Genomic DNA, 288,358 nt, shown 5'->3' on the forward strand with positions numbered 1-288,358 from the left:
ACAACATTACATTTAATTGAATTTATCAAGTCACGTTGTTGCACAAGGTAAAAAATAAATAAAATAAAAAATCAATGAAACTAAATGTTTAATTGTTGAATGCATATGTATGCTTCAAAAAACTTTTTCCTAAAAAGAAAATTGCTGTGTATGTTCCGTGAGCTTCACGTGATACACTTTCTCAACCTTTTTCCTTAAACAGGAGACGGATTTCAAACCTATCCAGATGACAACGAGGTTCATTGAAAGCCCAGACGTCGTGGCCCCTTCACAGTCTCGCTTGATTCCTGGCCCTCGTGTTGGAAAAGGTTTCAGGAGTGGCTACAATCTGGACTTTTCTGGACTTTCTCTTTCATCTCCTGAAATCTTCAAAGGAGATGAAAGTGGTAGGTTAATAAACAACTTGTTTTTTCCCTCTAAATTAATTGTATTTGTGATCACAGCCTCTGCTCTGGGTGTGGAGCTGGATATGCCGCCTCTTCAATCGGAGGTCATGAACTCCACTTTGTTGAATTCGAGCTCCGCTATGCACCTAAACCTGTACCATTCACCCAACATTTCACCCATCGCAGGTATTTTAACTAATGTATATAAAAAAAATGTAGTACCATGTGAGGTAAGGTAAAACTTTATTTATCCCTCAGGAGGTCTCCTTTGGGAAATTGTTTTTTACCAATAGCCAGCAATTTTTCATAAACAATAAAAAAGAATACATAAAAAATAAAATAAGAAGAACATAAAGAGGAAGAACAAGATGACACATGTGTTTCCAGCTTGTATAAAACTACTCTCATGAAAACCGTTGATGATGTTACTTCTTCTTCAGACGCTTCAACTGTCATTTATAACAACCTGGTAAGTATTTTAACATTTGTCTTTAAACATACACAATGTAAACCTTCAGGCAGTAGACTTCTGTATTTTTTTTTTCATTTTTAGCAAAACATGGTGTGCTTGGAACTCCTCCAAAAAAAGACAAAAAGAAGGCTCTGGCAGCAAGTGCAGTTACGACAGATGAGCCACTGAATCTGTGTGAAACCAAAAAGGGCAGTCTTACCAAAGAAACCTGTCTTGTTTGACTTTCACAGTGATACTGAGAAGGAATTATTCTTTCACAAGTTTAAAAGAAGGGCTTACAATCTGAAAAGTCTGACTTCATTTCCTGGAACCTTGTGCACTGCTCGGGGTGATGCCTGAGGCACATGTTGAATGCACTGTTTACTTGTTTCTTTACTCAAGTTTTCTAAAATAATTGAAAAAGAATGTTAAAATAAAGTGTTTTGTATTGAATGGTTATTTTATGTTAGGAACCACTAGATGGCAGACTTGTACAGGTATATCATTGTAGCTTGCCTTGTTTACGCTCAATAAAGTATACAATCAATTGAACTTGTCTTTGTTTTGATTTAAAATGTGTTTGCTGTAATATCTTGTTTTGGAAAAATGTCTACTTTCTTTCTCTATCGCAGACTGGTGTAACCCTTTTTATAGAAAATAATACAATTAGTGCAAAAGTAAGTAAGTAAGTAATTTGTATTTATATAGCGCTTTTCCAGACCAGGGTCACAAAGCGCTTAAACGATCAAAACAATACTCAAAAAGAACAACATTTTTTGGACAGTGCTGTGCAATATTTTTTTTGTGTTGGTTCTACACAGTTGGCAGCGATCAATACAAAACAAGAAACAATACAAAATCAAATAAAACAAAAATTAGTTAATAATAGATAAAGATAATTAAATTATATAGTAATATAAATTAATTGCAACCAAATCCAATTAATAGACAATTTTCCCCTCTGTTCTATTTTTTTTTTGTTATTGTGCAAATGGTTTAAACATCACTCTCTTATCTCAACCATACTTCAAGATAGATCTCACTGCTGTCCTAAATGGCGATTTGTATCTTATTTTTCTTTTATCAAAACAAATTATGCGAGAAATGTTCCTTTTATTATAAGTGTATTTTTTAAGATCATATTTTCTGATATATATAAACTTAAACTCTTTTTAAAGAAAATAATACAATTAGTGCAAAAGCAAGTAAGTAATTTTAATTTATACAGCGCTTTTCCAGACCAGAGCGCAGTCACAAAGCGCTTAAACAATCAAAACAATATTAAAAAAGAACAACAGTGTTTGGACAGTGCTGTGCAATATTTTTTTTGTGTTGGTTATGCGAGAAATTTTCCTTTTATTATAGGTGTATTTTTTAGATCATATTTTCCTTTGTTGTCGCCAGTTGACTGGATCGTAGTTCATCCTCTTCCTTCATCAATTATTAATAATATTATTATAAATATTTCTATCGTAATGTGTTTCCATGGAGATACACCTCCCTTATCTTTTGAAAAAGTGCACGGAGATTATTTTATAAACAAAATGTAAAAATTTTAAATGTTGTTATTTATATCAAAAAGATCGATTGTGATCTCAACTCAATATATCCCTGTATTTTTATGTAAATATTATCGAGATGATTATCCTTTGTTATCCCGGAAGTAGGAGACAACGTCATCCATTTCCGCGACTCAAACATCAACATAGCGAGTCCCCAGACCTCGTGACGCACAGGCGAAAAATAGTGACCAATCAGAGAATTTGTAGCAGCGACTTCTCCCGCCCAGCCAATGGGAAAAAAAGGAGTGTGTTACCAAGGAGCTCCTGTGACTAATGCATGTCATATGACTGTGACACCCATGGAGACAGTTACAAGAAAGAAGATTCGCGCTTAGATTTTTTTTTATTTTTTTTTTATATACACCAAGGGAACAGGAGACGTTCTGTACCTCAGAGGTACATAATGCCTCCGACTCTTTTCCAGAAACTTTTTAACAAGAGATTGTCGTCGCCTCCCCCGAGATGCAGCAAGGAGAACCCTGCGTTCAGGTGAGCCGCCTCCGTGTGTCCGGGAACTTCCCCCCCCCGTGTGTGTCGTGAACGAGCCTTTAAAGGGAGACAAATAATATGTTAAATAAATAGAAATAAAGGCGTTTTTTTTGTTTTTTCGGGCTCTGGGAAGAGTCGCGCGTGACGTGTTGTTAGCATGCTAGCCTGTTAGCATGTACACGCTGCTCGTTGTTTATACTAATACACTTTCAGTATCGCTCACGGAAAGCAGCTTTTATAATAAATAAAAATAATTTATAACGAAGCCATGTTCCCTAAATATTAACGGTCCCCTTTCTCTTTGTCCCCCCAACCGTCAGGCGGTGGTTTTGGGGGGCAAGACCTGGGTTTTGTTTTATCAGAATTCTGAGACGGACTCGGTCCAGAGTACAAGTGAGTCAGACTCTCACATGAGGAGGACACGCTGTGCTGTAGCGATGGAAGACACACTGAATCCTACGAGGATGTCATGCTATACCGTATAATAACCGATCCTGAAACGGTTGAAAGATGGTCTTTGTGTGGAGATGCTCACCACGTCTGGCTCTGTGACCTGGTTTGACTCAGAAAAAATGCTGCATTAGAGATGATGCACCTTCCTCTGTACTGTTGCCAATGTGCCTGTCAAGTCCACTTCATGAGCTTTAAAAAAAGCTGACAATGTATCAATAATGTGTATCAAGTTTAAACTTGTTTATTTATTTATTATTTATTTATTTACATTGTTGTTTATTGGACAGTGCCTTATAGAATTGGTACATAACATCCAACAACAAATGCTCGATTTCTCAAGTTATGCTTAATGTCATTATTATAAAATGAATATATAAAAAGAATGATACTCTTCCTATATTCTTAGTTGTTTTTAAATATGAAAATTACATTTCTATAATGAAAATGACAGTTACACTTGACCTAACCACCAATAACGCCTAATAAAAGCTTATAAAAATAAAAGTTTTAACTGTAATGGTAACCTGTTACGGTACACTTGCCTGCTTAGCTAGTCGATAACAATAGTAGCTTAAGTCGTTGTTTGGTGATATTCACCAGGTGGCAAATATGACACCTGAGTCTAGGGTTGGGTATCGGGCTTCGTTTTTTTTTTCAGGTTACCGAAATGCTTTACTACCAGGTATCAAATCATTCTTTGTCTTTTGATGGCATACTATGGTACCGATGCATGATCAAAACTTGGTGATGTGTTGATTTTTTTTACTGAAAAAAACAACTAGTAGGTAACAAAGACGATGAACAAAGGATTTACAACAATATTTGCGTTTCTTTTAAATAATTTTTCTGGCAGGAAAACGGTCATAGCATAGTAAACACACAATCCTGTTACATGCCTAACATCTGCTAACTAAATTCAAACGGAGGGATCTGTATTTGTATACAAGAAATACAAGCAAAATCAAGTGAATATTACATTTTTTTTTTGATATTGTCTTACACTCCTTTTATTTTATATTTATTCTTGTAGTCAAGTAAAATATGCATGATTACAATCAGTGCATTGATTATATTGCAGCACAAAGAACTATAATATATTGTTACTACAAATGTATTTATCATTTTGATACACATTTCATATCTATTTTACTAGACTAAAATATAAGTCACATGCCAGTTAAACCCGATCCGCAATGCAATAGACAGTAAGCACTTGGGCTAGTGTTTGATCCATCTGTTTCCTATTGCTGGCGACTATATTCAAGAGGTCCGAACATCTGTCATCCCATAAAACTTAGTCAGCTGGTCTTGGCTAAAACACAGGAGCTTTCCAGGTCATCTCAGAAATGTAGTCACTCCTCTGTGTCCTGGGTTCCCCCGGGGGCCTTCTCAAAGTTGGACACTACACAAGGAAAGCACCCAGGCAAGATTTGTAGACCACCATGACCAGCCTTTCTTGATGCTGATGGTGTAGAAACACCTGAGGACACAGCATGGCATAAAAACACTCAAGATAATATTGCCAGCATTGAAGCTTACTCATCTATATTTCTTTCTATATAGCAGAATATAACCCTTTGATTTAAGCCTTATATTGAGGACCTACATTTGTATTGGCGTTTCTGAAAAGGCAATGGGGCAACGAACATGACGCTGCCCCAAAAAGTCATTGTTAAAGATAACTTGTTAATCACTTTCTCTATTGTAGATTTCATTTAGGACAACAGGTTTGCTGACCATAGAAGGAACTCCTTAAAAAGCTGCTTCTTTGGCAAGAGGATCAATCCCCGATTACCAACTGTATATCAGCCAGAGAATAGCTGTCTAATCCAGGAGTCTGTCTTAGTCCTTGATTATTTTCTCACCGCTTAGTTAAATCCCTATCAGTTTATAGGGGTACACTTGTCATCCGTCGATCCTTGTTACTAATTAGTCCGAAATACTTTGGCCTCTTTCATTACATTGTAAGGACAAGTAGTGTCTCAACTTCCCGATTGGGTAACTTTCGTAACTCTGAGGATCATGTGAGCTTTCATCAATCTCAAACTGACGAGTTCAACACTTGGTCATATGGCTTAACTCAGTCACGGGTTTCAGGCGGCAATGGTATCTCAGCATATTGGAATAGTTTGTCAGCGACTCTCACTTGCTTCCATGAATGCAAGCACAACGAATTCGGTGTCATTTCTTAAGACAGCTGCTGTCTTCAGATTCTGATAAGTTATTTCCACGCTGTTCTTCAACTGTTTTATGAACGAAATATTAAGGATTAAGGACTACACACACACACTTATCTGCGAGTGGAAAGACTGGCTAAATCCACCTTCGGGCTACGTGATTGTCAGTCATAATTTAAATGTTTTATGTGTGAGTACAAGGTTGTTGTATCATGCGATGCTGGAATGCAGAAGTGCCTGATTAAAAAAACCAAAAAAAAACCTGAATACAATACAAAGAGCAACTTGTCATATCATGCAAATTTCTTTATCCTTCTTTTGTTGTGTGTACCTGTGTACACAACCTGTATCACATTGGAGTGTTTGTCAAGTCGCAGGGAATAACATGTGACACATGCTTAAATACACATTTGCAATCTGTGAGTAAGTGTACACATATCAGCTTGGCAGAATTTCTTGTTATCTTAGAACAGCGTCGGCAGTATTTACCCACAGAGCACACTGACATGGCCGTGCAAACCATCACATGTCTATGTAGAAAGTGCTGACTTAAAAAAAACTGCAATTTAGGTTACCAAAAGTAGACTTTGAGTTTCTTAATCTAACATCAAAAGTAGTTGATCAAATCAGTTTGTGGCTCTGCTGTATCTGCATTTTGAAACTTCAGACATAGTCTGGTCCTGATGTGTGATAATGTTGTGTATTGGAAAAAATGCACAACACAATACAGTGGCAATGATATATTTATAGTGTTGCCCAAGTACTTGACTTTGTCTGTTTCATAATTTGAAGGGCAACTGATATGTTGATCTAAGTGTCTCTTAAATTGATCTTGGATTTCTATTGTACTCATCATGTGTCTGTTTGTACAAAACTATCTTTTTATTGAAATATTTACATTAGAATTTCTTTGAATTTGATTTACATTATAAAATATGCTTAAGCCCCGCCCACTGAAAAAGGGTTTCACTCTCGTAACCTCTTGTCCACAGAGATTTCATTTCATATCCTCTTGTCCTCAGTCATAGCTCGGATCTCGCAGGATTTTGTCGTCCTTTTAAGCTGCGGAGGACGTAATGACTGAGAAATTGTAATTGCAACACAAATGCACAATATTTTTGTAAATTAAAAAATTCAATTATTTTATATAGATGATTAAAAATACAAACTACACACTTGATTCAGATGGAAGGAAACTGAATGAAAGATTGGGGAAGTGGATGTGCTTTGATGAGAGTAACCACTTGTGTTATGCGTTGGTGGAGAAAAGTATATTTATTGACACAAACCACAGAGATGCTTTATGCCAAATTAGCATTCAAGTGTAGACATTTATCACATCCTCTTTAGACTTCTAGGTCCATCATAACCCTTTCAATGAATTGACTTTTTTTTCTCTCTAGGGTGATTGAGTTTGAGTGTAAAGGCCTTTAGTTGTTGATCGTAGAGTGCAGAGATTTGGCAGAAGAGCCTGAACCCAGACGGTACCCAGAGTAGATTTGTTTTTTCTTCATCTGTACAACTTGAAAGCAACATTTTTGTCATCGCCTTTATAACTGCAACTTTATGTTTCAAATGTCATCACTTGAGCAAAGCAATGGTAGCTGTCGGTGTTAGTTCTGCAACAACTGAATTGTGTTTGCCTGTGGTCTTATAATAGGCATGCAAGCCTTTAAGCACATGTGCCACGTTTTCTTTCTTTGTCACGGCACCGTGACAAAGTTTTTGTCTTATCTGATAGAATCCTGCTGAGGTTCAATCTGATTTTCAACGGTCGACCCAACACGCAAGGTCAACAGGACACGGCTCTGAGAACGTATTAATGCCATTATGTCATGTTTGTAGGACAGGCTGCAGCAGGTCTTTGCATTTATGTAACTGCCCGCCACACACACACACACACACTGTAGTGTCTGACAGAACACAAGGGCTCCCTGAGGTCAGTAAGAGTCTGACGTCAGACATGTCACAGTAAAGGAAACTTGGTTGCTCTGTTTTGACCTTTATCAGTTAACACCTGGACCTGTTAGTGCCTTCCATGACATCTACCACAGTCGTACACTTTTATTCTCATCATGCTTTTGAAATTATTACAAGTATTGCAAATGTTTAACTGTAATGATGCTGTTAATTAATAAGAGAAAATAAGTTGCAACTATATCACTCTTGCATGAGCAATATCATATTGGACTCTTATTTAAAATTTCAGTTTTTATTCTAACACATGGATAATTTCCAACATTTCTTGTTAATAATAAATAGATGGATAAAACTGTATTGATCCCTCTGATCTTTATTTGATATTGCGAGAGCAGTCCTGTCAAACTAAAACCTTTATTGATTGAAGAGTCTGTAGCAATAACCGTTAACATAAAGTAATGGTCTAAACCCAAAAAAGATTCCTCGTTTCTGGAGGCGAATTTAAGTATCTCTGTGGTTAGTTTAAAGGAAAATACAGTTGTCGTTCTTCAAGGCTGACTCCACACCTTTTAAACATCTTTTTAAAAAATTGGTTATATAAAAACATTTATTTTAAGTTGGTTATTGATATTCTTGATGGACAAATTGCAGTATTTTTTTTTATTAACCTAAATTTTATTAGAAAATCCTAGATAGATGGATATATGGATAAACTTTATTACTATTTATTAAAGGCAAACAATTAAATATAGTATTCACATTTTTAAAGTTTCTAAAGTATTTTTTGTGTTTTGTCCCTTGAAAATATGAATCTGAATTACCCATTAATGTATACATAAATGTATTTGGCCAGTGTATTGTTCTATTGTTCTTGCTGAAGAAAATACTATTATTTTTGAATAATTTGTCCTTTTTAAATTGTTGGCCAATATTGAAGACGTTCTAATGCACGTGCTGCAGGATGTCGGTTTATTTCGTAATGCGAGGTGTTGCTTCTGTGTTTTTTAAGAAAGTCTTTGTACACAGTTTTCTCAGCAGGAGGATGGATTGAACAGAAAGTGCGGAAAAAAAACGACAGAAGAACAAAGGGCTGGATTAATAAAGGGCACACAAACAAGTCCCTCTTCTATCAGAGCCCTGCTCTCTGGCATGGGCTGCTGTTGCTGTTGCTGTAGTGTCCGGCTCACACACGGCTCCTACGATCACCTGACAGGCTCATGTTGTGTGAATTTAGTTCAGCGCTATTCTTAGAGCCTGCTTTGGCCAAGGGTGGCGAGGAGAGAGTAGAGAGCGAAAGGGCCCGGGAAGGACCGACAGACTCGCGATGAAGTTCAGGTACGATCTCTACTCTGGCCAAGTGGACTTAACGATATAAATTTGTGGTTTTTCTGAATATTTTGATCATATTTTTAAATTAATGAGGCACTTCTTGGTATATATTTTACACCTCCAATGTTTTTTCCCGGTTTTTACTATAATTATAGTATTTGTAATATTGAAGATCAGACGATCGCTTAAGACCCTTAAATGTGAACTTTCTTTTACTTGAGTTTTAATGCAGACGTCAATGCTGAGGCAGTGCAAGTATGTAACAGTCATGAAGTCATGTGCTGCTTTTATGAATGACTCCCTCTCTCCTCCGTCAGCGCTCTGACAGTCACAAGCCCTGTGATCAGACGCTTCCTCCGCTAACTGAATCATCCCTCTCTTTTCTTCCATGTTTCTTTTATTCTCGCCACTCTTTCGCGCCTCCAAAAATGTATTTAAAAAAAAATTCTCTCAGTTATAGTTCCATCATGGTGCTGTAATCTCCAAGTTGTGTTTGGACTTGAAGAGAATTGCCGGAGCTGTGATCTCGCATTCGCCAGGTCAATATTAGCAGAGCTATTACCCGACAATGCTAATAGTTAGTTTAGTACTTAAGTGTATCTGTGAATCGGAATATCCTAATCTTTGTTTGCAAACTTCCCAACGTTTGAATGAACCATAACAAGATTGTAACAAAAAAAGGTTTTAAACTAATAATGAGTAACATATTAGCATTATTAGTTTGTATCTTCTTCATTGATAACTTTGATTTTGAAAAGTCATTTAGTTATTATTTTATTTTCGATGACGGTCCACATGACCACCAAACTGCTTTACAGCAGTGGGTCGGAGACGGTTTTCTCATAGACTTTTTGAAGTTTCCAGGAAGATTATAATGGGAAATGACCCAATTAATTTAACTCCTTTTGTAAATAAATACACGTACTGTAACTCGTAATGGAAGAGATTTTATGGAATTGTAGTTCGGTTTTCCGACAGTGTGGTGCTGAGTTATTATGTCAGTCACTGTGTTATAAAAGTCCAGATAACCAAATAAAACGTATAAACAACTTGGACAAGAATGGCTATTGAAGAGAAATCATTTTACAAAGATGCAGAATCATCAAGGTAGTAACTCAGGGGTGGGAAATTAAAATTCTTCCTGGGCCACATTAAATTCTGTGAATGTTGTTGGGGGCCGTAGAGCAAAAAGAAAGACGAGAAAATCCCTAAAAAAAGGACATTCGTCATTAAGTTGCAATTTTATTCTTGTATATATGAGTTTTTTTCAAAACATCTCTTCAACGAACTTTAAAAAAATATTTTGAAGGAATTAATATATACTCCAAAAATTACACACAAAAAGGAGGGAAAAAGGAAATAAGTTTTATGTGACAAAAGTAAATGAATAATAAATACAAAATACACTTTTAATGCATTAGAACCATTTATATATGATCATACTTTGACATTACGAGGGCCGCATAAATACAGTCAAAGGGCCGCATTGAACTTTGCCCAGGTCTGTAGTAGCTGGATTAAACCTGTGTCCAAGCATTAGCTTAAGACCAACCGTGTGCTCTGCACCCGCATTAGTTTCTGGTAATGCCGATTGATCTTGGTAGTAAATGAAGTAGAAGAGAAGTCATGTGTTAAGTATAAATATATACTTTGGTCCAAAGGTATTTGTTGTTTTTAGCCGCCTCGTGGATTGACATGATGCTGGTCCACTGACGCCACCATCTCATATTAGAATTTTTATATATTCTTAATTCCTGTTAGAAGGATATTGGAGTGATTTGTCATATTCACTGTTTATTTCGAGCAGATTTGTTCCAAACCAACTCTTTAACTGAATAATGTGTGAAATGGTTGCACCAAACTACATATTTTCAGTTAAATTAACTCACTTTTCTCAGCTGTAACTAAAATAGTCCCCCAGAAAGCAGTCGTACCACACGATCCGACCTCTCGCACAGGGAAGAGCATGACCCGGCCCTCCTGGATGTCATTGGATCTCATTATAAGTGCATTGGCCAGGATTATGTCACCCGTTTAGCACTGCTATTGGGTTCACAGCTAGAGTTTCCAGCGAGCATTTAAACCTCCACCCACGTCACATTGGATACAGAAGAATTCGAGATGTGTTGGCGAAAAAAACTTGACAAGATGCTTTGTAAAAACTCTAATGTTGGACTTAACTTGTACCTCAACACAATCTAAATCTGGGGTGGGCAACTACCCAGCTCCCTCGGGGCCACATGAGGCACTTGAACTCTTGCAGTGCCTACGTGTGTACCCATCAAACACAGAGCTGAAATCTAAATAATCATTATGACAAAATAAATACATTTTATGCCTAATAAAATACATCAATGCAAGTAGAATTGAAATTAAATTTATTGTACGTATGGAATTATTATTATTATTATTATTTTTTTAAACACTTTAAATTATCTTGTTGTAAATATAAAAAAAAAATACAGTTTGATAAAGTTATATTTATAATGTAATAAATATAAACAGGATGATTTTTAAGAGAAGCAAATTATAAAATTGTCAAATGAAACACTACCGTATTTTCCGCACTATAAGGCGCACTTAAAAAAAGCCTTTAATTTTCTCAAAACGACAAAGTGTGCCTTATAATCCGGTGCGCCCCACTTATGAAAACAGTTCTAAAATATGCCATTCATTGAAGGTGCGCCTTATAATCTGGTGCGGAAAATACGGTAAATGAAAAAAAAAAACTAAAGGTAAAAATATGTGAAGAAAAATACAATTTTGACTTAAAATAAAACAACAATATCTCATATTGTGGTTCAAGGCAGCTTTAATTGATGTGTTCTTTCTCCTTGTTCACAAACCATTGACTGTCGAGTGTCTATTCTTGAACTGATGTTGGGTAAGTCATTCATGGAACACCCTGACCACTGTGGTATCCCGATCTGTGATTGAAACGTAGCGTGCAGGCGTTTTGGTGGCATGCAAATTGGACTTAACTGTCCTTTCCCACCCCTCCCGTTTGCCATAAACACTGCCATTACAAGACTCTTGTCTGTGCGCAATAAAAAGGTATATTTAGTTCCGGGGCTCAGATGGACATCCATGTCTGTGACCAGTTTATCTGTCAGATCAGGAAAGAAAGTCCAGCAACGTCTATTTGTCGCTCCAACTTACATTCATCTGTGTCACAGCCAACTTTCCCCAAAAGCAGAAAGAAGAGCAGAACTTTGCTCAATCTGTCGTCCATCAACATGAGGTCGGACCAGATCATTATGTGGGGGTGAAAATTATTTTGAAGACTTTTAGAGTTTAGAGAAAAAATACTAGCTTTGAGAAGAGACAGGAAGAGGTAGATCATAGGAGTGTATATTGGCAAGAATCTGGTAATTCGATACATATCACAACACAGTAGCAACGTTTCAATATTTTGTGATACATAGCATTGTTCCTACAGTAACATATTTGCAGTATTGTCCGAGTACTTGGCTCTGGTGTTGCAGAATTCGTAGACCACATGACTCTAGCCAAAGTCGTAACTGCTTTCATACCTGCTTTTGTTCCGAGTGCCTGCAGTGGCAGATTCCGTGACCTCGTGGTATTACTGAACCTTCTTTGGCTGCTACTGTGCTACTAAATACTTGTGTGGCGGCGATGGTATTTCTTTTCGGACTCCCCACCGGTTTGATGTATGGGCTGGATGAATGGAAGCTATGAGGTGTAGTTGGCTCAACTGTGCCCACTGGTTTATTACGAGCTTTTCACTCCTGCTTAGAGCGGAGGCAGATGTCTGCCCGCACCAGTGCCAATATACTGTATATAGTTATCGATGCTGTCCCAAGTAGCTGGGATATCATTTTTTATAGAGAAATGTAGATATCTGATCACAAAAATGTTTTGTTGTGTTTTTTTGGAGCCATTATTTTTTGTTATTTCTGCATATCCCAACTAAAAAAACTTTCATTTTATATTTTTTATTTTTATTTTTATAAATAATGCCTTTTAAATTAAAATAACTAATTTGTTTTTTATTGATACCAACGTATGCTGATTTATAGTCAATTATTACAATTTAATTGCAACGTAATGAACAAAATCCAATAAAATGTGATGTACATTAAATGTATAAGGAATTTCTACAAACCCAAAACAAATCATGTTTAAATTTGTGTTTCTGTAGCTTCCTTGAAAACACAAAAGCACTAAATTTATTAATAGGGGTTTCAATGTCTACACGTGTTAACGATTACACGTGTATCAAATCATTAGCTGTCAATAATGGTCATTATTAATGGGAATTAAATGTTTTTATCTACAATGAAGTGTGTGTGTTTCGGTCAAGTGATTTGGTACTTGGACAGGAAACTGTTTGAGTTAAGTTCTGAAACTTTATTGATGGCAACAACTCACAAGACTTTTTGAAATATTGTTAAAAGATATGACAAGTGTGACCAGTTTTTATTTTTGTACTTATACAGGGGTTAGACAACAAAAGGTGCCCTTTAAGTCTCATTAGTTCCAAATTTATGGTAAATTAGGTTCTGTGATTAATCTGTTATTTTGGCTATACTTTAGTATGTATATAAAGTGAGTCTACACTAATCAATATTTTAAGCTAACTATTGGAAGGGCTTTACTCTAATGGGATTAAGATAGGGTTTTTTTTAATGGAGAAAGTGTTAAGAATTGGTTCGATATTTAATACATTTATTTATTTTATATATTAATTATCGTGGCAGCTGAGGGAAGTTTATGTCCTGCAGACGCTTCTTGTGAATTGACAAAACAGATGAAATTCCGCGGCGTATCGATCTGATTTCTTAGTTTAATTGCTTTTTGTTCCATAGCTGGAAGATCAGAATCAATGTTGTGATGTCGATGAGTGTTTGTCTGAGTTAGGAAAATACTTTTTAAAACATGGAGAAGAAAGAGTTAAATCTTCCTCTGAAATCTTTTTTTAAATGTGATTAAATTAAGTTCTAAATAATGACATTCATTGTAAGTCACACCCGTCTCTATTTATATTCCCTTAAAGACCTTTAACAACTTTAGAATTCATGGTTTAAAATACAGTCGTAACAATAAATAAATATTGCATCTGTCAGTCTGGTTGTATTAATATGATCACGCCACGCTGACCACCATCTTCTGTTTTTAGCTGGACAATTCCCCAGCTGGATCCCAGTCAGATCCGACTCATCGTGTACCAGGACTGCGAGAGGCGTGGGCGAAACGTCCTCTTCGACTCCAACGCCAAAAAGAGGAGCACTGAGGAAACCCCCGTCACAGTGAGTCCTGTGTTTGCCGTTCTGAGTCACTCCCTTTTTTTTTTTTTTCTCCTTTATCTTCCTTATTGATCCTAAAATAATTTCCACTCTGCGATCATGTGGTTGTCAGGAGGTGTAAACAGACGCAGGTGTGACCTGCAGCACGTGTCATGTGACTTTAACTGAGTTTGTTTTCATCACCTGTCGGCGTATGACTCTCTAAAGCGATAACTCGGTTGCCAGTGGTGTTTGGATCCGCTCCAGCCGCATTAGGCCAGTTGTAATAACAGAAACTCTATTATCGGTGTGTCAGCGCTGCACACCTCCAGGATCCACGACATGCTAATGCGTCTGTCTGACCCGGACCGGTTTGTTCTGGAGCTCTTATCTCCAATAATAATAGCCTCAGCTGACTGTGTGTAAGCAGCATTCTTTCACTCTCCCATGACAGCCCTGTCACTCACTCGCTCGCTCGCCGTGTCTTTCAATGTCTTTGATGCACCCTTTGTCACCGTATTTTACGTCAAAAAAGAGAGGAAGTGAGTGAATGTTATTTCCCTGTTGCAAAATATCTGGCAGTTACTCAACATTACCCTGAGTTTTGTAGGGTGTTGTCACAATTTAAATTAAACAAAATCCAACTGAAAAATCCTGGATGTTTATTATTATATTTATTTCTCTAGTTGAAATATCCAGGTGTTTTTTAGCGGATGTGGTAGAACTTGAAACTATTTTAAACCAAACCTGAAATTGCTTTAAGCAACAAAAACACAAGACTTCTATCTGTGCTTCTCACTCCCCCTCAGTGAACTCTGTACTGCAGCTGCATGCAAGTCATCCATTAATTGAAGCTGTTGTCTTGTGCTTTTATTTTAAAGTTTTTATTTTACGAGTCATACTGAGTTGCTCCTGACTCTCGGCCTTATGGGTAACATGACAACATCATTTGTAAACGGCAGCAATTAGGTACACAACACCGGTCCGACAACTTACTGTACGGACACGTCTAGTTTAGTGTAACCAAATCATTGGAGCTGTTTCTTGAATGTAGCCATTAGAGCGTCAGTGCCCTCGAGCTGAATCCGGTTTTTGTGATGAACAAGAATGAAGCCGTGCGTGTCGGTTGAATTGTCGCACTTGTTCATAATAGTTCATAGTTTTGGGGGTCAAAGGTCAGGTTACATCAGGTAACCTGACCTTTGACCCCCAAAACTATGAAGTGAGCAGTCTAGATGTAGATGAAGTGTTGGCACATCTTGATGTGCGAAATGCTATTTATGCTGATGTATTTGGCAAAGCAGAAGTGTCCTCCTTCTTATGGTATCCGTGTCCTAGCTGTGACTCTTAGAGTATTTAATATTTATGGGATGAACCAATTAATCCATTGGACAAGGCTAGTTCTTAGACATCATAATATTAAGCAGTTGAGGGGAATCTGTGATCTCATTTCCTGACTGTAGTGAGGGTCAAGCAAAAATACAATTTAAACTGTTTTTTTTCAAACATAAATAAAGATATACAAATAAACATTGTTACAATAATTATATAATTGTTATAAAATGTAACTATAGATATGTATGTTTCAGGACATTTTTCCTTTGTGTGAGAATTTATTGGGCCTTAAAATAATATTTTAGAAAATAAAGTGCCTGTCACATTTTTTAAATATAATAATATATTAAAACAACAATTCTAGCTTAGGCTTTTCCTTTTTTATCTTCATTTGAGTCTCTCACAACACTCACAGGTCTAGAGAAATGGCTTTTATGTTGCTAAAATGGAAGTTTGTTAAAGAAAGTGAAGAGAAAAGAGTGACACGGCAGAGGCAGCGCTGTGGTGGAAGGAGAGTGGGGGAGGGAGGCGGTGGTTGCAGTGCGGCTCGCTCACGAGTTCCAGAAAGAGTCATATGACTGGCAGTCACATGCTGCCTCTCTGTGTATACACACATCACACTGCACTGCAGCAAACACACACGGGCGTGCACAGCCTGAAACGCACATACACACATTCTCAGGATATCGACGTGTGTGTTTGCAACTCTGGCTTTTGGAAGCAAGAAGATATTTTATAAGATACAAACGAATACAGTTGTTTTAATGAGCCTCAGTTTGTTGTGTTCCAGGGCAGACATTCGTGCAGCCCTCGCCCTCCCTTCCTGCATACATTCCTCCTCAATTGGCTGCCAAGTTAAGAAGCACATGACCTCGACTGATTGAGCTTCGCCTCTGGATGACTCAACAGGGTTTCTTCCTTTATCAACAGTTACGATTCTGGTGAAACTACTTTGGCCTTTTTTTTTTTTAAATGAAAAGGTTACACAGAAAAGGTTTAATTTAACACAAATGGAACTTGATTTTATATAGTTTGATTAATCAATGTTTCTCCGGTAAATGCAAATAAAGTCTTTTGCAAAACATACAAAGATTGTATCTGAAATTGTACCCTCGATTCCCCTCCAATTATAGATAAAACCGTTATTGATCCCTCTGGAGATCTCCTTCGGGAAATTATGATTATTATTATTATCCCCTTTTTGGAAAAAATGCCTTCCAGGAGAAAACCCTTTTCTTATTATATTGATTATATATAAGTAAGTAAGTAAAGATTATTTGTAAAGCGTAAAGAATAATGACTTATGTTATAGGGAGCAAAGAAAACTATTTCAAGACCCCAAGACGGAGGAGTGGATCGAAATCATTTGCACTTAAATAATGACGATGAATCAAATAAACTATTAGAATATTCGTATCTGGTATACTTTCACGAACATCAGCCCGGTGACTCATGATCTATTATGGTACTCACCCTTATTTTGTTGTAATTGGATTTTAATTTCCCCTTTTTTTTTTTGTTCACAACTATATTTGGAAAAAGAAAAAAGTATTGAGAAAATGGTGCTTCTATGTTTGGAACACTTCAAATGTAAAAAAAGAAGAACTTCTTCTAATTTCTTCATCTGCTGTTGTCTTTTGCCGTTTTTTTTTTTTTGCGAAGTTCTAACAAAAACTTAGCTTCTAACTTAAATGATATCACTTTCCCACTCACTTTATAACCCAATAGTTATTCAAAAACTTGCACCAAACACGTGCTCTGTTCATCTCCTTCCCTCTCAGTGAACTCACCTCTGCCGCTGTGTAGGTTTAGCATCTTTACCATCGGTGTGAATGCAAATGTCTCACAATTTTTGAACGCACTCATTTTTTGGGGCTTATCAGGTAAATTTCTGTGGTTTAAAAGCCTGATGTAGAACAAACTGAACTACACTTGAATTTTAAACTTGTTCCAATGTGTTGCAGAGCTCTAATGGCAGCATTTTCCGAAAGTCTTCGTCCGGCCAACTCCGGCCTACAGGGGGCAGCACTAGTTCCTTGGACAGCTCCTCGTCCAGCGCGTCGGAAACCAAGGAAAGCAAAGAACACGGCCTTCGTTACCAGGTAGAACGAGACGCCCCCTGGAATGAGGCGCAGCGGTTATTTAAAACTTCACTGTCGATTCCAGGGCGCCAGATGTTCGTCGGACGTGGCCATGCTGGGAGAAATGATGTTCGGCTCCGTAGCCATGAGCTACAAAGGCTCCACTTTAAAAATCCACCAGATCAGGTACAAAGCAGAAAATGAAGCCCCCCCTGTTGGTTCTGTTTAAACTAACCTTTTCTCTTCCCGACTTATCAGATCGCCGCCTCAGCTGATGCTGAGTAAGGTGTTCACTGCCAGGACTGGGGGCAGCGTGTACGGCAGCCTCAACACGTAAGCACAGCTATCAACCGTCTCTTCTTATCTTGTCCTCGCTCAACCTCGTCTGGTCATAACCCAGGTCCATTTGTCTTCCTCTTTACACCAGCTTGCAAGACAGTTTGGAGTTGATCGGTCAGGATGGTAACGCGCTAAAACCGGACCAAAACACCGGAGCCAACGGTCTCCTAGGAAACATAGGTAAACAGACGGCAATTCAGGTCAACGGTCAGATTACACGTCAGATGATCATCTTAAGGGCAGCACTTTTATTATCGCTTCATATATTGTCTTGTGTGGCTCAGTCAGCACCCAAGATACCAATTTTAATCTAGTGATTAATGTGTTTTCAGATGTACTTTTTATACTGTTATATACTGTCTTCTACTCATTTGGGTTTGTGTTTCAAGAACTTTATCAACAAATTCAAGACTGTTTTTCCGAGGGCACTCGCTCTTTGAGTGTTGTGTCTTTATCATCCTGACGGTTATAAGTCTTTGACTAACTGTAACTGGAGCCTCCAACTTTTTCTCCGAAATTTGCTCACTAACCATGATTCCTGTTTTTGTTGTCGTTTTCCCCCCCTTCTCTCCTCCTTCTCCTCCCTTCTTTTTCTACTCCATTTTTATGTCCGTGCCGCGCAGGATTTTCCCAACTCTGCAGCCCCAGACGGGCCTTCTCAGAGCAAGGCCCGCTGCGACTCATCAAAAGCGCATCTTTCTTTTCAGGTTGGCGCTTTAGACTGGCAAGCCCCTCGATAGTCTGCCAGCTGCATGTGTTTTTTTTGTTTTTTTATCTTAGCGGTAGACGGCGGCTGCAACTCCGCTGCATGCAAGTGTGGCGACGTGTGCGACCGGCGGGGCTGGTCTTGCTAGCATGAGCATGTTTTTTTCTAAATGGGTCAGATCGCAGCAGAGCGTAGTCATTCAGAGTTCAAAACGCCACTCCTCAGATCCATCTCCCATGTGAGGGAGTGTCGCCTCTGAGCGTAACTTAAACAAATCATAAACTGCTACTATCTGACCCAGAACCTGTAGCTGGATTCTTCACACTAGCGAGTGCATGGGTGCTAACGGGTGATGGTTGCACTAGTTTTAGCCGTCATTTTTCTGACTCCTCACCTTTTCACTAACCTGATCTTTCTAACAAGATGATTTTTTTTACGCGTCGAAGGAAAGTCATAGTAGTATTTCATGACACAAGATTTCATTAGGTTTCAAATGTTTTCCATGTAGCAAAGGTTTGAACTCCGTGTGACCTTTTTGCGAGGATCATTTACTTTGTGGTTTTCGTGGGCACTCTAATTTCCTCCCAAAAATAATTATTAATTGGTTTATTAAAGGGAAAACTACTATTGCAGATTACGGGATATTTGGCGTATTTTCCCAAAATGTTTATTTTCTCACCTCGTAAAAATTCAGCGATGTATATCAGAATATCCAAACATTTTTTTGAAAACGGAAGAAGGTAGTTTTCCAATGATAGGTGTCATGCATAATCACTGTATGTATTTATGACTTTATAGTAGCAGCTACAACACTGGTTGGAAGATGCTACATTATCTACTTGGACTTTTATAAAGGGTTCCATATTATTTAAGAGGAAATATGAAATGAAGAACCTTATAATGAAAACTTGGGCAAAAAAAAGAACAAATCTGCTTGGTAAATAAGCTGTTTGTTTTATATAATTTATATTTTCTAAATTAATAATTTTATTTTCCCATATACAGTATAAATAAATAAAAAACACTTTTAAATGCAATTCAATTCAACATATTTTTACAGCTATATTTTCTATTTATGTGGGAAATTATAATAAATAAAAAAAGTCCACGTTAATAAAGTCAATAGGCCTCATGTGGCAACTTTGCCACAAGGTTCATGCTACAGCAAAGTTACATGGCTCCAGCGATGAGTTCACAGAGAGGGAGTGAGGCAATGACAGGGCATTGGTGTTTTCCTGAGTTGGAAAGGAAGTCGGAAAGTGATTTTATTTTAGTAAGAAGGACTAGTTGGACATTCAGGAATTGTTTAAACTAAAGAACAAGTCCAGAAGTGCAAATTTGTTATTGTAAATGTATCGAAAGGTTGAAATTCATCATCCTAGTTTGCTAACTTAGATTTTATTTTGTGATATTATTTAATGAAAATACACCGGCAGACATTGCAAATGTTATTTAATATTGGGCAAGGGGGAAAACAAATCTGCCACTGAATGCCACTGTTTTTTTAGAAATTACTACAGTCATAAAATACAAATATCTATAAATACCAAATTGTAAGTTTTTACATTAAAGACAATGTATGTTTATTACCTAAAGTAACTCAATGTAGATACACTTAGTGTTCCTGGGCCAGATTGCCAGTTTTATGGAGCCGTTTGTCGTGAAGATGACATTTATAAAACATATTTTGCATGCAATCTGCCTTTATCTTTTTTATCTTCTGTTTAATAATCCCTTTTCTTTTTCTTTTTCTTCATGTTTATTCAGGTCACAGTCACCCCATGGACATGCCGGGCAGAGGACTGTACGACGAGAGAGACAGTGGCATCGCTCGGTCAGGTAATGAGATCTAAGGCTCTAAAGTGACCCGCATGCTTTTGCTGTCAAGAAGCTGGTTTCATTTCACAATCCGGTTCAACCACGGGGTTTATCTTTATCAAGACTTTTCCATCTTCCATTTTGTTGTCGCGAGCACATAGAAATTACCTGGGGAAATTGTAACCAGACTTGTGGAAAAGGTCAAAAAGCTCTTGCGCAATGGAAAATGACCATCACTGTCTCCGCCCCGGTCACCTCGCCTCAAACGCCACCCAGGCCCACAGGCATGTCTGGTATGAAGGAATTATGCTTCCTGCTCAAACCCGCGTCACATGCAGAAGATTAAATATAGCGCCTTCCAAGACCTGCGTCCAGTAAATGAGCTTTTTAAGTCACGACCTTGTCTCCCCTCTGCGGAGTTGGAGAGGAACACACGCGTTACACAAGCCGTCGAACTGATACTAGCGTTAAAAGAAAGGCAAACACCACCTGCTCGGGTCTGACTCATGTTTTCTCCTCTGCCTCCAACTTTCACCTTCAGCATCCCTGAGCAGCCTGTTGATCACCCCCTTCCCGTCCCCGGGCTCCTCGCTCACCAGCAGCTGTGCGTCCAGCTACCAGCGACGGTGGCTGCGCAGTCAGACCACCAGTCTGGAGAACGGCGTCTTCCCAAGATGGTGAGACACGTTCCTGCAAACAACAAGTTATCTATCATAATCTCAGGTTCTACGAATTGTTGCGAAGCCCTCTAACAGCTTCGCCTTGGGTTCAAACCAATAGCGAAGATGTTAAAGGGCGGAGCACCAATATGAAGTAGAACTGATATTATTTTATTGTGAAACTATCATCTTTCCTGTTCCTGTGCTCATGTCTTCTGTGAGTGTTATGAATCACTACTCCCACCTGCTGTCCCATTGAGCGAATCGATCTCCTTGATATCAAATGATAGCAATAAAATAAATATAAGACGATACAAATAAGCAGAAACGATCACAACAAGTGTGCAAATCAGAAACTCGGGGGAGGTATGCAGTCTCTGTGTGCCTTTTATATTTTACTTTTATACATTTCAACTTAAATATTTTCCTATTCTTTCGTATGATTTGGGTGGACTAAATTACACATTTCACCATTTTCGTCTGTGTATTAATTATACATTATATACTATAGTACATATTATATTTTTAGACTTGGATTGTATCATCTTGTTCTTTCTCTTTATTTCTCTTTGTTCTTGTCCTTATTTTATTTTTTATTCATTTTTTATGAAAAATTGCTGTATTGCTGTGGCTAATTGGAAAAAAAACAATTTCCCGAAGGAGACTGAGGGATCAATAAAGTTCTAACTAACCTAAACTATAGAATACTTAATACATTGTATTGATCTTTTGGTTTTTGTACTTAAGTCTCAAATCGTTTTTGACATTAAAAATAATTCTATATAATTCACATTTATTCATCTTGCTTTTCTTTTCTTTATTTTCATCTTTATATTTAAGGCATTAATCTGCCAAAAATCCATTTTAAAAATATACTTTGATACAAATACTAATACAGTAGCTGACAACGATGCTTCCCTCCCTTGATCTGTCAACGTTTATTCTTCTTGGACTTCCTCAGAACCCAGTGAGCAGCTGAGAAAATAACACACGCTGCTGCTATGTGCTAACAACCACACACACACACACACACACACACACACACACACACACACACACACACAAACACACACACACACACACACACACACACACACACACACACTCGCTCACACACTGCTGTGACTGATGCCGCTGTAAAGCAGCTGTCGCGTCTCAAATACTACGAACAAACATGCTAACGAGACGGATAAAATATTTTGAAGTGGCTGAGACTGAATCCTACATTGTTTGACGTCCCTCCTCTGTGGTCTTCAGGTCTGTGGAGGAGAGTTTCAACATGTCGGACGAGAGCGGGGCCCCCAGCCTCGGGTCGGGGCGCAAGAAGAAGATCGCCATCGGGGTCATCTTCATGCTTTCGCCCAATCCTGAGGAGAACGACCGCTTCCAGGATTTCTTTTTCTCCCACTTCCCGCTTTTCGAAAGCCACATGAACAAACTGAAAAGTGCCATCGAGCAGGTGAGTCAAAACACACTTTACACAAAAATACCAACGACTTTTGTGTCTATTAATAAATGTATATTTTTAGTTTTTTAATTATAATATACATTTATATTATAATTTAAATTAATTTGCAATTTAATCAAACCTTTTGCTATTTTTGGTTTTTATATATATATTATTTTTCGTGGGTAAATAATTAGTGATCTACAATTGGAAAATAAAAAAAAAGAAATATAATAAAACTTAAAATATTATGTAAATGTAGTGTCTTTTATTTAATGATATTTTACACTTGAAATACAAAGTTAACCTTCTTGTAAAAAAAATGTTTTGAATTGTATTTGAGACAATAAATAATCCTTTTTTCCCATAAAATATATTTATTAGAATATTTATTTCTGTTCTCCGTTTGTCTCACTCCCTCTCTGTGAACTCATCACTCCATTATGTTATAATTGTCACTGTGAAAATCCGATTCCTGAATCTATAAATCATAGAACCCTGCAGTGTTCTTAACTGCTTGAAAAACCCATGTCTCTTATGCTTTTGCATCGTCTGTTCCACCATACCTTCACTCTTTTCTTCAACCCTACATGTCTGTCCAATGTACTTAAGCATCAAACGCTGGTTTAAATAGAAAATACCACGTCTGCTCATTTCTAAATAAATTAAATCTTCATTCTTTTGCGCCTCCTGTCATACCATTTCTTTGTTTTTATCATGTTTTAAATAATATAATACTTATAATATATATAATATAATAATAGAAATTTTAATTGCAAAAATAATCGCTTTTTATGTTTAATGTTGCGACGGTCATTTGAAAAAAACAATATAAATCAATCCAAATAAAAACCAAAAAACATTATACAAAGCCTCTAAAAACATTATGTCCAACTGTATTTTTAACAATCGTATCCCTCTGATGGATTGAGGTGTTAAACCAGTCGTGGTGAGTGTCGTGGTATCGGATGCTGTTGGCCGCCGTCGAGTTTGTTCATTACATCGTGCGTTTGTCCGGCTGCCAAATATCTGACACTTCTTTAACTCCGAAGGCCATGAAGATGAGTCGCCGGTCAACGGATGCCAGCCAAAGGGTTCTAGCGTACAACAGGATGGTGGACGGACTCAATGAGTTCAGGTGAGGTTTTAATATTTCCACATTTAAGTCCACTCTGTCGTGAAACCTGCCCGTCAGGCCTATTTTAACATTGTTTCGACAATAGTTTAAATCCATATCAACAATATTCAACTCTCTACATCTGGTTAAGTATCTGCTGCTGGAGGTGAAGCGAGGGCTCGTGACAGGATTATGTTACAGATGAGTACAGCGATGAATACTTGATGAACAGTCGCAGGTTAGGATGATACTGATGCTAATCCTGTAGCTTTGGAGTCAAAGTCCTGTAGCGTTTCAGTTTGTCCCTTCATACCAGTCTTCATGGTTTTTTGGTGGTCTTTTTTTATTTCCTCAAAAATGGCAATTATTTTTTATTTAACCTGATTAAACTATGCTTTTTATTCATATTATATTAGTAATATATTGTATTTATTTACATTCTCAATAGATGGCTTAATGCTAGAGGTTTTTCATCTTCATTTTTGTTGATTTAACTTAAAATTCACTCTTTTTTTAATGTCTTTAAACATGGATCTGTCACAGAACGTATTAATCAAACCATAAGTCGCCTAAATTAAAATAAATGTTAAAAATGACTAAATTATTACAATGAAGTGAATGTACTTTTTACATTTTCAATTATAATTAAAGCTATAGATAAAGCCAGTACATAAAATATTTTATTATCCACACAGGTTTAAAAAATATATATATATTTTTTTTTTTTGTCAAAATCATTCCATTAATTTTAAAATGTTCAAAAGAAAAACACATTTTTTAAAATTATTTAATAAAAATAAAAATAATAATAATACAATGGAAAATTCATAATTGCACTTGAAATAAACAAAAAGAAAACTAAACAAAGACATGACAATAAAAAAACAAACAAAGTATAAATAAAACAAAAAAAATGTAATGAATATGTTGTGTAAACTAATGCAAAAAATGCAGCAAACAGGATTATGTTTTGGACTTTTTAAATCATTATAAAAATATATATATATATATATATATATATATATATATATATATATACACGCACTACCATTACATAAATGTTAATCTATAACAGAAAAAGTAAAATTATAAATAAGAAAAAATGTTTGTGCAAGTGAATTAATTAATTAAAATGCTTGTGTTTTACTTACTGTAGTTGCCATTTTCCGTACAAGGTCTCTTGTACAGAAGTATTTCTTCCAAGTATTGCCATGTAATATAAGTTTCCATGTAAACACTTGATCCGTCTATTCACAAAGCCAGCTGTGTGTCACTCCACCCACATGTGACCTTTAAAGAAATGCGGAGAAAATGTTTGACATATTTTATAAGCATTGATTGAAGATGATTTCTGGAATCCATCACGTTGTTTCCGTCGAATCTTGACTCTGAAGTCGTTGACGTACTTGTCGGAGTCGTTGAAAGTCGCTCCGAGCTTGTAGTGTGGCTTTATTTTGGTCTCTTGGCCACTCGCACTCTCTCTGGCACTCCTGCGCTCGAGGTTACCCCCTTCAGCGCTGAAGTCATATGCCTGCTGGCAGCCGGACCCTGCAACCTAAAACGTCCAGAGTGGCAACCCAATCCGACGCAGACACCGACCATGAGTAAATAACATCCAACCGCCCTGGACAAACAACATAACTCACCCGGCGCTCTCCCCTCTGGACCGCAGCAGCTAATTATAAGTGATGCGGTGGAACATTTCAGAATGAGTGAGGAGGATGATCCGGCCAAGATCTGCTGACTGTGCATTGTACCTAAAACATCACACGTTTCTGTTTGTGTGCAACATTGTGTCCATGAAGAAGTCAAAGATGTTGTTGTAGGTCAACTTAAAAAACAAACAAATTGATTTAAAAAAGGATAAAAAGGATGCAGTTCCATGCAAATAAATAAAATGGATTAAATATACATTTCAGGAGTAATACATAAGTAAGTAAGTAATTTGTATTTATATAGTGCTTTTCCAGACCAGGGTCACAAAGCACTTAAACAATCAAAACAATACTCACTAAAATATATAAATTAAAATACAACAATAAACTGCCAATATAAAATAAAATGTATATATTAATACAAGGTTAAAATAGAATTACAATTAATTATGCTATTATTTCAGAATAAAATGAGTAAATAGAATTAATTCATATTAAAAACACATAAGTTAGTTTAAATATATTGTAAATAAGAACAGGATAAAAAGAAAAACATGATAGATTATAATAAATAAACTAATTTTTTCTCAACATGCTCAATGTTAAATATATATTTTTCTTGAAAAGAATAATAGTTAGGTACTGGAAATGAAAGTTTTGTTAAGTTAAAATAAGTAAATGAAAAAAATATGAATTAATATTGGATATATATATATATAACTTGAAAATATGGCAAACAATATCAAACTAATAATTGTATATAATCTTTTATAAATAGTTTAAAAAAAAATTGAGTTTAATTTCTCCAGAAAAATCAAATTTGGCTGATGTTATCTGACCTCATTTTACATGTTATTTATTGTGCACCAAGATGTCCCATAATGCACTGCAACAAGCTCTCCTCACAGCCATTAGGGCCAGAGGTGAATTCTCTGAAGAGCATTTTCTGAAAAGAATAAGCCCTGAAGCAGCTGGAGTCGACTTTCACGAGTGACGACTGAAGATTCTCGGCATTCCTCAGACGGCCTGAGATTCCCGCTGCCCTCCGGGTCAAGCGTTGGCCCGGCGCCGAGACGCACTCACTCACACGTCCCGTTTGTTTTGGAAACTCCGCAGCTGGGATTCTACTTGAGCCCAAACACAGATAAAAGTTGTCGGCTTCTCCGTGTTGAAATGTTTGGACAAGACCCGTGCAAAGTGAAGCTTGGGGGGGGGCCTTGTGTGACCCCTGAACTGTATTTACCTCATGAATCCAGAGTTGAACCATGAAATTGATGATGTCAGCATGTTTTTGATTTCAATGTCAGTTTATGAACACGTTTGTTTTTCTTTCCTATTGTGTTCTCCTGCGTTTCTTTCTACACAACTATTTATCTGAGGACGTTTATCAGTGATATCCGAATACAAATCATAAAACATTTAATTAGAAAAATGTGTTTTTGAATGATTGAAAAAGGATAATAAAACTGATTAAAAAAATTACCAATATTTGACCAACGATTTTCAACCTTTTAATAAAGACATTTTTGATTTATTTAATAATAAAAAAATCAACCTTTAGATATATAAATAATTAAATTAAATGATCCAATAAAAACAAATTCAACCTTTGGATATAGCAATGATTTAAATAAAAATGATTTCAACCTTTCAATATAGAAATAATTGACTTTAATTATTTTATCAAAAATATATATTAAATCAATAGAAATTCAACCATTCAATATTCTGATGACACTGATATACTCCCATAACGATCTCATTGGAATCTTCAGTTTTTATGTGCCAGTATTGTGATATTTAATGGCCCACGTCTAACTTTGAGACAAAACGCTTTCTGTTCTCCCTGACATTTGGTTCCTCCTCATCCTCAGGATGATCATCTGCGACCTCTACAGCATGCCTCGCGTGGCCGAGCCCGTCTGGCTGACCATGATGTCCGGGGCGTCGGAGAAGAACCAGCTGTGCAGCCTCTTCATGAGGGAGCTCTCACTTCTGATGGAGCAGGCCTCCAAAAATCAGTTGAGTGACACGGGGAAAAAAAAATGAAACTTCCTGGTAACATTTCAACACAAGGACACTGTTCACACACGAGTGACTCTCCCACTATTTGTCTCCCTTTTCACTCGCATACACTGTCTGATTATGGGCGCCTCCTGTTGGCTGGTTTGTCTCTGGACACAAGCGGGAATTCTCTTTCCAACACTGCGTATTGTTGCTGCTACACAAGTCGTAAAAGCCTCATGAATTGGTAGAAAGATCTTTTGTTGAACCCGGGCGACCTCATTTGACCTGGTCAACCAACTTAAACTTGTGCTGGAGCTAAACTAGGGCAAATATAACTGATCACAAGTATATATATTTATATATATATATAATGTATATATATATTTGTGTATATAAATTACATTAATGTAAAAAAAACTAGAGAATCACTGCCGATGATAATGACAGCAGGGGGCACTCGCATTCCAAAACCAACTTAATTAAGAAAGTTAAACATTTCTCTCAATTGTGTGACAGATTCTTCAAAATACTCCTGGATCCATATGGTAAACATTCCCTCCTGAAACATTTGACTGAAACCAACATTTTTGCTAAAGCGATGCACATAAAATCTTTGTCGGAAGTACAAATACAAATGTAGTTTATCTTTATTTTTATTATTTGTCTTCTATAGAAGCTAATATACTCTGGAGCGACTTATGTGTGAAATTATTAACACATTATTACCAGTTACACTAAACCGCAAGAGGGCGCTCTAGGCCTGTGTTGATAATTTCGACGTAGAAGAGGAAGCGCCGTATCTTCTACCTCCGGAGTTAGCGGAGTTGTTTAAAAGTGACACCGAGGATGAAGATTTCATTGGATTTTAGTTATTTGGAGTTACACGGATGGTTTAGTAAACTTCTTAGTATGTTATTTATGCTATAGTTATCTGAATAACTCTTAATGTTATGTTAACATACCAGGCACATTCTCAGTTATGTGATTTAACGTAAGCATACCGTACAATTATTCAGCCTGTTGTTGCCTCTATTGTATTTTTATTTTAAATTGCCTTTCAAGATGACATGTCTGTATGTATGGTGTTGGATTTCATCAAATAAATTTCCCCCCAAAATGCTTTTTTTGTATGGCTGGTGCGACTTGTACTCCGGAGCAACTTATGGTCCGGAAAATACGGTAGTTAACCTTTACTTACTTACAAACTAGTTTAGGTACAGATTTCCACCATTTCTCAGGGGAGATTTAAAAAAGTAAAATGATCCAAGGAGACTTTTAGGTATCAAATGGACTCTATAGTGACACAAAACAAGTAGCTCTTTTTGTACTGTACTCGCTAAGGCATTCATCGTCTCGGTCTCCATGGTAACCGAAGAATTCCAAGCTCCCCAGTCACAGCCGTTGAGTCACACGGCATGTGATGAGGCTGACCAACGATGACGGGGTCGGGTCATGAGACAGGAAGGGAAGTCGGTGCTTGTGGCCGCCACCAGGAAGTGAATCATGCTCAGTGAATGTGTGTGAAAGTAGAACTGGAGCGAACGGCTCGGGTTTTCTGTGGTGGTTCCACGACTCGTGAGGTCTCCAGTTACTGAACAGTCGTGACATATTAAAGCCTTTTATACCAAGACGGATGTGAGGGAAGGTCAAATGTAATAAATGTATGTGAAGAGGAAAGTGCAGACACGGTGACGTCAGAAGTTAAAACCAATTAAAAATGTGTTTCTCAAGACTTGGTTTGCTCTGTGTCGCCCCCTCCAGGTTCCTCCCTGCGTTACTCACAGCCATCCTGACCAATCACCTGGCCTGGGTGCCCACCGTCATGCCCAACGGACAACCCCCGATCAAGATTTTCCTGGAGAAACACTCGTCCCAGAGCGTCGACATGCTGGCCAAGACGCACCCTTACAACCCACTCTGGGCACAACTGGGTGAGAATCTAAACATTTGATGATGAACTTGTGAGTTCACTCACCTGACGCACACGTGTTAGCCGCACCCTTCTTCCTCTTCATTTACCATTCATCAGTTCTGAGATGTTGTTACTCTGCAAACGTAGGTTCATCACATGACACACTTTTGGTTGACACATGCTAAAATACACAAACCTGACAACTGTATCCGTGTGTCTACTTACGAGCCATCATGTGACTCCATATTTAAACAAACTCTTTGGCTCCAACATTTACTCAATCTTTCTTTGATCCATATTCCTCTATCTCTAGCTGAAGTATCTCGAATCTGGCGTCAAATTCCACAAATCGATTCCATATTAAATATTACATTTTTAAACACGGACAATGCTGCCCCCATGTGACTGAAACATAAAACTGCATTTACAATGTCTAACATCAGGTTTTTCATTTTCTTTTGGCTTAAAAGGTGGTTGTTTGAAAAATAGAAACGGGTTTTGAATAATGAATAACTGGAATGAAACGCTGTCTATTTTATACAAAACGAACAAAAAAACAACTGCCTTTTTAATTAAGTTTTTTTAGTTTACTCGATTTAATTTAAGATATACTGTGATGCAGCAGAATATATCGTTTGGTTAAGAAAAGATATGTTAATTCAAAAATTCTATTCGATTTGACTTAATTGTTTGACTGCCGTTAATTATTAAACCTCTTCTTTAACAACACAACATGCATTATATTAACTATATAATTCATTATTTCTGTACAATTTCAGAAAATACTTACGTCGTATTTTAACTAGAATATGGAAGAGGTGAAAAGCGACCTTTTATAATCAGTTTTTAAAAAATATATTTTTATATTTATTTTTTAATTTCTAAAGTGATATATATATATATAAATGTAGTAAACCATATTAATTTAGGTAATTAACGTCCATATTAATTTCAATGAAATAAAAAGTCTTACAAAGAAATAAAATAACAATTGGAATTAAATGATTAGAGATAATGTTATAAGTCAGTCGTATGTAATAAATTCAATTCAATCTATCACAAAATTTCAATTAAACAAAATTAATTAAAATGTAAATCACACTTTTTTTTATTATAGATAAATATGGCTTTTACTTTTCATTTAACTGTGAAAAATAAACGGATAGAAATAGAGATTAAATAAAATGCATAGGACCAGGAAATTACTAACACAGGGCCACATTTTGCCCCAGAGCCGCACTTTTTCCATGGGTTAGAGACTAAAAATATATTTTAAAAGTTTAATTAAAAATGTTAAAATAATAAATGTATGGGATGGATGCCAAAATATTATATTACTTTTAAACCAAAAAGGTTGCGAATGTGTTTAAACTGTAGAAAATGAATATGTAATTTCCTTTTTAAGCTAAAAGTTGGAGTAAAGTCTTCTAAAGTTTGCTTTCTCATGTGTGCAGGGGACCTCTACGGGGCCATCGGCTCGCCGGTGCGCCTGTCCAGGACGGTGGTGGTGGGCCGGCGACAGGAGCTGGTCCAAAGACTCCTCTACGTCCTGACCTACTTCATCCGGTGTTCCGAGCTGCTGGAGACTCACCTGCTGGACAGCGCTGAGGACGAGGCCATCGTCATGCCCGGCTCTCTGATCACCACGTCTCTGAGGAAGGGGGAGGTCGAGGAGTCCGACTACGTGCTGGTCACGGTCCACAACCCCGGCAGAGATTATCTGTCGCAGAGCGCTCGCCGGGCAGAGACCGACGACAGCAGCTACCCCTCGGACACAAGCCTGCAGAGCAGCACCTACACGGACACCGAGATGGATCACAAGGAGGAGGAAGAGGAAGAAGAAGAAGAGGAGGAGGAGGTGGAGGAAGATGAGGAGGAGGAAGAAGAAGAAGAGGACAGCAGTGAAAGTCAAGGATCTAGAAGTAGTGTTCTTCAGAGAGGAGAAATCAGGACGGCCGAGGAGCTCCATAGACTAGAAACTGTCCTCCATGTTGGCTCTCCCTCTGAGGATTGTCCAGAGTCCGACAACACCCAGACGAGTCCAACGGTGCCAACCGAGTCTCCAGAAGACGCGTCCGAAGAGTCGGCTAGCAAACCGCTCAAGGTTCTTCCCCCTCGACCACTGGGAGTCAGCCTGGAGAAGAAACCTCCAGACAAGAGCCAGGTGGGGACGGCGCCGGTGCCGGTCTCGTCGGGCAGCTCCATGTCCGGGCCCATGTCGCTGACGCTGGAGGAGGGGCACGAGGAGCCGGCCTCCCGAGTCACCTTTCTCATCGGGGACTCCATGTCTCCGGAGTCCGACCCGGAGAGCCGGCGGAGGAAAGTGGACGAGGAGTTCAAGAAGCACAAGAGGCATCTGCTGAGTCAGCAGAGAGGCGAGTCCACGAGCAGGAGCTGCGACCAAAGCAAAGCGACCAAGGCGGCTCCGGCGCTCACCAGGGTGTCCAGCAAGATGCCTCAGTGGAGCCCCAACTGTTTGGACTTGAGCGACTGTGACGAGGACTCTTCCACGGACACGCCGACGACGGACAAAAAATCCAAACTTCTGGATCCGTCGGGGGTCTTGCAGGTTTGTGACTCCCGGACTCGAGGTCATCAGGGCTTCTGTTTAGGGGCCGAGTCGGGGCTCGGCAGAAAGGGGACTTTAGAGAGGAGGTGCAGGTGCGGGTCGACGGACTCCACCGACGCCTGCTGCCCCGAGCAGACCAAGGGTCCGGGTCTGGACGGGACCGGGACAGCGGACCAAAAGTGCAAGACGATGCTGGACATCGAGATTCCACGGAACGAGAGCTCGGACAGCGCTCTGGGGGACAGCGAGAGCGAGGAGACGGAGGACTGGCAGGAAGAGGTGCAGGTTCCATTCCTAGGGTGAGTAGACGGCGTTACGATATACAAAGACTTAAATAACATAATAGAGGTGCAACAACATTAGATCACACTTGAAACTTATTTTATTGATTTCAAACAAAAAATACACATATTTTTGTAGCTTTAAGTTCAAAGTCTCCATCATCAATAAAGAATTGAATACACAAAGATTATCATTATTTTAAATACTCTAATAAGGAATTATTTCTGACTTAAATTAAGAATAATTTTATTAACGCATCCTACATTTATAACGAGACTGATGTGAGGGAAGGTCAAATGTAATAAATGCATATATATGTGAAGAGGAAAGTGCAGACATGGTGACGTCGGAGGAAAAACCGAAGTTAAAACCAATTAAAAATCGTGTTTTTCAAGACTTGGTTTGCTCTGTGTTGCCCCCTCCAGGTTCCTGTCTAATTTTATGACGTATTTACATATCTTTGCTAATGAGTTAAGTAGACAATTAAACAAATTAAATTTACTTTTTAAATTATTTATTTTTAATGTTAACAACTGTGATACTAAATTCAAATGAATGTTTGGATTGTAAAAACCAGATGTGCTTTAATGAGTAGAGGAGCAACTCATTTTATAGTTGTTGATAAAACTGGGGTTAAGTTTCTATTCGCTGCTAAATAAATCTGTCCTTCAGGTCAAAGTTGGTTGAAAACTACTCCAAACCAAGCATCGCTAACTTCGGCCGATCGCTGTTCGGCGGCTACTGTCCCACGTACGTCCCCGACTTCGTGCTCCAAGGGGTGCCGAGCGACGAGAAGCTTCGCCAGACTCTCATGACGGAGCTCTCTCATGCCGTTCAGGTAAGTCAGAGGGCAAAGATGACGGTTCAGTCACATGACCACGGAGGTTTTAAAAACGGCGTCTCTGCAGCACCCGGTGCTGGACGAGCCGATCGCCGAGGCCGTCTGCATTATCGCAGACACGGACAAGTGGACGGTGCAGGTGGCCAGCAGCCAGAGGCGAGGCACGGACGCCAACAAGCTCGGGAAGGAGGTCCTGGTGTCCAACATAGTGTCCAGTTTACTACAGTCCACGCACCAGCTCTACAAACTCAACCTCTCCCCCTACTTTGTATGTCTTTAATAAACCGCCGTGTGAAGTTTCTCTCTTTTGCTCACAAGCGTTCTCTCTCCAGTGTATAATGCACCTGGAGGACCGGCTGCAGGAGATCTACTTCAAGAGCAAAATGCTGGCCGAGTACCTAAAGGGCCAGACCAGAGTCCACGTGAAGGAACTGGGGATGGTCTTAGGGTGAGTCCTTAATCTTAAATGTGCGCCTAGAACATTCAACCTCTACCTGAGAGCTGAGAATCACGGTCATATAGCAGCGTGTTTTTACACAGATCTGGCGATATGATCACAATACATTGGGAACAATAATGTAGTAACAAGGATATATTTGTAGTATTATTTCTTGACTCTGCTGTTGAAGAATTTACAGGCCACATGACGCTTACATTTGTTTTGAAACGAAAATATGTCCAAACATCAGCAGCTTTAAAAGCTGCTGTAGTCGACTGTATCCTCTAGTCCTCAGTCATCACCCGGATCTCGTGGGATTTCATTTTTCCTTGGACTGCCGTGGCGCTGCCATCCAGCGGCCACAAGTTTAATTGCAACACAAAAATGAACAAACACCGTAAATATTGTACAATAAAATTGTAAAAAAAAGAAGATATTACATTTTTTCATTTTGTGAGCAAGTATTAAACGTGATAACATAATGAAACATAATTTTAGAGATTATTATTATGTTATTTTTTAACAGCATACGCTCGTATAACTGTCTTTATGGTATCAACCAGCACAACATTATTACTTAAATGATTAATAATATTAAAAATAATAATTCATTTAATTTATAAGGCGTCTTTCAGTGCGATTAAACTGAGATTTCCAATTATCAAATTTGCAGGTGTAGTGATGAGTTCACTGAGGGGGAGTGAGACCAAGGAACAGAACGGTGTTTGTAGAGTGATTATTGAGTTGGAAAATGAGTCAGAAGTGGTTTATGTTTGTAAAAAGGCTAGTTTGTTTAGTGTAAATATAATCACAAGACGGTTTCAAGTCCCACCACAGCAGCTAAACAACTCTTGCCTGACAAAAAAAAAACAGAAGAATAAAAGTCAAAGGAGTTTGGCTCCAACTTTCCTCCCAATCAGGCCTATTTGCATTGCTGGCAGTGAGCGTGAAGGCCAAGAGATTTCCTTCCGCGCTCACGCCAGAATGTATCCGAGTTTAAGCCGGGATGAGTCAAAGATTCATGTCTTTTTCCAGTCACTCGCTTCTGTCCGTGTTTGTGTTTTTTCCTCATGTTGTTGATTCTTTTTTTCACGGAATCTCTTCCTTCGCAGGATCGAGTCCAGCGACCTTCCCTTGCTGGCTGCAGTGGCCAGTACCCATTCTCCGTACGTGGCCCAGATTCTACTGTGACCCCCGGAGGTTCCGGAAACAGCCGTCCGTCCATCTTCCGCAGCGACACGATCGGAATCAATTCAATAGTTTATGGACCGGAGCCACAAAACTGCTGCTGCTTCTGAGTTTCGACCACAAGAGGGAGCTAAAGACCAGAGCCTCGAAGTCAAATTTGAATCTTTTTTGTTGACAAAAAAGCCAAAGAGTACATTTTAAAAAGTCAAAAATATTTAGATAAAGCTCACAAAAATAATTTAATAATGTCGTCCTGTACAATCATCGGTGATGGGTCTCTCTTCTGTCTCATCTTGAAGCTTAAATTAAATACTTTAAAAGGGCAAAACTCATTTTATTTATAAATTATTTAAATAAAAGTATTGTTTTGGTTTAGAGAAACCACATATTTATTCAGTAAAAGGTAAAAAACGTTTTAATTTGACCTCCGAAAAGGGAAGATTATTATTTGGGTTTGATTTCAACAGGTTAAATGTAACTTTTTATACTTTTTATTTCTCGGGCTCGCACTGTGACTCGAGGCTCTCACTGTATCAGTGCTCGCCGGTGGCCTTCAGGTACCAGGTGTGCTGCTGCATGCTGGCTTACATTCAACGGAAGCAGCTGAATCCAAACCCAAGTCTTAATGGAAAACAGCATGAGTCCAGTTTCTCCTGGCGATTATCCACGCCAACTTCTACTGCTCATCACTTTTTTCTACAACCTCGCGTCTTTTTCTTTTTAAAAAAAACTTTGTATCCGCTCGTCTCCTCTTTTATTATTCAGCTCTTCGTGTCTAAGCTTCTCATTTTTTCAATGTATTTGTACAGGACGTCTCTTGAAAAAAAGAATGGTTGTTTATTTTTCTTCCCAATTTTATGGGAATATTGTGCAATAAAGAGGCCAATTTGAAAAAAAAATGTTGTCGCTGAATGGATCGCTGATGAGTCACGGATGGGATATCTGAGCTACCATTTATTTATTTAATAATAAAAAAAGAGAAAAAAAGCATGAATGAAAGTTGAGCAATAAAAATTTGGGATGAACTTCCAGCTGAACCTCGCCCCGCCCCGTAGAAGCTACCAGGAATCGTACAGCGTTATACAATACATGTAGGAGTGTCTCGCTTAAATGTGTTTTTTTTTTACTTTTATTTCGCTAAAATAACGTATTTTCAGAGAGAAATACTAGTTAATATTAGAAAGTGAATACATGCAAGTGTTGAATTCACGTACTAATTCAAAAGCTCCCTTTTTTTCTTTTTTTTTTAATCTGGCGATTCATTTCCAAAACGTTTCATATTTATGAACTATCTACTAACTATCATACTGAAGTATGTTTTGAATTATAATGGTAGTTAAAAATAAAAACAAAATTCAAAATCTGTGCCCGGAGATTCCACGGGAAGAAGTTTTTTTTACGACAGTACGTAAACGCAGCGTCCTCCCAGCGCAGACAGATGTCGTCGAGCACAGACTGGAGGGAAGAAGGAGGCTCCGAGTCTCTGCTCTCTCGCTCCTTTTTTCACAAAAATGTGCAGGATTCCTGACGCTAGCTCCGGCAGATAACCACATTTTTCTCCCCCTCCTACATTTAGTTTCTCCCTCCCGGGACGAACTAAAAAAGGTTTCAGAAGCCGAAGAAACTTTCTCCCTTTTTTTTTCCTCCGCGTCCGCGGTGAAGGCGCTCCATCCATGCCAGCGAGGACGCGACTCGCGGGGGATGATGTGAGTTCGTGTCTGCGGCGGCAGAGAAGAAGAAGAAGAAGAAGCGAAGCCTCTTCCCGCGACTCCACGGATCTAAAGCTAAAGTTATGAAAATGACCGGAGCGATGGAAACTTCTTTCAAGCTGGCTTTGAAGAAACCGCCCTCGCTGCGGACCGCAGAGGTAAACAAAACCATCGTGTCTGAAGTTAGCATCGATTACCTTCTCTTGCTAATATGTCAACTTTTTTGACTGAAATACTGAATTATGTTGAATGTATTTGAGGCGAAAAGGTCACGACGTCTTCCTCGTCTAGTGTCACGCTGACTATAGTCTCAGTTCTCCTAAGAAGGTTAAAAAGAAGAAACAAAACTAGCTTACTATTTTAAACTGTGCAAAAACGGTCTTTCCTTTAACAAAACTCCTTCTATGAGTGTATTGTATATGGAAAATAAATGGACTCTTCAAATATATAAAACACTTTTAGAGTTGTCACTTTTTACACTAGTTTGGTTATCTTATATAAATCCATTTAAGTCCAATATGTGTACACTTTATATTCAATGTTATAATATATTTAATTTCCATCCTACCTTTTATTCGAAAATAATTGAATGGATTATCCAGGAATCTAACTGAGGATTTGTTATTTTAGTTTTTGCTTAGTTTGCAGTTTTTCCCTCTTCCTTCATTGTGGCTTTTCTGTTCTTCTTTCTTTCTTTTGTGGCACAGCGAGTCATCCACCTTTAAAAGTCTTCATCGTCCTTCATTTTATTGTTCTCATCACCACATGCATGAGCTTTTTTGGTTTTCTTGTTTCTTACCAAGATAACTGGGTTTTTATAAATATAATAAAACAATCTGATTTTCTGAAATGGTTTTCAAGGTTGTTTCTGGGGGCAGGACCTTCAATACTATCTTCCCATGTGACCCTTTTGTTGTTTAATCTGATAGTGATTATTTTTCTTTGTCCGATGAAGTTTTGACTCTAAGAAAAGTATCATATCTACATGTATTGTGCCATATTTTTATAGCGTGAAGTGGTATTCTTACAGTCTCGACGTTTCTTTTACAATAAAACACGGCAACATATTTAAAAATTGAAACCGAAATGGAAATCTAAAATATTCTTGTGATAAATTTACGAATTATATTTGGGCTTATTTTGCTAAATTTGTCTCTTAAACTCTTTGTCCATTCTATTAACTTTCGGTTAAAATCTCAGTTTCATCATCTGTGACGCCACACAACTGCCTTAACTGTTGTATAAAGCTTCCCTTTTCACTATCTATGTCATCCGCAAACATCACGGTCCTCCGCACTCAAAAAGCAGATCTAAAAGTACTTCTTTGTTGTGGGTAGTGTAGTTGGAGAGAACTGGGTGAACAAGCCTTATGGGGTACTAATGCTCTTTTAATTGTGTTGCCTCAAATGAGCGACGCACAACTCGTACACTTTTTGAAACCGTAATTATTTTAGAAAAGACATTCTTGGTGTTTCACGTCGGCATTATTTCAGTTAACGTCGTGATCTTGATGGATCTATGTTTTACGTTTACATTTTTTTCAGTTACTGTTGTCTTCAGCTTCAGAGAAAACGTGTGCGTTGATAATTAATTGCAATGATTTATGGATGTAAAATGTAAAAACTCTTTCCGTGACTTCGTAACACCACATCTTCACATAAAAAACCTCCTGGATGATCTGAATGTTTCCATGAGGGATGAGCAGCAAATCTGTTAAATCTCAAAACTTTTTTTCTTTAATTTCTCCGATTTCTTCTTCTTCATCTTCCTCCAAAGTCTTTCATTCCTTTATGCTGCTTATCAACAAGTGAATTTGTGGCGTCTCTTCCTGCGAAATGGTCCCGGAAGGTGTTTGTTTGGATTGAAAGGAACCAGTTAAATTGAATTGTCGCGGCTGCAGTCTTTTTCCTCCTACACACACACTCACAGTCACAGTCACACACACTCACACACACACACACACACACCAAGCTGTGGAAACACAGCTGGCTTGTCACTGCTGTAGTTACTGTCGCTCCCCCAAAAATAGCTCTCGCCGTCCGCCCCTGCTTTTTCAAAGCTCTGTCAGATCAGAATACAAACGTAGAAAGTCGTGCAGCGGCGTGAAGGGGAGGAGGGAGAGTGACAGAACCTGGTAGAAAAAGACTCTTTCACGTTTCATAGTGGAGATGTGTTCCTGTAGGAATGAAACGCATCTACAAATGAACGACCCGGTCAATGAGATAAAGTGGATTCAGATACTTTAAATCAAAGCTTACCTTCTATAGCACTGATAGCCCTCCATTAGTTCTGCCATGGATGTTCAAAAGTCGTTCTTTCTCTGTCTCAAAACTATTTCTGGTCTTGCTGAATGAAGGATAAAGTTTTACGGGTATATTTGGAAGATACTAGTGCAGTTTTCTGAAAACACTTGGTTAATGGACTTGGTCTTGGGTCGTGTCTGACTCCAATATTCATATATACAACTTTATTCAACTTCTTAACACAAGTTATTCTGTATAAATTGTTCTCTGTCTTGGTTTTGGTCTTAATCTGAGAAAAGTCTTTGTCTTGACTCGGTCTGTCGTGGAGTTGTTCTTGGCCGTGTCTTAATCCCTTGACTTCTAGTCTAGAAGATACACAAGCATTGGGTTTCTTACATTTGGTTATTATTCGTCTCATGTATGTAGAGCAGCTGTTCCATGTAGATCTAACTGTGGTTGAGTCACATGGCGTTGAATTGTATTTGAAACCACCGAAACTAGACTCTCAATATAAAATAAAGCGGAGCCGTCACTTTGAATCCACTTCGACACAACACACATGTCCACTGTTACTAAAGTGAAAACTACAAATACACAACTTTTGGAAATTAAAAAAAACACTTTAATTCATGATTGTGACAGAGAAACAAAATCAAGCACCATTCTTTTGATGAGTGATATCAAGGAGTATTGGCAGAGGTAAAGATGGTAAAAGAAGGGGTTTCAAATGGACTAGTCCGTAGTAAAAAGGAAGTACTTTACTTGCCATATTCTCTTGAGGACCTCCACATGCTCCCCTGTGTAAAAAGGGTGGTACAAAACACAAGTTCTTTAGTATGGAGCGGCAGCTGGAGACTGACGTCGAAAAGAGGCTTAATTCTTTCTTGTCTATTCAATTCTCTCTCCCGTGTTACGTAAGCGTGTCGCACACATGCGTGTACTGTACACACACTCCTGTCCTGCGAACCCACATGCGTGCCCGGAGAAACATCAACAAAAGCTCAAGTCGTGTCGGTGGGAGAGTTTAAAGGGAAACAGAGCAGCGAGTGTGGCGGGTCAGACGGGGAGAGTTTCCTCCACGGGTTCCGTGTGTGGAAAATGGGTGAATAAACACACCCTTCCTCTGACCCGGGCGTTGAAAGGTCTCCTTGTGGAGCACAGGAGGTGTCGGCAGCAGGGCGACCCATGAGAAATGAATGAAAGTGATGTGCCTTTTGTGTCACCACCCAGTTCATGAGTTAATGAACATTTAACACTGTCTTATTTAATAACAATCGACAGCTTTTGACCTCATTTTAAATCACACTTGGAACCTTTAGAACATTCGATCAAAGTTTTAATTGTTAGAACTTTTTATTTATTATTTTGTATTATATATCATATATCCTATATGAACAATTAGAAATCATAATAGTATAAAGGCAGTACCTAAGAAATGTAAGTACCAAAACCTTTATGATCAAGCCTTTGAAAAATAAACAAGTTCATGACTAAATCAAAAATATTCAACCGTCCACCCTTTTCTTAACTTGGTTATTCAAATCATGCAATGGTTAAAAATGTACATAATGATATGATCATTTTACGTGTAAAAACGAATCATGATTTATGTCTGTTTTAGATTTTACGTACCACCACCAGAATGCTAAACTTCATCTTGCTATTACAAAGACAATGTTTCTTTAAGTCACAGACCGCAGATGACGTCACTCAAGCCCTTGCAGAAGCCAAGGTCTCAAGCAACTAGTTCCAACATTATTTCATTTAGTTACAAAGTCTATTTTTTTTTTTAAATTATTTTCCCATATTTAAAAAAAAACATTTATTTAAAATGAATACTGAATGGTATACTAGCTAGCTTGACTCTTGGATATTAGCGCTAGCTAGTTATTATATCTACTACCCCGTAACATTGTATTTTTTATGTTTTGAAGTTGATAATCTGAATTCTGTAAATCTCCAATGAAATAACATAATTTCTATTATCAAATTAAGGACATTATAAGAAAGAATGCAAAAATATGAATGCTATAAATAAGAAAATGACATGCATTACGTCACAAAACGAGGAATCCATCTGACTAATGAACAATGACACCTGGGTCACAATAGAGAGAGAATAATAAAGGGGAATGTATACCTGAAGTAAGAAAATATTTTTGCCGGGCAGATGCGTCTAAAGATGCGTCTAAAGATGCGTCTAAAGATGCGTCTAAAGATGCGTCTAAAGATGCGTCTAAAGATGCGTCCGGCGTGAAACTATCTTTCACAGAACGGCGCTGCTGGTTCTCCTTTAAATCCCCCAAATCCCAATCAGATGTGAGCACAAGTGGATGTTTCTCCATAGAATAACTAGGCTGGGTCAGCCCCGAGGGAAGACATATGATACTTTTGTTTTTATTTGACAAGTAAAACATACCCAGGCTTAGTTTAAAACAAACGTTTCACATGTATAATCATGACTTTGACTTTCTCAAAGTCTTTCCAGACTTTAGGTTGGTTTTAGTCGCATCCATTCAAGAGGGTGAAAAATGACAGTTGTCTGGATCTTTATTATTATTTTGTCGTTGTGTTTGTTTGTGTGTTAATATCTTCTGTTCGGTTGCCAAAAGATGAATATTTTAGCATTGTATTCAGATGTTTCAATTATGAAATGTATGAACAAAAACTGGATTTTTAATTTCACAATAATCTGATCCGAACGTGACGCCCATAAGTGTCATTAAGACGTTTTCTTTTTTAAGCCGGTGATCCTAAATTAAAAGACCGTCTGGGTAACTACAGAGTCTAAATTGTGGTTCACAGCCTTAATGACACTGTAATCCACAGTTTACTTAAATTACCAGCTTGTCGGAGCGACAGAGCTCTTCCTGTTGCCAGCCCTCCTGGCTCCGTGTCGGCTTCTGTTTCCCTTATTCTCACCGCTGACCACAACAACAGCAGAGGCTTCTGCTCCCCGTAGGTTTGTGTTTGAATGTAAACACGTCAGCTTTTCCCGTGTGTGTGTTTGTTTGCGCGTACATGCGTGTACAGGCAGCGCTTCTGGCGAGTGTGTGCAAGAGAGAGGGGGGGGTTTAGATTAGCATTCCGTACGGGGCGGCGGGCGTGAACAGGCAGATATCGTCGTTCTGTGACTTGTTGTGTTCGCAGGGAATGCACACGCCGAGGCCACAGGTGGACCCATGAGTCAGAGTTAGATGTGTTCGACTTCCAGGGAATTAAGAAACACGCAAGAGGAAATAAATGATTTGAGTCATCGTGGCATATTCATCTTGATCTGTGGGTGATTCTATTTCACCAATATTTCACCAACGGCAATTTTAAATATTGACATGTTTACTCATCATAGTGTTGCCTCATTTTTTTTTTCTTGTAGGTACAAGGTCATGATCACCAGAGTTTAAAAAGGACTTTATGATGATAAGAATTATAAAATGATCTCTGATAGTATAGTCTCATAATACAACTTGGAATGAGTTAATAAAATACTTAAATAACTTAAAATACTCAAATAAAAAGGAAATCAATGAAACTTGGTGGAAGATCGCAGCAAAATAAATAATAAGAAAATCTGTCATGTGATGACGCTTTCATAAATATAATAAATTAATATATATATATATATATATATATATATACAGTATATATATATATGTGTGTGTGTGTGTTTCAAGAAAAAAATGGATGACATTTAAATGTTATTCACAAATGGAAAGAAAAAGCTTCTTACAATAGTTAAAATATATTGAAAAATATATACAAACATCAGTTGAAAGTAGGATATAATTTTAACGGTTAAAACTTATTAAACGCAAAGAGTCTGCATTTTTGGTGTCATACTTTCTTACCAGAAATATAAAAAAACACATCGTTTACATATGTGGTTTTTACATTACGGTTAAATGAACAGCAATAGTTAATTGTTGATGATAAATCTGGCGGTGAATCCACACATTCAACAGGGGTCGCCTCTTCTGTATGTAGCTGTCGCGCTCAAACGTAAACAAACAAGCGGCCTTCATAAGAAAACCTGTTGTAGTAGAGTTCTTATTAGAGCCGTTTTACAACCTTGCAAAACTGGTCTGGAATGTGTGTCGAAAAGGGAAAGCGGCGAGCAAACACTTCCAGCAGTGTGTCTGTGCCCGACTGCTGTGCTTCAAGCAGGTTCATGGTGAAATTTAAAAGTCAGATTTTCCAAGGATTTCCCCGAAAGTTTTTGTTTTGTCTCGGCCAGTCGCTGTATTATGGGTCATGAGGAATATGTGTCCTTTGGGTTTTATTCAATAGCCGTGTCAAAGTGGCATCTTTGAAAAGGTGCCAGACGTTCAAGAATGAATGCAAAATTAGAAAAACTTTTCTTCTAAAGTGACTTTTCTAAAATACAAAACTAAACTAAAGATGAACAAAAGTTTTGTTTTAAGGGAAAAAAAAAACAATTAAACCGCAATGAAGAACCAAAATCTCTAATTTTGGTATGATTACTTGCTACTAGGGCTGCACGATATTGGAAATATGTGCGATATTGGTGTCTTGAAGTGCGATATCGATATTAATGCGATACTTTTTCTTTCACCTAAAAATGTGTCCGACTGTACGCAGGTGCGAGTACTGTAGGGGAGGTCCAGGGATTTAGAGAAGGAAAACGATGCGATATTTCGTTTATGTACGTCGCTTCTGTGCCGATGATCGGAGAAAAATGTCACTTATAACGCTCAATTTCGCGGGACTTGCATCGGTTTCCTGCGAAACTAAGCAACATCACCAAATCAATAATCAATCCCAATTCCTTGTGCACGCACACATAACAGTTTATAAATGATCTGACGCTAACAACTTGGCTAACTAGCATACGGCGAAGACGGACAGGTTTACACTTGTTTTGAAGTTCTGCGATCTTATAAAAACGCTGAAAAACAACTGAGACGAGATGTATAGTACTTACAATATGTTGCTTTAGCAAAAGGGGTTGAAAGAGATGAGCTGCTGACTGATTCCGTCTATATACTGAGCCAAGTCAGCGTGCCTGCATGAAGCGTCGCCATAGCAACCGAGCATAGCAAGCTGCACCACACAGCTCACAAACAGACGAGACATTGACAACAACAAGACATAGAAGTACAAATTGACAACTTACAGAACGTGACACTGATTGGTCAAAGTGCGCATTTAAGAAATGCTTGATTTATTCAATAAAAAATGATAAATTATCGCACATGTTTTTGATATACATGTGCCAATATCGCGATATCTATATTTATTCGGTCCCAGTGGTTTTCCATTCCCCTAATTGACTTGATAATATTATTGGATGTTGGTTTGAAAGCCAATTCTCATCAAATCGTACTTTATATAGTTTTGTATGTACCAGACCAGACCAAAATACCAGACCAGTAATTTTAGAAAATTCAAGTAGAATGTGTTCTAAAAGATGATTAAAATCCATTTCCTGATCATTTAAACACACCCCTTAATATTCAAAATATAATGTTTCTCAAAATACACCTGATTGTTGTTCCTCCTCAGGTTTCAGCTAAACTAGCTCGATCACTTTGCTACACACAACGTACTCCTTCCTCTTTTTGCATTTTTCACATTCATGTTTCTTGAAGAGGTTTTCTCATTCGCTTGGTGCGGCAGTAAAATATGTTCCCGGTGTCAGGAGGGTGGAGTGCAGGCAACATGTAGGTTCCACAACATCCTGCCCTGTAAATTCCTCGGAGAATGTTGCTGCTGTTGACGGTGGCAGCGGTGAGCGCTGTAGCCAAGCAGCGTGAATCACCGAGGGACCGGCTCTTTCTTCACTGTTTGTTTTGGTACAGAAAAGCCAAGTCTGTGTCCATTTTTTTTAACCTTTGTAACTTTGCTCATTGCCCATTTGTTGCACAAAAAAGTATTCAATTAGTATTAAAGTATATGGTAAAATATGGTCTGTTTATGAAGGTCTTTGGGTTAAAAGCAGCCCAAGCAGTCATAACACAAGTGTCAAAATGTACGGCAAAAGTCAAAACCTCTAAAATATATGAGAGCTAGAGATTTAAACCACATTTGAAATCCTTTTTTTTTTTGGAAATTGATAGTGATAAGGCGTGTAAGAAAAATATAGACTTATCTATATCTTCCTCTCTCTGCACTTGATGAATCTACTGACTCCTTCAAGAAACATCTTAAGACACTTTTATATTGTGAAGGCGTTTCCTTGATTTTCTGAGACTCCTGTGTTTTTCTCAGTGTTATCTTGACCTTTTAGCATATATTTTATGGAGTATTGTTTTGATTGTTTAAGCACTTTGTGACCCTGGTCTGGAAAAGCGCTCTATACATTTAAATTACTTACTTACACTTGGATATCAAGATTGTTTTTTTTCACGATACTGTATTGATATATTTTTTTAATTAAGATTCAGATATTCAAGAATTTGTTCATTTTTGTTCAATTTTCGTTCACTCGAGGAACAGTGAAATACTGCAAGATCCCACTGATGACTGAGGATGAGAGGATACAGTCGGCTAGATAAATTTTTGTCTGTTCTGTTAGAAATTTATTATTTGGTTCACCTCATTAGCCCCTATAGTCCTGAACAGTCTAGTGTGAAAAATGAAATGTATTAAATCTTTTAGGCAATAACGCTCAAGCTAGCATTTATGCATGTCTTCACTGATGCTTGGCGACAACTCCAGCTATTATCCAGTCAGAACTGAGTTACTGCTGTGAACTATTGCTTCTCTGGGGTTTTTCTCTCACAAAGAAAACTTTTTCTCTCTTCAAGCTTTTGAGACTTTTAAAACTTTTTTCCTCTGAAATCTTGTTCGTTCCTGCACCACATCTTCATTGGAGCGTTTCTAACCAGAAAGCTTTTTCTTTTATTAGCTCGGAGGCGTTGATGTTCAGTGGATGATCTGATGGTTGACAAGATAGTACTCATGGCGACTAATTACTAGTCATCAGTAGCGAAACCAGGATTGTACGAAAGCGAAAAAATGTCACGAATGCATGATATGAAGTCGGCTATGAAATCTGAAGCATTCGGAGTCGTCACATCTCATCCACTTCAGGTTGAGCGGCTTCCATTCAGCCAGAGTGAGTCTGGATCACTGACAGAAGCAGCGTTTCTTTTTCTGTTTTTTTCAAGAGAGAGGACTGGTGTTTGGCAGGTCCTACCGTGGAAACACTGAGTCACTGTCGAAGGGACAGCTCAACCCGGGAGCTGACTTGTCCCAAACACTTTCCTGCTCAAGAGCTCAGATGTCGGCCGTTTGGACAGACAAGAAAGTGAAGAAGTCTTACTGTTGGCAGCGACGATTTAACCCTTTAGTGACCCTTGTTTGACACGCACACTTCAAGTCACTGTAACTCCGCCAAGGTTTTTTCCTGTCTAGGAAGTTCACACATCATCTGTAAATTGTGCACACATGTCTCACATGTAATCATAGTAAAGACCAGACTCGCCAATACAAGCATAAAAATATACCCATGCTTTTCAGTACGATCACTCCCGAAAGATCGGTGTCCCCCCGTGTTGCGTTGGTTTACTCCAGGCACTCCGGTTTCCTCCCACAGCACAAAAACATACGGTGGTTGATTGAGAACTTGGAGAAATTGTCCGTAGGTATGAGTGTGTGAGTGAATGGATGTCTGTCTTTGTGTGCCCTGAGACAGACTGGTGTCCTGTCCAGGGTGTCCCCTGCCTTTTGCCCAATGAAACTGGGATAGGCTCCAGTCTCCCTGTGACCCCGATAAGGGATAAAGCGGTAGAAGCTGCGGGCTAGCAGCTAGTCGTCAGTTAACTTGTTGGAGAATGACTGTTGAATAAAGTCGGCATATACATCAAGCTTATTAACATCTATTACAACATCCAAAATCATTGTTAATGTTGGTGTTAGCAGCTAAAAACAAGCAAAAAATTATTACTGTCATCTTTCCTCCGGAGGTGTCCACGCGGCTTACATTAGACCCTCTCCTCCTTCACGAAATGTTAGATGCTTCCACAGGCTGGATCTCTGTTAGTTGTTCACCATTGTACTGTTGATGTTACTTATGGTGATATCAAGGCAGACTCTCATCTCTGCTGCTGCTTGCATGTCAAGTTCTACTGGATAGACAGAGAAGTAAGCAGAAGCGAAAATAAAAGTTAAAAAAATATCGTCATCACGATTGTTCAACTCTTTGTGGCAGCACTTTATGTAATTGTAGTCCAAGTGCGAGTTGCTGTCTGTGACGGTTTCACCTCTTCAGAGACTTTTACTGAAACACTTAAAGAAAATAAATCAAGTATATATAATGGATTCACAGTCTTTGGTCGCCAACCTTTTTTGGACCTCACACTGGTTTAATATCAGTATTATTTTTCTCAGACAATTTTCTCAACTTTTTAGGAGGACAGTTCTTTCTTTCTTCAAAATAAATGCCTCCTAAGGAAGTTGTAATCAACACAATAGAAATTAAATAAAAGTACTGTTTGCTGCCTGGTATTAAATGCCTTGTTGACCAATACCTGGACCACTGACTCGGCTCGGTTTGCTTTGTTTGCTGCCTGACCTTCTAACAATTCCAATGCCCAATTCCACTTTTGACTCTATTTGATTATAGTTTTTGTTGAAAACAAAGCCCTCTGTTGGAATAAGCTTCTGTAAGTTGTGCACACTTCCTGTTGTCACAACATTTACCAGCACAGACCCACTCATGTCATGATTCAGTCTCATCCTTCGCTGACATTTCCTTTACGCTGCTTCAATCATCTACTTCTTTTGGTGCTCCGTCATACTCCACATCGCTAGTTTGCTTGTTCAGTCAACCGCTTTGCTGACAGGTTGTGAGAGGAATGCCGAGCGCTGGAATGCTGGGAATTTGACAGCTGGATTGCCGGAACTTCCAGTTTGTGTCGCCAACATCATTGCCATGTATAAACACAATAGGAACAATAGTCTTCTGCGGTACACTGTGGAGCATGTGGCCGTCTATTCAAGATGATGACCACATTCCCAGAAAGGACTATTTTAAAGTCAAATACATAACTCGGATAAACCCTTCCTTCCTTGCAAACATGATTTCACTTTTTTATTTATTTTTATTCCATACAGCTTCGAATCAGCTACTTTAAGCAACACAGAAAACCAAACAAGATTTAACAATATAGAGGAATATTAAACTGTTCCTATAAAACTATATTTAATCATAAATAATGCTCAATATATACAACAAAAGAAAAAAACAATTTTGGCTTGTACTTGGATCTTCTCTAGATGCCTCACCATATGTTTAGAATCTTGTTCTGGGTACAGATGAAAGGTCCGAGAGCTCCAAGCTGTAGGTGGAACGAAACCAAATCTGATAACTAAAGACTATAAAGCTATTTAAAAGCCAATAAAAGAGTTTAAATTAAAGCCAAACACAGTATTTAATGAGGGTCAAGCTACTCTTCTTGGAAGCCCTCAATGTAGTTAATGTTAGTTTATTATGGAGAAAATAAATCGTTCGCTTTGCTCTATTGTTTTTTTGTTGTTATTCAAGGCGAATATTGACTTTTATATGAAGTCAGTCGTATTGTAAATGTCAAAGACATGGTGGTGAATAATGAATATACACAATCAAATCTACTCTAAAGAGGTTTACTTCTTCACTGCCTTTTATCAATTCATTTATTTTTCTGATGAACTAAAATCTGATTTATTTTCATTTGACAGACTTGAGGTTCTGATTTAATTCTTTAAAAATGTAGTCCCTAAATATTTTAGATTTTCCTTTCCACATTTCAAAAGTCAAAAAAATCAACACAACTGTCCATTATGGAAAAGTATTATCTGAAGCCCAGTTTGAAATTACACTGTTCAAGCAGTTGATGGAAGAGAAAAGTTTCATTGTACTTGGTACAGCTTTAAAGCAACAATATGTATTCACAATTCAATATGTATGTACATTTCAACTTGTATTATTATACATTTTTTCCTGTGTTGATTGGTTCAGATTTGAGAAGTCATGGCTCATATTTCTATCTTTTACTAAAGTGATTCTCTTCACATCATAACATTTTATGGACGACTCACCTGGAGCGGGTGATGTGACCACCAAACTACTTTACAGCCGTAGGTGATAGACAGTGTTCTTTTATGAAGTACTGGGATTTTTTTTTTTTTTTAACTTGCCAGGAATATTAAAAGGGAAGTCTACACAACGAGATCCTTTCTCTTGTTTGGTAAACGAATGCACATGCAAAAAAAAATGCTATAACAGAATTTTTGGATATTGCAGGGGGCGCCAGAAACACTATTTTAAATTCTGCATATTGGGCCTTTAGGATGGATTATGTTTATCTTAATCAGCCGTCACAAGAACAAATTCTTACCAGAAAATCTCAGGTTGTCACCTGTAAATATAAACCCAACGTTTGCAAGAAAGTAGATTATGGAAGTCACTCACAAACTATAGAAATAAAATAGATTGTGTTTTGTATTGGAAAAAATGTAATGATCACATAGAATGGTATTTTATCGTGTGTGGTTGTTACAGGTAGATTTTAATGGTATGGGAAAGGGAACTGGTTTCTGACTAATGAATACAGTTGTGATGTCCATTAGTTTTGTTTAGAGTTTGGTAAAATGAACCAGTCTTTTATGAATATTACACTTTAAATCTCTGCCGAGTTTCGTCCGTTCTGATTCATCCAAACCTAGATGGAGATGGACAATCTCCAGGGTTCTCCTTGTGTGTTCTTTGTGTGAGTGAGCAGGATTTTGAAACGTCCAGACTTGACACACAATCTCACCTTTTGTGAATTCCTCAATGTGATCGTTGGTTCATGTTTAGTCCTCTAAATGTTGCCTTTGGAACGGGCCACATTTGACTGTATCCCCTTTAAAATGATTCCTGCTGTTCCTTCAGCCAACCAAAGGAAAGTAAGAGTCTCATTTCTTTTGTCTTGTTTGTGGTTGAATTCCATCAAAGTTTATACTGCTCAAATAAGAAGAACCTTCTGTTCTGTCTTCACCTGGTTTCAAGATGACTCAGAGGGCTGGAAAAAGAGGGGGATTAAACAAAAAAAATGTTACCCTCAACATGCTAGCAGCTCTAACACCCCCCTCCATGTCTCCCGCTCAGAAGTGTCGGTTACAGTGCAAGTACTGCAGAGGTTCTGCTTGTCTGGACGGATTGAGCGAGTGATCAGTTATCAGTCCTGGCCGCAGGACGGCACTCCTGTGGCTTTCAATGCATGTATGACGGACACATGTTAGAGTTACACTCATCATTATGTTACCTGACACCAGCTTTTTACTTGTGTGCTTCCTTTTAGTCAGTACTTCTACTGAACCACTGCTGCTTTGAATGCTCATAAAAGGATCATCCCCCAGCAAGTACTGTCAGACTTTTCTTTGTTGTTACCTTTGGTGGACAAAAACTGAAACTCTGGTTATTGCTCCTGATGATCAGGTTCCAGGGTTGAGTCAGTTCTTGGTTGACTTAGGTCAGTCTGTCAAAATGAGCCTGAGAAACCTGGGTGTTGTATTTGACAAATACATGTCTCTAGTTCAACACTGCAGAAAACTGACCAGAAGCTGTTTCCTTCAACTGAGAAAAATCTCTAAACTTAGGAAAACAATGTCACAACATGATCTGGAGCTTGTAATCCATGCGTTTGTTTCTTCTCGCCTGGACTATTGCAACAGTTTGTTTTCATGTCTTAACAAGAAGGAGCTGTCTCGCCTGCAGTTAATACAAAACTCTGCAGCGAGAATTCTGACCCGCTCTGGTAGAAGAACTCACAATTCTCTGATATTTAATCTCTTCACTGACTGTCAGTTTCTTTCAGGATCAATTTTTAAATGTCTTACTTTCAGAACTATTCATGGTCAGGCTCCTCCTTACATCAGTGATCTGATCCAGCCTTACACCCCAGCTCGGGCTCTGAGGTCTGTGGATCAGAATCTACTGATGGTTCCACGCACACGGTTCAGGACCAGAGGAGAGAAATCCTTCCAAGCTGTTGCTCCTAAGCTTTGGAACGATCTCCCTCTCCCTCTGAGTTTGATGATCTACTGACTCCTTCAAGAAACATCTTAAGATGTTTTTATTTGTTCAGGCTTTTCCTTGATTTTCTGGAACTCCTGTGTTGTTCTCATTGTTATCTTGACCTTTTAAGTATATATTTTATTGAATATTGATTTGATTTTCTTTGTGTTCTGAAGATGTTCTAGGTACAGTAAGAAAAATCTTAGCCCATTTCTTGAACAAAATAAGAAGAAAAAAATGTCTCTTTTTATAATTTAAAAAGTGACGGCCCACAACGTGAACCTTGTTCTTTGTACTTTCTAGAGTCACATTTTATTTTTTAATAACTGCTGTCAATTGTTTTGAAAACTTTCTCGGACATGACTTTAAAACTACTGGAATTCACCATATCCTCTCGTCCTCAGTCATCAGAGATCTTGCTAGATTTCATTTTTCCTTTAGCTGAGGAAGAGCACACACTTTAATTGAAATATAAACCAGAAAAATAAAATATATGAAAGCCAAAAATAAATCAATACAGTGCTATTGGATATTGATATATATACAGTATATATAAATTGGGGTGTATGTATATTTTCTCCAGCCACACTTTTAAGAATTTGGGGTTGAGCGTGAACTCCAACCAAGGCAGGCTTGTCCTGGTGGTCAGGTCAGGTAATGCTTCGTTGATTTTTCGTCTTTGTCTTGTTACTTGTCCTAGGTTGAGATTGTATGTGCAGGAGGTACCTGAAAACTCTTTAAGGGTTCCTTATGTAAAATAAGAAATGGTTGGGGGCTCAGGTTTAGGGTCTTTACGATATCAAAAATATGCTAAACCTCACGGCTCATGTTCTGCACAAGTGAAATATTAATTAACGTGGATGAAAGCGAAAATATGAGAGTCGGATCAAAGCAGAAGTCAGGCATACATTTTTGCAGGAATGTGTAAAAATGTCCAAAAGCGTGGCTGATAGAAGTGATCGCTCTTTGAAGTCGCTAATGAATTGATTCATGTAATCCTCCGCATCCATGTGCTGGAAATAAAGCTGCTCATTTGCAATAGGTACCATCGACTGTAACTGTGGTCGGGCAGGAAAAATTCAAGCGTCAGAGTTGTCGTAAAAGAGAAGTCTGCTTTCTTTATTCGCTGAGCTACGCTCTAATCTTGTATATAAGGTTTCATATTTTCCACGTCTGTGTGTGGCACTGTTATTCTGTGTGTGTGGCTGTTTGGATTGGCCACTGGTTTGGTGGCAGCTGCTTTGGCGCTTTCTGGGACACGAGCCAGCCCGGACAGAAGTGAAGACTTGTCACTTTTTAGCTTTTCTTTCGCTCCCTCTCACATCAGTTCTGGTTAGAAGCGGCTATTTTTACTCCAACAATGAAGATCAAAAATGTTTTCGCTCGTCTGTTGAGCGTCGTAACTCGTCAACCTTCTCTGAAGCCGAGACGAACGCACCTCAAAGAGAAGAAGTTGGTACCTTCTTCTCGCATCTATTCCTGGCGTTCTATTTTTATCAAAGGCCACACAGGTTTTTCTAATTTCATTTTTCAAGCGAGTCCGGCGGAAATTGTCTTTCTTTCTTCCTGCCTACGACTGACAACTCTCCCTCTCACTATTTCCATAACCCACTTCACCAGCAGCATCATGGATGTCGTCACTGAGGTTTTCGAGAACATAACCAAAAACGCCATGGCCGCGCTCCGTTTTTTTTTTTTTCTTCTTTCTTTTTGTGCTCGGAGGCCGTGCTTCAAATGAGGGAAGAAAGCAATCATTTTGTGGCTATTCGGAGGGTTTTTATTTCCCGCTGAACTCGTCCATGCCAGTTCACAACTGTAGAGAAAATTTGATGATGCAAAGAGTTAGTGTTTCCCACAGAGATTTTGGAGACACAAGGGGCAAGGAGTCTGAGAGGGAGAGATTGGTGTTGGGCATTATATCAATTCATATATAATTACTTCAGAATCCCAGCCAAAATCATCACAAACTGTTAAGTAAACGTATGTTTTTCTGTGAATTCTATTCAATGCCTGTCGTTAAATGTACCGTGGCCATTCCTACGTTTTTGAACGCATCACACTTGCAGTGTTAATCTGATGCATCCATCATGAACATTCAGTCCTGTCTTGTCCTGCTCACATGATGGTGGCTCGTTGACAGAAATATGTCTTTATAATCTTTGTTGACGACCATTATTGGGGTGGTGAAAAATCAGACTGTTGCTGTAGGTGGTCTCATCGATGTTTGGGGAACAATGGACCGAAATGTTTAATGTAGTTCAAATCACAGATTGAATAATATTTCTAGATATCTTGGGGTTTTTGGACCATTTTTAGTTTTGTTGTGGTGCGAAAAGATTCACCACATGTAGGTAGTTTTCACCGCCAGACCTTTTTTAGGTATCCTTCTTGAGTGGTACTAAAAAGGGAACCAACGCCTGTGACATGTCCATAAGTGACAGTGGTTTCAAAGAAACCTGAGTGGAATGGTTCTTAGGAACAAAGCTAATATTGTCTGTAGCAACCTCAAGGGAACGACAGCATAATCTTATGCGACAACATCTGTAATGGTCAATTCGTTTTCTGGTCGTCTCTGCTGTCCCCTTCTGTGCCGCTTCCATCCTTTCCTCAAATAAAAATTGTATTTTATTGTAATAAATGACCCCAACCTGAGCACATACGAAAAAAAATACTGGACATGGTGGTGGAAACGCACAACTTATTAGGAAAATTATTGTATTGGTTTCTACCTGAAAACAGATGCTAAACCTGTGTTTTTGAAGCTATTTTATTTCTAAAACAAAACAATGTCTAATGCTATAGTTGCGCAGTGAATGTGTTTAATCTGTAACAGACTTTCTGTGAACATTTACAGTCTCCTGGACTCCATGTATAAAAATAGATTTCCCGCCTGGTGAAACGATTGAGTGGATTTGGAACTAAGTGCTACAAGTGAATTCAAAACCTCCCAACTGATGCAGACTGAGATAAGAGCCGAGCAAATCCGGCATCATGGATCGTCTGTGATCCTGCAACACTATGATATCACTCCAGACTTGGTCGACCACCTCTTTAAACCATGAAGACTTTACAGGCATTATGGCGTGCTTCATGTTCGGCTTTCATTTGAGCTTTCAAACGTCTGCTAAGAGGATTACGCTGCTGTGTACATTGACTAACAACCAGAGTTTGATTCTGCTTTGACATGATTTGAAGCATCCCTGACCCGCAGCAAACCAGTTCCTTTATGTAATGGTAGTCGATTCAACAAGGCGACATTCATGCTCTCAACCGGTAATTTGAACTTGTCAAAACTTAAATGTATGCTTGCCTCATCTTTCCAATTATGGTATGTAACCTGTCAAGTATCACAGGTCCTCTCACTATGTGGATGTTCGAATATTTTCTTTCCAGTTTAGTATGTCGCAGAAACTGGCATTTTAAGAACTGCTTTTTGGACATTAATGGATGACAAAATAAAATTTTAGATCAGTGTTCATGCATTTATAAAAATGATTCAAAGCGGTAAAACCTCTACAAATTTCTAGGGTAACTTCTCCCAAAAACATTTTACTTGCATAACCCTGCTAAAAAAAATACCCAAAGCAGAATATAAAGAAAAGATATTGAATTGAAATAGCCACAATCGGCAGTTTTCTTTAACCTGCTCTTCTTTTGTAAAGCTGTGTTAATCTTTAGGGCTTAAAGCTTTGTTCAACAACTACTTTTCTTCCTACTTTCTTTTAGCTCTATATACATATATTTATACATTTATTTGTCTGCATGACTTGATAACATTATTTCAAATTATACGAAGAGCGTGAGACAATTATTATATAAATTGAAAGATTTGTACATTCCCTGTGCAGTATCTGCTTATATGATCAAATGAAACTTTTCAAGGCTCAATACTTGTTTTACATTAAAGTGTTTTGATTGTGATGTTCTACTAATACTAATACTAATATTTGGCTTCATAAAATCTTGTTCAAGCATTATGGGCTGTTAGTTAAGTGATTTAAACAAAACAGCTTTTTCCTACTCCACATTCAACTTCCTCGTGTGAATTTCTCAGTTTGATATCATCATTTGAAGTTAATTTTAGATCAAACCAGACTGTGCTATATTAGCATCTTTGTTTTCACACCAGCTCCCTGTGGACTCTCGTTCATCATATTCAATGTGACACAGACGGTGCGACAGCTCCAAAATAAAGGGACCTTTGAATGTTCGGCTGCTTTGTTTAGCGTTTCTTCACGTTCTTTGTTCCGATTTTCTTTATCGCAAAAACTCTTGCTGATGTAGGTGGTTAAGAAAGTATGTCTTCCTCATAAGTGTTCTTGAATGTAGTTTTTCACAAGGATGTGAAATGTACGTCGAAACTACAGCGACACTGCACCACAACTTCATAATAATGGCTTATGAGAGCATGAATGTTCCTGTAGGTGAATAAACGTATGTCTTGTTTCCGTCGTAAATATTCCATTGCTGTAGGCATAGTATGAGCTCACAGTCACGTCTGGCTCAATCGTGGGTGTCGTAAGTGATTGTGTAAAAACCAGCGTGACTGTAGTTGTATGAACAAACTCTTGGATCTTCTTCCTCCTCATTGTGACTCAATGTTGTTTCCTTTCAATTGTCATCATAAATAATATTGAATTAGGTTAATCATATGAATTTATGTTTTTCTTGTGAGGTTCATGAGGACATGAGGCTGTTTCTTTTTGTCAATTGCCCTGAAAAAGAGGTCATTGAAATCTATTCACACCTTTTAGTCGGCAAAATAAATCAGATTTCACTTTTTTTGGGACAGGAACTAGATAAATACATTTTGTTGATGTGTGTTGTGTTAGTTCTGGAACACAGCTGTCTTATCAAGATACATATCAATGTCATTTCAAAACCCTTTCGAAGGTTTTGATTGCATATATGGAATGAATATCACAATATTATTCTTTCAAGTGAGCAGCTTAGTGGTTTCCTTTTTCTTCTGTCACTGCTTTATCTCGATCCATCTGTTTGGCTTTGTTCTCACAAGGGTCACACGGTGGTGAACATGAGTCGACCACTGGCACTAAAAATACTCATGTCAACGCAGAAAAACTTTATTTTGAAGGATGTGGTTTTACTTTGAAAGCCGTATTCTCCCTCCCTCGTCTGTCCGTGTCTCGAACTGTAAAGTCACGTAGGCTGATCCTTCCATTCATTGTTGACTCGGTGGCTTTGTGAGTCTACAAAAAATGTAAATGTTATGCAGCCCACTGGTGAGCTAAGCTGTTTGTTTCCTCCGGCTTGAATCGAAGCGTTGTCTGTTCTCCCCACACTAACCTCTCTGTCAGACTTGTACATGCACTGTACATTCTACTGGACGTGGGTGTGTACTGGTGCGTCAATGAACCAGCTGGAGGCAGAAGTGGTTCTGCCCCGAAGGTCCAGAAGGTTACCTTATGAGCTACTGTTTTCACATCTTGAGATTACTTAATGCAATAAGCAACACTGTGTTCATCAGATTTAACGAAATCTGACTCATTTTTTTTTCTTTTTAGTCATGCTTTAGTTGCTACTGAAGGGATTATGTTGGTCATAAAAAGAAAAATTCAGTGGGTGGGACGACAACTTGTCTCTGCCACAACTTGTTTTAATATAGGTTGTGAATAGCTCACATACTGAAGGTGTCAAGGTGGTGATCAATCAGGTCAAAACGTAACAAATTGTACTAACTAATTTATAGTGTTTCATGAAAAATAACACACTAATATCGAACAAAGTCCCTCTGGTGCTGGATTACCTTAAACTGAACCCTGAATAGTTTTATTTCTCCCCTGTAAAGAAGGTAAATCTCTCCGCCAGCAGGGGGCAGCAGCACTACATCCACTCGTGTAGAAGACCAAACACACCCACAGAAGCACACAAGAGCGCATCAAACTCTGGGCAACGCTTGTAATCTTTGCAGATCAACTTGATTCGTCTCACTGACTGTTTATCAGAGCTGATTGGATTATAACTTTAGACTTTGTTATGCTCTATTTAAAGCCATTTGAGCAGTTTGTATTTGCTCAACAATCAAACTCCAGCACATTTTAAAAAGTAATCTTAAGTTTTGATCTTTGATCTCGCCTTATTTATGGTGTTGGACGTATTAGTTGTCCGGCCTGAGGCGAAGATGTCATGATCTCAGTCTCGGTTGTTACGTTCGCCTCCAGGGAGGATAGATGGAGGTCAATAAGTCACTTGGGATGTTTCTGAGGAAGGGTTGAACAAATGGCACAACACATGACCTGAACCGTGACCACATGAACAATGGTGGCTGCTTGATTGAAATACTGTTTTTACATTTTACAACAGACATTATGAACGCTAAATTATCCTATACCCAGTTAATTGTAGCAGTAAATGAACTTTCCTTTCATAATATAATGTATTTTTCTCCCCTGCGTGTCTTAACCATCTGGTGTCTCTAATCTTCCCTACAAACTTCTTCACATGAGCTCTGAAATACTAATTTCGGATCTAACATTTTTTCTTGTGTATATCTGTCTTTTTTACCCTTGAACATGCACAAAAGGCTGAATTTAAAACAGTTTGAAAAAACCTGACGAATACTGTGCAAAAGCTTTGTTTAAAAAATAAATAAATAGGTATTGCTACTCAGGATACAGAAATGTATCAAAGCACTTTATTTACAGTTACATGATATTTAGTCACATGACAAGTATTTATCCATTCTTTTTTTTGCTTCACCTTCAATATGTAATGTGCAAATGTCTGATGTTGTGCTTTCAGCACCTCTCATTGCAATTATAACAATGGGTTTATATCGTATATAGGTTTGATCCGACTGCAATTTTTTTTTCTCAAGCGATTTTTCAAACAAAAAAAGTCAAATATTTTTCAGCTATGTTCTGTAAGTATAATTTTGTGGGTTTGCTAATTTTGAATGTTTGTATTTTGGACCAAATAAACAAACAACAAATGACAACAAAATAAAAAGGAGGCTTTTTCAATTATCCTTCTGGTAACTACCAATTTGTCAGAACCAGTACCGTTATGGTATGCCTTATACAACAGGCCTCTCTACTGTCTTATGGAGCTTCCAGTTTTTGTATTGTTTGGTCTGCTGAGCTATAAATTCATGGTAAACTGCAAAAGTGTTTTTTTGTTTTATAAAGTAAAAAAACATGTTTTCTGCGATTTCTGCCTTGAAATTAGATAAAAACATTTGCTTAAAATGGCATTATGGTTTGCATGAATGCAGAAATCCTTAGTTTGTTTTTATTCTTAAAAAGACATGAACAACTTTTAGGAAATGTTTAAGAATGTAATTTTACCTCCTTATTTTCAAGAGGAAGCTTTTTAGCATTTATAAGTATAGATGGGTAGTGTAACATAATGGCACCAGTTCCGGCACGAATAGTACAAGTTTGACTGAAAAGAAAACACAGATTTCAATGGTTCATTGTCTTGAAAACATATTTATCTAAAATGTAATATTTAAAATTAAATTGTGATTTACAGCAACTATTCTCTCTTTTTACATTTAAAGAAACCTGGCAAGTCCCTCATGCTGAAGAAAAAGACGAATGTTGCCAACTAGTGGCCTGACTATTAATTGCAGCACACAAATGAATAAACGCTGTAAATGTTAATTGTAAATACATTTAAAAAAAACGAATGATTGTTTTCTATAAACAAACTATTGAAATATAAACCATGAAATAATTATGAATTAAAATTCCACTGCTATGAACCTGCAGACTGAGCCCACAGACGTCTGACTAGCATGTGGTCGTGCGACTCGTGCACGCTCAGCAGCGTGTCAGGGCTGCTTACAGACGCAATTCATCGTGCTGGCTAACCCAGTTAACTCTGCGAGGACCACTCCTGCTCTGTGATTACTTTCACTCCGCCTTGGGATGGAGGTTAAATACTGGCTTGATAAAGCAGCGAGCCAGGTCATGTGTGTTTTGTTGTGTTCTGTCACTCTTTGCTGTGTGTAAAATTGTACTTCAGTTTCCTCCCACGGTCCAAACGCATACAGATGTTGATTGGAAAAACTCTAAATTGTCCGTTTGTGTGTGATGGTTGTGTGTCTCTTTGTGACCTGCGGCAGGCTGGCTACCTGTTCAGGTGTGCTCTGTCTCTTGCCCCAAGTAGCTGGGAAATGTAAGGGAATCAGTGGTAAAAGATGAATAAAGATTCAGCTCATTATGTTCCTTGTTATTTTATTTTTGTCTCAGATATTGACAAAAGTATTGGTGACAAGCTAATTTTGTTTATGTCAATTGAAACGCATGTTTTGTATTTGAGGTTAAAGAAGATTTTTTATTTAACTAATAAACATTTGTTTCTTAATGTTATAATTATCAATATAAATTATATGAATCATTTTCTGTAAAAAATCTGTACAAGGTTGGGCTTCATTCTTTCCCATATTCATTCTTTCCATTTCCTTTTAAAAATTTAATCTGACTTTTATAAGTTATATTTTCTTTCAACACTTCCTTCATTTCATTTATTTTAGTTTTTAATCTTCAATAATAAAACAAAGGAAACATTTAAAAGAGCTTTATTCACTATAATTCTGTTTGATGACTGTTGAAACACTTTTTTTCTTCAGACTTTTATATCCAACTGCTGCGTTAAAGTTATTAATACTGGGATGAATATTAAATCAGCATCTGTTTACTTGAAGTGAGTTTTAATAAAGAGTCATTCAGTCCAGAATTATTACATAAGGAAAGCCATTAGAAACGACTAAATGTTGAGATTAGGACCTGATGGTTTTTTTCAAGAAACATCATCATGACTTTTGTTTCCCTGAAAAACACGTTGTAATTGCCATGTCACGATGAACGACGTACAACAACAGTCCTGGTCTGGATCATGTTAAAAACGCCCCCATGAACATGGAACGAGTCAACTTTGCCTTGAGACTCGTGCAGCTGCTGTGTTTGATTCCTCCAGCAGATGCTCGAATCCCTCCATCTCAGTCCACGCTCTGTCCGCCCCTTGATGTTTTGACAGCTGGCCCTGATAGAAAGCTATTTTGGGATGGCAGGGTGGATGCTTCTGCATGTGTCTCACTGCTGCTGCCTGCACACATAAGTGGTAGGCCTGCCTGTCTCGCTGATTTAAAAGTGTCAATTTGATAAGCAGTGTTTGGCGAAGTCCAAGTGGCTGCTGTCAAAGTGCCGCTCGAGATGTGAATCACACACACTGACTTGTGGCACTCTGGCCGCCGAGTGCAATGTCTTGATGTTTTAAATACTGCAAAGACTGTGCAAGGTGTGCAGGAGGTGTTTATGGAATTATCAGATTATCTGCTAATAAACTTCCTGGTTTCTCTGTCCTCTGCAGGACTTGCACACCATCTACTGCCACCTGTATCACATGGATGTCCTGTCTCACCTCAGGGAACACCAGCTGAGGTAAACCCTTTTTTAAGGTCCTATTGCGAGTGTCGCCAGTGGGTCATATGTGTTCCTTTGACTCGATTCTTGTTAGGTATTGAATATAAAAAAGTTTCATAATGTTTTTCCATTTTCATTTATTTTTCTATTTATGGCTACTTTAAATTTGTATATAACTTGATTTGACTTTTTGGTATTTCAAGACCTAAAAAATAAAGATATATATATTTATTTCGCACTGTACATAATTTAAATGATGTATTAATTCATGTTTTTTAACATTATTTTCAAAGCCCACTAGATGGATTTCTCTCTATTCCTTTGAATTATTATTATTTCACCTCATAACTTTATAAACTGAGAGCGCCACCTACTGAGCTCTGAAAGATAAAACACATCACTATTCAGAGTTATGAATAATGGTACTGTTACATGAGAATTAACTGGCGTAAAACTTGTTTGTTGTTTTTAAATTTGATCATTCCTGTCATTTTATAAAGTTGTTATGTAAAGGCCATTTTCTTGTGTCTTTTTTTTGTTTGTTTTGCTTTAAGCCCCTTTATGCAGTCACTGTATCTAATGATGCGCCTTTAGTAAATGATTTGCTTTATTAATATTTACTGTTCTCTGAATGTTTTACCTTCCTTTGCCTAAATAAAAATGCATCTCATTTCATGCATTACTTTCTTTGAATTGTTTGTTTTTTCTGACAGGTCAATGTGTACTTCAGCCAGATACGAGAGACACGAGGCCAACCACATCCTCTTCTAGTAAGTACAAGTTAATATTCGTCCAGGAAGTGCATGTAATCTGCATGTCTAGCAGACGCTTGGGTGACAAGCTGATGGCTTGGAGGTGATATTAAAAGAGAGGAAATAAGAGAAGAGCACAGGAGGACAAACACAAGTAGCTAATATGTTCCAGCCAAAAAGGAGGAAATGATAGCAAAGCCAGGAGGGAGGGAAGATGAGAAATCGGATAAGGAATTTGAAGAAGGGTAGGAAAAAACAACAGATGATGAGATGTGGAGGAAGTGTGAGAGTCAGAGGGAGGACAGAGATGGATAAGAGAGACGAGCCTCTCCTCCTGCTGATGTATCCTCCCATTCATCTGGGCTGATTCCTCACCATTAGGCATATGCAGCGATCGCTTTAGCCTTTCACATTTCATTAGTTTGACCACGACGTTGTCATTTATTTGTCACACGATAAATGTTATATGCTAATGAAAGTTGTTTGTCTTCATCACATGACATTGGTGACACTGTTATAGCTAGCTTTGACCTTCTGCTTTGGGGTGTCCAAACTTTTTGAAGGGGTTAACATTCCTCACCGGATCATTTTTTAATATCCCAGCACTATATCTCCTATATAGTTCCCTGAGTGTGGCCTGGGTCTTTTTTACTGGGAAGCATCCGAAGGATATGCCCAGGCTACCTCATCTGACCCCTTCAATGTTGTATTTCAGATCCTTTATTCAGAGCTTGTGGATGGGTTTGTCTTTCCCTGTATTTCCAAGAGGTACATTAGCTACAGAAGCTAGCTCTAGACTGGACCGACTTTAGTGTCATCTCTAGAAGGGAACGTACCTAAGCTTATGCCCGAGGTTTAGAGGTTCTTGCTTTATTTATTCAGACTCCTCTTGATGCAAAATGTTGGCTGTAGACCCAGGCTGGGCTGATTTCTACCATGAAGTTTCCACTGCTAGAGACGCCTTGCAGTGGCCGTTTGGTCTTTTGGGGGTGAATTCAGTTGTATGATAGGGTCGTTCTGAGACTCGATTAAATTCAATTTTATTTAAAGTGTCTTATCATAACAAAGTTATCTCAAGACACTTTACAGTTGAAGTAAGACTATAGTTGATTAAGGGAAAACGGATCCCATTGCAGTGAGCTATGGCGAGGAAAAACTTAATTTTAGAAGGCAGAAACCTCAAGCGGAACCTGACTCATTGTTGACGGCCTCCCGCTTTGACCGGCTGGGAGGAAGGATGGGGAGGGTAGACAGATGGATAAGGAGAAGAGTGAGGGAGGATATAGTGAGAAAAAAGGAGAGTATGGGAGAGTCCATGGAGGTGCTGGAGAGAACTCGGGATCTGATGACGTGGTGAAGATCCTGGATCAGCAGCAGACTCCTGTGTTGTTCTTGGTGTTATCTTGACCTTTTAAGTATATATTTTATTGGGTATTGTTTTGTTTTTATTTTTTTTAAGCACTTTGTGACCCTGGTCTGGAAAAGCGCTCTACAAATATAACCTACTTACTCTATGTTTATATAATCTATATACTGAAATACCTTTTGTGGCATTTGAAATGGAAAACTACTTTACAGTCAAGTCCTGTGTCCCCTTCGCACATCCAAATGTTAACAGTAGGATTGAGAAAGCTCTCACCACCATAAACCGTGACAGATCCTGCAAATGATTTGTAGAACCAGATGTGATTTTGAAAAACACTATGAAACTGTGATCAGTTTCATTGATGTGTTTTTCACTGTTTTGAGTGATTTTGCTAACATATATTGTACATGCATAATCAAATAACCTCTTTGGCCGAGGTAAAAACATGTTTAGAAAAACATTTATTTTCATATTTATTCAGTAGTAATAGTTTTTTTGGTCCTATCTAGAGGTGATTTAAGTAGCTAGTGTTTCCATCATACTGCATTAACATATCAGTCACCTCAAAAAAAGCTCCTGATATTTAAATGAAGCACAGATTCGGCATACAGAACTCTGCAAAAAAACATATTTTCTCTGATATAAATGGAAGGTCACCTCAGATGAAATATGCTTCTTGTGGATTTCTCCATTCATCAGTAGGCTCGTGATAATGGACTTACGCTGACGGATCGCGATGGGACGTCGTGCCCTTCAGTGACAAAATCCTTTCATTGAAATTCAAACTCATTCTCTAGATTCAAGAGTCTTAATTGTCATTATACAGCATTCAAAATGCAAGATGATCACATTTCTTTAATGCTTACGGAATTAAATAAGGACACAAAATACAAAGATAAGAGGCGGAGTATGAAGTTACATTTAAAGGATGGCTAGGTGAATTAGTCCTAACAGTTCTGTGTAAGAAACTGTCCCCGAGTCTTGAAGTGTATATTTGGATACTCTGTACTCAAGTCACTATCATACACACACAAAGATCAACATAAGCGCCTCTGTTGCGAGTTGAATGCTGCACAAAAGCAGTGTTTAAAGGCCACTGTGCGGGGTGTAATTGGTATAAATGGCTTCATCAACATTTCCTGTTGGCGCAACAAAGACTTCATTCAAATGTTTGGAGATCTTCTAAGTGCTCAGGTTCACAAGGTCGCGTGGTAATGAATAGATCGGTGTGTTCTGAACTCTTAAAGGCGCGTGTTCGTGCGGCAAGGTTTTTCAGCAAATGCTCCCGGAGACCACAGGATCATGCCTGCTTTGCATCCACACATGTGCTTTTTTGACAAGAGCTAGCAACATGAGATGCATGCGACTTTTAGCTAGTTAGAGCTACAGCAATATGAATGGCTGCTTTTGACTGTGATGCTGTCGAATTTTTTTGGGGGGGGTTGTCTATTTTTACATCCAATGATGAATACAATCACAAAGGGAATACTTGTATCTGAAATGTAACAAACGAACTGCAAACAAATATTTGCATCTTTCTCTCATTGCAACACTCTATCCAGTCAGTAAATGTCAAATGTAAGACAGAATTTAAATAAAAACGCCACAATGTTGTGTAATGACTACATTTTTTTCAATCTATTGTTTTTGTGTATGTGGTTAAAACTGTTTTACGAATTAGTTTTATCATTTTACAAAGACAACCATTGCCATTCTGTTCTTGTTCTCTCACGCATTCCCTGTCTAACATCAGCCTCTTTTCTTTTTTCTTTGCTGCAGCCCAGACAGCGTCGCTACCTGCTGGTACATCTTGCTCTCCGGGTCTGTCTTCGTGAAGGAGCACATGTACCTCGCAAGATGCTGGTATGTAACAGTGCAGTTCACACGCATTCCCACAGCAAAGGGAACAATGGTTGTAAGGGTGAGAAGGGTGAGAAGGGAAGGTGTCGACACAGGATGGTGGCGCTGATGCTGCAGATACAAACTGTCAGAAAAACATGTCAGGTGCAGACGTCTGAAATCTTCATTCAATTATTGCTTGTCAAAACCAGGATTTTTGTTATGTTTTAACAATGATATTTTAAATAGAAAACATTCTAATTGTATTGTTTATTTATATGTCTGTTTCAAGTACATCCTTTGTAGCCAGTTGTTTCTTTTTTCTACTTTAAAACTAATTTGGGAAAAAGGATTTTCCATAGATTATATTCACATGTGGGGCCCGACAAATGGTTATTAGGATTACGTAGATTCATGTTTAATGTGGTGAACTATAATGGATGCTATGATTCAAGGACCCTGAGATAAGAAACAGAGATTAAACCCGAGTAAAACTGATGATGAAGAAAAGAGTGTTGGGTGAAGAAGGACAAACATTGAGAAAATTAAAAAGACTGTATTGCAGACGTTTAATTTAGTTCACTCCATCATATTAAATTCTTGTGTGATTGAGTTTGACATACTGAGAATATCTTGAGCAAACATGTGTATAATTAAATAATATTCAATGAAATATACATTCTATTATATATCCTTCGCAATTACATTTGTGGAATTATTTTAAAAAAATGGCTTCATTTCCGTTTTGGTCTTAGGGCCCCTCACAACAGTGCCAGTATATACTGTTACTGTGCTCATTTACTGAATTGATATGGATGTAATGGTGTGAATAGAAGGGCAGCAGAAGATTCTTGGAACAAGGTTTTCCTATTGAATGCTTTCTTACAAAACTGTCTCTTCATAACCAGCTACCCATGAGAGATAAGATGAGAACACACCATGTAGAAACCAAACATTTCCTGTCAGTAGGAAATCATCCGTGCAAATGTGATTTGACAAGAGGAAGGCAGTAATGAGTGCATGCTCGACCCCCAAACCCTTAACCTAATTAATTTTCCTCTGAGGAAATTCAATTTTGACCCCTACTCATCTGCCTAATCTTCCTCGGAGGCCCTGGATACAACTTTGAATTAAATCATGAACATTACCTGCTCTTCTGCTCGGCGATACAAACATTTATGCCGTTGTTGTGTTGAGGAGTCAAGATGCATATTTCTGTTCAGTCGTGATCTAATCACAGATTTCCACCGAAATGCAATGACATTAACAACTGCCACTTCCTCCCATGTTTCTGGTGATACACGTTACTGACGGTGTCTATCTACTGCTACAATTAAAGTGAAAGAGCCAAAGAAACGAGTCAGACAACGGAAAACTGTTTTTAATCCTGTTAAATTAAAAGACCCGAGTTTTCCTTCATCCTCAGACCAAAAAACGGACTCAACAGATACTCACACCTGTTCAAACACTGGCAATGATTTTAATGGACACGCCTCTTGGACTCTCGCTCGAGGTCTACCTTTGGTTTCACGTGGATTTCCATTGTGTTGTTGTAGTTGTACTAGAATGGCTTCAAAATAAAGGGACATTGTTTCCTTTCTTTCACTGTTTTCCAGCAAACCTGTTCAATCCATGCTTTCCATTATATCGGCAGATACTTTATTACTTCAGTATCACAATTCTGTGAGAAGGATATACTATCTTGTGATATATTGTGATACTGTAGGAACAAGGGTTTTAGTATTGTCTGAGTACTTGACTCTGGTGTGGCAGAATTTATAGACCATATGACTCTTGATGAAGTTGAAACTGCTTTCATTTGTTTGTTATTAATTAATCCTTTAGGACCTAATGACGGTTGCCATCTAGTGGCCGTAGGCTAAATTACAACTCAAAAATGAACAAATGCCATGAATATGTGCGTGTTGATTGGAAATAATCTTTTGGAAAAATATAGATACTGTGCTGTCTCGATACAACATTAAAAATCGCAATGTATCGATATTTTGTAACACCCTTAGTTTGAAGTCATCATTTTTTTGTGTTGATCATTTTGGCATCTGGATTGAGGAAGTTTTCCCTTTACTCTCTTCTTCTTCACTCATCGACTTTCATTTGAATCTTTTCTGTTTTGATATTTCTTTTTGAAAATTTGCAGTATAAACTAGGAATAAGCCTATTAACGATAACGCTTAAACACTGTAATCTAGTCTTTAATGCAGTAACTATTGTTACCAATTTTAATCTCTTATAAAAAAAAAGTCAACTGACAGAATTTGGCCCAGGTCTCTGACTTTTGCACACATTCTTAACCCTTGTGTTATCTTAGGGTCAAGGTAACCCGAAGGCCCAAAAACAAATGTTTTTGTGGTATACCTTGGGTCACCTTCCACATTTTATACAGTGGCTGTTGAAAAGGGCCATCAAGCAAAAATAAAGGAGTAAAAAGTATAAAATCCAGTAATAAATCCACACTTTATATGCTAGAATGATTATTTTTTCAGAGTTTATATACATTTTATTTATTTTAAAACGTTTTTTATATTAACCTAAATATTTTGAAGGAGCTATAAATCCTTACAAAAATGACAAAAGTCCTAAAAGAAAAACTTTCAAAGTTAATATTTAGAGACTAGTAATGATCTTTGACCTCATGAGGGCGTCATAAATTCAGTCAAAGGGCCGCATTTGGCCCCTGGGCCAGGTCTACTATTGGTTATACTAGTTTCCAAACATATCTGTCTTTGGTTAATCATCAATCCTAATAAAGGTTTTTTAAATTTAGTTAGAGATCTAAGAGTCTACAGAACTAGTTGATCAGTCAGTGATTGATTCACGTATCAATAACCTCAGGGCAGCTCCCACTGTGGTCCGTGTGTGAGTGTAGGTCAGTTGATAACAAAGTTCCGGGCGGGAGACGGCTGGACCGAGAGGGGGATGGGGGGTGGTCGGGTGAGGAAGGGGGGGGTTACAGCGGGAGGGGTGTGCACGCGTATTTACTTGTGTGTCGGTGTGATTCAGCAGCAGGGGGTCCTGGAGGAAAAAAAAAGGGTCCTGGCAAAAGCTAACAGTGTGTCCATGTGTGGGTGTGTGTAGCTCATTTCCTGCCCGGTTGTGCTTCTGGGCTGCTTGCTCAGGAACACATGGCCAGCCACTGTTCCGCCAGGATTTCAACATTCCACACACACTCACACCTCTGTGGAGCCGAGCGGGAGGGACGCTCACTCTCTCCGAACACAAACTTCTGAAGTGTTCCCGAGGAACTTTGGAACACTTTTGGACGACGGCCATCAGGATTTTATCCTTTCACTTTTCCTTCTGGATAATATGCTGGATAAACGGAGGATTACAAACACCCCTGGAACTCCGGGTTTGTGAACTCTTTTAGAGTGTATGTTTTCTTTCAAAATTCCCTCTCTGATTCACTCGGCATTCCTTAAGCCGGAGTTTCCTGCCGGCTATCGTTTAACCGACTGCCTTGCCAGGAATCCCCCCTGTGACACTGTGGCGGGACAACTACGTGTTAGGGTGTCATTACATCTGTATTATAGTCAAGTTATTTTGTCGTATGTTTGTTTCCAGCTGGAAATCTCTCAACGTTTTTTTAGAAAGTTTTGGTGTTTAAAAATAATCTATCTGTTAAGGAATAGGAAGTTAAAGTGGCATCTGTCTGGTGGTTTTCTAGAGTGTTGATGGTTGAATTGCCCCCGATTTACTTCTATTGTTTACTAGGTGAATAGTAATGTGACTGAAAGACCTGCTTTGTCATTCACCGGCTTCTGTCGGCGACTGAATGTGTCACTGGTCGTCTGTTTTTTAGTGTCCGAATGTTCAATCTGCCGGACCAGGAAAGTTAGTCTAACAAACCTCAAAATGAAGTAAGCAGCAGGAACATGAGAGGATCATATGTCTGTCGCAGTGATTTTACATTTTCTTTAAAGGATTGTTGCCATGGAAACAATGTTGCCTCGTTCACAACGACTGAACATGCTATTTATGTCGGAGTCTCTTTCAATTCTGGTGTTTTCTCAGTTTGCTTAATGGATATTTGGATCAAAATAGAGTCAAACCTTAGTTTAGAAAACATAATTCTTTTGTCAAAACTGATGTTTTTTTGGTGTTCTGAGTTCATATTGTGGGTCCCCCCCCACTCACCCCTTTACTTTAGGTTTCAAGTGCTCCGTACTTTACAACCCAGTATAGTCACCCCACTCATAGTGGATAGACTGATACTTTTGATTATTACAATGTAAGTACCACTGATAATAGAATCAACTTCCTGATGAGTGTTATTTATTAATGAAAGTGCCAATAATAGACGCTTTAAAACGTGACACTTTGTTATCGTTTAGGGAATGTTGTTGCTGTTGTCACGCTTCTTTTCCCGCATTCTGCTTTGATGTTATTTTTTAAGGAGGGAGTCTTGTTTGACTTAATTTAATTTCCCTTGTGGTGTTTTTCATCAAAAGCTTGGTGTATTTGCTGATGTAAACAAATTGGTGGAATGATTAAGTAGGTCAAATTATTTGATTATTTGAGAGAAAATGATGTTTTAATTCGGGATTTGATTTTGAATCCTATTAATCAAATGTTTTATATAAAGATGTTATCAAATTAACTTTTTGTAAAATCCATTGTTTGTGTTTTGATCTTCTTGTGATGAGTTGTCGATGGAAAAACACATCCTGAAGTGGACGTTGATTTGTCTGGTTTATATAGAACTGATGTTTTATTTAATTTCATTTGAAATTGACAGGCATTTTTCACCCCTGCTCTTGGAAACTAAAGTTCTTTTTTCAATGAAATAAAAATAAAACACTTTAGAAAACCTTTATTATATCATTTTGAGCAGTCACAATAATGAATTTAAATTAAAAAGCCTTGGTGAGATTAAAAGAGATGTATTGCATCTGTCAATCACAGTTAATAATTAATTAATATCTCTTTTTTTAATCCATTCAAATGATAAATGGTAGTTTCAGGTACCTGCTGTTGTTGCTTTTTGTTTGATACTAACCAACTTTTTGTTCTCAAGTGCTTTATCTCAAATATAGTTGTGGTTACTGTCTAGAAAAGTCCGACCAGCTGTGCTGCAAGTTCTTTTGTACGAGTGCAACAATTGACTCACCAGGGTTGCATCTCGTCACCGTGTCAAATGGATTCAACAATTTTGTTTAAAAAAAATGTGAGCTGGTCCAGCTTGTGAAGCCGAGCTCCAAACTTCATTCTCCCTAAAGGAAGGGTTTGATGTGATTACTGATGACTCGCAACACTCGTCATTTAAGCAGAAGGGTTTCACTCACATCAGCGCTTCTGTCAGAGTTTGTGTGTGTGTGTGGCATCGCTTTTGTCGCCGGCTGTCATTGTTTATAGCCCGTGGCGCTGCAGCTGTCACTGGACCGGGGCTGAACCTGTTTCTATCCGCTGCCAACAACTTGTTTCTTCTGGAAAAAAAGCAAACCGGAGAGAAGTCGTCACCTGCTTTGATCCACCACAGCGACAGGTGGTGGGAATAGTGTCGTATCCTTCTATTGTTGAAGCTGACAAGATGATCATTCAATTATATTATGCCCTTAATTTACACACAAAGAAGAATTTGACGGTACATTTTTCAAGTATTATCAACCACATCTAATGACCTGAGTGGCCTGCGGTCTTAAATTTGACACATCTTGCAGATTAAAAATGTAGTTGTTGGTGTATAAATGTTGGGGAGAAAGTCATTCTCAAAATTTGCATGAATCATAAAAGACAAACGAGTTAGTTGAAAGAAAAACATTAATTATTTTACTTTTAATAGTTAAACAAAGTTGGTTATGAACTGACTCTTCAAGATATTGACACATTAATGGAGATACAAATTACTTCTTGTATGTTTTACTTTTTTACAATTTTAATAATTCATATAACAAATATTTTAGTTTATTTTTAACCAGTTAACAAGGATGTTTTCAAGATCAGTTTAAGGCATCTAGATAAATAAACATGATGACTAAGCTGTTTTGAGAAATTCCACTGTTCTGAATTCCTTTCTTGGTTTTAAAGAGACGTCTGCTTCACACATGGACACACAACGTGGCCAAAGATGAAATCGCTAGAATGAAAAGAATTAAGAAATAAATCATCTGTCTATATCACGGTTACCCAAACTTTTTGCATCCTGGAAACCTGTTTTAAAAAACTAAAACATTAACTGCAAAATATCTTGCAATAATACTGAATCAGCAGGAACTTTGTTTCTCTGAAACAAGATGGTCCCAATTAATTACTAGTTGACTTATTTATATGTATATATCTTTTTTTCGACCGAAACAAGTGCTTAACTCAAGAATCGCAAGATAAAGTATATTTTTTTTGCCCAAAATAAACCTTTCAGACAGTTATAATAATCAATACAACATTTCAATTCCTCACAGACTGACATGTTTTTTTTACATTTATTTCCCACATCGTCCGCACAATATTGCCTCCACTCTCCATTCCTATTGTCTTTACGTAACAACTTCAATAGAGATTTGTGGTTTCGGTGCTTGTTTTGTTGCTTCTTTGTCCACCAACTGAAAGCTCATGGACACAATCGCACACACATGGCTTTTTTTTTTGGTGAATCCCATTTAAGTGCTTTTGTTCTGGTTTCAATAGTGAATTGTATTTACTCTCCTTGTCCCACGCTGAGACACACACACTCATGCACGCACACACACACACCAGCATAGCAAGGAGACAGAGTTGGCAGACCCAGAGTTGTGCTGACAGCGACCGTGCTTCTCGCCTCAGTGAAGTGTGGAGAGACCTGTCAAGAGTCACTCCGACCTCACACACTTTCCCATCGAATCACTCCTCGCCGTATTCTCCGTGTTCCTATAATGACGTACAGAAGAAGTTGTTGTTGTGATCACTCTTTTTTTTTTTTGTATGCTAAAGAGCCCGTCGGTGTGTTTGCATGAAAGCTGAAAGTAGATTTCTTTTTTTTTCAAGTGAAAGAATTAGCCGAGTGGAACTTGCTGACAACGGAGCTCAAGCATGTCTCCTCCATTGATGACAGATGGCGCCACGTGTCGCCTCGAGCAGTTAATCTTGTACACGGACCTAAACATGACCACATCAGGAAGAAACAACAATATATGACAACTTACTTTTATGCTATATGGTGTGTGTTTATCAGCAGATTTCCTGAGAAGACTTGATTTAGCCTGTTTATTATCTGTTAATTACAACTCTCTCCTCAATATTATATATATATTTTGAATAATATTATATAGTAGTTACATTACAAGTACACAAAATAATATGATATGTCACTTCATAATAAATGGCGGGCTGGCCTCCCTTTTACTAAAAAAGTAACAGAAATAGAAAAAAAAACTACAAATAACTCTGCAGCTTCCAAGTGTTTATCTGCATAAGAGATTCATTAAGAAAAATAGTAAAACATAAAAACTTCAACTTCACTAAGTTTTATTTTTATGTCATAGAATTTGATTACTTGGTGTGAAGGGTATTTTAAGTATTACTGTAAAATGTTTTTCAGGGTAGAAAAGCATCCTACCCTAAATACAATGAGCCAGCTTTAACAATTGTACATTTAAATTTTTAGTTAGGAAACATTTTCTTTTATCGACTTTTTCAAGTAATATTTTTTCCCCCTTTAGTTCCAGTCACTAAAAAGTCCCAGTAATCATGTTTAAAGAAAACACACAAACTGTGACCAAAAATGTGTTTTTTAAATTAAAAAACAAAACGAAAAGGGACGTTGGTATATATCTATATTTTCCTAATTTTTAATTCATATTTTTTTAACATGGGAAATTAAAGCAATTTGGCTCTTTGAGCCAGTACCATTACGATACAGCGTATCGGTAGAAATGCCTCTCATTATTTACAAGTGAAATTTCCTTTTATCCAAAGGTATAACATACTTGAACACTGCTGAACTTAATCTAAAGAGTGAGAAGTGTTTTTATCGGAACTTGTTCTTGTGACCTTCAACCCCTTCTTATCTTTTCTTCATGAGATACCGGATGATTGCTGGGAACAGGCCCTTCGTCGCTCAAACATTGAAGAAGAGCCGCAAAGTAGTCAATGTTGCAGAGACGGCAGCTTTCACTGACGACGTCGGTGTATCTCGAGTGGGATTGACTTTTGTTCATGTGTTTTGATCATTAATCTGTCTGGAAGATATTCAGAGTCTAGTCAGAAACTTAACCTCACACTTCAAACCATGTGTGCCAACCAGTGAACAATATACAGGTCAGGTTTCTAAAGTTCTCAACTGTTTTGGTTACATGGACAAACAATAACCAATCGTATAGCTCGGGTTTTATCCGATACCGATGCCAAAATGATGATGAATTTAACGGTGCTTAAATAGGGTATTTATAGTAGTGTATTATGGTACAGGGTATCGGTTACTATGGACAACCATGGTGTGGTCAGTCATTTTACTAGAGGAGGTATCCAGCCTTTAAAAACATGTCCTGTGTCTGAGTGATAATGTTTTGTCTGCCATTATAAGTCGGTGAAAACACCATTTTTGTTGAAAAGAAGATTTTCAGTTTTTTCTGTATATAATGCTGTTTTGTATTCATGAGCCATCTCTTCCTCTTGGGTTCGCAAGACCACATACAGGCCAGGTGTAGTTTTTCAAAATAATACTTTTGAATGGAAAAGCAGAAGATAGGATCGTCAGAATGTTCAGGCACACAGCCTAAATTGTGATACTTGAACACAGACTTTTTCACAATGGCTAAAAAAGACACATCAGGGGAAAATGTATAACCTGAGGTTTAGAAAGTACTTCAGTTTTTTCGGAGGAAAAAAACCCCAATAGACTAGAATAATGGTTAACAATGTCCTTGGATTCACCCAAGAAATGCCATTTATGACCAGCATTAGTGTCGTCACTCCTTACACGTTCGGGAAATGATTTACTTTCCTGTCGAAAATGCCTAAATTTCAACAACCTTAATGGCGTCGCTGAAAGAATCTGCAGAGCTGTGTCGGCATGAAGCGCATGCCCTGGGGTGAACTTGTGACTGTGAGCTTGTGGATCTGCCAAAGAGTTTCTCTCTGGTGTGTGACATCCGAAAGACGCATAAATCAAATCACGGCTAATTTGGCTGTAATTCAGCAGCACAGAGTTCAATTTGATTCAATTGCTGTTTTTCAGCCGTCGTGAATGCAGCTATCGCTTCAGTTTGAATAAACGCACTGCAGCACGGATTTGATTTCATGTCTCCTCGCTGTTAGATGAGGTATAAATTCTTATAAACTCGCTTGTTTTGACTGAAATGGTTAAGAGCCGTCAGCATATTGAGTGCAGTATCTTAAAGGACAGATGGCTTTACGAGTGTTTGCTTGTCGTGTGTTCGTGTCTTGGACGACTTTCGCATTTTGGTCCCCAGATAAACACAATTATGTATGAAAAGAAGTGTAAATTAAAAGAAATGGCTACTTTCAGTTATGGCACAATAAAAAAAACTCAATTTTCATTAAAAAAAAAAGTTATGTGACGTTTAAATGTTTTTATTTACTTTCATTAAGCTGCGTTTTCAGATATTTCAATTGTGATATACAAGTGTCTCGCAAAAAATGACGTTTGCAATAACTATATCGAGACCATAGAGGAGATTTTTTTTCTAAAATTTTCACCAGAAAATGACGTTTGTTATGGATATACATGTTATAATAACTTGGCACATTCACATTGACTTTTATTACAAAGGTGATGATGTTTGAAGGACATCACTTTGTTGAGAAAACCTGTGTATCACGGAATGAAACAATTTGTTTGCAATCACACTGCCGCCCCCCCAACGGTTCTGAACTCAATTTCACCCCAAAGTAATACTGTTAGAACAAAACACAGGCAAAGTCTGCTTCAATGGAAACACATTTAAAGCAGAGATGTTCTTTGTTGAAATGTTTTTTAGTGGAAAACTAATGAAAGCCCAGCTTTTGAAATGAGGATCTTCAAAACATACCAAAGACTAGAATTCCCTTTTGCCCGATAGAAATGTTGCAAAGTCATTGGAAGGGTACGCTATCTTCAAACCAGTTTAACCTCCACCTATAATGAAAGTTTACTTTGGGGAAAAACTCCCCATAAGACAAACGGGAGCTCCTACATATCTGTTAATGGGGTTTCATCCATTTAAACCACTTTCTTCCTGCCAGATTCCAAACTAAAAGGCATTAAACTTCCTATTTTTTTTAAATAAAAGCCCAGAGTGAACACTCTATTGATTTTTCCCTGCACTTTTAAAACTAATCAGGCAATTCCATCACATCAACAAGCTATCCACAAAGACATCAATACTGAAGTGACAAGGGTTAAAGCATTTAGCAGGTCTTGTCTGTAACTGAAGATTGTTTTCTCCAACTGTACTTGATAGTCAAAGGATTTTCATTGACCTCTTGACACTTATCTTAGAAACATATCATCTTGTGAGTCCTATACTCAATCAACTAAGGGATATGTTACCAGACTGACAATATTCAGACGAATAGTAAAACCGTCGGTGTCACAGAATTCTCAAAGAACTTAATGAATAACCGTGTAGTAAAAGCTGGCCCTGTGTCAGCGAAGCACGCTTCCATAATTAAAAGCAGCCTCCCGCTCAGACCTTTAACAATGCTGAGTCGCCGTTTCAGCTCGCCAAAGGGAGCGAGGCATGTCAACGGTCCCGGCTGTTCTCAGGATAACCCTCGTACACGGCAGCTCTGTGTGAATGATGCCCTTCTGCCAGTCCAGCCTCAGCTACTACAACCGGCTTCTGTCTGGCGTGCTGTTGTGCATAGCAAACGATTCCTCCCAAAAAGAGTTTGTACAAACCCACTTCTTTCTGGAGGGTTCCAGTGTCCCCCATGTATTTGTTTCTCTGTTAATTTGGTACCATATGGGGAAGTTTCCTGACCAACACGGAACCATTTTAGAAACTAATGGTGTTTAAACACTTGCTGTTAAGCTGACGAACCAATCTTAACTCGACAACACAAGCTAGTCGACTCAATTCCGAGAATCACCACACGTTACTGGACTTCTCTTTTGGTTGTTGACTTCCTTTTGACCGCATTCTGTCCAGAGCGGGACGAATCGTCGGGCAGGAAGTGACACGAATTAGATCCGGGAAATTTCTGAGTAAAACAATTTTAACAAAGATTTGGTTCGCTTTGTAAACTGACACAAACGACACATTGTGTTGGACAACATAATATCTGTTGTGACATCATGGTCGAGATGATTGTTATGAAGAAAACAAGTCCTGGTATATTGTCCTTATTTACTATGAGCGTGAAGCTAGCATGAGAGTGGATCAAGTGAAAACTGGAGTGGCGTGGTACTGCCACTTTTGGTGGAAACCAGGGACTAGTATGCATTTTCAAGCTAGTTGTTGCTGTTTATTTTGAAAAGTTCTTAACCCTTGTTTTGATTCTGGGTCAAGGTGAACGTCCTCCACCACTGCATATGTATTTCTGGAAGCCAGGGAGGTCGTTCACCTTGACCCAGAGGCAACATAAGGGATACCTCAAACACATTTGTTTTTTAATGCCTTTAGGTCACCCAGAGGCAACACACACACACAAGGGATATTTCAATTAAACATTCCGGATTTGGAGGTACAAGGAGAATTAGGTATTATGTTCATGATTTAGGTTCATTCTTTACCTGTTGTAACTGACGCAAGAAACTACAACAATAATAATTAAAATTAAAATGCCATTGTTTTAGGGATGATTGCAACAACAACTCACAAGCACAGTTGAACTAACATCACTAGTGGTCTGTTGTTTTAGGTGTGGTGGATTTATCACAGTGACCCCGGTTTGATTCTCAATGAGGATACAGTATATATTTTTTTGAGTCTGCAAAAATCATGCAATTTGTTTTTTTTTGGGTTGCAGAGGTCTGCACTCTCTGAGCGCCTTGATTGAATATATTGAATTTATTTTGTTTTATAGCTTCAAATTCAATTTTTTTGCAAGAACACTAAAATAAACATGGTTTATCATTAATAAACTGTGTCTTTGATTGTGTGTTTGTAATTCACCGGAACCGAGTCGGTCCTAGTGTGCTGTGTAGAATCACCATGTGATGGGAGGCGTGCGTCAGCTGTTGCTCTGCAGGATCAGACCCCACAACATCCTCCCCCCGTCCTCAGCTCCGTAGACAAAGGCTTGCATTGTTTACCATCACATATGTATGTCATTGACGTCGTCAGATGTTTCACCTCAAACAATGCGAACATGCTAAGGCCAGTGCCTACAATACATTTCCAGGTGCTTCTACATGTCCAAGTGCTGATTTGCCTGAATAAGATTTTGTTTTATGACCAGAGTTTGGCTTTTACTGACCAAGATTGTGACTAGTGATGCATGACAGACCAGAAGATGTACTGGACCTTGAACGGTGTGTAGGAGTTTCGGACAGTTTTCCAGCAATTCAACAGTCACAGCCTTGGATTTGAGAGCTTTATGAATATTTTCCATCAATATTTTGTCGTCTTTGTGCGTTTAGGATTTTGTTATCGAACATTCTGGTTAGTTTTGTCTGTCATGCTGTGAAGGCAACTTTTCACTGTGTCTATTTTATCAATGTATATCTGAATATACTGATATCTGTAGCAGTGAAATGTATTATTAATACATTTAAATGTAAAATTTTGACACTTGCTATGTTTAATTTATTACTCAGTTTTTAGAAATGTTAATTTATATTAGTACAAAGACTGCACATTGTAATTTTCGCCATTTCTGTACGCTAACATTTATAATCATAAGGTACAAACTTATATTATCCATTTTGTACTATAAAAGTTACATACTTTTTCTCTAATTCACTTTTAGTATTGTTGGACAATCTGCCAAAAAAAACATGCATCACAATTTTCTTTCTCATGTTGTTCAATAACCATTTTTCTGGATAAAAAAAAAAGTTTTTAAAATGCAAGTTTTTGAAACGTATGTAAGGGAAACTATATTCAAACTTAATTTTATTGAAATCAAACAAAAGACAAAGCAAGAATGTAAGAACAGTCTCTACTCAACAAAAGTAGAAAATAAAACGGTCTTCTACAACAACAAAATATTTTAAATAAAGATATAATAATAAAACTAAATCCAAATTTTGGAGGTATACAAGAAACACTGAACTAAAACTGACTTTAATACAGTGATGGAGACCCTAATTCCCCCCTGCATATTTTCCGCCAGAAGCGGAATGTGTTAAGAGTTGTTGTTGTTATTGCTTAGTTGGATGCATTCATTAATTCTATGAGATGCCACTCTGGTACCAACACGCAATATTCATATTTTTTATTCAGAATAATTTCCATTTGGTCCCTAATCCTAAACTTTCTTATTTATTTTATTTTCGTGCAATATGTATGCATTTAAGTGTATTAATTTGTGATCTCAATTCAACCACTGATGATTTGAGATTTTAACACCCCTTAATTCAATCCTAACTATTAAGTGCATCAAAAACTATATTCCTTATTCCTTATCAGAGCGTTGATCCTCCTCCTCAGACTCCCTTTTATCCACTTTAAAATGTCAGATTTCAGGGACCTCGTGTCTTGTGCGATGAGTCACTGGTGAAGTACAATCTGTGTTTTTGATCTTGATAATACCATTCAATAATTCAAAAGGAGACAAGGTCCCGTCATCTTTGCTGTTTTGTGAATAGGCTGAATGACTATTAAAAAATGTTGCCTAAGAGCAGGTCACCTCCCTAATGACTCTTGGTTTTGATTGGGGGCAAACCTGTGAGCGGGTACAGATTGGATCTCAGTGTTTTAAAGTGGGTGTTTCAATAGTTATTTTAAAGTATCATGAGCAACTCCTTTTGCCTAGAGTTGAACTTGTCCCCAGTTAGTCTATTTTTAAGAGCAGGACGATCTTCAGAGTTAAAGGGAGAGCAGACCCTCACCTCAGCTCCCAGTAAACATGAGGATTTTTGACTTAGTTTTTGCCAGCTGTGGGCGTGATTGACATTGTTTTGTGCTCATTTCTCAACAGTTTTGGCAAGCAGCTGGGGGGCAGACGAGGCTGTGAATGCATCACTTTGGAGCCGTCAGAAATGATTGTGGTAAGTCGAGCTACCGTCTCTCACTCGCTTTGTCTCTGGCACACCCGGCCTCGCTTTCATCCGCCCACTCTTTGGTCCTCCATCGCCGTGACGCTCGACTCCTTCTACCTTTGCTTTGACTCTATTCATGAAGATAGTGTTTCTAGGACGACATCACAGAATTGAGTTTCTCCGGTTTCGATATGGAACCAGAAAATACATTTTTATATTTAGCTTTGTGCAAAAAAAAAGGAGAAAATAAAAAATAAAAACACAGAAAACATTTACGCATTTGAAAAAAAATCACTTCATATTCATTAAGTTTATATCTTAATGTTTGATTTTCTACCCAAATATATTCTTCTACGACATGCGTACAGGATTTGACCTAAATATTGGACATTCATCAACTTCCTGTTTGTGTTTAGCTCCTTCCTGTATTCCCTAACATTCATCTACTGACCATCTTAAACATACATTAAAAAAAAGGTAGTCCGTTAAAGATTTCCCAACTATTTTTTTTTTTTTTTGCATACATCATTGTACCTTTAATTTAACAAAACTAGTCAAAGTGTAGCCCTGGTCCACTTAAGGCCCTCAGCCTGCATGTATATGGCCCAGTTGTGAGCAAAATACATTTTTATTTATTTATTGGTGATAAAAGCCATTTTGACTAAATATCTTAATTTATTTTTCGATTTTTAATTTGCTTTTTTAAACTTTATTTCTTATATTGTTTTTTATATAAGACATTTCACAATTACTTGTTTGTGTATTTATAATTTTTTCAATTTGTATTAACTGCCCCACGTCTAAAAACGTTATCTCTTTTCTACATGATTTAAGATGACAGTTGAGAGCGCTTGAAAACACGTGCCTGCTCCTGCAACGTAATCAACATGGCGTAATAAGGAAAAACCTCCTACTTGATCGTTCACATCGTTCCTTATATGTAAACTATATATGAAAAAAAGTATAAACTTGACTTTAACATTTTTATAGAAAATAACAAAAATTTAACGTCAACATTAAATGGCAAAGATGTTTTTTCTTATTTTCATTTTGCTATAATTAAAAAACGCAGGCAAATAATGAATGATCTTGACATAATTGACTTTGACTTTGGAATCCTAGATAACATCTACTATAATTGATTTCTGAGAATTACATCAACTCGGTGAAGTAATGGCGACGCAACGCCTCTTAAAAAATTCCCTTTGTTCTTGGCAATCTGCTGAATCCTGAGACGAGTTTAACATCGTAAAAAAATGTGACGTTTTTAAAAGACTCGCCTACATTTGTACTCGTCACCGCCGAGTCAATTATTGCAGATAAACTCTTATTACCTTGAAAGACGAAGCTGTAAAAACCCGTCTTTTGTGTGGCATCGGTCATCGGTTGAATGAAATAAGAAGGAATGTAAAGGAATGCTATGAGGTTTGTGGGAAAGAGCGAAGAGAATTTCATGCACATACCAGCTAAATGCACTTTCTGTGTGTATTGAAGAGCGATGTTCTAGTCACAGTCGTGTCAATCAGCTAATTGCGACTGTTGGGAATAAAGGCGCTTGTGTAAAGTCTGGTCGCTGTCATGGTCGCGGTCACAGGGGGGGGTGTGTCGCCTCCTGGGATCTACGTCGCACAATAAACGAAATGTTAATAAAGACTCAGCGGTTTAAATAAAAGAAGAGAGGATTGAACAGAGGAAACGAGAAACATGGCGGCGTTCTGGCATCAGCATTCAGGGACACACAAGGTTTTTTTTTTCAAGTGACGCAGGATTGTTTCCGTCTGCTCGAGGTCTCATGAGCCTCGTTAGAAGAGCGAGAGGCGACAGTTTCTCCAGCAATCAATAGCCTGAACCACAAAGGCAAAAGGGATCAAAAAGAAATACACTTTGAAAAATTCCAAAACTTCAGACCACCCAGCCAGAATACATGGTTCTTTTTTTCTTTTTTTTTTTCATTTATTCTGAGGAGCGAGCAGTAGAAGCACGAGAGAAAAGATGACTCGGTAGAAGGACCAACGGATCACATGCAACATTTACCAAAACAGACGACTTTTGAAGGGAATTTCAGCAAATAATGTGTGACAGAATTAAATGTCTGTTCATCAGTCCACACTTGAGCCGAACAAAAGCTTTTGGCCGGAGTGAACAACATGTCTACGTCAAGATTTCTATCTTCTTGCACGTGATATGTGACACTGACCAGCATGAGGGCGGAGCCATGTTTGATTCTAATCATTCAAAATGGTATTTATTAAAAGGTGTTTTCCTATTATTTTGATTTCTGTCAAATGGCAGGATGGAAATATACATAGAAATATTTGATTCTGTTTCATTTTTTCATTTTTTAATATCGACACCATTATAATTTTATTTATCTTAAGACGTTTTTATTTGTTCAGGCTTTTCCTTGATTTTCTGGAACTCCTGTTGTGTTATCAGTTTTATCTTGATCTTTAAAGTTTATACTTTATTGAATATTGTTTTGATTGTTTAAGCGCTTTGTGACCCTGGTCTGGAAAAGTGCTATAGAAATAAAAATGACTTACTTACTTACTTACTTCCTCATGTTTAAATAGTTGAAAAGACTTAATAGTTGAAAAGACTTACCTGCTCCTGCAACATAACAAACATGGTGTAATAAGGGGAACCGTCCTACTTCATCATCTTTCCTCTTTATGTTCACATCCTGTTCTTTTCTTTTTCTTAAACCTTTAAACATTTGTATTGTTCAGAAGTATTAAAAGTATGACTGATATTTTAATACCTGGGAAAAAAACTAAAAACATCTGAACATTCACAGATAGTGTTGGTCATTAATGGTACACTCAAAATATTGAATCAAAATGTTTCTTTAAATTATGCAACAAAAAAGTTATAAAAGCATAGTTTTACTTTAAAAACAAAAAAAGGAAATCTTTGTGTCGCCAAAGCTGTTGCTCTCTGCTCTTCATTGTTTTTCTTTTTGCGAGGATATTTGTGCAATTACGATTTCCTGGAGGAAACTGTGGCTTCACTGTGCTCTTGAGCTCGTGTCACTCGAGCATGTGAGTAAGTCTGCGAGTTTGCAACGTGGTGAGCAGCTGTGTTAAGCCGTGGACAACTATCTCGGATACTACTTCACCATTTTTGTTTCTCTCACTCGTTTTGGATCTGAAGGATGTAGACTTTTTTGTTTTGTAAAGCCACAGTTATTTTGACTTCCTGCTCAAACTGTGGAATGCACCCGTGAAGTTCTAGAAGTGTTGTTGTTGTTGTGTTCTACTGGTATTTCCTGCGTCGTTTTTTTTCAACCTGGTCATCCGGATGAGTGGAATCCGATGGCACCGCATCTCCGTGCTCTGGAAGAACTGGATGTTTAACCAGCAGCCAGAAGAAGATCCAGACCAGAACCTTTCAGAATGTTCAGCAGAACAAACCGAGGGTGATTCTTTGGAGATATCCGACTGTCGTAATGGAGTCGATAAAGTTTCCCTGCTTCAGAGGAGCTGCTCGGAACCCTGTTCTCCAGGACTTGTGCCGCAAGGTTCGCGTAGAAGCTGCCGTTCTGAAGAAAGTGCCGATTGTGCTTCGCAGGTGGATAACGGCAGTGAAGGGGGCGACAATTTTCTGCAAAGAGAAGGATCTCAACGGAGGTCCAGGAGGCGATTCAGGAGGATCAACCCCAAGGGAGAGCGGGAACTCATCACAGATGGCCAAGAACCGGCGAGCTACAACACGGTAGGACCAACATTGATGCATCACAGGCCTGGTTGAACTGACAATTTCATGATGTAAACTCACTAAAATCACCTTAATTTTATTGTTGTGTCAAACTGGCATCATGTCACTCAAGAGACCCCTAACAACAGACAACAATAGCTGTCATGATATCATTGAAAGGGTCGATGTTATGTATATTTGCAAACCCAGAAAAAGTGCCTGAATGTGAATGTTGTTACCAGGGCCGGGTCTAGACAGGCATGTATGAGGGGGCAGCCACAAATCTTGAGGGGGCATTGTGCTGTTACTTACTTACTTACATGTAAGTTTGAGGGGGCACAACATTTATTTGAGGGGGCCAGGCCCCCTCTTGCCCCTAGACCCGGCCCTGGTTGTTACTCTACTTGAGCCTGAAGTAGCCAGAGTTGTTTTTGCTTGTTGCCACATTTACTTGACTTTTTTCTGGATTCATCAGTCAGTTGTTTGCTGTTGTAGTTGTAAATATAACACTTGTGTGAGTTAGGGTACCTCTACTTCCTGTCCTGTAATCTTTTATTCAATATCAGAATATTGAATAAAAGACGGTTGAATTCAATATAATTCAGTATAAATACAATTGTTGGAGCTTGGAATTTTCTTTATTGAATGTTATTGAAATCAAATAAATTGTTTTAGAAGTGCATACATTATTATATTGAATTTCTTTTAATCAACATTCAACCTTTCAAACACTTTTATATTGAGTTTAAAACGCAATGAATTAAAAAAAACTTCATTTGGACAATCATTATTTAACAACATTTATTTTGAAAATATTCAGTTTCTTTAAATTCAATCTCGTAATGAACAAATTCAACCATTCAATATATATATATATATATATATATATATATATATAAAAATATTAATCAAATTATTAAAAAAAAAAAGTTAAATGCTAAAAAAAAAGTTTCAACATGTGAAATGATAAATTCCACCATTCATTATTAGCATGTCACTGATATACTTCCATATTATTCCTCCTACTGATTTTTTTCTAGTATCTATTAATTCAGAATTGATATTTAGCACGAATACACCGAGCAAACCTCTGTAAACATGTCTTGATCAGATAGAGGAGCAGCAGTTGCCTATTATTGAAGAGCTCCCTCACGATAGCATCAACGCAGCCAACTGAGTGTCAGTTAGCTTCACTAATCACCAGTCGCCACACTTTTGTCTCACACCTCCCTCCAGTGCTTCCACACACACTTCGCCCAGACACTCCCATGAGCATCACAACGAAGATTGATGGCGAGCTAAAATCGTCCTCTCTTGACCCGCCCGCCCGCCTCTCTAGTGCCTCGAGGATTCATCAACTTTGTTTGACGCCTAAATATCCTCATCCCTGCACATCCTGCTTCAACACCGACTTGAAGGAAACTGTGCTGTGGCTTCTTTTAAATACCAAATTGAAGTCCTGAAGAATATAACAGACTTGATGTGAAAACAGTAGACATAATAAGAAAAGAAGAGTTGTTGTTGATCATACATTATATATTTTCACAATCATCATTGTGCTTGGGTTGCTACATAAGATCGGAATCATTTTGAGAAATAATGCTGCTAAGCTAACTTAGTCACTGTTTTTTTTAAGGTTAAGGTAAATTGTTTGTTTTTTTCCAAATTATCCACAGCAAATACGGCATTTTTTCATAAAAAATTATCAAAATAAAATAAGAACTGGATTGGACTGAAAGGCTAAAATTAAATTGTCACTTTAGGAACTTCCTTTTTTACCTTGAGCCAACCATCACTAATAGTTGTTTATATGCATGTTATTTTAATGCTAGGTTTTCATGAAGTCATGTCAAATAAGCTCCTTGGCTGAGGTATGTACAGCCACAGCGCTGTCATATTTCTAACTAAAAACAAAAGAATCATACCCATTTTTAGTGTGTTTTGTAGTTGTATTTTTCTGACCTCCACACATGTTGTTTTCATTGCACAGGCCCAGAAACAAACTGCCATCGTGGCTGTTTTTCTTTTTAATATTCGTCTGTTTATGCTCGTCTCTCATTTCCTCTGGATGTTGTCAACACCGTCAGTTTATCGTTCTGTTCAGTGCATGGATGTGTTTATGCGTCAGTCACGATCCAAGCACCTGCTGTTTGGAGTCAGACAGCTTTGGAGAATGTTGTTGTTTTTTTTTGGAGTCTGCAACACACATGAACAAACTGCAGTGTGGGTGGTAATGGGGGAGCAGCAAGTTTGGGTCAGCAGATGCACGCTGAGGATGGCTGAATTAACAAACGGTGGACCTCCAACATGTTGCCCTGGTGGTGGGCTACAATAGAAGAGGAATGTTAAAATACTATTTTATACTTTCCTAGCTAAAGTACCTGGCATTCACCGGGGATTTTTACAATTTACAAAACGCCCCAAAATATTTCAAATTAATAATACTAAGTGGTTCCAAAGAGTGTCAACTGTGTAGATTTCCAGTTGACTTGCTTTGTAACCACATGGCTAACCATTAACTGGATAGATGAGAACCTATACGGACAGAAAGTCCGTGTCATTTTGTTTCAAATATTTTTTTGTCCCTTTACCATGCTAGCGGCAAACAGTGTTGGAGGAATTGGAACTTTCTTTGAAATAAAATGAAGAAAAATTGGTCTATTCAAGTCGCTGTGGCACTAATGATAATGGTAATTTTAGTGTCTGATTTCAGCTTTTTAGAAGATGTTGAGGTATATCTCTGTAGTACTCGTAAGGGGGTAACCAAGGTGACTCAAGTACCCTTTAGAGATATTGATAGGGCATTAAAACTGACACTTTTTTAAACGTTCTCTTTATGCTATTTTTATATATGTACAGTGTGTTTGTGATTTCCTTTCTAAGGGACTGACATTTTAAGAAGCATCCTTTCGTTTCACACTTGTCAATGAGGTCACGTCGCAGGAGCAGTTGTCAAGGCAAAGAGGCCCAGACTTTTCCCCTTTTAGAAACCTCCTCTTGCTCTTACAAGGGTATCCTAAATGAGCACAAGACAAAGAAGACATAATCTCTCTTTGGTTGAATCCCTTAGTTAACCAACCACAGCCCAGATTTAACAGTGAAGACTCTCCGATCCACCATAATGATCTCCAACATAGAAAGGATATTGTCAGATCAGGGCATATCTAATAATAAGATGTGTTGAGATCTCGTGGTCACCAAACCTTTCCTTCAGATCCATGTCAAAGTCGACCAAAATATCAGTCACTTCGATGTTGATTTTCAAGTCTTGGCTCATTGGTCGTCCAATTGATCCCTGCGTCTATAGGACTCTAAATAATAAATGTGTTTTCGGGAACAGTAATGACCTTTTTGCATTTCTTCTGAACTTAATGGATCATCTGCTGACTGTAAATATCAATTTTTACGCAAAGTACAAAGAGAAAATTGTGTTTCTGGCAGCAAATCAGAAGTTGATGTTCAGAGACCTTATTGAACTATAACAACATCAGCAATCCATTATCGCCAGTCTCTGGTGTCCCTGCTTGTCTCCTAATGGCTCTGAGAATGAACCTCCCAAAGTCCATGATCCTAAAGCTCAACGTCAGATGGGATGATAGAAGGTCTCTGGCGCACAAAGACGAGTACGTTTTTGTAATTCGACTGACTTGATTGATAGTTATTGATACAGAATCCACTGAAAGAACAGGCTGTACTTCTTACACTCTCGAGGATTCAGGAATGACTCTCACGGATGATTCACATGCGCACAACATATTCCATTCTTTATTTTTTTTTTTATTACTAATATGTCCTTTAACGCGTAACTATTCTTCAGAGGGTCAACTTCAGATGAAAACCTTCTTCCCGTCCTCACAAAGACCGCCGAGTAAGCAAAGACACACCGCCTCAGTACCGCTCAGCCACTTTATTAAGATATCAGATGCCCCCCCAGGGTTCCTGTCTTTCATTTGACAAGGTAATGTAGATGAATCCGTCACCTCCATCCACTCGCGGGGGGAAACAAATCCTGGGCTTTTCAAGTCTGCTCTGGTCCCATCTAGTATAATTTTCCATCCTAAGGTTCTGTCACCTTGCAAACATGATACAATTTACTTTCATTCAGAAGTCAATACTCTCGTCTTCCATGTGAACATTTTTAAAGTGGAGTTATTTGTGAAGCAACCGAGTGTCGGCACGCTAACGGAAACACCTCTCTCTGAAACGTCTGTGGTTGGCCAACTTCCTGTGCCGGAAGGCAAAACATGGCTCGTCTGTGTCGTGTCGTCTGAATCGATCATAGCTCGAAGGCGAGATGTTGTTGTTGCTGCTGCTGCTTCGTCTAACCATGATGGAACAAAAAAAAAAAGACGTGGTGATTGGTTAAAGGTCCCACCACCTAAACTGACTTCTATACAGTGGGTTGTTATTTTGGTCTTGCATGTACAATATGAAACTAGAAACGACCAACAAGCAGCTTTTGTGCACCAATAATGTTGAGTATCATAGAAAACACTGAGCACAAAGGTACTGTTGCACAACCCACTTGCACAACAGGAAATAGCGATGTCGGCTCCATCTTAACCACAGACTCACTTTTTTTTTTTTCGCTGGTTGTCATAACTTTGCTACAATTCATTGAAATCCATTTATATGTTTTGGGTTATTTTGCAATAACTAATCTGATGATCTCGGCATTTAAGGTTTTGTAGGTTTTAGTATTTAGTCACTTGCTTTACGTGTCACACCGTGACATGAGGGCCACTGTAGATGTTATCTGACCTCCATTCCAGTCATATCTTTACTAAGTCTTACAAACTTTCAAATCCCCAAAACAACGTTGAATAAGCACAGTCGCATGAAGTTGGTTTATTTTTAGTTACTTAATTTTATGGTATGTATTATCTAGTCAAGTTTTCATTAGCAAACCATACAAATGACTGAAAAAAACTTCAAAACCATATATAATCCAGATGCAACCTTAGACCATAGAAAAGAGGAGATTATGATCCACTGATTGACAGTGAGTGCAGAGTCATGGTCCATCTCCAGACGGGCTCAGTGTTCCGTACAGTTTTTCATGCTCGTGTAAAAATGAAAGTCCCACGCTGCTTCAACACACCCGGCTCATTCCTGAGCTCATCTGGACTCATTCTATCAAAAGAACGCAGGTGGAGCTGCTTGCCACTGATGGAAACAACTAAGGGCCCAAGGGAGAGATGGAGAGCCCGGTTGCTACTTCTTCACTAAATTGTACTCGGTTTGATACTGTCTGGATTACAATATAATTTTTTACTCTTCATTTAGCCAACCTCAGAGTTTTCAGTGCCAGCGTTTTCAGATGGAAAACAAACTAAAGTTACTCAGCAACTCGAAGACGAAATCCTACGACTATACTTTTTATCTCCGTCGCGACCTTTTGTTACACCTCTCACCTTATCTGTTTGCCTTTCACTCCGCCTCATACAGGAGGTGGCGCAACCGTGACCTTTTAAAAATCAGCTGTATAAAAAAGAAGGGGGCACTGAGAAAGGGTAGAAGTGAAGGTAATGTGTGAAAAACGGATGAAAAGAGGCGGAGTGGAGGGTCAAGCTGGGTTGTCAAGGCAAGTGAATACATGAACGAAAGACACCGTCTTTACTTTGCCTTACACAGGCTTAAAATCCTTAATTTATACTTTTATTTTTTATTATATTGTGGCACTGATCTTCGCCAAAGTTAAACCAAAATCGAATAAATAACAGTCTTGGGATTTAATAAAATTGAAAAAAGTCTGATTAAAAGGACCATTTTTTTTAATGATTATAAATATATATATTTCTTACAATTTACATGCAAATATTCACAGTTTTCGCAATTAAACTTTCTTGTTCTTTCTATTAACTTTCTGGATGGAAGCAGTTATTAAGTGTTCTGAAGCTAAAGGAACAAATGAATCCTGCGAGATCCTGGCAATGACTGAGGATGAGAGGATACAGTCGCCTCCAGACGATTTTAAAGCTTATGTTTTGAAATATTTTGGTTTAAAAACAAATTAAAGCAGTTACGACTTCGTCAAGAGTCATGTGGTCTGTTAAATCTGCAACACCAGAGACAAGTACTCGACTTTACTACAAATATATACTTATAATACATCATCACATTTATCACAATATATTGTCTTTAAGACAGTTTCACTGTCATCACGTCTGCCATGTTTGCATGAACTAGGTTTTTAGAAGATAGCCTTCAAGGGTTGCATTTGTTTTTAATTAACTTAAAATGTACATTTCTATATTCCTTGTAAACATGCAAGTATAACTTTCATCTTAATATTATCATATTAATTAATTGTATAGAGAAATGGCTTATCAATTAAAAATACCATATTATCATAATATGGTATTTTTAATTGGTTATTACTATTGTACAAATATGATTTTAAGATTCTCACTCCCAGTTTACATTGAACGTTTAATGGAAAACTACATACAAGTAATACAAAACGTTTTGATTTCATCTAAGTTTATACAGTTTGTAATTTTTTAATTTTTTAACTAATTTAAATAAAACAGTAAAAGAAACAAAGGAAAAAAAAGTCTAGTTAAGTACATTTAAATATATTTATGAATTATAAAAGTCAATTAAATTAAAGCTAATGTTTTTTTGTAGTTACTTTATCTTCATAAGGGCCACATACTGTATAAATAAAATGGCAAAGTGCATCATGTGGCCCCTGGGCCGGTATGTTGCCCATGCCTTTAAGGTAAAAAACATCAGGTGAAATGAGGACTGAAAGATGACGTCTGTAACAGGAAGGTGGAATCATAAGCGGCTCTTCTGCAGGGGGAGGGTCCCGCTACACAAGAGTTGAAGGTTCCAGGAAGGTCGGGGAGTGGAATTAATGCGAGGGGGTGAGGGAAGAGTCAATGAGGAGCAGGGTCGAGTGAGTTCAAGACAAGATGAAGGTGAGGGAAGAGTCATCGATTGGACACAGGTTGGTGCTCCGACCAGGTAGAGTGTGCTGCTGTTGACAAGGAGGGTTCAATATGGCTTAATGTGTTTAATGTCTCAGCCTCAGGGTGTAAGGTTGTCGGATTAAATCCATCATGGGTCAACAAAACCTCTGTAGAGTTTAAATGTTCGCCCCGTGCTTGTGAAGGTTTACTCTAGACACTCCGGTTTCCTCCCTACAATCAAAAAACATGGAGGTAAATTGAGGACCTTGGACCTGTGCGACCAATAGTTTGGCACCATAAGCTAGTTGAGTGTAAAGGTTGTTCCTCATAAATCACCTCTTTGTTTAAACAATGACAAGATTGGATCTTCCTGACTGCAGTTCGATACAATAAAATGAAATATTCAGTGCCGTGTGCAGAGAGATAAATCCCAGGAATGGCGAGATTGAGGTAGATGAACGGATGGAACCATAGTATTTGTCAAAATGTACTAATACTTCCTTTGTTCTAGTCTTTTTACTTAGATAGTGTTGAGAATATGCTTTGATAAATATAGCTTAAATATTTTATAATGGCACAAGCATAAGAGAAAAATTGTATCAGCTGATCAAGAAATGAAAAAAATGAGTTTGGATCCTCACCTGTGTGAGTGATGTGAGTGATGGAGGCTACTCCGGTGATGGCTACTCCGGTGATGCACAAGCTGTGGCTCGTGTAGCTTCTAATTTTAGGGATGACATCAGCAGCACTTAGATGACAACCCTGATGAACTCACTGTTCCTTCTCCAAGTCTTCCTCCTCCTCCCTCCCCCCTCTCTTCTGCTCCCTCTGGGTCTTCCCATCGTCCTCAACTGTGTTAAAATATACATTTATATGCAGAAGGCGGAGCTGCCGCCGCGCTCTTTACAACCAGTTGACCAGGCTGTGAATGACTGAGATGAAGATGCTGCAAAGTGAAATCTTTCCTCCACTGCACCAACAAATCGTTGCTCATTTCTCCCTTAACTCTCCTTCACCCTCCGAAATCCCGCTGGCAGGCTTTTTCCTTCTTCTCACTCCCTCCCTCCTCCCTCTGTCCTGCTGTTTGTCTAAATTTTTCATCCACGGCTTCGGCTCATCTTGCTTTAATTTCTTTCTCTCCCTTCAACTCACTGTCTTCCGCTGGTTCTTGATTCACTTTTCTCAGCAAACACTGCAGGTTACAAACTTTTAGTTGACGCTGTGAAAGCCGGAACAATCCAACAACAATATAATAGACTTTTTATTATATTTATATTTATCCCCCACTTTAGTTCCACAGGTCAACCCTTGACCCTTTATCAGAGTTAAAGTATTATTCTAGTATCTATTTAGTATAATTCAACCAGCTAGTCAAAATACACAATATTTAAAAAATGACTTTTTTTAACTTTTCCCAAAAAAAAGGTTCGGCTAACCATGCTATCTGGGCATATTTTTTAATGTGGACTTTAAATCTGCTTTAAAATGTGTGATATGAGAGTTTCTCTTTACACCATGAATTTCATCTCCAATATCCAGCCGTCATTAAGCATTATTGATGGCATAACTTTGTAATAACAGTATAATTAAAGTGGGAAAGTTTGCTAAAAAGTAGAAATCCTCGCATAAGAAACCTGAGAAGACGAATTAAAATCATTATTTCTCTTGTCTGTCCTTTTGCCCAAGATAAAAACATGTGGGACATTTTCTAAATAAGTAGTTCAACATCCCCTGTGAGTTTTTGACTTACGAACACTGGTTATTTGGATAAGAGACAAGAAACTAAAGACGATTATAATACATATTTACAATTACAAATTTCCCTTCACTTTTATTTAGTTTTACTGGCAGCAACCATTTATTTCCTGGTGTTTGTAACTGGTTTGCTAGGACTTCAAACACTTCCTGAACTGAAACCGAAACAAATATTTATTCGTGCATGGTTTTGATGGAGACAACACTAAAACGATTCTAAGTATAATAAAATGAATTTCTTCTTACTTACTATTAGAATATGTTCCGACTCTTTGGGTCACTTCCTCTCATTGATCGCATTCAATGAGTCAAAGGACACTTGGTCAATGGTTAAGCAATTGATATATTGAGTCGCTGTCAAAATAGGTCGTCATGAAATTCTATTTCTTTTTAAGTTGGGCTTCAGTTTACATTTATTATTATATTTCTAACCATTTATGTAAATTCTCATGTATTTTTCTTTTGAATCCCTTTTTTTTTTCAAAGCGTGTTTTTGCATCTGTTGGGTTATTTGTTTCCTCATGGTGAGTCTGCGGGGACGAGGAAGGGAAGGGCTTGTTTAAATGGCAGGAATTCCTGTCATTCAGACACACATACGCAGACACATGTAAGGGGGGGGTGGATGTTCACTTTGTTAGATTTTGTTTACGGCTTTTCTCATGAGGGTTGTTGGATATTTTAAATACTTTGAGAATGCGATAGCTGTGTGAAGCTGAACTGAAGAAGATGGATAATCATGTTCCCCTCTTTTGACATTAAATGTAAATGTTATTAAATAAAAACTTTATTTGTCTTAGACATTGGACAAAAGCGCTCCCGAGCTGACGAGTATACTGTCGTAGCCACGAAAGGGTTAAAGTTTCTCTCAGGGAGACTTGAAGTGCAGCAAACTACTGGTTTTACTGATGTTTAAGTAACATCTCAACACTTGTGTGGTTGTGGTGTTCACACTGTGCTGGAACAAAGCACTAGGGGGGGCTCCGTCAGCTGACTCTTTAATTAGCTCAGCACAAATGGTTAGCCTGGTACTCTCTCTCTCTCACACACACACACACACACACACACACACGGTTTACCACTTTGCTCAGACGTCGGAGAGATCGGGCGAGTGTGGCGTTCTTAGGGGAGCAGCAACAACACAACAAGTCACAGAGAGCCACGCCTCATTGATCGCCACAGATGGACACACAGGATGTCATACACAAACACACACGTCAGTGCGTCATGAGTTCAGATTATAATCTAACTTTCAGTCTTAATTGAACTATGACTCGATGCTCGACGCACATGATTCATTCTTTCTTGACTTTTATGTACTTTTTGGGTATTTTCCAAATCTTGTTTTTTTATGTTGTTTTAGAGTGGTTAGCCCTGATCTTGAGTCAAGCTTGATGCAAGTCTTAACTGAATCATATGTACATCCCGCACTCTGGTTTCCTCCCACTTACCAAAATCACATCGGCAGCTTAGGTGCCTCTTAGAAAGAGCCATCTTGAACAGGGGTGTCCAGCTCAACTGGACCAACCTTTACTTTTATTTAGTTCTTGTTCATTTGTGTATTTCTGTTTGGTTTCACATCAAATTGAGGCCCTTGTGTCTATTTTAAAAGGAGTCCCGATACAGTCTGCACTCACAATAACTTGGACATCAGATAGAGGGCCGCAGAATATCCTCTTACAGGTTGCAAATGGCCCGCTATCCGAAAGTTTGAGACCACCGAAATAGGATATATTCGTGTAACTCTCTGAGAATCATACTGAGAGCTTTGAAACCTACAAAGACTTGCTTAATTGTGTTGTTTTTTGTCTTTTCTCACACTTTCTGTTTTGATTATGTTTTCTTTCTCTCAGTATTTTCCCCCAAAAAACTTGACCAACCACAACCTCCGTAGGGACCAGAATATTCAGAGGGAAAGCTCAGAGATTTAAAGCAGCAATACCTAACATTTAGGATAGATGGACAGATGATAGTACTTTATTAATCCATTGGTTAATTCCTATGCATATTATATTTTCTTAATGATCATTACTTTTATTTCAATGATTATTTTTACTACTATCTTGTAGTGTCATGTAATAAAGGTGAGTAAGTGACAGCCCTCATATGAACAACTTTTTTTTTTTAAGTTACCAGGAAGTACCAGACTTTAAAAGGTTTTTAATTTTTTCGTATTGCTGCTTTAATATGAAAAAAAAGGTAAATAACAAAATTAAGATCAAAAAGTCATCATGCTTTAACATTTAGTGTTGTGTATTAGAAATATTTTTTACGATATGCATCAAGATTCCAGGTCAATGATAAGATATATTGCGATACTAGCAACAATATATTTGTAGTATTATCCGAGTATTTGACTCTAGTGTGGCAGAATTTACAGACTACATGACTCTTGACACAGTCGTGACTGCTTACATTTGTTTTGAAACCAAAATATGCCCAAACATCAGCTCCTGAAGTCGACTGTATCCTCTCGTACTCATCACCTGGATCCAATGCTTCTTAAGCTGCTTGACCAGTGACTCAGCACACAACTACACAACCTGCCATCTAGTGTACAGAAGTGTAATTGCAACACAATAATGAGCAAACGTTGACGGTTAATTGTAAATTAACTAAAATTGTTTTATTTTATACACACTTTATTAAAATATTAACCTTAAATGAAAAACATTTTTAAAACGTTAGTAAAAATTGATTAAACATTTTAGTACATCTCAATATTTAATTTATTTCAGTACATGGACAACTCTGTCTAGACTTGAGTATGATCTGTTGGGTCACCATCACTGCTGCTAGAATCTAAGTGCTTGATTATAAAATAAAAACATATTTTTTGGTCTAGTGGCTTCATATTTATTCATATTCAAGTTTGAATATGTATTTGTGGCGCAGCATGTTTTGCTTCTTTTCGCAGTCTGAGGGTGTCTGACATCAGGGCACGGACATGATAAACTGCTTTGCGCTTTTTGAAAAAAAGAAAATGCTGCAGCTCTCCAACACACACAGACTCACACTCTCTTCCATTAGACTGCCGTCCTAAATCCAGTCAGCGTTTGCTAATTGAATTCATGTGCATGTGTGAGGTCCAGTGTTTGCATGTGGCTGACCTGACTTTTAAAAACACACCCCTCATTCAATCGGCCCTCCGTCCATATCTCCGATCGCTCCTTTTCGGCTTCCCAGCTCTCCTTTCGTATCTATTTTCTATCTCTTCTCTCTTGTGTACATTCACTCCTCCGAAGGCAGGGCTCCATGTGCTCGCCTCCGATTGGCCGCCGAGTAAAAAGATGATGTCATCCCTCGTCGGGAGGTGGTTTCAGACTCTGGAATCGAGGCTGCTGGCAAAAGCGAAGAGTATAAATGGGATCACACAGAGTCGGGGACGAGTAGATGGGTTGCGGATAATGTGATGAAAGAGAAAAGGGGGGGATCTCTGGAAAGAAGTAGGTCTGAAGAAAAAGAAAAAAGTGGACCTTAATGACTGAAGTAAATGAGAAAAAGTAGTTACTATAAAGTGTGACCCTTTCTTCCCTGCTGAGGGACAAATCAGCTGTTCAAACAGCCATACATCCTTCACTTCCTCTCCTCTTTTCACGTCTTTTTTTAGCTGAACATTCTAGAAAACAGCCACAGACGAGGCAGACACGCTGATCCAGAAAAAAATGGAATGAAAATGCATCCATTCTTGCCCTAATCTAGTTTACAGAGGCATAAAAGTGTGATTTAATTGGATTGTGTCTGGTGATTTATGGAGCTCAGACGAGTCGAAGTCATGCCGTGTTCTTTTATAAAGGAAGCTCAGAGTTTCCCCAAGGAGGTCCTATAAATGGATGTATATATTCTGTATATATATATATAACTGACGTATAGAACAACCTTTAATTTGTAATTGATTTATAGATTTTAATCAGCTATACATATTAAAATGTGTATCAACCACACCTTTTAATATGATTCAAAAGCATGTTATTTCAAAAATAACTTTCATTCTTTTCAAGTTTTTTGACGGAGAAAGAGTAGATGGAGGGAAGGAAGAGAAAATATAGTTTTATTTAGAGTATAAATCAAAGAATTTCAGTCACTTCCAAAAACTTTTATTTTTCCTTTGACCTCACTAGGGCCACATAAATGGACTCGCACGGCCACCAGTGCTATACTTTTAGTCTTTACTTAAATTCTATACCGTCTTTTATAAGTGATTCACGACTGTGCGTGTTGCTCGAGTGGGTTTTAATCCCGGGGAGTCCGCACCAGAACCACTTTTCAAAGGGGGAATCCCGTTTTTATGCCGGTTGTCCCCCATTTGTGAAGCTCTTCTCAGGCGGAGGGTTTCTCATTTTTACCCCAACCCCCTTCTCTTTTCCCAGTAATTGACGCCGCATCCCGCTCTCAAAAAATGGGGTGGGGGCTTCTCTTTATACCCTCAGCTTTATGTTACAAGATGATCAATAAAAATGCTCCTATTTTCCTCTCGTTTTTCTCCAACGCGGCTCGCTTTCCATCACTCGCCGGTCCACCCTCCCATCCTTTTTCTCTCTCACTCACTCGCTGCACAGGTGATGTCATTCTTCAGCTGGATTCTCCTCCCTCCCCCCCTCCGGACCCCTCCTCTCGCTCGCTCCTCCATTTCTCATTAGCGGATGCTTCTCCTAAGCGCAACATCCTCTGCACCGAGGCTTCTCTCTCCGATAGTTAGGAGGGGGGGTACGCGGAATACCGGGGATGAGAGCTGGCGTTGGCAGGAGCAGGGACCGCCGGCGACTGACTTCCATGGAGCTGCGCTGCTGGATGTTGCACCGCTGGGAAAAGTCTGGGGAAAAACTGCGAGAGTGATCGAGGGCTGCGAACACATGGTTGAAGAAGTGGAGGCGACACTTTGAACCGATGCATGCAAGAAGCTCCACATGCAAGAAGAAAATTCCACTTTGAAGATAAAGTGGATTTTTTACCATGGACTTCATTTTCCTTGCATTCTGACTCGGATTTGCAAATAAAGTACCTGGATTTTCTTGCACATGATGAAGACCGTAGATTGAAAAAATATTTTTTTAGGGGGGTATTTTTCTTTCTTTTTTGTTGGGAGTGAAGGGAACTTCACCGGCACCCTCCCTTCGTTGGAAATGGCTTTCCTAGTCCGTTGCTATGCCAACTGCCTGCAGCCGTGGTCCTCCAAAGTAAGCGATGTCGTAATCCTTTTTCTCTGGCCCGCGCCGCTGGCTGAGGAGCTCCTGCATGTGTGTGTTGCAGAGGGGATTGAAACGTATATGAATTTGGAGCAGTGTGTCATGGCTGTTGTCCATCTTCTCATGGTTTAGTTTTGGCAACTTTATCAATCTTTTTGGTAGCAAGTCTCCTGCAGATGCATTTCTGTTGAGTGCATCTGCTGTTGCACGGTCTATAGGTGGAACAACTGTTTGATGTCGGCTCGTGTGTGTCTTCGGGGAGTGTCTGTCTGGATGCTGAAAGCCTCAAACATGTTGCTGGAGTGTGTGTTGGTGCTGGAGTTAATTCAGGTCCACACCAGATGTACATGATGACGTGGAAGATCATGCAAGTCTCAATGATGCTTTTTTTTTTCCAGGGACTCTGAATTAAACTTCTGGATAATCTGTTCTTATATGGCATAATATTATCACTAGTAAGACATTTGTGTTGGGTCTATTCTGCATAGCAACACATTCTTTATACAGTCAATGAAATAATATACTCACTGCATAACTATAATTGTGATTTATTTGGTCTTTAATTTCCACCGCTTGAGATTGCTTATTCTGGACTTGGTTGTATTCCCCCCTCGATGATTTCTAGTTTGGTTAGAAATCGACATTATTAGAAGTGATTGAATTTTGGTGGTTGTGTAGTTCCATTCGTGTTACAGTTGGTTTTGAAGGCAAATTACTTATATGGGTTCTGACAGCTTCTGCTGCCGCAAAAAAACATGGCTAATAGGGCTGTGTATCGCCAAGAATCTGGTGATTCGATACTTGCCATAATACATGTGTGATGATACAATATATTCCGATACTCGTTTTCTGGCTTTTTTTCTGTAATCAAATGTGAAATTGCTTGTAGGAAAGTGCTTCTCAAAATATTAACAACATTTAACTTATACTAATATTGCACAATGAAGTGCAAGAGTCTCAAGCAACCTGGAGCAACATGCAATATCCAGTATCTGTCAAAACTTTGTTTTAAAGCCAAAATGAGTCCAAACATCAGCTTTAAAAACTGCTGGAGCCTGGTGTTTCCTTTCTTTTCACTTATTGCTGCCATTTTGGTGGGTTTGTTGTTACTTTGGCACGGAGGAAATGATGAATATTGCCAACTAGTGGCCAGAGGTTGAATTGCACCACACAAAATAATAAACACAGTGAATATCCACAATTATGTTAATTGTAAAATAAAACAAGTAATACAAAAAAAGGAAAATAATATTGGGATAGTGAAATTGAATATCACGATATATCGGTATATTCTTCCACCTTTAATGACTAGCATGACTTTGTATAACCCAAAATGCAACGTATCACGTTCCATAATTCCCAGAATGTTGCATTAATGTTGCTAACACAATCATTCTATCTTCAAACTTTCAGTCTCTGAAATTTATATAATATTAGCTCCTTGGCAGAGGTATTCCACATCGCAGGGCCTTTCCAATTTGTGATGCAATCATCTACTTTTGTAACAATTAGACTTGTATTATTCTAAGGGTATCACTTTACCAACGTCTGAACTTAAGTTGGGGATATAACTACTACTTATATACTTGATCATAATCAACATGTTGGTAACATCAACTCAACATGTTTAGCTGCCTCTCGCTAATGAAATCTCCTGACATTTAAATATAAACATTTGTTCAATAACAGTGTGTCGTCGTATCTTGTTAGTAATTACTGGAGCTGAACTTGAAACCTACATCTGCGCGTCGCTAACAGGCATGGACGCCGCACCAGTCGAGCCGGTTCCTCCTCCGTCTGCATCTATTAAGCTTCATCCCAGCCTGCCCCCGTTTGAAGTCCACAGTTAATTGGTCGATGTCTGCGATGCACCCACCTTTTTGGGAAAAGGTTAATTAAGTTTCCTCCCATTAGCCGTCATGCTCTGTCTGGACAGATACCGAGTACAGGAGTTGGGTGAATGAAAGGAGAGTGAAGGATTAAGAGGCTTATTGTCGTCTGCAAAAAAGGATTTTTCTGAATGAATCACTGGATCTTGTCTAAACAGGAAAAAAAACACTGCATTGTTGTGTATAACTGGCAGAACGTTAAGACATGAAAGGCTTTTTGGAAAGTTTACTGGGAACAAATGACAAGAAGTGGGAAAAGTTTTTCTGGTTTAGAGACTCGAGGGGATGTTAAGTTTTTAAGATAAATCAGTAGCATAGTTTTGGGATTTTCTTCTTTTTTTTAAAAAAAAATACCAACTAAACCGCTAATGAAATCTGGTGTAAACTGTAAAGCCGTTCATGTAATTATATGGCTCCAGATTTTTTAAGCATGCAAAGTTTAACCTTGTCAGTGATTAAAAAAAAACAAAAAACAAGAAGCTTTATTACAAAACTAATAATGCAGAACACCCTTGGGACTGTATGTTTCAAGATATCGGCTGGACTTCTGAGACGGAGCGTTTCCTATGGTTGTATAAAACGGGCTGAAATGAAGTGCAAGGCTTCGGCCAAGCTCCGGGAATAATTTTTAACGTCATTAAAATATTGACTGTGGTTGGAAATCTGGCATCGGGTGACCAGCAGCCAAATGTAGGTCAGCGAAGCAGTTTTGTTTTTCATGTGGTCGTAGTATTTACAACGGCATTAAACAAAGCATACATTTGTAAAGAAATCGGCTTCTAATGAGATGGTTTGTGATATTTCTCTTGGTTGGAAGGCCATCTTTTCGGATCTCATTCTTGGGAACCCAATTGACCTTTTCTGCCTCATCTAAGTTCTCATTTCCCCTTCAATGTCTACTTGTACCCTCTCGTCTCTACCGCTTACTTTATTTTTAAGCACGGTATCCCACGGTCTTCCTTTTCCTGCATCCTGTGTCTTTTTTAACTCCATCCCCAACGACTTGTTTTTCCTCCCTTATCCTCCATCTATTATTTAAGCATCAATAACGGGCCTGTTGTTGTTGTTGTGTTTGTCAGTGTAATGCTGCTCCATTCACGGTTTCCTGTCCCTTAAATTCAATATATTACTAAAAAATTGATTTATCTCTAGAAGTTCATGTTTTGCCTTTCTGTGATAGGAATATTTAAGACCTTACGTCCTTGAAAATTAAGTGAAATCTTTCACTTATTAACTCATAAGGACATGCACATGAGCAATTACACAAGTCTTTGGTGAGTGGTAGGCTGAACATTAAATTGGTTGAATTTGGTTGAATTTTCTGGACTACTAGTTAGAGCTAAGTATCGTGGCCATTCTCCATTAGATTTGGATTCTTAAGGTTCGGAATCAATTCATTTTGATTCAATTCTGAAACTGCTCTTAAATAATTGAAATGGCTCAACTGTGTTACAATGTACTTAATTTTTTCTCATCTTAAAAACCATTTGGCTCACATTCGTAGAACCCCGGTTACAGTCTACTGACTGCATTTTCATTAAAATGGTATGTTTCACTCGTTCATACATCCAGTCAGATGTTTACATTTCACCATGACATAGTGTGACACCTGAACAAGCCACTTTTTTTCCAGTACAGATGTAATTTTAACTTAAGAAAATGAAGGAAAAGAAAAAGGAACACATGCGCTTGGTCTATGGTGCAACATTGACACAACAAACGCATGTATAACGCACTAGACTCCTGTGTTTGTCTTATGTGTCTTAATCTTTTAAAGTATATATTTTATTGGGTATTGTTTTGATTGTTTTCTTTGTGACCCTGGTCTGGAAAAGCGCTCTCCAAATATAAATTACTGTTGCTCCACATTTAAAACAGCTTAATAGTTTAGGAGACTACTACTAGAACTTCTTCTGTATCTCCTAGTTCATCTTGGAACTGACCATTTTCACTGGGACTGCTGCCCAACAAACTTTTTTCTAAGCCACCTTTTTAGCAAAAAAAGTTAACTTCTGTGCCATAAGTCATGATCATGCGTGGCTAGGTATACACTGGGGGGATTTCCTAACTTCTTAATATGCTCTGACGTTGTAATTGTTGAGACAGTATCGAACCAGTGAGTTAATGGTTTCTTTCTAACGAGTGTTAAGTGTGTCCAATCACAGATACTTTATGGTAATGTCATTCTGCTCGGGCAACCAGGTACCCTTACCGGCCCACAGGAAATGGCCCGACCATTCATCATCCAATCACTCCGGACGGCTCGCTACACTACGATAGTGCCGAGCCGCTATCGAGTGAGAGAAACGAGATTAATTATTCCTCAGTACGAAGCATCGACCCTGCCGACGCAGCGCAGGCGTCGTGCCAACGTGGCCCTAGAGCTCGGGCGATAGACGCCGAGCACCTCCAACACAAACATAACACACATCAATAACGTCCACGATTATGTTGTAATTTATCGGCAAAAGAGACTCATTATTTCAGCCAATCGGAGCGATGTAGGAAGCATTATTTTAACTTCTATTTAGATCCTGTAGAATGTAGTCTTGGCGTATCAAAGAGATGTTGTCTCCAGACCACCAAAGAAAAAGCAGACGTCTGCAGTGAGAAAGGGGGGGTTGGTGTCATCCAAGGATTGTGTGAGGGAGACGACCCCAGAGAGTCAACAGGCTCAAGACAAAGGAAAAAAAAAAAAAAAATCAACCGACCGAGAGGGAGAGTGCTTTTTAGTATGTCATGGGAGGTCGTGGCTATCGTATGGACAGGAAGTAGGGGTGATAAGAATCAATATGGGTTGCATTACTCCCAACTCGCCCCGACTCGTTATCACGTGAGACATAAATCACCGTCAGAATAGCCGAATAAAAAGAGCTTCATAAACGCACTTCATATCATCAACATCTAAATACGTAATCATAGATCTTTCAAGTACCATCTGTGGTTTGCTTCGGCACAGACTTCAGCTGATTAGCTTTACAATTTCAATTCACTTTCCACTGAAGACTGAAATAAACAAGCTTTTGTTGTGCATCTATTTTAGTTCAAGTACTATGTTTAGAGCTACTGTGATTATTATAATGGTGGTTATAAATGCAGCCAGCAGACCACGTGTCCACCATTTCAAAACAGTTATAGCCTCTTTTTTTTCAGCTGTCTGGACCAAAGTCTATTGTTGATGTTCCGTCTCACATCCTGGTATTGGCTTCAATTGAAAACTAAAATTAAACTAGAGAAATCTACTATTTCTTTCTTTTATAAATAGGCAAAAGCCTTTTTTTCATAGCAAGCAAATCTGCTGCTTCTTCCCAAGTCCTTGTGTTCAAGACAGACCTGCAACTTTAAATTTGTACTTAAACTTGTGCCAAGAATAAGTATTTCTTATCTTTATCTGTGGGTGATCTTGAGGACTGTTCAGGTAGGGGGTCTCCACCTTCCAAAGGGTTCTGGCCCAGTCTCACCATGGCGTCGTCTCGATTCTGTCCAGTCAGTGAATACTCTGCCCTTTACCTGGCAGCTGGTGTTTCCCCCCATTGCGTGCAAAACTGTAACTAGCTGTGTGCGACGTCTGATACCCCATCGTGTCTGCAGCACAACGGGGTTTGTTATATTTGTGGACCGATGAGGGAACTCGTTTGATGCATGGTCAACGAGGAATTTCAGATCAAGCTTGATGAAGGGGCTCAATAAGGACTTTATGTTAATTGAAAGATCAATAACCTGGCTTCCTGTAACAGGAAGTCTAAACAGAATGTGATACCAGTCTCTCTTAGCTCTGTGGTTTGTGTCAACACAATCCCACGGGAGTTTTCTCTTTTTTTTATTTGTTTTTTTTTAGAATAGTTTTAAATGATATCTTCATTTTTCTTCCTAGTATACGCTGGTATCTGTTTACTATATAGTTCCATTTAGGAAGGTGCTCTTGTAGGTGCTTCCTAAGATTTGGTTTCAAGCTGTGGGACCTCAAGTTCAGTAACCGAGCCCACATTCTTTTCCTCTCATGTGTGGACGGGCAGCCATTGTGAAGTGTGTCTAGTGTACAATACTTAACAGGGACATAAATCCGGAGCTAATTAATGAAACCTAAGCAGCGTATTGTGATGGTTGTAGATGTGTAAAAAGCCAGTGTTGTGTCCTGAATAGTGTAATTACCAGCCATTAGCAAAGATAAGCTGAAATTCAGACTGAAATCCCACTCATGCCCCTCGTGGATTAACAAACCGGAGCCGGTCATTATTTCCTGGGATAAATGCTGCTAATGTGTGGCCGCTCACGTGGAGATCCACTTCAACACATCAACTCTTCCTGCTTTTCTTTAGAACATCTTAAAACACACAGAGCTCAAACAGAGCTCATTTCTCAACCACAAGTATCGTCACTCATCTGGCCAGTGTGTGTGTTCACGTTACAATCCTGATATTTTAACCACTCGCTTCTTGCTATTGATCCCGGTCTCGTCTCCGCCTGTTCCACCTAACAGGCTTTAATGTGTAATTTTCAAGGACATTTATAAATACAAAATGACAATCTGCATTCATATTGGCCATTCTTTTTCGCTTAACTCCACTGGAAAATGGGTTTTTCTTGCTGGGTTTTTGTAATTAGGTGGTAAGGTAAGTCTTTACAGACGGTTTATTTTTTACAAAAAAGAGTAAATGCATTGTATTGTCGGGTAGTTGTCGGCCTGAAATATGTTTCTATGATGTCACTTAGGAAACAGTGTCTTTGTAAAAGCCCAATTATGCCACCCTGTCACACGTTCAAATTTAGGGACAAGCATGAATCATGAATTTTATGTTCAAAATGATATATTTATTGAATAAAAATGGATCATATCAAGAGCGTATTTGAATAATGAAATTAGAAATTGCATCCATTCATCAAAACAATTATTATCTTAAATGAATATTTTCAGTGCTCATTCATTTAAAACATTCAGTTATGGTGAAATTGTTTTTAAGAATGAGAAAAAGTGTGAGATCTATAACATCCATCGAAATATTATTATACACATTGAATAATCATTTTAAATACATTTTGACAAGTTTTTGGGAGCTCATTAAAATAATCTTTTAGATTATTATTAGTCACTATTGACGCTGTTTCCAATTTCCTCTGGTGCTTTTCTCGTTGTTTCCATTGCCCATCATCGCTTCAGTCTGTTGATTTTCACAAACATTATGAGTTCAACTGTGTGTGCCAACACTGGCCGGAGTCAATATCCTGCCAAACCAGCCTGCGGCACACATTTATTTTGAGCTCGGTCTGAACAGAGGTTATTGGGCCGAGCCCTTTGGACCAGAGTCAACTAATATATAGCAGTAGTAACACTGGGTGGGGCTTCCCTCTTCATGTGTATGGGTACCAGAGGAGCTTTTTTTGGGGGGGGGTGGATTGTTGTTAGGTTTCAAAAAAAGGCGAAAGGCCGGAAACATCTGGTACCAGAGGGAAGCTGCCTTGTGTGTGGGTGAATAATGTACAAATGGATGGATGTAGAGCTTAAATATTCAATCTGTATTTAACAGTTATGAGTAGTGGATGGCAGGAAAAGGAAGGAGAAAACCTTGATAAGATTGCTTTAGTCTAGCTAAAATGAATGAGATAAATGTCCTTTAGTCGACTAGTATACCTAAAAAATCCTGTCAACAGCTTCTTAAAACAAATGTATGCTTTATACATAGAAGAGATGTTATGTCGTGTTTTGGACGTGATGTTGATCGCGATGATCTTCAGATGTGTACAACGAGTCAATATTGTCTCTATAACATAAATATTGTTTTAAAAAAATCCAAATAATGCTCAAATATTTTTGATTGTACATGAAAAACAAAATGTTGTAATGGTCAAGAGATGAAGCGTAGAAAATCTGAAAACAATAACTTTATTGAAATGTTTCTTATGACCTTGTGTAACCCTGTTATGTTAAAAAAATATATAATTTGAAATAGTAATAATTGGACTATTTTGAAAATAGTTTAGAAATTGATAAGATTGTTAATCTTTTTGAGTTAATTTGTTTAAATTAATAATTTATTTTTTCATTTTACAGTCTTTTGACTCATATTTATTTGCAATATATTATATTTTTTTGTTTTTTAGGATATTTTATTTACATTACAAGTAAGTTTCGGGTGATGGTCAGCTGTGTTGCTAATTAGCATTAGCTCGTAAGCCACATCTAATATTTTGACAAATGTAACCTGTTGCACTTGGTGTTTTTGATAAATTAAACGAAGCCGGTGTGTTCTTGTTTATGCTACATATCTTCTATTCAGTGTTTTCCTCGGCTGTAAATCAAACATTTTATCAGCCCAGTGCTGTATCTGGAGGAGGAAAGTAGCAGCCAGGTTAAATATTACGACCGTAAACACTCAGTTTGTTTTGGTGTTGACACAGTCTGGCGGCCACACGCGTACCATCACAGTCACTCCCTTCAGCTGCCAAATGGAAGGAATTTCCACTCCGGCTTGGCGGTAACGCTTAACGGTCCTCCAGAGAAGAACACTTGACTCTGCAGGGTTGCTGACCCGAGCGAATTACCTTCCTCAGCTCGTGCACGTCTGAACGCTCCTGATCAATGTGTGCGTAACCGTTTAAGGTCGGACGGCGATCTTAGCATGCAAGGTTATGGAAGCATTACATGATGGTTGACTTTTATTGTAATTATGGTTCAACAAACGCCTGGTGACGTTGATAGAGACACTTCAGTTTTCACAACTATGACATTTCGGTGTTCTAACACTGGAGGGAGCCAAAAACAAACATTAGTTTTTTATTGTCTTGACTTTGGCTTTTGAGTGAAACATATAATGCATTTCTTGCTATAGTTAAAAAAAAGGTTTGCAGGAAAACTTTATGTCAAATCTTTGGTAAACGGAGAAACAACCAGGCTGCGTTCATAGTCAAATGGAGAACAAATCATGTTCCTTGATGCCGCATTAACACGTCAAATACCACTTACGTTTTGTGTTTCAAGCTACACATTTTCACAATTTTTAACTAGTTTTGCTGAAGGTAGTACATTTATTTTTTCTACTTTGTCTGTTTTTTTGTCTCAGATAAGCCATTTCTGGTCAACTTGTTCTTTTTGTTGAATATCCTTCGTTTCTCTGATGAACTTGAAGTCAATTCAGCTTTCTCTCCAACAAGCCTCCGATACGACAGAATAGAATTTTATCACAAGGTTTTTCTCTTAAGTTACACTCTGAGAGACGAGAAAGTTTACCAGTTTTGCATGTGTGGAATGTACTCATTCCAGGGCTAGAATTCCTGCCAATTATTACTCATATCCTGTCAGAGAAATAAACAAAGTAACAATCAAAAGGCGTCTAGGAGTCAAGGCTGTTTCACCAAACTGTATCAATGTCCTCTGAAGATGAATCCCCCCCCACGTTAGAACAATGGAATCCAAGCGCTCATGTACACCCTGCCCCCCCGCCCCTCTTCTTTGTTCCCCACTCTTGACATCCGGTGCAAGAGTCACAACCCTTTGGCAGAGCCACTCAGCATCCTGTCAGTCACAGCGCTGGCACGCCGGGCGCCGGCTCTGCCAACTGTTTGTCTCGCCAGCAGAAGTCCGCCCTGGCTGGAATAATCTGCCGTCAATGGACCATATGCCTTCTAATTCATGGGCTGGCTGTAAAGTATATTGAATCGATCCTCATTAAAAGCCTTTATATCCTCGTAAAACACGTTTTCAAATAGTTTGAATCGATTTATCCGTGACTTTAAATCAGACGGTGCCATAGCACCATCTTCTAAATAAGATAGTTAACATCTAGTTAAACATTTATTGCTACAATTATATAAAAGTTTTATTTTTTAATTTTGATTCTGTTGCTAATAAGTGCGAGTGTTTTGAGCTGATGATGTTGGAGAGGAACAGTCTCTAAGTAGCTTTATAACAAGATACCATTGTTTTCTAACTCCATTAACAAACCACTTTGTCTTGCTCCCTCTTAGTGAACTCATCACTGGTGTGGGCATCAAGTTATTTTTTTTTTCTGCCTTCATATTTCTTTTTCATCAGACCGAACTAAATTTGTTACTATGCCGAGAAGCCTGTGCAAATTTCGATTTTTGAGTATTTAATTAAAAACTACTGAGTAGTGAGGACTACCGTAATGACAGTTATACAAGCGCAACATAATTTTTTTTCAATAGTTTTAAATGAATTTTACTGATATGGGTAATGATGCACGTAATGAATCCCCATTTAATCTCATCAAATCAAAAATGCCGTAAAACAAACAATGAAAAAAACAATTTAACATTGACGCAACTAAATTCTTGACACTAGAAATGTCACCAATATGTTATTTTTTCTCCAGATTCTTATTAAGTTGACCTCTCTTTCGACACCTGGGCTCTGAAGTTCAAGGTTGTGTTCAAGGTTTTGATTTATTTATTTACCATAGTGGTTTTCCATTATAAGATGAAGGCATAATTAGATGATATATATACTCCTCAGCTCAACAATCTTTCATTTAGAGACTTGTTTATTGAGCTTCTTCCCTCCATCCTACAGCTGCTGATCAAGAGACGATTGAGTCGGACACAATTATCCCTGAGATTTCAATCTATTTAACTCCGAACCGCACCTTCCAGGACCAGCCTATCTCTCCCCGGTCGCGCCTCCTTGTTGACATAATCGAACCGTACAGCAGAAGTAACCCGCCACATTTATATTTAATCCCTCAACTCTCATTCCTAATGCATGAGGAAAATGGGAGACCCGGCTCACCCCCTCTTGCCTCGCCTTCTGGGAGAGGGAAAGAGAGGGATTAGTGCGGGATTAAGTGTGGTGTGAATGGGAGCCACGAGACCTCCACAATTATTCACCCCACTTTCCATCCTTCCATCCCTAACGCAAATCCCCCCCTTCTTCTTTGTACTCTCACACATCCCCCGGCACTTTAAATACATTTATTCTCCTTAATCTCGGCTGCCATTTTGTCCGGTAACGAGTTGAGCACTGGGATTATTTAATAGATTTTACCGAAAACCCAAGTCATTAAAATCCTTTAAATTTGCAAATAAGCTTTACAATTTGAATTAAAAGGGTTTTAGCTTCAGGGTTAACGTATTTAAATGCCAATAAACTGCCACATGGATGAAGCTAGTCTAATCCAACGGGATGTCGGAGACAAAAACGCTAACCTATTGCTGAAGTCATTATTAACATATTACCATGTCTTTAAGAACTTCATTTCACTTATTGTATTGGCTGTATTGAGTGATCCACTCCTTTTAAACACTGGCGTCTTTGTAGGTCACTGTATAAACATGGATAATCATCTACTTTGAATTTGACACAACCATCTGGTGGGCCACATAAGACCATGACTTGGTGGACCAGATTTGGCCCCACAGCAGCCCAACATTCAATTGTAGTTTGTTATTTTTGCTAGCCATGCTAAAGTTCTTTTATAGGTTTTTCATAATGTGTTTTTTTGGCAACAAACATTTTCTGTTTCATTGTGAGACAGTGTATGGAACCCATTATTTTGGGGGAAAAGCCTAGCCATGACTTTGTAAAAACCAGCCTGATATACATTTTTCACACGCTCTGCCTTCCCACAATTCCACGTCACTCCTCAACCACCGTACGACTCCAACATTCCCTCTCTCTCGAAGTGCATTCTTCATTAGCCTAATTGCGTCGGGATTTCTCGCACACGTTAAGGAGAATGAAGCCGTGACTGAAGCTGTTTTTAAGTGAAATCCATTTCCCATTATTGCCCGAATGGTTGCGAGCTTCTCTTATTGAACGTAGCAGGCGTCGCCTTATGCTAACCAGGTTTTATCGACCAAAAAAAAAAAAAAAAACGGGTCATGAAATTGAATTAACGGTTTCTGCCGCCAGTGTTTAGATTAGTCCTTGTAGTTTGTCGGTTGTATATACTGTCACGGTCGGAAAGATTTATTGGACTCTAGAAACTACTGTTATCTTACTATTATTTGCAGAATAATCCTATCGTGTTGAGATGAAATGCAGATGATATATCATGAGGAAAAGTTGGAGATATATGCGACTGCCGCATTAAGAACACGCCAGTGAACTTGTGTAACGCCCTCCCCTTGTTAGCGTGTTTCCCTGTGGGTTCAGGATGCGGGGGGCTTTAAGTGCTGCAGGGGTCGTGGACCGGCCTATTAGAGACGTGCACTACGGAGGCAGCAACCCCAGACTCCAGGTCTTTAATATTAAATGTCAGCGCCGCCGTTTCTCCGCTGCCAGGTTCTTTGTAGACGTAGATGGGTGTCTTTGTGCGGTCAGCGCCGTTTCATGGGGCCGTGATGGAGGAGTTTTGGTGCAGGTCTGGTTGGTGTCGAAGGAGGACTTCTTCTCTGACGTTGCCCAAATCCAAACCGGTATGTAGGTGATGAGCGCTGGGATGGATCTACTTCACAACAGAAATGTTCTGCCTTTATGTTTTGGAGACACCTGGCTGGTGTTGCATCTTCAAGTGACCTTGCTTGACTTTTTAGCGTAAATTCTACAGAATTCTAATGTTTTTTGTTTTTTTTCCTTCACCAGCTTCCTGCTGACCTCAACAAAATGCACCTGACGGACCACGGCCATCAGCAGGTGATGCACATGGCCCCCAGCCAATCAGGGTGCAGCATCGCCAGCGACTCGGGAAGCAGCAGTCTCTCGGATATCTACCAGGTTTGAGTCTTTTTTTTTTATAAACTCTGAATCCTCAGGTGAGCTCAAGAAATTAGCGTCAACAAAACTACAATTTGAATTTGCACGCTACTGTTTCCAGCCTTCAACTTGTCATTTAGCGAGAAATGAAAGCTTTAAATAAATGAAATGCATATAATTTAATTTGATTTAATCATTATTCAATGTATTAAAGCTCTAAGGTAATCAGTTTTCATAATAAACTCGTATACTGAAATGGTTCATAAAAATATGTATAAATACATTTTTGGTGAGATTAAATTTAATCCCTCTCCTGGGAAAGCGGTCTTTAAGATAATTATTTTTGCGTCCTGGTGGTGAGTCATCCTATGTCCCCCTGCTGTTTGGAGAAGGTCACGCTCTGTAAATGAACTTGACCTTTCCACGCCGAGCCTACAGGAATGCTGTCGATATGCAGACGACGTATTGCTGTTAAATGGCTCATCCCTGTAGGTTCATTCTGAACTTGACATTAATTCAAAGCAACTGTGACTATTTTCAAAGAATACTGTATTTGAAAGTACCAGTTCCTCATATATTGTGTTTTAACAAGTAAAATAACAAACGTAAATTTACAGAAATAATCCGATTTTATTTAAATAACAATCTGCAGTTATTCTCTGTATCTGGTAGGAGGTGTAAATTCAAAATAATTAGTAGCTATATATATATGTGTTGCCTCATGGAAGTAGCAAATTGTCGCCTCACCTGGAAGTAGCTAAATATTGCCCTAACTGTAAGTATCTACAGTATATATTGCTTCAACTGTAAGTAGCTAAATGTTGCCATGGTTTTTGTAGCTTTCCTACAAACTTCAAATGTCCAGGCTACTTGACACTTTCTATGTGATAATGTAACATCCTTCAGTTGCAAACAGATTTTCCAAAACTTGTTTATGAATGATTTGAGGGTACTGTATATCACATCCAAACTTCTGACAGTATTTTCACTTCCTAGTGTGGTGACAGTATTTGGACACAAGCTTGGATATTATTATCTTTTTGTTGATTAAAATGATTCAAGATTGGTAGAAAGTGCCCAAAAAGTCGAGTTTATCCAGTCCTAAAAAAAAGTTTTGGAAAATCTGTTTGCAACTGCAGGAAGTGACATCATCACAAGGGAAGCATTTTGCAGTTGGACACTTTATGTAAATACTCTGGGGCTGTGTCTCAAATCGCTCCCTTCTTTGAGTGCACTTTACAGTACACGTTAAGACAGTGCACATACTTACCCAGTGCACAAATTTCAACAGGGTAGTACTGAACATTATCGCCGACACTTGACAGTGCTGTTGCTGTGTTGTTTTGTGGTAAAATGTGTTTTCTTAAGGAAATATACGCCGGTATCTGCTCTGAAGACACATCCTCAGTGAAGTAGCAGTAAGGGTGGAAAGTGTCCATCCATCCACCCACAGTCAATTTTCTGGCCATTTCAGTGCGCCGATTGCGTGCTCATTGCGTACTACATTTTCGCGCACTGCTCATCTGGGACACACTTGTGCACTCAAAATATCAAATGTAAGTGCAGAGGTGCGCAATTTGGGACACAGCCTGGAATGTAGCCTTAACTGGAAGTACCTGAATCTCTCTCTAACAAAAGGTCTTTTATTTTTGCCTGAATAAAAGTTTCCTAATCAGTATGAAGGCAAATTTGACCCAAAACAAAGTAGCCAAACTGACCAAGAAGTAGCCGAATGTTGTCCTAACACTGTTGACTTATTGCTGGTGGAGACTATCGTATTCGTCTAAGATGAACCTGACTTGTAAGTGACGTATGGAAACCTTCAATAAATCGACTGGTGTTGAAAGTTTCATGTCTCTCTGGTGTTTAAGGCCTGCTAATGGTCCAGCAGCAATAATCCATAAGAGTTGGACAAAGTGTTTTATCATCCTGGTAATGGATCCGGGCGCGCTTCAATCCCTTCCACTCAGCTTTTGGCTGTCTTGTTTGGAGCTAACTTTAATGTTGCGCCGTCGCCACGTCTTCACGTCTCCATTAGCGAGGTGAGGTCGAGTCAGGTGAGCTGCCGGGATGTTTACGACGAGTCGCGTCGGATGCACACGTCTTCTAAAGCCCCTGAAATCAAAACCGTTGCACCGTCTCTTGACTGATGCGGCGAACAAAATGGGTCAGATAACTGCCAGCGAGACCTTATTGCTTCAGTCATGATCCCATCAGAGTGTCACTGATCTGGTGATTGGGTTTGTTTACTGCACTGACCTGTCACTCAACCTGAGATTTGGTCTGTCAGTTCAGAAGTCTACCACACATTTCCCTCTTGCTATTTCCACCTTTTTTTAATTCCAATTATTGTTATTGTCTTTGCTTGTGAGCAAATGTCCTGCTCCTCCTTAATCATTCATTTAATTTTCTATATTTCTTCTCTGACCTGGATTAGTCATCCCTCACTCATCTCTTCTTTTTGACTGATATGTTTGTGGGTCGATCAGAAAACTCCTCCAGACTTGTCGGGCTCTCTGGGTATTGAAGAGAAAGGCCACTTCCTGAATGCTGAGTGATGTGTGCTCGCTGGAAATGAAAGAAATATCAGTGGCAGCATTGAGCCACAAAGCTCATTGTTGTGGCCAATTGTTTCATCGACCTTTCTCGCTACATTCATGCGGCTGTTTCCTACAGAGGCCGTCAGTGAAGGCAACACGGCTTTTTTACATTTGGATAATTTGCTTGTGTACAATATACGTAAGGTTTTGACATAATGAAGGAAAAACAGACTTGACTGGTACATACTGTACATACACTGGTACTTTTTTTTCCAGAAGAGACGCAAAGAAACGACAAATATTTCAGAGATATAAAAATAAAACCATAACAAATATTTATTTGAAAACGTAATATATATATATATATATATATATATTATACCAGGATATATAATTATTCTACCCGGAGAAAAAAATCCCATACCAAATTTAAAATATAAGATTAAATGAACAATATTTAAATAAAAAGGGATATAGTGGAACTTTTTAAATATAATACAAAAAATATTTAATAACGATTTAAGTTTATTATACAATTTATTTATAAATGTACATAATTTTCTTTCTTTTTCTTTTTTTTGTGGGGGCAAATAAAATAAAATAATAATAATAATAATAAGCAAATATATTTTAACAAAACATATTTTGGTTGAAATGTACTTGAATAACGAAGATATTTGAACAATCTCCACACTTTTATTTCTATTTCTGGCTAATTTGCTTAAGAAAATGATTAAAGAAAATGAAGATGATCTCAGTTGTTAGCCAAAACCACGGTGCAGCATAAAAAACAAAAAACGATAAATAGTATTTTATATTGTATCACATTTAGTTTAAAATATAAATATGACCTGAAACACAATAAAGAAGATGCTATTATCATAAACTAGCTGCATTTCTTTTCTACAAATAAAATAATAAAATGAACTTGACTATTATTTAAAAATAACTGTGTTAATGTTTAATAAAAAATAAAAAGTAAAATACCAAAGGGAGCAGAATTGTCCACAAAACTAACAAACTGTAAATGGAAAAGTGATTTTTAAAAGTGGTTGAATTGTACCAGAATGTGTGAGGTGTGTTTATTAAGCTCTCGCGTCACAGCAGATTGAAAGCCAGATGGCCTTTCCAGCCTCGCACCACCAGAGAGCTCCTCTTTTCACCTGTAGATGAACGATCCACTCCCCGCTGACGTGGAAACATAGGAACGCCAAAACCACGACCTGCACTGAAGCTAATGAGGGTTCTGCTCCTCATCGCTTTGAACCCATAAATCATCCGCTGAGAAAAACGCTTTGTGTGACTCCTGCAGGCCACGGAGAGCGAGCTCGGAGACGTGGACTTGTCGGGTCTCCCGGAAGCCGCCGTGGACAGCGAGGAGGAGGAGGAAGAAGACGAAGACCTGGAGAGATGCTCCATCACCCTCCTGGGCCGGGACCTGGTCCGAGAGTGTCTGGAGAAAGACCCCGCGGACCGCAACGACGATGACATCGGTCAGTGTAAACGCAGCTTCACGATGAACTAGGATGATTCCGAACAAACTTTATCGGTATCTGAAGTGACACATGCATACATTCTTTATCATCACGCTTCTCCTGGAGCTATTTTTGCTTTTGGAAACATCCATCATTTAGCGAGGACACACCACGCGTCTCTTGGCTCATGAAAATGGCGTCGTTCTCAGGGTAATAAAAACCCGGAGTGAGCACTTCGTAAGCGAGGCTTGATTTAGAACATAGATTGACCTGTGAGTGACCTCTTGACCCGCCTCCCAAGAACACAAGGAAAGGGAGGAAATAAGGAATGAAAGGGAGTTCCTGAGTGTGAGGGAACATCAGTCAGGTCAGGATGTTTCCCAAACATCAATGGGAAAGGAACTGGGTGTGGAGGTCTGTTAGGTGGAGACCAATCAGCAACAGTTTTTTAACTTTAATTTGCTTTTATTGTTCTTTAATCAACATGTATTTTATCATTAAATCATCATTCGTCCTCCTGAACAGAGCAACTGCTGGAGTTCATGCACCAACTTCCCGCCTTCGCCAACATGACCATGTCTGTGCGGAGAGACCTGTGTAGCGTCATGGTGTTCGAGGTGGTGGAGCAGGCGGGGACGGTCATCCTGCACGACAAACAGGAGGTGAGGATTCAAAACTGCAAGCTTGCAAAACGTATAAAATATTTGTATTGTTGTGCTTTAACATCTTATAGTAGGTGAACTTTTCTTTTCTGGAATTCGACCGTAACTCTTTACATTTTATTTTCTCTCTTAATTTAATATTTTGTTTCTCCTTTTGTAGATAAAAAAAAAAGAAATGTATATACTGAAATAAAAAAATTTGATTCAAAATATCTTTAGTGATTTACCTTTTAGAGTCTCTCTGAGTTAATCTTTTTTTAATGCAAATGTTTTTTATATTAAAATAGCATTGATATAATTTATTAATATATTTCATTTTTTAACATGTTTAGACTCTTTACTAACAACACTGTATTACCAAGTATTATTTCAATACTGTAATAATTGGGTTGTTGCTTCAAATAATGTAGTTTTAGATTTTAATTTCAGTTTTATTTTAAGAAATATCCCATAACTTGATATATTTTTAAATGTATTTATTATATATATTTTTTAACTTTTTTTTAAATTTAGTAAGCTTATCTTTTATTGAACTCCTTTATATAAATATATATATTTAAATATTTGATAATATTTCTTTAACTCTTATTCTGCAAACATGAAGTCAGTGGAGACGAATCACATCACGTCATGCGTTGACAACCTTAAGAAGCTTTAATGTACTTGCCTGTTCTCTTCAAAAGCAAACACAGGAAGGGAGGCGTGAGTCCCGCCAGAGTAAAAGGCCTGTCAATCAAGCGCTCCACTGATAATTAATTAAGTTAGATTCCTGTGAAGCAGCTGTTTGCTACGCAGTGCGGCGTCGGAGCGTCGAGGGTGATAAATGGCCGCCACTGACGAAGCTCTATCGTCCGTGGGCAGGTTTTTGCAGAATCGAGAGGTAGAAACCGAAGTGAAACGTTTCCACCGCAGAGACGGACGGCTCCGATTCCTCTTGACTTGAAGGTCGAAGACGAACGAAAAAAGAAACCTTTTTTTTTTGATGCCGTTAATGATCAGATGCTTCACGATTGAACGAGAATCCTCCCGTGCAACCTTCCTGAAGGAGGGAAACGAATATGAAATATAATTTTCAGTTGCAGAAGAAGAAGCCCTGGAGCGAAGTTTCTCCCCATTGTCTCCCACTCCAGATTAATGTGTTTTTATATCAGGCCTGCAGGCGCCACCACAGGAGACACCACTTATATTTAGCTCAACCTGTGTTGTTCATGAATTTACAGGAGCAGGTACTCGATTTGAGCCATCCTTCTTCTCTTACTTTGCTGTGTTCATTTGATTTAGACATTTTTTATACAGTTTAAATAATTATATTATTGAGAAACTACAATGGGATATTCATTTTCTTTCACTATTTGAAACATATGTCTTTTAAATAGCATTAAAATGAAAAGAAAAATACACAATAAGAATAAATGGAACAAGATATGATCTAAAAGTAAGATGAAAGTCTTATTGTGCCATAATAAAAAATGAATTTAGACCAAAATCATATGTTAAACCTTTCATTTGTGGGTCACAAAAAGACACATTTAGTTGCAGATCACGAGAATTAGTACACAATAGTTTTAATTCTCACAAGAACCAGCTCTCACGGATTTAATTAAATTAAACTTCTTACCTTCCGTACATTACCGTATGTATGATTTTGTTTATTAATAGTATTATCGACACATTCAAAAATGTTTTCTAGTGTGTGGTGCTTTTTTTTTCATTAATATGATTTTGGTTGTTACAATATTAAAACGATTTATTCATGAATATTATTTTATTCAGCATCCACTATAATATTTTCTTTTTTAATTGAAGAAATTCTGGACATCTTATCTTATTGTTTCAAATGTTTAGTCAATAATGAATTTGTCGCCGTTCGGTCTCGTGCAGCTGGACCTGTGGTACGTCATCTTGAACGGAGCCGTAGAGATCAGCCACCATGAAGGGAGAGTGGAGACGCTCTGTATGGGGAACAGCTTCGGCATCTCCCCGTCCATGGACAAGCAGTTCACCAACGGAGAAGTTCGCACCAAAGGAGACGACTGCCAGGTAGTTTGTCTAGAAAGTTTTTCTTTTTAACTCTTGTTTTTATTGGATTTTTCTACATTTAGAAAAGTTTTCCCATTTGGATAACAACATCTAAAAGAGGATGATATTCAATAAAATATGTTAAGTTTCTTAAAATGTGCATTAGATAATTAACATTTTAAATATTTTTATTTTTGTAAGGGTTTTAAAATGTGTCCCATTTTGAATTAAAAGTACAACTAAAAACATGTATTTTATATGAATTTAAAATGTATTATTTATTTTTTAATGAAGTTTTTTAATATTTTTGAAAATGTTCTTATTTTTAATTTGAACCATTAAAGGAACAGGGACAACATTTGAAATAAAATAGTCACTTTTGTTTTCATCTACTTTGAATTACAACATCTTGATGAACAAGGACAACTAAATGTCAAGGAACTTTTTTTATTTCATTTTTTTTAATAATCCATTTCTTTCAATTATATTTTATGTATTTCAAATCTTCTTGAATACATTTTAACATCTTAAGCTACGAGGACAATAAAATAGTTTCTTTAAAAACAATTATTAAAATGAAATGAAGCAAAAACAATAATTATATCAAAAGAAGTCCATGATATGAAATAGTTAAAGTAAATAGTACTAGTGTTTTTAGACATTGCTAATGACAACAGTGTTGTAACTTCATCGAGTTGTAACTTTTACTCAACACCATATGTAATAAATGGTAATCCAAGTGTGGCTACTGTTATGTCAACCTCGTCGACAACATCAACGTGTATATTCACAGCATTTCAACTTCACACTTCCTCACTTCTACGCATCATTTCCGTTCTTCAGACATGAAGGAAGTTCCTGAGCACTTGACCAAGCAAGTGTAAAGGGAAGCACCGACTCGGCTGTCGTTTATAAGAAAGTCACGTCTTCGCACTTTCTGCTCAGCGAGCCATTTAGAGGAAGTCCAGCTGGGTCGTCCGTCACTAGCATGGCTCGTTGAAAATCCTTCTCTTATGTCTCTCCCCACACGCCGGAACGTGTCGTCAGTGTTGTTGCTGGAATACCCGACGTTCGTGCCCAGCAACAGAGTGCTCTTCTACAAGTTCACCCGCTGTCCTCATGTCTTCCTCGACCAGTTTGTCTGCATCGCCCAGGAGGACTACTGCCGCATCCTGAACCATGTGGAGAAGAACACGCACAAGGTGGAGGAAGAGGGCGAGATCGTCATGGTGAAGGAGCACCGGGAGCTGGACCGGAGCGGGACCAGGAAGGGACACATCGTCATCAAGGTCGGTGTCCAGCTTTTGCTTACACAACTTCTTTCAGAACTTTTTTACTGAAGTTTTTACTTTTACACTCAAGTTTTGGGCTAAAAAGTGCCTAAAATATGAAGTGACATAATAAACAATAACAAATGATAATAATAATTCCATGGTACAATTCCACTTTCAAAGTTTTTAATGAAGTCTTTTTTGTTTTTGTCATTATAATCTTAATTTTAAGATTGTTTTCTTCATCCCATCATAGTAACAGTCATAGTTAATGTTTTTTTTTTTATTATTATTATAGTTTTTTACACATTGTTTTTCAAAGGTTTTTTTAATTTGCTTTTAATTAGATTTTTTCAATATTCCGGAAACATTTTCTGATTTTAATGACATCCAAAGGTACGATGACGACCAATAGAATTTAGTATTTAGTATTTATTTTAGAAAATAAACTGTTAAAAAAAAGGCTATTTTAATTTGATTTTTCAATAAATAGGGGAAAAAAAAAAAAATTAAATACTCATACATACAATTAAATATTCATGATATATATATTTCATCCCATCTTTTGCTTGTCTTTACAATAACAACAACAGTCACAGCACATATTGTGGATCCTGAGGGAATTGAATTGCCAACCCCAGGTGTAGCAAGATCAAGTCCAGGTCAAGACATAATTAGCTCATGTAATGATATTCCGAAGCGTCACTCCGACGCGTGAATGTCTCGTGGACGCTCGAGTCAGAGCTGAACACGAGCAGCAGAACGAAGAGGATTGATCATATCGTCGTGTCGTTTCAAGCCTGTTGTTAAGAAGCAGCGTTCGCACAATTATTGTTTGCTGGAGCGTTTTTCTCCTTTTGCTCGTCGGCTCCGAACCCTTTTGATCCTTTTCCTCGCGATCCTCCAGAGGCAGCCAGTTATTGATCGTATAATGGGCCTGAATGATTCTCTTGGCCGCCGCTCTTAGCTCAGCTGCCGGCTCCAACACGCATCCAGTGAAGTTCAGTCAATTGACAAGTGTTAGCATTTCCTCTTCCTTGTTCTTCTAAGCTTTGTTCCTTTGGTCGGACAAGAAAGGGGAAGACTGCTCAGCTTTCTGTTCCTTGTCGGAGCGAGAGACCACCCAGAGCTATCCCGCAGGGTTCATAAACTCTTACTTGTTTTCTGCACTTTACTCGTATTAAACTATAGAATAATTGTTTGTATATATCATATTAAAACACACAGTCTTTTTCACGTTATAACGGTTTCAAAGTGTGTTATTGTCATTTTTGTATATTTAAATATTACCTTTTTATATTAAATTATATATTTTTCTCTAACTGTCCTTTTGTTTTTCAAATGTATGAATATAAGTTTATTTATCAACACCCTGGGACCTTTGAATTGTATTTATTCATTTTTTATCTTTGACCAAAATGGCAAGAAAAGGTCCGCAAAAACCTTTCAATGTACATAAAAACCGTAAAAACCGTATCTCTTTTTTATTTTATTCAACAAGTTATTTGCTAATAATTAATATTTTGTAGATTAAATACATATATATATATATATATATATATATATATATATATTCTTTTTTATTAAAACAATTGTTATTTCACATATATTACCATGTTTTTCCATACTTTCTTAAAAAAACGTTTTATACATATTAATGTACATTTCAGTGATTGTAGAAAAGTTAATTTATAATATTATTATTTCAACCAAATCATCACTTACAATTTAGCAATACAAATGCATTGACTCTTGATTTTTCTTTTTTCATTTCATTTCATTTCATTCTGCTTTACATCTTAATTCATGTTTGTAATATTTAACTTTTACTTTCTAAAAAAAGATTTATTTTAATTTATAATAAATGCATTATTTTTTATTATATTATTATCCATCTCATATTCTGCAAGTGTTTTTTTGTTCGTTTTTTTAACCAATTCAGCTTTAGCTTAAAATGAACAAAAACAACTTTATTACATTTAAAAATATATATTTTTAGAGTGTATTTTGTGCTGAAAATGAAGTTTCTAGTGTTAATATTTTTAATCAAAGGTCACATATATACTGTGTTTCCTCCCTCCATCATTTTCTTTTGTTGGTTTATATTACTCTGCATGGTTCAAACTGCTCGTGTAAGTGTGACCTTTATTGTTTTGACCACCAAGTGTGTGTGTTTGAACGCTGCTCGTGGGCGGTCGATTTTGATTGATGAAGCTCTGAAGGCTCCGTTCATAAGCTTTATGTCCTTGTCTGTGTAATGATTTATTTAAATCGACCAGAGTACAGTAGCTGTTAGCAACGCTGCACACAAGAGCCTTCTTATAGTCTGAAGTCAAAACAAAAAGTAATCTGTTTTTGTGGTTTTGTGCTCCTATCGCAGGGAACCCCAGAACGTCTGATCATGCACCTTGTTGAGGAACCCTCAGTGGTGGACCCCACCTTCATCGAGGACTTCCTGCTGACCTACAGGACCTTCGTGTCCAACCCCATGGAGGTCGGGAAGAAATTACTGGAGTGGTTTCAGAAGGACAACCTCAGAGACACCGTGAGTGTTACAGTGTGTGTGTCAACGTCTTGTCTGATTGGATGGTGTGTAGTTTCTAGGCTGATACAAAGATTATATGTATATTTATAGATGCACTTGCCCTTCCTTGTAAAACTGAATAGAAAAGTTTATAGAATTGGCTGTTGTGATTATTAGTTGTTACCTTCTGGCTTATCTTAACCATTTTTATGGAAGAATATTTGAGAAAAATATCAGATAGTTTGCAATTACATACTCACATATTACACAAATTGAGATAGAAGGAAAAAAGCAATGCAGCTTTGTCTACACCAAAGGTCTCAAACGTGCAGCTTCACACAAAAGTCAACAAATAAAAACATACAAACAAAAATATAAGGGCAGAAAGTTAAAATCGTTATCCAGGGGTCTAAACATTCATTAATCCTTTAAACAGTTTTAGGATCCAGATGGTAATACAGAATTACTTAAATATATACTTCAATTTTTGTTTTACTGTTTTGTTTTTGGCTTCATTGTCTGCCAATACACATGCACAGACATACATTTACTTTCTAAAAAAGGTCTAAAAATACTGTTCATTTGTTGCTGTTGTATCACTATATTAATCCAGTGATAGCATTTATGTGCTTTTTACGCTAATCACCATTTAGTATTCAGAGAAGTAAATCGCGTCCACCTTCACTCTGTTGTTTTCGTTCGCTTCTTATCTTAAAGATTCATGCACGATGATGGTAACTCCAGCGCGCCGATCAATACACGCCCTGCCGGCTCAGCTCTTCTTCAGCCCGACAGTCATTTGTTCATGTCCGACACACCCATTGTCCATAACTGCTTTAGCTTCAGATTAGTCTGGTGCTGTCAATAGTCTTTATAGAAGCCGTCATGTTGGCTTATGAACTCCTGCCCGCTTAAACTAAATCAAATCCTGCGTGAAAGCGGGAGGAAGATAACGTCGAGGAGAGGCGACGTGTTCGACAGCAGCTTTCAATTTGTTTTTTTAAGTGTTTTGTACTCGCCACTGTTGATTTACAGGAATAATTCAAACACTATGATAGTAAGTTCAAGTTGTGTGTTCATGCAGTTGTTACAGTTGTCCCAACGCACACCCAAATTCAGACTAACTGATCAAAGGTCAAAAGTAAGGATGTCAGACAATAAGGATCGTGCATGATAATATTCATTTAAATGCAGAAATAAGTTAATCGATTCTTTATGAAGCCAAAGTGGAGATCTTACCTTATGTCTCTCGATGTAAACTGTTCTAAAAGAGTCACAGAAATGCAAAGAATTACACAGAGACCGCAACTTCCTCTTCTTCAGGTGTTGCCAGACGCGTGTAATCGTTTCCAGCCCCAAAACACTACGTAAAATTTACTCAATAGAAAAAAAAATGCATCCAAAATACAACCTTGTTGAAGCTTAATATTTTTTGGTTTCTGAAGAAGCACAATGCAGATGCAGGTACAAATCTAAGTTTGATGTAACTTATTCAACTGGTAGGCATTTTATAGTTTAAATTTCTTTTCTCAGTTTTCTTATTCATGTCAGTTTAGAGTTCGGAAGTTTCATTTCTTGTCCTTTTTTTGTTGTAAAATTATATATATGACAAAGATTTATAAATTAAATTAAATAATAAAGCAGATTTAATCTAAAAGCAGGGGGTTTTTGATTTCCTCATGGGTCACAGTATACTGTGATCGTAAGACAAAAAAAGAATGAACTCACAAAAATCAAGTGTTATTAAAACCACATTATATATCAGAATTAAATAAGCTTAAGATGTTATTTTACCCTGAATCTTCTAATTAATATACAGTTTGTGTGGAAATATCGTAAAATCTTTTTTTAAAGCCTTAATAAAATAAATATACACAAAGTTGTATGTAAAATTTGTTATAATTGCTAAAAATTAATAAAATGGTTGGTTAGCTTTCATAAATATTTACTTATGTTTGCATTTTCATTTTTATAAAAGATGCATTCAAATGTGATTCATCTCAAAGTAACAAACGTGTGTTTCACAGGTGACAAGAATAGTTCTGCTCTGGGTCAACAACCACTTCAATGATTTCGAGGGTGACCCGGCGATGACGCGCTTCCTGGAGGAGTTCGAGAGACTTCTTGAAGCTACAGTGAGGGAACACGACGGCATGAAAGTAATTTCAACATTCAGAACGGGTTCGATCATTGTATACGTTTGCTAGAAAATGAAGGGACACTTACGACTGCTGAACATCGCCTGCGCGGCCAAAGCCAAGTGGAGGCAGATCACACTGCAGAAGGCGTCCAGGGAGTCGCCGCTCTACTTCAGCGTCCAGGGCGGCAGCGAGAGGGGATTCGGCATTTTCGTGGAGTCCGTGGAGGAGGGGAGCAAAGCTGCAGAGACCGGACTCAAGAGAGGGGACCAGGTGAGAAGATGTTCACACTTTGCTGTATCTCACATGATCTCTTTTACATTTACATCTTCTTTTTATGTTCCACTTTTTATCTAAAAAAAAATCAAACTACTTCTGCAACACGTGTCAAAGTTTGAGCCAAGTTCTGCTTTAAATTAGGATTCGTGAGCCTAACATGGCATCCTACCTCTGACACCTTTTGTTTATTTGAATTTTCCAGATCATGGAGATCAACGGTCAGAACTTCGAGAACATATCCTTCTCCAAAGCAGTGGACATCCTGAGAAACAACACGCACTTGGCCGTGACGGTCAAGACCAACATATTTGGTGAGCATGAAGCACGTGTAGAAAAAAACAAAAGAATGGTGGTCAAAACTAAACGCTTCATTTGGCTCTTCACAGTCTTCAAAGAGCTCCTCAGCAGGATCCTGCACGAGAAGAAGAACGGAGGTCCGCACATACCTAAGATTCAAGAGAAGAAGGGGAATCGGTTCTCCATCCCGGATCTTCCCGGAGACATGGAGTTCGCCACGGACCACAAGACCACCAGGAAGATGAAGGCCAACACGGTGTCTGGAGGACGCAACAAGATCAGGAAGATGTTGGAGAAGACGCGGTTCAGTATTTTGCCTCCCAAACCCTTCAGGTGAGAGAACACTTGTTACACAATTATTTGAGCGCAGATATGGATTACATTTGTAACATTAACGCACAGTAAAATCCAACCTCATGTTTCCTCATAGTTTTAATCAAGTTATTTTTCTGACATCTTTTTTTTCTCTTGATTCTTTACTGAATAAATCACTATTATCCAACATATTTATAAGAGTAAATTAAATTGCACTATATTTGTCAATAACAAACTTATGTAACTGATATATTTATGTCTAGTTTGTCATAATCTGTCTTTTTAAGAGGCTTCTTATTAGTTACATTTTTAAAGTTTTCTCGTTTTTGCAGAAAATATATTTAATTTTAATGGAATTTGTTTTTCTCTTAACAACCTTTAACTTATCATAAGATATACATTTAATTTTTTTTTTAATTATAATTGATTGGATTTTATTAGTCAGTATTGTGTTAAATATTATTTATAATAAGTTGATATATTCTAAAAAAAATTGAATCTAATTTTCATTATCATTAATAAGTTATATTACATCTGTTTCTATCCTCATTCATATTTTATTGTAATTGTATTGTATTGTAATATTGTCCTTAATTTCCTCCTAACTCACGTTAAAAACACGTTTTTCCTCTTAATAAAAAAAAAAAATTATATTAGTTCGCCTGCTTTCAATATTTGCAAGTTGGCAAAAATCAACTTCAGGAATAAGCGGATCACCAACTGCGATCAAACCAGAACTCTGCAGCAACTGTAACAAGCTGCGGCGTCTCTGCTGAAGACATGGCCGTGAATCTTGCCGCAATAACATTCAGATTCATGAAGCAGCAACACACACACACACACACACACACACACACACACACACACACACACACACACACACACACACACACACACACACACACACACACACACACACACACACACACACACACACACACACACACACACACACACACACACACACACACACACACACACACACACACACACTTGTTCAGGCTCCGCTCGTGGCATGAATAAGCCTGAGATAGTAATTAACTGCTCCTAGTGCTGCCACCAAGTACACTTGATTCAATAAGCAGCTTTTTTCTGTACTTTCGGTTCTTTTGTTGAGATGATTTCTGCCCAAGTAGCCAAAATGTAATTCTCTTAATCAGTTTTTTTTTTAATTCCAAAAAAGCTACATGACTTACTGTAGATCAAAAAATGTTTTGTTAGTCCTATTTTATGTTTTTATACTTACCTTTTTTAACAATGATAAAAGAAAAATCACAAAAGTCACAATCTTAATTATGATGCTTTGCAAAATATGTATACAAAGATTATTATTATTCATTATTATTATTGATCTATTATCTTATCTTTAATTTGTCCAAACCGTTTTCACATGTAAATGAACATATTTTTGTACTTTTTCTAAATATTCAGTAATATGAATACTTATATTGATCATGTTTTTATTTATCATACATACTGTATATATTTGCTGAAACTAAAACTATGTGATACAAAACTTACTTACTTGTAATTGTACAAAACAGAGTTTAAACTGCATTACATTTAAGTTTTATCCCCATACATTTCACAACTTCTTGTTTTTACATCTTAATAAAAATATTTGATTAAAAAAAAACATTAACAGAAATGCAATAATTTGTTTTAGAAGTAATCTGTAGATTAAATGTTGAAACTTTGCTACATTTCCTTTCCGCGATCAATAACAGTCTCACAGATTTAGCGCTAATTAAGGAAACGCCTGTCGTCCGTAACTTGTCGATGTTCTTCCAGCATGTTCCCGCTGAGAGTAATTGTTGCTCGTACTCAATATTCCACACGTAATGCGATGTTGCAGGCTTCATTTCACCCTGTTATTTCATGCCTCTGCAGGCATAGTTAGTCTCTCTCTCTCTCTCTCTCTCTCTCTCTCTCTCTCTCTCTCTCTCTCTCTCTCTCTCTCTCTCTCTCTCTCTCTCTCTCTCTCTCGAGCCTCAGAAGCTCCTCTCACCTCCACATGTGTCACAATCCTGATGCACATACGTCAGTGTCAGTCTGTGTCTCACCCGTCTCACACCCGTCTCTATTCCCGAACCACTACTGGCCCCCGAACGCCCCATTGATCGGATCCTGCTTCAAAAAGTGTTTCCATTTACTGACCGAACGATAATTGTGAAGCTTTTTTCATTCAAATGAGTCGATGGCTGATCAAAGGGTCTGGAGGGAAGAGAGGAGATGAAAAGGTGAATTCTACAAGAGAGAAATGAAACGAATGACCACTTGGATCCACCAATCATTTGAAGACGCGTCACTCTCTGTGGTTAGAAGCTCCCGACCCCCTCGGCCTTATTGCCAGTGATATTTTTAGCTAACAAGGTTACTTCTAATGTAGATTTATTCATTAAAGACTTTTTTTTTGTTTATTAATTGAAATTCCCTTTAACAGTCCAGTATTTCACCCAAAAATTATACAGTGTTTCCACAGAATTTCTCGGAGACGTGGTGAAGGTGATTGGTTGGCATTTATTTGTTTTATTTTATTTTAAACCAGCTTTTTATATTTTTTTACAGAAATAAATGCTATTACTATTCTAGATTTGTTACTTTATATACTCAAGGATATAGTTTTCATTTGAACCAAAAAACACCCTGTTCCTTCTTAATTTGTTTAGTTAAGTTTGTTTTTCCATGAATTATATTTGTCCCACACTATTGAATGCACCTTATATGTTCATACGTCAATGTGAGATAAAGAAAGAGTATTTATAGTCTATAAACAGAATTAAAACGGCAATTTGTCTTGTTTTATTTCAATGCAGTGCAATATTCATGCATAGTTTTTATTTTGTAAACCACTATTAGTCTTGTTTTTATTTGTCAACTCCATCTTTTATATCCTGTCTCGTTTAGTTTTTCTCCGACGATAATAACTTCATCATCTTTTCCCATGAATATTATAGCGGGAGCCATTTTATCATGGAGGGAAACACACTGTATATTTAGTCAAAAAATAATGACATAATGATCTACGTGTGTGTAAATCGCAAACAAGAGACGATTAAAGACCTAAAGGACAACCTGGAAAGAGTACCATCACTTAAAAAAAAATGAATTGTGGTATCAGTAGATGTAGATATAAATAGTAAATCACCATTTTTTTCTCTCTGACTTTGCTCCAGAGTTTTTTATGACAAGGACACGCCAGCAATAATCAGATCATCTTCCTGCCAAATGAAGATGCCTGTGTGTGTTTAGGTGTGTGTGTGTGTGTGTGTGTGCACCTTTAAAAACCGTCAAGCACTGGCCAGCGACTGTGATTTAGCTTCGCTAGATGAGAAAACGATGAGCTTGAGGATTTAGCCCCTGATCTGTCTGTAGTAAAGCACGTTCATTATTTTATTTTTTTATCCTCACTGCTGTTCTTCGTCTCCTGTCACTAGATGCAGATTTTTTCTTTTTTTTTGGGAAGGGGGGGGGTCACTTTTTTCCCTGATGCTGTCTTGTCTTTTTTTTAATGATGCTGAATCACTGTAGAAGGTTTCCTTTTTTCTTTTTCACGCTTTTCAATGTCGTCTTTCTGTCCGCACTGCTTCAGGGGCCTGTTTGGGTAAGACCCTTTTTTTTGTGTGTCACTCACTTCCCCATCCAAACATCTGACCAACTTGACATCCCCGAATGATCAAAACCTGCATAGTTGTAGACCAGAATGTTTCATCGCATTTTCGTACTTCATGTAGTGATGAAAAACTCTCATTTTAACGTTAAATTAAACCCTATAATTATGGTTATAATTAAGAGATCTTCACCTGCAAGTCTGAAGATGTTGTTGTGAGCTGTCATTCCTTGCTTAAGATGAATCTCGAGCAAACCTGGTCTCAATGCAGTCGGTGGGTCTCATGAGGTCCTCCTCCACATGAACCCCATTAGAGAAGGGTAAAAATTCTGACGAAAAAAATAATTTTGACTGTTTCAATTAGGAGGTTTTCATGATGATTTATGCATTTTGATTAGTTTTTACTGCTTAAATCAATTCAAAGCAATTTCCTTATTAATCATCTTAAAAAATATATACATATAATGTATATATTTATTGTGTTATTTGTGTGTCCCTTAGTAGACAAGAGAGTTATACAAATATACTAATATTGAATTTTGGACCCAAGACCTTTTTTATTCTTGTGAAATGTTTAATTCTGAAAAGTTAAGCCTTTTTAAAAGTTCAAACATATTGAATGACTAATATTCACATTTATCTTCAAACAATAAATTATATCATGTTCTTTTTATACACTGTAATTTAGCACTTTCGCCAATAATTATGCAAAAAAAAAAAACTTTTGATACTTTCTTATTATGACCACTGTCATAAATAATCTGGTTGTATTAGTTATTTTATTATGTTTTCCTTAAATCTTTAAATATTTTTATATATATTTTTTTATATATATATATATAATTACACTTTGTAACTTGGTTAAAATGTATGGATTTTTTTCTTTATTGTACTTGTTTCTTTAGTGTTATTTCTTTTACTTTTAAACACTGTGATTGCTCCTTATAATTTTTGAGTGTCTTTCTTTAGGCTTGATGTTTCTTACATATGTGGCCCTTTCAGACATGAATCTTCTCCCCTGCTTTAAAGGCTCAGATAGTCACAATTAAAACTCATTTCTTTCATATGTCTTGTGATTTGCTTGTTTTGTGTCCATGTTGTGTTGTTAAAAGTCAAGTTGTCAACGTGTATATTTGCTCTGCAGCGACGGCGGCATGGGTCAGTCTCAGGACGACAGCATCGTGGGGACCAAGCAGTGTCGACACAGCGTCGCCATCATGCCCATCCCTGGCAACCTGTCGTCCAGCAGCCCCGACCTGCTGCAGCCGGCCACCGGGGTGCTCGACTTCTCCAATCCTGCTGGTAAGTTGTTGTCTCAGAGTTTATATAAATGTTTGTACAACTGTCCTCTGACCGTTTATCTCCGTGAGAATCGAATGTAGCTAAAGACGTGGATGTGAATCCCAGTATGTGGAAGAGAAAGAATCCTTTTCTCTGTTGATTTCCTTCTTCCTGACCTTTTCTCTCTGACTCACGTATTTACCCGTGTTCAATTTCCTGTGGTTTGTTGAAACTAAAAGCACGTTTCACTTTTCCATGATGCCATCTCTTACTTCCTCCTCTTTTCTCGTGTTTTAAAAATCTGTTTTTTGTCTCTGTTTTCTGCTTGCGAAGCTTTGGGACTCTACTGTGAGTATACATTCTTGAATGTTTCTGCTCCAAATGTATTAGTTAAGAAAGCTGCATGGATCAGTCGTTATTTTGAATTTAATTAAGTGTTTCCGGGCTTTTTTCAACCTTCCATCTCAACTACTTTTTACCAGATGGTTGTTTCTTCTGCTCCTTTTGTCAACTATATTTTAAAGTGCACATGGCAACATTCAAAAACTTTCCTAAGCTGATACAAGATCGTCCGTCCCACACATACATGACATTTCTTCACTATTACCTTCCCAGTAATGCTGTTGATGCAGTTTAACTCTGTGAAAGATTAATTTTAGTGTAGCGCCAGTGACATTATTTCCTGCGATAAATGTCTTGTCCAAGGAGCAGCTACCCTTCTAACTAAAAAAAAAACCTTTTCCAAATCCACACTTTCACTTTGTCTCACTCCCTCTCAGTGAACTCGGTGAGTTATCCATTATGGATGTTATTGTTTTCTGCTTGTGCCAAACGTGGTCAGGTCCTCCTGTGTGAGCCGAATCAAATTATTTTATAATATCTTAACATTCTCCGGACGCGAGCGCTTCCCAGACTCACAAATCACTGGTAATGAGACACTATCTTTCCCCAGCGAGAGCAGAGAAACTGCTGCTTTAACATAAAGTAATACTTTTTTTAACTGATTTAACTGAAGACTCTCCGTACTAAAAATGTCATCACGGACTTGATTAATACTGGAATGTCACTATAAAGAGAAAAGGTGTTTTTTGAAGTTGCAAGTGGCCTAAATTTAGATTGCCAGAATTTCCAAACATCCCTTTGGTGCAAAAGTAGAAAAGTGAAACTGTCAGCGATCTCACGCTTGTTACAAACCAGATGCCCCCGGAAATCTCACTTCCTCACCTTCAATTTTTAAAACGGTTAAACCTGTTACAGTGCATTATGGGACTTGTAGTTTGGAAGTTGAGCGGATTCATTCTTTTTCACCATATATATTTTAGATGGGTACAAACTTGTAAAGTAAACAGCTATTTTTTTATTCAAACTAATAGTAGATATAATGTATAAAAATGAATGTAAATGCATAGAAAAACCTAAGAAAATTAAAAAGTATGAAGGATGAGAATGAAGAATAAAACAAGAAGAGCACTTGGGTAGTGCAGACCTCTGCCAAGCTGCTGTTTTTACTCACGCTGCTAGATACCCTTTTTTATTTTTTTATTTAGAATATATTGTATATTTTATTCCCGGTCAAAACTAAAACTCAATAGAACAGCAAGTGGCAGTAGTGTACTGGATCAATTCGAAAATATTGAGGGTGACGCGGAAAGAAAGAAAATAAATCCGTCGCAACCAAATAAATCACTTTTTAATAAATACGTTTTCGAGTTATTTTTCTTGGGGGTTAATGACAAGCGAGAAGAACAGTTAAGTTATGATGTGATGCAAAACTAAATATGACACTTTGGCTTTTAGGATTTTTTTCATTTTTTTCTTCTTTGAATGAAATCTTTAAAATGTAGAAAAAAAACATTTCCAAGAACATCTACACTACTTTTAAGACAGATGTAATTAGAATGTGATCCTGGGATGTGTTATTGAACGATGGGATTTTGTTTTTATATATGCTGATAAAGGACAAATACAAGTATTAACAGATGATAAACTTAGCCCGAGGTTATTATAGTAATATTTAACCAAAAGAAAGACTTAAAAAGAAAGAACACGACTCAAAAAAACCTTGAATAATTCTCCGTTTTCTGCTGAGAACCATGGCCTCAGACCTGCGGATGTTCTTCTCCATCCCTGCGGCGCCACACGACCCAAACCACAATTCAAACACTTAAGAGTAGCTCACAGAAGTGCTTGTCAAACTCGATGATCTGTAACACTCTTCCTCACCGGGTGTTTTTCTAACCGGCGGCTGCTTGTGTGATGGAGCTGATCTATTTAAAACCCTCTCTCACCTGCATGAGGGCTTCATCCCGTCTGTCAGACTCACCACAGCTATAAAGCTGTTCCGCTCGATGTGTCTAATGGGGCATGTCCTCTTCTGTACCCAAACACTGAGCTCTAATGCTCTTTTTTTCCCCTCTCGGAGGAAACGTCTCCATCACTCAGCACACTTTACAAGAATGTCAGCCAGCGTCCTGCGATATACTAGAGTTTATGGATCAGCCGTTTGAGTGTCTGCGCCCTAACACCCGCTCCGTGTTTTCCTAGACATCCCAGACCAGGTGATCCGGGTGTTCAAGGCCGACCAGCAGAGCTGCTACATCATCATCAGCAAAGACACGACGGCCAAAGACGTGGTCGCTCACACCGTCAACGAGTTCGGCCTGCTGGCCGTCCCGGAGAACTACTCGCTCTGCGAGGTGTCGGTCAGTCCGGAGGGAGTCATCAAGCAGCGGCGCCTCCCGGACCAGCTCTCCAAGCTGGCCGACCGGATCCAGCTCAACGGCAGGTGAGAGACCACGTCCCACGGTAACAAGTGTCATAAATAAGACACTTGGGTTTCAGGGGGAAAAGTATTTTAAAAGGATTCAATGTTCAAAAGTAAACTAAACATATTTACTAAGCAATAACAATATGATTTTACTACTTAAAGTGTCATTTTATAAACATTTTTTCCCAAAGATTTTAATTATTTTTTGACATAATGATGTACAAATACACGTAACAAAAGATTTATTAAAAAAAAATCTCAATGTATTTTGTTCTTTAGCTGAAAGTAGTTGCATAACTGTTAAGAATAGTTAAATTACAGTTAATAACATTTGAACATTTTCTTTTAGTTACAGGTTTGATTGCAATTAAAATGATTGTTTCATTACATTTGAAAATGGTTTGATAACAGTTGGAAATTCTAAGATTGTTTTTGTAAAATGTATACCAAAAAATACTCTATCTTCTATTTGATTAAAAGTGTAGAATTCTATAACAATCACCATCCCAGACTTTCCCCTCTCTCCTTCTCCCTTTGTCTCTCCAGTGGTCCCTCATAAGTCCCCTCTCAACTGTGTTAGCATGAATATTTCATCCTCTGTCAGGGGTGGAGGTCTCTGCAGAGACCATGGCAGGTCTAGAATTATTCACCCCCCCCCCCCCCCACACACACACACACACACACACACACACACACAACACACACTTCTACATAGACGAAGATGAAGAGATGCAAACTCTTGAGTGGTTTATCCCAGCGTCTTTCTAACTGGAATGTAGCTGAGTTCACTGAGAGGGGGTGAGACAAGGAGAAAGTTGTGCAGTAAATAAGTTTGGAGTAAGAGTGTGTGTACTGGCTTCAGTGTGTGTCACACTTGAACTCTAAGGAGAGAAAACGCTGTGTCAGCGTGAGTCCGAGTGTTTCTTCACACTTCTCACTCGGAAGGTTGAATTTTTTTTTTTTTTTTTCAATTCTCCTTCCTCTCTGCTGCTGCTGATGATTGACAGGAGGTCCAGCAGAATGAACCGAGCTCGGAGAGAAATACATTAACATTCTCAGAGAGCATGATGAGAAACCAAATCACCTTCTATTATGCAGTTTTTCTCTTTGGAACTATATCATGCAATAAATGGAATCTATTTAGAGTGAGTCGTGTTGAGCATTAAAACGACAAAATGTATATTTTTCTTATGTTTTCTCCTTTCTGTGGTGTTCAACAGTCCAAAAACAGATTAATCTATACAAGGTCGTGATATAACAGTTATAATGTTGTAAATAAAGATCGTAAACCTAAAAATACATTCAAAAGTAAGTGGAACAACCTGCCTAAAAACACCTTTTTAAAATAGCTTTTACACTGTTTTCTTGTTTCATAGATTTCATGTGTTGTAGTTCCTTTAAAACCTTTACCTTTTGTACTTCTCTTAGCTTTTAAGACTCCTGTCTTATTTTTTTTTATTATTCACTGTTTTTAAATCTGTCTGTACAGTGTCCTTGTGGGTGTATTCACAGTCCTAGTTGAAATTCAGCTTTTTCTATTTCTAGGTATATAGATATTTTTATTTTGTTATTTTTGTTCTAGTCTTGTGTATTATTATTTATATTATTTGTTTGCTTTATTGACATTGAAGCCAAAACATCAATCATTTTATTACTTATAAATAGTAATACATGTCACCAGGCTGGGGTCAATGAAACATTTAAAAAAATAAATCATGATCTTATATTTGAGAACATTATACATTTTTATTTGTAAATATTTTCATCCCATTTTTTTATTGGGAAGAAGCTAAAACAGTTACTGTATGTAGTTATTTAATAAAATAAAATAAAAAACAAGAAGTAAGATAAAAGCTGTATATTTTCCTTCACTTATTGCTCATTTAGATAACAAGGGGTGCGGAGAGGTGACGTATGAGGATCACAGACTGAACTCCATAGTACAGCCGTGAGATGTTGGCTCCCCCTGCTGGCGCATTATGTCAACTTCCTTCTGGTCTTCCGTCTTTTTGCTCCTCTTTTTCTTTACCTCTAGCTCTTCTTAATCATCTTCTCTTTATCTTTTCGCTTTGTTCTTAATTTTTTCCCTTTTTCTAGATCTTCCCTTCATTTCATTCTTCTTTCCCATTAATGTTGTATTCCTCTCTACTTAGATTCCTTCCGTTCGGTCACAAATTATATTTCTACACATTTTCCACTTCCCCATTTTTACTTTTTCTTTCCGTTTCACTTTGTCTGCTTCTTCACCTTCTTTAACTATGTAATATTTTTTTCAAATTGTCTTCCTCTTCTTATTTTATCTTTCCCGCAATCAAGTTTATTCTGATAATTTACCACGACAGATTCTCTTCCTCCTAATTCTCCATCTTGCCCATCTTTTTTTTCTTCTTTATTTACATTGACTTATTCTTTTTGACCTTTTTTCTCATTTATTCTGTCTTTCTCTTTGTCTTCTTAATCCTTCCCTCCATCTTCAAATTCTTAAGTTTGATCATCCCTCTCTTTTATCTTTGTCTGCTCTCATGTATTAATCTTTTTTCATCTTGGATCGACCCGTCATGTCCAATCATCAGTTTCTTCTACTGATCTGAAGAAGATGTGTCAGTTTTAGAGAGTGAGGAGAACAATTCCCAGAATCAAATACCAACGTGATGCACCTTTCCACCAGACTTTTGGAATGTTCCATATTGAAAACATTCGCTGTCTGTTTCAAGACACGTTTGTTTCTTCAACGTTCTCACCAAGGAGCCCCCTTGACCTCCTCTGAAGCCTTCTCCTCCTCTTGTTTCCGGGCAGGTACTACCTGAAGAACAACATGGAGACGGAAACGTTGTGTTCCGACGAGGACGCCCAGGACCTCCTCCGAGAGAGCCAGATCTCGCTGCTGCAGCTCAGCACCATGGAGGTGGCGGCGCAGCTCTCCATGAGAGACTTTGAGCTCTTCAGGAACATCGAGTCCACAGAGTAAGTATCTCAGATGTTTGATTCTAGCTCGACAGAAGGGGGTGTTTATGAAGGATATTAACAGCAAAAGAAAATAAAAGTTGCATTATTGCTGCTAAAAAAAAAGCCAAAAATCAGACCAGGGATTGAACTAAAGGAGAACAGGTTTTTAATACAGTTCAATGCCATCCATAAAAACAGGTACATTTGGATATAGATGTGTTAAATCTATACACTTATTAAAGTTATTAAATAAAAACGAAATAACGAGGTATTTGTACACTTCCGTTTCGGAAGCATGGCATACTTTGATCGATGGTCAGTTTCCATTATCAGGGCAAGCAATTAAGTTCTTCCTATCTCCAGATGTTCTTTTACTTTTTTTTATCTTTTATTTATTTCTATTGAATAAAGATTCCTAGGCACTTTCAGACTAGTACCCATGTATTGTGGTCTCTTCAATTTTAAAACTCCTGTATTACTGTTGTCTATTTCTCTGTTGTTTTACACATGTGTGCAGGATGTCCTCGTGTGTTTTGAGAGGGGCCTTTTAATTAAAAGTATTATTAAAATTGACAGTTTTAGATTCTGATTTACTTAAGACTTTGGTAAAATACTCAAGTTCGTGGAGGGTTTAGTCTACTCGGGTGTCATTTAACAGACCACTGTTTGTTCCAGGTACGTGGACGACTTGTTCAAACTGGACTCGTCCGCCGGAAGCGGCAACCTGAAGCAGTTCGAGGAGGTGATCAACCAGGAGACGTTCTGGGTCGCCACGGAGATCCTGAAGGAACCCAACACCCTGAAGAGGATGAAGACCATCAAACACTTCATCAAGATCTCCCTCCACTGCCGGGAGTGCAAGAACTTCAACTCCATGTTCGCCATCATCAGGTGAGTGCGACATCATAACATACAATATAAATACATCTTTAAGCTTGAATTTCATCGCCTCAGTCAGGAGGTAAAGGTCCAGCGAGTCCTTGCTCCGCAGCTCATCTTTATTCTCGTAACAAGTCAGCAGGTGTGCGACGCTCTGTCATCTGCTGTAAAAGGCGATTTAGCAACACAAGGCTTTGACCCGTGTTTGACCTTACACTCGTCGCCACAGCAGGTGTCCTCGCACGTCTGCTGCCCCAGGACACAACCTGCCTCGTGTTTCATCGTCTCGTCCTCGTCTCCTCTGACCTTCTGTTCTTCCTCCCTTTTCTTCGTCCTCTCATGCATCTGTCCGTCCTTTGATCCTCATCCCGTGTCTTCCCTGGCAGCGGTCTGAACTTGGCGCCGGTGGCTCGCCTGCGAAACTCGTGGGAGAAACTTCCCAGCAAGTACGAGAAGCTCTTCGGGGACCTGCAGGACGTGTTCGACCCGTCCAGGAACATGGCAAAGTACCGGAACATCCTGAGCAGCCAGAGCATGCAGCCGCCGATCATCCCGCTGTTCCCCGTCGTCAAGAAGGACCTGACGTTCTTACACGAGGGTAGGAAACTGTCTTTGTTCCAGAGTTCACTCGTGAAGGTTTTAAAACTAAAATTTATAAAGTATACATATGTGTATTGTTCTTCATAATTAAAATTCTGTATCAGTTTTTCTATCAATAATAAAACTAAATTATCATCAATCAGTAAACAACATTTTAAGTAACAAAAAATGTTTTGGTTGAAAGATATTTTAAGTAGTATTAAGTTTAGTCTATTTTTTATTATGGTATAAAAGAATAAAAAAACTGCCATATATATTTTTTTATGAAGTATTGTAGGACACAATGTTCTTTTAAATTCAACTTAAGTATTATAGAACAATAAGAACTGTATACATTTATATAGTATGAAATCATTTAAAAAAGTTGAACTTGTAAAAACTAATAAGATATAAAATATATTGATTTAAATAAAGACATATACTATAACGTTTTGTTGTATTGCATCATTTTTAGGGATAAAAAGATAAAAATCATATTATTAAATTGTACCCAATATACAAAAGTACAAATATGTATTAAGGATAATTATAGTATAAGTGATAAAAAATAATAAATAATTACATTGATCTTTTGGCATTAAATTGGATTTCCCTTCCACCTTTTACACCGGGGTCTTCTCACTTTATTTGATTTCAACACGTTATGATGGAATTTTTCGCAATTTTAACCCCTTTTTTGTTTGTATTCTGAAGGCAACGACTCCACTGTGGACGGTCTGATCAACTTCGAGAAGCTGAGGATGATCGCCAAGGAGATCCGACACGTGGTGCGACTGACCTCGGCCAACATGGACCCGGCGCTGATGTTCAGACAGAGGTGGGTTTGACTTTCATTCGTGTCTCGTTCAGACTTGAAGCCAAAATTCCACAAACGGAAAAAGAAAATCATATTCAGCTGAACTAAAAAAAAGTCAAACTGCGTTGGTTCTTTTCACCTCGACCATTATCACATGACCACGAGCAGACGAGGGTCTGCTCTCTTTGACTCCACTCTTCACTCGATCTTCCACCGAACTCTCGACTCATGGACGACTACTTCCATGTGTTTCTCTCTGTATTAACTTTGGCAGCCATCTTGAATCGTTGCAGTGCATCACTAGTGCACTTTCCATCTGGATGTTTCACAAACTGTCCGATCAATTCCCATTCACTCCCTGTCAGGTTCATGACGAGGCGACTTCCTTTTGAAAAATAAAGCGTGAACTGAGAGGAAGTGGATTTTGAATTGATGTCACCACCGTCTGTCACTGCTGCGCTGCATGACTGCCCCCTACAGACACCAACCACGTACTGCAAGTTAGATAATCGGTCACGTTGAGGGAGCTCACGGTCTTGGTTGCTAAGGGAGATGTTCCATGTCCTCCCATCAGTCATCTGTCTGTCCTCGGTGGCATGAGCGCTACATAGTCTGTCTCCACCTGAACTTGTGTTAAAGTCACGCTTCAATCTTCACGCCTCTTGCTTGCAGGAAGAAGAGGTGGAAGAGTTTAGGGTAAGTTTGTTTCCATGGGAATCAGCATCATTTAACCCCTGCTGTGCACCACCACAGTGTCCGCCCACAACCATGCATGACCCCCCCCGCCCGCCCCCCCAACAACACCTCCCTTTATCCAAGTGTTCATCTGCCTGTGCTTGTGCATCCTTAACCCTTCCTGTGCAACTCCAGCCGAACAACACCCTCCATTACTGACCCTTTCTCCATTATTTTCTTCATGACGTGAATTAATACGACAATAATATCTTTACTTTTCTTTGTGTTGGATTTAATTTAGAATTTTGCATCCACTCCAATGATAGTTATGGTTGATGACAAGTACGTGTTTGAATGAGGCAAAAAACATATTTCAATATTAGCAGTTTTAAAGGATTAGTTTATGCAGAAACAAAGATTTAAATTCAAACTTGATATGTTTTTATGTTTTGCAAATATATATTTATCTTTATATTTTTTCTTTATCATTTATTGATGAGTTGTGGATTTTTATCTATTATTTCCATTAATTCTGTGCTGAAGGAACATGCTCGGACAAAAATAATAATTAATAATTAATTTTGGTGATTTTTAACATGTTTCTTTCCATTTTTACATCCGTGTTCTGTCACTCCTGTCTAAGGACGTAAATAAGAAGAATTACATTTAAAGTAATAACTTAAATTCTTAATGATGATTTAAATATCATTAAGAAGAAACATTCACCATGTTTTCTGTGATTTCCTTTCACTCTTATAATTCCAAGTATTACATTTATCAACAAAATATTTCACTTATTTACAATGCACATACACAATATGTGTTTTTAAAATTAAATAATGAGCTCAATAAAATGGTCTATGTCAGTGCACTTTGATGTTTGTATTATAATTCTAACAATGTGGGGAAAAAAGAAATGTATAAATATATAAATATTTCCTTTAATTCTTCTGTATTTATGTCCAATTTTATGTACAAATTATGTTGGAAATAACATGTGAAAGTACTTTTAAATATAGATAAATATTTCTACTTAATTCTGCCATGTATTTGCTTGCTCTTATTATTCCATATTTTGAATTTATGGCACAAAAATAACATTTTAATGTATAAAACATGTTCAATATGTAAACAATTGATTTCAATGTAAATGAAGTTTTATTTACAACTCCTGTTGGAAACAACTGTGAAAACACATTATTCCGCTCTATTCCTTAATTTATTACTTGATACTTTATAGTTAAGAGGTATAAACAGAAAACATCATATTTTCATATGCGTGTCAGTGATGACGACATCAAACTGTTGATAATTGTAAAGAGTAAATGTTGTTTAAATTAAAGTGAACGTGTCATATCAGCAGCTCGCTGCTGCTCTTGAATGTAGTTCGTCTTCCTCCTGCATCCCGACGCAGAATTCCTTGTGTGGAATCACGTGCATCAACTTAACCCTTCTTGCTCCCCCTGGCGGACGCCCCGGTCTGTTGCAAGAGCATGAGGCAACAGAGAACTGGTGCATGTCTGGACCTCCGACTTTATAAAAAAACACGGAATTCTATCGATTCCCGGTTGTTCCTCTCTCCCGTTTTTTTTCACCGCTCCGCCCTCCTCTCTGCAGGTCCCTGAGTCAGGGCAGCACCAACTCCAACATGCTGGACGTCCAGGGCGGCGCGCACAAGAAGCGAGTCCGCCGCAGCTCGCTGCTCAACGCCAAGAAGCTGTACGAGGACGCCCAGATGGCCCGCAAGGTGAAGCAGTACCTGTCCAACCTGGCGGTGGAGGCGGACGAGGAGAAGCACCAGATCATGTCGCTGCAGTGCGAGCCCACCTACAGCACCCGTGAGTCCTCCCCGCGTCCTCCTCTCTTCCTCCGCCGCTCATCCCCCTCTCCTCTCCAGTGTCCAAGAACCTGAGCGAGAGACGCTCCACCAAGTCGGACATGTCTCCCGTGTCCCTCCGGTCCGCCCTACCCTCGGGGAAGAGCCAGAACAGGGTCTCCCAGGTCCTCCAGGTCCAGGTGCCCTTGAACCCTCTACGGAAGAAGAGCACGGCCAAAGACATCGGGAATCCAAGTGAGGACTTTTTGTTTCAGGACCAGCCGTGGTTCCATGAGTCTTCACGCCTGCGTGTCCTGCAGACTCTCCTCAGGTGGTGAAGAAACCTCCCGTCGGCTCGGCCGACGAGTGGACGATGAAGAGGCCGTCCGACGACACCGTGTCCTCCATCTCCTCCCTGCACTCCAGTCCCACGGTGTCGCCTCAAGGCTCGCCGCGAAAAGGTAGAGAAACGTCTTTGTCTTCCGCGGGTTCTCAGCACACGTGCAGACTGTAGAGGCTCATCACGTCCTCACTCTCTTATTCTCTTCCCTCAGTCATCTCTTATCTTCCATGGTTTCCTCTCGTCTGCTCTTCTTTTCACATTATCTTCTTCAGGTTCCATCTTGTCCTTGATTTATTCTCATTTTTCAATGTTCTTCTTCCTTTCTTTCCCCTTATATTATTTAATTTTCTCTTTTATATCCTTTTTTTGCCCGTAATTTCCTTTCCTTTGTTTTCCCTTCTTTCTTAACCTTGTTTTCTTTACCAAATTATTTTCCATTTTAAATATTTCCATTTTCCTAGTTTCCTATCCTCTTTTTGTTTACGTTCCTTTCCAATTTCCTTTTATTATATTTCTGTCCTCTTATCTCTTTTTCTTTACTGTTCTTTCCATGTTGATCATTTTCTTTTTCATACCACTTATTATTTTCTTTCTTTATTTCCCTGTGCCTATTTTGTTTCCCTTCCTTTTCTCCCTTCTTCCTCTTTATACTTTTCTATTCCATTCTTTCCTTTACCCGCATATTCTTTCCTTCCTTTTTCTTTGCTTGTATTTCCCTGACTTTCCTTTCATCCATTTCCTTCTCTATCCTCTCCTCCCCACCCCTTTTTCTCATTATCCCTCTTCCCCATTCCTTTTTTCCTTTTCTTATTTCTATTTTATTTCCTTTTTTTTGTCCTTTAATGTTATCTTTTCTTTTCCTTTTCTCTTCTCTACTCCTTCCGTTTGCTTTTTTTCCTTTTCGTCTTACCAGTGTTCTTCCTTTTCCCATTTTTCATTCTTTCCTTTTCTTTCGTTTACTCTTTTTTTTTTTTATACCATAATCATCATTTTCGTTCTTTTTCCTCCTACTATTCTTTCCTTTCCTTTTTTTCATTTCTTTCCTCTCCTCACTTCTGTCTTCCTATCCTTTTTATCTTTCTTATTTCCCCCTCTCCTTGTTCAGCAGCGTCTCATATAAGCTGAGCAGACAAAACCTTCTATAATAAGTGAGCAGGTGGTTCTGCTGACTGAAGGTTTTCAGTGTCTCCCGGTTCCTGGGGGGTCAGTGAGCTCACGCCGTGCTTGTGTGTCGTTGCAGTGGGAGGCGTGGCCAAGAACTCCAGCCAGATGAACTTGTCCGGCTCGTCGTCGTCGCTGACCAGCGACGCCAGCACCAAGGCCGGCACCGCCAGCCTGAGGAGCTACGGAATAGGTGGGACTTTACTGCACCAGAGAATCCTTCAGATGACCTTCAGGCAGAAGACCGACGCAGGGTTGACACCCCTTAGAGAGCAGCCAGACGCTCCTGCGAGGTCACGTAGGTCAGAGTCGCCCGTCAGGAAGAGACTGATGTCAGTTTTGAGGAAAAGGTCCAGAGAGTCGAGCAAGACCTGCTGCGTTCAGGAGAGAGACGAGCCGCCAGAGAAGAGAGCGAGAAGGTCCGAAAGCCCGAGACCCTGGTTCTGGCTGTGCATGGACGGAGAGAAGACTGACCCAGTTTGATGTAGTCTGTTCAGTTCAGTTCAGTTCAGAGAGTTTCAGTTAAAGCTACAGTACATTGTTATTAAGAATCATTTCAACTTCCATTTGTCTTTGACCCAGTTTACATGACTCAGCACTTTTCTGTCACTGACCAGTTTTCATTTGTTGATGTTTTTGTGCTTTTATTTCTGCACTTGTTCCAAATGTTCTTATGAAACTAATACAGTGTTCAGTCTCAATGTCTGGATTTATTTTCACACAGACATCATCATCATCAACCCCCTTCCCTTTTTTTTATCAGATTTTACTTTGATTATTTCCTATTATCACAAAATATAACCAATATTGACAAATGATATATTAATTTTTCCTTTGTTTACCACTGCGTAATTATTTTCCTTCAAATGTAGTCTTTATTTATTTTTGCAACATTTAATTTTAGCTCATATTTCCTCATTTATGATAATAGAATCTAAAAAAACATTTATTTTTTAAGATTCTTATGTGGATTTTTAGTATTTATTTTACTTATATGACATATTTATTTATATATTTTCACACTATATCCTATTAATTTCTGACTGTCACTGTTTATCTTTAATGTAACATCTTCAGCATTAGTTTTAAGAATCATTTATTAGTTGGTTATTTATTTTGAGAAATAACAAAAGCAAGCGTCGACATCAACTCGATGCTAACCAGCAAGCGACTGACTGTCCTCCGTGTTCTTCCCCCTCAGGTTACGCTCTTCTACCGGTGGGTAAAGTCGACAACTTGTCCGACTCCAGCCACAGCGAGATCTCGTCGCGCTCCAGCATCTGCTCCGTGGACTCGGTGCCGGCGCCCGGTTTGGAAGATCGCTGCAACAGCATCGGCAGCAGAGCGTCCTCGGCCGCCGCCGCCGTTTCCTCCACGATCATGTCCACGGCGGTTCCGGAGAGCTCGGCGGGAATGAATTCACATTCCAGTGATTACAACCAACCCAGCACAAGGTGAGAGACCGACAGTCTTTTGTACGTCAGATGGAGCAAGACTGCTCCTGCCCAGATGCAACACTAATAGACTCAGGGATTCATTCATTATAAACAATCTTTCTATCTATTAAACTTAAACCGATAGAAGGACTTCATCTGGTCGATGTAAGGTCAGAGTAAAACTAAATTAATCATCGTGAATAAATGCTTAACAATATTCTTATTCCTTATTATACTTGCTATAGTAGTTCAAATTTAAATATATCTAAAAGTTTCCTGTTTTAAGACTACATTATCATGAAGTAAATGGAAAAAACAAATGAAAGTTTGGTCAGATTCTTGTTTAGTTCTACATTAAACATAATTATATATATTTTATACACATTCTTTGTTTTTTTAATGTATTGTGGCATTATTACACTTTTAAAAATCCTAAAAAGTTGTGTAGTTTATTTTTTATTTTCAGGGTTTTTTTTGTTTTTCAAAATTGTTTTTGTTATTTTCATGCTTTTCGGCCCCTACACCGGTACCAGTTAAGAATATGAAGAGTTGACAACCACTGGTTAAAATGGGGAAAATAATAATTTAACATTAATAAGTCAATGTCCAGGTGTTTAGCTACTGTGGTAGGACTTGAATCAGTCCCTGACCTCAATCTAATATTTTTTATGCATGATGTTCTGTCAGAATCAAAAGTAAAATTTAGCTTTTAGACTCACCACCTCTCTGTGAACTCAGTGCTGCAGCTGTGTGTACAGTATTAAGCATATTTTGAATATAATTATCCCTTCAGAATCATTTGACAATACATGTTCAGCAGTTTCTACTGAGTCGTCTGCGTAACTCTTGACTCAAGTGCAGGTGAATCTGCTCTGTGTTTATAAAGTTACAAAAGTTAATTCAGATGAATATTTCTCGATCCTGTATTTTTCCACGTTGACGACAAAAAAAAAAGAGAGACTAGGACTAAGACATCATCTCGATACGTCAGCGAGCTTTATATCGAACGCCTCGGCGCGAGATGATTTAACGCGTCAATAAGCCGCCTCCCCCCCGCCGTCCTCCCGGCCGCGCCCCGGCTCCTCCTCATTAAACCTGGAGGACAGGAAGTCGTAAACACGCCAGCTTTTTATTGGACCCTCACCTTGACTCCTCTTCTCCGTCAAGCGTCGGCTGCAGCTTCTCCGTCCTGCTGAGTAAACAACACCTCCTTTTATTGTCTGCTGTTTGTTTATTGTCCCTCCATAATCGGACCTTTCTGGACCGTAAAGAGGAGACGATAAAACCAAGAGGTGCTTCCGCCAGACGGTTGGTTCCCTCTGGCACCTGGTTCTCCTCATCAATCCAACCACGATTAAAGCAAAAAAAAAGAACAAAATATCTTTTAATATTGACATTTTTTAACTTATTTTGATTAATTTATGTCAATTTTTGTTAATATTAATCCACAAAACATCATATCAATCGATTCTACAAACAACTTTCTTTAGTCTTGATGGCAACAGTTGTTTAGAATGTCAGGCACAAGATTATTTCTGAAATAAATGTGCAAAATAATAATAATAAACATCACAATACAGGGACAATTATATCATATATTGTGATTCTGCAGTAACGAGGATATATTTGTAGTATTGTCCAGTACTTGACTCTGGTGTTGCAGAATTTTTCTCTTGACGAAGTCGTAACTGATTTAATTTTTATTTAAACCAAACTATGTCCAAACATCAGCTTTAAAAGCTGCTGGAGTCGACTGCGTCCTCTCGTCCTCAGTCATCTCCAGGATCTCGCTAGATTTGATTGTTGTGTTAGCTGCTGAGGAAATAATGACTGCTGCCATCTAGCGGACAGAAGTTTAATTGCAACACAAATGTGGGGGGGAAAAATGCTGTGAATATTTCCATGTTAATTATAGGTTTTTAAAAAAAAGCCTTTTTTTTTGTGCTATTTTTTAACACACTTTATTGAAGTTTAAACAGTTAACTAAATGTGATTAATAAAACATGGTTTTAAAAGCCAAAATAATAATTATAAATGTATTTATTGCTATTGTATATTGATAGGCATTGGGTATAAAAAAATGTGATATACAGTATCTCTGTATGGTTATTTTCTAACACCCCTAGTATCCTCTCATCCCTAGTTTTTTCCAGGATTTCGCACGATTTATATTTTGTGAATATTTTTATGTTAATTGTAAATAAAAAAAATTTCTTTATTTGAAAGACACTTTTTAGAGTTGTAAACCATAAAAAAATATGGGCAAAAAAAACTCATGATTTGAAAACCATAAAAAGAAGTCGAACATCGATCCTGTATCGTGAAAAAAATTGCGATATTTGCCATATCAATGTTTTTCATGTCATGTCTCTTATAATATCTCATACGAACAAAGTATAAAGAATAAAGCGATTCAAACGTCTTTCCTTCTCTTCGTCTCCATCAGTTCTTCAGCCACCGGACGGTCGTATCCCTCCCGCGCCTCCACCTTCACCTCCTCCATCTCCACGGAGGAGCTGACGCCCGACCACACCTCCCTGGACTCGGTGGGCGACAGCGGGCGAGGCAGCTGGACCTCCTGCTCCTCCAACTCCCACGACTCCTTCCAGAGCCTCCCGGCCTCCTCCTGCCGGCCCTGGGACCACGGCATCCACGGACACCCGCTCGCCATCCCCCACGCCCTCCTGGGCGGCTTCAAGCACACGCAGCTGGCCGGGCCCATCGCCGAGGTGGAGTCCTCGGGTCGCACGTGGGCAAGCGACGGCGCCAAGAACCACGCCAGGGACTCGGAGTCGCGGCAGAGCTGGGCGTCGTCCAGCTCGCTGTCGGACACCTACGAGGGGAACTACGGGACGGTGAAGAGGAAGAACACGTCGGAGCAGCCGTCGTCTCCGACCAATGAGGAGGAAGCGGCCGCCGCAGACCCCGCCTACAAAACTGTGACGTCCAGCACGGACAAGGGCCTCATAGGTGAGTCCGACGCTACCTGAAACTATATCAACAAATTTATTGAATTATCATGATTAGATATTTTATTCCATTTTTTAACCTAAAGCCTCTTTTAAAAAGAAACGTTTAACGTTTTATATAATGGTTATATTATCTTAAAACCTCCACTAGTTAGTTTAGTTTCATGTCATTAATATTGGTTGATATTTATTATAATAATTTATTTAATTAATTGGTATCTACTATTGTGGAATTAAATTATGATTAATATGTTTTTATTACAATAAATGAAGACATAATCTATTATTTAATTATAGTACATTGAATTTGATCAGAAAGGATCATACAAAGAGATATATAGTATTTACAAAGTTAATTAAAACTATGCGTTAATGCAAGTTTATTTTCTTCATTATTTATTTATATTTAAAATGTATTTTTAGTTATTATATTTATTGTTTAAATGTTTCTCACAGTGAGTGGAAAAAGTGTTTTATAACTGAATGTTGTTGATACAGATGCGATGTGTTTGTCTGAATATTTATTCTGTAAACAAAAAAAATTTTTTTTAGGTAATTGGTAATGAAAAGGAAAAACGTATAACAAAAAAACACATTTTCAGATTAAATATATATTTTTATAGTGTTTTAAATGTCTTCTCTAAAAATGTCACATTATTTATTTGTTTTAAATCATTTTTATGTGTAAATATTTTGTCAGTTTTTGAGTATTTCAATGTTAAAAAGTGTTTTATAAGTCAGTTCTGGTGAAATTGTGTTTAAATACTTTCATACTTCATATTGAAAACTTGTGAAGCTACGAAAAAAAAAAGCCATATTTTTCATTTTGTGCTTTAAAATCATTTGTTTAAAAAAAACTTTATTCTAAAAAAAGAATCTGCGAGTGACGAACCAGTCGCTCGTGGATCCGTTTGAATCTTCATCTCATCATATGTTGTTGTGTCCGTGTCTCACTGCACACGCTCAGTCATGTGTCATGATAGCCAAACATCACTTTGAGTTAATTTCCCCCCCCATTATTGTTTCTCCCCCCCTTTTCTCCTCACGTTCTTCACTCCCTCCTCGCTGCATCCCTTCTTCTTTTTTTTTCGGTTGGGTTCTTCACCGCCATCTAGTGTATTGTATCACTTCCCCCGCCAAGGATGAGCGTTTCCGTGCTCCTCCCCCCACACCTCCAGGCTACCAGGGTCTGGCTCTGGGCGACCTGGGCGACGGCGCCGTGGTGACGGTGGCCCCCAGCTCTCCGGCCCCCCGCCCCCCTCACCTGCGGCCCCCCGAGTACAGCGTGGCCCTCCAGAGGAGCAAGCTCCTGCAGAGCCCCGGGGCGGCCGGGAGTCTGGCCGAGGCTCGGAGGCTGCACCAGCAGGAGTCCAGGAGGTCCACGCCCGTCCATCAGGTCCAGGAGCAGGACAGCGACGACGGTGAGTGACCGACCTTCATCCGAGGTTCACTCGGTTCATGTTTCTTTTCTTCTTCTCCTCCAGACGAGCAAGTGTCGGCGGTGTAGACCTGTTGCTGCTCCAGGTCTCTGGACTCCAGAACCTGCCGTCACCCAGAGCACATCATCCAGGTCGGGGGTCACGGGTCACGTGACGTACGCCTTCGTCTTTTGACCTCATCCTCTGCTTTTTTTAAGAAAAAAAACTCCATTTGAAAACGTTTTTGTACAGATTTTTCAAAAATATCAGACAAAGGGACGAACGAGCGTTGAATTCTCACAGTTTTACATGAGACTTAAGTTTATTTTTTATTATTATTTGGAACTTCATGATGTTTTTTTTAACTACAAACATCAAAAAACGTTTTTAAAAAAAATGAACTGCAATTTTTAATGAATTAATGTTTTAATTGAAGTGATTTTAAGAAACGAAAACAAGATTAAGGAGATTTTTTTTTTCCTTTTTAAATAGATTTTAAATCTGTAAATGTTTACAGTTTAATTCCAATTCAAACATTTTTAAACTTTAAACTTTAAAAATCCAATGAAGTGCAGAACGTCCATTAAATAAATACATTTAGTTTTTTTTCTAGGTTAAATATTTAATTAAATTCTTTTTCAAGCATTCAATAATAAAAAACGTGTTTTAATGGGTTATTTTTTTATTTTAGAAATGATCCAATTCCTCTAGTTTTTTCACTTTTAGAATTTTTTCAATTGATGCCAAAAGTCCTGAAGTAAAAGAAAAGGAAAAAGTCTGAGGGTGTTTAGCACTTACTTACTTTAGCAGCTTGAATCCACTGCCGCTCGGGCAGATCCACAAACCAACTGTATGTAAAAGTGTTTAAAGGAGCCGAAGATCAATGGAGTGTTTTCGGAGTCGGACTCGCAACCACGAGCTGAATCGTTTTTTTGTACATTTGTTTATAGACGCAGCAGAGAAATGCAACAGATTTATCCACATTTTTTATTTAACAGAAACATGTTTTCAGTTGAGAACGTTTTCACGAGAATCTGAAGCACAAACCGGTTCAAAGAATCCAATAATGGCTGATTATGAATGATGCGTTCAGGTGCAGGTCGACTCAGTACGACAAACATGTTTTGAATTTCTAGTCGTTGTCACTCCATTTGAAGAATTAATTTACTTCAGAACCAGTACAACATCATATTTTATTATTAATAATTCAAGGGAAAAAACTACTCAAATTTACATCTTTATTTTCTTAATTAAAAAACTTGTTTTTTTGCTTAAAAATACTATTTATTAATCTTTAAACTGTCAAATAAATATAAGCAGATTGATTTGAAATCTCTCTATCATTCTACTCCATAGTTATTAAAATAAACTCTTTAACCATCATGTGTTCACCGACCTGATAAAAGGATAAAGCATTTAAAGTACTTTTTATTCAATATTTTAACCCCCGATGTTGCATTTATCGCCCACGTTAAAAAAAATAAAGTCGAACTCATGTGTTGCCAAACTATTAAAGTCAAATGTTTTGAAACTGAGTCACAAGTACCTTGAACGCACCACGAGCACTGAAGTTTTGACAAATAAAACCCTCAAAACTTACTTTCTAGCTGCGTAAAAAAAACGTTCTCAACTGATCATCTGAACGAGCGACACGTCTCTCAACTCCATTCCGTGTCTATAGACCTTTTTTTGTAGAATATTTAAATACTTTCCTTGAAAGTTGTTAATATGTATGAAAAAAAAAGAAGAAGCTGATTTTGTACATGATTTTTGTGTTTCCGCGCGGCACCAACTGGAATCTTCCTCTGCCTGCTGACGCTCTTGTGTTTCCGCCAAACAAAGACTTGAACAATCGATGAATATATATATACTTGGCATAAAATATATATATATATGGATTTATATTTTCTGTCGTTTTTGCCGTAACTTAACTGATAGACCAGAGACTCCTGTAAAAGCTATTTTTTTGTATCCGGTTTTCCCTGGTCTCGGACTGTCAGGCAGGATCTTTTAGTTTTCACTCCGTGTATATATTGAGGCCGTTTTCTGATTCTTTTTTTTTGTGTTTTGGCTTTTTGTGCTGAACTTAAGGATTTGACCGCGTGAGTTTGATTGATTAACAGTTTTTGGCCGAGTACTGAAAAGTAAAAGTTTGCAGGTTTTCCAAAGCGTTTGTATATATAGTTTTACCACCAAAAAAACCTCGACAGATGAACTTTTGAAATTCAGTCGGCGTGTGCTGCTGGTTCAGGGCTGCACAATATTGAGGTTTTCCTACTATTTTTGTTTAAATAAACATCGAGCCCTTGAGAAATATTGTCTTTAATTTATTTATTTTTCTTTGCAAAAAGCATCAACAGGTAATTGATGTAATAAAAACCAACAAAAACAAAATATTTTGGAATATTTTAGGATAAAATCAAATGCAAGAAACAACAAAATAAGTAAAAGTAAGGTTTATTTTGTTCAGCAAAAGCATTGAAAGGGAAAAAAGTCAAATAAAATTACATTTATTTATTTATTTATAGATAAAATTCAGTAAATAAATCATTATAGTGGATATTTTGAGTCTATAATCCAATATTATGACTAAAAAAAAAGTGCTGAACTACATACATTAGCTTTGTAATTAAAATAAATTACATTTTATAGCTTTCATTTTTATTTTTTGATAAAGTGTTTCCATCCCAAAAAAGGTAAAACCAGTTCTCATTTAAGATTAAAAAGAATGGAATCAATAAAGATATTTAAGCTGCAAATCTCTATTTATTCACTGGGTTTTTAATTCAAATCTTTCCAAAATCAAATTATTTTAACTTGTTTTATTTAATTATTTAGCTGTAACTTCAAATGATATTTCTTAATATCCAAGTGGTTCGACTGAAATTAAAATAAAATCAAACGTTTGTGAAATAAACCAAAATCCTTCCCTCTATTGTGCAGCTCTCGTCTCAAACGGAGGATTTTTGTTTCGCACAACGTTTTCTCTTCTTCTTCCTTACAAACCTCGGATCAGTATTATTTTCCTCCAGGTTGAGCTTCTTCTCCGACTCGACTCACCAGTTCCCAGAATGCAATAACTTGAGATGTGAATGTGTTTTTTTTCTTTGTTAGTTCTTTTTTTCATTTGCATTACAGCAGAAACGCACAACGAGCTGGCGAGTGTGTCGCACAAGCTGTCCATCAAGTGTTAGCGTCGTCGTCGTCACGCGTCTCATGGCTGTTGTAACATATGTCTTTTAGAAAGACAACACCGGGCGTCGGCTTGTTTCGATGTCTTTTTTACCCGTGGATGTAAATAGTTGTTCTATTTTTGTTGAAGAGAGAATGTTCAAGAAATAAAAAAGAAAAAAAAGAAAAAGGAAGAAAAAGATCTTTTGGTTTCTCGAAGTCTACTGATATGAATTTGGACGATGAATAAAATGTAAAACTTGAGTCGCCTGTTTCCTTTTTTTAAATTTTGAGTAGTGATTTAAAAACCATCTTGTGTTGTGTGTGTTGATGAAGCTTCATGAAGCAGTGTCATGTTGTTCAGAGGTCAGTAGGTGGCGCCATCAGTTTAAAAATAACATTTCATTAGAACAGTTGTTCAAAACAAAGGAAAATAGTGCAGAGACCGCCATCTAGTGGACTCTGAAAATAATGACACTGCTTCATGAAGCTTCATCAGACCATCATTAACTTCCCCAGATGTGGCGCAGTGGTTAGCCCGGTCGCCTCTTCTTCAAGAAGGTTGCTGGTTCACTTCCAGGCTGAGCCAACTTTGACCTTTCTGTGTGGAGTTTGTATTTTCTCCCCGTGTTGTGTGGGTTTACTCCGGGCACTCCGGTTTCCTCCCATAGTACTAAAAAAAAACATACAGAGGTCGATTGAGAACTTGTCTAAATAGGTATGAGTGTGTGTGAGAATGGTTGTGTGTCTTTGTGCAACAGACTGGCATCCTGTCCAGAGTGTCCCCTGCCCCTCGCCCAATGAAACTGGGATGGGTTCCAATCCCTGCGACCCCCATAAGGGATAAAGCTGTAGAAAATGAATGAACTTCCCCAAATTTTTGATTCACAATTATTAAAAACGCACAAAAAAATGAAATGTCATTTGTCGTAAATTCTTTATTTAATTATTTTCTGCAGTAGTTAATGTTAAAAAGTTAATTTAAGTTAATTAATTTCCAAGATGTTTAGTTTATATATTTTTCCAACATGAATTTAAAACGCAACATGCTTGCTGTACTTTTACTTTGAAAGGTCAATTCAGCGACTTCTGTGAAGTGATAAAATCATTGATCTTTGAATAAAATCAAATTTAGATTAAAAAAAGTTGATATTGTTGTTAATTAGATCCTGTTCCTGCTAAAAAGATTAATTTATGTTTTGAATATTTGCCATTTTCACAAGTCAAAATGTCAAATCCAAGAAAATACAGTGAAGTGATGATCATGTTTGTTTTTGTTTCAACGGTTACTCCCCCTTTCAAACTTAACAAAAAAATTATTTTTTTTCATGGATTAACTTAAAAACTATTTGAATTTATTCAAAACCTACTTATTCGCTGTGTTCGTCATGAATAAAGGTGTTTTAATTTTAAATTCTCAAGAAAATGTAGGTCAAAAGATTTTTTTTTTCTTTAATTTAGAAAATTAAATTAAATGTATTATTTGTATTATTCTTAGACTTGTAATTACATTACATGAATGTATCCATAAGAATATTTTCTTCTGTAATTACATTTCATTGACGACAGGCTCAAGTGTTCATGACTTGTTTGTCCGTCGTTGATAGTAACACGAGGTCCAGGGGTTCAGGCGACTCCCCGCGGGTTTGTTCTGGTCGTTTGTCAGACGTCACCTGCACTTCCTGCAGCTTCAGGAGGTCGGTGTCCTTGTAAGTCGGCGTCCTCTCGTCCTCAGCCGTGTGGCACCGACGAAGATGGAGAGCGAAGATAATCCGGCGGAAGCGTCTTCTTCCTCAGCTCTTCTGTTCGTCTTCGCCTCACATCGATCTCTCTCCCTTCGAGTTGCTGCATGTTCATCATTAATTTATACATTTTTAATTATGTATGAAGACGTAAGTAATAATCTCAGTTAACATAATGACCAACTTAGAAAAAGGCCATAAAAAACGAAATATATAAAATCTATTTGAATAATGTTAGACTTGATTCATGATTTTTTTTTACTGACAGTTTGTTCTATAAAGGCACAAGATCGTAAAGTTGCTCAAAGGTCCCACAAATAATGAAATAGAATTTATCAGTTATAAAACAAAACCTGGGGTACAAAAGACCGGCCTTTTGACTTAAGAGGTCAAAGATCATGTAGAAACTACCATTTTTATCTTATTATTTATTTATATTATTCATTACAAGTCTCTAAATATGACAAAAGTTTTTTTTTTGTTTTTTTGTGGGTATGTATTGCCCCTCAAAAATATTTAGGTGAATACACATATATATATATATATATATATATATATATATATATATAAAAAAGGCTTTAAATCAGATTAATTAAATCAATAAAAGTAAATATGTTTTTTTTTAGAATACTAACCTGGTTTTATTGATTTATTTTATACGTTTCGCTCATTTATTTGTGCTTGATGGCCCCTAAAAACAGCCGCTGTATAAACTGTGGCCCCTGAGGAAATTAAATCTCGTTCCACTTGAAGTGTTCCTCTCCTTCACCATGAGGGGGCAGTGCTGCCTTTCCTCAGACGCTCTCGGCTCCCGCCTCTTCCCGGGCATTTGTCAAAGGAGAGTGTTTGGGGAAGTTATTCTAAGCCCGGAGGTTGTCCGAGCTATTAAAGTGCAAATTGGCAACAAAGTGTTGGTGTCGGAACAATACAGTCGTGACTTTGTGGACGTGATGATTCGATCTGTCTCCATTGCCTTTGCCTTGAGTGCACAAGTCTCCTCTCATCCTTTACCAGTGAGAGTGTGGCCCGGAGAGAAGAGGACAGTGACTCCTCAGTGTGTGGGTTCTAGTGTGTGTGTGTGTGTGTGTGTGTGTCTTTAGATAGAAACACGTCTTGTCGGTGAAATGGTTGATGAATTGTTGTCTTGTACGATTAGTCTGGCTTCGATGACGCTGGTCTGTTGATTCAGTGACTCACGAGAATACCGTAGATCGCTTTTGTTTTATTGATACTGGCCCCATTTCATTGAACCATCATTGCGCAGTTGCCACGAACCACATAGTCTTAACAAACCAAGGGTGGAGGCTCTTTGTTGTGTCAGTTTCCAGTGTGTTTGAATATTGTCGACTCTGACTGGAGGATCTCAAGTTGCTCCGGGAGTAATCGATCCTCAATTAATGGACTTATTGTATAATATAAGCAGCTAATACTATGGTTAGCTTTATAGGATTGTTGTGCTTATGTCTACATTTAAAATTGACTTTTAGTTTTTTAAGAAATTGGTGATAAACCGTGTTGATATAAATATCTCTATCTATCTATCCGTCCATCCATCCGTCCGTTTATATCCGTCCACCTGTCCGTCCATCCGTCCGTCCGTCCGTCCGTCCGTCCATCCATCCATCCATCCATCCATCCATCCATCCATCCATCCATCTATCCGCCTGTCCGTCCATCCATCCATCCGTTTATATCCGTCCACCTGTCCGTCCGTCCATCCGTCCGTCCGTCCATCCATCCATCCATCCGTCCGTCCGTCCATCCATCCATCCATCCATCCATCCATCCATCCATCCATCTATCCGCCTGTCTGTCCATCCGTCCGTCTATATCCGTCCATCCATCCATCTGTTTATATCCGTCCACCTGTCCGTCCGTCCATCCGTCCGTCCGTCCATCCATCCGTCCATCCATCCATCCATCCATCCATCCATCCATCCATCCATCCATCCATCCATCCATCCATCCATCCATCCATCCATCCATCCATCCATCCATCCATCCATCCATCCATCCATCCATCCATCCATCCATCCATCCATCCGTCCGTCCGTCCACCTGTCCGTCCATCCATCCATATACTAAAAAATTATACCTTTTAATCTATACTTTTACCAACAACAAAAGGTGAAGAACATCACCTCAAAGTTCTCTCAGCAACACACATTGTATGAAATAAAAACATCAAGATAAAAAACATTTCAGGCTTCACATCAAAACCTCACCGCAGTGATCATTATCATCATCATCATCATCATCATCATCATCATCATCATGATGATCATCATCATCATCCTGATTATCTCCTGCGTCATTGAAGCTCCGTTCTTTGTGTCCGTGTGTGGGAGTCATCGCAGCCTCAGCCTCCGATAATGAGTTTGGGCGAAGAGCTCAAGAGCATAAGTTCAACACTGAGAACCAGAAAAAATAAAACCGTCATCCACGACGCATGAGAAGACCGAGGGTGACGAAAGTTGAGCGGGTTCGAGGGATGTTGGTGGAACAGTCGGACTGAACATTGTCTGAGGCAGTGACGGGAAATGACATTATATACTGTGACTATTGTGAGGGGCCGTCAAGCCAATAGAAGAAAGCAAGGAGACAAAATGTGATGTAAAAACAAAAAACATTACATTAAATATAAATATAAATATATATTCGCCAAAATATCAAAGATACCAAATAAACATTTTGATTCTCACAAATCAGTTCCACGTTGACATCATGAGGGCCACACATTATAATAGTTAGAGCTGTAAAATATGTGTTTTCTTAAAGTCCTCTTTACCCCTTGATTTCAGCAAATTATTTACACTTTCATACAGGAAAATTAGACATTTTAGTCACCAGTGGAACGTTGGGAACTTTGAAAGTCCAAGTGGTTCCAAAGAGAGGCAACTGGACTGTAGAGTTCTGCTGTTAAAACTACTTGAAATAACCATGACCCTGGTGAATGAGAATCTACACAAGCAGGTACTGAGAAAAAGATCATCATCCAATCATATTAAGTGGTGCATTTGAAAGGATTGGATTTATTCGTTACATTTCCAATCCTCCCGCCATCCCGCCGCGTCTCTCTGTGAAAAAAATGATGGAAAAATTAGCTTAGCGACATCACGCAGTTTTGGGGATTGCAGACGTGTATAAAAACAACAAGTATAAATACACAGATATATCACACTACTGTATAGATATTCAACAGCACACTTTCAATTTTTATTTATTTTATTATTATTATGTTTGTTTTTTGCATGTTAACAAACTCAAGGAACTATGAAATCCATCCATATCCCAACGCTGACTGAGGATGAGAGGATACAGTCGACTCCAGCAGCGTTTAAAGCTAATGTTTGGACATATTTTGCTTTCAAAACAAACAGAGCAAAGTCAATTAGGTAATTAAAGTACTGAAAGTTCCCCGGCAATACTACAAATTGATCCTTGTTTAACCCTTTTTGAATGTATCGTTGCCCCTGTAATATGATATGTATCGTGTTCTTGCCAGCGTACTTGTCTCTTAAATGTCTGTAAGAAACACTGAGTTTGTGTTCAAATAAAGGTTCTCCTTCCAGAATATAAATATATCAGCGAAAGCAATGATACCCCCCCCCCACCCCCCGAGTAATCGCCTTTTATGTCAGAACCAGTAGCATGATGGTACAGAGGAAGCAGGTATAGAGTTATTTTTATACTCCGTAACGTGGTGGCACGTCAGCTCTAGCGTTGGAAGTTGTTTTTGTATGAGCCTCAGACACGAAGTCCTCCACTGTACTGAGGAGGAGAGAGAGAGATGTCGGAGAAACTCTGGAACCCCGCTGAGAAGACAGTGAAAGGGTGCGGAGACATGGGCGGGAGAGGTGATGGGGGGTACTTGGTGGGAGGCCTCTCTTTGAACCAGGTGTCATTGATGGGGGAACTCGAGGTGCAGAATCAGCGCGCAACAGTGACTGATTAAAAAATCGGAGAATTTCGGTGATGATAATGCGGAGATGAAAACAGCAATGGTCCTGCAAGTCCGCTAAGACTGGAGAGAGGGATGAAGGTCGGACCTCCTCCGGCGCCTCCGCAGCTTTGATCTGGAGTTTCATTTAACTCCGCGGTAGGAGGCTCCACCAGTCCCGACGCTCGGGATTAAAGACGCGCTCGGGAGTTTTGTTGACGTATAAACTTGGGTCAGGACAGAATTCAGATTTGCACTTGTTTCGCTTTTTATCCTTTGACCAGATGAGAGAAAGTCTTTCATCTCTGAAGGGAAAGAAAGACCTTGTAGGAGTTTTGAAACATGAATAAAAAGTACAGACTACAAACCACTGCGTTCTCTTTTCTTATACTTCCTGTTATCTTATGCTTTCTGCAGTCACGCCCGAGAAACCACCTTAGAGTCCACTTCCTGTTGGATCACCTCCTGTTTTTTGGTGTTTACCTTAGTCTTGAAAGGGTCAGGTCAGTCCATACTAATGACCTGTTACTGGTAACCTGTAGCCCAGTACAACCTGTCATAGGGTCGTTCCATCGGCGACTAAACCAGTAACCCCGCCAGCCACTGGTGAGGGGGCGTGGCTAGACACCGTGTTGTCAACGGCCATGTAGCACTCAACATCTTCAACATCCGAATATGATGATGAATCTATTGAAAGCTTCTTCGAAGAACTAAGGAACACCATCAACAACTCCATCAAGAAAAGACTTCTTTACCGTACAAGGAGACTGGAACGCCAACGTGGGTCCTGATGCATACAAACAATGGGCAGGAACTGTTGGTCGCTAGTGAGATGAACGACAGAGGCTTGAGACTCCAAGAGTTTGCATGTAGGCGGAAGCTAAACTTGGTCGACACACACCATCAGATATAAAAGAAAGAAAGCCCAGAAAAGATGGATTAGCCAGAGGCGACAGCAAGGTAGCGTAGGCTACGCTGAAAACATTCGCGAAACCTCCACAGCAGAAGATAACAACGAAGACAAGAACAGCCAGCTCATGACCGAAGACAGTGCCATCCTGACCAGATGGACGGAACACTGTCACAAGCTCTACAACCACAAACTGAACCCAGATGTATCAATACAACAGACGAACAGACTAACAAGTATGAGCCCAGATCTTTACGAGTAAGGTTGGAGAAGCAATCTGTACTTTAAAAGCAGGCACATCTCCAGGAGTTGACAATGGTAAAGGTGTTAACCCAGTCTCTGATCTGCCAGAACTACTGCACCATTTACAGAACAGTGAGATCGTCAGGTGTGCTATGGGAAAATATCCAATTTCACCTAATTGGTTCTAAAATGTATAATGGGATATATTTTATGCAGAAAATTCATCAGTGTCCTGGACAAGGTAGAGTAATCATGTAATACTTTTTCGGGGGCGCCCAATACACCGATCGCAATCTACCGGTCGATAGTAGATCGCATGACATAATAAATATGATATAACAAAATAGAGAATAGGGCTCAGATTGTCTGCTCTGCGTTTCAGTCAAAACTCTGATACACACAATTAGGAAAAACAAGAAGGAATCATAGGCTTGTTTTTAAATCATACTGTACGTGTTTGGCCGCTTCAAGTCTGTTCTAAGAGAGTCACAGAAACAACATCACGTCAGTTCTATCAAAGAGAAGCAAAAGCCGGTTTTCCCTAATGTGATCGTATGATCAGAGTTATGTCTTTTTATATCACAGTTATATAAATGAACCATCACATGATGACTATATGTAAAAAAAAAAAAAACTTTTATTCTATGAATATAATAAGAATACGTACGTGTGTCACGCAGGTGAGCCACAAATTGTATACACCTGAGAGACAGTCAGACCATCTTTATCACTATCCAAGTTACTGATTTACAGTTTTAGTCTTATTCAACTCCATTTAAAGATATTTCAAATAAGCCCCTGATCGTCTCTTTAAATACAGTATTCTTGTTAATAATCGTGAATGTTAGATTTACACTGGAGCTCGTCTGAACTCAAATGTGATCTCTGTCAGAAATGTTTAAAATTAACAAATAAAAACCGTTAATCCAGTTTAAATGCATGTTTTCATTGGGGTTTCTTTCTGATCGCTGGGAGGAGAACTCTCGGGGTTCATTTAAATATGATTGACATATCTAAATGGAGGAGTGGAAAGGGATGAACCTGTCTGCGCTGATTTCTACGCAGATTTGGATGAAGAAAAGAAAAGTTCTTGGATTCATGTCATGCACAGATTCAAACATCTGAATATGTTTGTGCACCATTTTCTGGGTTTGAATGTATGCCTAGTTTTTAGTAGGAAATCATTAGTAGATGAGGCCCATACAATTGTCTGCAGTGAAGGATTTTAACACTAAATACTATAATTGACCTTAAGATTAGGGCCCTTTTGTTACTCTCAGAGGAAAAGTATCTTAATATGAGGAAATATGCTAGTGCTGTGTCCTTGGGTGGCAAAGTCCTCGAAATCAGGGACTTCTTTGAATACCTCGGCTCGATCCATAACACTTTCATGCAAGAAATCAAAGCAAGAATTTCACAAGCAACAGAAGCTAAACTGCTAGCATGTCTCGAGCTAAAGGCAGACCTTGAACGTGGTGGGTCACGTCCGGTAACTTTCTCACTGCGGAGAAACTCGACGCTCTTCAGAACACTTGTGCCCGAGTTTAACATTTTCTTTGAAGTCAGCAAATTGATTCCGGAGTCGTGTCGAGGAAAAGGCGATGGTGAATGTCAGAGCACACCTCAAGTTGAAAGCAGATTCTTCCCTCCTGAATTGGTTCTTCCGCTGTCCTTGTTGGAAAATATCACTTTCTGTGCCTCTTTCAATGGTTCTGCTGCACAGTCTGGGCTTTGTCCGGCCCGCTTCCCAAATGTGTCATTTATTCTCCGCCCTCACAAAGGGAATTGCTCTGATGAGTTTTGTGGGAAAGCGTTTTTCAGCACAGTGAACATTCAACGTTGTCACACATAAGATTAGTTTCTCTATTATTATCGACCTTTAAGAACTTAAACCATATTTTATGTTTTACTATCACCGTGTTTTTTTTTTTTTTATCATTATCTACGTACCAGTTCTGAATGGCTCAAAATGTCTTCTATCTATCAACAAACTAGTGTTGTTATTTGTCAATAAATGTATTTTTGTAACTTTATTGTCACTACAAGAAAACAAAAGTGATTGTTTGTGAAGTTCCAGCTGATTGGACCAGCCCTCTGCAAGTTTGAAAATAAACCAATGGGCTGCTTTCTTTGTTGTAAGCTCCTCCCATTGAATTTGGGCGCCCCCTGCTTCACGTTTGAGTCTAGGGTTACCTAAGTTTTGCCGCCTGGGAAATAGGGCCAATGAAAATCCCCCAAAGGACTCGCGTGAATATCAGGAACTGTATTTCCTGTGAGCTCCACACTGCATCACTGAATTAGGCTTGACTTCTATTCATCCGAAGTTGATTGGATGATTCAAACAGGAAATGAGGTACAAAAATAAAATGAATTCGATGAATTTACAAAAAGTATTTGCTGACGTTCAATCACTTCTGCTTCATTACCGGCGACACAACACATCTCTCGCGGCCCCAACTGGCCCATTGATTCACTTTCCTATTTTTACATTTTCTATATAACGAGAATCATTTCATGGATTTAACTTGTCGTACAGAAAACCATTTAAATGTAAGTCTGCTTCCTAAATTATGATGGATTTCATGGATGCGTCATGGATGATGACAGTCATCCTCTGAACACTGTCATCAGTGAGCAGAGAAGCAGATGGAGCACGAATGCTCCTCCCTTGATGCAACACTAATAGACTCAGGGACTTATTCATTCCCGGTGCTGTTAGGCTGTTTAATTCTTTTTTAGTTTGGGGGCAGGAGTGGAGTGAAAAGATGAGTCTATTCCATGTTAATCTTTTTATAATTTTCTTTGATCTACGTTCTTTATCTTTAGATTTAGATTGTGTCATCTGGCACTTTCTTTTATTGCACTTTGTTCTTGTCCTTGTTTACAAATCATTGCTCTGTTGCTGTGAGCTGGAAAAACAATTTCCAGAAGGAGATCTCCAGAGGGATCAATAAAGTTTACCTAATCTAATCTAATCTAATCTAAATAAATTTGTATCGAGCCCCCATTAAACCTGCCTTAAAAGTGATAGTTCATTCAGACTTCAAACAGGAAGCACCTTGAGTAAATATCGCGAGCGCTTCCAGTTTAGACATTAAACTGTATGCACTTTGAAAGCGCTTACGATATTTACCCAGAGTACTACCTGTCTGTATCGCGTTTTACCCTTTAGCACCAAGGAGGTATTTGGATGTTGTTAAGCGTTTCCCCGATGAAGACAACTGTGCACCGGTTGCTACATTAAAATGAACATACATTTTTGCCTATACCTCTAAAAAGGAACAGATTATTCTGAAAATAATCCCAACCCTTGGTCGACATGAGGGTGAGTAGAAAATTTGAATTGAATATTGGTTGAACAATCACTTAAAGGAAATATAATCATTACATTTATTGAATACTTGCATTTCCAAAGTGGATAAAAGCGGATAAAGACAATAGTTGCACAACATTCTTCTGAGCTTTAGCAAAAAAAGATCCTAATGTGAATGTAAGAATACTAGTATAATTAGTTTTGCAGTTTAGCAGCTACGAATTCACCTTTTATTGGAGGTGGAAGAATCTATTTTCGAGCACTGAGCTGCAGGAGTCTATTTGTGTTGGTGGTGGTGGAACACGCGTTGATTAAAACATACACGATCCAACCTCGTTGCATCTCCATAAGCTCTCACTCAACGGGCCTCCTCGATGATTACATGTTTCTATTTCGACGCTCCGATGAGAGGTGTGCGTAGGGGGGGTGTACATCTAACTTAATTTGAGTTGAAAAGAAAGAAAACGCCCACGCCTGCAGGCTCGTGTTTGCAGCCCAACAGGAAATGTGCTGTTGAGATGCACAGCGTCGCTCCAGCTTCCCCGCGTGTCGCCGAAGAAGCGGATAATACGCCGAGACTCATTAGCAAGGAGTCTGTGACATCTTCAGCACGTGTGTTCTTGTGCAGCTCTCTGGATTCCGCTGGTTAAAATGTATTTGAGTCCGCGGTGGATCCGAATATGAAACAAGCCGCCGTGTGTGTCTGTGTGTGTGTGTGTGTGCGCAGCAGACAATGGAATAGCAGTTAGCCGGCGCCGACTGCGTCTCCAGATTACTGTTGTGATTGATGGAAGTGAATACAAACTGCATGTCTGAGCTGGCCGCCAAAATGAACACCCCATTTCCTCCTATTTTGTCCTTTCATTTTCTTTATCTCTTTCTTCTCCCCCTCCTTTCTTCACGACTTGACGAACACACAAAAATCCCTACACACAGTTTTCAGTATATTTCATTAACTTCATTGATTTCAGTCAATTATTAACCAAACATGGACACAAAGATTAACACACACTGGCAGCGATGGGGCATATCCTGGCAGGAGGCGGAGCCAGCTCCCGTCGATCGATTCATCCGACTATGTAACTGGTGCTTTGGCTCAAAAGCTCAAACCCATAATGAAACTGACGGTGTGTTTGCTGCTGTGTGGAGTCGTGTCCTGTGGGGAGGGTGAGAACAAACACACACACAAGTCCATGTATATTCTCAGTCTTCCAGGTAATGTTTATTCTGAAGGCAACTGTCCAGACCCTTCTCAAACATTCTGTGACCGTGTATTGTCGATTCAGTTGTTGATGTACTTATGGTATCACTCTTTTATGCTAATGTTATCATGTAAGTAACCCCGGGTCGACTGCATGATTGGACACTCGGGCGTCTTCAAACTCTGTCAATATCAATGTAAATGTTCCTCTGCACAGCCGTCCACTGTCCTCTGCTCCAACTGGACACGGGCGTCCTGGTCGTAGGAAACTTACAGGAGGCCAACTTTGGAGATGTCCTTCGTTTCAGCTGCAAGTCAGACAATGGGACTCTCAATGGCCCAGCCGTGATCTTTTGTGGCGAGACAGGAAGGTGGACTGGACCTCCTCCAAACTGCAGAGGTAACCCTTTAACTAAGGAAGTCTGTTTCAATTTCATTGGTCACTGATGAATCCTGAGAGGAGCAGACGCGTTAAAGATCGTTGTATAGTAAGGGCTCGTGCGTTTGAACCAATCGAGCTTGTTTATTTACCAGATAGAAGCTGTCAATCTCCGGTTATTGACAACTGCCTGTTTGTCCGAGTTGACCTTGTGGTGTAAGATGGACCTGCACATTGACAACTCATAGTCTAGCTTGGAAGTGCAGCATAGAGCCCAAGTGTAAAGATGAGACTCTGACCTGGTTCACTCTTCGGTTCGAGCCCTGTTTACCGAGGGTAAGGACGCCATCATCACCGTACCATCCCAGAAGGAGTATCAGTGGAACTCCAACATCATGTATCGCTGCAGGTACAAGTTCACGTTGAAAGCATCAAGACGAGAGCCTGTGCCAATCGAAAGGGTGGGAGTCTGGACTGGGGGGACGGACTTAGCTTTAACGTTCCTAGTGGCTACTTTCAACTATACCCTGAATTCTATCTGTTTCAAGCCTGAGGAGCAACAGCCTATAATAACCTTTCCCTTTGAAAAAAGGCCAGAGAAACTGTGACATGTTGCCTTAACAGCTGGAGACAACCCATAGGTTGTGAATGTACATGGGGGGGGGGGGTCATACTATGTAGCTGTACTGGGTTAATCCTGATTGATGACCAATGAACGGAAGGGATTTTGAAAGTGTGATTGATAGTGGATGGATGGAGAAAAGGCAGATGATTGAATGGGGATAAGGTTATCGATTACGGTCTTGATTTACATGTGAATCATCACAGAGTATGACAGAAGCTCTGGTGACTCGATGAAGTCAGAACGGGTGCATAAGTCCCACATAACCGTAACATGAGACGTTTACTCGTACTATTAAATTGCATTGACGTAACTATATATTCATACTTGTAATCCAGAAGGCACGCATGCGTAATTGAAGACTTGTAGTCGTAAAAAACAAGTGCATTTGTTCCACACACTTGTAGAATGTGATCTGTAGCCGTACTTTAAATCTGCATACACGCAACTATATATTTGCACCTTTAAAACACAAGGCACACATGTGTTATTGAGGAAATGTAGTCATAAAACACTTTAAAATAAAATGAGGCCTATATTTTTTCAAGTTTACATATGCATGAATCTGCTGTTCTCAATCAGAGCGAGAAAAATGACAAACCACGCGCTTGCACAGTTTTACACCTCTTGGATCGCCACTCCTACTTTTTCTTTCACCACTGGTCACTTTCTTGAAGTGAGGTGTAAACTCCCGCTAGTCAAGTGACATCATCAGCTGCTGCAGCACTTCTTCCCTCCTTCGACTTCATCGCTATATAAACAGCTTCAGAACAAAACCTTCGTCGGATCGAACGTCCTCAGGCTTTAAATGAAAGTCTTCAGACAAAACGATATAAGACGCTCTCAAATATAAGGAGCCCAAAACATGACTTGATAAAAATGTAACTGTTCATGTCAAATTTTGTCATTAAATGCCAAAATGCCCTCATGACGTCATGACGTGGCTCAGCCAGTAGAGTTCAGGGCTTAGCACCGAAAAAAACGGGCTCGAGACCAGACTCGCCCTAGGCTTTTTATCTGTGATCTCAAGTACTAAGAGTGTGTTGTGCAGGTGAGCCACACATTATAACCAAACAAGTCTTAAATTACGCATGTGTGCCTTGTGAATTACGAGTCTGAATATGTAGTTACGTCAATGCAACTTAATAGTACGAGTACACGTAATGAAGCTGACGGTGTGTTTGCTGCTGTGTGGAGTCGTGTCCTGTGGGGAGGGTGAGAACAAACACACACACACAAGTCCATGTATATTCTCAGTCTTCCAGGTAATGTTTATTCTGAAGGCAACTGTCCAGACCCTTCTCAAACATTCTGTGACAGTGTATTGTCGAATCAGTTGTTGATGTACTTATGGTATCACTCTTTTATGCTAATGTTATCATGTAAGTAACCCCGGGTCGACTGCATGATTGGACACTCGGGCGTCTTCAAACTCTGTCAATATCAATGTAAATGTTCCTCTGCACAGCCGTCCACTGTCCTCTGCTCCAACTGGACACGGGCGTCCTGGTCGTAGGAAACTTACAGGAGGCCAACTTTGGAGATGTCCTTCGTTTCAGCTGCAAGTCAGACAATGAGACTCTCGATGGCCCAGCCGTGATCTTTTGTGGCGAGACAGGAAGGTGGACTGGACCTCCTCCAAACTGCAGAGGTAACCCTTTAACTAAGGAAGTCTGTTTCAATTTCATTGGTCACTGATGAATCCTGAGAGGAGCAGACGCGTTAAAGATCGTTGTATAGTAAGGGCTCGTGCGTTTGAACCAATCGAGCTTGTTTATTTACCAGATAGAAGCTGTCAATCTCCGGTTATTGACAACTGCCTGTTTGTCCGAGTTGACCTTGTGGTGTAAGATGGACTTATACATTGACAACTCATAGTCTAGCTTGGAAGTGCAGCATAGAGCCCAAGTGTAAAGATGAGACTCTGACCTGGTTCACTCTTCGGTTCGAGCCCTGTTTACCGAGGGTAAGGACGCCATCATCACCGTACCATCCCAGAAGGAGTATCAGTGGAACTCCAACATCATGTATCGCTGCAGGTACAAGTTCACGTTGAAAGCATCAAGACGAGAGCCTGTGCCAATCGAAAGGGTGGGAGTCTGGACTGGGGGGACGGACTTAGCTTTAACGTTCCTAGTGGCTACTTTCAACTATACCCTGAATTCTATCTGTTTCAAGCCTGAGGAGCAACAGCCTATAATAACCTTTCCCTTTGAAAAAAGGCCAGAGAAACTGTGACATGTTGCCTTAACAGCTGGAGACAACCCATAGGTTGTGAATGTACATGGGGGGGGGGGGTCATACTATGTAGCTGTACTGGGTTAATCCTGATTGATGACCAATGAACGGAAGGGATTTTGAAAGTGTGATTGATAGTGGATGGATGGAGAAAAGGCAGATGATTGAATGGGGATAAGGTTATCGATTACGGTCTTGATTTACATGTGAATCATCACAGAGTATGACAGAAGCTCTGGTGACTCGATGAAGTCAGAACGGGTGCATAAGTCCCACATAACCGTAACATGAGACGTTTACTCGTACTATTAAATTGCATTGACGTAACTATATATTCATACTTGTAATCCAGAAGGCACGCATGCGTAATTGAAGACTTGTAGTCGTAAAAAACAAGTGCATTTGTTCCACACACTTGTAGAATGTGATCTGTAGCCGTACTTTAAATCTGCATACACGCAACTATATATTTGCACCTTTAAAACACAAGGCACACATGTGTTATTGAGGAAATGTAGTCATAAAACACTTTAAAATAAAATGAGGCCTATATTTTTTCAAGTTTACATATGCATGAATCTGCTGTTCTCAATCAGAGCGAGAAAAATGACAAACCACGCGCTTGCACAGTTTTACACCTCTTGGATCGCCACTCCTACTTTTTCTTTCACCACTGGTCACTTTCTTGAAGTGAGGCGTAAACTCCCGCTAGTCAAGTGACATCATCAGCTGCTGCAGCACTTCTTCCCTCCTTCGACTTCATCGCTATATAAACAGCTTCAGAACAAAACCTTCGTCGGATCGAACGTCCTCAGGCTTTAAATGAAAGTCTTCAGACAAAACGATATAAGACGCTCTCAAATATAAGGAGCCCAAAACATGACTTGATAAAAATGTAACTGCTCATGTCAAATTTTGTCATTAAATGCCAAAATGCCCTCATGACGTCATGACGTGGCTCAGCCAGTAGAGTTCAGGGCTTAGCACCGAAAAAAACGGGCTCGAGACCAGACTCGCCCTAGGCTTTTTATCTGTGATCTCAAGTACTAAGAGTGTGTTGTGCAGGTGAGCCACACATTATAACCAAACAAGTCTTAAATTACGCATGTGTGCCTTGTGAATTACGAGTCTGAATATGTAGTTACGTCAATGCAACTTAATAGTACGAGTACACGTAATGAAGCTGACGGTGTGTTTGCTGCTGTGTGGAGTCGTGTCCTGTGGGGAGTGTGAGAACAAACACACACACACAAGTCCATGTATATTCTCAGTCTTCCAGGTAATGGTTATTCTGAAGGCAACTGCTTCAAGACCCCAACCATCGTCCCCTTCCCCAAGAAAAACCCACCCACCTGCATGAATGTCTACAGACCAGTAGCACTCACTCCGATCATAGCTAAGTGTTTTGAGCGAGTTGTGCTGGCCATCATTCAAAGCAGCATACCAGACACACTGGACCCCCTACAGCAGGCCTACCGGTCCAACAGATCCACCTCAGATGCCATTGCTGCTACACTCCATTATCCCCTCCTCCACCTGGGGAATAAAGACTCCTATGTAAGGATGCTCTTTATTGACTACAGCTCCTCCTTCAACACAGTCATTCCCCACAAACTCACCCACAGACTGTCTGCACTCGGTCTGCACCACACCCTCTGTGACTGGCTCTTGGACTTCCTGACAGGCTGACCCGAGTCAGTCAGGATCGGAGACAAGACCTCATCACCATAAACACCGGTGTGCCACAGGGTTGTGTCCTCAGCCCCATCCTCTACACCCTGTTCACCCATGACTGTGTCGCATCCCATGAGGACAACATCATCCTCAAGTTTGCGGATGACACAGCAGTGATGGGACGCATCACTGGCGGGGAGGAGGAGGCCTACAGGAGTGAGGTGGCCAGTCTGGTGGCGTGGCGTGAGGACAACAACCTCACCCTCAACACCGACAAGACAACACCGATATATCCGAGAGCTTGAAGAGAGGGTGAGCAGCTTGAAATACCTGGGTGTCCACATCAGCGAGGACATTTAATACCACACAGCTGGTCAAGAAGGCGTAACAGCGGCTGTATTTCCTGAGGAGGCTGAGAAAGTTTGGGATGTCAACAAAGATCCTCAGGAACTTCTACAGCTGCATCGTTGAAAGCATCTTGACCAGCTGCATCACCGTGTGGTACGGCAGCAGCACTGTGATGGACCGCAAACGCCTGCAGAGAGTGGTGAAGACAGCTGAGAGGATCACCAGAACTTCTCTGCCCTTCCTGCAGAGCATATACCACCGCAGGGTCCACAGTGGAGCTGCCTCCATCCTCAAAGATCCCACGCACCCCCAGCACGGACTGTTCACACTCCTGCCCTCAGGCCGCAGGGACAGGAGTGTGAAGTGCGGAACAACGAGACTGGAAAATGATTTCTTTCCAACCGTCATCAGACTCCTCAACAGTTAAAACCACATCTACCTCATGCACTATTTGCACTACTTGTACTTTTGTTGCTCTGTTTTTTTTAGATTTTTATTTTTTCAAATGTATATATAGTTATTTATATATATATGTATATATATAGATATATATATGTTTATTTTTTACTGTGCACTTTTGTTAGGGGTACAAAGTAAGAATTTCATGGTACGTAGTACCTATGACAATAAACTCTTTGAATTTGAATTGGAATTGAACTGTCCAAACATTCTGTGACCGTGTATTGTCGATTCAGTTGTTGATGTACTTATGGTATCACTCTTTTATGCTAATGTTATCATGTAAGTAACCCCGGGTCGACTGCATGATTGGACAATCAGGCGTCTTCAAACTCTGTCAATATCAATGTAAATGTTCCTCTGCACAGCCGTCCACTGTCCTCTGCTCCAACTGGACACGGGCGTCCTGGTCGTAGGAAACTTACAGGAGGCCAACTTTGGAGATGTCCTTCTTTTCAGCTGCAAGTCAGACAAGGAGACTCTCGATGGCCCAGCAGTGATCTTTTGTGGTGAGACAGGAAGGTGGACTGGACCTCCTCCAAACTGCAGAGGTAACCCTTTAACTAAGGAAGTCTGTTTCAATTTCATTGGTCACTGATGAATCCTGAGAGGAGCAGACGCGTTAAAGATCGTTGTATAGTAAGGGCTCGTGTTTTTAACCAATCGAGCTTGTTTATTTACCAGATAGAAGCTGTCAATCTCTGGTTATTGACAACTGCCTGTTTGTCCGAGTTGACCTTGTGGTGTAAGATGGACTTATACATTGACAACTCATAGTCTAGCTTGGAAGTGCAGCATAGAGCCCAAGTGTAAAGATGAGACTCTGACCTGGTTCACTCTTCGGTTCGAGCCCTGTTTACCGAGGGTAAGGACGCCATCATCACCGTACCATCCCAGAAGGAGTATCAGTGGAACTCCAACATCATGTATCGCTGCAGGTACAAGTTCACGTTGAAAGCATCAAGACGAGAGCCTGTGCCAATCGAAAGGGTGGGAGTCTGGACTGGGGGGACGGACTTAGCTTTAACGTCCCTAGTGGCCACTTTCAACTATACCCTAAATTCTATCTGTTTCAAGCCTGAGGAGCAACAGCCTATAATAATCTTTACCCTTGAAATAAGGCCAGAGGAACTGTGACATGTTGCCTTAGCAGCTGAAGACAACCCATAGGTTGTGAATGTACATGGGGGGGGGGGGTCATACTGTGTAGCTGTACTGGGTTAATCCTGATGGATGACCAATGAATGGAAGGGATTTTGAAAGTGTGATTGATAGTGGATGGATGGAGAAAAGGCAGATGATTGAATAGGGATAAGGTTATCGATTACGGTCTTGATTTACATGTGAATCATCACAGAGTATGACAGAAGCTCTGGTGACTCTATGAAGTCAGAACGGGTGCATAAGTCCCAGATACTGTAACATGAGACGTGTACTCGTATTATTATGTTGCATTGAAGTAACTACATTGATACTCGTAATTCAGAAGGCACGCATGCACAATTGAAGACTTGTAGTCGTAAAAAAACAAAAAACAAACCTTGACTATATTTAACAATCACTGCTAAAATAGGTTGATTTGTTCCACCTACTCGTAGAATGTTATCTGAAGCCGTTCTTCAAATCTGCATACACGCAACTATATATTTGCACCCATATAACACAAGCAAACATGTGTAATTGAGGACTTGTAGTCGTAAAATACTTATTATATTATAATTGTTTAAGTTTATCTATGCTTTAATCTGCTTTTCTCAATCAGAGCGATAAAAATGACGAAAACCTGGCTAGAGACCAGACTCGCCCTAGACTTGTTATCTCCACTGCAAATTTCACATTGACTTCTTTGCAAACTTGCATCGAGAGCCATCCAATCAAAACCTGCTATCAATTTTAAGTGGTCATTCTTAAAAATGTGTGGCTCACCTGCACAACACAAGTTACATTTATAGAAAAGTGTTTTTTTTTTATTACTCACCATCTGATGGTGTATTTGCCGTGGAAAACTAGGTGCACGCGAACTTAGTACCTGAGATCGCAGGCAAAAAGTCTGGGGCGAGTCTGGTCTCCAACCAGATTTTTTCAGTGCTAAGCCCTGACTGAGCGAGGCTGATGACGTCATGAGGGCATTTCGGAATTTAACAACAAAATTTGACATGAACAGTTGCATTTTTATGGGCTCCTTATATTTGAGAGTGTCTAAGACTTTCATTTAAAGCCTGAGGACGTTCGATCTGACGAATGTTTTTGTTCTGAAGCTTAGTTTATATAGCGATGAAGTCGAAGGAGGGAAGAAGTGCTGCAGCAGCTGATGATGTCACTTGACTGGCGGAAGTTTACACCTCACTTCAGGAAAGTGACCAGTGGTGAAAGAAAAAGTAGGAGTGGCGATCCAAGAGGTGCAGCGATTTGAAGTACGGCTACAGATCACATTCTACGAGTGTGTTGAACATTTTAGCAGTGACTGGGGTGCAAAGAAATCTATGGGCATGCTTGCCTTCTGGATTTTCGAGTATGAATATGTAGTTACGTCAATGCAACTTAATAGTACGAGTACACGTCTCATGTAACGGGTATGTGGGACTTGTGCACCCGTTCTGACTTCATATGACTCGTGTTACCACTGGTTTGTGGACTCTGGACTCCTTCTGTGTCATCATTGACAAACGAAGTGACAAAATCAACTATGTCATGACAAACACTCGTCCTCAAGGGTTGGTGTGTTGAGGAAACTGGATGGAAACCGGACATATTGTTCATACTTGAACTTCAACCTCAAACCCTTTTTCTTTTAACATGTTTCTGTAGGTTGACAGTGCGTTTTGATGATTGTTTGTAGCTTAAACTTGGACTTGTTTGTTTATCAGTTTCCCGTGGAGGTCAATTGAATAAGCACAATGTATTGTGTATTTGTTACCCTTTGGTCTGCATTAATCTCTGTGCTTCCATTGGTCAGCTAACTGTTACAGCCCACCCATTCTGATGGACGGGGACGTAAGTGGCCAATTTGAGTTGTCCTACCGACACCTGCAGCAGGTGGCGATGCTGTGCCAGAAGTACTACACCATGGAGGGCGGATCCACTATGACCTGCGTGAACGGAAAGTGGCAAGGAGACGTGAGGTGCCTGAGTGAGTCACAAACACAAACAGTCATACACACAGTCGCACACGCTTACTCTTCTTCTCCTCGTAGAACCATGCACGGTGGACCGCGACTCCATGAACAAGCACAGCATCACTTTCCGCTACACAACAGTTGACAAGTTGTACTCTGAACACAATGACGTGATCAATTTCGCCTGCATACACGGGAAAATGGGCAGCAACATGCGTTCACGCTGTGTGGACGGATACATGGAGCTGCCCACCTGCCATTGATGACATCAAAACACAGGACTCGTCGGCTGAACCTGGCCTTCGACACCTGCTCTCAGATTCTTGCAATAAACTTTGGGTCAACTTTCTTGATTTTTAAAGACACACATATTTACCTCCGCCAGGGTTCATATTAATTAACCAGAAAAGTTATATTTTTATAATAATATAGACTTTCATGGTATTGTTTAAGCCAGTACATGTGGATCCATCCATCCATCCATCCATCCATCCATCCATCCATCCATCCATCCATCCATCCATCCATCCATCCATCAGTCCATCCGTCCATCCATCCATCCATCCATCCATCCATCCATCCATCCATCCATCCATCCATCCATCCATCCATCCATCCATCCATCCATCCATCCATCCATCCATCCATCCATCCATCCATCCATCCATCCATCCATCCATCCATCCATCCATCCATCCATCCATCCATCCATCCATCCATCATCCATCCATCCATCCATCCATCCATCCATCCATCCATTCATCCATCCATGCATCCATACATCCATACATACATCCATACATCCATACATACATCCATCCATCCATCCATCTTCTACAAAATATTACTGTCTCACTGTTTAAAAATGTTTTGAAGTTTCATTAGAACAGTTTTTCAAAACTAAAAAATTAGTGCAGAGACCGCCATCAAGTGGACTCTGAAAATAATAACACTGCTTCATGAAGCTTCATCAGACCATCACTAGAGTTGCACACTAAACCAGAAACAGGAATTTATTCCTAAAGTGTCATCGTTGTGCTTTAAGTATATTTTAAAGCTCTTGTGGGTCTCATTAAATGGCTGCCAATGTCCGGCCGGTGTATTCCCAGAATGACTTCTTTCTTCTGCTTACTCGGGACAAACTCATCATTGGAAGCCTGACCGTGCCATCATTATCTGGATCATCCTCTCGTCACACCCGTCCTCTTCACGTCCTCATTTGCCACATGCTTTTGACCACATCCCACCGTCGCACTAATATGACTCACCGTCTTATCATTTCAGTCCAATTTCTGCTGTGAAGATGAAAAGATTGGAGCGCAGAACCCCCCGCCCCCCACCTCACCAGGTCTGAACACCGCCTGGAAAATACAAAAGGTCATTTTCTAGGAGTCTTTACAGCCCAAACATTACACCGCAAGCCGCTCTCAGATTTCATCTCATTGTGTCAGAGTCACACACAATACCCCGATTTGTGTCATAAATCTTGCGTTATCGCGGAATTCCTGACACGTTGAGGACACTGGAATCTGTATCTGGAGGAAGTGTCACCGGCGTGCACCTCCTTCTTTAATCAGGTGACGGCTTCATCGCCGCCGTTTTGTGTGCGAGACCTTGGGACGGCAAGTGGAGGTGAATGATCACCTCGTCCTGCTCTGGTTAATCCGATAGAGAGGCCCGGCCCGCCGGCTAGGACGCCTCCTTTAGCCGGCGTATTTTCGCTCCGCCATTTCGGTGCGACGCTCATCTTCTCTCAAGGGGACAAAAGAGAAAGATCTCCCGAAGCAATTTGCGGTCGTGGTGAAGCTTCTCCTGCTCCGGCTCTGATTGATGGACCAGCAGATCTCACAGCTCTACTCCTGGCTATGAACGTTTTGTTCGTATCCTTTGTGTCTTCAGTCTTAGATGAGGAGGAGCTACAGCGTACTGTGAGTGCTGCAACCTTCCCAGCTACCTAGGGCAAGACAGAGGGAACACCCATGACAGGTCGCCAATCCATGTTTTTCCCTGTTGAAGTGATATTGAGTAATTTTTCTTTCCTTTCACAAACAAACTTACCCAAATTTTAACCAAAGTTATTCTTTTTCTTTTCTTTTTTTTGTTTTTAGTATTCCTGACTTATTTATTAAGAATCATTCAGTACAAAAGATGAACAACGAGGAAAGCGAACATTAATATATTAGATAATATATCAGAGATGATCAACAAAGGTTTTTTTTTTTTTTTTTTTCCTTTACATATGTGCACTGTATGTACAATATTCTCTTATTGTAAATATGTTGCTGTAAAAACACAAATATCCGCAAGAATGGACAAACAAAGGATTCTATTATTCTTATATAATCAATATTTTGCCATTGATTTGGAGATTCACAGTGCTTGAATTCTGAACTTCAAAATATCATATTGTAAAAAGTATTTTGAACCTAAAAAACCCCCAAAACATTTATTTTTGTTATGTGTGGAAACTTGGCTGCAGAAACCTTGGCTCCTGCAAAGGTAAAAGTGCTGCCACCTGCTGTCTGGGATGATGAACTGTCTTTGTAAAAGCCATATTACGAGTTAGCCGGCCGTTTTTTGGAGGAAAAAGTACGTAATTATTGAAAAAGAAACAATAACGAAACAAAAAATAACGATTTTAAAAGTACAATAAAAAATCGATGACCAAAGTTTTTGATAAAAAAAAGAGTTGATAGCAGCCAAAAACAAAGGCAATTTTGCAGAAATAAATAAATGCTATTCTGAAAGATACTTAATGATTTTACGGCTAATTTCCTGTTTTAATTTAACATCTACATTCACATGTCTCATGGTCTGTGTGTACCATCTACCAGCTCTTATTCCCAGTTTAAACAGAACCCCAAGAGCGCCACCTTTTCTGTGTGAAATGAGTGTAAATGTTGTTTATTTCTCTGCTGGTATAATTAATTTCAACCTCTAGGCAGTCGACAGAAACTGGGCAGAGCTCGAGTGCTTCTCCTACCACCACTGAGTCACAGCCAGAGATTCCCTCCCCACATTGGATGCTGGGTAATTTACCAGGTAATTGGAATGCACACATGTACACGTTCAGATTTGCTCCTCATGGATCTGTGGAGTTTGGATTTATCTTGATAATAACTTGATGAAAGTGAGTTTTAAGATTGGATTGTGTTACATGGTCAGATTATTTTTAACATATATAATTTTTTTTTGTAATCAGTTTTTACTTTCTTAATTTCATATTTTAACAAAGGGGACACATTGGACAATTGCTGCATCATAAATTGGGTTCTTTTATTAATATTGTCATTTTAAATTGAGCGTTGGGAATTGTGGTCCTCAATCTGAAGGATTATTTTGAGTGGGTTTTTTTCTTGCACGAGTCTGGTTTCTATTAGGTTTCTGCTCGGTTGTGTCATAGCATGTTGTTGTCGTTTCACAGTGTGCAGTTCTAAAAGTGATTTACTTTTTTATTCATCTATCCTTTATCCAGGTTAGTCTCATTGAGATTAAATTCTCTTTTACAAGAGAGACCTGGCCAGGATGGACAGCAAAACACAGTTACACATAAAGAACAATTTCATATAGTTTTAAGTGCGTTGGTACAATATAAGAAAAAGATACAAGATTACTGACTAAAAACATTCACACTTGCCGATAGAGTCCGACGTCAAATTCCTGACAACAGCCTTAAATTTGTTAAAAGTCACTAGATTCTCAAACTTGTGCTGCTTCTGCTCCATGATGACGCCGCAGAAAACTTAAAAGCCGTTTTCCCCAGTTCAGTAAGAGCCCGAGGAGCATTCATAAGCACTGTATCCTTAGACCTTAACCCGTGAGGGACACATCTTTGAGACATACTGTATATATAGACAGATCACATGGGAGTTTATCTAAAATCGCCTTATAGATAAAAACATGCCAATGATTTAGTCGTCGCATAGAGAGCGAAGGCCAGTTAACGCTCGAGTACAGTGTGCAGTGATGAGTTAAGGGTCTGCAGTTTGTGATGAACCTCAAGGCTCCATGGTATACAGTGTCCAACGTCTTTAGACAGTGAGCTGATGAATTCATGTACAACACATCTCCATAGTCAAGAACCGGCAAGAAGGTAGCTCCGACTAGTCGTCGTCGAGCCTCAAGCGAAAAACATGATTTGTTCCTAAAATAAAAACCTAACTTTAGTTTCAGTTTATTTACCAGTTTTTTTTGTGTAAATTTTAAAAGAGATGTGGTCATCAATCACAAAATCCAAGTATTTGTAAAAAGAAACCGCCTCAATTGAATGACCTTGTGAAGTTAAAATATTGTGATTTATCTCAAAAATAAATTACGGTGTCATCCGCATAAAAATGGCAAGATGCATTCTGGACATTTTTTCCAAGGCTATTAATGTACAGGGTAAATAACAGTGGTCCTTAAACTGAACCTTGGGGAACTCCCTTACTCACTGTTAGTATTTCGTAAGTAGATCCATCAAACTGAGTAGCCTGTGTTCTGTCAGTGAGGTAGTTCACAAACCACCCCACAGTGTGATCAGAGAAACCAAAATTAAAGTTTTCAATAGAACATATGTAGCTAGGGAGCAAAACTTTTCAACTGTTCATATTATCTGCAATGATTACTTAAAAAACACTCCAATTGCCATTTTAATGATGCTCTTACGCAAGTGGAAACATGTAACCGCAACGTTTCCGTTACATATTTCTGACACATGAGGTCGCTAGAAACAACATTTCAACGTCTCATGTTCATGTTTTAGCTATAGCAATATTAACCTGAATAGTTGACCATACAATTGAATACATTTGTGAATCCTCTTTTTTTGCAATCATATCAAATATATTGATCAAAAAATATATTTAAGTACTACATAGTGATAGCATATGGTGTTTAAATCTGCGTCAAACAATCCAAAATATAACATCTCAACACTCACTAAATATGCTACAATTGAATCAAATTATAATTATAAAAGTCTCAGTCGGATCATTTAAATAAAAAAAAGTCTAAATGATTTCCCGTCATAATCTTACAGAGAACTTTAAGAGGTCAACAGTTGGTTGTCATAATGCGTAACGATCGGATTCAGCACCAACATTTCTCAAGGGCAAGTAGCCCTAAAAAAACAAAACTCATCTTTTACTGCCTTTGTTTGGCTGTTGTCAGTGTCTGGCTGCAACACAACGTGGCTCTTAAATTGTTGAATTATATTTGAGTGTTGAGTGTTTCAAGTCAGTGTGGGCAGGAAGTGGATTTTTTAAGTTGCATTTGCAATTTCCTGACTATACATTACTTTATATTTGTGTTTTTGCCTCCTCAGGGTTGGCTCCTGGGCAGGAGCAGTTCTAGAAAGACATATACTGTATGTGATGGCCATGGGTTTGCGGAGGAACTTTTAGGGGGGTGACAATATGATTCGTATTAAAGTCAAGCTCAGCTGTACCTCAGATCAGGTCAACCCTACACACTGAGAGAACATAACAAATATCTCGATGGTGCCAGCCAGTCTCTTCTCAAGGACAGACATCTGCGTAAGTCAACTGATAAAATGATTATCCCTAGAAAAAATCAACTCCAGTAACTTTCCAACGCACCAAACTCATTCCTGTGTTTGTGACCTTCTTCATCACCACCACCACGTATCGATACCGGGGATGGGTTGGTTCATCGAACAGAACCCCACACTACAAACTATGTTATTATATAGACTTGTTTCATTTTTTTCTAAACAATACCTCTTTTTTTTCAAGGCTTCAATACAAGAGGGATGTTACGTCGAGTACCAAAGAGGTATTTGCATGTTTTGAGGTATCTTTTCGGAGAAAGATGAAGCACCAGTCGCTTCATGAAAATGGTAATTGATTTCTGCCTATAATTCTAAAAAGGAACTGATTACTCTGGAAATAATCCATGAAATGGATGAAATTTGAATGAACCAACATCATACAGTTTTTAATGAACTATTTTTTAATTTTTGTTTTTCTATGAAAACTCAGATTCAAAGTAGTTTCCCCTGATAATTCTCTCTAGTTGAGGTGTTCAACTGGGAGGAGGCCTTGGGGCAGAGCCATCAGAAGGCTTTCAATTGACCAGGGTACGGTTTGAGTCTCTGGGAAATCTTACGTCTACTGCTACTAGAAAAAATAGATGCACCGTCTACTTTCTTTTAATTAATGTATCCCAATATATTTTTTATTTTCAGGTCATCATACTAACAAAAGTTGATGCTATTGCTAAACTTATCGCAATGTACCCTCAAAAGACCATGATTTGAGCTGCAGACATCTCATCTCTGCCGGTGTGTTCTTCTTCCTGTCTTCTAATGGTGTTTCAGACCTTCAGTGTCTCCTAGGTTAAGAGAGAAACCCCTGGATGACATGAGCTGATTACCTCTTACCACGGAGTCAGGGAGCAAATACTGAGATGCTCATGAGGCCGTGGAAAAGGAAATTAATCCATGACCTTGATTCGGAGAGCTCGGGGCATCGTCGGGCGGCGGCAGGAAGCCTGACAGTCTTGTTATAAATGAATCACACGGTTACTTGCCGGGTATATCACAACCTGTTCTACATTGAAAGGTCTTTATGAGAAACCTAGATTGGATGTGTGAGTCATATGTGAGTGAAGGATGTAGAGGTGAAACACCAGCACTTGTTTGACTTGTTGTGTATCCATTCAAGCGGTGGTGTCTCACAGATGACTTCTAGCAGCTATACTTCCTTCTGTCTGTTGCACGCGTGCACGTTGTTAGCAGCAGAAATTGAAGCTGCAGAGATCGGCGAGAACTCATCACTCAGGTTTGGACGGCCGAGCCGACGAGGGTGAAGTTCATCTCTGAATAATTCAGATGAATCTGAGCTTTCCGTGATGTTCTTGCATGCAAATATTTTCAGATGTAATTGGGTTGAAATTACATGGCAGCGGTTCAGAGTCTCTCCAAATCACGCGCCCACAGCCGGTCCAACAACACATGGGTCGCAGGTTTGAAACCAATATCCTCCCAGCGCGGCTGTACACATGCAGGAATTAATAGAGGCCTTTCAAAAGCAAATATAGTTGTTAGTTTGCGCCTTAAGAGTTGTTCAGGGTCCTGCACTTGCTCAATGTAGCTGGGATCAGCTTCAGGCAACGTTCCCACTGTTAGGCTTATAAGCGTGAAAAAGTTCAGAACTTATTTCAAGACCATTTTCTTTGAAACAGAAACCACTGGTCTTGCATACTTTCCTAAGTAACGGTACTGATGTGCCTCTGAAGCTTGTCTTAAAACCCACTTTTTTGAGACCTCCAGAGGGATCAATAAAGTTTATCTATCTATCTATGCCCTGGCTTTTAACACAGACTTGTCAGTAGTGATGGTCTGATGAAGCTTCATGAAGCAGTGTCATTATTCCACTAGATGGCGGTCTCTGCACTATTTTCCTTTGATTTGAAAAACTGTTTTAATGAACCATCACATCATTTTTAAACTGATGGCGCCACCTTCTGACCTCTAAACAACATGACACTGCTTCATGAAGTACTCGGAAGCCGTTCTAAGTGCCTTTTACTTGTGATATTATTATGTTCGACCACAACACTTTGTGTCAACTGCTGTTTTAAAGTGCTCTATAAATAAAGATGAGCTTATCATTTTCACTTTGTTGTGATTTCATTTAGTCTTAAAAACATCAAGAATTGTTTACTCTATGATTTAATAATACAGTGTAAAATGTCATTCCGTGCATTAACTTTAGTCATTTTTTGGCAACCCTTTAGTGCAGTTAATAATAAATGAATAATAATTATTATTTCCTCAGGAGCCAAATTATATACTCCTATATGCCTGTTATTAGGTGACGCTACGCCAATAGAAAGAATAAAAAAGGGCAAAAGATCAATAAAGCTCCATTTAAAAAGAAAATATAAAGCAAATATGATGTTCAATAAAATTACTTTACAATTATTTTGAAAAAGGACACGAAGGGGAAAAATGTTGTAGTGTTGTTGAACGGTGAAATGACAATAATATAAAATAAAATAGTTAGACAGCTATCAGGGTCATGTCTAGTTAGACGATCATACTTTGACTTAAGCAATATTTAGCATTAATACAGTAAAACAGTTGCATGTGCCCAGGTTATCTTAAGTGGTTTGAAAGAGCTAAACAAAAGATACATCTTTATTAAGTTTTTGGTGATTAAGACCTTTAAGTTGAGAGGTATTTAAATGTTCTCTTTGGTATGAAAAAAAAAGTTTTGAATGTGGAAAAAAGAGAGTAAAATAATAATTAAATAATAATAATAATTAAAATATCTTAATAATACAAATTAATATTGAACTCATTTTGGGATTTAAAAAATAAAAATTTAAGATTAAATTATTTTAAATTGTTGACTTGATTTATTCATCAACATTGTATACAACTATTCAGCCCAAAATAAGTCAATGATCGTGATTTCAAGAAGAAAGATCTGAGTGTCACTCCTAAGACGCTGCACAGAACTCCCTCTGCAATCTCTCCCTCCGTCCTCCCTGGTAATGTGGTTCAGAGTCATTTACCCCAAACCCAGCTGGCTCTCATTCACTGTGCAGCGACTGGATCCAGGGTCCTCCCAAATCGCCCGGCGCTCGTCACCCCCGCAGAGAAATATGATCTGAGGAATCCGTCTTTCTGTCGCTGCCCCAACAGTGGCCGTGTGTGCCAGTGTGAAACAACTGGTTAAATTGCAGCCAATGAGCTGCATCGCCGGCCACTTTTATGACTTTTTAAGATCCTCCTCAAACTTGTGTGCTGATGAATGTTGCCTTCAGTTGTCGGAGAACACTCTTGGATGTTTGTGGACGGATCGCTTCGATGGTTTCCGGTCAGATGAGTAGCACTGTATCTTTCGGACGACAATCTTCAAGAGACATAATCGGTCCGTCCATGAACATTTTGGCTGATGTTTACGATGCATCCCAATGACAACACAAAACCCTTGAATGAGATAAATGACAACCAGTCATCGACCTCTGTTGTGAAGCCTACAGTTGTCCCTGTAAAGTGAGAAGTTGGACCATGATCAACTCCTGAATAGTGATGTTTTGATGAAGCTTCATGAAGCAGTGTCGTTATTTTCCGAGTCCACTAGATGGTGGTCTCTGCACTATTTTCCTTTGTTTTGAACAATCTAATGAAATATCAGATCATTTTTAAACTGATGGCGCCACCTACTGACCTCTAAACAACATGACACTGCTTCATGAAGCTTCATCAGACCAGTTCACACCAGATACATTTAGCCTTGACTATCTTCATGTAGCGCAACAATTCATCTTTTATGATCCTCAGAGAGTTCTTTGCCATGGGGTGCCATGTTGGAACTTTCACTGACCAGTATGACAGTGTGAGTGTGAGAGCTGTACTACAAAATTGAACACACCTGCTCCTGATGCGCACCTGAGACCTATGCTGTGTCTCAAATCGCATACTAGCGTACTAAAAGTTAGTATTTTTAGTACGTTAGTGTGTCTCAATTCTTAGTATGTGAAATTTAGTGCGCCATGCATACTAAATTGGCATACTAACACGCCCACAAAACTAGCATGGTTCGATGGATACTAACCATACTAAACAGCCGCCATTTTAGTGACGTTTTAAACGGAAGTTACGTCATATATAAATGCATATATATGCATATACTTAAATGTGTATTTTCAGCAGCAGTTTTCGTCTTCGCTGCTGATACCAGCTTAAATATCTCGCGATTATTTAGATTCTCATATTTTTTCTTTATTTATTTTTCCAAAGTTGCAATACGTGCTGCCAGCAGGTGTCGGCAATAGCGTTCAAACAGCTGGTTGAAACATCGTTAAATAGAAGTAGAAGAAGAAGCTGTCATGTGATTTCCGGTTAGTGTATAGCTTCAGGGTTTGATTTGAGACATACTATCTGCGGAGAATTTGCGTACTAGTTAGTATGCATACTAAACTGATGCATACTAACTTCTAGCATACTAAGATTAGTATGCGATTTGAGACACAGCACTAGTGACACTAACAAGTCACATGACATTTTGGAGGGAAAATGACAAGCAGTGCTCAATTTGGACATTTAGGGGTTTAGTCTCTCAGTTTTGTTGCTGGTGGTTTAGACATAAATGGGTGTTTATTGAGTTATTTTGAGGTAAAAATAAATGTACAGTCATATGAGCAACACACAGATCACTTTCCATTGTGTCATTTTGTCAGTGTTGTCCCATAAAAAGATATACTTAAATATCTGCAGAAATCACTTTTATCATACAATGTATGCGCAGAAGGAATCCTTAAAATGGTGGCCAAAGTAATTTTTGCTGTCTTTTCCGATGCTTTATAAGTAAGTAAGTAAGTCATTTTTATTTGTATAGCGCTTTTCTAGACCAGGTTCACAAAGCGCTTCAAAAATCAAAACAATATTCAATAAAGTATATACTTTAAAGATCAAGATAAAACTGAGAACACAACAGGAGTTCCAGAAAATCAAGGAAAAGCCTGAACAAATAGAAACATCTTAAGATGTTTCTTAAAGGAGTCAGTAGACTCTATCAAGTGCAAACAGAGAGGAAGATCATTCCAAAGCTTAGGAGCAACAGCCTGGAAGGATTTCTCTCCTCTGGTCCTGAACCGTGTGCGAGGGACCATAAGTAGATTCTGATCCACAGACCTCAGAGCCCGAGCTGGGGTGTAAGGCTAGATCAGATCAGTGATGTAAGGAGGAGCCTGACCATGAATAGTTCTGAAAGTAAAAAACAGAATTTTAAAGTTGATCCTGAAAGAAAATGGAAGCCAGTGAAGAGTTTTAAGGATCGGAGAAATGTGAGTTCTTCTACTAGAGCGGGTCAGAATTCTCGCTGCAGAGTTTTGAATCAACTGCAGACAAGACAGCTCCTTACCCAAAATGTCTATTCAAGAAAGAGGAAGGATATTGCCTGGAGGCAAGCCAGTGAGATGGTGGATGTTCCTGGTGAGTTATAGCATTATTTTATTTTATATTAACTTGTACTAACATGATATGAAGTTACTGTGAAGAATTGATTTCGCTCTGGTCAGGTCTGAAGTCAAAATGGCGGAGCAGAGCGGTAGAACTGTAGATTTGGACTCCATCAGATCTTTCAGAGGAACTGAAACGGTAAGTTGGATTTCCCAGGAACTGAAGTAAAAGATAAACATTGCAGGTAAGATGCAAAACACAGTAAGAACACACAAGAAAGAAAATCCCACAAAAACTAAAGGAGACCTGGAACAAAGGTTGACAAGTGAATGATTCAATTCAAAGTCTAAATGGTTCAAATTAAACCTCAACTTTTTATGACGCCGTCACGACTCAACCCTCTGTCTTGACGTCTTAAAACACACTTTTATTCCCTGGCTTTTAACACAGCATGAGACTCTGAGCTGTATTAAGTGCTTTTTGCTTGTTTTATTTGATATTGTTTTTACCTTTGTGTGTTTTAACTATGCTTTCTTGTCACTGTACAGCACTTTGTAATGACTGTTGTTGTTTTTAAAGCGCTTTAAAAATAAAGTTGAGTTGAGTTGAGTTGAGTTACCTTTCTTCACCTGGATGGCCACTTCTAAAACACCCTCTAAAGATGCAATTATTGATGTCTTTTTTGCTATTTCTCTCTAATCAATACGCTAAATAACCATTTCTCTGCATTTTATATGGTACAAAAAAATAATATTTACACAGTAATAATTACATTCCAACTGTTTTAATGGGTTCAAATCCTCAAAACAGCTGACCCTTTGGTACTTCTGAGTTTTAAACAAAAAAGGAGACATGTTTGTTGAATGACTCAAGACTTGCTTAAGCAGCTTTCTTCCGAATTTAACGCTGACGTTGAAATGTTGGTGAAGTTTTTATTCCATCAGAACTCACAGTCTACATTTACCCTTCAAAAGGGATCCTCGTCGGCTGTTTGGATCGGAGAGGCTCTCTGGTTTTAACTGTCTGGCAGCTCTGTTTATGGTTTCGAAAAAAAAAAGCTGCTCAGCGATGGAGATTGTTTTTCTCCATTAGCGATGCATCATCAGCATGTCTATGGCACGCCAGGACTAATAAGTGACCAGCTGCCGCTGAGAAGGCCTGCAGTGACACCCGTGTCCCGCCTCATACATTATAGGTGTCCAAACTTACGCGTCCTCCTTTTGCCAAAGGGTCACATCAGGTCTTATCCATTTGAGGCGAAGTGATATTGACACACACTTACTAGCTGTTGAATGAGTATTGATAAACCCTTTTCTAGCTGTTGATAAACTTCGTTTGTGAAGCTTTAAACAAGTGAACGCCGTGATTTAATTACTAAAAGTTAACATTAAACAAATTAAGTTTGTATAATTTGTATCAGAAAAATCTTTTGGATTTTCATTTATCAAACATTTTCTACATATGTTTTTGTTTTAACTGCTTTTGACATGCCTTTACCAATGTTCCAATGTATTAATTTGTTTTTTTTTGTATATTGATTTAGTGAAAAGTTGATTTTATTCTAATTTATTTTACTAGAGAAGCACTCAGAGAGTGCATGCCTCTGCCAATACCCACTTTCAATTATTTTCCTCTATTTTCATCATTGTTTAAATAAATGAATGGATGGATGGATGGATGGATGGATGGATGGATGGATGGATGGATGGATGGATGGATGGATGGATGGATGGATGGATGGATGGATGGATGGATGGATGGATGGATGGATGGATGGATGGATGGATGGATAAACTTTATTGATCCCTCTGGAGATTACTTACTTAATTAAATAGATCTTGGATTTGGTTTATCATAACCACACCCATACTCTGCTGTGATTGGTCAAACATCTTGGTTTGTCGCTGCACGTCATCAATACCAGTGGTCTCCACCTCCAAGGGACTCTTTGTATAAACAAAGCAGGGTGTGATTGCAGCTAGCCGGAGGGGGAGGGAAGCCAGTATTACATCATAATGGGCTCTGCTCTCGTAACCTTTCGTTTGCCAAGATTCGAGACGACGACGGGGACTTTATAAAGTAATAACTTTAAAACATGGTCATGATGAGGGACTTACTGCATCTTGGAGAGGAAGACTTTGACAACGTTTGAAACATGTGAATAAATCAGTAAGATTAGGTTTTCAAATTACTTTTTACCATTAAAATGTGGGCAACTTAGGAGAATGAAGTACATAAAAACAAAGGTAATACTTGGTCAAAGTAGGGAAAATAAAGAGACGAGTTTGGTTTGGCTACAAGGATTGCATGTGTCAAACTAAAGCCGCTTGAAGTAAAGCTAAAACACGCTGACAAGGTCAGAAAAAAATAACATCATAACATGATATGACACTGATGACAACGTCCTCAGTGTTGAATGTGTGTGTGTGTGTGTGTGTAATCTGTAACTGTTGTCTTGGAGCTGCCAGAGAAGCTGATTGCGTGATCCACCATGATTTGGCCCGATGCTCGACAGGATATAAAAGTTCCAGCTTCCATTATGGCTGGTCTCGCTTTCCTGCCAGCGCCTTTTGATTTGTTTGGCTTTTGTTTTTCCTTTCGCCTTGTTCCACGCCCTGCAGTATCTGCTCCACCTCGGATCGTGAAAACCACATCACCTGTTACGGCTTGTAAAGTTGACCTTTTGCCCAAGATAAAGGGTCAGCCATGGACTTGTAAAAACTCTTGAGGATGAATGGAAACTAACACTGGCCCGACCTCACCTCACTGACGGGATACCTGAAAGTTTTGGTCGCTCTGTGTTTTAGGCTCAACGCTCCGAAAAGTACCAGCTTCGGAATCGCACACTAATGAAAGTCCTCTCTTATCTGCCCTCATGAATTTTAATACAGACACAGATTACATTTTTGTAGACACTGCAAAGCCAGGGGGAAGAAATTGCTCAGATTGGGGATGGCACGCATGTGGAAGAACACTTATTGTTTTCTATGAATATATCAGCCGGCGCGGTGGCGGATAAACCCGAAATGAAATCGTTGCTCTAAAAGGGGATAAGTGAAGAAAATGAATCTCCAAAATGCATCTTTCAATATCCAGGTTCGACGAACACGATGAATTTACTTTAAAACTTTTTCATCTTTTATCTTTTGTTCTGATAAATCGATAGCTTAGATCTTCTGATCTCCACATGTCCAATGTAAATTAAACTGCCCAGAAATCTGAAAGTAAATCAACCATATATAATGATAAAGATTATGACCAGTGCGGGTGAACATCTTAATTCTTAAAAGTGCTTTTATTACAACAGAAGCTTCATGAAGCCACATCTTCAGGAGTCATTCTAAGGCAGTTTTGGATTGAACACATAGTAAGTAAGTAAGTAAGTAAGTAATTCTTATTTGTATAGCGCTTTTCTAGACCAGGGTCACAAAGCGCTTAAACAATCAAAACAATTTTCAATAAAGTATATACTTTAAAGGTCAAGATAAAACTGATAACATAACAGGTGTTCCAGAAAATCAAGGAAAAGCCTGAACAAATAGAAACGTCTTAAGATGTTTCTTAAAGGAGTCAGTAGACTCCATCAAGCGCAAAGAGAGAGGAAGATTGTTCCAAAGCTTAGGAGCAACAGCCTGAAAAGATTTCTCTCCTCTGGTCCTGAACCGTGTGCGAGGAACCATAAGTAGATTCTGATCCACAGACCTCATAGCCCGAGCCGGGGGTGTAAGGCTGGATCAGATCAGTGATGTAAGGAGGAGCCTGACCATGAATAGCTCTGTAAGTAAGAACCAGAATTTTAAAGTTGATCCTAAAAGAAGCTGGAAGCCAGTGAAGAGTTTTAAGGATCGGAGAAATGTGAGTTCTTCTACTTGAGCGGGTCAGAATTCTCGCTGCAGAGTTTTGTATCAACTGCAGGCGAGACAGCTCCTTCTTGTTAAGACATAATAACAAACTGTTGCAATAGTCCAGGCGAGAAGAAACAAACACATGGATTACAAGCTCCAGATCATGCTGTGACAACATTTTCCTAAGTTTAGAGATTTTTCTCAGTTGAAGGAAACAGTTTCTGGTCTGTTTTCTTCAGTGTTGAACAAGAGACATGTCTTTATCTAATACAACACCCAGGTTTCTCAGGCTCAGTTTGACAGACTGACCTAAGTCACCCAAGTACTGACTCAACCCTGGAACCTTATCATCATGAGCAATCACCAGAGTTTCAGTTTTGTCCACATTTAGCTGCAAAGTGTTTTCACTCAGCCATTGTTTGATTTCTAGCAAACAATTGACTAAGCCTCTGGGGCTCAGTTGGATCAAAAGAGCAGTAGAGCTGGATGTCATCACCAAAAATGTGATAAGAAACATCAGGAAATCTCTGAATGATTTTACCGAGAGGAATCAAGTACAGCAAAAACAATAAAGGACCCAGAACAGAACCTTGAGGGACTCCACACAACAGATCTGCCGATTCAGACCTCATTTGATTGGCAGATACACTAAAACTGCGCCCAGAAAGGTAAGATGAGAACCATTCTAACACAGACCCAGACAGTCCCACTTCATCCCCCAGTCTTCTCAGCAGGATCTGGTGATCAACTGTGTCAAAGGCTGAGGACAGATCCAAGAGAACCAGAACAGTGGATTTACCCGAGTCAGCCGACATCATGATGTCACTGGAGACTTTCAATAAAGCTGTCTCCGTAGAGTGATGTTTACGGAAGCCAGTAATAGTGATAGACTGGCTGAAGCTTCATGGAGCATTATCCAATATATTCAGAGCCCACTAGATGGCACTCTCTGCTTTAAAATATATTGCTTTGAGAGTGAAATATGACCATACAAGGAAGTTTACTCCTCTTTATTTTAGGAGCCACTGTTTTTTAACCTTAAAGACCTTAATTCTCACTTATTTTTCATTAATATCGTTGCTGGATGGCGACTATTTCCAGGTGTCCCTCACCTATTGCCCTAAGCAGCTGGTTCCACTTGCATCACAAAAGGGTTTAAGCGTTAGAAAATGTAAATACAATTTTCTTGAATTATGTTTTAAAAAAAAAGACATCATCAATGTGAGAAAAGGAGTTGGTTCGTTAACTTTTCTTGGCCTGAAAGACAAACAGGTTTGTTGTAGAAGATTCAGATTCTGGGTCCCCGGGCAAAAAGTTGCCAGGTAGCATTTCGGTTCAGGCATTCATATCCAGACAAGGGCATGGTGGAACACTAGCTCGAGGGATCACGGTGAAGATTAAGGCTAAAGGTACGTTGGTTAGCAACTATAAAGTCTGGCAGGTTCGGAGGAAAGTGTTGCAAAAACAAAGGACAAAAGTTTGGAGTGGGTGTGATGATGGTAGTAAAACTTGGTGGACCAGAAAGCACTTCCAAACTGCAACCTAGATTGTTAGCATGCGTCAGGTACTCGTAAATTTTAGGATTAGTGCAATCTAAGCTTAAATCTGTAACAATGGCCTTATTAAGGAACTTGTATTTAGTTGCTTAACACTAAAAGCGTCACAAACGTCCTCGACCTAAATGATTTCGAACATCAGTGTTGACCCTGTTTTTCTGGCCGGCATCTTAGTTCACATGCTAATTTATTTATTTATTTTAAACACCCCCCAATGGGCAGATGATCTAAATTCTTCTTTATATGGTGATCAATGTCGTCCTTGACAGCAGAAAACCATCATGCGTTTTTTTTTCCGTGTCAGGAGATGTTTTCGGCTACATCAGAAAATCGGCTAAGGGACCCGCGAGAGCGTCTCTGCTAACACAACAATATCTGACGAGTGGAAATAACTGCCAGTCTCCCCACAAGCACTCAGACTTTCTATTACGGACAAACATGGAAGCAGTAAAACCTCCTCCTGGTCCTCTCATCCCCAGTTGGTTTCAGTCTGTGATCAGGTAGTGCTATAAAAATGTTTTCTCCTTTTGTTTCGACATCTAAATCTGGATGCTCAGTGGCTGACCCTCGCGTGAAAAATTGCCAGAAAACTCCATTTCAAAAAAGGTTCAACTCATTATTTGTACTTTCACCCCCATCTGAGCGACGGTGGCATATGGAACGGCCAAAATGCCTCGATGGGGTTTGTGATGGGACAACTGTAGTGTTTGTGTGTGTGTGTGTGTGTGTGTGTGTGTGCTTGACTGCTACGAATACCATTTAGATTACTTTCACCTCATCAGCCCGCAGACTCTCGGCTCGGGCCACAGGGACCGGGTCTCGGGTGGTTGGTTGGTTTTCATTGCAGTACGGCAAATGTTAGGACTTGTGTGAAAAGAAGGAAGTGGAACTTGAAGGAGACACATATATATTAACAACTGAGGGGAGACTTCATTCGATGGTTGAATGTACCCAATAAAACAAGAATTTAAGGTCTTGTGTTCGGAAGGATTTTAAGGTAGAGGTCCCCAACTTTTTCTGAACCAATGACCACCAAAATCTTGTCATTATTTTCACCAACCAGCCTTCAAGGTAAGATGAAAACAAAACAGCACAGTGAGATTAAAAAAAAAAAAAAAGAAAAAGATTTTACCATAACCGTGAATTAACTTTTGTCTGTTTCTTTGTGAAAAAATGGTACTATATTGAGTTTGTGTTTTCCATAGTTTATTCTTTCTTTTGTAAAGACCAAAACAAGATTCTTGAAAGGTCAAAAAGCTTCCTGAAGCAGTGTAATTATTTTCAGAGTCCACTAGATGGCGGTCTCTGCACAATTTTCACATCATTTTAGACTGATAGCGCCACCTACTGACCTCTAAACAACATGTCACTCTGTCATGAAGCTTCGTCAGCACATCACTAGCCACAGGCTAATATTACTTTGAAGTAAATCCAGTGATATTTTTTCCAAAATAATTTCCGGTAGTGTTAAACGATACAAGAGAAACGAGAAGAAAACTTAAATCTTAACATACAGCCCAGTGAACACAAATACACATCGGGGGGCTTTTTAGAAATATCTGAAACGCTTAGCCAGAAAAAGTTCCATTTGTTTCATGTTTAGTCTTTAATAATAATGAAAAAAAAAATGAATGCCCTCATGAAGCTTCACACAACAGTTTACCTTTTTATGAGCTCAGTAGGTGGCGCTGACAGTTTAAGGTGATCTAAGTTTTCAATAGAATAACTGTTCAAAGCCATAGATTAGAATGCAGCGAATGTCCATCTAGTGGTCTCTGAAAAGAATGATTCATTAGGCTCTATTAAACATGTAGTAAGTCAGACGTCAAGGGACATGATGACGCTCTCAGAGATAGGCTGGTATCATGTCAGGAGACAAGATGATGTTCTGGAAGATATTTCATTGATTGGACTATGTTATGTACAGTATATATGTATATCAACATTTTAGTTTAAGATCAATGAATTGGCTGTGATCGAGGTCCAAGTTAAGTAAAAAATATATTCCATAAAAGCATATTCTACCTTTAAGAAAACATGAGCAAAAACTAGAAGTAGCAATAGATAATATAAGAGAAGATCATCTTGACATTTGACTTCTTCCGTCATCTGAACTAGGCAACAAATTGTCACATTTTAGAAGTACTAGGAAGTCATTTTATGAAGTGCTTGAATCAAGTTTTTGATGTGGTCTCGTCCTCTCGGGCTTTTGTCGATCTTAATGGGGACACAAAGTGAAAAAAAGCCAAACATGTATCAGACTCCACTGCGGGGTCACTCTGTTCCTCTCGCACGAAATGGAAACCTGAGCTCAGCCGTCGCTGACCAAGGTCACCGGCAAAGCAATTTGAGGCTGTCAATCATATCACATATATTGAATAAAAATAATATATTCTTGGGTCGGCTCCTGTGGCTCTCACCTCTAAATGACACTGAACCTTCAGGTGGAAGTCCACAGGAAGCAAAGGCAAACTCACTCTGAGTTGAATTAGACCGGTTATGGAGTCCCAAGTTCAGATCACAGTGTTGCTTCAATGTATGGAGCATCAAAAGCTTGTGATGTTGGATATACATGATGTATTGGGACCCTGATGTGGAGGTAAATTCTAGTTTTACATCTCTATTACTTACTCAATCCATTCATTGGTTAATTAGCTGATAAAATGATTAGAATTAATGTATAGGTACCAATACTTATATGGAGATGATGGTGGACAATACAGACTTTTTAAGCAATTGTTGGATTCAAAGCTAAAGGAACTACTCTTGTCTGGCAAAGCAAATGTAGTTTTATACACAATTTCCCCCCCAAAAATGGTGAAAATACGTATTAAGATTAAGGGACAACACATATACTATTGTATTTCAAAAGCAATTTTAAAAACGTAGTCAAAACTTGACCTTGAAAGAAAACTTTTCTTTGTATTTATTGGAAAATGTGGGTTTTTTGTTCTTTAAAAGGCAAGTAATGTGAAAACCCAACTTTTCTGACTCACTCACATGTTTCAAAAGTCTTCCTCTCCAAGATGCAGTAAGTCTCTCATCATGACCATGTTTTGAACTTATTACTTAATCTCTGCGAATGAGAGGTTACGAGCGTGGAGTGAATTATGATGTAATAATGATGAGGATAGATGTGGATTGATGACGTGCAGTGACAAACCTCAATGCTTGACCAATCACAGCAGAATGGGTGTGGTCACGTTAAACAAAATTGAATCTCAAGAAAAAAAACAAGTGTTAAAAAAAAAAAAGTAAGAGTCATAAATCCGTAGAACTACCTTCATATTAATAAGTGATTCTTTTCATAACTTTTCTGGGCGTGTTCAACCCTTTAAACGACAAACTGCTTTACAAATACTGGGTCAGATTAGCTATTTTTGATATCACATACTCAGTGTTGAGACACAGAAACTGCATCCTACTACATTTTCAAGCTACAGCGTCTAAAGAAGGTCTCAAGGTGTTTTAAAGCAGAATTATTGTGTGTAAAAATCTCATTTTGTGCTTCCTTACCTGCACTCTTTCAAAGGCAAATATATATATTTTTCTTGCCTCATACATCCTGTATACAGTGGCACGGACGGCAGCCTGTTGTTGAGCACATCTAGATATATGGTGCTCTTTGTATTATAATGGGAATCACTTCATTTGCATAACTGGTGTAACAGATCGTGTCGGTGTAACGGTGGGATTCATCACGGCTGCTTGTGTAGAGTCGACTCGTGCATTTTTAAAAGACTCATATTTCGTGTCACGCAGCGACGGTGGAGCGGAGAGATGTGCGGCTCGGCCGGGGAAAACTCACGTGTCGTCCGTATGTTGGTTCTGCATAAATACATACGAACACAAGAGAACAAATGTTCAGGTGTCGACAGGAAACTCAATTAGAAGCGGGGAAATGGTGACGAATGAAGGAGAACGACACGGATGGCGATTAGTTTCGGGGGAAAAAAACATCGGACATCTTTCACGGCAGCTGTAAGATGCTGTCAGTCAGTGGTGAGTCGAACTTCTGTTGACACTTCACAAGTGTCTTGTCTCGCTTCCCTCTGCATCAAAGCTAACATCATACTCTAGCAGGACACTTTTTTATAACCAGCACTCTTTCTTGAAGAGTAAAACATGTGCTTTGTCGGTTTGTTTAATTGTGTTATTCAGTGACAATAATTATAATTCTACTACTACAATACAATTTTAATGATTAAATCACTTTGCATTGTTATTATTATTTTTATTGTTTAACAATACAACTTTATACGTTAAATTAATTTATTTACAATGGCGGCTGCTTTTAATTATAATATTTTAATTGCTGTTGAAAATGCAAGTTGTTTTTTAATTGATGAAAATTAAATAGATTATTACATAATCATAACGACAACGCTAAATTTCTAATTAATCCATCCAAGATTGGATCTTGCTCATTTTTTTTTACTTTTTAAAATAATTCAATTTGTCCCTTAATTGTAACTTAACTTGTTTTATTTTATTTATCTATATGATTTTTTTTTCTTTTCCATGAGATGCATTTATTTTAGTTATATTTTAGCTTAAATGACATTCAAACCATAATCTTCTCTAATTTGGGTTTTGTTTGTACTATCATGAATATACTTCTATTATTTATGACATTTACTTTAATTCAAATTAAATCACAATTAGTTGAACTGATTGTACATTTCACTGTATGTATTTGTATTTAGATTTAAATTTGACTCATTCTTTTACAATATTTTTTCAATGCTCTATGCTTCTGTATTATCTGGTAGATCATTATTATGAAAATCATTGCAGACTTTTATGATCTAAAAGGGTTTAAGACTGAAGATGTGCCTCCAACTAAATATTTAAGTCTCTTAAATTAAGATTTTTGTTTACTCCCAACTTTTTAGATCCATTTTTATGTTTAATTTACCATCGGTTTACTCAGTAAAATAGCTACGTTTATCAGGTTTTAGTGTAAGAGCCTCTAAAATGCATGACGCAGGATGATGATGAAATTTCTGCAGAATCTTCTGTAAAGTTGAGTAATTATAATTCATATTTTGCTCTGGTAGATGTTAATCCTGTCTGTCTTGGAAGCCAGTTTATCTTTGTAAAACAGCAGTTTTTCAGATTAAATTCCACGTGTTATTTAGTCATTTTTAACAATACTAACGAACATATAGAGTCTGTGCTGTCGAAGGCTCTCTCGGTCCATACTGCCGCTGCCACCGACATAAATCACACTATCTAAAGTTGCTCCCGTCCATTAGCTTCTGACCTCGCTCCGCTCACGCCTCGGTGCTCGAACCATCAGTGAAGCTCGATTGAGGTTTTATTACATATTAGTGGATCAAAAGTAGAAGCCTGAGTATTCGGAACTCTTACCTCCATCTGAAGGTAATTAATCCGATATATAAATCAAAGATGACCGTCATGTGTGATGATTACATCATGTCAAGGTTAAATTGTCTTCTTGAATACAATATCGCTTCCCTTTTTCCGGACTTCACCCTTTAAAAACCGCAGTTTACAAACTAATTTTGGTGCATCAGTATTAAAAAAATTCTACTACACCACTTTACAGAATAATTATCCCCTATACATTTTTAAAAACGACCCAACATTCATTTAAGATCTGGAATTTTAAGTAATTAAATAAGTAAGTAAGTAATGGTTATTTGTAAAGTGCCTTTCTAGACCAGGGTCACAAAGCGCTTTAACAATCAAAAACAATTCACAGTTAAATATATATATATATACTATAAACGGCCAAGAAACATAAGACAAACACAGGAGTCCCAGAAAACCAGAGAAAAGCCTTAAGATGTTTCTTGAAGGAGTCAGTAGATCATCAAACACAGAGAAGCTTAGGAGCAACAGCCTGGAAGGATTTCTCTCCTCTGGTCCTGGACCGTGTTCAGGAACCATCACTAGATTCTGATCCACAGACCTCAGAGCCCGAGCTGGGATGTAAGGCTGGATCAGATCACTGATGTAAGGAGGAGCCTGACCATGAATCGTTCTGAAAGTAAGAAGCAGAATTTTAAAGTTGATCCTGAAAGAAACTGGCAGCCAGTGAAGAGAGAAATGTGAGTTCTTCTACTAGAGCGGTTCAGAATTCTCGCTGCAGTTTTGATTTACTCCAGACGAGACAGCTCCTTCTTGTTTAGACCGGGAATAGAATTTTAACCCATTAAAGCAGAAATGTGGACAAACCTGCTGAAACTTCCCAAATATTTTTAAACTGAGGGCGCCACCTACTGAGAACAAGAAAATAGGACAATTTGCCTAAGGTTCCCAATCAACCTTGTTGTAGGTTTTTGGCTGGACTAAACCTACCTACATACATTACAATACATAATATTAATAATTAATATTACAATTACATGTTATTATTAATAAATTTAAAAAATGTCCTTGTTCACCATTAATCCGCTTTTACGCTGTCTTTTGACATGGGCTCCTTGGCAGATGTATGGACTCTATGTCATTTTCCAACAGTTTTGTTTTAAAGATTGGTTTATTGTGTATTTATGTATATATTGTGCTTGAATAGTGGGGCACTTTTTCTGCAAAAGTTTGTGAGAAAGCTGCATTTCAAAAATTTCGACTTTCACTTTATTCCATAAAAACTGTTCTTTAAAACTTAAATGAAACCTGTTTTGTGTTTGTTCGATGAATTGGAAGCAGTCAAGTCGTGAGTGTAAAGTCAACGAGTCTTACTTCACTTTTTAATCCCGTTTTCATACTGTGGCAGTTTTTTTTGTTTAACTATCTTCAAACAAGCTACGACTTTTTGGTATTTTTGAAGCTCTGAGCGCTTCAGTTTCCTCACCTCTGTATTTTCTCGGTTCCTCGACTGTGTTGCTCGTAGCGTACATATTTCCGCGCTGCCTCGAAGGGAGTAAGAACGGCTCGGAGGCTTCATCGGTTCGACTCCTCTCAGTCGTTAAGCAATTACTTGCTATTGCTGGAATCATAAGGTGAGACCGAAAGCATTCCAAACGAGAGGGAGGCGTCAGGGAGCTGGACCTTGATTATTTAAGTTTCCGAGCTGTTACTGTTATCGCCTTTTAATTGTTTTTTAATGACGGCGAAGACCCCACACACGTCCATTGTGTTCTTTTTTTCCCAGATGGTAATTGAGAAGACTTTTTTCGAAGCGCATCTCCAACTGTCGCCTCCTCTTTGAGAAGGCAAACACAATATTGCACTTAGCAGCAGGCAGACGCGCCCCGGGGCGATGCATTAGCTGCTGAAGTGGCTATTTAGAGTGAAAGTTAAAGAGTCAAGGGATGACAGGTGAGCGGAACATTTGGATGCTGAAGGACGGCGCCACAATCCGTCCCCGTGTAAAGGATTCCTATCATAAAGACTGTGTATTTTTGAGCAGTTTTTTTTTGCAAGCTTCCTGTCCTCCACCGCTCTGGATCCCCCCCCTGCTGTGTCATTGTCTCCTCCAGCGACTTCCCTTCTCCTCTCATCCCGTCTTCTTTCGCTCAGCCTGTCTCCCAACCTTTCCACCTGATGGTGCTGACTGCAGGTGGAAGGCAGATTGAAATTTAAAAAGCATGCGTGTCAAAAAAGTGCCCTCCATTGTCAGCAAACCCCCGACGCCCAAATCTCCCCCGCTGGGCTCCAAGTCGAGCCGGTAGGCACAAGGAGCATGGATAAGAAAACCAGGCTGTGAGCAGAGCGAAGAGACACTGTCGGCAAAAGTTAAAAAGCATCAAAGAGAAATATCTTTTCTTGAACCGGGAGGAAGTTAGCGTTCCGTCTGCCACATGAAGACAGTGTTTTTCTTTTTTCCTCTTTCTTTTTTTTTAAAGGATTTCTCCTCACATCTTGTCGTCGATCTCCGACTGCCTTTGACGGATAGTTCGCATGTCGCCGTGAAGTATGTTTTACAGTCGGAAAGTGTGACTCTTTGTCACTCTGTTTTTTCGGGACTCAAAGAATAAACATAAACACCTCGAAATGGTTTCCCGAGATCCGACCAAAATCCTTACACAATCAGCTCCCGCACTTTAAAGAAAAAACTCTTCATGCTAAAGTTCGGCCGTGAACCACAAGTTTCACTAAACACCATAAAGTTAGGATACCTTGAATGTTTGTCATAAAATGAAATACCTCACTATATCAAAGTGTAATCGTTTTAGACGAATGGCAGATGTGTTAGAAGACACTGAGGTTGCCTAGTTTGGAGTCAAAGTCAGGGACTACAGATAGTTTGGACACATGGGGAGGAGAGACAGTGTTGAGCCAAGAATGTTGTAGATGAAGGGAGAGAAAGACACCAATGAGATGAGGACCCCTCGTTCACGACACCACCTTACTTGCTTCTAAAACTATCAACAAGGGTTGATCAATTACGTCCCCCTGGTTTCTAGTTAACCAGAATATCAAGCAGACAAATAGAATCTCCTTCACCCCTGAAACCTCTTGTACCTTCATTCTTTCATTCACTGCTGCTTATTCGTTTATAGGGGTTGTCGGGGGGCTGAAACTTATCCCAGCTTATTCGGGCGAGAGGCGGGGGACACCCTGAAGAGGACAACAGTCCGTCAGAGGACATAGTCATACATACACACACTCATTCCTACAGGCAATTTCAATCAACCTCCTTTTTAGGGATGTGCCTATACAGTGTTCTTACCTTGAAAGCAATTCCATGACAATTCTGATTTACTCTATGTAACAATTTGAGGAACAAGTGTTTTTGATTTTTATTAGACGAACTAACGTTCAGGGGCGGACAATGGGACAATGGTACGCGCAATCACCTTACAGCAAGAAGGTTGCCGCTTCGCTTCCAGGTCGGTGTCAAGGATTTTTTCCCGGACAATCGGAATGAGAACAGAGACAAGTGTTAGAATAACAAAAAGAGTCAGAATCCAGATTTAGCACCTGCAAGGAGTGGAGGCGCTTCTCACTGCTCGTTCGGACCGTGCTTGCCTTTTTATTCAAAAGCTCAGAGCATGACACACTTAAATACAAAGTTTGTTCATTTGTTGCTGTATGCAGCCAGCAAAAAAATGAGTCAGTGAGCGTGGCATAACACGGGGTGACCAACTCTTATATCTTGGTGAGGTCACTGTATCTTAAAGCACAAACTGTCATTTCTCGAGAAACACACAGCCGCAAAAGTATGACTACATGTTGATTGTGATAAGCCTATAAAAGCAACATAGATTCTTTAACAGTCGGTAGACAACTTCTGTATAGAGTTTGTATGTTCTCCCTGTGTTGCGTGGATTTGCGCCGAGAACTCTGGTTTCCTCCCACAGTCCAAAGACATACAGGGGTTGATTGTAGCTCCAGCCCCCTGCACCTTTCATAAGGAAATAAGCAGCAGAAAAATAATGAATAACACATTTTCAGATCATTTTGTCATCTTTGTCTTATTGGTTCATGAGTTTGAATCAACCTCATAGAGTGACCTCGGTGTCATGTGAATGTCTGTTTTGGAGAAAGTGTCTAGCTTAGGCGTCCTCTGCTGTGATACCGACTCGGCCCACCTAAGCACTTTCCTTTCACATGTCTCGTTCCTGCACATCAACACCAAGTCTGCCCCGGAGCAACTGCTTTTGATTTCCCTTGAGATTTACATTTTCCCTAAATCCTGCATCATACCTTCCTTTCAGCTATTTTCAGGCAGTGTGAGATCCGCGGCACTGTCAACGGACGACGTACAATAACGGTTTGTGTGCTGGTCATGAGGGACCGCGCTGGCGGGAAAACATTCAGCAGACATCAACAATTGCTGGGTAAATATTGTCCAGTTAAAACTTCAGGTATAAAAAACCAACAGATAAATAAAATAAATTAATCCAGGTTAAATTAAAAAATATAAATCAACGGGTGACTTAGCCTTTCCGAGCAATTTACACAAACTGTAAATCACTGTGAGTCTGTGATACAAATGCAGCCATTAGTATGTTTAAAAGAGAAACAAATACCTTCACAACACTTTTTCTCATGAATTAATGCATGAAGTTCTGCCACCCTGGATGCCGAGCCTGGGTATTTATAATAAAGAAATAAATGGTAGAGTGGTAAAACACCGTTGTCCTCGGGATGCATCCGGAGTTGGCAAATAAGGCCGTGTGTAACCTTGCGTTGTTCTACATGTGCAGAATTTTAACCATCGAAGTTTGTGGAAGAACTTGTTTAGTTGAGCACAGGTAGTTTCAGCATCGTTCATAGGTGACATTTTTTTTAGGGTAGCACTGAGTCGCACTTCTAACCATAAAGTGCTTCCCTAAAACAAAGGCCCCGAAGTGCAACTCACAACTGCATTGCAGTCTATCCCATTATCTAGTAAACTGGAATCCTAAATTCTCCTGGCTATGTGGTTTACTATGTGGAAAGCTTAGCAGATTTCTGTAGAATCAAAGGGGTTTTTCGTACTTCTTGGCTTAAATGTTATTCAATAGCATTTTAGCATCAACATTGTAATGATTTCTCTATCTGAAACCGACGTTACTTCATCTTTACCCTCTAGAGATCTGAACTCTGGTTGCTTTTTAGCCCACAATGGGCTACATATGTATCTATCTATAGTCTTTTAAAGCAACATTGGTGACCTAATCCACAAGTTAAAGGTGGTTCAAGGTCAGGGATACGAGCAGCTGATGCTAGTGAAGGTCATGGGGTCAATACAATAGTTGACCGTGTTAAAGATGTTACTCATCGGAAAAGCCAGTTTTTCTTCTTCCTCTCTCTTTGCGCTTGATGGATCTACTGACTCCTTTAAGAAACATCTTAAGACGTTTTTATTTGTTCAGGCTTTTCCTTGATTTTCTGGAACTCCTGTTGTGTTATCAGTTATATCTTGATCTTTAAAGAATATACTTTATTGAATATTGTTTTGATTGTTTAAGCGCTTTGTGACCCTGGTCTGGAAAAGCGCTATACAAATAAAAAATACTTACTTACTTACTTACTTCTTCGCCTCTATCCTGAACACCTTCTTAACTGGGAGCGACAGTAATGCGAATCATGTGACGCACAAAGATTTGAAATGCGGCATTTTTTATTCAGAGCATAAAACACATGAAGTCCTGTTTCTTTCCGGCGCTGACAAGCCATCCCTCCCATAATTACCCTCAGCTGTGCTTTTGGTATTTGGCGGTATAACTCAAGGTTTATGAGGTTATCTATATTAATAATCTGACCAAATGTCTCTTGGCAGCCATATTGAATATCCTCCAGGAATCTATTTGATATGTGCTCAGAGTCCATATCTGTTACATCATCTTGACTGCTGTAGCGAGATATTAGAAATCCATACACTCAAAATATGATGTATGACTTGGGAGCCATGGAATTGACTGGGGCTTTGGTGTATTGCCGAACACTTTTCTTCTCAAAGATGAAAAGACATCGTAAGTAACAAAATCAAGAATAATTTCTCTGTGGTGGGAAAGGTCAGGCGCTGAAGGCGGCTTAAGAAACCGCCCATTACTCTTGATGAGGGTCGACAGCGTGAACACGTCGGCCACATGTGGCCATTAAATGGCTCAGATGGCAGTAATATGGCAGAGCCGAAGGTAATGTGCCCAGATTTGCACCACTTGTTACCATATTTCCACAGTTAAAAGTAATTTTTCAAGTCTCATCAGCGTCATTGAGGTAAATCGTCCGGATCCGAACAAACAGCTGAGGGCCATAACTGATGGCGAATAAAGGTGCGCGCCGGTGATAATGGAGGCAACGTTTAGAGTTCACCTCGGCCCACGCGACACTGCCCGGGGCTGTTTTTCTCGCGCTATTATTCAGTGACCACAAGGTGAACAAGCCCTTGTGTCATTCCACTGTTATTGCCTTTCAAACTTATTATCTTTTTTGAGTGAAACAGCACAGAAGTCACCTCAGGCTGATGTAGAGGTGCTTGTTGCATCAACACACTTTTTACTACTTTCATTTAGGAAAGTTCTTTTCTTAACCGTCCTTAAAGAAGGAACTATTAAAGTGATAGTTAAACCAGATTATTTTCTAAGTAGTTCTAAGTTCTTTCCACACTTCTTTTCTGCAATGTTCCTTTTATTTCCACACCTGAACATTTGAGATTATTTTTTAGAGAAATCAATTCCTTTTTATAGTTTTAAGCAAAATAAATGTTAGTTTTAATACAGCGACTGGTGCTCAAAACACATCTGTAATATTACAAGAGGAATTGTTCATGGAAAACTTGAACAAGTCCACATTTTAAGCTTGTTTGTAGCAGAAGTTTAAAAGCGAAATGTTCCAAACATGAAGTACTCTGGTAAAAGCACGAGCGAAAGTAGACAGTTGTGTAGACAGTTCACTGGATGCACCCACAATATAGTATTTTCTGGTGTTATTTTTTCAACTTCTCCTACATGGCTAATTCTGCTAAACTGCTACAAATGAGCTTTAAATATAGACCAATTTATTTTTTTCCAGAACAATTCATCTTGTAAAGAAACATTACAGATGTGGAGGTGTTTGGATGTTTAGTGGCAATTATGAGCAATAGTCACTGCATTTAAATGAACATATATTTTGTCTATAACTGAAACCGTGTGAGGAATGACTAGAAATGAGAAGCTTTAATTTTGGGTGAACTTACCCTTAAAACTACTTTTCTCCGCGTCTGCTTTCAATTAAACCCTGGTTAAAGATAAAGGACAAGAGCATTGAGCTGCAATCTATTTTAAGACAGGAAACTCAATCACAATCAATTTTAAACATTGAGCAGTCTTATCTAGTGATGGTCTGATGAAGCTTCATGAAGCAGTGTCATTATTCAGAGTCCACTAGATGGCAGTCACTGCACTATTTTCCTTTGTTTTCAACAACTGTTCTAATGAAACAAAACATATTTTTTATTAAACTGATGGCGCCAGCTACTCTTTCTGAAAATCTTCAGAGAAAAGACACACCAAGTTCCATTGGGTTCACTCCAAAGACACCAATGGTCAGTTAAGTATTTTGTTCACTCTCAGCTTTTCATTCTGTTTAAAGTGCTGCTTGAGATGTTTATGTTTAGAGGCTGAGTGGATAAGGGAACACATCGCAGCATTAACTTGATTTGGTTTTCAATGGGTTTTGCTAAAACAATGTTTATGTTTGAGTTTGTGAAAAAGAGGAGTTAAAGATGGTAAAATAATTTAAAGAAATGAGACTGTTCATGAAATTAGCCATTATTTATCTTTATCTATTTAATAGTCTTACATGAATGAGTTGAATGCATTATACATTTTGAAATAAATGTGTCATCTTTTTATCTATCTTTAAAGGATTACAACCTAATTTACTGACCAATCCACTTACAAGGAGAAAATAAAAGAGATTGAGTCAGAAATTGTAGTTGTCCTCATGTCCTTTGAATGGCGAATAACAGAAGAACTTAACTAATAAATACTTGACATTTAACGGATATACTTGAGCTGCTTATGGGGAAATTAAGTTTTTAGTATACTTATATTGATTGTATAGAATGACAATACAATTCCTTAAACCTTGAATACTTAAATCAATTGGCCTCTCAAGCGCCTGAAACTTCAGATCTTTGTTCTTTAGATGGGGATTCTATTCGACATTGACTAAGATAAAGAAGTGAAAAGTCGGACATTTGATGCAAATTTATGTAAGGATTTATTAAAGCACATTTATTTAACATTTTTATTTCCGTTTATTCCTAAAATGTTTTTTTTATTTTATTTTACCTTTAACCAGGCTTTTTATCTTAAGGTTTTTTTTTAGTTTTTCATCGTCTCCATAAAAATTTACGGAATAACTACTTAATTCAGAATCTTCCTCATAAAATAGACATTATTTCTGGTCAAATAAAATGGATGAATGCTTGATGACAGCACATTTGTTTACAGCCAACCCCACTAAAATGTTAGTTGATTCCACTCTGATTTAATCATGCGTCACATAAGAAAACTGCACTTGCACACCTAACAAAATGTGTAAAATGGTTCGTGCCTGGAGCATTAAGGTTAACTGGATCACTTCACTCTTTTACTGCGCGTCCCAAGGCAGACGTTTGCCGGGGCTGTCCAGTTAAATCTGCATATGTCGTCCAAATCTGCTTCCCTTCTGTGCCAGGTGTTTCGCCCGGCAGGCACTTCTGCAAGGACACACAACTACGTGGAAACTTTGCACTCAAGGCGAAGCTGGCGGACGCCGGTGATATAAATCCTCTTGTAATTAGGCTGTAAACAGAGATGGGACAATAAAGTTTTGTTTAGACGTATTTCCCAACAGAGTGCGAGGCATATTCTCAGCAAATTGGCAGTCGTCTTTACTCTCTTATGTCAGACAAATACCGCCTGCCAGCCCGATGTTTGATCCAAGACAGTAAGCTGACTAAACACCTTCTACCAGATGCTTGGAAGTTAGTAGATGATCGGAATTTAGGAATTTATGAATGAGCCGCACATGCAGTTTTAAATAAATGCATTGCTTTTGATAATCTCTTAATCACATCCAGACGCCAATATGATGCTTGATCGTTTTTACGCTTAAAAAAACAAGTCACCATTCATGTGTCACTGATGGAAAACTACTGTACGTCTTATCAAATTCTCTTAACCAAAGTTAATAACACGTCCAACCATTGCTTGTGTTTGAATCATGGTTTGAATAACCAGGTTCAGTCAGATAAGCCATCAGGAGGAAAACTAACTTGATGTTATTCATGTATTTTTTTCTAGTTGTGAACGCAAAATCGCAAAAAAATCAAAAACTTACTATGGAGCATGAAGATGCGACTGAAACAGTTATTGCTTCAGAGATAAATCGCACAGACTGTGAGTACCTTCTGTATTTAATCTCTCCTTGTACAAGTAAAATGATTGACTTTGAACCAATTCTGATCCCTGATATCTGTCTGATATATGCAACTCGAGCTGGTTTTATATCACAATTTCCGACAAATTTCGCTTTTGTATACAGAAATCATCAATCAATAAGTGCTCTCTCTCTTTTTTTTTTAAAATTGCTGTGTGAGTCAACATGTTACTTTTATTTATTCATTTAGGTTGTTTTTAAACAGAGGCTGAAACTCCAGCATCTGCTCAATTTCTCTTTTAACTTTTAATAACTGTTTTAACCCATTTCTGTATATATCAACATCATTATTATTAATTTACTCATGTTTTGTTGTTTTTGAAATGCTGACGTCTTCCTGTCAAATCGTTTTTCTAGGATTTTTGATACATTAATTTAAAAACAAGAAATAATTCTCACAAATGTGTCTTGAAGCCAATTAATGTTGTAAAGTTTTTTTTTAGTTTTAACAATAGTAATAAAATGTCTACCAATGATAATGTTGAAAAAATACAATCAATCAATGTTTATACAGGGAGAAAAATACAAAATAAAAATGACATATATGTTGTTGTAGATTCTACACAATAATAACAATATAGTTTTAATTAGTATTTTTACTAGTTCTGTATCTTTAAAAAGGATACAAACTTTGTACGTTTCTTATAGAATAAAATAATTCATTAATTTCTTGTTGCAACTCTCACAATCACCCAATGGGGGCAGCACCTGTTTCCTCATACGTCAGTATTATGAATCTTCATAGCTACTCAAGCAGCCAATTGAATCTTTGGAAAATAAACTCAGTAAACGCCACTGAAATTTCCCTTTCAGATTTAATATCCATCCAAGCACACACATTGTTGCTTTCACAAGTGGTCTGGCGGTGGGGGTCTCCTGACTGTGGTTGTCACCATTTATTGCACAGTGGGAGATGAATCCGCTGAACGTGCCGGGAGCTGGTGTTGTGCCTGTTTTTGAAGGGTGGAAACAATCCATCTCCTTTAGATGGTGAGACCCGTCATCCTTCTGTCATGCTTTCCGAAGTGGCCCGAAACATCCATGACGGTCGTGTTGTTTGTTGGTCCTCGAGTTAGGTGACACGTCCATGAAAAATGTCCCCTCGAAATAACACTTCTCAGAGACGTCGCTGCCAGAACTGGAGATTGGTGCTTTTTGCTGCTGTCACTGGACGCAATATATGGAGCCGTGTTTTTTTTTTCTCTGTGTTTCATTACTTTATTGTACACATTATCATATGGTATTTTAGATAATGGGTCCATTATATATTTTCCTAAGAGTTATACTGTTGTTAGGGCCCATCAGAAAACAAAGGGGGCGAAGAAAAGGGACCTTGTAGGAAGGGACAAAATATAGATAAAACAACAACTCAACTTCAAGTTTATTTTAAGGGACATGGAACAGACATTAAAGGATTAAAGGATTAAAAAAAAAAAGTCTAAAAACCCATCTATTTAAACTGATTCCTGTTTTTCTTTATTCCATTTTATAATAGATATTTTTGATCTAATTGAATCTTACTGTTGTGTAGCTTTTTATATCCGTCCTTGACAGTGTCCTTGAGTGTCAAAAGTGGAATCTTAAAATAAGATGTGTCATTATTATTATTAATAATAAAAGTACAGAATAATAATACACAAGAATTTTGCCACATATTAACCTGTTATATATTAAAGTACGACCTCACATGGGCCACATATCTACAGTCAAAGGGTTACAGTCTCCATATTACTGTCTGAAAGAGAGTGTTTAATTCACTATTGTGAGCTACAACTGCATCCTAAATATTCAGCAATTGCTACAAAACACCAAAGGTCAGACCACACAATTACTTGTTCTACAAAACACCACGAGCTGCCGGCGGGCTCATTGAATTCTGCTTCCGCTTCTGATGCCGATCCTGGAAAATGTTGACACCTTTAATTCCCAATAATTCTTCTGTTCTCCTTTTTCCGATTTACTGAAGGGAAGCTAATGGCTTCTATGTAAATTGGAGTTGGCATTTGCTCTACGCAGTGGACCTGAAAAGTGAGGTGAGAAGGTCAGAAGGAGGAACCGGCATCACTGTGACTCGTATGAAGGCCAAACCAAGGAGCGTGTCTCGTGCCAGAGAGCCGGGATAAAGAACACGCAGGAAAACCAAACGTGATTCTGCGGAGGCGTGTTTTTGTCCTTGCTTTTCCCGTCACAGCTCCGTGACTTAATGTAGATTTCCATGTCACGGCGATGATTTTTAATTGACTTTAAAAACCGTTGACCATCGTGCCACGGCGACACCCCCCCCTCACATCCATCTCCTCGACTCTCCAGGCTTGACGGACAAGCAGCGGGAACAAACACCATCTTCTCTTCTCCGCCCCTGAAGGGCATCACTTCCTTATAGTTTCCCGATCCCTTGTTCAGCATCGCGACACAGCATCCCGTGCGTCACATTTCACGGCCCAGTCATGACGAAAAGACTCGGTGTTCCCGCAGGAATGCTGTACCGACTCCCATGAGTGAAGGAGGGGAAGTAGACGGGGAACGCTTTTAAGGTTAAAGGGAAGAATGTCTTTAAAGATTTTTGGTGCATTATAAGTCAATGTAGGACTTGCCACTGAGCGTGTGAGCTCATCGCGTGCAATATGCTACGAGAGGAAGTTGTTTTGAAGCGACATGCTGGGACTTTTTTTTATTTCTTCTTTCGCTGGAGATGACAAACTGACTTCATGGGGAAGGCACCGTTGACAAGATGATAGATGCGTTGTGCGATTTTTTTTTTACATTGAGATAAACTATGTCTTGACGGTGGGTGATCGACTTTTGTCATATAGATGAATCAGTATCAATTTGCTTTTATTTCACTGTTATCAGATCTAAATATTATTTTATACTAGATTTTGCATTAATATAAGGAGGACAAAACACTCACACAACCACATCCCCTATATGGAGAAAAGCCCAAAACAATACATAAAATAAATATTGAAAAAAAACCTACAACAACCACCAAATAAAACAATTTATGAAACAGTAATAGATACTTTCCTTTTTTAATAATATATGTCTGTTTTGTATTTTTATTTTTCTCTCTTCTTGACTTAATGTCATATTCTTTTAACCAGATCATCTCGGTTCAAAGTTTAATTTCTCATATTTTAATGATTTAAATGTATTTAGTATACATTTTTGGGCACTTTATTGTAATGTCTCTTATTTTTATTTAATTTATTATCGTATTTTATTCTGTTTGTCTCTAGTTATGTTTATTAAAACATAACTAGTGGACTCTGAAAATAATGACACTGCTTCATTAAGCTTATTACTCACTAAAACAAATAATAAATAAAATACTTTTTGTCTTGTCGTCACCTAACCCTTACATTTTATGGCCATAATAAAGACACTGTTTCTCTAGGTGAAGTCGCTCAAACCCCTATCCAAACCTACTCTTATTTATTCTTTTTCAAATAATATGTTAAGTTGAAGGTTATTATCAAATAGAGGGTATACTTGCTAGCTTAGCTTGATAGTGTGTCAAAATAAAACACAATCATGCTGGTTTTTCATGTCCTAAAAGGGGTCCTTGTTGAAAATGTTAGGGTAATTTAACATAAACTTTTTTTATTGTTCTATTTGGTGTGTGTCCCTGCAACAGGCTTCAGATATTTGTTTTCAAATGAGTGAATTTATGCAGAGGACACAACTCCCCGGATAATTAGTAGCTTCTAAAGGTCAGAGAAGTGACTTGATGGATAGTTATTAGCAGTCAGGGGCAGCAAAGTGGAAGACAGATAGAGGAATGGCCCGAAAAAGGCAGATGGTCTATTAGAGAACAGATTAAAAAGGAGAGATAGATAAATGTAAAGTGATAGCGAGCAGTCAGATGATCCAAATGGAGAGAGATGGAGATGTATTGTCTTTTAACCGTATTGGCCGGTTTTCAAAGCCGTTTCAAGGATACTGTCGGTGGTCGTTGAGGAGCTGAAAATGTGTTTAAAACATGCTTAAGATGAATATATATACTGTAAATGTGGCTGTAAATAAAGACATTTGTTAAGAGGAGCTTCTGTATTACACATTTCAATATCAGACAAAAGATGACAGTTTCTGTCCGAATCCTGGACAAGAACTGGGTCAAAATGGGTTGAAATTTGATTTTAAAAACAAAAAAAGCCTCTAGAGGTGACAAACTTCACTAACAATCAAATATTACAGAACACAGAAGTTCCATAGAGATGATCTAATTTAAGGGAAATCCTGACAATATATGTACTTAAGGGCAAAATAGAAAAAAAATGGTGTTATTATGACATTATCAATAATGAACGTTATCTCTGGGTCAAGGTGGCCCGAAAACAAATGTATTTGTGGTATTTCTTGCGTTGCCTCTGGGTCAAGGTTATTTGCTTTAAGCCCATCGGGTCAGCTTGACCCAGAGACAACACAACGGTTAAGTGTTTTATTAAAAAAATGTTCCACTTTATTTAATATGGTAATGAATTTGGAGGGACTGAAAACTGAGGCCTCAAAAAAGTTAAGTTTATTTTGGAATTGATATTGCCATCAAATGTGATCAATATTAAAAATATCTACAACATGGATAGATAGAAAGATAGATAGATACAAAGATAGATTGATACAAAGATAGATAGATGGATAAACTTTATTGTAAAAATACAGTCATGGGGTAAAAAAAGAAAAGAAAAAAGGAACTTACTGCTACAAACACACGTTCGAGTATCAGTGATTTGTGAGTCGAAGCTATAATTATTACGACAAGTGTTGCGTGTGTCTGTGAGCCAACATTCTTTTAACTACATATCAGGACCATCAAGAGTAATTGACTCATCCTGCTTTGATTTAATTATATCCTGCTCTTCTGTTTTGACGTTGTTGATCTGAGATCATTTATTCCCTTGCTGCGCTCCGTGATAAAAGTGACAGCGGAACACTTCAAATGTAAACACTTTAAGAGCCAGACTTTGTTCCAGACTTCACTCGAAAACTTTGGTATATTATTGGCTCTCGGTGTGAGTCGCTTTCATCTGTTTTTAATACTTCCATCGAGCAGTTTGATCATTTGTTTGGCGCTAGCTAGCTACAACATTTATTTAGTTTGTTATCATTTTCTCTGCATCTTTTTGTACGAGCTTGAACATAATCAGGATTTAAAATTAGTTGAAAATAGATTCAAATAAACACTGAAAGTTAAGAGCTTGTCAGTTAGCATCTTGATAATGTTGTATAGTGGGAGGAAAAAAAGTGTGGGCATGAGGAGAACAATACGTAGGACCAGAAGTAGATAAGCCTTGATTCGTTTAGAAACAAAAACCTTTTCTTTGAGTTTAAAGTACTAACTTCTACAACTTCAGTGTAATTTTAACACATTAGCAGCCCTTGAGTAGATATGAGGTAGATCATTCTTAGCTATATTTTACCAATGAATGTCAAATACACAACCATTTTTTAAGATAAAATACACTTTTTAAAGGATAACTTGTGACTAATTTGATGTAAAGACATGCGTTTGTTTTGCAACTCTTGCTATGATGTTACTCTCAAATGTCACATTTTACCAGCGCTCGTTCGCACCTCACCAAATGTGAAAGTTTGGACACCGATGCTTTAACTTTTTATTCTCTTATGAATGCAGCTATACAATGTGCCCCAGAGCTCAGTCCTGGGGCCCCTTCTCTTCTCTTCATCTCATACCTTGTCCCTCTCGACCACAGCCTCCATAAATTTTACATTTATTTGCACTGCTTGGCAGGTGACACCCAGCTCTATCGCTCATGCAAACCAAATTCAACACTCGCCTCAAAACTCATAACTCTCTTCTCACATTCAATAAAATGTATTATTATAATCGAAAATATAACAAATCCTTCAGGAAATATTAATGAATGGACATTATTGAATCCACAAGTCTGTTGATGGACTGATCACTCTCTGTACAGTGTTTTCTTCTTCCCAGAATAAAGCTTCTACTTGCTAACTCGCTGAAGTCATTGCTGTCATTAATATTTCAAATGCTAAAAAATGGGTGATTATACAGAGTAGCAGGGAAATAATATTGGATTGTGATTTAAATTAAAATGGAGAAAATGATGATCACTTTATTATTTAAACTTTCAATTTCTGTATAACTTCTAGCATTTACTGATTAAATCACAGCATTAAATATTTGTTTATATTTTTTGTCACCTTTTTTAATTGTGTTCAATAAGGTTTGAATTTAGATTCTTGGTATTGGGTAGTGATGTGACCCAACAAGAAGGGATGGACTGATGAAGCTTCACAAAGCAGTGTCATGTTGTGTAGAGGTCAGTAGGTGGCGCCATCAGTTTGAAAATGATGTGATGTTTCATTAGAACAGTTATTTAAAACAAAGGAAAATAGTGCAAAAACCGCCATCTAGTGGACTACAATAATAATGGCACTGCTTCATGAAGCTTCATCAGAATATCACTACCCTGTGTAGTAAACATTATCCTTTATAGATTTAACAAAGCCAATATTTTATAACAATCACACATCTCAACAATAGCACTCCACAAAAAGTGTTAAACACACAGCTTTTGACCATCTTGAGAACGACACAAAAGTGAGTTACAACTGATAGCAATTGAGACGAATCCTCCTGAAAGTTACAGCGACATGAGAAGGTTGTGTAGTTGAGACAGTTCAGAGTAGTAAATGTCAACTATTTTACAAAGTTCATAAATCGTACAGCTCTCTCCAAACTTTTACCTCGTAAATCCAGTAATATATGAACTGCTAGTGAAGTATAAACTCTTTCAGGTGAAGCCGTTTCCTTTATTACATCCAACGTTCTTTTTCCTCTTATTCAACTGTTTCAACCTCTTTCAATGACACTTTTAAACAAATATCAGGAATATAACCCCAAACTAACCTTTTCAGTTCTTTCTGGTTTAAAAAACAAAGTGTCCTGTCACTGACTGAATATTCAAAAAGGTAATGTCACTTAATTACCTGTAGGTTGCGCTCAGGTTATAATTATATTATTATTATTATATATTATCAGGTCATAAATGCAGCCGAACAAACACATTTTGATCGACACATTTACAATATTTCTGCAGTTGTGGTAATATAAGTATGAGTTAATTGCCAGAAGGCTTAAACTAGCATGTATGCACCTTACCTGGCTTTTCATGAAATCAAAAACATTTTTTGTTTTTTGCGAATGTTAAATTTCAACTCAGTTTAATTTGATTATTGCTAAAACTGTCAATATGACAATATTCATTGAACCTCTCCGGAACTATATTAGAACACACCCTGTATTACCGTAATACCTTAAGATTAATTTTGAGTAAATCTCGGAAGACATATTCCCTTTTTTTGGTTTTGTTTTTATTGATAAATGATATAATGTCATCATTGTCCATTTCAATAGTCAAATATATTCTTTTTAATTATCTTAAAACATTTATCACTTTTATGATCCTATTTGTAAGCAATAACGACCCAAAACTGGACCATTCAAAGATAGTCGAAGACATTGTTTTCTAGAATAAGGCCAAAAAAACACAGTACCGTCTTCATGCAGGCTATTATCTAACCTTGTCAACTAAGATTACATTAAAAGGGGTTTCAATGCACCGGAGTGAGGCGATAATATCAGAAGTCATGTTTCCTTGGAGTCGACAAAACACCATCTTCAAGCTTGTTAAGGCTTGTATGGAAGTACTTTTGTGCCACTGGACTTTGAGGATGAGCTTCAAAATCAAACTTTGAAAAAACATAAAATGTAAAGCATTTATTTGTCAATGCATATATAAAAAAGAATCAATGTTAAAATTCAGTGAAAGAAATTTGCATTTGACACATTTTGCCCCAAAAAATTTCCACCAACGGCAACTACTTTAAGTTTAATAAAGATATTTTCCGATAAATCTGGTTCATGTGTGATGTGTCGAGTGATCTTTTTTTATTCAATGTTACGACAAAACCATGAAAAACAAGTTAACATTACCAGTGCTCCGTCACCCATGTCATTTGCCTTCACTCACTCGTTTTCACTATGTCTAGTGACCTTCACCTGCCGCCAAAGTGTAACCTAAAGTGAATATTTACCACAATGAATCGTCTTTATTTTTTTAACATGGACATTTTTTAAACATTGAATACATTTTCTTTGAAATAGACGCATTGAAAACAAAAACAATTTGTTGTTTTTCAAATTCACGTTTTTTTTTATTGATGCTGTAATAATTCAGTCTTGCAAATGTATATGCGATGCATAAATGTACTTCCATAGTATTGATACTAACCTTTCTGAATTCTTCACGTCTCACTGGAAGGCTTTAGATTAGAAGAATTGAATTGTTTATTGACACGTATCTCTTCTTTTTCATCCTGGAGAAACTGTGAAACCGTGAATGTTGATAAATATATATTCTGTCGCTAAATTACCAGCATGATGCTCTAACACCTGAATAAGAGTGCTTCCTCCTCTCGCCTCGCTCTTGTCCACACCTACAGTCAAACCAGAGAAGGTGCTACTCGATAATCAGTGTGATCCTCACATCACGTGCAAAGTATTAAATCCTGCTCATCTCTTACGTCTGCTCACTGTTCTGGGAAGCAACAAGTCAGGTAAGTACATGGCAACCATAATATCGAGCGTTAAACAGAAGGCTGTTAATGAGGGAAGTCACATGTTTCCAGTGAGCAGGTTCTGCTGGAGCTGAATAGAAAGAAGACCTTGTGCCTGGTAATTATCCTCGGCAGCGATTAGTCGGAAATACCCGGAACATGTGAGAAATCGTTGAGAGGTTCATGACGATACGTGACGACCTTGGTCCATTATCGATCCACATGTTGTTGAAAAAATTACAGATATAAGTCAATCCACACACACACACACACATACACATAAACACACACTAACCAGATTTCACTTCGACATGACATTTTATTTCATATTTTATTTGCATTTTGGTTCCTTTTGTGGGTTTAATATCAATTTCTAAACAAACAATCAACAAGAATTTCAGTGTTCAAGGGCAAGTTTAACGTAGTAATTTCTGTTCTTAACTTTTAAGTAATAACCAATAATTGCCAATCTTAATAAAATGAATATGTTTAAAGATTCCCTATTAAGTAAGCTTTGCTATTAAAGCAACATTAAGTAGCATTTTGACATTAATTGTTCTTAATTATTCTTTTCATTTTGAACAGCCATGACTCTTTCTAGCTAGTAGAACTCTCTCTATATATATTTGAAGATGCGTCTCCGTATCTGGACGACTGACCAGAGAGTCCATGAGGCTCGTGACCAACAAATGCTATAGAACACAGGGTCAGAGACTATTTTTCAAGTTTTAAGTGCTGAGAGACTTTTGTAAACAGATGGACACACTGAGAAGTGGCAAAAGTTAAACGAAAATGCAGTAACATTATTCTTACACTAGGGGGAGACAGACACACTTGATTAAAAACAACACAAAAGGCATTTAATGCTTATAATTTTTACGCTCAACAAAGAGCAAAATATCCTGTCACTTGGGGTCGCCACCTCTTGACCTTAAGCTTTTTATTAATCACAGCAATACATGTAAATTATTGTCTTCTTCTTATGTTCTGACTCACAATGAATCAGCTGACAGTGCTGCCCTTAAATCTTCAGATCATGCGCTACCAAATTTCCTTATAATACATCTAACTCAATGAGTGAACCAAATGTTAAAATGTTTTATTCATTTGTAGGTTAAAGAGCATGTCTCGACTGCACTCAATAATTCAAAGCAAATAATGAAATATTAACCTGAAACAAGATAAGCTGGAGATGTCTTCTGGTTAATGTTGAAGAGTATTAGATCATCACTGCTGCTCTTATGAAGCTTGAAATTATAGTTGTTGTAGCTTTTGAGCTGACACTGAACATCAACTACTCTTTGTGCTTCTTCTGCACCGATTGCTGCAGATAACTGAGCATATATAATACATATAATAGATCAATAATAATAGAATCTGGTAAAACATGTAAATAAAACAATGTTATTCTAATTAAAAGGAACAATATTTTTTTTAATAAAATTTGTGAAATAAACTAACTTGAAAGAAACATCAAAACAAATCTTACTCAGACTGGTAGAGGGTCTCTTTCCTCAAACCCTGTGTAGCTGGGACAGGCTCTATCCCCTTTGCAAACACATTAAGGAATAAAAATAAAAGTTATGTTCCTGAAAATAAAGTTAAGTGAAGATCTGAGCCTCATTAATGTTGATGTACCAGGTTCATTCAGAGGGTTCATTCACCACCTACACAAGGGTTCCGGTAGGATGTCGCCCCTGACAACCACCATGACCATTGAAATATATCTGCGCCAGACAAGGTGGGTTCGGCGTCTTTGACACTGAGCGACCAGTTAGAAGCTGCTGAAGTTCGCTTCACGCAACAGGGGATTTTGCGTCTTCCTTCTCTCTAAACTTCTTCTTCTCCGCATCACAAAGAATCCCAAAGTGGCCAACGAAACATGCGAACCAAGATTTCAGCTGTGCCCACGTTACATCACCCTCACTGAAACTTGTTCATCTCAGGGAAAAAAAGTGCCGCAGAAGAATATTCCTGCACAGCTGGGCGGCCCCGCGTCTGCTGCTGCTCTTTCTCTCGCAAGGGTTTAAATTAATGATCAATAAGTGATTGACTCCCAAACGGAGGTTTAGCATGATGGGTCATGAAGCAATGTGATGTAAGTTCTGCAGTACTGGTCGTAGTGGCAGATATTTTGTCTTTCTTGGAAGCCGAGTGGACCTCGAGGCAACTCTTTGTTCTTTCATGTCTGAAGTTGTTGTGAAGTTATACGCCCTCATTTTTTACTGATGCACCTGTAATGAGTCCATCGATCGGTCGTCTTCATATTGGCCGTAGGCTCTTACTACGTCTCCTAGTTGGTACAGATGAACCTTTTTGATCACTGTCTGGAAGACATTTTTCACATGGTCACCTGTTCATAAGCCTCTCAAATCCAGTATCAGATCGTCCATGGTAGTACAGTTCATCCCTCATTTTTTCCTAGTCTTCTTTTTGTTTAGCTCACATGCTTTCTATTTCTTCCCACCTTATACCTGTGTTGACCACTACATTTCCCTTGTTTCCTTCCATCTGTTTTAGTTTCCAACTCAGTTTTTGTTAGTGCTTCTCTCCCAATTTTTAGTGACACCTTTAGAACTTTGTTGTCTGTCTTGTGTTTGTAAAATAAACAGTTAAAAACATAATCTTGTGTGGTATCCAGCCAAAACATCTTGGTCCAGCTTTTTCCAGTTTCCAGATAAACTAACAACTTCTAAATATTTTTACCATTTTTCATGATTACCTACAATTATTCGTCGTCTTTATAAGTCGTCTTTCATACCTAAATGTCCTAGTTACGACCGGGGTGGTCGCATAAATAAAGGTATTCATGGTCATGTGATGTTGGTTTAGTGGGGGCATTTATTTTCCTAAAGTCCGAGGTTGAAATGTGACTTTATATGAGGGGTCACCAACATGACAACTTTGGGTTAAACCAAAGAAGCTGCTACTCGACACCTACTTGTTGTGTTTATTGAATAACTAAAAATGTAATAAGGGCATTAGAGGTGTTTGTGCATCATTTATCATCTATAATAATATATATTAAGTTATTTCAGAAATTGTTGCTTGCATTTGAAAAAAAAAACTTTAAAAAGTGTGTTTGTTTAAGTGTTTATCTGTCTTTGTGTCATTTGATCATCCGGGGACCTGTCAAGGGTTTTAAATTATTGTTGGAATAATCTAAATTTAAAACCTGAAAGAAAATTTGGTCTTAATTCAGCTATGTTTATTTTCAGAAATGGCCGTTTATATTAAATCATAAAACAATTACAGATTAGATTGACATTTAAATTAGACCCAAAGGAATCCTGGGACTTTCACCAAAACTTGTTTATTAACACATACAGCCTTTGAACGCCAGAGCAGTGGTGTGCGTCGCTGGCTTCATACAGACTTGCTGGACTGTGGAAATAGGACTTTTGGGTTTGCGGTTATTTCCCTGAAGATAGGAAGTTTTATTGACCACCTTTTACACTGTGTAAAATATATATATATTTGGGATTACAAAGATTTGCTCCCAATTTTAATAGTTTTATTCCATAAATACTTTATTTCCTTATCTTAGGTGGGCAGAGGTCCCTGTCAAACCTCTTAGCGGGATCATTAACAACCTCCACGCACCATATTTATGGCCTCAAGAGGTCAAATATTCAAAACTTTCTACCAGCAAACTTTCATTGTACATTTTTTTAGTTAAAACTGAAATCTATTTTTTTTTCATCATTTAAGTTCTTTAAAATGTTTTTAAAGTGTGTTTAGGGGAACATACTAGCATGTTTAAGACAAAAAATAAAAAAAGTTTTCTAAATAATAAATACATTGAATAGATGTTGAATAGTCAAGTCTTTTCACAATATTCCCATTTCCGCTTGATGGGCCCTCAAAACAGTGTAAATTGTGGCCCCTCATTATACATACTTACCTACCACAAGCACACTTGTTTTCAGATTTTATGTCGTTCTTTTTACATTTAGTGAAAACAAATAATGGTTAAAGTCCCTAGTCGCTCATTTTTTGGAGAAGCAACGCTGAATATATTTTCTTTTAGAGCCGACGATGTATCAGATGTTTCTTCTTTTCTGGTTTCTTTCCCTTTCTTCTTCCTCCTCTGCATGCTTCTATATTTGCAACCCCTCTTTTTCTTTTGAACAGTAGTCGGGAAAAGGGGGCCTGTGGGTCTGAGAAGAAGATTGGTCAATACATCATGGACCCCATCATCGGGTTGACCCATTAAGTAGACTGTTATTAGGTTTTCCAGGCTGTGTGTTTGCAGAGGAGTCTCCCAACCTGTCCTTGATTTATCATTTTTATTGATCGCGTGTGCTGACCGCGAAAACCTTTCTACAGAGTCGACACAAGCTTGACAGAAACAGCAAGACTAGTTTCAACCCCTCATATTGGATCTGATTCCCCAACTTAAATCGATGGATAAAAAAATCAACCATGCGTTACCTCAGAAAAAGGTTACTCTCAGTTGTTTTTTTTATATAAAGATAATATCAAGATTATGTGATCCATGCATTTATCTGTAAATCCATTTTAAAAATGGAGGAATGTTGTGCAATCTGACTTTAAGAACAAGAGGTCAAGGTACAGATGAGTACATTTTGGCCAGTTTCTATAGTTTCATCTGGATTTGGGAGGTTTTACATAGTTTTTTAATTCACTTGTATGGCTTCTTTCCGCTGCCACCCAAAGAAAGGTAATTAAAGAAAAAACGCATATTGAATAAAGGAAGCCCATAATATGGGAATAAAGTAGGAGTAATAACAATTATTGTGGGAATTTATTACCTTTTAACAGATAACAATACTTTCCTCTTTTATTTCTCTTTATCTTTGTGTATACTGTATATTACAAAGCACATATAGGAACAGGTAGACAATTCTCTAGCCTATCTAATGGAATTATTTAGATGTCTACAAAATGTAATTCAGAAAAAAATAAAAATAAATGAACACCGAAAAATGTAAGTAAATGAAAAAAACATTATTATTTATGTGTATTTAATTTGCCATATATTATTCTGGTTTTATTTCTACATTGTGACGATGCTAGAATTCCACAACCTAATTTATCTGAATCACTTAAATCAATTGTCATGTTACTCTGAAGACAAAAATGTGTTTTATGTTAAGTTCAGGATTAAACGCAGGATTGCAAATAAACTAACTATCTTGTGGTATAGTGTTTTTTTTTATTATGATGTTCTGATAAAGCTTCATGGAGTGGTGTAGTGAACTGAGTTCCATTAACGAACAAATGACTTTTACTTTGACCCAAAACTATTCTGGAATCATGGATTCTCTTATATTGATTTCATAGTATGTTGTGATTTTATAACATGAGCCCCTTGGTAGAAGTATGTACGGCGTTGGTATTTTTCCATTTATTTTCATCTTTTCATTTTATATCATTTATAACTTACTGTTGGTAAATGCTCACCACTATAAGAGTGTCCATGAATGTTTCTGTTGGCATCACTATCAGGCAGCCTTGAAAAGCGAATTTAATTTGAAGGGAAGAGCGAAGTTGGTTTGTGAAGTGTGTCAAAGCGAAATGTGTGTAGCGATGTCATGACGCGGGAGATTGACTTGACTCCCTGAACTACAGAGCAGAGCATCATGGTAGATTGGCCTCGTCTTTCCCCCTACTTTGTTGCCCGAGGTTTCACAGAGAGCATCCAGCTGTCTCAAATAAAGAAGGATGCCGGTCGCCTCGGAGGGGAATCTTAGCAGCTGTGCAAAGTGGAAGAAATGAAGCTGTAAGTGGAGAAAAGGGGAACAGATTTTGACCGATGGATGTGAAATAATGAAGACCGCAAGAAAGAGTCACATGACCAGGATGTAGTCAGTGGCTTGTATTTATTATTTTATTATTTCTCAATAAAACACTTTGCTATTTTATGAATGAGCCATTTAGGACAGTTTCTTAATTAAAACTCACTATTGTAATATTGTATTTACTAAAGATTGAAAGATTGCAATCTAATGACAAGTAAGTATTCTTTATTTGTTTCTATACAGTATAATATCTATTTTTCATGTTATGTTTTGTGAGTCTTTTCTTTTATTTATGTTTTTTGTGCCTTTTCCCACATTTTCTTTCAGGACAGGTAATCAAACCCGGCTTGAAACATTAGTAATCAAGACCAGCAGCAACTACAGTCCTAAAGCATCCATGTTACAGTCCGCAGTGTCAGATTGTCCAAAATCCTAAACCGGTTATATTGACCCCCATTGTGTTCTCTCATCGAGTCCCTTGTGCATTGAAGTCAAGTGAAGTGGTAAATTTGACACAAAATATATTTTCATTGTAATGACGATTAAAACATTCATTTATACAAATGATGACAAAAGAATGTGTTTTGTTAAAAAGCTCAATCAAACCCTCAACATGCACAAACTGTATGTTGAACATGAAGTTCTGTCAAGGAGCATGGACAGCTTTAATCTCAGACAGAAAACATCTGGTTATTTATTCTTCCACTGGAGAACACACCTAAACATCAGGCAAAACTTTAAAGAGACCAGTGACGCACAAAAAATGTTAAAAATCTCTTTGGCTTCCGGGATGCGACAAAAGACATGGAGGTTTGCTGCATAACTGTCTTGATATCATGATTATATATCCTATAAGTCTTTCACTTTATCATACTTTAATATCTCATCAGCTATTTAATGATACTGTCCATTTGACAAGTCTGTTACTTCCTCATTAAAAATCATTCTCTGTTCATTGTTTAAGTTGTAGTTTAGCTTTTATGTATTATTGACTGTCCTTTTACTCGGAAGATGTTCATTGTCCGTTTATTTAACGTTATATTATTTATTTATTAATTAACATGTATTCTAATTTACTCTGATGAGAATAATAACCAACTCTGAATTATTGTGACTTAATTTTTCATCAGTATATATTTATATAATAGGCCTCTAAAAGTCAACAACATAAATGGATTATTGAAAGTGAGAGTCGGCTTAAATAAAAATATATACCGCATTTTAAAATCAACATAAAATTCATGCTGTGGTATTAAAAGAGATGTGTTCTCACCTCATGAGTGTGTTAAGTAACATAATAATCATATATGTCGATTATAAAATGAGTACATTTGTGCTTCAGAGTCAGTCAGATTCTAATACAGTTGAATTCAGTTCAGCTTCAGCCTCAACTCAAACGTGAAGTGAACAAATGTCACAGATTCTCGCTTGTTTCGCTGTATTTTTTTATTTATTTTTATGTAACCGCAATTAGAGGGTTATTTACCGGCTTTATGTCCTATCGAAGCGATGGCATTCACTGATGATACTGTGTTGGGTTCAGTGATTGCTGTCGGTCCACAGGTACGCAACTGTTTGTTGTTGCTCCTTTAGGTTAACTTTCTTTTGTTGTTTAACATAAAGAAATGTATTGTATCATCTATTTGTGTTATTTTATACAATCTGTTTAGCTGATAAGTGGCTAATTTTGTTAGCTCAGCAGTGATCGGTGTCTGTCCACAGATGGTTGAGATATAAAATAAACGGTTTCACCACCATCACCGCTACAGTTCTCCTATGGTTATTTTGCGGGACACATGAAATGTTAATAGATATTCTATTTGTGCTCCATATATAATCAGCCGTAACAATACAGGTCCAGCGATGTTCTGTGGGATTCTATACGTCGCTCAGAGAACACGGTCCGTCTTCCTCTGTTCCTTCATCCCTCATGGTGTGGTTGCGTAGCTTTATGTACCCTTCAAATAATTGGTGTCACTGTCTCTTGATGTAATATGAATGGATGGCGTCTCCGGGGGATACAAAGCACCGTGAGAGCCAGTGAAGTCCCGCTCAGTAATGGATAGAGAGAGCTCGGCCGGGGAAGAATCAAAGCACAAAGCTCGTCAGAGAAAGACCGTAAGAGTAAGAATACGAAGAGTTGCTCTCAACACTGAGGAAGAGAGTGCCATATCAGGAAGTGTGTGTGAAAGATGTGGAGAAATGATTCAACATGTTGTTTTCATCAGACGTTATCAAGTCTTCTTGCTCTTTCAATCAAGTCTTAATCACAGATGCGAAAGCACAGTTGATGTAAAAGCTTTATTTTGTTGTTAGTTTTCTTTTTGTGTGATGTAAAATGCTTAGTTATGCTTTAAACATAGCACACTAGTTAAATAGCGTTGAGGAAAAAATGAGTAGAACCAAAGATGCTTTCATTTTGTGATGAAGAGCAAACAGCATTTTCCTTTATAAGTATTGCTAATATCTGCTTTATATTCCCAATATATTCAAAGTTGAGTATACATTTGATTGATTGGCCTGTAACCCGAAGTTTTTTCAGTTTGATTTAAGTCCAGAAAAGTAAGTTGCAAAAAAATATCTAGAAGTTAAGTAAAACTTCACACTTTAACACTGTGCTAGAGGAAATGTATTTATTTTTCATTTAATTTTAATGATACGATTCATTTTGTACCTTTGTGAAAGTTGTTGGCCAGAAGTTGAGCAAGTCTCTTGCTTTTTTTATGTGTTTATTTCGGAGGATCTGAGGCTGTATAAAAGACCAACATCAGAAGTTGAAGCGAGAGAAGTGACTTGTATGTAGAGAGTCTGCCTGTGGACAGTTTTTTTTTATTTTTTTATTTTGACTTGGTCTTGATCTCAGTGCGAGTAGATTTGAACACTGTGCTGGCTGTGATCCTCGCTGGAGACCTTTGGAAAGTTTTGTTAAATTTGAGTTGAAAGTTTTTCTATTTTAATGTGTGTTTTAGTTTCAACACATTTAATCCAAACTATTGGTATCATTTTCCTCCCAGTTTCTGTTCACAGCTTAATTTTTTTATTATGTTTGATATTGATATTTATCTAGTCTCATTCTATTATTATTTCATTTATGTGTGTATATTATGTATAACTAATACTATTATGGATTTAGTTTTTGCTTCTAAAACAGTTTGTTCTGTGTCATTTCCATTATTTTTTTTATATATATATTAATTTTTTACCAAAACAATACAATTAAAACAACAACAATAAAATAAATTAAAAAAACAAGATAATAATTGTCGTTTTTAGATCCCTTATTTAGGTCAAGTCCCGAGCCTATCGAAGTATAGTCAACTTCTGGGAAATTGGGTTACCAGTTCACAGGAGACGATAGGACACAATAGAAGATGAAGTGTTAATAGACCAACAACAACCTACACACAAATTACATTTAATCAACATGTAGTGCGGAAGAAATTGGAGTGCCCAGAGTAAACCCACGCAAGTGATGGGCGCACATACAAAACTTGCTTTTAGCACCGACCACTAGGCCACCATTTCTGTATTTTGATTTAAAAAAATTAATTAAAAAAGAAGTACATGGGAAATGCATTATTCTCCTTTTTCCAATGTGATGTTTTGCAGGCATCTGTCAGGACTTCGTTCCTCAATATTCTTTGGATTTATGTGTAATTCTTTTCATCCCTGATAGCAGCTCTCGTGGTTTGTTCTCCCCGAGTTTCCACCGCCGAGTGCACTCCAGCTCTTTCATTATTGTCTTTCTGAGAAGTGGCATCAAACTTTGAGGAAATTGAATTGACTGTGGTTTCCTCGGTCTATTGTTGTTACTCGGCTAATATTTACTCTGGTAATAAGATATGTTGCCTTTAGGAATCCAATGTGACATTTCAGAAAACAGGATTTCTAAGAAAGCTGGATTACTTTCTTCTTTCACAAGCGCCTCAGAGTTTTCTCTCTAATGGCGGCGGCTGTCTCTTGTATATTCAAAAGGAAGCCCCGTTGGACTCAACAGTGCACTCGGGACGAGAGCATTAACATTTATATAGAAACACTGGGGCTGTGGCTTGACAGACGATAAATGGGTATTTTCCCAACTCCATTTCAAATGGAACAATGGGGACAGAAGCCGTCACAACAGCATCCATTGGCACACAGTAACCGGGCCTAAAAGCTACATACATCAACACAATTGCTTTTATTAGTCTGCCTCTTAGATGCCATTGTTTGCTGTGTGTGTGGGTCTGTTCGGGAGAGGGATGCTGCCGGTGTCGGATGTTTAGAGGAGCTGCCAGTGGTGATGGAAGCAAGAGGGGGTGGTGTTGTGTGTCAAGCCTGCTTAAGAGGCTCAAAGTCAACAGCGGTTGCGATTTCAAAGTCGTGATAGATACAGTGGGAGAAGTCGGGGCGAACACAAAAAACCGCACAACAGGGACAATGTAATAAATCATCTGAATAAATCCGCCAGATGGCCACCAGGGTGCACTAATAATCAGACGTGCCCCCGCTCGCTGCTGTCTTTCCGTTTGCCCTTCTACTCATCGTTTCCACACTCATCATCCCATTGTGCAGCTCTTTCTCTGCATCACCTTACATGTCATCGTAAACACCACAAAAAGACTCGCGTCAAGGATGATTCAATAGTGTCGTTGTGGAATTTGATGACGGATGAAAACGTTATTGATCTTTTTATCAGGACATTTGTTCGTCAAGCAGCACACAAATGTCATTGGGTAAAGTGATTATGTAGTGGCTTTTCCTACTTGAACTAATGATTAAGCCACACCAATGCGAACCCTTCCTACTTTACAAAAATAGGACTTTTTTTGGGGGAAGAGTTGAAAATGACTGAATTCTTCTGACAAAAACGCAATTTTTTGACGTCTCTTGTCTCTATTTCATGTTATCTTTTATATTTCAACAATGTAATAAAGACATCATGTTACTATTTGGAACAGACCTTTATTTTGTCAATAAGACTTTAACAAGAATTTGATTAAATGTATAAAACAACAAGCTGGCTGACATCAATTCCCCACGGCACTCTAATTAAAGGGTCACTAACCACATTGTTGGGGAACACAAAGTAGTAAACTGGGGGAGAACTTAGGTAGTGTCCTATATTGTATTGGTCGTTTACTATACGAAACAATGAATTCCCTAGACCAGAATCATTATAATAAGGCTAATTTAACCCTTGTGTTGTCTCTGGGTCAAAGTGAACGACCTCCGCTTTTACATACTGTATGTATTTCAGAAATCCAGGGAGGCAACACAAGTTTTAAAACTACATATTTAAAGAGGGTATTCTGTGAGGATAACATGCTTGCTGTGTATCGTGACCCTTACTTTGAAAGCTAGAGTTTTATCCACACCTACGTTTTGATCTACTTCATTTACCAACGTCTACAATATATTCATATTTCGCTTATATTTTTAAAACTTTTATACGTTTGGTTACAATGCCACGTACAGACCTGGTATACTATATCATATTTTCATCTCATCGACTTCTTCTTCGTGGAGAACCTTATGGAAAATGCCTGGGGAAAAGCTCTTTTAAGTAGGCAGGTATGTAGACAAAGCCTCCCATGAAGTAGCCAGAATACTTAGATGCTTTTATTATGTTTCTCAAGGTTACAGCTCTGCATTTAAGCAACAGGAACTCTGTTAGCATGGAATAAAGTCTTAATCCTTGATCTACAGGAAGTACTTTTGGGGGTTTCACAAGGGAGTTCGTTGGCTGTGGAAATCCCGAAGGATGGAAGGAGAATGCAAAGCTATCGTAAGATGCACACGTTAAGACTGTTCTTCGGCTATCCGTGACCTGCTGTTGGTCTACGTGTCCTGAACCATATATCAAACCCCTCTTATCTGATCGCTCGGTCCACAGAGGTTTCAGTGACGAAGGCTGTTGCTACCAGCATGTTATTGAACTGGCTCTCGAGGGTCAACAGGGGATGCTACTGATAAGTTATCGTGTCAAAGCATCGCCTGAAGGGATCGTTCGGGTTTAATAGGTGAGCCCGGGAGTAAACAAGCGTTGTCATCCGGTTCTTCACACACAATGCATAATTACATGCAAACAGGAAACGAATGCTTGACAGATAATCATATTATTATCAGAGTCTGACCCGGGGGCTGCTTAAATATTACATCAAGTGTTGATGCTAATTTTATAATACTGAAACTCTTTATTCACCTGCATGACATAGAGATTCCCATTGATGGTTCAGCTCAGTATTGTGTTTTAAACAAAGATAGATTCAGTTTTAATTGAGGTGAAAAAGTTTGTGAGTATCGTGAGCGCACACAGTTGACTGTCTACATTTGAAGTGCTTGCGATGTTTACCCGGAGTACTTCTTGTCTGTGTATAATGTTGGCCTACTGTAAAAGCTAGCCTAGCAGTGTCCGCTAAAAACAACCTTATAATATTGACTTATTTTTCCAGAACTCTTACACTTTACGAGGCTTCAATACAAGATGGACAAGTCAGACGAGCACCATGGACGTATTTGGAAGTTTTTGAGTGTGTCATTTTAAACAAAAATGAGAATAACTGAGCATCAGTCACTACATTAAAACAAACACGCATTATTGCCTATAACTTTAAAAAAGAAGACATTACTCTGAATATAATTCTCACCCTTAGTCAACATGAGGCTGATTAGAAAATGAGTGATCTTTGAATTTTGGATGAACTACCACTTTGAGCTTTCTCAAGCGGCATGCTTTACCTTAATGGTTTCAAGGGGAAATAAAGTTCCAAAAATACCCAATACAAAGATAAAGCTTTTATTTGATTGAAAAAATGTAATCAAATAATGTTTAATTAAATGTTTAGACAAAAAGAAGAGTTAAAAGAGTTGAAGGTTCTGATGTTATCATTGAAAGGGATAGTTTAGACATGTGAACAAGCTGGTGATAAGAGACAAGATGGACGAATAATGTTAGAAATGGAGGGCGAGGATGAGGAAGACAGGAAAAGAGGTTTGTTGCAAATGAGGACATGAAGAGGACAGTCACAACAAAACATGATGAAAATAAATGCTTCTTTTAAAGAAGCTAATTCCCCTCAGGCTAACCATGTGGTCTTTTGCCCCAAACCCTCGGACGGGGACTAGTATCGGACAGTGAGGAATTTTTTACCGGGCCGAAAATAAAAGGATAAGAATTTGTTATATTGATTATAACTGTCTGAAATGTGTTTTGAAGTAAAGTGAAGTAAAATTAGCTTGTGCTCTTGACAAAATATCCTTGTTTAAGTCAAGTTTATGCTGAAAATGAACTTGTAAACAAACCAATTTATTATTATTGATTTTTTTTTTATTGAAGGTCAGTCATTGAATATAATGCTGATTTAATACCGGCCTGTGGTATGTGAATGTTTCATGATCTACTGGCCAGTTAGTTTATTCACAGAGTTGTTCTGTTAATATACTAGCGTAAACCTATAATGGGAATCCTAAGAGATGACCAAAAACAGTTTGTGTTCCTGTGTGCTACTTTATGGAAAACATTACACACACAAAGTCCTTCTATAGAATCCCAATGGTCTCGTCTTGTGAGAGCTCACTTCATATCAATGTAGGAATGTTGACATCAGCCTCTGGCTTTTCTTTTTCCTAAAAGAAACAAATGATAACCCCAGGCTGTTAGACCAACCCTTTCTCTGGATTGTTCAGGAGTGAAGGTGGATTGGAAACAAGGACATCAAACTGGTACTGATCGTGAAAAGCAGAGAAATGCAAAACTGCTAAAAGAGGTGGAGAGCCAGAAGTGCGAGGAGGAGAGGAAGTCGAGCGTGATAGAATGAGATTTAGCTTAGCCGACCGAAATCATTACCTTTTTCCCCTTCAAGGGTCCTTATGATGAATGGAAGAGCCTTGCTGGCCGGGAGAGATTTTATCTAGGTCAACGTAATGAACAAACACGAGCCATAAGCTTTTGTAGCATAAACCAACAACAAATCCCTACAGCAATATTCTCAACCTTATTTGATACGTGATCATTGCAACTTAATATTTAACTTTGCTATCTGATCTTTTTAGTGGTGGATTCAACAGATATTTTTCTTGATTATTTTTTGATAAATAGCTTCCAATGTTATCTCGTGTTGGCGCGACCATATATTGTCCTGTTATACCTGTCAGATAAAGCAAGTCCTATTCAAACAGAATGATAGAGATTCTAAGGATTCCCTGCTAACTATGCAAGGGTTTGTAGGACTCGCTGGTACCATGATTTCGATCAATCTCCCATTTCAGAACTACTTGTTTATATGGGAACTCATGTTGACTAATGTTTTGGATTATTGTGAGAGTAATCTGTTCCTTCTTAGTGTTATAATCAAAAATATATGTCTATTTTAACGAAGCAATTGAGCGCCCCTGGGAAGAATTTTCCCCAAAAAGATGCTTAAAAACATCCATACACCTCCACACTGTTTGTAAGTAACGTCCATTTTGTAGTGAAGCCTTGACGAGAATAATTTTTCCGGAAAAAAATAAATAAGTCAACAGTAGCAAGCCATACAAACCAGAAGTACTCTGGAAGTACTCTGGGTAATGTCGCGGGCAGTTCCAGTCAAGATACTAGACTGTGTGAGCTCTGGAAGCGATAGTGATATTTACCCGTAGTACTTCCGGTTAAAAGTGATATAATTTTTTCAACACCTGCCACAAACTGTAAAATATATAGACGTGTTTGAATTCTTCCTGAACTATCACTTTAAGAAAGGGGGAAGAGACAAGAGAAGTTCTGGTGGACTATGGTAAATAAACTTGCCAACTTGAATTATGGAAATTATCCTTACTTAGTATTTATGAATATGGTTTAAATTACATTGTAATTTGATGTATTTCAATCTTCATAGAGCTGATAAACAGCCCCATTTCCTGATGAGTTTTTACACTTGTTTTGTTTTATGGCCCTTCAGTGCTACTATACTAAAGTCTCCTAAAACCCTCAATTGTCACCTTTTAGACTTTTTCTTGAACATTTGTCAAATCCACAAATTAGTTTTCCAGTAACAGGTCTGTTTACCCAAGACTTACCCAGGTTCTAATAACATCAGTGCCAAAAAGGTTCCTTACTGGGCATCACTTCAAACATAAAACACAAATTTAGATTTGTTTTGTTAAATTTTAAATCATATTAGTAGTACTGGCTTCTTTATCCAATCTGTCCTCCCTTTTATAACCTTTATCCATTTTGATTTCTCGCAAAATAATTTATAGAAAAGCCTATTTTACCTATTATGGTACACATCTGTGGAGCTAACTTCCTTAAGGGTTGCAGACAGTGTAGTCTAACCTAAACTGCTTCTATATTTTATTTAAATTTCCTCTTGTTTTCCTCTTTTTTTGTGGCCGCCCAGCTGGTGACTTCATCTCGGGCCATGAGTCAACAGGAGTGTTTTCGGCTCTATCTGATTGGTGGTCTCCCTTTTACTTCCCACTTCTTACACGGTTATTCCCTTGCAAGTATTTCCTTATTCCATCTCTAATATTCACTGTGTTCACGTGTGTTTGTACGTCCATGGTATTCTCGTCTTTAATAGGTTCTGCTGAGACTTTTCGTTATCATCATTTGAAGCTCTCTTAGTTCCCTTTTCTGGATGAAAATCCCCTATCAATAAAGTTTAATTCATTCAACCCCATTTTTTTGTGGTTGGTAATCTTCCTAAATGACAGATGTCTGACGTTTGAAGATGAGGTCGACTGGAAATTGTGATGGAAGTCATCATCTGCGCTTTTTTTTTTTTTTTTTTTTCTCATCAGACTCTCAAGTGAAGTGATGCTCTTTCGTCTGCTCACGTCCCGACCTTATCTCACGTGCTGATGTGACATTTCCTCGCAAAAGGCCACATCATGTGTTTGCTGACGGGAATATTTCCAGTTTATGAAGACTAATGAGCCTGGAAACACTCAGAGACATGGAATGTTTGCTTGTGGTCTGGTTTGGTAGCTTTAAAAAAAACCAAAAACATATTGTTTTATTTACAAAAGTCATTGCAATTAAAATGAAAGGAAAAAAAACAACTCCACTCTCTCACGCAGTAGTGGAGTTAGAGCTTGAGGAAACCCGCCAAGATTTCATTCAATTATCGCAATTCTGATCGCTCCGATCTGAGATGCAGCCCTCGCCTCTATAATAAGCATCTGTGCCCAAACAGACCAAAACAAAAACAGCGGCACGCAGATCTGTTTAAGATCCAAACAGAGATTAACCAGGAACTTTAATTCCACCAGTCGGCTTTTTTGTGATTTGTTTTCCAGATCACACGCCGTTTGTAGATGCACAGCTGTGAGTGTTGGGTCTGGATGAGTGTGTGAGAGACGGGTAGAGCTGAAGTGGAAAAATAGCTGCTTCGGAATTCAACACTTTTGCCACCAAAAAAGTCCAACTTTCTATTGTTTTTTATCCCACTTTTAGAACATCTTTGTAGATAAGATAGACTGAAAGAAGCATTTAAACATGAATAGTGTTATATATATATAAATAAATGTATATAAATGAAATCTCCTTTGTCTGCGACCCATTCATCACAACATTTAGGGATAACCATCGAAAATTAGCATCTTTACTTTGTGGTGTTTTCATCCGGCAAATAATACTGTCATAAAAATGTCAAACAAAAAAAGCATGTGAGACATTTAGAAAGTAGAATTTTTACAATTAAAAATAAATGATGTATATTTTGCAATCTCTGGTTTAATAATACATGGGCCACATTAAAAAAAATGCTTTTTTAGTTTGTATTTGTTTCATTTCCATCCATTCAAAATCTGTACATTTGTTATTTACTATACTATGAAAATGGGTCTAGTTCATGTCGAAGGAACCTTTCAGATATAACTAAAACGTAGCTAATGCGTTTCACAAAACCAAACATTAATATTATTGTGTAAAATAAAATTCCCACCACTCTTGTCATTTTTTTGTTTAGTTGAGTTTTATTCAATTTTGTTTAAACTGAAAGTTTTCGTGTCCCTTTCATTCATCACACCATAGATGTACTTATGCTTTTGAACACACTCAACTATGTTTATGCGAAATTCGAGATAGTTTGTTTGAATATTTTTGGTCTCATTTGTCAAAAAAGATGGAGGCTTACATGGTGTTACATTTGTAGTCTAGTTTATATAGCCATTATTTTCACATTATGAAGTCACTTATAGTTATTGTCACCATTCGACGGCCTTAGCTCTAACTGAATATGTGGAAATTATAACTGACGCTATCGACCAAAAACTCCACTCAATTTTTTTCACTCAAAGAATTTGAAAAAATCATTTGACACCATTAACCACGATATTTTATTAGCTAAACTAGATAGATTTGGTATATTACTGGATTGGGTCAAGAGCTATTTACACAAGAGATCTCAATATGTTAAAATAGGTGACGACAATCAACCTGCCTGGATATAGTCTGTGGGGTCCCCCAGGGTTTGGTTCTGGGGCCCAAACTGTTTATAATATACGTACATAAATGATATTTGCAAAATCTCAAACCTTCTGAAATGAATACTATTTGCGGATGACACAAATATTTTCTGTTCTAGGAGTAACTTGAACCAACTTATTTGGGAAAAAAAGACAAGACGAAAATATCAACATTCAAGTAAATGGAGTCAACATTGAAAGGTTCATCAATTCTTTCATTCATTAATTTACTTTCTGGCTTGTCTAGTTCCCGGCATATAATAAAGGCGTATTAAAAAAGCGTTATAAATTCCTACTTTATACAGGAGTGTAAATTTACTTATTCAAGACCATAAATTTAAAAAAACTAAAAAAAACTACAACACTACATCTCTATTGTTTCTTATAAGTGGGTCATGAATTTTAGAAAGAGTAATAAAACAAACGATAACTCTTTTTTGTACTGCCTCATAACTTCATTGTTAACAATCTATTGAACTTTTAAACTTCCTCCAGCACTTGTGTCAAAACAGCATTTAGAAATGTTTTGAGCACCATTTTCAGCCGTTCAACCATCATTTCTACCACGAGGATTCCTCTCAACTTGAACTTCTTCAACAATCTCTCCAACTCTTGATCTCTGAAACGTGCTTCCTCCTCTTCCTCGCTGCATTTCAGGATCTGACATCTAAATTTCCTCCTGCAGCATTAGCCGGTGAGTTCTGAGCAGCTGCAGGGATCGCTGTGACGCAGCGGTGACACACATCATTCTGTTCACTGCGTTCACGATGCCTCAGAGGTAACCTGAGAGCACAGAGTCGTCACTGAGGACGCTGATGTCTCTATTTATTCTTTGAGTTTTAGACAGTTTTCTCCAGATTTTCAGTGTTGGTGAAGAACTTAGTAAAGTAAGATTAAGAGAATATTCACAATTTCAGTATAGATTCCACTTTTTCTATTGCTAATTAACAATTTGACGTCAACAATTATTAAATATTTTGGATCTATTTTGATATTATTTCAGTAAAATTGTTATATTTTCAAGGTCACTATCTATATTTTAAGGTAGTCAACATTTATTTTATTTATTTAACTATAGAGAGTTTAGACAGAAGAAAATCCACTGAAAAGAAAAAACTCTTCAAGAAAACTATATACTTTTCACTAAAACTTTCACTTCTTGAACTTCTGGATCTTGTTCTGCCAGATAAGGTCCAAGTGGGAACAGCCCTGACCTGGCTCAACTTCCAACTAAAATTACTTTCTTAACACTTTACAATTTCTGTTCTAACACTACTCTGTCTCTCTTTCCTGCTACCTCTCGCATGCTTGACTGCCATATATCATTGAAAAAAATCCTTTCTACCTTCAGAAACCATTTGAAAATAGTTCTGGAGTTCTTGAAGTCAGAAGTAACTTCCGAAATCTGATTTACAAATGGTGGGTCTTACTGTGGAAGTGCTGGAAACTACAGCATCTTACTGAACGACCTCCACCACTGCATATGTACTTATGGATGCCAGGGAGGTTGTTCACCTTGAACCAGAGACAACAAAAGGGATACCACCAACACATTTGTTTTCGGGCTTTCGGGTCACCGTGACCCTGAGATAACGCAATGGTTAAAAGCAAAGCCGCAGTTTTGTTTGTTTAGACAATGTTTGAATTTTCTACGGCTACACCTTTGTGGAATTATTTTAGTTGGAACGGGATCCACAAAATTGTGTAATAATGTGTAATTTGACATTATTGTTTTATTAGAAATGTGTTGTTTATAAAAAATAAAAAATAGCAAGTGTTTTATTTTTTAGCTTTTATTTTAGTAATAATCTTCACCACAAAACTTTGTCTGTGTCCATGTGACCCCAAAACTGTTTTACAAGAGTCGGTCAAACTAACCAGGAAGATAAAAAAAAAAAAAAAATTGTCACAAAAAGAGCCTTTATTTTACTTTTCTCGTGTAAACGCAATGGTGCATCACAGGTTGTATGACTTTAAACTGACCCAGGGGTCGCCAGAAAGAACATTTCAAAGCCAAAGTGCAAAAAGACGCAGTTCTTTGAGTGTCCACTTGAGGCTGGCTGTCGAAAGACTTTGTATCATATACATCATATACACACGCAACCAAAAACATATATTACACCATTAAAAAATATTAGCCTGGCAAATAAAGCCTCATTCAAAAAACAGCTTGAGTCTTCAATGCAAATCCCACTCCCAGCACACAATGTACACTGTGTTCATTTTGGGATAATATTTCCTTTTTTGGTTTCCTGAATTTGCATTATAAGGAGCGTGGTATTATCCACTGTATCCTTGACGATCTTGCTCTATTAATATACTTGTGATAGATTATCATATATTTTAGTGTTAAAAAACATCCCATTTTTTTTTCAAAACAAATATAGAAAAGGTATGAATCAATGAGTGTAAATGTATTTTCAATAATAAGTTGAAGAAAGTGGAAATGAGAGTTATGAGGATGGATAGATGGAAAGTTTGATGCTAATAGCTAGCCACAATAGCAATGCAAAATTAAAAGAAAAATAAAGACACAAAACGCAACTTTTTTCATACACCACAGTTCAAGTTATTGCTTTATAGAGCTCTAAAATATATCGCATTATAGTCAAAATGTGTTTTTGTATTTTTGCTCAAAACTCGAGGAAACACTGAAACACCACCAGAGACCTTCACCTTCACTGCGAGAATTCATTGTTACATGTTTCTTATTTTAACGTGTTAAACAACAGTGTTAAGAGCTGTGTTAATATTCTAATGACTAACAGACACTTGCAAATGATCTTTGTTCAGGTTTTGTCTTTTTGAGGTTTTTTTAAAACTTCTCGGACAAAAATGATTCAAAGGTTTCAGAAGTTCTTTACCAGAGACTTTCAAGTGTCAACTTGTGAGCTTGAGATGAATGTTGTATCGGGATGACAACAGTCAGTTAGATGCTTTTATTGTGTGTGTAGGAAACAGAAAACAAGTTGTATGTCAGATTTGTTTCAGCTCTTCATGTCAACATTCAGCTTGAAGATTGACCTCAGATGATATATAAGAATGATGATGCAGGCAGTAGAAGTGGTCAAGAAGAGAGTGCAGGCAGGGTGGAAATAAAAGGTGATTCTTTATTCTCATGTTGGCCTCTTCAGCTACACAAGGACTCACACAGGAAGTGAGGGTTAGAAGTGTGTCCTCAATCATGTGGCTGATAATTATTTTGACTGTTGTTTACTGTTCTTCCCTGTTTTGTGTTGCTCTCTGTGCGACTTCAGATGTTTTTCTGCTCTGAGTCGATCAGCTTTGTTATTGATTTGAGCTGTTTCGACAGACAGGAAGTGATTTATCGTTCATTTTCTGCGTCATAAACTTTTGTTATTTGCTTAGATTGACTCTCTTCCGATGACGAAGATAAAGTGATTTATTTGTAAATGTTAAGCTCATGTTTACTTTAGCATCTATTGTTATTCATTGTGTTATTTCATATGATGGTTTTGAATGTAAGAGATTTCATAGATTGATTGATTATTAATATTGGAAAAAATACTGTTGTTTCTATTCTTCAAATGAGGCCCAACAAAATCTTTATTTTCTTTTTTAAATGGCACATTTCTTTATATGAACTTTCCCGTTTTTCATTTTAATATAATATTACAAATAGTATGTATTTAACTTACTAGTACATTCATGTAAAACTCACAGCTTTTTATTCATTTATTGCATTGACAAATATATTTTTATTTTACATTTTTAATAAATATCATTCCTTTCAGTTAAAAATGTGTTTGAATTTAAGCCAGTTTTCACAATTCAATGTGTTAATATTATTATTTATATTATTTATTCCCATATTTTTCCTGTGTTTTATACATTTACCTTATGTTTAATACATTTGTACCACAGGCTTTTCTTAAACACTATTTTTAGGATTTCATGAGTGTCATGAACACTATTAAAAATATATTCATAAAAATAAAAAAAGGAAACATAATTTAAAGGCAAGCATTGGTCAGGAAAGTGTCTTCTGGGAACCATGATCTGATATCCAGACGCGAAGAAGTCCTTGTGCTGCCTTCACTTAACTTTTAAAATATTTTGCCACCTCAAGTTCCTCCGCCTCGTCCCTGTCTGGCCTCCTCGCTCAGTGACAGATTCAATCTGTGCTTCTCGCCACAGTGTCCCGACATCCTGGGCAAAGCTATTTATCTTGTCAGCACACAGACACCAGCCTTCCCGCCAACTGGAGGTTAGAAGTGTTCGCGGCCTCGTCTGCTTCGTCCACTGTTTTCTTGGAGCGTCTCTTCCCAGCAGCCTCGGCCGTGACTCTCCTCGTCGCTGTCACTCCTGCGTGTTACAGGCGTGACCTCTGGAGGTCAAGCCATGTATTGGATTCTGAACGTCAGAACAAGTCACCACAAACAATGAATAAAGGTGTTTTATTTGAAGAATGTTGGTAAATAAACACAATACAACACACAGAAGTGCATGAGGAGGAAATGTTATGACAAAAGAATTAACCAGAAAGATGTGTTGTGTTGACCTGTGTCTGTTCTGGTCTCACACTGTGACCAATAATTCATATAAAGATGCCTTTGTGAGTGGAGTTTATTTAACTATGTTTAAAAATAAATAAATCAGTAAAAAAAAGGGTGAAAAGCACTGTTTTTGCATCTTATTTTTGGTCTTTAAGATATATTGTTTTGTTTTTTCCCTCTTTAAAATATTACTTGTATAGCTTATTTACAAGTTGATAATTAAAATTATAAAAGCTGATTTTAATATGAAAAAAACATATATATATATATATATTTTATAAACCTTATTTTGTTAAACATTTTAAAGCGACAAAGAGTACAACATGTCAAAAAGAAGTCAACATTAAACTAGAAACACAAGAATAATAAAAACAAGTTTAAATAGATCATTGTCACACTTGTCTAGATTGTTGTGAAACAATTCTATATCATCAGATTGATATTTTATAATGTGACCTTATGAGGGACACATGGATTTTCTAATTGAATAAATTACAAAATAAATGAAGAATTGTTTATTTTTGCATCACCTGATGGTTTTCTTTTTAATTCTAATACTTTAGATTTTCTGTTTCTAGTATTATTTTTATTTGCCATCATGTTTGAGAGTTGGTAGTTACAATCATTATTGTTTTGAATAACTATTTATGTTATTAATAATATATAAATATATAAATATATATATATATATATATATATATATATATATATATATATATATACTGGGAAGCATTCACACAATTGAGATCCTGTTATCTTCTGCCGCTTCTCCTCCCACAAATTTGATCCGATTTGAGCCGTTGAGCTCGTTTCTGAAAATAGGGGCTTTGTTCTAGCTTTCTTTTATCTCTTCCACCCTTTCTTTTATTACTTTGTTTCTACCCCATTCATTTCAATGGGGAACATCTACAACTCGTGTTTCAACTTCTTCCACTTTGTCCTACTACTTATACTTTTACTACTAATTCCACTACTACTTTCACTACTACTTTTACTACTAATACTAATACTTATTCTACATTTACTACTAATTCTACTACTACTTTTACTTTTACTACTAATTCCACATCTTCTACTTTAACTACTAATTCCACTACTACTTCTATTTTTTACTACTAACTCTACTAATATTTTAACTTTTCTACTACTTCCACTTTTATTACTAATTCCACTTCTTCTACTTTTAATACTAATTCCACTACTACTTTCTTTAACTACTAATTCCACTACTACTTCTACTACTAATTCCACTACTACTTCTATTTTTTACTACTAACTCTACTAATATTTTAACTTTTCTACTACTTCCACTTTTATTACTAATTCCACTTCTTCTACTTTTACTTCTAATTCCACTACTACTTTCACCAATATTTTTACTACTAATACTAATACTTATTCTACGCTTACTACTAATTCTACTACTACTTGTACTTTTACTACTAATTCAACATCTTCAACTTTAACTACTAATTCCACTACTACTTCTACTACTATTTCCACTACTACTTCTATTTTTTACTACTAACTCTACTAATATTTTAACTATTCTACTACTTCCACTGTTATTACTAATTCCACTTCTTCTATTTTAACTACTAATTCCGCTACTACTTCTACTACTAATTCCACTACTACTTCTATTTTTTACTACTAACTCTACTAATATTTAAACTTTTCTACTACTTCCACTTTTACTTCTAATTCCTCTTCTTCTACTTTAACTACTAATTCCACTACTAGTTCTATTGTTTTTACTACATATTCTCCTAATACATTTACTTTTCTACTACTTCCACCTTTACTTCTAATTCCACTTCTTCTACTTGAACTACTACTTCCACAGCTTTACTTTACTTTTTTTTCTAGTTAAAAGATATATTTCTTCAAACAGACACATACTGATGAGTACAATAGGGGTCAAGGATCTATTTCAGATACACTTAAGTCAACACATAAGTTGAACTTTGAAATCAAAGATTTAACAATACTTAAATAATACAAATAAAAATGTTGTAAAAAAGAAGAAGCACTAACTAATGCTAATGCTAAATCCTTGAAATAAGTATGCTACAGAACCTTTAATGATAAGATCAGCGGCCTCTACTTAAATAAGAAATACTTTGTCTCACTTAGAAAGCACACTGTCGCAGCACTTCTCTTCAACACGTCCGTCAAGCCCGTCAACGAGAATAATACACTGTCGTGACGCCGCAAAGAAGAGACGGCTGTTATATGAATAACCACCCACGACACTGATGGCTCATATTCAGTCAAGGAAATTAGAGCGTCTCTATTAGAACTTCAATTAAGAAGCCATCGCACGAACACGGCCGAGGCATGTGTGGCTGAAAGAAAAAGTCGTGCTGTCAGCCGCTGATGAATAGTTTCTCTGGAAGGAAAAACATGTTGTTTCGAAGGAAAATAAACAGATATTTGTCGACTAACTATCAATTAACTTTGATGGCGTCGGAGTAGTATTTCTGGAAAAAGATAGATTTAGTGACTCTTGCCGGCATGTTTGTAAGTGAGAGGCTCATGAATATGCACGAGGCAGGTAAACCATCTGTACGCTGTGATATTACTGCTCGGAAGCTAATAACTTTTTCCACAGGTTTTGTAAGGAAAAGAAATTAGTTGTAATTAGTCTGCAGGAGAACATGTTGAGCTGAAGCCTCGCAGGCTGATTTACTTCTTCTTTTTTTTTGTTTCCAAAAAAAAAAAAGAGTCTGAAGTGCAAAAAAAATTGCCTGAAGAATCTCTTTGAAGATTATACCTGCTTACGCTGAGTCTTCGGCAGCTGGAACATGTGGACGGGATGATCATGACGAGGAGACGCGCCTCAGCTTTCCTGCTACCAGCTCCAGGAAATCTGACGGGAAGATGGAACCTTTTTTTTTTTTTTTTTTTCTCGTTCTTTCTCTCCGTCCTAATGGAGTGCTTTTGTGGGGCGTCTGACAAATTCATGGCTTTTTAAGTGCCACTCCATCCAAATTCATCATTTTTTAAAGCGGCTCCAGATGCTGTGCGGAGAAGTTCATCCCCGACTTTTTCTCCTCAATTGTTTTCTTCCTCGTGTCCAATCAAGGAGTTCCTGTCATTGTTCGAGGAACGATAAATAAAATACACACCATCATTTTCACATAGGTTTAGTCATGTCAGCATTATATGGATGTTGACTCAACTCTGTGATATCAGTACATTGTTATTTCAATGCGCCAGTTCCCGACATTTCACTCATTTTCTACTCATCCTCATGTCGACTAAGGGTTGGGATTATTTTCAAAGTAATGTTTATTTTAAGTAGTGAAGGTCTGATGAAGCTTCATGAAACAGTGTCATTATTTTCAGAGTCCACTAGATGGCGGTCTCTGCACAATTTTCCTTTGTTTGAAACAACTGCTCTAATGAAACATCATCATTTTTAAACTGATGGCGCCACCTACTGACCTTTAAGCAACATGAAACAGTTTTTACAGTTATAAATAAATGTATGTTCATATAACAGTCGAAACGGAAGCTCACTTTTCCTTGTTCACAAAGACACACTTAAAAAATGCAAATACATGTTCATCTTTTATTGAAGACTCGATATGAGAAATTCTTCTGAAAAAAAGTCTATATTTTTAAATTTGTTTGCTACAGAAGCTAAAATGCTAACATGCTACATAGACAGGAAACACTCAGAAAGAATATCTTTTCCTGGAGTGTTTCCTGTTTGTGCAGTTTGCGACATTTTTGTCTATAACTCTTAAAAAAGGAACAGATTATTCTGAAAATATTCCCAACCATTAGTCGTCAGACAGGAGTGTGAGTAGAAAATGAGTGAAGTTAGAATTTTAGGTGAACTAACCATTTAATTCTAACCGGACCAGTGACCAGTTTCATTGAGTCTGCTCCACCGAAACAAATCATTTATTTTTTCCAAGTCATGTGTTGACATTAATGTACAAAACTGAAGTTTTTGAGTTTAGCCACTTGTTTATGCTTTGCCATGGGGACGAGTCTTCTCTCTCTCTCTCTCTCTCTCTCGAGAGAATAGCAAGTTGTCGTAACTAAATGAAAAAAATGTACGTAAAATGGTATCAATATCTACGTTTAGACAGACTGCAGAACAGAGACCTAACAATTAATATAATAAAAGTTAAAAATGTATCTCTCTGCTCATCTTTGCTTCTATAACGGTCTCATGAATTCACCTTAACACAGCTACAGTGGGAGTAAAATTAAAGTTAATTTACTAGCATCCGTTTTTTTTCCAAAAGCTTGTTTACAAAATTAACACGTTCCACTGTAGCTTTTTTAAACTAGAAATAGTCACAAAAGAACAAATGAAAAGCAGGTAAAAGGAGGAAACAAATTCCTAATACAGATTAACAGACACGTCCAATTCAAATAATCAGATTAGATTACTTTATTAATCCCTCTGGAGATCTTCTTCAGGAAATATAGATATAAAATAGATAGTTATTTCTTATACTAATTAGCTCTTTCAGAAACATTCATACATCATTTTTATAGTTTTACTCCTGAGATCAAAGTGGCCACATAATGACAGTTAAAGGGCCTAATTTGGCCCCCAAGCCATTCTGCCCAGGTCTGCGTCAGAGGCTGGTGATCCAAGGTTTAAAGTTTGAGTGCTGAGTGTGCGTTCGTGGCTCAAATCTACCCGTCAGCGCGGCAGCAGAAGCGACTCTTAATTCAACCTGATTATATCTCGAAACCGGCGTTCTTGAAAAAGTGTCATTCGCTAATTCCTTTCAATACTCGTTTGCATGGCGCCGCTCCGGGAGCATTAGCACGTCGTCGAGCACAATGAGAAGTCGATGACGAGCGGAGAGAAAGCGGTCGTCGGGTTTCTGTGGATCCGCACGTGTGCGTCACCGAGCGACAGCAAATCGAGTTTTTCCTCTTGAAGGAGCGTTTGAATAGAAGCAAGGACGAGGATGTTTACTGACAACTCAATGGTTTTGTGCAGATTTTTCATCTCCGACGAGTCAAAAGCACAAGTTAATCTAAACATATGAATGAAACGATACTAATGATTTAGGACTTAAGTATTAAGTAATATTTACTATACACACAGAATAACATCATTAAATTATATTACATGTGTAAATGATTGTGTTTTTATTCTCATATTTTAAATTTAAACCATTAAAAAAAATCGCAAAATATCATAGTATCGTATAAAGGCACGTTTTCAAAGTCAATTAAATTCAATACAATTACATTTTATTTAAAGTGTCTTATCATAACGAAGTTATCTCAAGACACTTTACAGTTTAAGTGAGACTATAGTGGAGAAAAGAAAAACAGATCCAGCAACTCAATAATGAGTAAATCTGAATTGAATTGAAATTGACCTGAAATTAAATTTAAATTGAATTTAAATGGAATTGAAATTGATTTGAAACTACAATTGAATTGAAATCATAGTGAAATGTAATTGGAATTGAATTCAATTCAATATCCATCAATATCCTTCAATATAATTTGAAATACTATATTAAATACTCAGGTGTAAAAAGAGCGACTTAAACAAATATTTAACAAATTTAAACAAGTAATATTCAGTTAAAAAATATATATATTTTAATTATTCAAAAAGTACAAAAAAAAAATCAGAAATGTTTCTTTATTACTTTTCAAATTATAACTCTGTCCTAACGATGACAGCTTTCATACCGACAAAACTAGTGATGGTCTGATGAAGCTTCATGAAGCAGTGTCATGTTGTTTAGAGGTCAGTAGGTGGCGCCATTAGTTTAAAAATGATGTGATGTTTCATTAAAACACTTGTTCAAAACAAAGGAAAATATTGCAGAGACCGCCATCTAGTGGACTCTTAAAATAACGACACTGCTTCATGAAGCTTCATCAGAACGTCACTAGTTATTACGTGGCTTCCTGGGGCCCCACACTCAATATTTCGTCTTCTCCATGTGTTTAAAATTTCTTTCCCTTTTTCTCTAAAACTTGTCCAACCTAATTGCAAAAATGTGGCATCCTCTCAAGGGGGCGCTCTCTAGTAACCACCATGAAAAATGGCTGCATAACTACAGTCAAAGGGCCTCATTTAAGACATAAGACATTTATGAATATGTTTTGGTCTTCGTGTGTTTGAATCATTTCGCCCTCTTGTCATTGCGTGAAACCCCCTCAAGGGGGCACTCTTTGGGACCCACCGCTCTCTCTCTCCAGATACCATAAAGCCACATCACTGTCAGAGAAAATGGTGATTAAATCGTTTTGGAGTCGACCAAAGGCCAAGCAATATTTCCCTCCGACACATTTGCAATTCAATGAGTCACATTGTGAGTGATTTAGAATATTCTCCATCATCCCTCGCTTTTCGTCACGTCGGGGGAAGAACAGTGACTCGACTCACCCCGACGTCTCACTCAGTCATTTGACGCTCGGAAGCTCGTCCTCGCGCACATTCGGGCAGTAATGAGAGCCATTTCATCTCAGGGTGTCGCGGAGGAAGCATAAACAATACAGCCGGAAGCTCTGGTCTCCTCGGCGTTCGTAATCTTTTCCGCGACTCTAATGGCCGACATCGTTTTGACAAATCGCTGACGGCGGATCCTCAATTCTGTCTGGAGCCGCGATGATCTCACCGTAATGATGCCACCTATACGTCTCTCTTGAGAACCGGATATGAATCACAGAGAGAAAAATAAATAATAAAAAAGCTTTTGGTTTCAGACTTTTACAAGCTTCTTTAAACATGCTGAGTCGGCAAAATAAAGCAACAACTCAATGTGTTCCGTCAATATTTGAATGAAGCTAATCCTGTTTGTTTGCTGAAATTTGCTGGGATGTTCTTTCATGTAGTCGCTTGTTCAGTTGGAATCTAATCTGTTCAAAGACCAATTTATTAATTAAATATGATACATTTTCTGATTGTTTTTGGCAGCTGTGTACCTTCAAGTTGTGTTGAAAGTTGAGTGAAATAGTAAGTAAGTAAGTAAGTAATTTTTTTTATTTATACAGCGCTTTTAAATAGTCAGTCTCTGTCTTTGTGTAGTTGTTGCTCACACGCCATTTTCGTGCGTGTTTGTCGTCTACTTCTTAATGTTGCCAGGCCTCTCTGTCTAAAACGATATGTCCATGTATGGAACTGTGTTTTGTCAGTTGATTTTTGTGTGTTTGTTGGTCTGTCTCAGTGATGGTCAGTTGATTTGTTTTGTTCTTTCTGTCAGTCCTTTTGTCCGAGTCTCTCGGGTGAGGTTGTCATTTGATCAGTTTTTTTGTTTGTTAGTCTGTTGTTGTGTGTTCGGTTGACCTGTTTTGTGTTTGTTAGTTTCAGTTGTTGGTCTGTTAGCATGTCAGTCATATTTGAACTGTGTTTGTTGGTATGTTTGTCAGTCAGCTGAGCAGTTTTGTATTTTCTTCTTGTGTGTGTCATTTTATACATTTGTATTTGTTGGTATGTCTGTGTGCGTCAGTCAGTTTATCTGTTTTGTGTTTGTTGGTCTGTTTGAGTGTGTGTCAGTTTTTTCCAGTTGTTTTAATCTCTGTCAGTGTTGGTCAGTCTTCTGATGTGTTTTGTCGTTTCACTGTTTGTGTCAGCTAGTGGATTTGTTTTTAGTGTTTGTTGGTCTGTCTATATGTGTCAATCAGTCGATTCTTTAGTCTTTGTTGGTCTCTCTATGTGTCAGTCGGTAGATATTTTAGTGTGTGTTTGTCTGTCTATGTATTTCAGTCGGTAGATATTTAAGTGTTTCTTGGTATGTCTATGTGTGTCAGTCCGTAGATATTTTAGTGTGTGTTTGTCTGTATATGTGTTTCAGTCTGTAGATATTTTAGTGTTTCTTGGTATGTCTATGTGTGTCAGCCCATAGATATTTTAGCGTTTGTTGGTCTCTCTGTGTGTGTCAGTCAGTAGATGTTTTAGTGTTTGCTGGTCTCCCTATGTGCGTCAGTCAGTAGATATTTAGTGTGTATTTGTCTGTCTATGTGTGTCAGTCAGTAGATATTTTAGTGTTTGCTGGTCTCCCTATGTGTGTCAGTCCTTAGATATTTTAGTGTGTATTTGTCTGTCTATGTGTTTCAGTCAGCAGATATTTAAGTGTTTCTTGGTCTGTCTATGTGTGTCAGTCGGTAGATATTTAAGTGTTTCTTGGTCTGTCTATGTGTGTCAGTCCGTAGATATTTTAGTATGTATTTGTCTCTCTATGTGTGTCAGTCCGTAGATATTTTAGAGTGTGTTGGTCTGTCTATGTGTCAGTCAGTAGATATTTTAGTGTGTATTTATCTGTCTATGTCTTTCAGTCAGTAGATATTTAAGTGTTTCTTGGTCTGTCTATGTGTGTCAGTCCGTAGATATTTTAGTGTGTATTTGTCTGTCTATGTGTTTCAGTCAGTAGATATTTTAGTGTTTCTTGGTCTGTCTATGTGTGTCAGTCCGTAGATATTTTAGTGTGTATTTGTCTGTATATGTGTGTCAGTCTGTAGATATTTTATTGTGTAATTGTCTCTCTACGTGTGTCAGCCAATAGATGTTTAAATGTTTCTTGGTCTGTCTATGTGTGTGAGTCGGTAGATATTTTAGTGTTTGCTGGTCTCCCTATGTGTGTCAGTCCGTAGATATTTTAGTGTGTATTTCTCTGTCTATGTGTTTCAGTCAGTAGATATTTTAGTGTTTCTTGGTCTGTCTATGTGTGTCAGTCCGTAGATATTTTAGTGTGTATTTGTCTGTCTATGTGTTTCAGTCAGCAGATATTTAAGTGTTTATTGGTCTGTCTATGTGTGTCAGTCAGTAGATATTTTAGTGTTTGCGGGTCTCCCTATGTGTGTCAGTCCGTAGATATTTTAGTGTGTATTTGTCTGTCTTTGTGTTTCAGTCAGCAGATATTTAAGTGTTTCTTGGTCTGTCTATGTGTGTCAGTCGGTAGATATTTAAGTGTTTCTTGGCCTGTCTATGTGTGTCAGTCCGTAGATATTTTATTGTGTAATTGTCTCTCTACGTGTGTCAGTCCGTAGATATTTTAGTGTGTAATTGTCTCTCTATGTGTGTCAGTCAATAGATGTTTAAATGTTTCTTGGTCTCCCTATGTGCGTTAGTCCGTAGATATTTTATTGTGTAATTGTCTCTCTACGTGTGTCAGTCCTTAGATATTTTAGTATGTATTTGTCTCTCTATGTGTGTCAGTCCGTAGATATTTTAGAGTGTGTTGGTCTGTCTATGTGTCAGTCGGTAGATATTTTAGTGTTTGTTGGTATGTCTTTGTGTGTCAGTCAGTTGTTTTTTGTGTTTGCTGGTCTCTGTGTGTGTCAGTTACTAGATCTGTTTTTGTGTTTGTTAGTCTGTCTGTGTATGTCAGTCAGTTAATCTTTTTTTATATTTGCTGGTCTTTCTTTATCTTTTAAAAAAATCTGTTTTTCATATTGTGTGTGTTTGTATTGTTTGTCAGTATGTCTTACAGTTTGTTGATCTGTGTTTGTTGATCCTTTTCATGTACAGACCATCCGTTGAGTGTTTGTATTCACCTGCTGTGATCAGTGGACCAACACTCGACGATCATGAGGCGCCTCACTTGGATCTGACATTCTGTACCAACATTGTTGCAGGGATTTAATCGTCTTCTTCTCGCACAGGAACAAAGAGTTGAAATGTCACTCGGCTCCTCCAGTGCTTCACAACTCCACGATTATCGGCTCCAACGAGTTTTACACAACATTCTTTGAAACGAGATTCTGTAAACAGTTGTAGTTACAGTGGATTCACACCGACGCTCAAGGGAGCAGGAACATTTGTACGTGTCTTTCTGAACAGTTAGTCTTGTACCTCATCCATTGAAATATCGGCCGTCGTCGATATTCTTTTCTTTCTACAGGTCGAGGACAGAGCGAGTATCGACGGCGCCTCACTGTGGAGGCGTTAAGTAGCAGTCATGGACGTCTGTTGATCTATCCGAAGAGTCGATGAAGTTCGACCTGAGAGGTGAGATCGTCATCTATCAGAACCACACGTGTAGCTGAGAAGTTTCTCAAAATCAAATCCACCTGCGAGTGACTCTGTAGTTATTAACTATAATTCATATATTTTCCGAGTCTAAATTTTTCAATTGAATTGGGAAATCTATTCCCCTTGAGATTTGTCAGTTTATTATTGAATTTATTTTGGTACCTGTCGTAGATATTTGTTTTTAAATATATGCTTTTTTTTTTTATTCATATCATTTATTAATTTAATTTAATATTTTCCATCTTTCATTATTCCTATTTTAAAAAATATTTCCCACAAAATGTTGTATAAACAGTAGGTGAAAGAATGTATTTATTTATAAGGAAACACATTTATATATATATATCTATCTATATATCATTATAATTTTACTGAAACTTATCATTAAATGTTATATAATAATGATATATAATTGGATATTAATTTGACATTGCTTGTCAAATTGGAATTTTCTTATATGTTAAAAGATATATATTTTGGGTTAAGAAGGCTAACATCCTTCCAGTCAGTTTAACTTGAATGATGTAAAAAAATAAAAATAAAAATATTTTCCCTGAATAATTTTCTTAAATAAATTCTGCATTGATTCTACTTAATATATATATTTTAAATTATTTTAGAATTTCTATTTATACAGCTTTTTGTCAAATCATCATTTTTATTTTACTTTTAACAAATTTATTTCATTTTTAAACATTTCAAACCACTGAAGAGTGAATCTGTAAACAAAATGAATCCATAAATACAACAAAGACTCTCGGAGGAGACGACAAAGGTTTTATCTCTATTTATTTTTTTTCTTACAAAACAACTTCCTCATAAACCAGAACACAGAAAATGCATAAAGAAAACTGTACAGTCGTTTCAGCCGACGTGTTCTAAACATGGAGGATGATATCTACAACAGTGGCTTTTCTATCTATCACACCAAGCGCTTCAGCTCTGTAGCCCCGACACTGGAAAGGCTTAAAGGTCATGTGACACAGAAGGCAGACTCCGACAAACGGTATGAGCTCGAAGGTACATCAGCAAGCGTTGGTGCGACTCTTAACTGTGATGTCGCGCTGCTGAGTCCGGTTGAAGAAGCTGTTGAACGTTTAAACACGTGTGTGTGTTGTGTGTGAGTGTGTGTGTGAGCGCCGACGGCCTTCTTCCTCTTCATCACTTCACACCGAAATTTTTGTCAGTTATGAAGAGCCAATAAAAAAAAAACTATGTGATCATGGACAGCACACACTGACTAAAAAGGATAATGAATAATATATATATATAGTTTATTTTCGTGTCTAAACAAGAAGGAGCTGTCTCTCCTGCAGTTAATACAAAATTCTGCAGCGAGAATTCTGACCCGCTCTAGTAGAAGAACTCACATTTCCCCCCATCCTTCAAACTCTTCACTGGCTGCCAGTTTCTATCGTATCAATTTTTTTAAATTCTAGTTCTTACTTTCAGAGCTATTCATGGTCAGGCTCCTCCTTACATCAGTGATCTGATCCAGCCAAATATATGGCCATTAAATAATTAAAATGAGAAAAAGCTAAATAAATAAATAATATAATAAATACACTAAATAATACTTTATCTTTATTCATAGAAATTTGACCAATTTTTAGACTCACTCAGTGCAAACAATAATGTTACAACTATTATTAAAATAACATATAAATTAACAATATAAAAATAACAAAATAATTTAAAAGGGAACCTTTTATATACAATATAAGAAAAATAACATTTTAACTGTTAAAAAAATAAATCAGGAAAATGCTTTATGGTTTATGTTATCTTTGATAACAAAAGTTAAATAAAAAAAGAGGAAGCAAAGTATTCTTAATAATAATAATAAGTTAAGTTAATAATAAAAATATTTTTTCCAATATATTTAATTTAATTTTAAGCCTTATTATTGCCTGACACAAAAGTTGATGAAAAAATTAACATTTTAACATATCATAATCGAATGTGCTCCATTATGAATACATAATTAGAAATAATAAACATTTAATTAAAATGTGGGTATTTGAAAATGAACACATTTCTAAATGATCTTGTGATTGTACTTGAACAACTGATCGAGGTCCACAACAACGTTGCCGTCCATGCTCACATAGTCGTGTTTGTTTAACCGATGGTTTTCACGTCAATGTTAGCAGCAAAAACATGAAAAACCGAAAAAACAAGAAAAGAGAAAAAAACAACTGCTTCTCTCTTGCTTCTTCTTTTACAGCTCCATTTCTAGCCTACACGTCTGGGAATCACAGGCACAACCACGCATTACAAGAAGATGTTTAATATTTAATTTGGGCTTCTGTCGACTCCTAGGGAAACAAACGCACACATAAGCAGGTTTAGAGGCCTGACTCTGCCGCAGCTGGATGTTGGGTACTTTTTTTTAGGTGGCTTTATTTTGACATCTCTTTCAGACACAAATGTGATTATTTCAATTAAATTCTTCTGCTGGATCTGAACAGCTGTGAACCTTTGTGCTGTGAACATTTAAAAAGATTTTAGATTTTTTTTTTTTCTTCTTCACACCAAATTCAACCTGCTTTGTGAGATTCTCAATTTTATTGTGTTCCAGAATTTACAACCAAATTATCTTTTTTTTTTTTAATTCTTTCGTTATATAAAGCAATGTTACCGTTTCACTAAATGCCTTTTTTTTCTGATATAAATTCAACATTAAATGTGAATATCAATTCGAAAACAGATGTTGAGAAGTCTATTTAACTTGTGTTTATTATATTGAAAAATATGTATTTTTTATCCCTACTGTTTGATGCTTAGGTTCTTTATTCCCAATTAAATCATGTTTTAGATAGCTTAAACAATTTTTGTCTTTTGATGATAATACGAAATGGTATTTTATATTTCCTGCTATTTAAACAGATCACATGATCATAAATATTCTGATTCATTTGAGTAAAATGAATGGAAAAACAAAAAGAAAAAATAAATCTGCTCTTTGCTGGTGTTTATTTTTACAGATGCAGCAGATAGTGTATGAATGTTGCAAGTGTTTAATGTAGCTTTAATGAGTAGTTGTCTATCGATAGGTATGGGCAGCTTTCCAGGGTGTCCCCCAGCTCTGACTCAGAAAGAAAGAAAAAGCAAACGCTAAATGAGCAACTTCACAATGAGTCTCTCATGGATGACATGAATTCCTAATAATTTAAACTAAATATAACTTTTTTATCTGGGCTGTAATGCTTTTTTGGGGTTAAGTATCTGTTTTTTAGTTTGAAGTGAAAAATTGATTTAAAACAGCGATTTAATAATAAAAACTAATCATCTAATAAACTACTCCTGTGACTATAGAGATAAACTTGTTTTAGTGATGGTCTGATGAAGCTTCATGAAGCAGTGTCATTATTTTCAGAGTCCACTAGATGGCGGTCTCTCTGCACTATTTTTCTTTGTTTTAAACAACTTATGAAACATTACTTTAAACATGACACTGCTTCATGAAGCTTCATGAGCCCATCACTACTAAAAACCCTAATAACTTAGAGACAAATGAACATTTTATCTGAATTGTATATGTTTGGAATCGTCAATTAATTTGCTTCGTTCTCTTGGTGTTTAGTCACAGACGCTTGCATCCGATCTGACATTTAAGTCGACGCTAGTCGGATTCACGTGGACCAGGAATCCACGATGCGGAGTGAAGGAACGGCGGGGAGTGCGACGCCTCGGCGCTCACACGTTTTTGTTTTCTGCGGTGACGTAAAAGATCAGATGTCGATGACGGATGGACCGGTCGGGCTCTTTGGAAAGACGATGTGAAGAGGTCTTGCTCATGTGCGTAACTCCAGAGTCGAACGAAAAAGCTCTCAGCGGAAGGATACAGCTGTTTATACTGGGAACACACACGGACACTAAAAGGGAAACAGGACGGACGGACGGACATCTGTGGTGATTATATGCAGCACTGGTGACGAACGTTGAGAGGAAAAACAAAGTCAGAAAGCTTTTTACTCTAAAAAAAGTGAGCATTGTGCATAGTTCATAGTTTGTTAGTAACCCATCGTTGCTGTGATACACATGGAAGGAAGTGCAATAATGTACAATTCAGGAAGTGCACGTCGATCACGGTTGCACTGACGCCATTGACACTTCATCCCAAATATCACAACAGGGTGTCTTATGTTTTCATGATTATTCTATTTTGAAGTGTTTTTTCTTACATTAAACCCAGTCTGGGATCTCTCTCGCTCTCTCGCTCAGTTCCAGGGTTGAGTCCACAACTTTTAGTTCACGTAAATCTTTAGAATAGTTACTTCGGGCCTGATATTGTCCTGATCTAATGGTGCACACGTTTAAACTTACTCATACCTCGCCGACCCACACGATTGTGTTCCCTCTCTTGATGTCTGACACCTCGCAGTGCGGCGTTCTCTGCTGGCCGTTCAGGATGAAAAGGGACTCGGCTGACGGCGTGACCAGGTACTGTCCGAACAGGCCGCTGGAGACCACCACCCGGTTGGGGCCGCTCCAGGGCCAGCTGTGAAGCGGCTCCTTGAGGCTCCGGAGAACCTCGGTGTGACCCGAAGACAAGTCGGCGAAGAGCAGGTCCGTGCCTGAGCCCGATGTGGCGACCACCACGTGCTGGTTGGACTCGGTGAAGGAGCGCTGGAAAACCAGATCGGACACTGCGACGGGGTTGTCCAGCTCCTGGTTCAAACGCAGCTCCCCCTGGAAGGACACCGTCTGTACTCTCAGCTTCTGCGGGTCGGGGGTGACGATGTAGCGCCCGTTCGGCGACACGAAAGCCGGTCCCGTGACGTTGAGGTTGGGCCCGATGACGGCGTCCGTCACGCTGTCCACGAGCAGCTGATGCTGGGCCTCCAGGTGGCTCTTGCTCTGACACTGGACGAAGTAGAAGCCGCTGAGGTGCGTGTACGCCATGCTGACCGGCACGCAGCTGTAGTTCTTCAGGCTGATTGTCTTGACGCGCTGGAAGGTCTCCAGGTCGATCTTGTGGATGGCAGGTTCGTTTTTGAGGAAGACGAAAGCGAACCTAAGGAGGCAAAGTTCGAGACGGAAGGTTAATCGTCCTCTCGCGGATGAGGAGATGATTAATTTGATTCATTAGAATTTGCTCTTTCGCTCGCCCGCCCGTGTCACGCAAGGCAATGATGCCGCCGAAGTTTTAAGGTGAGCGAAGGTGAGACGGACTCACCTGACATGAGTGATGATGAGGTTGGTCGGAGGGATGAAGAAGTCGCTGACTCTCTGGAAGGTCGTGCGGATGGTGTGATGGACTTCTCCCACGCTGGCTTGAGGGATAACCTGGAGAGATTGGAGAGTAGATCAATTCATTAGCAGCTCCTTGAGAGGAAGAAAATGTACCGGGTTTGAGAATAATAACAATAAATTCAATACATCGAAAATCAGTTCAAATAGAGAACCAATCACAAATTCTCGACTTCTTAAATACATCACTCTATTTGTTCTCTAGTAGGGGTGTAAGAAAATATTGTTATAACGATATATCGCTGTATTTTTTATTCCCGATACTGTATCGATATTCAATAGCACTGTATTGAAATTAAAAAAAAAAAGTGTCCCTCCACAGGATAACACCACCAACTTTATTGAACAGTCAGTAAATTTTTATTTCACAAACTTGAGGAGGATCAATGATGTCACAATAATACATTTAACAAGTTTAGTTTAGTTATTACACTGTTAAACACTTCACTAACTTACTTTTAAATTGTTAATCACAGATCAAATGATTCTTTAAAAAAATAATATAAATAAAAAACATTTCAATTAAAGTGAAATGTTAACAGTATCACAATATATCATATCGGCAACTTGATTGTGATACACAGTCCTATTCGTTAGATTATTTTTGCTCAGTGTGTCGCCATCATAAAGTCATTCTATCGTAGGTTATTGGAGGCAAAAGGGCGGCAAACACACATGTGTGCGTTTATTTTGTTGACTTCATGACCCTGAACTACTCCATCTTTACTGTATAGTTTGAAAATGAATGATGTACTGTTTTTCTTTTTACCCAAGAAACTGGACACTTTATAAACCAGCAAACTTTACCATTCAGAAAGTTATTCAAACCTGTTCCAAACTAGAAAGAAAACGTTGCGAGCCACAAAACCAATTAAATATCTTTCCTAATAATGTTTACTTTATTTGTTTGCTTTTATGCTATATATAAACAAATTATAAATGAAGAACTAAGCATTTATATTTATCATAACAATGGTTTGTACTGTGTTTTTACTGTATTGTGAACTGAAGTTTGTTCTCATGTACAGTAAAGCACTCTGTGACTCTGAGAGGTTTCATAAGTTAAGTTAGATTTATATATCATAATAATTGCATCATCATCATTATTATTATTATCATCATTGAAAAAAAATGCAGAAATCAAAATTAATAGGAAGAAAAAAAATTGTCTTGTGAAATATTAACTAATTTATATTAACATATAAGTCTGTAACTGACTGACCTGGTGAAAAATACAACAATATTTTCTATATAGGCTGAATATTCAGACTGAGACAGGGGAGCGAGTAGAATAGAGTTCGACAGTGATGATGGTGAAGGAGGAACTGTTGTCATTCTTATGTTATTATTCGGTGAAGTAACGTCCAACAGTAACAGTGTTCGTTAAATAGAAGGTAAACTGAAAGTATGTTAAAAAACAAAAAATGTACAAAACATTTCAATTAAATACCCACATTTATACCAATAATTATTTCCATAAACCTCTGCTCTTAACTTAAGACTATTATGAATTCGTTGACAGCAGAGGGGAAAAAAACAGTTTGTTTGTTTTAAATTATGTGACATTGTTTGACATAACCCTTAAAGTTCACAAAATGATTTGGAATCTAAATTATAACCAGAATCATAAAAAAAACGCACGCATGCTTCTCAGTTTAAACCAAGATGGCTTCCAATCTGGCATAAAGAGATGCAAAAAAAACAAAAGCAATAACAAATTTAATACAAGACAATAATCAGTGACACCATCTATTTTTTTTTACTGGGCAGGAACCGCAAGTAAGCGTTACCAGAGGTGGAAGACAAAATTTAACTTTTGAGTTTGGGACTTTTTTCACTCTGATAGTCTCAAAAAAGGATGATGAATATTTTAAAAGCCCAGGTAAGCTAAAAAGACATCAGATTACGGGGCTAGATTTGTCCCCTATCGAAGCGGATTCTCTTTTTTCTCAACCATAGCATCACAAACGTTGCTAAATTGTAGTTCTTTCCATGCAGAACATGTCTGGATATGTCGCACTGAACCAAATTCTTCGTCCTATATAGTGTTGACCTCTGCTTGTTCGTCCCACAGCGATCAAACGAAGCATAAATTAGTAAGAAAGAAATAAGTAAACGTAGCAATTTAGCCAAGTAGTTTCGATATTTCCTCAAACTCTTCCTCTTGATCTCGGTGACTTTCGTATCTATTTTTAACAAAAGACAACGGACTGTTTCTCCCAAGACTTCTCCGGAGTAAAAAAGACATTACGGCATTTGGCGGATACAAAAACCGGAGTTAATGAGGTTCAAAATAGCGTCGCTGGTGTAACATTAGGCAGTGACGGAGGTCTCCAGGTGCTCTCGACTGAGTGCCATCGCTCTTCCTTTGAATTCTGTACGAGCCGCTCGACTCTGGCCCTGCTTCAGCGCCTGCAGTAATACCTGAGAGGGATTAGAGACGGACTGAAGAGCTCTAACAACTATCACTCCTGCTTCACTTTCTAATAAGAAGCTTCGTAATGAACTGTAATTTCCTTAATCCACGGATTTAAACATCGGGAACATGAGTCTGCGACAAGAACTTTTTTTTATCTTATACTTAAAGGTGTCACAGGATAAAGATTCTTCTTGTTGAAAATGCAAATTCATCATTTGCATGATCTTACTGTAATAATAGTTATGTTACTAATGAGTACAGATTATTTGAAGCGAAGAAGAGAGTCAAGACAGGGTGGAACAGGTGACGATTCAGACGCCAGATCCCCAATATTCAATTAAACTAAACTAATAAACTCCTTTATAACAACAGTTTATATTATTGATGGTCTGATGATGCTTCATGAAGCAGTGTCATTATTTTCAGAGTCCACTAGATGGCGGTCTCTACACTATTTTCCTTTGTTTTGAAACACTGTTCTAATGAAACATCACATGATTTTTAAACTGATGGCGCCACCTACTGACCTCTAAACAACATGACACTGCTTCATTAAGCTTCACCAGCCCAACACTACTTTAAATGCGACACTATAACAATGATTGAATCTATGGATAATAATGTTAAAATAAATTAAACACAAATACACAAAGTACAATCACTAGACTTGTGTAATGTTTTAGTCCTGCAATGCATGCTGGGACACCATCAAAAACGTACTAAATAAATGATTGACTTAAAATGATCAGTAAGTTAAAAATGTGTTCCAGTTGTGTAACGTTAACTTATTTTACATTTAAAAAAAGCAACAAAAAGGTAACATTTAAAATATTGTTAAAACACTTTTTACATTTACTGTATAAGAACAAAAAAAATGTTTGTTACTATATTTTTCGAGAGCATCACCGTTTAAGACATAAAGTACACACATCCCTGTGAGTGTCCTTCAACATGCGTGTATAAGTACTGTGGACATAAAAACAACAGCGCTCGCTCCCTCGGGCACCGGATCTACTCCCTCGTCTTCTTCCCTCTTCCCTCCTTGACCCTCTGCATCTACTCCTCGCCGAGCCGAGCCCCCCTGAGAGGGATTAAGTACATCCGCACCTGTGATCATTCCTCATTTGTGAAGCCTCCAACACCAGAGCTCCGAGGGGACTTCCTACGAACGGACCGTGTCTGCGAATAGCTGCTGAACTGGATTGGAAATGCGTCCCTGGGATTAGATGCTGGTTTTAGATCCGAGCGAGACGGACCACTGACTCTAATTCTCACAGAGGGGGCGTCTTCTATTATAGAGCATCAACATGGTGACCTGCCGGTGGATATTTGTGGTCAGTAATGTTTTTATGAAGCTTCATGAAACATTTCATGAAGTATCACGATACAGTGTCTTCATTTTGAAAGGCCACTAGATGTCACTCTCTGCTTCATACTATTAGACTCTGATCTGCTAATTCAATCAAACCTGCACTCATTTTTAATATCAGGGCGACATCTAGTGGCCTTTCAAAAATGAAGACGATGTATCATGATACCTCATCAGTTTATTCATGAGGCATGACCGATCACTAGTTATTGGAACTAAAACTTGGTCAGTATTATCTTGATCTTTAAAGTATGTACTTTTTTTTTCGAGTATTGTTTTGATTGTTTAAGCGCTTTGTGACCCTGGTCTCGAAAAGCGCAATATAAATAAATATTACTTACTTACTTACAATATTGGCAAATTAAATTTCCTAAAATGAAAATCTTTATTCAACGTAATGGACAAATAGAGATATTGTCAGTATTTCACAGTTTTTCTTGAAAAAAAATGTTTAAAGGATATTATAAGATAATGAACATACATAATACAGTCATTTTGAATTAAAAAATGTAATAAATAAATCATAAAAAAGGCTAAAAATAAAACACGGAATCAAGAAAGAATGAAAAGAAATTTGAAGCTGCGAGTTTGACCCCATTTGACAAAAATGTCAGTAAAAAACAAACATGTGAATGATTTTTGAATAGTGCAGGTCTGATGAAGCTTCATGAAGCAGTGTCATTATTGTCAGAGTCCACTAGATGGCGGTCCCTGCACTATTTTCCTTTCCTAATGAAACATCACATCACTTTTAAGCTGATGGCGCCACCTACTGACCTCTAAACAACATGACACTGCTTACTGAAGCTTCATCAGACCAGCACTATGGTTAATTATATACAAGAAAATAGAAAATTACAACCTGAGGAACATTTTCTATAAAATAAACGGTTAAAAAAGGTAATTTTTTTTATACAACTATCAGCCTCTGAATCCACATTATTGTCTTTTTTCGGGCCTCTGGAGGGCCACAGGCAAAGGGCCACATGTAGTCCTCAGGCCAGAGTCATGCAGTTCATTGACCTATTATTGTAACTATTTAAATATTGGATTCGAAACCTCACCTGCAGTGTTGGATGTGATCTGTTCATGTCACCCCACGTCAGAACCCACACTTGGTCATGTGACTTGTCGTAGAGCATCTTCACCGGAAACGGGTCTGTAGCCACGGCCTGAGAGAAGAAGAGGACAGGTCCGTGTGAAACAGAAATCAGAAATTTAAAAGAGAATAACTTTCAGTGAAGGGCAGGAGAGAGCGATAATCGACAGGAGGTGGGGGGGGGGGGGGGGGGCAGTTGTGGTCAACCTCGTGCCTGCTGCAATGTCAACAGCGAGGAATAACACAATCCATTACCCTGCTTCTGGCCGGCTGGGCAGGGAGGCGCCGACACCCTGGCCGGCGGAGTGTGACCACGAGCTCTGTGTTCCATAATGGGAGGTCTGGGCCTCTGCCCCCTTCTGGTCAGCCAAGTGTCAACTCAGCGTGAGAGCGGTTTGTGGTCCAACGTCACATTTCCAGCCCTTTGACAACCTTAGCTGAGCGCGCGGGCCAGAGGGTTTAGCTAGCTGATAACACCAAACAAGTGCTTAATAGCAAAAGTTCACTCAAGCATTGTTTAACAAACCTGAACGTGTGGAACGCTGACGCAGACACGCTGCCACCTATTGGTGGGAGGACGTCCACGTTAACCTTAGATTTATTTTCCACTTTTCGTAACTAAATATTTGTTTGTCTCACTCCCTCTCAGTGAACTTATTGACCCAGCTGCCTTGAGAAACCATTTAGAAGCGTAATAGTTAGAAATTAATTCATGTGTCAAGTGACTCTTGACTCATATGCTAGTGAATCTGGTCTGTGTTTAGAATTCCTGGGAGCGAGTGTAATAACACCTTTATAAACACAATACTTGTCGATAACAGGAAAAACTTCTGAAGCTTTTGTGGGCCACATATATAAATGACCTGGTTAGCATTTAAACTCAGACTTGACTTGGAAGAGGTATTGTGTTTTTGGGCATTTAAAGGCATGGAATTGTTGAAGTTTTTTAAGTTAGGAGGAGCTGTTTGTTAGCTCCTTCTATTTTCTTTTGTACCCACTTTACTTAATAACTCTCAACTTTAAGCTCAAGCAAGTAAGAGAGACTTAATTGTCTTTGTATTCATTTTAATTTCCAGCTGGAACACCTTACATTAAAAAATACTCTATATTTTATATACAAGTCCCTTTGAGGTGGAGACTTCCTAGATGATGACGCTCGGTGACAAATATGGATACTTGACCAATCATAGCAGAGTGGATGTGGTTATGGTAAACAAGATTTCATCTCCAGATTAAAAAAAAAGTTTTTTCAGTGGGCGGGGCTTAATATCATTTTCTAATGTAAATATTTCAATGAAAAGAGAGTTTTGTACAAACACACACATACTGATGATACAATAGAGGTTTAAGGGAAATTTAAGACACACTTAAATCAACACATTACTTCCCCCTACTGTATTTCCCATCTTCGTTCTTTACTCAGAATTGTGCTTTTTAAACTCCACTTCGTCCTCTTAAACTTAAGGCAGCTCCCCTCCATTCCTTTCCCTTCAAATAAATGATGGCGACCCTGAGAGGAACCCCTGAGGGATTCCGTCTCTAAACAGCCATTACAGGCAAGATGAATGTGGAGTCAGCCGGCACCCACCTGGGCACCGTATTGTTGAGGTGCGTTTGATTTATTTTCACCTTGCATGTGGTCCTTTTTACACCGGTGACAGTTCAATAGTGCGGCAAGTTCAGTCAAATGAGTTTGAAATTTGTGACTACAGATGTTGCAGGTTGGTTGAAATATGCTGGTTTTTACTCATGTTGAATGGAAGTTTTGGCTGTTGTCTAGATCTGCACTCCACAAACCCACATTTTTTATTCTTGCATCAGTTAAATTTGGATGCTCTCTCTCTCTCTTGTTGAAGACGAATTAGAAGTTAACAGAAGTTCATTCTTTAAGTCCCACATTGCAAGCAACCATAAAGTCAGATGATCAAATTGAGTTATTGTCTTATAGGTAGGAATGTATCTAGGTTTATCTAATACTACTACAGTACTTTTTAAAAGGTCCAATTATTTAAACACTTAAAATACACAAAAATGTAAAAAAGATTCATAGTAATAAATGTTGTTGGGTTTTGTTCTATTAGTTTACTTTTTGGGCTAAATTAATATTAAAACTGTCAAGTCACTTTTGGAAGTGTTTATTTAGGACAAGGTGTTTTATCAAGGTAAAGAAATAACTGAACTGAAATTATTTTTGGTTTCTACTGTTAATATCCATCTCTGCTAATATAATAACCGATGTTGTGTACTTATGTGTACATAGAAAGATATACTTAACTTAAATAAAACATAATGAAATATGGAAAAATATATTAGTAGCTTACCGGAAGAGCTGGTCGACGAAATGAAATGAAATAAATTAAAAATAATATATTATATTTTATTATACTCAATATAAATGGATAAGTGGACATCTTAATAATAATAATAATAATAATAATAATAACAAGACATTTTATTTTAATTTCATTTTATAAGATAAAAAAAACTAAAGTTTACAATAATTATTTGTATATTGTGAGACCTCCACCACTGGTTATGTATTAATGGAAGTCAGTGAGGTCGTTCACCTTGGCCCTGAAACAACACAAGGGATACCACAAACCCATTTTTCACCTTGACCCTGAGATAACACGAGGGTTAACTGCCAAATGAGGGCCACATACATTCCCAGGTCTCTATGTTATTGTGTATGGATGTAGGAGGAAGAACTTGAATTCACAAAGGTACTGATGTGTTGATGAAGCTTCGTGAAGCAGTGTCATGTTGTTCAGAGGTCAGTAGATGGCGCCATCAGTTTAAATTAGAACAGTTGATCAAAACAAAGGAAAATATTGCAGAGACCGCCAACTAGTGGACTCTAAAAATAATGACACTGCTTCATGAAGCTTCATCAGAACATCACTACACACAAACAAATGCCGTGATCTCCGTGGAACTGATGATGACTAAGATGCAGACGACTCATTTTAAGGTTAGTTTTCCTGAGTGCGGCTGCTCTCACCTGCACCACCCGCTGAGCCTGAATATCCACCAGCAGCAGTCGGCTCTGGAGCGGCTGCGTCACGTAGATGTACTTGTCTCTGATGTTGACTGCCGAGGACCACACGCAGCGCTGCGGCGACACCCCCTCACCTTTGGGGCACATCTCCTCCTTAGAAGAAGAAGCAGAGATCAGGGGGAGACCATCAGAGGGAGGCGAAGGGGTGAGGCAGGAATAACAACGGTCTGGATCGGATCGTAACGCTTCATCAAACCGAATTCAGTCTCTATTAGTCGTCAATTTGAGCTTTAATGAAAATCCATCATAATTAAATGGTGATATTCTAGTAGTTAATTCTGCGCTGGAATTAATCAAATTACGCAGCAGCACGAGCTCAGCTTTGAATTAATGATAAACAGCAGAGAGGCCGGTGGGGGAGAGAAGGATGGAGCGACATTAATCAACACGCCGGAGTGATCAGAAGGGCTTCAGCGACGGTAGAACTCACTAGAACTTCCTCTCAGAAGGTAGCTGTGAGTCCAACACAAATGGTTGGACTAAACTTTCTTACATGAAATTAAATGTCAATCTGTAGATTTGCGTCGGATCATCAACAACATTAACCACATGATGAAGTGGTAATAAAGTTTGTTAGGTTAGATCATTATCAAAGTAGTTTTTATCTCCAACATTAACAATATATACATTTTTTAAGGATTTTCCTAATTCTTGGATCTACTTTTGTTTCCCCAAAACTTTTTTTTTTTTGGGATTCAATTTGTTTTGCAAATACAAGTATGATTTTTTTTTTTAAAGAGGATTTAAAATCTTTTCTTGAGACAATCAAGATTTTGTTCATCTTAAATTCCCTTTTTTATATATGAGAAATGTTTTTTCTTATTTGTATTAATTTGAAGTACTTAGAAATCATTTATTTAAAATCCGAATTCAATTATTTTAGTCAAATTTTCGTTCTTTTCAAAATGTATTACAGGGGTTTCGAAACATGTATGAATATGCATATACTTTTGTTTTGTTTTTTTCCAATTTCCTCTTGTCCATATCAGTTTCAGTAAAACTATAAAACTGCATGAGAACGATCACATGTGATCAAACACATACTGTCCTAGAAATGTTCAACCATGATCAAAAAGTTTCAGCTGAGGTCAGTTTTCAAAAGCTGTAAACTTCAAGTCGTACACAATTTTACTTTTATATTCATCATCCACATACAATTGTAGAGTTTGTAACTACAATCGAACATTTTCAAATATAGTCAACTAATAACATATAACTTTTGTGTTCACACAATTTTCAAGTACGATCTAATCATTTTCAGCTGATGTGACAAGATTTAATTGAGATTGAAAGGGATCAAAGAAAATAACACTTATTATTATTTGTTCCTCATTCATGCTATTCTATTTATTCTCCTTATACAATTTGTTTATTTTTTTAAAATTATTTATCCCCTTTTTAATCAAACATACTTTAACTGGATATATTTTTATTTAGATACAAAACTTATAAATGGATATATCTATAGTTCCCTTCAAAAGTATTGAAAAAAACAATGCAAGCTCCCTCGTTTTTATTGTTCACTGAAATAACTTGGGTTTAATCCCACCCTTTGTTTTAACCCTACCATAGTTCAGGTGAGCAAACTATTGGTACACATGACTGACAGGTGTTTCTATTTTGAATTAAACATGATGATTCGTCATACATTAAGTAGCTCTGAACAACTAGTGTACTTTTGTTGCCAAGACTGTATTTTGTGTTAAACAGCATAAACCAACAAGAAGAGCAGAGAGCTGTAAAAAAAAATAATAATGAAAAAGCAATTTTGAATCTGAGAAAAGAAGGAAAATCAATCAGAGCAGACGGACATTGTGTAGAGCAAACACAACAATACTGAGCAACAGGTCGACCAAAGAAAACAACAGTGGTTGAAATATTGTGAGAGCTGTCGAGAGAAACCACAAAACATCAGTAAGTCACGTCACCAACGACCTGCTGGTTCAGGGGTGAAGGTCACATAATCCACTGTCTGAAGAAGACTCAGAGGGCAGGAGTACTGAGGCCGTACCACACATTGCTGACCATTCTTAAGTAGAATAAAGCCAGATTGAAGTTTGTAGTACAGAGATAAGAGGAAAAAGTTCTGGAACACAATCTCTACCAAAGTGATGTAAAGGTAGGAACGATACTGCTGATGATCAAAAAGCTCCTCTGTGAGGCAGTAAGGAAGGGATGTCATAACGGCTTCTTCTGGAACATCCTCATTAACATTTATTGATGGTAGAACTGATGATGGGAGCTGGAGAATGAATTATTTCGTCCATTATTTTATCGGATAAATTTCATCCTGAAGCAGGACAATGACCCAAAGTAAGCCGTCATCAAAACAACAACTTTAGGGGAAAGTGGAATGTTTTCGATTGACAGTTGTTGCAAGCAAAAGTTAAGCCATGAAATATAAATATTATTCATAGGCAGGAGCAGAGCGAAGGGATGATGTTTTCACTTTTATGTTAATCTTTGTATCATTTTAAGATCTTTGGGTTCCTATGATCTATCTCTTTTCCTTTGTTTTTTTTTATTTTTTATTTGAACTTTGTTCTTGCGTTTATGAAACTTCTGTACCTTCTATTGTCTGGAGATCTCCAGAGGGATCAATACATTTTATCTATCTAACTATCTATTGTCTGGAAATTCATAAAGTCTATCTAATCTAATCAACTTTATTTATTATAATATATTTGTCGTTTTTTACTTTTGCTCACCTAAAATTAGTGATGGTCTGACGAAGCTTCATGAAGCAGTGTCGTGTTGTTCAGAGGTCAGTAGGTGGCGCCATCAGTTTGAAAATGATGTGTTGTTTCATTAGAATAGTTGTTCAAAACAAAGGAAAATAGACCGGCATCTAGTGGACTCTGAAAATAATGACACTGCTTCATGAAGCTTCATCAGACCATCACAACCCAAAATAGTAGTGGTGTAGTACAAAAGTGATACATCCGAACAACAGACACAAGGGAATTTGTCTTGCTGTTTCAATACTTGTGGATGGGACTGTACAAGTTATCTCTGTAGTGTATTGAGAACATTAATCAACTACTCAATTTCCTGGTGCGATTTATGTAATTTCAATCACATTCAATATTTGTCATTGAGTTTTCCCAATTTATTTTTTGGATGTATTTAAAAAAGAAATGACTGTTATTGTTTTCATATTCAAACAATAATACCTTTTATGCTTTAATTAAAGTTGTCATTGATCAATTTTCTTGTCAACAACACAAAATCTAAATAGTTATTAGTATTGATTAATACATCCACTTATTTTAGATTTAAACCATTTCTAAAATTAAACAAAAATTCCATCCACCATAATCTGCCTTCACATGCTATGAAATTGTAACACACTCACACACACACACACACACTCACACACACCATTGAGTGGTTTCCACGGCACCAAAGTGGAGAAAGTGCTGTTTGCAGCAGGAACTGCTAACACTCTCTTTATTGGGTTTCTATTGATCTCTAACACAATTGAAGCTGCCTGTAAAACGTAAATCCCGTCATGAAACAAGCAACTCTTACCAACTTAAGCACATTGCTCTGGAAGAGAGATGTTTTCAGTGGATTAAAAAAAGCTCAGGGTCTGTGTTAAGGACCCTCCAGTGCTTATTGTTGTGTGCCTGTGACTAAAGGAGTGGAGTGATTAAAGGGAATTTATCAAGGTGAGCGCCTCCTGTCGTCTGCTGCTGAATATATTGAGATAGTATTTCAATGACAACGCGGCTCTCTTTGTTCTCCCGTGGCGTGCTGAATGTCAAAGTGTGTCATTTGCAGATGAATCCCGCCACAGGAACGCCGTACACTTCCCACTACGATAAAGCCATTTCCTGATTTTTTTTTTGATGGCAATTAAAGGTAAAATCACTTACATATGTAGCAACGATCCTCTCCGTCCGTTTGATGTGTTTTCGTATCTCGCATTCGCCGGGCTGGAGGACAGTGATGCCTTCATCGGAGAAGACGTAGAACATGTTCCCCACGCTCAGACCTGGAAAGCATGAGTAGGTGAAACGAGAGAGTATTTCAGGATCAAACCCATGATTGTTTTTTTTTTCTCCCGGTGATGATGTGTGCGATTTGCCAAATGGGACTCCTGAGAGCGCATTATCGCCTTGGCGAGAAGAGAAGGCATGTGTTGGCTTTGAGCAATTTGTGGCAGTCCAAGATAGGAACCTGTCAACAACCTGTCGGGGAACATATTGTGGCATCAAAAAGCTCTTTTGATCAGTGTACTAGTGTTCAACTTCAAATAATACTCATTTTGAATGTGTTTAGATATTTTAACTTGTAGTTGAAGTTGTTGAAGACACAAGGCCACTTGGTAGCAAGGTAAAATCCACCATTTTGTTTCAAACACATTTGCTTTTTTGGAACTCCTGTGTTGTTCTTGTTGTTATCTTGACCTTTTAAGCATATATTTCATTGAGTATTGTTTGGTTTGTCTAAGAGCTTTGTGACCCTGGTCTGGAAAAGCACTCTATAAATATAAATTACTTACTTACTTACTTACTTTTAAGGAGATAATAGACTGTTTTAAAAAAAAAAATAGAGTCTTTGATGTAATCTGTTACGGAACTACGGTCTTAAAGCCAATTCATTGTGACGCACATCTTGAAAATGCAGTCTAAAAAGAGTTTGAGAAGGTTTGGCGATAGTTAAATCCGAGTAAATATGTTTCATTAATGCAGTACAAGTATTTTTTTGGCTGGTTGTGTATGTGACGTTCCTGTCTTTCTGCAGCCAGCCTCAAGTGGACACTCGATGAACTGCAGCTGTTTCCATTTCTACACTGGCTTCACTTTTGTCCACGGAGGTTTCCCCTTGCAAGACACTCTACGAAACCTCTGTCATTTCAACTTATTTTATAAAAAAAACAATCTCTGACAAACTAATTTATTGGTGAAATATCTGTACTTTCAATGATATTAAACAATATGAACAGTTGAGTTTAGATTTTATGTCACATTTTACAGAGCTCATGAAATGAACCGGACAAAAATGGTTTCATAGAATGACTCGCAAGAGGAGCATAACATGCAAGATTTGGCAAAGTACAAAGATAGTAATTACCTTCTTCCCGCCAAAGAATGTTTGCGACTGTCAAGAGAAAAAATTTGACCAACGTTAGCTCAGAGAAACATGTTTAACAAGTGCTTAACAAGTGAAGTATGAAGTAGAAAATAAACTTTCAGTAAATTATTACAGTCCTAAGTTTCCAAGTCTCTCTGTTTCATCATCCTTCCTCATTTATTAGGAGCAATCTGAACAAATTTGAGAAATTAAAAAAACATGGTTGATACCATAGTTAAAGAGTGGGAATGAAACTGGGTCTACTACTTGGTGGTTAAATGGTTGATAAATATGTATATCAACCAAGTTAAATTGATGGTAAGGGAGGATAGTTTTGGATGTAAGAAAGAGATTTGAGTTTGTTTCAAAGTCAACACAATTCTTGGAAATTGTTTTCCTGATACTAGTTCTGTCATAAAGACAAGGCAAAATTTGAATTAAAAGAACACAAGATTAAAAGACTTACGTGTTTTCTTTGCGGAATCCTCAACAAATAGGGAAGAGATGTCCTCGTCCACTCCTACTTCGTTCTTGGCGATGCAAGTGTACGCCCCTGTGTCCTCATACCTCACGCTGCCGATGAAAAGCTCGCTGCTATTTGCTGAAGGACAAAAGAAAACCATTTGTAGCTTCATATGTAGTGGACAAGGTTGTGTAGAGGCTTATAGTTACTGAACTCTGTTAGGTACAACGACAAAGAACACTATAGTACTTTTCTTGTACGAGAGATGACTAGTATTAGTTGTGATTGTTAGTAGGGGAGCTTGGATTTAAAAAATGTTCTCTTGGGTTGATCTCCTGAGATCCTGTCAAGAACTGATAGGGAAGTGATACACAGAAAGCTAGGAGTGGAATCACCTTCCCTCGAAACATGTCAGTAGATGTCTAGATGTTTTTCATCCATCCAACAATCCATCCATCTTCAAACACATCAAATAGGTAGCAGTAGAGGCAAAAAAAGCCACACAATTCTGTCTCTAGATAAATAAACCTATTTTTTTATTTTTTTTTTAGAATCCCTTATTTGTCCCGCGAGGGGAAATTCGGTAGTGCTTTTTACAGCAATTCACACATACTGATGGGAGTAGGCTGCACACCTGCGCCAAGTCTACCATCAGGAGCAATCAGTGGACATGCCCAAAATCCCTATTATATTATAATCCCTATGATATTAAAAAGGAGACCTCAATTGGCTTCTCTTCACATGGAGGAGCAGTGGATCTACTTGGGGTCTTTAGTGAACAAAACAAGAAGGAGCCGGCTTATTGTTAATACAAACCTCTACAGCGAGAATTACACCGATAACTAACTGAAAAAAGAACGGATTACTTTGAATTCATCATCTTAACAGACTTAATTGTACTTTAAAGGGCACCTAATGTGCCGATTTAAGTGTCTCTTCAATTGTTCTAGGACCTCTATTATACTCATCAGTATGTTTCTTTTTGCACAAAACTCTCATTTAATAAAGATATTTACATTAGAAAATACGCTTAAACCCCGCCCACTTAAAATGTGCTGTTTTGGCTGAGAAGAAGTCTGATCCAAGCAACCACGCCCACTCTGCTCTGATTGGTCACAAAAACATGAGTTGCATTCAAGGACTCACGTAAATTTCAAACTCACGCCTGAAACTCCCGTTTTGTACATTAAAAACGAATAATAAAAATAAGGTTTGCTGCTTAATGTACACATCACAAAGACACCTAAAGGCAGAAGTAACTCTCACCATGTTTACATAAATAGAACTTTATTAAGTAATAACTTCAAAACTTATTTTGTCCTCACAGTGTTGACAGTTGGTGAAGTACCCTGATGGACCTGGACCTTTGTACCTGAACCTGATGTTGGGTTTTGGCCAACAGCCCTGACAAGTGATCCTTCATCTTGCTTAGAAGTTTGTTTCTGGTTTACATCAGTTCTATATGATCACGGTGGAACAAAGCCTCAGTGTTTCCCCTGTGGTGTTGATGTACTGTGGGGACGGAGGTCGCGTATAGACCTGGGGTCGTCATCAGACTTTGATCATCCGGCTCTGTGATGTACATCTGCGCCCTGGACGCTCCCGTATGTCGCTGTGCGTCACAACAAACACCACCAGCTTCTCTCGCTGGTCACAGCGAGTGTCAACATGAAAGACAGAATCATCCACGCTGTCGTCTGCATCGCTAATTCTCCACCAACACTCTCAGAACTTTGATAGTGCTTTCTAAAAAAAAAAAGAAAAAAAAAAAAAGAAAAGCGGGTGTTGCAGAAGAGTTGATGCAAAACTTCCAAGATTATTGAAATATCTTCTTTTCTGAGCCTGATAATAATTCCCTTTCATGATGAGAAACTTGTCTGACGCTTTGAAGTGAAAGCAGCCTTGAAGAATTCATCACTTCATTTACTCCTAATGTGTAATTATGCTCTGATCATTTTTTCTTCTGTAACAAGCTGAATCAATCGCTAATTAAATTAGCATTTACATGCTTAATTTGCAGGATTGAAGGCGCTCAAACTAAATTCAGGTTCGAGTGTTGAAAATGATCATTTTCCTGTGTCTCGTATCAGGAAAGTGTACTCTCAGATCTTTCATAAAAGGTGCTCATGAATAATAAAACAACACCTCTTTGTGTCCCGTTCACTTCTACCTTGATAGCTTAAGTGGTTTCCAAACCGTAACTTCTTCAGAATCAAGTTTCTTTTCTACCTTGCAAGTGAAAACTAAACTTACTGGGAAAGATGGAGAGGCTTTTTATCATAGAGATGATCTAGTACACATGCCAAACTTCTTTAGAAAAAAACAAAAAAAAGAAGAAGGTGCACATACAATTTTGTATAGATTCAACTTTAGGCCTGCAGGCCAGATCTGAACTCAATCTCAAAGCAATTTAGACTTGCCAGCCACCAATGCACCTATAAATAATGAAGGCATTTTGAAAAAGCAGATAAAACTTCACTTTCTTTTTGCAAGATTTTGTGTCGCATTTCGGCCAAGGCTGCGTTTTACCGTAAACCGGGAAGCTCCAGTTCTACCCCTCCAAGAGGAGACAATCAGCTGTTGCTATTTTAATACATAAGTGCTAATTGATTTATAAAAACAAGTGTGCATTTATTTGTAATCTGCTTGCCTAACATTCAACTATAAATAATATTAGTAATGGGGTTGATTTACCTCAATACCATGTGATCCTTCTCTATCATTGGGATTTGATCATTTCTTTTTTTGTTTTGTTATTCTTAACAATTTTCTGTATGCTTCAACTGATAGAATTTTGACTCTGTTGTCTAACAGTTATCTTTTGCTCATTATAATGAACTATAAATTGTTTGTGTTTATATTTACAAAAAACATGTTGTTAAATCTCAGTATAATTTGTAAATCTTCGGATAATACACAAGAACACATCTGAGAGAAGAATGAAGAGTGTTTTCACTCTAAAAGAAATTGAGTGAAAAATGTTTTCATTTTTTGTGTCGACCAGCAAACAAACCATGATCATAAAGTAATTGTTTCAGCTTTTGTAAGTACAGTTAATATGACAAATATATACGAGCAGAAAAGCACGTCCCAAAAACTAATTAAAAATAAACCTCATTTACTAATTCTTATTCATGAAAAAAACAAACAAGTTTTAACTGTGTCGTTAAATAAGTTGTAAATTGAAATTATTGTAAACGTTTTTAAGGGTTTACCATAACTTTGTTTGAATCTCTCTTTTCAAATCTGTCTTTCATGAACTTGGTTTAAAAAAAACAAACACTTGTGTTTCCTATGGATAAAATACCTATCTTGTAAGGACCTTCTACTTAACATGATAATGAAAATGTTTGCAGGAGTGAGGTTGTAGAATTTATTCAGCTTCCTGCGGTTCAATGTAATTACATTCCAATGTGAAAATGCCAAAAGACACAAGTTCAAAGTTTTTAATTTCACTGTCACAGCTTGCAGGCATACGCTGCCCTTGATTAGTGAAGGGCGTACTTAGAGGTGTTGATAAATGACCCAAATTATTTATTCTAAACAGGCCAGGAGGGAACTGAGGATAAGAAAGACAGGAGAAAGTTGGATTTTTTTTTTTTGTTGCTTTGTTTACACTTCTTTTTGATTCAAATGGAAACCTATGCACAACAACGCGTTACCAAATCTCCTAATAATTAAAGTGTATGATGGTAGTTGGATGGTGACTCGGAAGGAAGATATGAACGGAGGTGAAGAAGACTGTATGACTGTTTGCTTGTTGTTCTGCGGACCTCCTGAGACCAAAGTATTTTCTTCCCCCTTTTTTAAAAATGATTTTGCTGTTTCAAATGAAATTTTTAATGTTTGATTTCCTTCATCTTTGTTCTGTTTTTTCTTTTTCGAGTATTTTTTGACTGTTAAAATGATAAAATATCTTATCTTTTATAGTCACCTAATGATGACTAATGGTAGCAGCAGATTGCTTTGTGGCCCCTTAGGCAAAGTTCCTTGCCAACTCTAGTGCCATATTACACATATAAACTGATCATAATTATAATGTTTTTTTAACTTAAAAAAATCACAAGTGGTTTTGTTTGCTTTGTTTTATTTCAAAACTTTTGTAAAACGTTCTCACTTTATTGATAAATCTTAAAAAAGCCTGATAGATATTGTGTGTTTTACTATTCAATCACTTTTATGAACTTGTAAAGTTTAAGGGGCAACTAATGTGAAAACTCCAACTTTCTTGACTCACTCACATGTTTCAAATGTTGAAGTCTTCCTCTCCAAGATGCAGTAAGTCCCTCATCATGACCATGTTTTGAAGTCATTACTTTATAAAGTTATCCCCGTATGAAATCTTGACGAACGAGAGGTTACGAGAGCGGTGCCTATTATGACGTACTAATGCTCATCACTCCTTCTCCAGTCAGCTTTAATCAGGCGCTTTGTTTTTTAGTCCTTTGGAGGTGAACAATTCCTTGATTGATGACGCACGGTGACAAACCTTGATGCTTGACCAATCACAGAAACACATTAGTTGCACTTTAAAGACAAAGTATAGATTAAGGGGGTCTGAAACCTTTATCGTCTAAAGAGCCATTTAGAGGCGTTACCCGCCAAATTAAAACTCACTCAGACCACGACACAGTGAGCAGTACCATCAAAGTATCACAGATGATATTTTATTCTTTATAAATAAATAAAAAACAAGAAAGAGAAAAGGTCATTTGAGTGCCTTTTTTTCTTCAGTGTATGTCTTATTTGAATTTAAGGAACTAACTGCACTCATAAACAATGACCTTTTAAAAAAAATTAAATATTAATTAATTCGGTTGTACTTTTTCAGATCATTCCTTATTTTTTTCTAAATGTTTCCTCTAAAGTGCAGGGGCCTCATCAACGGTTGTAGGAGCCACATGTGGCTCTGGACTAAAGGATGACAAAGACAGGTTAAGGTGGAGGACCTGCTCACGTTAAAGTGCCAGCTCCTCCCTCGTCTGAGTGTTGATAACAGCCCATTACCACAGGTAATGACCCACACCAAACCAATAAACACTCCCTAATGAGAACCAGGACATTAAACGAGAAGTCAGGGATCATTGTGCTCTTTAAAAAAACATCCCTCTTCCTCCTCTGCCGCCGTATATGTCATGCTCTGCCATTTAATTCATTTCCGAGGCGTGTTTGAAGACGCCCGCGTTCTCGGATTCCATCATCTTGCTAAACAACAAACACCGTCACTGACAAGAGTCGCGGCGCAGACGAAATGAAGGAGGTCGATGTGACAGAATTAGCATACGATGAACGACTTTCTACAGCGCCGTGAATGTTTGTCTTTGTAAGATTACTCCTACAGTGCTGGCACGCAACGCAGAGCAATTCTTTGCAGTTTCCACCAAGCTTGATTTTTTTGTAACAAGCTCAAAGCGTTGGCTAAATAAAAGTGTTCTCACCTAAAAAAGAAATCTGCTTGGAGGAGTGCGGCTGCAGATCCATGCCGTTCTTCAGCCAGAGAAGTTTGGGGTTTGGGATGCCGTCGGCGTGGCAGTGGAGGCTGGCCGACACACCGGGCTCCTGGGCCTGAGTCTCCGGATAGACCAGGATCACTGGAGGGACTGGACACACATGGCGAGACCAGACATAATTACTCACACGCTCACGCTTCCTCCGAGGATTAGTTCAGAAAACACACATGCAGCGACAAGTCTGTCATGGAATTGGGAGATAGGTAATGCAAATCCTGGGGCTCTTTGTTGTTTTTTTTGTTGTTGAGGAAAAACAATTTCATAATTCATGAAATAAACCATAGACAATGTTGAACACTGTGAGGTTTGTGTCGAGCCATTCAATCGTCATTTCACAATGATAAAAAACAGCCTCAAAATGCACTGCAACAGTTGAGAAGTAGTTTGTGTTCTGGATTTAGGTACAAATTAAGAATACTCTTTTTTAAATGCAATGTTAAGGTTACTAATGTGTTTTTTTTACGCTTTTGTGTTGTTGATAATTTTGTTTTACTTCCATTCCCCTTCTCTTTAATCTCTTTAATTTAAGTTCAACTCAATCAAATCTTAACAAACTTGTGTTAAGAAATTTGAATAGCTCTATATTAGAGAATTGAAAAAAAGGTGGAAAAAGGTTGTTTTTTTTTAACAGGCAGAAACCTTGAGCAGAACCAAACTTGATGTGAACTGTACTTTGCTTTTGAGTTAAGGTAAGGTAAGGTAAGGTAAGGTAAAACTTTATTGATCCCTCAGGAGGTCTCCTTCGGGAAATTGTTTTTTACCAATAGCCAGCAATTTTCATGAACAATAAAAAAAAAAAAAAAAAAAAAAATAAAATAAGAAGAAGAACATGAAGAGGAAGAACAAGATGACACAATCTGAGTCTAAAGACAAAGACAAAGGTCAAGGAAAGAAAAACAACAAAGACAAAGGATACACAGACTAACATGGAACAGAGGATACACAGACAGAGTTCAGAATGAGTATAATTTTATTTGGACTCTTCTGATTATTAGTTATATTTGTTTGGTTGTCTTGTACTCATATTATGTTATATTTGTTTTACTTTTATTGGACACATGTTGGATCTGCTTGAAAGTCTAAAACCTAAATTACATAGAAAAATGCTAGTTTGCCATCATGGATTATATAGTAAAAGCGACCAACACATTTCAACCTATTTTCTTGTGTTCAATTAATATTTTCAGAGGAAGTTCTTCACTATATTTATATAAATATAAATACACATTTCTAAAAGAGTTTTATAGAAGCAAACAAGTCTGACTTGAGTCCTTTATTTTCTGGTTAGACAAGTCGTCCAATAAATATTTTTTGAAACTTTGAAAACACAAATCATAAACCAAGTTACACATCACGTAAAAGACAATTAAAAATGTCAATTAACAAGAAGCAACCACCAAAACAAAAACTAAATTCATCCAGAGAAAACATTTTGATTGCATTTAAAATGAGTAAAAACTTGAATTTTTTTCCAAGTTAACAATTCAACTAACTTAGTAAAACTACACGTCGGAGTTGTCGCTCACTAAAAGAGAAGTGAAGTTATTGAGCCATAGACTGATGTAGTTTTAATAGTTATGAAAAAAAAATTGAGTTAGTCTTGTTGATCTATAAAAGGATAACTAGTGATGTTGATGATGATAATTCATGTTGTTTAGAGGTCAGTAGGTGGCGCCATCAGTTAAAAATCATGCGATGATTAATTAAAACAGATGTTCAAAACAAAGGAAAATAGAGCAGAGACTGCCATCTAGTGGACTCTGAAAATAATGACACTGCTTCATGAAGCTTCATCAGACCATCACTAAGTTAATTGTATCCTCCACTGGTTGTTAGCATATGTTTCTCTGCTCACCTTAGCAAGTGTTTTTGCAACTGCTTTCTTCCAAGTTTCCATCACTTCGCTTGTTCTCTTTTCAGACTTTTTTTTTTTTTCCACCACGATGAAAAACCAACCTACCACACGATATGATCGCCATGGCAACACATCACATTCTCCAGCCCTCTCTCACACCCAAGTGATCGTTTGATGAAACATGGTCGCAAACAGCTCGAGAGGAGAATCTCACCGTTGACTTGCAGCACGTGAGTCTGGTACAGATCCTCGTAGCCGTAAGCATGGCAACTGTAGTTACCCATGTGGATGGTCGTCACCTTGGTGATGTACAAGGAGCCGTCGTCCCCGAAGTCCTGGCAGAGAAAAACATACACATGAAGTTGAGAAGACTTTGATAATGAAGGGAGATGAAGAAAGAGGTGAAGGATGAGGAGCCATAGGGAGCAGGAGGTGGGAGAAAAATCCTGATCGAAAAGGTATACTCGGAGGACGGACAGAAAAAGAGAGAAGAGTGATGCAGAAAAGCAGGGAGGCCATGAATCAACGGTCCCCCTGTTGAGCCGGTGAGGGCGCTAGGGATGGAGATGCTCCGCTCCATCCTCATCTCGCCGCCTGAGTCTGATGAATAGCAAGGGTTAAAAATATAAAGCCCATTAGGTTGATGAATGGACGAGGTTGTTGTCGGTGGCGCTCGCAGGAGTCACAGGGGGGGGGGGTTTCAGTCACAGCTTAGGGTGGATTAAGGTATTAAATAGTTTGTCGTCCTAGAGGTGAACCAGATGTTTTCATGTGGCACACATTCACCGGATGGAGTGCGGCTGGAAACATGGTGTGAGTTAAAGATCGGATAACGGATTAGCTCAGTTCGTTTTCGTACAATCAGTTTGATATAGATTGTGAGATCAACAGGTGGATTTGGTGCAGATTTCCGGGTCACATGTTGTTAGTGTTGGTCTGTCAAGGGGCGTAAAGAGCTGAGCTAAAAGGGTTACTGGTCAAGAACTTTGGGTCTCAAACAAAAGTACAAGATCGTCAATACAAGCAACGGAAATTAGTTTTCTCCATGATCGTCACTGTCAGAGATAAGATGAGGAGTTAAGTCGTTCGTAAGAGACTCAAGGTAGAACCACTGCTCCTCCAAATCGAGAGAAGTCAGGTGACTGTTTAAAGGTCAACTAGTTGCGACCTACTCAGATGTTTCAACTCTTCCTCTCCAAGATGCGGCATGTTTTGAACTTATTACTTTATAAAGTTCTCCCTCGTCTAAAATCCCAGCGAACGAGAGGGTATGAGAGCGGAGTCCATCATGACGTAATAATGGTCCTCTCCTCGTCCGGCCAGCTGTAATCACACCCCGCTTTGTTTATACAACGATTCCCTTGGAAGTGAAGGACTTCTGGGTGTGATGACCCTGGTGACAAACCTTGATGTTTGACCAATCACAACCGAGTGGGTGTAGTTATGGTAAACAAGATTTTAGCTCCATAAATAAAGTGTTTTCAGTGGACGGGGCTTAAGAACATTTTCTAATATAAAATGTCAAACAATAAAAAGAGAGTTTTTTACAAACAGACACATACTGATGTATAATAGAGGTCCAGGATCAATTTAAGACACACTTAAATCAACACATTAATGGAATAATTGTGAGGGATCTGCTAAACAAAACCAAAGTGGTAAATCAGAGTATTTAACAGGTGCCTTTATTTATTTGGCTTCATATTGTCTACTGGCAAGGATTTTAGAAACACTAAACACTCTTGTTGTCACCGTGAAGCAAAGCGTTACATAAGCTTCATCACTGTTGAATATTTATCCATGGTTATCTTGACGGTTTGTTTACTGCATTTCATGTTTCTTGCTCTGTACGTACACATGCTTGGTGTTACAATCACCGGATCACTCGGACCCCGCACCCTGGCATCGCCACTATTTGGTAAGGACTGCCTTAGAGATAAGGTGAGGAAGGACTCAATGTCGAAACAACTGCTCCTTCAAATCCTGAGAAGCCAGTTGACCTTTTTTATGGATGCCTTCTGGAAGGTAGTGATGAAGCTTCATGAAGCAGTGTCATTACTTTCAGAGTCCACTAAATGGTGGCCTCTGCATTATTTCTCTGTTTTAATGAAACATCGCATCATTTTTAAACTGATGGCGCCACCTACTGACCTCTAAACAACATGACACTGTTTCATGAAGCTTCAGACCCAGGTGCTAGATAAAGATGGATGGTAGGATATAGAATCATAAATCGGATTGTTTGTGTCGCTATGTTTATACAGGACAGTACTTAACAGAAATGTAAGTATCAAAATAAAAGTTAAAGTTACCCATGAGCCAATTGAAAGCAATCAAAAGTAACATTTGTACATCTGTAAGAGTGGGGATTGACAACTAGTTTTCACAGTTTTCTAACAAACAGTTAGTTTCAAGTAAGATTTGCATGTTAATATGTTTCTTTTTGTGTGAAAAATAAAGTCAATTTTACTCTTAAAAGTCAGTTTTGCAGTGCAGAGTAATCACCGAGAATCAACTCTTAACATCAGTACAAAGAGCTTGTGTCACAACACTCATGTAATAACAAGGATCAATCAAGGATTCTCCTGATTTACAACTGCAATTCATAGACTTGACAGCTGCGCCTTCACGGATACCGTCTCCAAAAAATATGCTGGTAAGAAAACGGAATCATGAGCCGGAGATGAGCAGCACTGAAGGAGACAAGGAGCGCTCGCAGAACAAAGAAGCCGAAAAGACAAATTGGCTGATTGTAATTGACGCTCAGCGCTCTGTCATCAACAGGCGAGCGGAGATTTTCATCTTCCTTGAATGAAGCAGGCAGACGTGCTTTGCCAGCTCAGGCTGGATTTGGACCGTTTTTCACTGTAATTACTAGAGACATCATATCAGGGATCTCAAGGACGTCCATGAAAGATAAAAGCGAGAAGACCTCAGGCCGGGAGACGAGGTTGTTTTCTGATATGGCGTCTCCTCAGCGGACTCCTTTCAAAGGAGCTCAGACTTAACATCGTGAATGTTTTTGTCACTGATGGTTCCAAAGGTTGTTCATGAAATCATGCCTTGTAACAAATATATATTGAATTGAACAACTTTAAAAACTATTGATGGGTTCATGAGGCTTCATGAAACAGCAGATGAGATATCATGATATAGTCTCTTTATTTTGAAACTTTAGCTCTAATTAAGTGAAACCTGGCGCCATCTAGTGGCCTCTCAAAATAAAGTCTTGTGTCATGATACCTCATCGGCTGTTTCATGAAGCCTCATCAACCCTTTACAACTAAACACAGACAATAGTACGAAGTTTAACATTGTATTTTTTTGTTTTTAAAAAACACTGTAAAAACTATAACTACAGTAAGCGTTTATTTATTTTTTATTCAGCATCATGCTTATGTATATTGCGGGTTTTTATCTTTTTTATAGTTTGACCCAAATAGAATAATAAATAAATATTGGCATTATAAAAATAAAAACAACTACAATACAAAACAAAAAAATGTACTTTTCCACATTTTTTATATGATGTTTGTTTCCAATTTCAATATAAATCTTTTTTTTCCCCAATTCAAATAGAGATAAAACAAAAAAGTTAAAACAAAATAAATGTATATAAAAATGTGTAACAGGATTAAAGGAAAGGTATTAAAAGAGGATTATAAGATACAAAATTATAAATATTTTTTATCGACTGATATAGAAAAATGTTAATTAATGGACTTTGTACAGCATTTTTAGTGCAAAAATAATAATACTTATTAATCCAAAATAAACGATAGAGATTATTTAATTTAGGTTTAAAATATACATTTGACTGTAGCTAGTTACTTTCAAGTTATATTTAGAATTAATGCTGCAGAGCTTGACTATTATTTATTAGTCAGAAACATCTCTTCGTCATCAATAATTTGGTTGTATTATCCACTTTTCCCAAGCGGGACTCAGAATCATCCATTAACCTCTATTTGCTTTGAAAAGAAAATGTCATGCGTGTGAGCTTCGTCTCTTGGTGCTTCATTAGATTTCAATTATTTCCTAATCGTCATGTAAACAACCTTTACGTCTGCGATTGTTACCTGGATCTGAGTCACGGCGCACAAATAAGCTCATTAGCACGCGATTAGCGAATCATAACGTCGGCGTGAGGCGAGCAGAGAAAGGCCGAGCGGCGCCGTCACCTGTACGTTCCTGTGATCTGAGAGTTCATTAGACACGCCACCATGATTTCAATTAGTCCTCGCCACTTCCTTCCACTCATTAAGAGGAAATTAAATAAGAAAACAATGGCGTGATCGTGATGCAGATGAGAGACACATGTGTAGCTCAGACGGATTAATAGTTTGCAGCGGCGCTCCCGCCGTGACAGCGCAGAATTAGATTAAATATTTATCATCCGGTCCAATTAAACCTGTGGAAAATAAGAAAAGGAACAACAGCCTGGAAATTAAAAAACGCAATACCTGGAGAGAAAGAACAAAACATTTCATTATTCTTATTAAATGAAATAAAAACTGCTGAAAGAAAATCTATCGTTTTGATTGTCCTTGTTTGATCTCAGGGCCAAAGTGACCCGAAGGCTAGAAATCAAATGTGTTTGAGGTAAACCTTGTGTTATCACAGGGTCAAAGTGACCTGAAGGCTAGAAATCAAATGTGTTTGAGGTAAACCTTGTGTTATCTCAGGGTCAAAGTGACCTGAAGGCTAGAAATCAAATGTGTTTGAGGTAAACCTTGTGTTATCTCAGGGTCAAAGTGACCTGAAGGCTAGAAAACAAATGTGTTTGAGGTAAACCTTGTGTTATCTCAGGGTCAAAGTGACCTGAAGGCTAGAAATCAAATGTGTTTGAGGTAAACCTTGTGTAATCTCAGGGTCAAAGTGACCTGAAGGCTAGAAAACAAATGTGTTTGAGATATCCCTTGTGTTATGTCAGGGTGAAATTGACCCGAAGGCTAGAAGACAAATGTGTTTCAGGTACCTCTTGTGTTATCTGAGGGTCAAAGTGACCCGAAGGCTAGAAAACAAATGTGTTGTGGTTTCCCTTGTGTTGTCTCTGGGTCGACTTCACCTTGACCCAGAGACAACACAAGGGATATTACAAACACATTTGTTTTCGGGCCTTCTGGTCACTTTGACCCTGAGATAACACGGTTAAGGACATATTATTTATATTTGTGTTTAGTCATCACTTTCTGACCAGCTGGTTACTGTTAAAACTCTACAAGTAATAAAAAAAACAACAACACATTATTGCTGTAAGAAAATAAAATAAAAATAAGTATAAATATATTTTTATTTATGTATTTTAATTTATTTATACTAGACATTTTAACTCTTTAACTCTCCCCCCTTTTCTTAATTATTTCAGAGTAAAACATTTTAATGAATTTTCTTTGTTTTTCATAATTTAAAAATAAAACAAAAGGAAAACCATTAAGTAATTTTTAAATGGATCAAACAATAAATAAAATGTGTACAAACACATCGTTCAAATTGCCAGGGCATTACCACCTTTTTTCCATTTATGATGTTTTTTAATTTTAACTTTCCATTGTAAAAGCTTCTACACATGAATTCATTGATTTACTAGTTTAATATTTAAATTCAATATTAGTTTTTTTGCTGCCCAAAAATTTAGAATAAACAATAAAATAAAATAACATTTTTCTCCAACATTTCCACATTAGCCTTAATAAATAATTCATGATTTAGATTTTTCTAGTGTCTTAAACCCTGAGTCTTGTAACTCTGCACAACAAAATGAATTTTTCAAAGGAAACAATATGAATAGAGGAAAATAAAGTGGAAGTAAAAATGTTTGGTCGGTGGAGACGTGCACTCACGTTGATGTCCTCGAGGTCCAGAAAGTTGAGTATGATGCCGTTTCTCTTCCAGATGATGGGCGGCCGCAGGGTCCCCTGAATGGCACAGGTGAGGACAGCGCTGAGGCCCACCGTTACCGTGGAGACGCTGATCCGCTGGTCTGCAGGCAGGCTCAGCTGGACCACCTCTGTGAAAAGAAAAGATAGATTTTGGGAAGATGAAGGAGTGAAGAAGCGAAAAGAAGTTCATCACAGGTGCTCAGGAGGATCAATGGCTGCCTGTCTGACGACCACAGAGCTCGACAAATGAACGTTTATAGACACTATTTAACTTAAATGATCCTTTTCATACTCACAACTTCATATTTGAAGGCAGTTCAAAGCTTCTTTTAATTCAATTTGACATTTTAGTCTTTTGTTAACTTTAAAATTGTCCAATATATTTGTTGTTCTAAAGGGTCAAACAAAATATATGTTTATAATAATTGCCATGTGATGTTTATTCTACTGTGCTATGGAAAAGTATGTAGTTTAGGTGGGGAATTTATAAAAGTTGTTTTTTAAATGTATTGTTTAGCTTTTCAAAATAATATAAATTTTTGTGAGATGCAATTAAGTGCACAACATAGTGTTTAATTTTTTTTTTTTTAAATAGAAAGAAATCTGAAAAAAGGACAGTTTTAATACAAGATAATTTGTGACCAACACAATTGAAAAAAGGTTTTTAATATCCAAAAAAGGAAATCTTTTATTCATTAATTGATGGAACACAAAGAAAAGTGAAAATGATGAAGTGTTTTGATCATTAAAAAATATAAAAGTCCATGTCATGTAATGGTTTAAATAAAGGACTAACTCAGCTTAATAAATATAAAAAATCCACAGTACAATTATTTTTTTATTTATTTGACATTTTCAGGGGAAAAATAGACTTTGTAATGTTTTCTCATCAGTGGAAACACAAAGTACTGTAATTAAAGTGTATTTATGTTTAATTAAGATGTTAGTTAGGATCATATGCAATACATCTTTTTAATTTTGATCATTTATTGAGCTAGTTTCATCTCTTTCTTTCTTTATTACATACATAAAAAAAACCATTTGACCCTGATTTCACTGCACTTGTTGAGTTCCTCTGACGATCGAGTGCTTGTCGAAAATCCCTCAAAAAGAGTCACAGAGCAGCTTCTCAGTCCTCAAATCACACTCAGAGCGAAGACAAACATGGCAGTCCTTTCTCACCCGCATCTCTACTTTGACAAACACTCGTGTAAAGGATCCTTGACAGCTCGGTGTGTCCGCGAGGCTCCTGAATTCCTTTGTTTCCCCCCTGCCCCGCCCCCCCACTGCCGGGTCCAACTAGGTTCTGATTCAATCGTGGACTGATTCTGGTGAGCGGCTCTGAGTGCCACATGGACAGACGAGGGATGAAGCGTATTGATCTGACACTGTTTTTTTTTTTTGGGGGAGGCTGGTTTTAGGGAGGGAGTCTGGCTGCACACATCGAATTCATCACATGCAACAAATCCCTGCGTGGTTCTTCTGGCTCGGTGCCGCTGCAGAGCGCTCGGACGGACGGGCCGCCCGGCCTCACATCGATCTGAACGAGAGACAGAGATGCTGATAAAGACTGTCTCTCTTTCGCTGCAGCTTTTTTTTTTTTGATGCTTTTAATTCACCGAATTAACCAGCAGCTCCTGTGTATACAGCAGAGCCACGGCATTGACTGACCTTGTTTTTTTTTTTCATTTATGGATTATAAAACACTTGCTGGCTTTTATTGGATTGCGGGGCGAAGTTACGACACCACAGAGGTTTTTAACTACAGTTGTTATTTCAACTAGAAGTGAGACTTGAATGCAAACAGGCTTTGACGTTAATTTATGTCAATTTAATCATTTTTAGTCACAATATTTAACATATTGTAGTTGAATTATATCAACACATACATCAAAACTTTAAAGGAGCAGCTATAGATGATGGGGAACGTAAGTAAGTAAGTAAGTCATTTTTATTTATATAGCGCTTTTCCAGACCAGGGTCACAAAGTGCTTAAAGAATCAAACAATCAATAAAGTATATACTTTAAAGGGCACTGTAGTAACAACTAGCTTCATGAAGCAGTGTCATTATGTTCAGAGTCTCTGAACTATTTTCCTTTGTTTTGAACAACTGTTAATGAAACATCACATCATTTTTAAACTGATGGCGCCACCTACTGACCTCATGACACTGTTTCATGAAGCTTCATCAGCACATTAATAGTGAAAGTACGGAGCCCCAGACATTATATATTAAAAAAAAAATATATATATATATTATTATTTCAAATTTGGTTTGAGAATAGTTTATAGAAAATATTCTGATTTTGCAACAAAATAGAATGAAATGTCTCTCTTCTAGTCTAACAAATCGTTGGAATACTAACGTATTACATTCTTCAGAATAAACTGTGAGTCTATATTGTAATATATTAAAATTATGCCAATGACAATATCTAGTCGCGATTGAAGGACGATCGAAGCATGTGGCCCCAAATTAATCAGTCTGGGGCTCCGTATGAAAGTGGTAAAAAAAAATCACACAAATAAAACTTCACAATATGAAATGATAATTTCAGGACATATTGAGAAAGAAAAGATAATTAAAGTTTGGCAGGTATTTTGGGGGGTAAACATCTGGTTCCATGAAGGTTTTGAAGGATTGATCAAGGACCTGTATGGCTTCTAACTGCTGCTGCCGATCAAAGCTTTTACTTATATGATACTTTTGGAAATTGTCGATGCAAAAGCCTTAATTGGGAAATAAAACTGATGTAACAGGAACAAGATTTTCCACCTTTAAGAACAACCAAAGTGCATTTTTTTCGATAATAAATACAGAAAAGCACTTGAATGGGATTTGGTCCAGTATATTATATCATACTAGGCAGCTAACAAACCAGACAGAAATCTTGAGTCTTCCGTTGATTTTAGATCTCGTAGCAGCGCCTTGAAGCTACGACTCGGGCGTGTCTCCAGACTTATTAGCGTTCAACAATGGCGCACGTGTCTAATCACAGAGATTAAAAGCGCTTGATCGTCCTACTTCCTCTGACAGAATCTCACTTGACCGGGACAAATGGTTCGTCCACGGCCAAAGTCTGGCGCAGTGGACAGTACAGGAAGGATGTCTTGACATTATCGAGTTAATGATTCCTCCAGATCCCTCCCTCGCATCTCAGGCCCCAAAAACAGCTCCGATGTGTGGGTTGGTAATTGACTTCCAGGGGAATTCAGGGGCGGAATGATCGATCACCTGCAGGTACGGAGCTGTGGGTGGGCTGACAGCCGGCTCAGAGGTGCTGCTGGACCTTGTTGGACAAAGCGTTGCCCGGGGGGTAAAATGAAGCTCTAGGATTGAATTCATTAGACCCTCATAATGTCGTAGTAAATCAATTAAAAGTCAACAACGAGTTCATTTGTAATTATAACTAAGTATGAGTAGATACAATTTATGAATGGATAAATAAAACGTGAAAATTGAGTTGATTTGAAATTATAGGTTGGAATAAACAATACTTATGATAAGTCAATAAGTCCTTAACAACTTTTCTAACTGACCTTGTTCCCTTTCCTCACATCCTTGAACTTAATCATTTGTTGCTGCTACACTGCCTGCACTCTCTTCTTCAACTCACTTCATCTTTTTCAGTCTGAATAAACAAAACATGTCTATATTAATACATTTATACATGAATCATATATACTTAATTATTTTAGTAGTACGTACAATTTAACATATGTACCATTAATAACATTTACATTACTATTATTATTTTTTATTTTTTTATATTTTATATTTTTAAACTATATACCTAAAAACAAAGGCATTATAAAATGTATTTTCCTGTCACTTTCAACATAAATAATTATTTAAAACATATGGACTCTAAAATGACTAGTGTAATATTTCCTAGTCCTTCATTTCCTTTTTTTTAAAGAAATTATTTTGTTGGTCTAGACATTTTTAACAATTTTGACACAATATTCTTCTCATTAATAATCTTGATATACTTCAAGGTAAGACTTTTTGTTATGTAATCATTTTCAAAAGTATTTAATGTCCTTAAAGATATATTAAAATCTACTAGAAACAATATCATGTTCTTTACTTTGTTTTTTTTTAACTCATGTTCTATTGAAATAGGTGCTTTATTCTGTTTTTCTATTGCTTAATTTCTGTATATTATTTTACTTTGTACTGACACCAGCAAAATCCCATGTTGTGTTTACAACACTAGTAATAAAAGTTTCTGTTTCTGATTATAGAATAAATGTCATAAATCATGACTATAAAATCATGATTTCATTTTGATGTCATTATTTTTGATCCTCTGTCATTTATCTGTCGATTCAGGACCATTTTCATCCTCAATTCCGATACTCCTCATAAACATCTCAGCGGATAATGGGACTCTTCAGGAAATTAACTTTCCCGCCCCGGTTTAGTATGATGGGTTTGTTTGTTAATTAACCGTCATTAATGAAAGCGTCTGAAGTAAGAGAAAGAAGTGGATTCAGGATGAAATGCGGGAGTGTTGAGGGAAGTGACAAGTGAGTCTGCAGAGGAGAAGCAGCGTTTGATGCAGAGCACGTAGAGCATCTCCCAGGGAATAACTAATGTGGTGGGCTCCAGACTGCGGCTCAGAGACTTGTCCCTTTCCACTTTTATGAGTCAGGCCCTCGTGCACTGGAGTAAGACATCAAGCTCCCCCCAAAAAAAGAAAAGAAAAGTTGAGATGCAGGACCGGGGACTGCAGAGGAGACAAGGGGGAGACAAGGGGGGAGTGAGGTGAGGGGAGTGCAGCTCGGGGAGAGACAGCAGCAGCGGGGACAGATGGAGAGAAGGGTTTCTGTGTAAATATTAATGTTTGCTCGGGATGAGTGTGGACTTGTTCTCAGGACTCAGCAGAAGCTGAATCATATTGATGTCACATCCCTGCTCAGCGATGTTCCGGTACCTTTAAAAACAAGTATCTGACTCTGCAGATGTGTGTTTACACACATAATTATGCTCTAAAGGAATCGTGTTCGAGCAGGTCAGGGTTGCAAAATAACAAATTACCTGTGAATCCGTTAGCATAAGTAAGTAAGTAAGTAAGTCATTTTTATTTGTGTAGCGCTTTTCCAGACCAGGGTCACAAAGCGCTTAAACAATCAAAACAATATTCAATAAAGTATATATTTTAAAGATCAAGATAAAACTGATAACACAGCAGCATTGTTAATGCCTTGTAGTAATATAACAAGGAAATGTATTCCTAAAAGTGTTTTCTTTTTCACACTTATTTCCTGAAATTATTGGAGACCATAGGTTGTCCCAGCTACATAGGGGAAACTCTGGACAACTGAATAACAGACCCACATAATTTATTGATTAAAAAAAACATTTTTTTTCAAACAATTCCTTTTTAGTGTTTAAATATTCCTGAAAAATATAACTAAAATATTTAAATATATAAATGATAGGATACATATTCTGATGGGAAAATAAATGTGGATTGTCAGAGAAAACAAACACAAAAGATTAAAAGCCAACCCTCACCAAAGTGGCCTGTTTGAATGCAATGTTTAAATGTGTGTGAGTTAGTAAATAATGTACTTGTTGTCTCAAGATTTGTTCACAAACTAGGGTTGTGGATCAACCATCCTGCAGCACAGAGCAACTCTATTGGCTCCTTCCTTTTGCCAGTTAAATCAAGGGTGAATATAAAGCTATTGATATATCTATCGACTGTTTCTCACGTGTCAATAGAGCGAAAGCTTTTCAGAAATCAATTTTTATGTTTTTCTGCAGAGGTGCAACATCTGAGTTCTCAATCATCTCAAGCAGCGCAAGTTATGAGGTCGGAGTTCAACACACACAACAACCTCATATTGGATGGCGTTGTTACTATGAGGAACGTTGAAAATGTCTCAATTTCAACAGAGAAAGTGGGACCAAATCTGTGTTTGCAGAATATAATTGAGGTAAGTTAATAAAATAAATTGCATTAAAAGACCTATTAAAACTATCAGCTATATTGAAAGTGGGATAGATGTCTTTAAAACGTTGTGAGGTAGCTGTTGATTGCCATGTATAGGCAATATTATAAAAACTTTTCCAGATAAAAGCAACAATTTATTTTACGTCCATCTTTGAAATACAACTTGCTCGATAAAATTAGCTGAGGTAACACACTTGACATGCTAAGGTTCTCTCTGTTCACAACGGCTCCTGAGGAGGTTTGACTGTACATGTGGGCTCTCACCGGGAACACACTGTAGATACATTATCGCTGTGGGACGCTCTCAGCGGAGGTGTGTGTGTTTGTGTGTGTGTGTGTGTTAGTGTGTGTTTGTGTGTGTGCATGTGTATGTGTGTGTGTTTGAATGTGTGCAGGGGAGGCATCTATGAGTAGATGTTTCATCTATTTTTCAAACTGACTGAATTAATGTCACGTTGTGTTGAGTGTGTACTCAAGTCAGAAATAGAATTGATGAATGCATAAAACAAATAATTAACAATATTTACTCTATATATATATATATATATATATATATATATATATATATATATATATTCTTGTACCTCATGCTAGCAATCCCTCCCTGCCTTCACTCTCTTCCTCACAACATGTCATCTCTTTCAGTTGCATTTATTGTTTTCTTAATAACATATCAAATCACAAATTAAGACTAAAAAACAGTATTTGTTATTATTTATTTGAAATAAAATCTAAAATTTATACATTACAATGAAGTTCTAGCAATAAGCTATTTGATTTTCATAGCAAGTTGTATTTTTTCACTTTCAATAAATGAATTTATTCATGACATTTAGAAAAATATTCACCCATAAATTACTTGTGTACGAAATTATTAATTTTTTTAAGTAGAAAAAGTCAGAAGAGGTGAGGTTGGTCTTTAGGAAAATATGGACAAACCACAGAAACAAATAGTAGCTAAAGCAATAATATAAAAGAAAATAGTGGATATTCACGCTGATGTTTTGTCATGGTTCAACTCGTCTTCAAACCCACTCAGATTCAAGTGAAGGTCCTTTGTCTTGAACATCGCGTCGGTAAACAAACATGGCATCACTCCAGTGTACTTATACGACAACACCATTGTGCTCTATTTTATCTCCGGCGCACACAAAAACCACTTATCTTCTTCTCTATAACCCACACAGAAACTTAAGCTCTCCCTCTCCGAGTGTGCCGGCGTGGTGATTATTCATGGGAAGGAGATGGGGGTGAGTAATCAGCGGCCAGCTCATTAATCACATTCGATGCAGACCCTTAATCTCCTCTACAGGTACTGAGGAATCCTCTGCCACTCATCCACTGCTGCTCCGACTTCGCTTTCTCTTTCCGGCTTTAGTTTTCTCTGCTCAGCTTTGTTTCCATGTTTGGCTCTTCTTCTGTGTCCCTTCAAATGTCCGAGACCCTCTTCCTCTTCGTCTCGGGCTCTCGATCCTAGGCTCCACTAAGCTTTCGCTTCTTTTCGCTGTTCTACTTTTAGTTCACGCCAAAACAAAACTTTCCAGCTTCGGCTTCAGCCCTTTAACTCACACATGCATGTTGGTTGAAAACTACAATTTAAATGCAAAAATATCCAAACAAATAAAATTAAAAATGCTTGACACGAAAACATATTTTCAGGGACACATAAATCTGAATGATAACGATATATATCACTATAAAGATTCTTATTAAAAAGACAATATATATACTAGAGTTTAATGATGTTCATAAAAACCAAACTCCCTGCGTCACATTAAACATTGATGGTGTGTCGGGTGTGATAAGATGGACGACCGCTGTCTAGATGAAATATTGCATTTAGCAAGAACTATAAATAACCTTGTCAACACCTTCTTGTTAGCATATCTGCTGTCGGTTAAATGCTGGGCTAGGCATTTCTGATTTGCTCTTCAAGGTAAACATTAATACATTTATGTATTTCTGAAGCTCTTACCTGAATGAGAATGTGTTTATGTTGAATATTAAATCAAATTGAAAAAAAAAAAAAAAATTTTTTGTTATAGTGGGCAAACATCCATATAAATTTGGAGATCAGGAAATAAAGAAAAATAAGCGATGTTTTTCTTTTAATTCATTGAAGTTTAGATCGTAAAAGTAGACACAATCAAGAAAAAAAAAAAAACAAAGCTTCATGAAGCAGTGTTATTATTTTCAGAGTCCACTAGATGGCGGTCTGTGCACTATTTTCCTTTGTTTTGAACAACTGTTCTAATGAAACATCACATCATTTTTAAACCGATGGCGCCACCTACTGACCTCTGAACAACATGACACTGCTTCATGAAGCTTCATCGGACCATCCCTACTGTATATTTGTATATTTTTTGTATTTCAAAGTTCTATGCAATGAAAGAATAACTATAACAATTGTAATATTAATAATTACACTTTCTTAAGCTGACACACATTATGCATGTTTTTCAAAATGATGAGATATTCATGTCCAGCCTAATGCAAAATTCATAATTTATTATTTTATTAAATTAACTAGGGGCTGAACATAACAATTCAACTGTCATCTTTAAGTCATAAAGACGAGCTTATGAAATGAGTCTGATGTTTTTAACTTTTTCTTTTTGGACAAAAAGACAAATTCTTTGAAGACAGACAAGCGAGTGCAGGTTTGTACATTAGCATGATCATGCATTTTTGTCTAAAACTCTAAAAGGGAACAGATAAGTAGAGTAGAAAACTGAATTTTGGGTGAACTATCCCTGTAAATTAAACATATGTTTGGGATACCACTTTAGAAAATGTAGACACACTTGTGAAATTATATGGACATTTCAAAATGATTCTGAATGAAAGGCGTGAAAGCCAAAAAACGTTGACAACCATCTCATGTTCGTCACACTCGACAGCCGCTGAGGACTGAGAGGGTAAAAGCGTTCTGATAAGCGGTTGTTGAAGACACTTCAAGCTGCAATATCAGAGGCCGAGCCAGCAGTCATTTCCCTAAGGCACATTTTCTGTGAGCAATATGACGCAGCGGTTAAAAAGGGGCGCAAATAAAAAAAGGAAAAGGAGAAAAAGCCAACATCAGCATTTAGTCTTGTGATTCCAGTCAGTAATTCATGTGTGTCGTTGATCCTAAGACCTCCTGGCATTATCAAGTTGCTCCGACCAAGATGAAAGGGACTGAGCCGACCACCCTCCTTGACATTTCTCTTCAGATTCTGTGAAATACTTAACTGGGTTTTCTACGCACTACTAATGAAACTTGTGAAAAGGATGATACTGTCTTTTTGAGAATGAAGCATCATGAAACAGTCATGAAAGACAGACAGGATGTTTCATTTAAATAGTTGATCAAAGCCGAAGACTGTACAGGAATACCGTATTTTCCGCACCATAAGGCGCACTTAAAAGCCTTTCATTTTCTCAAAAAACTACAGTGCGCCTTATATATGAACATAACTAGGTGGGTAACTTGTTTACAAACACTTTCATGACTCTGCGCAGACTGAGCCGACACACCGTGGGCGGGATTACGTCATTGCGTCATCACGGGGTGGTATTTACGACGCACGTGACATCATGGCGGACATCTTTAGAGTGATATTAATGCCACCGGTTTGAGCGAGTGTGTCTTGGTTGTTGTACACTCAAAATCACTCTGCTGCACACTCAGCCAGTCATACATGTGCGTTCAACATGTCATACACGCGCACTCTAGCTGTCATACACGCGCTCAACTTCACTGCTGCTCACTCAACATTTGTCTGCTCACAACATCAGTCTCACACACAGCTGCTTGAAGCCTTTTTAACATCATTTGAACATCGTTACCATGGGAGTGAACGGAGTTGTCAGAACGCTTAATAAAGTTTGACTTTATCTGACGGTTTTGTTGACATTCCCTTTAGCACAGCTGTATCTTGTGGATGCATAAGGCAACCGCAGTCAAACGTGACCGTATCTATTATGTCATGTTATTTATAGTTCAGAAGGTGGCGCCATCAGTTTAAAAATGATTTGATGTTTCATTAGAACAGTTGTTCAAAACAAAGGAAAATAGTGCAGACACCACCATCTAGTGGAATCTGACAATACTGACACTGCCTCATGAAGCTTCACAAGACCATCACCAATCATAAGAAGTGGAAGGGCAAATAAAGCAGTATTTTTTAATAAAGGTTAACAAGTTCTAACCTTTCGACAAAACACTTGATCAAGTCTGATATGCTAAACGTTTGAGTCCCGCTCTCAATCTGGTCACAAAGACACATTGTTATCTCTATGGAATTAACATCCACAAAGCTGTGGTTTCAAGTCGAGACACTTAATCAAGCTACAGATAATATTCCAGACTTCTTTCAGTCGCATGAGAACGCATTTATTAAAGCCATCGGAGGTTCAAAAGATATGAGGCTATCAAATAATCTGTTCATGAAAAGACTGACCCCTGACTGTTCCCTGTGTCCCGGACCACTGTTAACTGCGACAGCATCTTCTGACAGGCTCGACTAAGTGCCCTTTCAGTCTGGCCATAGAAGAGGAAGATTAGTGGCCAGAGGCAGAAGTCTGCAGTGCAGGAGTCCCAGTTTGACCTGAGAGGAGGTTGAAAACCAGAACAGCCCAATTTTTATCTGACTATGCTGGAAAGCAGTGCATTCGTACTGTTGTGTTTAATCACGCGAAGAATGGCAGCAGGATAACAAGGATGGAATTGGCCTATGATTGTGTTGTAATGCTGGCTCTCAGATTGAGGTTATAAGAGGGTCCAAGGAGTTTCAGAGATCCCAGTGGTACCAAAACTCTACCTGGGCTCAGAACCATGACAAGCCCAACTAAAACACTTCTATCCCGTCTTTTTGTTGGACTAAACCACTCAAACATCCACTTGGTGGAGAAATGCTTCGAACATTATATATGTAAGCCTGAGTAACTTATAACTCAAATTCAGTCAACTGCATCTGTAATCCGTTCACGTCAATCACATACCAATAAGGTTGTGGTGCAGGGCTAGCTCAACTATCAGGCGCTAGCAGGGGTTAAGTGTCTTGGTGAGGGAAAAAACACAATTATGAATCTCCAGCCAACCAGTGTAGTGTCTTAAGTTAGTATCGGAGATGAAGTTGCGGCGACTTCTGGTGCGAATTGGTTGTCACCTTGCCAGAAGACGTCTTGGAGACGTTACCCAGGTTAGGGTTTGCGGAGATGTCGCAGGAACGTCGCAGACAAGTCACCGCAAGTAGGTAAGTAAGTAATTTGTATTTATATAGCGCTTTTCCAGACCAGGGTCACAAAGCGCTTAAACAATCAAAACAATACTCAATAAAATATATACTTTAAAGGTCAAGATAAAACTGAGAACAACACAGGAGTTCCAGAAAATCAAGGAAAAGCCTGAACAAATAAAAATGTCTTAAGATGTTTCTTGAAGGAGTCAGTAGATCCATCAAACACAAAGAGAGAGGAAGATCGTTCCAAAGCTTAGGAGCAATAGTCTGGAAGGATTTCTCTCCTCTGGTCCTGAACCTTGTGCGAGGAACCATCAGTAGATTCTGATCCACAGACCTCAGAGCCTGAGCTGGGATGTAAGGCTGGATCAGATCAGCGATGTAAGGAGGAGCCTGACCATGAATAGCTCTGAAAGTAAGAACCAGAATTTTAAAGTTGATCCTGAAAGAAACTGGAAGCCAGTGAAGAGTTTTAAGGATCGGAGAGAATGTCAGTTCTTCTACTTGAGCGGGTCAGAATTCACGCTGCAGAGTTCTGCAAGGAGTCCTTTCTCTTGCGCTTCTTCTCCAGATGGTCGAGCAGACGTCTATATATGTCTCATAGGTCAAGGACAAAGTTAGTCTCTGTTACATCGCCGCACCTGAATTGAGACGTCTCCGAGACCTGTTAGAGAGTTAAAAACTAGGCTCTGAAAAAATGGAACATATATGAATTCCCTCCAACTCCCTCCCTAACTCGTCTCCAGGCTAGTGAGATAAGCCCTTTATCGATGTTGCCTTTATGTCATGTCAGCTGCGGCAATCCAGAGCCCTAGATACACAATCTATTATTGGCATCTTCAGCATGGTTTCCTAAGCACAAAATAATGTTCGTATTATTGCATTGGTTGCCAACCCCAGGTCTAGGCAGTGGTACTAGTCCTTTAAAGCGATTGTAGGGGATTTGAAGTCAAGCTACGCCAGTGGACTAAAGTGGTAGTGTTTAGCCTGACGGGAGACCAAATTTCCCATGAGCACTTGCTAAACGTCACAAAAGTTGCAATGTCTCGGTTTGCAGCAGTTTCCAGACTTCTATTGGCTGAATGAAGGGTGGATATCGATGAGGTAATGAGTCAGATTGTGGATAATTAAATATGATATGCTTTATGATGGCTTTGTAAATAACATATCTTTACTTTGTTTTTGTAGTGTAAATCCCCCCCGCCCCCATCCCCCACTACAACCAGTGCGATATGTAGCATGTTCACATCATCAAGAACTTTTACAGTGAAAATAAAAATCACACAAAATACCTCAAGTCACGGTATATGAGTTATTCAACTAGTTTTAAGTTGTCATCAAAAGTTTTATGAACATATTTCAGTACAAATATTAAGGTACTCAAACTACCTAGAGCTGCTTCAAGGATGTGTTATGCGTCGCACAGACAGGGGAAAGTATTTATTGATAATTACCGACTTTGTTGTGCTTTGAACAAATGTTGTATTTTGTAACCATCCGACACTTGACACATCAAGATGCTTGTTTCAAGGATGTTCACTTCAAAAATAAACCTGTTGACTAGTGAAGATAAGTGAAACACAAACTCTATATATTTTATTTTTACTGTTTTTATCCCAAGGTTATTCTGGAATTTTATGCCGACTTTAAACCGGTCCGCGGCGCATAAAAGGTTAGGGACCCCTTTTGTAGTGGTTGAGGCGCCACGCAGAAACCACTTGTAGCAGCACACAAGTCAAAGAGATCAAGGAGGTGAAGAGGATGGTGCAGCCAAGGCCACATGAAGGCATTGGCAGTGATAAAAAGGAAGCTTTATGGGACTGTACTGTTGACATATCCCGTAGAGAACCACTCAGCACAGTTAGCAAAGTCAGAGTCAAAGCTACCGAGTTTAATCCTGCATCAAAAACTTGTCAATATATGGTAAAAACCTTTCGTCCCCTCTTGGTCCTGAAAATTGAAAATTAAATGGATATAAAATAATCCATTTTTAAACTTGGTGAGGGTAACTTTCCTGCCCCAAGGAATAATAGCCTCATGCCAGGGTGACGAATTACAAACACTTGTGGATGACTAGTCTGTACACTGCCAGATATTTTGAGGTCACAAAGCTGGCTTGCAGAACTAAACGTGGGTCCCCAGTTGAGTTCCGAGCCTCCTTCGACGATTAATTTCTGAAAATGATGGCAGGGGTTTGTCTGGCAGTAAATGCAGCTCATTTATCAGGATTTCTTGACAGGAAGTTGAACCAAATACGGGGAGTGATAATTAAATGCTGCTTCCTTTATATGAAGGATGATGAATAATCCTATTTATTTTGACTGGTTATTGGGAAGTTGTTGTTTTTTTCCTGACACCTCAGCGAGCCAATTAGTTTCCCTTTTAATTGAAGTTTCACTTAAATTATTTTGTGTTTAGGTACCGTAGATTTAACGCTTGTGTTATCTTAGGGTCTAGGTGACCCTGTATTACCTTCTGTAATATTATCTTTAATCTAAAACAATGTTTAGGGGTTTATGCTTATGAATATATTTTAAAAACATAATCAAGATACATTATTTTCTCTTTTTTTTTAATCACCAGATAAAATATTTATTTTGTTCAGGGGTGGGCAATTACACTTTGTAAGGGGCCACATAAAATACTGTGACTGTTGTGAGGGGCCATCAAACCAACTCTAGTGATACAAGCAAAGAAAAAAAACACATAAACAAAAGTATGCCAATACGTTTTTTATAAAACATTAAGTCAAAAATATGTTATAGAACTTTTTATTTCTAAATATGATTTTAATATTCACTCACTCATTATATTTGGGAGCAAGAAATATTCACATAAATGTCAGAGGGGACCTCAGGAAATTATATTTAGAGTCAAAAATACATTTACTTCATGCTCTACCCACATAAATAAAGGCAAAGAGCCACATGTGGCCCCTGAGTAAGTTTGAAAAAAAGATCTCAACTGCCTCTTTTTTTGTTTAGACACACATTTTCACATCTGTTTTTTGCTGCTCTGCATCCGATATTCTTTTCTCTTTTTGAAGGAGGACAAACTGATATTAGGCAGCTCTATGGAATGTGTGTGTGTTTTACTACTGCTCCTCTATTTGAAGATGCACATTTGTATCTGGGTGTCAACATCTCAGCCTGCTCTCATTTTTTAAAAATTCGCTCCAATCTCTTTTTTCTGCATAAAACGAGTTTGTTCTGGAATGAGAATGCGGGCTATGAATCATCACAACTGAAATTGATTTGCTTGTTTGTGGCCACCTGCCTGTTGTTAACTCGATTCCGTGTTGGCAATGTTGACTAATATTGATGATAAATAAAGGAGGTCAAGGTCGTCAGTCATGACTGTAGCTGATCATGTACTTTGACAGTCTGGAGAAGCAGACCCCTGCCAAACAGAACTTTTTTATGTATAATTTATTTTTTCAACTCTTGTATATAAGCCCGGACATGAGATATTGTTCAGAGGAAAAAGTAAAACGTACATATTTTAAGCTGGTTTGTAGCAGAAGCTCCAAGATTACTCATGCTATTAAAAGTAAACATGTTGGCACCAAAAAAAGATGGTTTGAAGTGTCATGTTGTTTAGACGTCAGTAGGTGACGCCGTCAGTTTAAAAATAATGTGATGTTTCATTAGAACAGTTGTTCAAAACAAAGGAAAATAGTGCAGGGAGTGCCATCTAGTGGACTCTGAAAGTAATGACACTGCTTCATGAAGCTTCATCAGATCATCATTAGCAAAAATAATTAAAAAAATGTTCACAACAACAGATATTTTGTCCAGGAAAAATCATAGCTTATTTAAAGCACAATTTGTTTCAAATTATATTTTTAGTTGAAGACTAAAAGACTTAAAATCAATTTAGTTTCAGGGAGGAAATTACATTCACAGAACAATCTTGATACAAAACCCTTTTTCACTAGCTTACAGGAATATTTTTCAAGAAAAAGAGACTGAAACGAGTGTCTTTAAGTGTCAAGCCTCACAGGCTAATGTTACCTCAGAGGAAAAGGCCATTTTTTTCTAAACAAAACACCTTTAAGACACTAGTAATCATTAGAACAGAAATAATATCAATATTTTTTTCTTTCTGTGTGGCCCGGTAAAAATTGCCTCACAGGGTTTCGGGACCACTGATCTTTTCACCCATAATATAGAGTTAAAAATCTTAAAATCATTTGTGGATCCAGATATTTGAACAAATATTTGTGTCATTAGCTACATTATTTTAAAGTTTCACTGAAATATCATCTGTTTCAGAGTTATTTTTCTAACACACATTAACCAGAAGCAAAAAGAGGAGCTTTCTTTATTCACCTCATGGGGTTTTAAATTACACTCACTCATTGAAACCATTAAAAACATGATGGATCTTTAGCCTCGACTCCACTTGATGGAGATCAATTCTTTAAATAAATCTTTCATTATCTGGACAAACAATTGACAATGTAAACAGATGAAGAATAGTTTAGTTTCCCAGTTGCAGACATTGGAAAGAGTCTTTGTTATTCAGTGGTAACTGAGAACAATACAGAATTTGATGACAGACAAATGTTCCAGCAGAGGTGCAGTCACATGTTTTACATGGCAGACTTAACATAACAATAAGCAAGGTAAGAAAAAAAGGATTGTTGCGGAGAAAAGGCGTTTTTCTTTTTTGCTAGAGAGGGAATTAGAGGAGCGAGATAAAAGCAGACCACATGCCGCAGCCCGGAGCGTACTGCCTGAGAATTATGACACATTGGAACACACTTTCGGCCTCCAGGGTAGCCAGGTTGTCAGCGAGAACCCCCCCCCCCAAAAAAAAACAAAGATTGAGGGGACCAGAAGCAAAATGATAAAAAAGAGCAACAAGTCGAAGAAAAGCCCCTCGAGTGGTTCGTGGATTTACATGTCTGTGGCCAATTAGAGACGTAAAGACCAAATGAAAGAGTTGTAAATGAAAAAAAAGATAGATGAGGGGAAAGCGGATTGGGTTTGCTTAATAACTGTATAATTATGAGACTTACTGGAGGATTCTTAGGACAGTTAGTGCGTTGCCAATAAAAGTCCTAATGATGCCGGGATGGTATTCCTGCCGTACCACGAAGGTTCTACACGTGTGTTCGTCTCACCTCATTAAATTTGACAAAGTATCTTTTCTTTTGTAGTGTTTTTAGAAAGTGAGGATTCACTACTCTGCTGCCAGCAATAAACTCATTGACCTTTTATTCTTTTACATCCATCATTTACCACTGACACCTCATGGCACATACACGTCCGGTTGCTTAAGGCATATTTTTTATTTTTTATAGTATTGTATTTTACTAGATCCAGGAATTTAAATGTTCTAAATTGTTTGCCTTAATTGGCAATGACCAGTGCAGTGAAAAACTTCTATTGCTTAGTATTTATAATGATGGAAAAATGTATCAAAGACAATCTTACTTTTACCCCTTTTTGTCAGTATTTCCATCATGGACGATATGCAGAATTAGTCTTTGTGATCCATATAGTAACTGAGCTGTGTCGACCAAGTTAGTCCATCTTGACTTACAGAAATTTACATTTATTTACTCAGGACCATGTGATCAGCACTGGGTATCAAACTTTCTTTTTTGACCTGTAAATTTCAGTAGAATCGAGTATCGAAATAAGCTTGGTTTTTAGGTGTCACATTTCGGTATATACGCATAAGGCTAAGAGTGACAAAGGCAGTGACCATCTGATTCATTTGTTAATTGTTATGATACTAAAGTGATAGTTCACCCAAAATTAAACATTCAAGAGCGCACACAGTCTGCCGTCTACACTGGGAGCACTCGCTGTGTTTACCAGAACAATTTATTTCGTCGAGGCTTCGATACAAGATGGACGTTACAGACGAGCACCATGGTGGAATTTGGATGTTTTCAAGTGTCTTTTTTGAGGAAGATGAAGATGAAGACAACTGAGAATCAATCGCGACGTTGGAATGGACATACATTTTTGTATGGAACTCAAAAAAAAACAACCTGATTATTCTGAAAATAATCCCAACCCTTAGTTGAGATGAGGGTGAGCAGAAATTTGAATTGTAAACCAACTCTTTAGAATTATTTTTTTTCTGCAAGAAAACAGCTTAGAGAGAAAATTGACCAAAGCTGGAAAAACAAACCCGGAGATTTGTACATTTGTTTTAATGTCATTGTCTTTATGTTAGAATGAATCTCATCAAATTGGTTTTGGAGAAATTATAGTTCAGGGAACTATATCGAAGTGAAGGTATCGATGTCGATATTGGTACCGATATTTTATATTTTCCATAGA

General features: G+C 38.0%; 4 protein-coding genes across 11 annotated transcripts in view; 3 read left to right on the forward strand and 1 right to left on the reverse strand.

Annotated features, from left to right (window-relative positions):
- The first annotated feature begins 2,584 nt into the window (after positions 1-2,584).
- Positions 2,585-35,307, forward strand: fnip1 (folliculin interacting protein 1). 3 transcript variants are annotated; one of them, XM_087807778.1, is made up of 18 exons: positions 2,585-2,888; positions 13,908-14,037; positions 17,313-17,450; positions 17,515-17,615; positions 17,688-17,762; positions 17,857-17,948; positions 18,392-18,475; positions 20,242-20,313; positions 20,834-20,969; positions 22,209-22,410; positions 23,451-23,536; positions 27,045-27,191; positions 28,939-29,108; positions 30,544-31,957; positions 32,613-32,778; positions 32,849-33,049; positions 33,114-33,229; positions 34,333-35,307. In XM_087807778.1, exons 1-18 carry the CDS (start codon positions 2,677-2,679, stop codon positions 34,409-34,411), a joined length of 3,621 nt encoding a protein of 1,206 aa, XP_087663904.1. In that variant the 5' UTR covers positions 2,585-2,676; the 3' UTR covers positions 34,412-35,307. The 3 variants fall into 3 exon arrangements, with proteins under 3 accessions (XP_087663904.1, XP_087663905.1, XP_087663906.1); XM_087807780.1 differs by lacking the exon at positions 2,585-2,888 and adding an exon at positions 8,534-8,773; XM_087807779.1 differs by lacking the exon at positions 18,392-18,475 and having other exon boundaries at positions 2,586-2,888.
- A 552-nt stretch (positions 35,308-35,859) lies between these two features.
- Positions 35,860-145,299, forward strand: rapgef6 (Rap guanine nucleotide exchange factor (GEF) 6). 6 transcript variants are annotated; one of them, XM_087807782.1, is made up of 32 exons: positions 35,860-36,275; positions 59,698-59,768; positions 60,464-60,520; positions 63,648-63,731; positions 77,727-77,796; positions 81,358-81,501; positions 107,765-107,896; positions 111,728-111,908; positions 112,416-112,552; positions 114,434-114,592; positions 115,708-115,860; positions 118,223-118,387; positions 120,394-120,501; positions 120,574-120,777; positions 120,986-121,094; positions 121,170-121,413; positions 126,150-126,307; positions 126,620-126,634; positions 128,831-129,071; positions 131,850-132,017; positions 132,675-132,890; positions 133,265-133,476; positions 134,172-134,295; positions 134,947-134,970; positions 136,567-136,787; positions 136,847-137,020; positions 137,086-137,226; positions 138,349-138,462; positions 139,471-139,723; positions 142,152-142,675; positions 143,790-144,095; positions 144,159-145,299. In XM_087807782.1, exons 1-32 carry the CDS (start codon positions 36,201-36,203, stop codon positions 144,179-144,181), a joined length of 5,007 nt encoding a protein of 1,668 aa, XP_087663908.1. In that variant the 5' UTR covers positions 35,860-36,200; the 3' UTR covers positions 144,182-145,299. The 6 variants fall into 6 exon arrangements, with proteins under 6 accessions (XP_087663908.1, XP_087663910.1, XP_087663909.1 ...); XM_087807784.1 differs by lacking the exon at positions 134,947-134,970; XM_087807783.1 differs by lacking the exon at positions 126,620-126,634.
- A 13,227-nt stretch (positions 145,300-158,526) lies between these two features.
- On the forward strand, positions 158,527-167,797 carry LOC148066421 (complement factor H-like). Its single transcript, XM_087806901.1, has 6 exons — positions 158,527-158,578; positions 158,830-159,012; positions 161,082-161,264; positions 164,701-164,883; positions 167,289-167,462; positions 167,527-167,797. Exons 1-6 carry the CDS (start codon positions 158,527-158,529, stop codon positions 167,709-167,711), a joined length of 960 nt encoding a protein of 319 aa, XP_087663027.1. The 3' UTR covers positions 167,712-167,797.
- Positions 167,798-241,147: 73,350 nt separating this feature from the next.
- The window catches only part of fstl4 (follistatin-like 4), a 186,054-nt gene continuing 138,843 nt past the window's right edge, over positions 241,148-288,358 (reverse strand). Inside the window, exons 7-16 of the mRNA XM_087808279.1 lie at positions 270,825-270,991; positions 265,196-265,316; positions 263,055-263,216; positions 257,620-257,754; positions 257,154-257,180; positions 255,953-256,071; positions 252,018-252,167; positions 248,982-249,089; positions 244,056-244,165; positions 241,148-243,893 (exon numbers count right to left, since the gene is read on the reverse strand). Of these exons, the coding sequence (XP_087664405.1) occupies positions 243,203-243,893; positions 244,056-244,165; positions 248,982-249,089; positions 252,018-252,167; positions 255,953-256,071; positions 257,154-257,180; positions 257,620-257,754; positions 263,055-263,216; positions 265,196-265,316; positions 270,825-270,991 (1,790 nt within the window). The 3' untranslated portion in view covers positions 241,148-243,202. The remainder of the gene's footprint in view (positions 243,894-244,055; positions 244,166-248,981; positions 249,090-252,017; positions 252,168-255,952; positions 256,072-257,153; positions 257,181-257,619; positions 257,755-263,054; positions 263,217-265,195; positions 265,317-270,824; positions 270,992-288,358) is intronic.

This window comes from Callionymus lyra, chromosome 14 (assembly GCF_982586985.1).
Source record: "Callionymus lyra chromosome 14, fCalLyr1.hap1.1, whole genome shotgun sequence".
In the NCBI taxonomy this organism is placed as follows: Eukaryota; Metazoa; Chordata; class Actinopteri; order Syngnathiformes; family Callionymidae; genus Callionymus; species Callionymus lyra.

Excerpts from the sequence above, each read along its gene's own strand:
- fnip1 (XM_087807778.1), top strand. The coding sequence starts at position 2,677 with ATGTCATATGACTGTGACACCCATGGAGACAGTTACAAGAAAGAAGAT. Across the intron at positions 17,949-18,391 it reads CGGTCTCCTAGGAAACATAG|GATTTTCCCAACTCTGCAGC; the intron begins GTAAACAGACGG and ends CGTGCCGCGCAG. Across the intron at positions 31,958-32,612 it reads GTGCAGGTTCCATTCCTAGG|GTCAAAGTTGGTTGAAAACT; the intron begins GTGAGTAGACGG and ends TCTGTCCTTCAG.
- rapgef6 (XM_087807782.1), top strand. The coding sequence starts at position 36,201 with ATGAAAATGACCGGAGCGATGGAAACTTCTTTCAAGCTGGCTTTGAAG. Across the intron at positions 134,296-134,946 it reads GCGCTGATGTTCAGACAGAG|GAAGAAGAGGTGGAAGAGTT; the intron begins GTGGGTTTGACT and ends TCTTGCTTGCAG. Across the intron at positions 137,227-138,348 it reads TCAAGGCTCGCCGCGAAAAG|TGGGAGGCGTGGCCAAGAAC; the intron begins GTAGAGAAACGT and ends GTGTCGTTGCAG.
- LOC148066421 (XM_087806901.1), top strand. The coding sequence starts at position 158,527 with ATGAAACTGACGGTGTGTTTGCTGCTGTGTGGAGTCGTGTCCTGTGGG. Across the intron at positions 158,579-158,829 it reads AGTCGTGTCCTGTGGGGAGG|CCGTCCACTGTCCTCTGCTC; the intron begins GTGAGAACAAAC and ends TCCTCTGCACAG. Across the intron at positions 161,265-164,700 it reads ACCTCCTCCAAACTGCAGAG|CCGTCCACTGTCCTCTGCTC; the intron begins GTAACCCTTTAA and ends TCCTCTGCACAG.